This window comes from Clytia hemisphaerica, unplaced genomic scaffold (genome assembly GCF_902728285.1).
Source record: "Clytia hemisphaerica strain Z4C2 unplaced genomic scaffold, Clytia hemisphaerica genome assembly, whole genome shotgun sequence".
Classification (NCBI taxonomy): domain Eukaryota; kingdom Metazoa; phylum Cnidaria; class Hydrozoa; order Leptothecata; family Clytiidae; genus Clytia; species Clytia hemisphaerica.
This window is the reverse complement of record NW_027103882.1, coordinates 49,665-332,463: the sequence shown is the minus strand read 5'-3', so window position 1 is coordinate 332,463 and position 282,799 is coordinate 49,665. Positions and strand designations below refer to the sequence as shown.

Sequence of the window (282,799 nt, the reverse complement as noted above, 5' to 3'; positions counted from 1 at the left end):
AAGTTCCGAGCTGAACTACTTACCCGAGTAAAGAAAATTTTAAATCCTCGTTAAACAGCAAAAACACCATCCAAGCGATCAACACCTTCGCAGTACCATCAATCTCATATGGATTCCAAGTTCTAGATTGGTCCGTGACGAGCTTGAAGATATTGACCGTCAACAAGAACGTCCTTCGACAACATCACATGCTCCACCTAAAAAGCGGCGTCCCCGAGTGTACATCCACGTAGAAATGGAGGAAGAGGTTTACTCAACATCACAGACCTCTACAAAAACCAAATCATTCAATACAGTAAATACCTTAAAAACTCCACCGAAATCTCATGATATTAGTACACGGCAACAAACAAACAGACAGGGAGCAAAATCCCCCACCAAAAAGCCGAGAAGTACCTAGCAGAACTCAAATTGACGAAAACAAGCAAACGAACTTACAAAACCATTGAATTGCGAGTCAAAACCAAACGCTCCAAACAAAACTCGAAATCCTCAAAGAAAAACCCATGCACGCCCAATTCTTCATCCGCTAGACCAACCCCACATTGACAAAGACGCTTCATTGTCATGGCTAAGATCCTCCACAAGTGAAAAGACTACCGAATCGACAATCTGCGCAATCCAAGAAAATGCAATAACCAAATACACCCAAAAAACACATCTTCAAAAACCAACAATGACGACACCTGTAGAGCCTGTAAGACCAAACCCGAAACCATCCACCATGTCATCTCAGGATGCCCAGGCCTTGCACCAACCAAATATACCCAACGCCATGACAATGTGTGCCGATACATACACCTCCTCCTTGCAGAAAAACACGCCATGATCCAACCTAACTCTTCCAAATGGTACCAATATGACCCTGAACCGCTACTCGAAAACGATGTAAAAAGACTATGGACTTTCCTGTCCAAACGGACAGAAGAGTCGCGCACAACAAACCCGATATCATCGTCATAACAAACGAAACACGAGAGGTAAAGATCATAGACATTGCCGTGCAATCATTGTAAAAGCGCACGGAAACGAAAAGAGAAAGTGACAAATATGTTGATTTGTCTATTGAAATAAAACAACTGTGGGGCATGACAAGTAAAACATTACCCAGCGTTATTGGGGCAATGGGATCAATCCATGAAAAATTTGAAAAACTGATTATGAGAAAATGGACTTGAAAGTAATGTCAAGGAAATGCAAAAGATAGTTCTCTGGGAACACACATATTCTAGATATTGTTTTTCTCGGCCGACTTTGAGTTACACGACTATTAGCTTTTTACAAACCATAAACTGTAGCGTCTGTTACTTCAATTAAAACTTTATATAGACACAATCAATTCTAATTTTTTTTTTCAACTACGTGATCTTAAGTCCTCTATAACAGAATCCTTGACGAGACATCTTTGAAAAGCGGAAAAATTTTTCAAACACGCAGATAACAAACAATTCTTTGCACAAATTTGAAAAATTTATCGGTGAGTAAAGGAATATCTCTTAACACTTAAGTAAGATAAACCTATAGCACTACCTCTAGGACGTAAGCGGTCTCAATATCATGTTTATAAAATATTTTCAACATTTTATTTAATTACGATTTTCGACGATTTTATTTTGATTTTCATGGATTGATAATTTCAGATCCACTCAGATTCTCACATCCTAAATCTAGCCTGAGCGATGATAATACATTAAAAATTTCTCTTGTTATACCTAAGTTTTATCGAATCAAACCGGATTCTATTTGCTAAGTCTCACCTAAATTACTTTGGTTTTCCGTGAGACGCCTTGGAAAGCGACAAATTTTTCAGAAACGCAAAATGATAGTTTTGCAAGACTTTGAAAAATTTCTCGGTAAGTAAAGGTGTATCACTCTTATTAAGATATTTACAAAATTGTTTACTAAGATATTCCATCGAGACTTAATATTAAATTTTTCTTAATTTTTAGTTCTTGTTCTAATATTATAATAGAAAAAGTGTACCTAATCTATCTTCGATAGAAGGAAAACTTTTATAAATAGTGCATTATCGAAACATTATCAAAATATATCTCAAATAATACTAATAATAATAATAATAATAATAATAATACGGGATTCAGTTTGTACAAACGACTGGAAGAATCCGGTGTTCCAGCCTTATAGATACAGGGGCTAGCTACGCAGAAACTTGCGTAGCGAGAAAACAATTTATCAAGCAACAACAAACTCTCAAAACGAAATCAACTCAAATGAAAAACTTTCAATAAACAAATCCACACATATTCTTTTTCTCAAGAATTATTGTGAGCAGGAAAAAATTATAATCGCAAATATTGACACTTTTCTTTTGTTTGGAGTTAGTGCACAAAGGTTTCTAGACGACTAAAATTGTTCCATTCATTACTTTTTGCTTTATTTCTACTATGTATAAATTAGTCGTCTAGCTTGCTAGACTAAACGGATCAGGTACGTTAATCATGGTACATGGGTACGAAGTGGACTTGTTTTTACACAAGTCCACTTGGTACCCAAAAATATTTTACAGACCAGATAAGTTTGTACAACAAAACAAGTCCACTTAGTACCCGAAGACAACTCCACTTAGTACCCGAACTAGTCCGCTTGATGCCCGAACAATTCCACTTAGTACCCAAAGACAACTCCACTTAATACCCAAAGACAAGTCCACTTAGTACCCGAACTAGTCCACTTGATGCCCGAACAAGTCCACTTGATGTGCGAACAAGTCCTCTTAGTACCCAAAGACAACTCCACTTAATACCCAAAGACAAGTCCACTTAGTACCCAAAGACAAGTCCACTTAGTACCCAAAGACAAGTCCACTTAGTACCCAAAGACAACTCCACTTAGTACCCAAAGACAAGTCCACTTAGTACCCAAAGACAAGTCCACTTAATACCCAAAGACAAGTCCACTGAATACCCAAAGACAAGTCCACTTAGTACCCGAACTAGTCCACTTGATGCCCGAACAAGTCCACTTGATGTGCGAACAAGTCCTCTTAGTACCCAAAGACAACTCCACTTAATACCCAAAGGCAACTCCACTTGGTACCCAAAGACAACACCACTTGATGCCCAAAGACAAGTCCACTTAATACCCAAAGACATGTCCACTTAATACCCAAAGACAAGTCCGCTTAGTACCCGAACTAGTCCACTTGATGCACAAACAAGTCCACTTAGTACCCGAACTAGTCCACTTGATACCCAAAGATAAGTCCACTTGATGCCCGAACAAGTCCTCTTAGTACCCAAAGACAACTCCACTTAATACCCAAAGACAAGTCCACTTAGTACCCGAACTAGTCCACTTGATGCCCGAACAAGTCCTTTTCGTACCCAATGACAAGTCCACTCGATGCCCAAAGACAAGGTCACTCGGTACCCTAAGACAAGTCCACTTAGTACCCAAACTAGTCCACTTGATACCCGAACAAGTTCTTTTCATAGCCTAAGACAAGTCCACTTGATACCCAACGACAAGACCTTTTCCTTAAAGAAGGAAAAATAGCCGAAGGGACTTAAATCAATGGACTTTTCTAGTACTAAAGGGTCAAAAGATATCGATAGGCGATATCACGTAGTGCCTTGCGGTGGTGATGTACTATTTATTATTTGTTTGTTTTGTTTGTAGTATTTGTTCGTACGTGCATTGTGTCTTGAAATTATAAAGAAAAAAAAATATCCTCGACTGGGGATATCCATGTATTGAAGCTCATTACAAATCACAAATCTTTATATTCCAAGTTTTGATATTTTGAAGCAGTCAACTGGGTCGAGAAAATCAAATCAAAGAAGCAACCTACCCGCTGACGATGGTGAAATTGACTTTCATCAATTTGAACCACGAAGTTCATGCCACCACCACCAAGATTGATCGGGTTCCTACCCAAGTCATTAGTACAAACTAACCGTAATGCTTGCATCATTTTTATAACATGCCTCTTGTCTATATCGACCATGGTTGATACTTTGGTATAAACCTTATGTGCCCACATGAAAATAATCATAAACAAATCAGCCAAGGTAACTGCAGTCCAAGGTTCAAAAATGGTCCCATGCCTAAGTCTTAAAGCTTTCCGACAATGGCGGTCACCACATCTCCTAAAATTAAGGATAGATCTTACTTAAAACACAAAGGAATGATATAATGGTTGGAGTTTCTTTGTCTGCAAGTTCCTTCCAATGCTCGGAGAGAAATCTTCGATTTTTAGCCTTATCATTGAGTAGTTGGATATCCTTGAAAGGTTTATATACTAGGCGCAAACAGGACAAAGTTGATGTCTTTTTGTTCATTTGTTGACAAAATATGGTTGAAAAGTGGTTAATGATTGTCGTCAAATTTTGGCTTTTTTAAGCATAAAATCTCAGTGAAAAGACCGATTTCAAATTCTCTTTATAATGGACCATGAAGCACAGCTACATTCTAATAATTTAGAATTGAAATTACGATTACAATTTCAAAGTGGGCGTTGCAGGAGGGTCCCCGCCAAAATCAAATATTTTGCTCACTCGCCAAAATACTCTAGGCGTACAAACTCTGGCGAGCAGAAAATTTCGCGGGGTCAAAGAATCGCGATGTTTACGACATAAACTTTCGCGAATTCAAGGTAAAAATACTTTTCGCGAGTATGAACTTTCATGAATCAAGACAGAAAAGTGGAAATTTTCATACGAAAAGAATTCTTGAATTAGATTGAAACTTTTGGCTTAATGAGGCTTTAACAGGCTAAAAATCTTACATTTAATTGTTAGTTTGAAGTTTTAAAGATATTCTATTTTGTTAGGAATTTTCGCGAATGGCCCTAGTAAGAATTTTTAAAGACATTTATATTTGTGAAAAAGGCCAAAATTAGCGAAAATCGTCAAAGTTTTTGCTTGCGAAAGTTTTTGCGCCTAAAGTAAGTACTATAGAATAAAATTCATCAAAATTGCTCAAAATAAGGTAACATTAAAACATATTTAGCCGCCTCTCATTTACCAAAAATAGTTCTCGCCGAAATTACAAGATTTGACCATTCACCAAAATATTTTTTCAGGATTTTTGCTGCTCGCCAAAATTAATTTTCGCCAAAATAAGTTTTGAAAATGTATTTACATAAAGAAAAGCCATGGTGTGTATTCCTAAAATCGGAACATGCATACTGAACAATGCACACTTACCATCTGTATCCATCACAACACTGGTCTGTTCCTTCTAGATTCATCTGTCGACCACAATTGGGACAAAGTTTATTCACACTAATTAATCCCTGCCCTTGCATAAAATGTACAATAGCTATTTTATCATTACCATATAATAAACCACCCCATCTTTGCATAAATCTTTGGCGAATTCGTCGTGCAGCCATCATCAATGAATGAAGATTATCAAAAACTGAAAGGATTCTATTTGACCCCAAGCCAAAATATATTTATTTTGAACGCCGAGAAAGTAAAAATGCGCAAGGCGTTGTCTCGAAAAGTAACAAAATATGTAAAGAAGGAAAAAAATGCCAGACAGCGCATTTACGGTACTGCTTGAATAAATAATTTATCCATACTTTTCTTCGGGAATAATTTGGTTCAATGACAGACTTCTTCAGTACGTATTTTCAACATGGAGTATGCAGACCTCGTTCAAATTGAGGATGAGCAGATTTTAATTTTTGAATTAATGCAGCGAGGTTTACTCTCGAGAAGAAAGTTATGCCGTAACCAAAGGAAGCATCAGAACCCACAGCAGATGGAGCTTGAGGAAAATTCGAAACGCTGGTAAGGCTTCTACATTACAATTTTATAGCATTCGTTTTTGAATTTGGCCACCCAATAAAGTGAAATTATGGTCTTGTTATTTCCTTTTTAAATTGTAATTTTCTTTGTATCTATGTGCTCCACGGTAAAGTTCAGGGAAATTTGTTTTGCTGACATCAACGACAAATGAAAACTTTATTTGCGTCTAAATCTTATGAACATAAGCCGGAATTTGCGCACGAACGAGCTTTACCGTATTCAATTTTTGGGTATTCATTTTCGGGCGTGAAGTATTTATTTTTCAAAAAATACACGTTTTTTTATAAGAACATCCAAAATTTTTGAAGCTTTCGAATGTTCTTAACTTTATGAGTTCTAAGCCTAAAAATGTTCTTAACGTGTTTTTAGCATTTTGGCCATCGAAACCGTATGTTCTTATATAGTTTGTTCTTATAAAGAAAACGTGTAGCACTTATACGTACAAGTTATTATGATTTTGGATAATTTTATGATTTTCCGGAGAGAGTCTGCGAAAATTCAGTACTAATTTTTGCGCACCTTAACATAGCGCATAATTTCGGTATTAAATTTCACGCATTTTCGGACCTCTGCGCGAAAATTAGTACCTTTAAGGGAGATAAAAAGTTTTCTGTTACATCATGTTTTCATCCCTTTAAAACCTCTTTTTATTTACTACTCAGTAGTTGTTTTATACAACAAAAGTCACTTCAGAATCCGTTCGCACAAGCCAAGCTTCTTTATAAAACTTTATGGCTTTAACGTACATCAGTTTCATGCTGGTGTAGGTAAAGCGCGTTTTCCTTAAATTTTGCAGGGTAGTTTTCAACATTTGTGAGCCTTGTACTTATCTTTCAAATTCAGGACATGCAAACAATGCACGAATCTGTTCTTTCCGATTCCTTCTTTCACCGATCCAAGACTTCCTTGACACAATGGATTTCGGTAATCGAGCTTTGGCGTCAACAACCTACTGTCCACGTAAGAAACGGTTCTCTTTAATTTTTAATTATAAGAATTATTCACAATATCCTACGAACCTTTTTACTTTTTATAAGAAATTTTGGAAATCGAGGGTCTTTTGAACCTGTTCAGCACGAAAATGCTTTTGTAATATATAGGTAAATTTGACAAGGACAATAACAAAAGAAAACAACTCTTACAATTCCAAAAGTAATCTTGAAAAATTACCAAACTCGACTTTTGTCGACGATTTACTCGCAAAACTTCCCGAGTCGTGTAGTAATTGCCCAATTATCTTTTTGTTTTATTGCTAGTGTCACCCGCGCGAGACTACTCGCAAAATGTTGACAGTTTCTATTGTTATTCAATTAGTATTTAGTATTATACTAGACGGTTCCCGTCGTCGCAAACGCCGGTTAAGTGTGCTCCAGGGGATTAAGGCGGGGTCAAAATGCTTGCAACGTTACAAATCATTTTCAGAAGCTCATTTTGGGCTCAAACGAAGCGTATAACTAAGTAAAATAAGATTCAGTCTTGGCAGATGTTTTTTTATTTAGAAATTTTGCGTAATTCGCAAACATCCTCAATTTTGCGCCATTTTGATGACGTCATAAAAATTGAAATTCCAAGTACTTTTGATAGAATCATCAAAATAATTTCAAATTATTATACATTATATGACTGGGTTTAAACCCTAGCTCTGACTCAAATGAACCCCCTGGAACCGCCTGAAAAAACACATGACTTCACAGCTCCTCTGCCATTTTGCGTTACACACTTTTTTTCCAAAACTCAAATAGTATATAAGACTAGACGGTTCCCGTCGTCGCAAACGCCGGTTTAGCTAGCGCATCAAAAGCCCTAGATAAAAGATGGTTTTCTTTATGTTCACGAAGGCGAATTCAAATTAGTTTGTTCAGGAAGTTTGAAGGTGATTTTACAACCTCAATTCAATCGAATTTGAGGTTTGCGCGACTCGTATATGCACTTTCGCACAAAAATTTTAAACCTGACGCGCCTTAAAAGAACAAATAATTAATAACTTTGATTTCAAAACAATTAAGTATATCGCAACTTACAGGACTTATATGCACTTTTTAGGCGGAAGAACTCCGTTTTGCCATTTTTATCTACGTGAATTCGAAAATTTACGACATCACATATTTTGAAAAATTGACGTCTGAATTATTTTCGTTAGAAATTCACTGTAGGGGCTTCTTCACTTCGAATGCCAAATCTCTTTTTGGACGGGGGTTTTATCGGGAGATAGTGTTAATTTTTTCGCTCAATAATGGATGGAAAAAATTATAAACAAACAATTAAAAAGAAGAAGTATATGCACTGTTTTTTCGAAAGAAAATGAGATTTTAGTCCCAAGAGTGCGCGTAATCATGCTTGAGTTTAAAAACTCAAATCAACAAAATCAAAAAAAATATGAAATTAATTTAGGGCGCGTTCACACTGGAAAGTTTACCTAATTGAATCTATCAAAGTTAAACAAAGAGATTTATGATGGATGAATACACTGGTTTATTACAGTTCTTTGTAGGTTCACGAGATCTATTATAACATGTTAATTGATTTTGCTTAAGGCTTCTCATTGGTTGATTTTTTATTGAGAGTTTCGATTTCACCTGTGATTGGTTGATATTGGTATCCATACATCACTTGAAATCCGCAAACATATTTGTTCTAATGGTTTTACTCATTAACTGCATTTATCTTACACATCAACAACACCGTTTGCACTATTTCTAATTTTTTCCTCAGTTCATTCGTTTTTGAAATCGTAAAACTTTTTTTTCACTGCACGCATTCTTTGTTTATGCTTCCTTAATAAAATCTTTTGTTTTAAGGGAAGCCTCTACCCTACCCTTAAGACAATAGAGCTTACGACTCTTAATTAAGGAAGATCGATTAAAAATTACAATACTACGTGTTCGACTCTTTGTTAAATGCACGTTCTGTATTGTAGTCAACAAAAGACTACATTTTTATTAAGGAAGGTCTGTAGTGTGAACTCGACCTTAATATAATAAGATACTACTACAAGTTAGCTCATCCTTTGTTCTTCTTTTGTTCGTCACTCGCAGAAAAACAAAGCGTTCAAAGATTCCGAGTGTAAAAAAACGCGAAAAAATAATTGATTTTCTGAGGTGAAACCTCGCGAGGAAAGCCTCGCACTTGCGAGCGTGGTAAATTTGCACAAATTTCCTTTTAAATTAAATAGAAAAAAAATCACAAACTCTATAAAATAAGGTAATTGATTAACACTGGCATTTTATCGCCCATTGTGAGTGGGTCTCATGCCGACTAGCATATAAAATAAAAGCATGTTTTAATTGCAGAAATAATTGTATAAGGTACCTGATTTTAAAAGTAACGAGTACACATTTTTTTAATAAGCAACTCCATTTTTGGGGTCAGGCCTCGAGTTGATGAGTTACTGAGGAAAAAAGTTGCTAATTTGGATATGAGGCCTCAGGTTTACTAAACAAGTTGCTTATTTTGGGCAATCTTGAGGCCTGAGCCCTTAACGACTAATGTGTACATTACTTTTACGATTTTGATTTTCAGGAGATTACTTTGGGCATTGATCAAAAAGATTCAGTGGCTGGAGATCACACCAAGCACCTTCGGGAACAATGTCAAAGCTATTTAGATAAAATCCCTCTTGTTATTGGTGGCCCAGGTATACATGTCAGAGTAAGTGTTTTGAAAGAGTGCGGAAGAAATGGCAATTGCAATATATTGATGTGCAAACAGATCAACAAGAGATATGGGTACATGATTCACGATACCAATAACCGATATTCAAACCCAGATCATCAGTTTGTGCTACCAATCCGGGCTGAAAGCATGGTTTTCTCTGAACAAAATTACAATCTGTTCCCCAACACGGCTGTGTCTGATGCAGTTGACCTGTATCAAGGTGGCAACCTACCAGAGGAACATTTTAAGAATTGGGTTAAAAGTAAAAAAGGAATCCGCTGTGACAAGACAGGTGCATATCTTGCGGAATATAATCTACGATTCTTTGATGACGAAGACAACAACTTTGGAGAGTGTTTCATGAAAGCAATGGCTCTCAACTATGAGCAAATTTTGTAGATTATATTCAGCAGATTCTTTTACCAAGTTTAACTATTTCCTACTGTCTCTTTTGTTTTACTGTTTAACCCTTTCGGTCTTAGAGCTTGCAACTTTTGAAGAAAAGAAATTTTTAATTTTCAAAGCGTTTTGCGTCAACAAAACAGGGGCCTTATTTACTTGTCTTTGAGTATTAAGTGGACTTGTCTTTGAGTATTAAGTGGACTTGTCTTTGAGTATTAAGTGGACTTGTCTTTGAGTATTAAGTGGACTTGTCTTTGAGTATTAAGTGGACTTGTCTTTGAGTATTAAGTGGACTTGTCTTTGAGTATTAAGTGGACTTGTCTTTGAGTATTAAGTGGACTTGTCTTTGAGTATTAAGTGGACTTGTCTTTGAGTATTAAGTGGACTTGTCTTTGAGTATTAAGTGGACTTGTCTTTGAGTATTAAGTGGACTTGTCTTTGAGTATTAAGTGGACTTGTCTTTGAGTATTAAGTGGACTTGTCTTTGGGCATCAAGTGGACATGTCTTTGGGTATTAAGTGGAGTTGTCTTTGGGTACTAAGTGGACTTGTCTTTGGGTACTAAGTGAACTTGTCTTTGGGCATCAAGTGGACTAGTTCGGGTACTAAGTGGAGTTGTCTTTGGGTACCAAGTGGACTTGTCTTTGGGTACTAAGAGGACTTGTTCGGGCATCAAGTGGACTAGTTCGGGTACTAAGTGGACTAGTTTGGGTACTAAGTGGACTTGTCTTAGGGTACCGAGTGAGCTTGTCTTTGGGCATCAAGTGGACTTGTCATTGGGTACGAAAAGGACTTGTTCGGGCATAAAGTGGACTAGTTCGGGTATTAAGTGGAGTTGTCTTTGGGTACTAAGAGGACTTGTTCGGGCATCAAGTGGACTAGTTCGGGTATTAAGTGGAGTTGTCTTTGGGTACTAAGTGGACTTGTTCGGGCATCAAGTGGACTAGTTCGGGTACTAAGTGGACTTGTCTTTGGGTATTAAGTGGAGTTGTCTTTGGGTACTAAGAGGACTTGTTCGGGCATCAAGTGGACTTGTTCGGGCATCAAGTGGACTAGTTCGGGTACTAAGTGGGCTTGTCTTCGGGTACTAAGTGGACTTGTTTTGGTGTACAAACTTATCTGGTCTGTAAAATAATTTTGGGTACCAAGTGGACTTGTGTAAAAACAAGTCCACTTCGTACCCATGTACCATGATTAACGTACCTGATCCGACTAAACGTATGGTCGTTTTCAGATCGAGTGCCCCCCCCCCGGGGCCACCTACCGTACGTGCGGCCTTTAAGGATCCTTTTCCAAGTTTCCAAGCGTGCACTCTAAGGGTGTAAAAAAATGAGCAAAATGAAGTTTTACGAGTAAAATTTTGGATAATCAGACCATTCACTTAAGTCTGTCTGAAAATAATATGCAGTGGAGACAAAAAAGGCTGTAATTTGTAATAGAATTTGTATTAGACAGCGGTTTTATGCATGTTGAAAAGATATTCGAGAGTGGAATATTACCAAATAAAATAAAAGAAGATGACTTTGAGACAGACTTGGGTATTTGGCAACAGGAAAAGGAAACGTTTCCGTATGGATTGAAACCACAGCCTTTTGATCAGGAGTCAAGCGCTTTAATCACTTGGCCGAGCACCGCTCCCTTGAATCTATATATTATTAGTATAACGCGTATGTCATTTTGTTTTCTGTCTGTGTGTCACTTTCGATTTCACAAGCAATGTTTTGTTCTCGATAAGTTTGTTTTGATTGACAGATCGGATAGAGCCTGGTTTAGACTTTATTCAGCCTTTGTTTTGAAATTTAAGGCCCGTCTACATTTAGTAATTTTAATTTCTGCCTAGGCATGCCCGTTTTTTTGTTTTTCTCTTTTCTTTTGTTTAAATTCTTTTCGAATGTAATTAACGATCGTATTTATTAATGACATTCGAATTCTTTTCAAAACAAATTCCTTTAATAGAAAAGAATACTTCAAATGTAAATCAAAACATAACCAGACATAACAATCAAAAAGTTTGTCAAACAGTGGCGGCCTGGCAGTGCACCACCCAGAAAGATCTGAGAGGGGCGCCAAAAGAGCTTTTTAAGGGGCGCCAAAATTTTGTTGATGTTTAATTGGGCAATCTGGCGTATCCATAAGTACAATGTTAATTTTTTTTCGCCTGCGGCGCTTTATTTTACCTTCTTGCATCCTTTCTCTTGAATTTTTTCAAAACTTCTATCAATATTGTTGAATCAGAAGTAAGAGAAGTGTTGTGTAAACACCAGGGGTTAAAGAGAATGCTCAACCAAAAAATGAGAGATTGCCAAAATGATCAAAACTTTTGACTAACTTTCTCCGTTTTAGAAGATCTTTTAAGCTGTTTAACCTTTCTTACACCAAAATCTTTTGCCTGCGGCTCCAAAATTACAAATAACCCTTCCTTCCAACTTTAGAATTTTTGGCCTATTTCAGCCATTGATCTTTAATAGAGAATAAAGTAACACCAGTGGCGCGAAAGTTTAAAGATTATCAGGTAATTTTTCTGATAAGAGTTTTAGAAAGCAAAAATATAGACTAAATCGACTTACCTGGTATAAAATTTCCATTTCAAAGATTAGGGGCGTTACTTTCAACCAGTCACTGCTCTTACAGTTTAGTATTTTCACTTAATGATGGGGCGCAAATAAGGACAAAAATACCAGGGGCGCCAATTTCATAGTTTACACCACCAAGAAAATTAAGCCAGGCCGCTACTGTTGTCAAACCAAACAAAGACAGCATTCAAAAGGCGATAAAAAGCAAAAAGGGAAAATTAGTCAATCTCTTTCTTCATATAAAAACATTCAAGTAGTCGCTACTGTCAAAAAGTGTGTACGTCATTTTACATGTTTAAATTCGAAAAGTTATGACAAGGGTTTTAAAAAAAGTAACTTAGAATTGTCTTATTTTTTCAATCTGATAAAAACAAAAAGTTGCACTATTCTTTGAGACTTTCCCACTTTTTCCTGAAGAATTGTCATTTCAACTGGACGGCATATTCAGAGTTGTTTCAGACGACACTGGTACAGTAAACGATGCTCTTCCTGATAACTTTTGACTTAAACAAAAAAATTCGTCTCCATCCAAAGGACTTTTATTGCGTTCAGCTACAGCTTAACCGGCGTGCGACGCCGGGTACCGGCTAGTTGTCATTTAATTTCCAATGAATATATACTGTATATACAGAATCACGAAATCTTTCAAAGGGGAATCATGTCTTATTGTTAAGAATTTCCACAATTTCCTTCAAAAATTTCAAATAAATACAACTAGTAAAAAGAAATAAAGCGCTCAGTATTTCAATGTTTTTGAATGAATGAATTTTGATCTATAAATCGCGTGCATCTCAAAAGTCGCACGCGAACTGTGGATTTGGCTTTACGTCCCTTTGATTGAATGCCATTTATAAATAAGTGCAATTTTTGAAACTGAAAATATTTTTTGTTGAAATACAGTATTGTGCTCGTGAGAAGCCTCTCTCATAATTCAAAATAAACTCAATAGTAAGTTATCATCAGCAATACAAAAAAATTATCTTATTTTATAATCTGGTCTAGTAGCCTGCGGCAATTTGTTAATGATCTTGATATCATGGCTAGCTAACGGGTATTTCTTTCTATCAAATCTTTTTAATTCGAACTTTGAATTTGGAAGAAGCTCTTGTTTAAGGTTCACGGTTTTAAGGCGTGCGAGGTGGTGCTTAGCAGACGCTATTTTGTATTTCTTTGGTAGTTCTTTTGGCATCCAGAACGCTCACTTAACAAGCAAACACCGCATAAAAAAAATCAAATTAAAAGTAAAGGAAAAACCTAACGAACAAAAAATTGCAAAAAGAATCGAGTGAGCTTTGTTGCGGCGGATATGCAATTAATGGAAAACGGTAATTAATTTAAGAGACTTCTCTCCACAATAATTTTTTGATTGCTTTTTCTCTTAACTTTAATCTGGTTTGTCTACTGATGACTTGATTTACTGGTCATGTGTTAACATGTGCAGTCGTCGAAAATCTTTGATTTTACTGAACTACTCTTGTGTGTTTAATTGTAAGGAGGGGTCGTTGAATAAGCAAGGGAGTGGGTAGTCCAGATAAAAATAAGCAAAATGGTATCAACAAAGTTCTATTGACCTGATTTTGCTAAAAATCCCTAGGAAAATGAAGGTTTTTGGCCAATTTTGGCACTTCGTAGCATAAAGGTCATAAAATGGGGGATCATTATAAAAAAAATTGCAAAAATTGCAAAATGACCCCCCCCCTCTACAATATTAAGCACACAAGTACTTGACTGCAGTTTTTCTTATAATATAAAGTGTGAAATGTTTTAAAGCTAGACTATCTGCCACATTGTTTTCTATTCTACTTGACATACTACGGGGTTCAAATCTGGATTTGAAACGTTCGAAAATTCTGACGTAAAATAGAAAACAGCCAGACTGTCGACTTTACATGGAAGCTCTATAATTAGTTAGCGTATATAGTGTGTTATTTAAAGGAATTTGATATCTGTTTACTTTTTATTTCAATCAATTGCTCATAGCAATGCCATGTAAAAATGAAATTATAAAACATGAACCGAATTCTGTTTGGAGAATTTACAGGCCCAACAACACCACCACCACCTGGTTATTGGTGCATCCAGCATGGTCTGCAAAATGAATACCTGACAAGTTTTACACAGACTGATGCCAATGATTGGCCAGTTAGCAGTAGTGTGCAAATTACAGACCCACCGAATTACAGGACAGTGCAGGTTGATTATGTGCGGGATGAACCACCACGGTATTTCGACGTCATTTCTAAAATGGTAAGATTACTTTTCTTACGTTTTTCTTTTCTATTTTTGATTGTTTTCTTTTTTGGAATATTCTTTTGGTATCTTGACTCGCCCTCAGGGGTTTAGCTTTTTTTATGGTAGGCTGACGAATGAAAAATTAACTCTCTCAGTATATTCATAAGCGTAAGTATGTATTTGAGGCGGTGAACCGACCTTTTCGAACGGCGAATTGTAATCTTTTTTGTGCCTTGGACCGGCGAAATTGGCCGTTCGCCGGCCCTAAATAACACCCCTGCCCCCTTTTTACACTCAATGGTGCTTTCATATCAGGTACACTACTGGTTGAATACTTGAACAGGGGGGAGGTGTTAACAATCTTTTAATTTGATAACTCGTCGAAAAGCTCTGATTCAGGTACATCCCGGCACGAAATTGAATTTAGAATCCTCGTCCCTGAGTTGAGCAGCTAGAGACCTGATCATATTCGACCTTTGAAATTACTTTTCGACGTGGCAAAACAGAAAAAAAGATTCTCAAATCAAATCTACAAAACTTGTTTGATTTCAATCACAATCTTAATTATCAAATTAATGAAGGAGTAAATGAGGATTGGCATCCCGTCCTTTCTTTGCGTGTTTTAAATAGAAGTTCCGCGTATGGATTATACAGAAATGGATAATTAAGTAAAGACGTTCGGTCGAGTTTGCTAGTTTTTGATGGAATGTGATGCAAACATATTTGCCGCTAAATAAAATAAAAGAAAAAGTCGTTTATTATACGGTATTTCTGGGATGAATGTTTCTAATAGAAGTTCCGCTTTAGATTACGGAAATGGATAATTAAGTGAAGACGCTCGGTCGAGTTAGCCAGTTTTTGATGGAATGTGATGCAAACATATTTGCCGCTAAATAAAATAAAAGAAAAAGTCGTTTATTATACAGTATTTCTGGGATGCATGTTTTTAATAGGAACCACTGAGCACTATCTCAGTCATGGATGTCCCTAGTTTTTCGATATGCTCTTATAAGTAAGTAAGTCTACGACCGCAGTCAAAGGCAACCCGAAGGCTCCTCTTTCAATAGCTATCTACCCGAAGGTAGGATAGGGCGGATAGGGCGCCACTCTTTCTCCCTGGATCGCTCCACTTACCCTTGATCCTTGAGCATCACGTACCATTTTGGAAATCTTTGGTATGACTCGGTTGGGGGTTGAGCCCACAACCTTGCAAACCGTAGCCGGATGCTTTACCACTGCGCTACGGTATGCTCTTATAAAACTAACGCGTATTCAATTGGACAGTGCTTTCGTCCGTTACACAGACAGGAAAGGCAGGGAAATATATGCGCAGAGTTTACAAGCGTAATGGTGGTACACGAAAAAAAAATCGACGGAGTTTCAAAGAAAGACCGTCAAACTCTACCAGCTGTAAACTTTTTTTAGTAAACAAAAATCTGCTTTTGTAATTTTATTCTTAAAAAGTGATTTGTCTATATTTGACTATAGCATACTCTAGTATTCAAATTAAGGTGAAAATTCTAGAAGCTAAACTTCATTTCATTTTCAAATATTTTACCTATTGTATCTTTCGTTCTAGGCAACGACCAGTACAACAACCATCATTCATAACCCAAACAACAATAACAACCAAACAACAACAACAACAACATCTTCAAAACAATACAATATCCTTAAAAAATGTTGTTGTTGTCGAAATTCACTAAAATCATACATCTGCAAAGTTGCTGTTCTTTTCATGTTGATTTTGGGATTTATTTTGATGATGTCGAGAATTAACTGCGAATGGTAATCGATTAAACGTTGTCTTTTTTTGGAAGCTCAATATTGACCAACATTTCAAACATGAATTACAGTCAATTTTCACTTATTCGAACCTTCTGCGATTCGAAACTTCCTGTTCTTCGAAACAAGGAACTTGAATAATCGATTTTTTAAAGAGAAATTGACCAACATTCTCCGGAAATGGTTCGCCTCAAAGATGAACTACAGTCAACTATCATTTATTCAACCCTCTGTGATTCGAAACTTCCTGTATATCGAACCAAAACGTTGGTGTCTTCAGCTGGAAAGTGGCTTAATACTCCCTTTAATTTGCGTTATTCTTTAATTCGAAGAAGGTTCTCTGTCCCTTCGAAATCGAATTAGAGGGAGAGCCAACTTTAGCCCAATGGACATACAACATAATTTGAGTATATCATCGAATGTAACTGGCACGTATTGGACGTTTAATGGACATCATTTGAATGTTATATCAACAGGGTGACCCAGACCTAGTCATTCAATACTGTAAGTCGTTATCACGACCATCTAGATGTTACTGGACGGACTATAACCGTTGCAGAAGCTTGAATTCAAATGAGAAAAACCGTCGTCGTTTCCTCTATCAGTAACACATCAGCAGTGAATGGCTCAATCTAATCTACGAACATACAAGGTTCCAATAAAAAAATGTTGTTGGAAAAATGATTAAGTTGTTAAATTGCCTCGATTATTCAAATGCGAAATGAAGTCTTGATTATCCAAACCCGTCTGACTTTGGACGATATTATGATTGTTTTATGAGACAAAACTGAACAATTATGCCTGGGTCATTTAATGTAATAACAAGACGTTCGTTTTCACAAAATGTATTGATAATTGTTTAGGTACAGTCTACACTTCGGATTATTTTTTTATAAAACAAATATTTTCCAATCAAACTGTTATAGACTCTTATTTCGCTATCTCAGCTTTTGTGTATATTAGATTATGTATCAATTTGGAAAATGTATCATTGCTGTCAGTTTAACCCTTAAACTTTTTGGATCATTTAACAAAATTGTCATGTCATGTAAATAGAACCTTCATATATCCCCCTTTCTCTCTCTCTCTCTCTCTCTGCTAACTATGTGACCGCAATTTTTCTGCAAAAGTGATGTATTAAGCTTTCTCATAAAAATAATGTTGTATTGTGGTAACGTTAAAGGTGGAATAACTGATACGATCTCTCTATGAGGCCGAGCCTAGGGTATCGGTCAATACTTGATCATGTTTCAAATGGAGCGTTAGTCACAGATATCTGTAAAGCCCGAAGGGCTAGATAGGCAACTTTAAGCTTTCTCCAGCAAAAAAAAGTGAAGCAAAAATTTGACTTTTTAAATTTCGTGCCGATGGATAGGATCTAGCATTTTAATTGTTTTCGGAGCGCGAGATCAAAAAAAGTAGGCGGCAAACGCTTAAACCGGTGAAATTGCATATTTTAGTCACGTGACTTTGGTAGGAAATCCTTCCAAACCTAGGCTTCACTTTTCGATAAAAGCCGCAAATCTAGCCCTTCGGGCTTTACAGATCTGTGGCGTTAGTTGATTTTAATGGACGGTGAGGAGCCTAGCGATTAATTCACATAAAAGAACAAGTAAAATTTTGCTGAGGCTCGGCTGTTCTTATTTTTTTGCATTTTGAGCCTCTCAAATTGTTCTTATTCGGTTGTTATTTATTGCTATTTATTGGGTTAATTGAGCTATTTTAGGCCTTAAGATACCCAATTTTAACTACTTTGACCCTAAATTGACTGAGATTGGATAATTTCAGGCTCAGCATTGCTTCTCCTTCTTATTTTGGCCGATTTTGAGCCTCTTTGTTCTAAGAAGATTATTCTTATAAAAAAAGTGTAAGGAAAAAGTAAGAGTTACATTTAAGTTTTATAAGAACTTTAAGAGAATACAGTGAAAGCCCTTAGGTGGAAGGGTCTTAAGAAGACTTTGGAATAGTCTTTGGTTTGTTTATTTGTTATGTCTTCATCGAGACAGAGTCGAGAGCATGCCATCATGTTTCTGACGATTAGTGGAGGCATATGGGAATTTTCGTAGAATAAAGGTTAGGTAGTTGCGCGATGGGGGTTGACTGTACGTTGCTCAAACATTCTCTGCAAAAATACTGTATTAATCTTCCTTATTGAAATAATTAGGTTGAAAGCGTTAAAAAGTTTGAAAAGCAAAAATTATATTGCTATTTCTAAAAGCTTTGGTACTTTCCAAATATATACACGTTTTTTATAAGAACAAACTATATAAGAATATAAGGCTTTGATGGCCAAAATATTAATAACCAAATTAAGAATATTTTAAGGCTTCGCGGACTCGAAAAAGCCAATTTCTTAGGAAAATTGATAAAAACACTTAAAAATGGGGAAAATAAGAACATGCTAAGAACATTTTTAAGGCTTGAAACTCAAAAAGTTAAGAACATACGAAGGCTTCAAAAATTTTTGACTTATAGGTAACAACTAGAATCAGTAGAATTTAGACCACTAGATGGTTCAGGTCGTACATACGTTGTTTCAACGCTCAAATAGAGGGCGCCGTAAAGCCACCCCGATCTCTATGTAAGAATGTAAGGGATATAAAGTTTTCTATTTAATCTAATCCATTCTCTTTACATTTTACATTACCTTTGACGTGGCTTAATTTGAATTTTTATCAAAATCCATATTATAGTAGTTTTAGGTGAACATTAAAAACACAGTTGTGTATGCGACGTTTCGACGATTGTCTTTATCAAGTTATAGTATAGTAGTTTTAGAGAGATCGTTTTTGAACATATGAGTATGTTTTGGTAGAATGAAAAATTGGAATATTTGAAGATTGCTATTACGAGATCTAGTGCATCTTAACAATCCGTTATTATTTGCATTTCATATTTTTCTGCCGGTAGGACCTCTTGTCTTGAATGAAGACTGGAAGTAAAAGCTTTCTTTTATTAGAAAGTTGCAGTAGCAGGCCCTTGTGTCACAGACCCGCTTGGAATTCAGCTCCACTGGAAAATTTGGTCAAAATTTGGTCCCCGTTGGGAAGAATACGTGCCCTATGAGGAACTGGTTTTTCTATTTCGGTGTTTATGTGACCCTACCTGGAGTAGGAGGTGAAAAAAGGTACCCTGACCAGTGGAACATCATGGAGGTATAAAGAAACAGGAGAAGTATGCTATTGTAACCATGCTCGCCCTACGATTAAAAAAATTACGAGGTATGCATGCTCATAATCTCATATATCGTGCATTTTTAATGAGCTCTTTTGTTGATAGGTGAAATCTTATTGGCTAACTCAAGTGTCGGAAATAAGATGAGACGAGATTCATTGTTTCTGACATTGGCGTAAGAAAATATTTGGACTAAAAAAGGGCCTGTAAACTTTGCAATCTTTCATCAAATGACAAGATTTTTCGATCAACATTTTCTTCAAGGTGAACTCTATTGCTTAATACTTTCCTCCAAAATTCTCCAGCGACTTTTTGTCTACAAGTTGGGTCTAAAATTGTGTGTGCTTATAAAGAACTTTTTATTTTCTGGCTGGAGAAAATATCTTTTCAAAACAAATTTTAATGGATGACAAAATTGAACGCAAACTTATTTCGTTGAGCTAAATTTTATTTTATTCTCGTATATTAGAAGGCTAGAAATCTTCGATGCTGATAGTAAGAATGTTCAGAGCAAACTTGAGCTCTACTAAAAAGTCGTATTTCATCGGGCGAGCCTAGAATTTCTTTTGATTTATTACATAAAAGAAATCAAAAGACTTTAACGACCAATTACCGACAAATTCATCTCCTGTCTTTCTTTATACCTCTATGGGAACATCAACGTACCACTTTTTACTAAAGTTAGTCCGGGAGCCAAACCCAAAAAATGGCATTTTGCTTAACCCAAGATTCTACAGGATAAACTATACATTTTTGGAATCCTCAACTATCCTAGTTTTGGAAATGGTCGGTCCCCAAAGCTAACAAACATTTTTTGCCGAAAATAATCATCAGCCTAAATTGAAACTTTTTGCAAAGTTTCAAAGCAATTGGTCAACTGATTGACTAGATACAGCAAATTATATCATCCCTGGAATGGCATTTTCCTTAACAAATCCTTACAAAGGGTAAAAAGTACCCCCTAAACTCGGGCCCAGTATGAAAAATTGACCAGGAGTTAGCTTTGGGGACCGACCATTTCCAAAACTAGGATAGTTGAGGATTTCAAAAATGTATAGTTTATCCTGTAGAATCTTGGGTTAAGCAAAAGTGCTTATTTAAGGAGATATAGGATTTGGCTCCCGGACTAAGTTCCCCAGCCCCGAGATGGGGGTCGAGGGAGCATTGTCACAATATTTCTAGCCCCTCTCAACTTTCCAAATCTTGGCGTGAGGCATGTAAAAAACCTGATTGGACTCCAAATCTCAACCATTCATCCTTTGGGCCAAATCATGTATGGCCCTCGCCACTTATGCCTTTCCCTAAAATGCAAATGTGCCCCCACGACACCTGCCAGGAGCAGTGTACAATTTTCATAGTTTTTATTATAGAAAGGAAGACGGTTTATTTCTGTAAACATATGCCCAAAGCTGCCCGATGTGATGGACTTCTAAACAGTGTCGACAGACTGAATATTATTCAAGTGCTTTTTCTAAGTGCATTTTTTAAAAGAAATCATGTCGAAATTAGCAATAGTAACCATGTTATTTGGTCCAGATTGTTGTCTTCCACAGAGCTCTATTAGGATTATAGAAACGGAAAACTTTCATGGTATATTGCTAGCTGGCTGACTATTAATTTTTTTAATTCCTAGTCTGTTAAATATAAAATCTATAAAACACACAATTAAAAGACACTTCAAGATGGCAGATGCAACTTTGTTATCCATGGACAATCCTGTCTTCAAAGCATTTGGTTTTTATGCAATGGTTGTCATCTTAAAAATGTTTGTGGTACAGTTGAGTGTTCCATATAGACGAATCACAAGGAAGGTATAAACTTTTTAAGAACAATGAGGCTCATAATAGTTTGGAGCCTTTGGATGTTTTTAATTATTAGAGTTTTAAGCCTAAAAGTATTTGTAATATGTTCTTATGTTCACCATTTTGTGACTAATTTTGTCCATTTTGTCCGGCGGAACAACCGTTAAAGTGGGGAAGCTGAAAGGTCAAAAAGAGATAAAATTCGCTAGAAAATTAAGAAAAAAATCTCAATTGCTCAAAAATGGGGAGACTGAAGTCTCACCAGTCTCCCCGCTTCCGACGGGCCTGCGAAGTTTCAAGGTTTGCGACTCTATTAAAATGACATAAAATAATTGTATCTCCCATACCTGAAGTTAACACACGTGACTTTCGTTCAACCCAAACCTAATTCTTTTTCATTCACCAGAGTTTTTCCACACCCGAAGATATCAAAATGAACGATCCATCAGGAAAATTGAAAGTTATCAAAAATGATGATGTGGTTGAACGACACAGATCGTAAGTGTACACCACTTTTCATGATATGCACCACTACAATAAGAAAGAGCAACTTTTTTGTCCCTCCCTTCAACGAAATTGTGAAACTTTTTTCTGACATTAACTGCTCACAGGGAATACTTTTAACGGTGGCAATGGGAAGACACCCCTGTTTCACGGACCCGCTGGCAATTGACCAATAAAATTTCTATCCCCATTGGGATTTTAATAATTATTGCCGACCCAAAAAAATATCAGCGTTTTGATTGGTCGAGAGCATCGAGATATTTGCGATATTTCATATTTCTTTAGTCTGGAAATATGACCGCGTTGACTTTTGGGGGACTGGGTAAGCGGCGGGAGAAAAATCAAAACAAAACAGCCGAAAAGAACTGACTTTCGGAGAAACTGGCTTGGGAATCAAAAGGAAAAACGCAACAAAAATATGTTCAGATTAACTTTTACTTTGGAGTTCTTCCATAAAAGACAATAAAATCAAATCTGATGAACTAGGAATTTATTATAAAACTACTTGACACGAACCAAATGTTTTCAACTTTTGGCAAATTTGTGATAACCAAACAGTTTTCTTTCAATGCATACGAAAAAAACTTGAGATTCTTGAATATTTGCCAATAAAATTTCCCATAACATAACAAGGAAAGTGAAATGTCTTGTATTAAACCAAATGACGAGTGATTTTTATAAAAGTTCTCTCCTAATTCTCGTTCTCGACAACAACGACAACAATCATTACATCTTCCTTCTAAAATTCCTTCTCGTGCAATACTCGATATTTTACTCGTTCCGAGATTTTACCGATATTTTTCCTCGCCTAAAGGCTCGGAAAAATATTACGGAAAAATCTCGGAACTCGTAAAATATTTCTCGTATTGCACTCAAAGTCATGCGATAACTAGTACGAATTTTTATCCCCGCTGAGGAAAAGAGTTCCACCGGGGCTGCGAGACAGGGGTGTGGGAAGGAATGTTCAGCTAAGGAGGATCCCTGCTCGCTCGTCTAAAAGGAATTTGATCAAATCTTTGTCATCAAATTTTCAAAAAACCTGAATCGACTCTTTCAAAAACTAACGGATTCTTCTTCACTAATTTTTCTTTAATTTCAGGGCTCATTTGAATGACATGGAAAATATCATCCCCTTTGTGCTGGTTGGTTTATTCTACGTTGCAACAAATCCTGCAGCTTCTACCGCCATCTTGCTTTTCCGTATTTTCACTGGATCCAGAATAGTACATTCGATTGTTTACCTGGGTCAAGTTCCACAACCAGCACGTGCTTTGTCTTTCTTCGTGAGCATGATTGTAAATTGTGTCATGGCCATTTTTACCTTACAAGCATTCCTTTGAAAAAGAATGAAGATAAAGGATCGGCTTTGACCGGAAAAAATACTTTTTGTAGCACGTTTTTTTTATTTGAAAGCATAAAATGGTTATATGTAACAATTAGGGAATTTTTGTCTTAGTTATTTTTAAATTTGGAGAGTGAGATCTAGAAATTCTTCTATTATTTGCGCACTCAGCACTTTTTAGATTGAAAGAAAATCTTCTACACCTTCATGTCAAGGTTCCTTTGTTAATACTGCTGTAGTCCATACACTTTTTATAAGAAAATCCAAAACTTTCAAGCGTTGGTGGGGGGGGGGGTACTCTTAAATATTTCATTTTCAAGCTTAAAAATCTTCCGAACATACCGTATTAATTTTTTCGATTTTAGGAGGGGCGTTTATTCGAGAGGGGTGTTTAAAAGAAGGGGGCGTTTATTAAATAAATTTAATCTTAAGTAGAATATACCCTTTGTTTTAGTTCTTTATCAGGATTTTAGTGCGAAATTTCTTTGGTTCAATGACTGAAATTGCATCGAAAACTGCTCTGGCTACAAGAAATGACTTCTTTTTCAAAAATCTTCTTTTTCAAACCCAATCAAGACTGGTATTGAAGTATTAAAGTCACAAGTAAACGTCCTTCCCCTGAAAGGTCCTTTCATTCGAAGGGGGCGTTAAGGCTCTCATTTATATAAACTTTGTTGGTGCATTGGAGTCCAAGATCGTTCAATGATTTTTGTTTCAGTTGATTTCTTTGGTAAAAGAAATTGTTCCTCACTCTTCTAGAGACGTATTTAACAATAATAGGAGAGTCTGGTGTTGGTTTGGTCCGATGGCTAATGGGCTCTTCCAGAAAAAAATTGTACATGGGGGTGGAGGATATAACAATTTTTAGTGATTTACCCCCCCCCCCCGGACAGGGTGACTTTTGGCCCCCCGGACAATAGGTTTTATCCCCCGGACAAGCATCTGCTGACCCCCCGGACAGAGCAAATTTACACCCCGGACAAGGCAAATTTTGATGATTTTTTGCTACCCCCCAGACAATATATCCTCCAACCCCCCCCCCCCCCCGATGTAAAAATTTTTCTAGAAGAGCCCAATTGCAATATCAGTTTTGGACATAGGTATGTTCAATTTAGCTGCAATGTCAAGAACAATCTGGTCAGTGTCCTCGTTGACATGTCGTGGTATTCCACAAATGTCAACCGTATCGCGCCAACCATACGGCTCAAGATCATTTTTAGCAGTTGAGTTGTTGTTTGCCTTAGTTTGTAGGTCAGTAACTAGTTTTTCAAGATTCTTAACATCAGCTTTTGATGCTTTGAGACTCAATTCCGATTTCGCAACTGTTTTTACCAGGTCTTTGTGTTTTGCAGTCTGATCATTAAATTCTGCATTGATATGCGCCTGCGATTTCACAACCTCCTGCACGTCAGTGTTAAGGGAGTTGACCTTTGCGTAGAGGTCTAAAACTTTTGAGTTTGTTTCAGTATTTTCTTTTTGAATAGAAGTAAGGATCTTGAGGACCTCAGTGTTCTGTTCAACAAGTTTAACTACCGTTACTTTGTCAACTTTCGTCTCATCCTATGTTGTTGTAGAACAAGTTTCTGTAGTTCTTGTGCTTTCATGTCTTCTTCTTTCCAAATTCAGAATAACTCGGAATAACTTCACTGTCACTTTCATTTCCACCACCCATGTTGTTGTTTTCTTGATTTTTGCATTCCATCTCCTTGTGTTGTTTAATGCTCTTATATAGTCTGTTCTTGTAGAAAAACGTGTATGCACTAAACCGAAGTCCATCTCTCAATAAAGAATTTACCTTCAAGTGACTCTGATTTCTATTTACAAGATAAAAGTTTTTGTTTATGTTGAGAATGTAACCTGAGCCAATATAGAGGACACATTCAATGCAAGCAAAACGATAGAATTTTGTAATTTTGAGATTTTTCTGTCTGAAAGAAAACTTTTTAAGTGGTGGAACATTTGTTTGAAAGTTTTTTTCAGGGAAGGATTTTGCTTTCAAGTTTCAAATTCATTTATTTCCTAGTTTGTGATTTAATACTTCGAATTCCCAAGTGTACTCAGTACCTGTAATGTGTACCGGGATTTGGGAGAAATGATTAAAGAATTAGAACCATAAACGTCTTTGAAACTTATCTGGCACCCAGATGGTGTAATTTTCATCCGACAAGCTAACGCTCTGAAGGTCGGGAAAATTTTCAACATCTGGAAGGCTTAGATTACGGAATTTTGCCAGACCGCGTCAAGGATTTTGCAGCGGGAAGCCTGGTAACCCAGCCCTCGTTTTCGGGGATTGGCGGGTCCAACCGAAATATTTTTAGTTTTACGTGCAAGGGCTGTTGAAACCCAACTGGGGATGTGGCACATCAAAGGCCGACTATCATTCCTCTCCGATGGGAAATTGGGCCGCTCCCTTTAGAGCTTTAGCGTGGGCGACCGACGATCCACCATCGGAATATCAGATAAGTTTGGAACCTGGGGTGGAGGGGAAGGGGCGAAATTCGTATCAGCTATGTGCGAGCCATAAGGGTCCTTATTTTTACACCTTCGAAAGTCTCTTACTGGGATAGAGTTTTTGAGTCTAAAAATTACGAATTATTAAAAGTGACTTTCTAACAGGGTCATAAATTCTCCTAATTTGGACCAAAGTCCCACCAATGTTTGAAGACTTTAGCTGAAAATAGGGAAATAGGCTCTCATAAGGTCGTAAGACGTTAAGGGGGCAAATTTGAAATTTTGCATGGATCTTTTCAAAATTTTGAAAGATTTTTTTAGAACCTGTACATTTTTCCCGAAACTTTCGAAAATCGTGTAGAAAAAAATGCCTATGCATTACCCTGAGTATCAGAGGTTGAGTTTTCAAAGATACAACCAACCTCTCAAGACCAATAATATAAATTTTATCGCGCATGTGTCAATCTAATCACTGTAAAAAAGAATCAAAGATAAAGAGCAAATATTACCATATTGAATGTCTAGCAGATTGTATCAGTATACAGTTTACTATTTACGAATCTCCCAGAAACCTCAAAGTGTAATTGAAATGAATAAGAAATCTTCTACATAATTCCCAAATGTATAACAGTAATTACTAAGCTATTAATTATGGTAATGTTACTTCAATGGAATCGAAATAAATAGACAGACTTTATGTTATGATTCTTTATCACTGACTCTTTTTAAAAAACATTGACATTTTTAAGTTGTGTTTTCAACGACGGGAATAAAAATATCAACTTTGAACTTCATCCAAGATCTTGGATGGTCGTCATGGTTACTTTTCTCTGCGTTGATTGCGCGCTGAATAGAATCTCGATTGGTCGGCACAGGTCAATATATGATTTTGGCCTGTGCTTTTCACGGTACCTATGCATTGCTTATAGAAGCATAATACTGGACTTTGGTTTTTAATTATTTAATTGGCTTGCATGATAATTAACAAATCTATGTAATCACTTTTTGTTTAGATCGCATTTTTAGATTACAAATAATGAACAGATCTTGTGCTACTTACAGTATGTTTTGTGAAAGTTAAAATCAATGGGATGTAGTTGAAGGCTAGAGTTTAGATGCTCAACCCGGGGGGGGGGGCACTGACCTTGACAACAGACGTGGATGTGGCGCTGTAGTTTGAAAAAGTGGACCCTGTCAGATATGAATGTCTTGTAAATTTGGGATTCTTTCAAAACTTGGGACCCTGTCAGATATCTCTATTTTGCCTAAGTCCCCCCCCCGGGTCTCAACCCTTCCCAGGCAAGAAAAAGTGATGTTGGATGAAAGATTGAATCTAGTGCTTCCTTTGTTTTTGAGTGGCAAATTTTAAAAAACATGGCAGTAGATTTTACTTTCAATCTAGTATTTGTGGGAAAACCACGTTGATCTCGCAAGTTATGGTGAGATCAGTGTGGCTTCAATTTTTGCACTGCCTCCTTCGACTATATCTCTTTGGTTAGCAAGAAAAACACCGCTTGAAAATATACTTTGACAAATTATAGTCTTGGTTAGTCTTTTTGAGATTCTGTTGGTTTTTTGACAAAGTTGATTCAATTTTCTTTCATTCGAATCTTTTTATATTGGCAGTCGAAAGTTGTAACTTCCCAATCTATACACGCTTTTATCATAACCTTTTAGGCTGAATCGTAAACTTTCATTTCTTTAGACTAAAGCAACTAAAAGTTAAACACTTAAACTATAAGAGAAAATGGCTGGTAACGAAGGGTTGTTATCCATGGAGAATCCATTGTTCAAAGAATTTGCATTTTATGCCATGGTGGTGATCATGAAAATGTTTGTGGTCCATTTAAGTGTCTCTTACTACAGAATCACCAGAAATGTAAGTTAATTCCTTTTTATTTTATAAGAGTAATTTTATACCATGACGAGACTCTAGAAAATCTAAAATCATATTAAGAGCCATTCCCGGGGTACTATGTACCAGAGTGTATCTAACGTTTATCGTTTCATAGTACACCCTGTGTGCATTGCCTGTTTGATAAAAAAATTCCTGTACGAAGACCTCTGCGATGAAGTATGATTTGTAAATAGCAACACTTCTCTAATGATCTATCCTCTCTCACCAACACTCCATCGCAGCGCTCGGTTTGAAAATTCTCAAATCAGAAAAAAAGACAACAGACCCTCTACGGCAGTGAATTTCGAAATTAGCCGTAGATCTCGGGTCTGTTTACAGACTATACCCGGGGAGGAGGACATTTAGTTAAAATGAGTATCGAGTATAAGTATGAGTATAAGATTCTTTTGAAAGTCTCTCACAGGGGTAAATAATCCATAATTTGGACATCGAGTCCCCAAAATTACGAAATCTAAATCGATTAAATGAAATCTGACGTTTTATTTTTGGATTACTTAATCTTACACGTTCGAAAAACAGACAATACTAATATTTAGCGCTATCAGTAAGCACCAAAAAGCTGATAATACGGAGGGGACGAGGTTGATAATATACTATATATGGAATATTTTTATGTCAGTTTGTAAGCTCTAAGGTCAACTCTTTCTCAATCATACTCAATTCTAATCCTGCTCTCTGATTCGGGTAAAATTCTTGGTCCCTTGAGAATTCATTCTATCCATTCATTTCAGGTTTTCGTGTCGGCAGAAGATGTGAAAATAGCGGATCCTTCCGGCAAATTGAAAATCAACAGAAATGACCCCGTTGTTGAACGACATAGAGCGTAAGAAATATCTTTTCTTTAGTTTGCTGAGCTATCTTATTGGTGGAAAATTTCGTCAACAAACGATTTTTTCATTCCTTTTTATCGACGAATTTTACAACAAGGTATATTGAAGAGGAAAACTTTCGTCATGTAAAATTCTCGCCAGGGAAAACTTTGTCACATACTTGAGACGTTCAAACTCTCGCAAGCATAAACTTTCGCTAATCAAGACACAAAAATTAAAATACTCACACCAAAAAATTGATTTAGGGACAAAAACTTCTAGAATTCGATTGAAACTTTTACTTTTTGCAAAACGAGGCTTTAGCAGGCTAAAAAGTACCATAAATCTTACATTTTATTTGAAGTAAGAAGTTTTTCAGATTTTCTATTTTGTGAAGAATTTGCAAGGACATTTGATTTCGCGAAAAGGGCTAAATTTCGCGAAAATCGTGAAAGTTTTTGCTTGCGAAAGTTTAAGAAAAATTTCTTCACTTTTCCGAACTAAGTATTCTCTTTTAAGAGGATATGATACAACAAAATTTTGAAAGAAAACAACCTGATACATTTTTCACTACCAAACGATTTTCACGTCACTTTCAGAGCTCATTTGAATGACATGGAAAACATTATTCCATTTGTTTTGGTTGGTTTGTTCTACGTCACAACAAATCCTGCAGCTTCTACCGCCATCTTGCTTTTCCGTATTTTCACTGGATCCAGAATAGTACATTCTATTGTTTACCTCTTCCACGTGCCACAGCCAGCACGTGCATTGGCTTTCGGCGTTGGAATTGGAGTCAATTGCTACATGGGAGCTATCGCGCTACAACAATTTCTTTAAAATGACAAAAATATATTGATTAAAAACATTATTTCAATCGAAGATTTTTTTAATAGTATTATGAAAGTATAGACTAATTCATGGGCTATACAGGGGAAAATCAGCCAAAGATTTCACCGCCATTATACTGTGGTTGAATTTACGCTAAAAGTGTGAAAAAAACATTAAATTTTCAAAATATGTATTGCAGTTTTACAACCTGAGTTCAACCAAAAATTTCTGGTGATCTTTTAGTGTTCCATGTGTAAGTTGCTATGAATTATGGGAAATCTGAAGTTATCCTCTCAATCGATAACTTTATTTTAACGTCCAATCAACGTCAATTGGATGTTTTTATGGACGTTGCTCTGACGTTGTGTATTACTGATCTATTGTAAAACTATTTGATCCTTTATTAATTCATTCCGATCTTGAAATTGGCATATAGGCATTTTTATTATTCTAGGGCTTTATTTTGTTAAAAGAATTACATCTTTCTTTAAGAATAAAATGATTTTATCTTGAATAGTCCATTGAAATGGGAAACTAAATAACAGAATACCCTTCTATACTTAATTCCAGTCATTTTCTATTTTTTGATGGGAAATTTCCAAGACCTTTTTTAGACATGAAACGGTTTTAAAACGTCGGGAAAACGTCTTTAGTGTGAGAGCAACACAGTCAAGCTTATAAGAATGTTCATGATGAAAATTGCCAAACAATTAAGAATATGCTAAGAATATTACCATCGTGGAATTAGGCAACAAAACCTAAGAATGCCATTACAGAACAATTTTAACTGTAAATTGCCAATTAGATTTCCCAATAAGGCTTAAGGCGAAACTTTCATGGAAATGTCATTTTTTTGCTTCTTTTTGGTGTGTATTTCTTGTTAAATTTTGGTTGAATTTCAACCCTAACCTAAGAAAATATCCTAAGAATATTGATTTTCCCCAAAAAGTTAAGAATATCCATGATGAAATGAAAAAAACACCATTCTTATAGAAAAAGCGTGTACTCCTACTATTACCACAGAAAAGAAATTATTTGACCCTCCTATGGTTTAATCGTACACGTTTTTTATGAGAATACCGAACATTTTTGAAAGTCTTAGGATGTTTTTAACTTTTTGAGTTTTGAGCCTAATGTTCTTATTTTTGTGCAATTTTCTAAGAAATTGGATGTTATAGATTCCATAAAGCCTTAAAATGTTCTTAATATTATTTACGTTCTTAAACAGTTTGTTCTTATAAAAAAACATTCTGGATGTCAATGCATGCATAGGTAGAGTTTCCAAGGTATGCTTATGGTAAATAATTTATATCCATTTTGTTGTCACCTGTAGAAACCAAATGTCCTTTTAGATTCAATTTTTTACTTTTCACATTTCATATTATAAAAATCTTTAATTAATCATGAATTTAAAAATATATTCAAAAATCTCACCTTCTTCCTTTCGTTTGTTTTGACATAAACTGTATTTTCTTTGAGAGTCAAGATTTTTGTTTCATGTTTGTCTTCGAGTAACACTGGGCAAAATAAGAGATTTCCAAAGTATCGAAAATATAATGTTTCATGATATTACATTCCTAATCTTAAATTTATTGAATTTTCCAAAATTTGGAAATATTTCAAAGATATGTTTCAATCCTGGAAATATCATGAAATATGATATTTCACAAAATTTGGAAATATAAAAAAGTCATATTTCCATATTTACAAAAGTATATGGAAATATCATATTTTCAAAATATTTCTAGGATTGGAAATCTCTTATTTCACCCTGTGTAAAATAAATTATTTTGGTAGATGTTTTAAATTTGACACATGCCATAAGCCTGGATATCAGTTTTTTGAGGCTTACGGGAACCTCATAGTGCGTAGAAAATAGAAAAACTTACAATCTCGGTCAAAATAATTATATTGAGAATTTTGGTTATTCGTCTTTTTTAGCACTTTAAAGATCGGGTGAGAAAGTTGGTTTTGGGCTATTTGTTAAATTTAATCGAATATTTCAATTCAGGAGGGATTTTAGACTTCCAGGCTATATTCTGAGTCCTATTGGACCATTCTTGAATTTTTGGATCCTCAGATCCTAAGTCCAATGTTAAAACTCCACCCTTCCAACCTAAGTTAGAGCGCTTCCAAATCGTTTGTGGCTATAAGATTTCGAGGGAGTTTTCCATTTTTCTCAAATATTATGACCTTATTCTTTGTAGCTTAAAGTTAGAAAGATATTTGGTATATCCTTTCTAATTCGATTTTAGCGGGTCAGAAAAACTTCTTATCGAATTAGAGAAACATTTGAATTAAAGCAAGGATTAAAGGCATTTTTTTATAGAGCTGAGGGGTTGATGTTTTCATTTGAATTACAGCTCGAATTAAAGAGGTTCATCGAATTAGAGAATTGTTTTACATTGAAAAAATTTAAGTCTATTCACGATAAGTGTGCACTCTTTTTTCTTTTACCTATAACGTTTGAAGAAATTCTTCAATCTTCATGAATTTGGTATCGCTGGAGAGATATTTGTGAGTGGAACAATTTAAAATCAAAAAGTCTTTAAAAAAATTCTAAAAACGAAGATGAAAATGAAGAAGAAAAAAATGAAGATCTTATAGAAAAGTGCTATAACTATCATTTTCACTGAAGTGAATCCTTTATCATATCGAACGTCATCACTGTGAGAAAAATAATCATTCAATCAAAAGATATCAAACAAAGTTATAAGCTGATTGACGTCTAAAAACCCTGTTTTCTGCTTTTTTTGGGGGTCAAATCACTTATTAACTTTGTACCATAACTTTATATTGAATAAATATTTCAGTGAAATTTCTTGACAGTGATGACCTCCTAAGATCAAAGAATTTCTCCAGTGAAAATGAAAGTTATAGCACTTTTCTACAAGATCTTCATTTTTTTCTTCTTTATTTTCATCTTCGTTTTTAGAATTTTTTTAAAGACTTTTTTATTTCAAATTGTTCCACTCGGTAATATCTTTCCAACGATACCAAATTTATTGAATAATTCCTTCAAAAGTTATAGATAAAAGCAAAAAGAGTGCACACTTATCGTGAACAGACTTTAATACAATAGACCTTATCGAAGGTTTTGATTTTTTCTAAAACAGCGATGCATTATGGGGGTATTACAATAAAATTCCCTCGAGGAATTCCTAAAAGATTTATATTGTAATACCCCCGAAACAATCCCACAATGCATCGCTGTTTTAGAAAAATCAAAAACTCCGATAAGATCTATTGAAAACTCAGAAAATTAAAATGAAGCTCCCCGTTATAACACTTGTTACAATGGTTTCAACTTTAACCCTTGGATGTAATTTCACATGGCACAAATACAAAGAAACCCAATATAGCAGTATTAAAATCAAGATGGAAATATTTGTTCACCGATTTTCAAATAATTACGCTTTGGCTAAAATAACTCGTCAAGGTGACCTAAACACTCGACTCCTATGTGCAGAACGATGTATGTCGGTTCTTGATTGCTATTCATGGATATTTAACCCTGTTAAAAGCAGGTGTTATATAGCTAAGCGGGTGTATGGATCAATGGAATTCGTCTTTGTAGATCATTTCTTTCTGGGGAAAACATTTGAAATATACGAGACAGTCGTAAGTAAAATGCAACGTAATTTTATAATAGATCAAATATTTCTGCGCATACCACGCTCTTCTCTAAAGGGATATAACGAGTGTTATGATCCATCGAGTTTAAAGTCCGAAGGGCTCGAGTAGAATCCCTAGCCTATCGCAGGCAAGACAAAGTGAAGCTACGTATGTCCCGTCCAGAACGCGTCTAAAACGTGCCACAATAATGACGATGGGTTGTATCTAGCGGTTCCTTTGTTTTCGAAGACTGCATTTTTTGAAATCTAGCGATAGATTTTACTTTCAATCCGGTGTTTGTGTAAAAACCACGCACGGGCGTTTAGGATGGGAAATAAGTCGCTTCATTTTCCATCCAGAAGTCTTGAGTCTATCCCTTCTGGCTTATAAGTCAATGTTACGATCAAACTTGTTGTTGAACCAAACAATCAAAACCGCGTTGCTTTTTAAACAAAAACGAAAGCGACTTGGCTCTAATGTTTATTTTTATGATTGGCGTATATGCGATTGTTTTTCTACACCAGAAAATCGCTTGCTAAAAAATATTCGTCGACAAAAAGGGACGACATTTTTGACAAGAAATTAAATTTTTCACGAAATGTTTCATTTACTGCCGAACCTTTTAACATTTATTTTCTGTTTATAATTCTTCATAGAATCCGTGCAATACACATCTTCTATGCGAGCACGGCAGTCAATGCGTACCAGACTTCACGACTGAAACATACACGTGTGAAAGATGTTTCGCACCCTACACTGGAAAACATTGCAATGAAACAGGTAAGAATTAGACTCAAAAGAGTGAGAAGGGAGATCGCTTAGAACGCGCGGCAATCATGACGACGGATTGTATCTTGCGGTTCCTTTATTTTTGAGAACTGTATTTTTTTAAATCTATTGGAAGTCAATGGTCGGCATCACCTTAAATCACCATTTACACCCACACCAAATCCTCATTTTATAAAATTATTGAATTATTGATATTGAATCACTTTCGTACGACTTTTTCAAGTGATTTTGAAACTATTTAGAAAGCCACTATATATTATTTCATTATTACTGTTTTAGGTCCACCCTCCCCTTCTGATTTGTCGCACGGTAAGATTAGCTTGAGTAAAGTATACACCTTTTCGACCGTGGCCGCCAATTACCGCACGGGCAATTTTTGTCCGTTTTACCACCCTAAAAACCGTCCCAGTCGCAACTATAGACAATAGAAAAAGGTGTAAAAAAGGATTGGATCGAGTTTAGGCACCTGACTGACCGCGCGACTACGGTCGAAAAGATGTATTTCATGTCACTTCTACTGAAGTGCTCGGTTATTGCAGTGTTTTAGCAACATAGAAAAAACACCCCTGTCTCGCTAATATCGGTTGGAGGAATTCACACTCCCAGCCAATTAACACAATCGGCCATTCCCCTCCCCCCCGAAATTAAAAACATTCATAAAAAACATACTCTTCATGAGCTCCCTTTCCAGTTATAAGAAATTTGGTAGTAGGTTTATTTTAGATCGATGCATACTGTAGAGAGGGGGAACTTACCAAAACTGGTTACCAGGTTCACGCATGCGTGTTATCTCTATGAGTATAAGTCTGTGTTCTCGAAATCATAAAAATCGAAAACTTTCTATAAAAATAAATATCTTCAAAAAAATATCTTCTGAAAAACCTAGACCTGGGGCTTAGCAAAGGTCCCCAAAAAGATGAGGATCGCACCCGTCTCACCTTTTAAAATCCCTTGCTACGAATCAAACATTTTTGAATTTTATTATTCATAACAGAAGTCAAAGCTGGTCACAATTCGACATGTAGACATATAAAGTTACATTACAACATACCTGATTATGAAGGATTGAGACCGTTCGTTTTGCATCCGTGGAATGACCAGAGAACAATTAAAATGTTCTGTTCAGGTAAGTCTGACTCATCCATTATCACAGAACAGAGATTATTAGCGAGTTTATGTATATATGTGTTTAAGGGAAGAAATTTTCGCGGAATTTAATTTCGTGGTTGAGAGGATTTTTTGTTTAAAATATGGCCTATTTCTCCCTAAAAAGACCAATTTTACATAGGTGATTTTCGAGTAACTTGCCAAAATTACTTGCACGGCAAATATGAGATTCTCTATGAAATATTCGTGTTTCGCGGAATTTAATTTCGCGGAATTGTCGAAAAAGTGCCAAATTAAATTTTGCGAAAATTTGTTTCGTTAATTTTCTATGACTTGTCTTGATTTGTATCTGACTTGTCTAGATCCTGATCAACTGAGGACGACGGTAAACAAGCACTTTTACCGTCCTTGATTTGGTGGGTCAAAAATGCAGGTTATAAGTCCGCTTCAGCCACTCCACTCCTCAAATATGCAAATACATAAACTCTCTACTACAATCATGGTCGAAATCTAATGAGAATTTCCGCGTTTTTTGAAATTTGGAGAAAGTCGATTTTGTGCTATCTCTCAAATTTAATCGGATATTTCAATTTGGCTCGGGTTTATAGGCCTCAAGGCTATATATGAGCCTTATTGGACCATTTTTGAACTTTTGGATCCACAGATCCTATAGTCCTAATTCTTAAGTCTCATGTTAAAACTCAGAGTTAAAACTCTACCCTTCCAACCTACTTTAGACCACTTACAAATCGATTGTGGTTTCAAAACTTCCCGGTGGATTTCTCTTTTTTTCTCAAATATTACGACCATGATTGTACCTGATAGCTATTTGATAAATTAGTTTGCTATCTAACTTCTAATAAAGAATAAAATTTGATCTAATTTTCAGGTTACGAGACCATTATTACCTCACTAAACGCAACATCAATCCTATCTGTCCGAGATTTAACATCTACAGATTTCGCGGACGGACTCGATCTAACAACCGGCGACATAAATTTTAGGGCAAATTCTTTATTCTTTGATGCGATACTAAAGCAAATAGACATTGATAACATCTATTTCAGGTGCGTTCAAAATATAACAGGTCATATACATCTAAAAAGTTCTGAGAGACAAGAACATCCTCTTGAATATTTTGCAAACAGGATAAGCTACAATAAAGGTATAAACATGCAAGATACCAACCCTCTTGATACAATACCATCAAATACGGCTTTAAACAATACATGGAGTTCGCCTGATGTTGCCACTGGTTTTAGACGTGCGTTTAAAGACGTGATTGTATTAAACGATGGACGTAGAATGACATTTGCTAATGGGTATCAAGAATGTCTTGGTCAGTGGGGAGAATATTTTCAATTTTCTTTCACTTGATTATAAGCAGATATTCGATAGGTTTTCGTTGGTTATTGAGATTTATTAACCCACGAGGTGATGTAATATTGGGCTTTTCCAGAAAAAAAACCTATACCCCCTGTTAAGGAGCTCCAACCTTTTGTGAACTACCCCCTTGGAATTCCAGGCAATTTTAGGATCATACCCCTCTGGAATTCCGAATTTTTATAGATTTTCAATCATTACCCCCATGGAAATCCACCTATTTTAGATGGATTTTTGTCTACTCCTATGTAATTCCACTGCATTTCAAACCATACCCCCTTGGAATGGAAATGGACCTCCTCAACAGGGGGTCTACGGTTTTTTTCTGGAAAAGCCCATTCAACGAGGCGAAGCCAAGTTGGATATAAATTACCGATTTAATAAATCTCAATATAACCAAAGAAGACCTATCGAATATATGTAAAAACAAAGGCAAAAACAAAATAAAAATTATGTAAATAGTCGTACAGTTCACATAAAATACTAGCCTGGATATCCAAGCTCAAAATTTCAGAAAAAACAAAATTTACCTCAACATACAAAGTTCTGAAATTATAGAGCTTGGTCTCCCTAGAGAATGAAAGTGAAAACCCATGTTTCCTAGCCAACCCAGGGCAGCAAAACAGAAATTAATAAAAAGCAGTCTTACAAGATCTAAAACTATTCAAAAACATCCAAAGATTACACCAAAGTCCATTAAAAAGTTTGCATGCATTATCATGACCAACCATGTTTTCTTGGAAAATGAATCTTGCCTCTTTTTTCTTCTTTTTCATGTTTTCATGTAACAGAACGCCCTATCTTCACTAGCAACTGGAGGACTATCTTATTTTTGCTTTAGAATTGCTCAACGCCGTGTAGATTGGCCCTTACGGTTAATCGAAGTGAGCGCAAGCAAGCGGACTGCACTTCTCTTAAAGAGAATGCAAATCGCTCTAGGGAGACCAGGCTGTAAACCAGAACATGAAATATCAAAATCTAGACTGTGAAATAGTTTACAGCCTGGATATCCAGGCTAATAAAATACTCTCATAATTGAACTTTCGAATGTTTTTTCTATTTTAACGATTTTTTTAATTACTTAGAGTCATAACATTTGTTTATGAAATCGACAATAGCTTTAATTTCGGAACGAGATGTTACCACTGGTGCTAGACGTACGTTTAAAGACGTGGTTGTATTAAACGATGGACGTAGAATGACATTTGCTAATGGGTATCAAGAATGTCTTGGTCAGTGGGGAGAATATTTTTAATTTTCTTTCCGTTGATTATTTCAATTACTGTAAAGATTTTAGTTTTTACATAAGTCAGATGTTTCATATCAGGACACTGTCTGCCTATTATCATATTGTACTGATATAAGCAAAAAAATGATATCACTCTTATTTAAAAACAAAACGCCTTTAAAGATTTTAGTTTTACATAAGTGTTCCTTTTTCATATCAGGCACATGTCTTAAATCAGGCCGGTGTCTCCTATTGTTATATTGTGTTCGATTTTGTGTGAATAAACATAAAATTGTTTCTCTTTTCTCTCTTTCTGACCAATCTTGCTCCACAATCGTAATCGAAAAAATAACATGTAAATTAAAATTGATAAGTAAGCAAACGATCAACTTATGTAAAAACAAAACCTTCAAGTTTTTGTATTATACGCCTTTAAGAGTAGGTTTTTGAGGACCCTAGAAACGCTACCCTGAGTATCAGAGGTATAGAAACGCACTATAATAATAATAGTAATCGGTAATAATAAATGCACTTAAAACCTACTTACTTAACATACTTTTACTCGCACCCATTTTGCATTTTTAATTTGTTTGGTACCTTATCGGGGAAAACTTTGTCGGGGAAAATTTTCGTCGGTGAAAATTTTCGTCGGGGAAAAATTCGTCACTCGCTGGTAATTGGTAAACGCATTAAGGCCGGGGAAAATTTTCGCCATCTCAGGCTCATTAGAGAAATACATAAAATCAAAAAAAATCATGCCGTTGTTTAGAAATCGAGTGTTTTAGAAACCCACAGAACCCCCTCCCCCTCCCCCCCGAAAACACGTACCTAAACATTGGTTTTCTCTGTTTTAAAAGAAGGATTTAAAAAACTTTGCTTTTACTTTTCTTGATTTATATATGTGGGTTTCTTGTTTTCTCAAATATTAATGTCAAGTACACCTTTTCTTTATAAGGGATAAGAACATCCAAAATCTTTGAAAATGTTCTTAACATGTTCTTATTTTCCCCAATTTTCATGTATTTTTGTCCATTTTCTTAAGAAATTGGTTGTTTTTGAGTTCACAAATCCTTAAAATGTTCTTAACTTGTTCTTAATATTCTGGTCATCGAAGCCTTATGTTCTTATATATTTTGCTCTTATAAAAAAACGTGTAATCGGTGAATGTACTTCGAGTGATGCTTTTAAAATTTGAGATTTGTATCCTATTCATTATTCAACTTCAAAATATTGAATTTTTGAATAGTTTTGCTAGAAATGCTGTTATATATTTCTAAACACACTTTCAGACTAGCACATTAGTTTGGATGTTTTCAGGTTATTGATACAGGGTGTCTCGAAAAAAAGTACTGCAGTTACTACAATCAGTGCCATAAGATATTGGCAATTTTAGCTATTTTACCATTTTTTGAAAATTGAAGAGAATGTCAATTGTTTTCATCGAATACTTCGACCTGGGAGGGATTTATTGGTTTCTAGGCTATATTTCAAGCCCTACCGGACCATTTTTGAACTTTTGGATCCTCAGATCCTAAGGTCTAAGGTATCAAATTTCGTGGGGAATTTCCCTTTTGTGCCAAGTATTTTGGAACTGACTGTAGTGTCAGACAGTACTCACTTCTACGAGTAGGAAACTTAATTTGCGTATCTTTTTTATGTAGTAAGGGTAAGGAAAACTATAAAAGTTGTGTTTTAAACACTTGTTCTTCATAATAATTTGGCTAATCAAGCCTTATGCTCTTACAGTTGACTCTTGCTTATTCGAAATTCTTTCATTCGAATCTTACTATAATTCGAACTTGTTTAGTCCCCGTCAAGGAGAAATTCTCTTAAAATATTTCCCAAACTTTTTATAATTCAAATAAATAAGATTCGCTGTGCTCGAATTAGCAGCAGTGAACTGCATAAAGATTTGTTTGTATACATAAATAAATATTCGAAATAACTTCCATATGATTTGGATTTTTTCGATACACACAGCTCTTTCTATTCATAGCAATACACCTTTTCGACCGTAGCCGCCAATTGCTGCACAGGCATTTTTTTGTCCATTTTACCACTCTAAAAACGTTCCAGTCCTTTTTTTTTTGCACCTGTAGACAATAGAAAAAGGCGTAAAAAAAGGATTGGATCGAGTTTAGGGGGATAATTAAATCGCGACTGTGGTCGAAAAGGTGTATAGTTAAACACAATACTTTTAGAACTTACTGAAGTAATATGAAACAGAAAATATGGTTTTCAATGTGGATATTGATATTCATCTTTTTCGCACAGCAGGCTTTCAAATTCACAGGTAAATATTTTCATTTTTTTCTCAATAAATTGAGCAACCAAGTTGGCTCAGACTCGAGCCCTAAATCAGCCAAATTCTTTTATAGTATACTATTTTGTTAAAGAAAGATTTTTTAGGATGGGATTATGAATTCTATTATTTTTTTACAGCTCCAAAAACACAGTCAGAATAATGAAAGAGCTAGTGACTTTAAATGTAGATTTCTAATGGGGGATAGAATGCCTTTTTTGTAGAGCATTTTTGCCTTTTTTATTTCAGATCATCCTTCACCAATGTTCAAGTTTAAAGCCGGTCTCCACTTTCGTGCGAAATGGGCGACAGCTTTTTTCTTAACCTTTTTTGCCTGAAAAAAAATAAATTACGTCATAAAAAAGTTTTGCACGAACAAAAAAAATTTGAAGGCAGTTTTACTTTTTTCATCCGTTACGTCAATTTCGACCAATGTAATTGCTTCATTTTTCAACCGACCAATGACCTTACAAAGTGTTTCATCACTATTTTTGCTATATTTACTACAAGTGCACTCATTTCAATTTTTTCTGTCCAGAACTTTAGCACTTTTTGTAAAAAAACTTGCAAACTCTTATCAGCAAAATTAGTAAAAACCTCAACCTTTTGCAAGCAAAGCAAAGATTGCAATTTCTTCACAGTAAAAATTGCATCTAAAAGCAGACTGGATGATGTTTTCTTAGCCTGATTGCCGATTTTAAACCAATAAAATTAGAGAAGTGAAGAAACCGTAGCTTGCTCCACGCACGGGTCTATATCTGAAATCAAAATAGCAGTTATTTTCATAATGGCGGGATAATGGCCACACAACCGTGAATAAACAATTGATTGAAAGTTACTTTTTAGAATTTAAAGTACAACCAGGGATAATCAAGATGGCAGACAACAAAACTTGCAATATTCGCTATCATTTTCAAAGTTTTCATGGAATTTCATAGCATTTTTAGCAGATAGCATCTACAGCATTTATAGTAAGTGAGACAAATAGGCCCAAAAACGTCAAAAAGTTTTCGCTCATGTCGCGCGAAAGTGGAGACCAGCCTTTACGTTTGGATGGCACTAAACATTACAGGACGATTTCTATAAAAAAAATAGATACATCCATAATGAAAAAGAAGTGGTTATTTAACTTCTAGGAGAAGAATCTAAGAATGATGGACAAAAGCTTTGAAAATATAAAAATATTTTGTTATTTTTCAGGCACGTACAAAATGAAGAAACTTCTCCAAAAGGTTGAACAACCAATCAAGTTTCAGGATCAAGTTAAACCATCCAATGAACAGCCAATAACAACTCAGAAAAAGGGCGGGAAAATCAACAATCAACCAATCGAAATCATAAATCCTAATGATATTCCACCAATGAGGGAAATCGTTGGAATCCATTCACCAAAACAAAAAAGGAACTCACAGAATCAAAAAAAGTTTTTACCAACTACATCATCAAGAATGAATATTAAAGGCTTTAATAAAATAGATCCGAATTTTTCCATAAATAATGCTAAAAAGTCTCCCTGTACTTATAAAGATACTCTATCAAATATGTTACTCGCAGTTAATTTCAATTTTCCATTTTACCAAAACATTCCTTTCCTATTGAAACTTTATGAACACATTTTCAAGAAAGTTATATTTTGTGGTTACAAAAAGGATAAAAAGTACTCGGACGTTTTACTCGTTGTCCAAGAAAATAACGGCTTTCAAGGCTACGCATGTCTCATAAAATCTATCGAGAAGTTTGGGACTGGTTTTCTAGGCTACTTTTACACAAACGATGATGTGTTATTAAATTTCTGGAATTTGAATAACGATTCCGATAAAATCTGGATCGGAAAACGGATTTCGGAGACTAATGTCCATCGCTTCGGACAACATCATAAAGGAAAAGAATGGCCCTGGAGAAAGAACAGGTAAAATGTGTGAAGATGTTTTTGGGAAGATAGAGACACTTGTAGGCCACCATAAAAAGGTTAATGATTCATTTTGTGTAAATCAAACAGGAACAATTTTTGACTCAATTGAGAATCTGGACAATGAAAAACTTGAATCAAAGAGAATGGATGCTTCAGAGATATTGCAGAATTCAAACGTATCAATCCTCCAAAGACTTCTACATATTTTCAAAACAAATGTCGATTTTGACAACTCGAATATATCTTGCGTGACAGGTCGATCAGATGTTTTCTACATCCCCGCAAGCAAATCACAGGCATTTAAAACGGTGGCTGAGATGTACAATAACCACAAAGTATTTCTAGAGGCTGCAGTACCAACAATACTTTATTATCTAGATCTAAAAGAAAATTTCATAGATTTAAATGGAAATTATTACGTCGATGTTTTCGGATATTCACAAGACTATTATAGCGGCAAGGCGTTTTTATATAGCCATTCAACAGATTTGACATTTTCTCACCCATTTAAATTGACAAAATCATTAATGAAAATTTATTTGGAGAAAAGATTTATTCCAGACTTGGAACGGTTTAAAAGGCAATGTTAATGCACCCCTGTATCACAGTTTAGGTCGGACTACCGCCCACACACTAGAAAGATTGCCTAAAATTTAGTCCACGGGTCGGAAAAACACTTTACTATTTCAGCTCCACTTGAAAATTGACTTTTTTCATTCTCACTTGAAATTTAATAGAACAAATTGCAGTACAAAACCATCCCAATAGATTTTTGACCTGAGAACAATAGAATTTCTATACCAATTGGGATTTCGATAGAAATTGTCATTCCCACTGTGCAGTTCCACCGGGGCTGTGAGACAGTGGTGCGTTGATGTTAAAATGTACTTTGAAAGTGGCTCCGAGTTCATCTAACCCCCCCCCCACAGTGTAAACTTAACCAAGAATATAAGCTTGTATATTATTTCACGGATAGAACATAACCCAAAACTATAAAGTATATTCTCTATAACTCGAACCTCTATAACTCAAATAGTTTTGTTTTCCCTTCAAAATATCTTTTCTTAGATTAATTAACGTCAATTACCTTATATACAAGGGGGCGATACAGGATTTATCCTACCTCCACTTGGCGTCTTTAGACCAATCAAATTGCAAGAAACTTAAATGAGGCGGGATATAAGGTCGAACATAGCCATAATATAACTCGAACGTGTAGTCTCTATAACTCGAACCTCTATAACTCGAACAGTTTTTAAAGTCAATATATGGTATACAATATAAGGTAGAACATAGCCATAATATAACTCGAACGTATAGTCTCTATAACTCGAACCTCTTACTGGAAAGTTTTTTTAACTCGAACGGTTTGAAAATTTGACTGTGTAAATACTTGATCCTTGAAAATGGGAACTGAATAAAATGTGCAATTATTTTTGTTTTCACTTACCCTATTACCACCTAAACTGTAATAGCTATATATGAAATGATAAAATGTAAAATCCAAATAAAAGGGAGTTTAGCTTATTTGAAAAGCTTAACTATAACTTAAATTTATCCTCAACTCGAACAATTTCCTCCCCCTTGACATTTGATTCAAAGTTTTTGGTTACTTAAGAACAGTTTTAGCCTTAAAGGCTCTGACCATAGTCAAAAAATAGATTTTGGTGTTTGAACATACAAAAAGGGCTTGGTTTTAATGAGCGATTGACCTTATTCATTTTGTTTTTTATTTTTTTCCGAACTGTTCGCAAAGAATTGAACTGTTTTAAATTTTTCGGGAAAAAAATTTCTAAATTAGTTCTTTTGATTTTAATTTTAATTTTTCAATTTATAGAAGTGTACGGTATTTCTCAGGTCTATTGACCTGTATGAAACAATCTTACATATTTTACAATTTTTGATGCATCAAAAATGAGCGTAGGAGTTAGGTAAGCGTAGGAAGAAATTTTGTCGGGCAAGGGCTGAAAGCAGCAACTTTTGATAGTTCGCCTACGCAGCTCCTATTCTAGAAAACACCTTTATGTTCCCGCCCTCTGACATGATTAGTCTATTTTTCTATTAAAACAATTATAGAATTAAGATGAAAAATTAGTCAAAAGGCACTGTGTTTCAAGATTTTGAGACAAATTAGTCCTTACAAAAATTTTCCGAAAACTTTTTTTTACTTCGGTGAAAGATACACCATCTACCGCAAAAGTATTTTCAAAACATTTTTTCTTCGCCGAGAATGAGCTCTTCAAAGTTGTGAAGGTCTTCATTTTCTTCTTCATCAAATTTTTCCTTAAGATTCTTAAATGTATAACATGCCAAAATGTTCATAACTTTTTGTGTTTTGAGCCTAAAAATGTTCTTAAAATGTTCTCAATTTCGCCATATTTAGAGTATTTATGGGATTTATGTGTATTTTCCTAAGAAATCGGACATTTTAGAGTCCATAAAATAGCCTTTAAATGTTCTTAACTTGTTCTTAATATTTTGGCCATCGAAGCCTTGTGTTCTTATATAGTTCGTTCTTATAAAAAAGACGAGTATTGGTACGTTTAATGGACGTGTTCTGCTTTTATGTGCATAATCGATGATAAGGTCCGCAATAATATAAAAAATCGAGCCTAATCTAACAACAAAACAGGGAATCGCTTTCTCTAGAATGAATAGAAAATAGTATTTCATATTTGAATTTGTATTTCTTGTTTGAATAAACCTACATTTAGAATTCTATGAAAACCGCGAAATATTAATTAATTTTTTAAGACATGAATCAAAAACACCTCCTATGGATTTTGTCTGTGACAGTCTAGGTTCTCCCGCATTTGTGATAATCCCGCAATCTCGGGACAGACCTTTTTTCTTAATTGATAATTTCATTTTATTTTTGACACACACGAAACAGTCACGTCTGATTCCCCAAAAAGAAACCTGCATCAAAAAAAGCCTCTATGTATACCGCAATAGCGGTACTTGGTACTTGAAAGATATACCGCAATCACAGGTCTTTAGGGTATCCATAGTAACGCCAAATAAACTGTCCTTCAGGTTCTTGGCAGGTTTCTTTCAGATTTATTCGATTTATTCAAACAGTCTATTTCCAGCAATCGATTAATCAATACAGAAACGTTTTTTTCATGTATTGATAAAGATATTTTTGCCAAAAGTTTGGTAAATTATGAATTTATTTTGATCGTTGTTCAAGGGAAACCGATAACATTTCATCTTGTACAAGGGAACGAAAAACGATACAATGAGATATAGCGAAAAGACTAATGTCTGTTCACGATAAGTGTGCACTCTTTTTTCTTTTATCTATTACTTTTGAAGGAATTCTTCAATCTTTATAAATTTGGTATCGTTGGAGAGATATTTGTGAGTGGAACAATTTGAAATAAAAAAGTCTTTAGAAATATTCTAAAAACGAATATGAAAATGAATATCTTGTAGAGAAGTGCTATAACTTTCATTTTCACTGGAGAGATTTTTTGATCTTAGAAGATCATCACTGTGAAGAAATTTCACTATAAAATATTTATTCAATATAAAGTTATGATACAAAGTTAATGAGTTAGAAGCTTTAGTTAGAAATTTTTAAATTTTCCTATATCTCATTGATAAGATACTAAAGTCTATTCACGATAAGTGTGCACTCTTTTTTCATTTACCTATAACTTTTGAAGGAATTCTTCAATTTTTATAAATTTGGTATCATTGGAAAGATGTTAGTGAGTGGAACAATTTGAAATAAAAAAATCTTTAAAAAAATTCTAAAAACGAAGATGAAAATGAAGAAGAAAAAAATGAAGATCTTGTAGAAAAGTGCTATAACTTTCATTTTCACTGGAGAGATTCTTTGATCTTAGGAGGTCATCACTGTGAAGAAATTTCACTAATTATTCAATATAAAGTTATGATACAAAGTTAATAAGTGGTTGACCCCAAAAAACAGCAAAAAACAGCAGAAAACAGCGTTTTTAGACGTCAATCAGCTTATAACTTTGCTTGATATCTTTTGACTGAATGATTATTTTTGAGAAATTTTTTCACAGTGATAATGTTCGATAATCAAGAACTCACTTCAGTGAAAATGATAGTTATAGCACCTTTCTACAAGATCTTCCTTTTTTTCTTCTTCATTTTCATCTTCGTTTTTAGAATTTTTTTAAAGACTTTTTTATTTCAAATTGTTCCACTCACAAATATCTCTCCAACGATACCAAATTTATAAAGATTGAAGAATTCCTTCAAAAGTTATAGGTAAAAGAAAAAAGAGTGCACACTTATCGTGAACAGACTTTAATTGGACCATGTGCTTCATCGTACTGTTGCGGAGTCTCGATAACTCAAACACGCAAATTTGTTGGAGTTAAAGAAATTTCGAGTTGTAGAATAAGGTTTATGAGGTTTTGTTTAGAGGTTCGAGTTAAAAAGACTACCGCAGTGTTTAATCTTTAACAAAAAATATCACAGACATGTGACATGGCTCAATTCAGAATTTGTTTGATGTTTTCGAAATTTGAAATTCGAATTGTTGAATATTGAGTCGAGCTCGAATTTTAAATATTTTTCGAATAACTGCGTAAATTAGTAAAGTTATTTCAAGTAGTTTATATTTCATATTAAATTGCTTGTTTTATCTCGTTTATAAAGTTTATCAGTTGCAATCATACTGTGCCAGTCATAACTTGATTAATTTCTCTATAACATGGTGATTTTTAAAAATATTTTCGCCTCTCGAAATAGTGAAGTTAAAATCTCGTTGCCTGCTCGAGAGCCGTAATTTGGTTGATTGTCTAAGACTAAGGAATGCAAACCGGAAAATTTTAAGGATTGTGTTGCCCCAACTACTAGGGGAAGTAAATATTAACAACTAATAATTACGACGAGATGGAATTTTTACAAGATCTTATTTGATTTGATTGGTCGTTAACCATTAAAGAAACAATTTTGTTACTTTTTCAAAAGAACGCGTCATTTTCATTAGTTCAAATGACCAATTATTAAAGTATCTTATAAAAACTCCATCTCATCTGGCTAAAACTAAATCTAAGAATCTCAATGAGCGATCCGAGATGCATTTTAGCATCCCTTGTCAAGGAACAAATAGCACCCCAAATAAATTGATCTGCAGTTATCCCGTGCCGTTACGCTACTACCGGGTGTATGTATGTATGTTTTTCTGCGACGGGACGGCGAGGTTCTAATTTGACTAGATCCTGACCAACTGAGGACGATGGTAAATCAGCACTTTTACAGTCCTCGATTTTGCCGGCCAGAACTGCGCTCTATTCCAAGTCGTTTCAGTCGCTCTACCAAGCTGGCACACAACGTTGTTTCAACGTTCATCTAACGTTATATGGACGTTGTGGACGTTAGATAAACGTCGAAACAACGTTGTGTGCCAGCTGGGTATCGTCCTCAAAAGTGTAAATACATAAGCTCGCTACTAGTTTAAGACGTACGGTACCTATGTAAGCTATGTTTTTTACTAACACTTACCGAAACAGACTGTTTTGATATTCATGACGTAATGCTCTCTAGGGAACACGACTGTTGCCAGTAGTGGTAAATTTAAGAGATTTTGAACTAAGGAAAAATGGTTTTAAATTTGCCACTTTCACGGTGTTTCTGTAGTAAACATTACTTTATGAATATAATGAATACTGTGATGGCTGGGTGCACGTAATCAGGTGTTACCTTTTTGGGGAGGGAATGAGTAACTAAAATTTTTAAGGGAGATGACTTTAATTTGTCTATCACAGGATATGACCAAATCCGAATCTTTTTGCGACATAATTTTCCCCGGCTAATCTTTATCTCAATTCTTTTCTCCCAAAAGACACATTTTTAGTTAGTCAGGGTTATTTTAATTAAGAAAATAAATCTACGATTGCAGTCGAAGGTGACCATTTTGGTTCTGAGTAGGTATTCTTTGATATGAACCGGACACGGGGAGTGGCCAAATGCTCTACCTTTGAGCTACGGGTAGCCTATACTAGACGTCACCCGCGTTTTCTCTACGCAGTTAACGTCTATTCCACTTTGCGACTTTGGAGCCCAGGTTTTCGGTTTTCGGGCTCCAGACATTCGATCTTTTGACATCACTTTTAACTTTCGGAGCTCCTGCAGTAGACGATCCTATCGTCTAGACTTAGGTCACTGTAAAAGGGAATAATTTGGAAGAGGGAATACCGCCCAGGGTGGAAAAATTTTCGGGGCGGAGTAAACAGTGGCGGTGGTGCTAACAGTCTTAACAGTCTTCTTTGAAACTCTCCCGCCGATTTTTTTCCGTATACCGCCATAACGCCATACCGCCATTTTTCCCGCCTTTATTATCACTGTAACGGACGATAACATCGTCTACTCCTGCAGTAGCAAAAATATCGAATTTGCGTCAATACACTTGAAAAAACTCACCAAGAAACGGAATAAAAAATTCCGGTTTTTGGTGAGGTGCTCGCTAAACTACGGAGGTTTTTTAGTAAACGTATTTTCTATTCCTAGGTCGATTATATTTAAAAAAATATGGATTTCTCTTTATTCGTCACCTTGACATTCATTCCATTCATTTCAACACAACAAATGCAATGGCGTAAATTTAAAGAAATCAGAATTTCCAACGGAACAGCAAACAGCAGTCAAATCACAGTCCAATATGAAATTTTTGTTCGAAAAAGTCCCCATCTAAATTATTTCATGACTCAATGTTACAAAAAACGTGATCAAGGATACGACCGTCTCTTATGTGCTGAGATGTGTATGGTGGCCCATAATTGCTTGACTTGGATGTATAGTGGAAGCACACAAACATGTTATAGATGTGATCGTATTTACGGGGCAATACAAAATATATTTGAAGACCAATTTACAACTGATCGGACGTTTGAGCTCTATGAGAAAGTGGTAAGAAAATTTGTTCACACTTTTTTTAATAAGAACAAACTATATAAGAACAAAATGCCTCAATGGCAAAAATATTAGGCACGAGTTAAGAACTAAGGCTTCTCGAACTATACAACAAGAAATTTCGAATAGAAAGTCACACAAAAATACTTAGAAAATGGCAAAAATAGGAAAACTTTAGACAAAAAAACTTTAGATGTTCTTATAAGAAAACGTATATTATGATAAATTTTTTCGATTTTTTTTACTGCAAAAGGTCAATAGACGATATCGGCTTAACGTGAAAACTCAGATTTGACCTCCGAGAGTTTCCCACAATGCTTTGAAATTTTGTCCGCACAAAGCATTGTGGGGAATTCTCAGAGGTCAAATCTGAGTTTTCACGTTAAGCCTATATCGTCAATTTGTTTTTTCAATTCTTCATAGAATCCGTGCAATACACATCTTCTATGCGAGCACGGCAGTCAATGCGTACCAGACTTCACGACTGAAACATACACGTGTGAAAGATGTTTCGCACCATACACTGGAAAACATTGCAATGAAACAGGTACACGTTTTTTTTTTCTTCGGATGTTGTTAACTTTTTTAGATTTAAGCCTGAAAATTTTCTTAATATGCTCTTATTTTCACCGTTTTGTGGGTAATTATGTGCGTTTTCTAGGAAATCGGGTGTTTTAGAGTACCCAAAGTTTTAAAATGTTTTTAATTTGTTCTTAACATTTTGGCCATCAAAGCGTTAATGTTCTTATATGGTTTGTTCTTATAAAAAAACGTGTAAAGACTAAAAACCCTTAAAGAGAAAAAGTTAAAAGAGTTAAACATTTTAAAAAAAATATAATTTATACAAAATCTTACAGTTTTAAGATTTGATGGCGGTTTTAGTCAAACGAAATTGACATTTACAATAATTTATCGTATATCGTTTTCCTTCAGGGCCACCGTCACCGAGTTATATATCAAAAGGTAAGTACAAAATAGCTTACAAGTTTCAAAAACCTCGAAGGTAGAATTATTTATTTATTATTGATTGGTCAAAAAGGGGAAAAGAAGGAGAACATTTTTTTGCTTATATCAGCATAATATAACAATAGACAGACACTGTCCTAATATGAAATATGTGTCTGATATGAGACGGGAACATTATTTATGTAAAAATAAAATCTTTAAATTTCCTTAAAATCACGCCTTTACTCGAAATTTTTATGCAATTGGTTCGAATTCATTAATACGAATAAAGTAATCAAATTTAAGTTGTAGAGCAAATAACATGAAAATAAAATCAGGTAAATTGTATTAACATAGTCCGTATAAAAAAACCCGTTCTGGAAGGCTTTTTTTTCTCCATTGTTTCTTACTTGAACTTACGTTGAGAAATTAGTTTGTTTTGCTCACTTTTTGATCATGTGATTAAATCTTAAACCAATCCCAAGAGGAGTACTTGGTAACGTGATCAAAAACTGAGCAAATCGATTTTTTTCTTTTGATATTAGCATAGGAAAAAGATAAAAAAAAGTTAAAACAATAAGCTTCCAGACCAGGGTTTTTTATACGGACTACTGTATGGTATTAAAAGCCGAACGTATTTATTTTTCATAACAGAGGTCAAGGCTGGTCACAATTCGACATGTAGACACATAAAGTTACATTACAACATCCCTGATTATGAAGGATTGAGACCGTTCGTTTTGCATCCGTGGAACGATCAAAGAACAATTAAAATATTGTGCTCAGGTAATAGTCAATATTTTAGTATGTCCCGCCCTGCCGTGAAATTCATTTTCTCATTTTACAATTTTTCATAGGAATTCGTTTCAATTTCGGTAGACGTGTTTTATTGGGTCCTTTTTGGATATTTATTAACAGCAGTAAATTATTAATTAAAAATATCGGAGTTTTATTTAGTCGGGGAGAAATTTCGTCACCTCTCAAAGTTTTCGTCACTTTTCCCCAAAATCTTTTTCCCCGATAAGGTACATGAAATAACGAAATTTTGGCGGGAAGAAAATTTGATGGATTTGGCGGATTTGTCTGAAATCCACCAAAATTAGTTTTTTCCCTGATCCACCACATTAAAACTTTTTCAGCCATCCGCCAAAATTTCTTCCCTTAAGGGCTCTGACCATAGTGAATTTTTCATAATTTCCGTGTTTAAAATGTGTTTTCTGACTGATGTAACCAACAAAACTATGGCATGTTATACATTTTCTGTTATACAAACTATTCCTAAATCTGAAAATTCAAAAATTGCATTGAAAAAATTTAATGAAGAAGAAACCGAAGACTTTTGCGAAGAAGAGTATTTCAACTTTGAAGAGCTTGGTTTCGGCGAAGAAAAAACATTTTGAAAAAATTTTCGCAGTAGATGGTGTATCTTTTACCGAACAATAAAAATTTTTGCGGAAAATTTTTGTAAGTGCTTCTTTGTCTCGAAATCTTCAAAATAGTGGTTTTTCATCAATTTTTCATCTGGATTTTGCTTAAAAAACAGTCATAACTTTTGACACATCTTTTTAGAAAAATTTTCCGCAAAATTCATAATAGTCCAATTCTTTGCGGACAGTTTGAAAAAAGTTTGAAACAAAAAGGTTAACTACCCATTAAAACTTAGCACTTTTTATAAAAGAAGGTGATGCAACATATTATTAACGTCTTTTTAAAGTTCAAAACGTCATTTTTGCAATTAAGTTCTTAATTACTCTTAAGGGGTTTGATTAAAAAGCAATTTATAAAGACAATTCTTTGTTAAAAGTGTTAAAGAACCTAAAACATAGCTTTAAATCAATTTTTCGACTATGGTCAGAGCCCTTAAGGTAATGAGAACATATTCTCTTATTTTAAAATCTGATCGAGGCGAAAGACACTTTTTAAAAAGCTGCTTTGAAAGGGTTTCAGTTCTACTAAAGGAAGTCTTCCAGGAAAACCTATTATCAAAAAACTATTAATGTTCCGTAAATTTCAACTTCCAGGTTTCAGGACCATTATTACATCACTAAACACGTCAAAAAATGGTGTCCGAGATTTAACATCTACAGATTTCGCGGACGGACTCGATCTAATAACCGGCGACATAAATTTTAGGGCAAATTCTTTATTCTTTGATGCGATACTAAAGCAAATAGACATTGATAACATCTATTTCAAATGTGTACAACAATCCATATATGCAATCCCGGGAACAAACATCGGAACGACCCTGGGAACGACGCATTTGAAAAGCTCCTGGAGACAGCGAAATCCGATCGAATATTTTGCCAACCGCAGAGGCTACAATACAGGTATCAAAATGTCAGATTCGAATCCTGAAGATACCATATCATCAGCATTTGCTGTTAACGGGGATTGGTCGAGCCCAGGGCTACAAGATTCTCAAGCTGAACAACGCACATTTAAAGATGTGATAGTATTGAACGATACCCGCAGATTGAGTTTCACAAATCATACTAAAGAGTGTTTTGGGAGTGCTGGTGGATACTTTGAATTTTCATTTGAGTAAAAATTTGTTAACCTTTTTTTAACTTGAGATCAGATCGTGATTATTTTCTGCCCACCACACGGAAGCTCTGAAGAGATAGGTGAAAGCAAAAAAATCTGACTAATATGCTCAAATTGTAAGAACTGCGCTCGTCTAAAAGGACTAGGAATGACAACAAAGTTGCGTGATAGTGTTTATAAAGTGAATGAGTGCTGTATCAGGAAAATTTAGTTTTTGACTTTCTAGTGGACAACAAAATTCTTGTTGTAGAATTTCTGCGGGAGAACTATTTTCCTCAGGTGGTTAATTTTCAATGGCCTTCAGAAGTTTATACTGTGCCCGTAAGAAAACTAAGACCATCTTCTTCCAGCATATCTCAGGCTTTATTTATTTAATTTTAGTGTAATTTTATTAGTTTATTTAACATTTAATATTTTAGCACAACAAGTAAACTTATTAAAGAACGATCATTTATGACGATTTCATAGATTTTTAAAATATGCACGACTTGAAGACGGAATGAAGTCTTCCAATATTGAAAATGAAATTTAAATAATACTTCAACATTTTTTTACACTAAACTATACAAAATTGTTTCATCATAAAAATATCAAAATTATCGCAAGACATGGAACAATAGAACGAGAGCGATAGACCTTTTCACAAATTACGTTACCTCGTATTCAAAAAATTGCTATGGTAATTTCTATAAAAAACAGTTGAAGACTCAATGGATTTAATCACCTCGGTAATGGTTCGGAAATGAGACAGTCCCTTTTCTGAAAATAATTAATGAAAAAATCTATCGCCGGATAAATGGATCCTCTTCAGTCACGTTTGTAAAATTTATCTATTCTTTCCTGGACCATATCTGCCTCCTCCGTTTTTCTACGTACCACTTATCAAGATCTTTAGCGAACAGTCTTTCAATCTGTTTGTCCCGTTTAGAACTGTAACCAAGAGTAGGAATACTCCGATCATTAATTGTACCACGTGTGCCTGCCGATAGACTCGGCATAGTAGAATGTCTTTGTTTTGGAATTGAATGTCTTTTGAGCTTCTGTTTTTTGCCTTGATTTCTAGCCTGATGCTTCTTAGATTTCTTTCTGTATAAATCTGGATTAGAAATCTTTGACCTATTATGGGTAGATATCCTATGATGTACTTTTATAGATTTTGTAGGATGATGCTTATGTGAGCTTTTCATCCTCTGGAATTTCAGCCGTTTTCTCAAAGAAGCTTTTTTAGGTGTCGCCAGTTTCTTTGCAGCCACACTTACAAGATCTCTTTTAGCATTAGAAATGTTATTGTTAATTTTCAGTTTTTCTTGTATAAAACCTCTATCTACCAAAATCTGAACTTTAGCGGTGTTTCCAATGGTATCGTCTTTTGATCTACGAACCGAATTAGCTTTAACAAAAGCGTGAATTGTTGGATCCAAATGTATCTGGTGTAATTTTTCAGCTGGATGCATAATATTGTATTTTCTCGTGTTATCATTAACGTTTAAATGCTTTTCATGACCTTTAGCAATAGCTTCAGCTAGGACATTAGTTAATTTTTCCTCAAAACCATCTGTTAGGTTAGCTCCTACTACTAGAGCTTTGTGTGTGATTTTCTGAATAATCCCTTTGACTCCTTCCACGGAGTTGGTGTCTTCGTCTGAGGACACTTGGTCCCGTTGTGTTTGTGGTAACTGGATATCTTGAGCTAAATCATTATTTGTTGCACCGTCGTTTCGGTCAGCTCCAGCAAAAGGCTGAAGGACTCTTATGCGGGGTTTACGCTTCCTTCTACTTCTCCTCCGCTTGCGTTTCATTTTCATGAGTTGAGCAGCAGCTGCTGATGCCAGTAGAGAGGGAGATTGAGGTAGGGGAAGAGGTGGAGGAAGGGCTGGAGGGAGAGGGGGAGGAAGTTGAGGTAGAGGAAGGGGAGGTAAAGGTGGAGGTTGAAATCCGGGAGGAGGTGCTGCTGGAGGGGCTGGCGGTGACTGAGGTGGAAGTATCGGAGGGAGTGGTGCTGGTGGAGGAGGGGGTAAGGTGGCAGCAATGACAGGTGGTGGGATTGTTGTGCTTGTTGTGTTTATGACTGGTGCTTCAGTTGGGAGAGGCTGGGAAGCTGAGATTGGTGGAGGTGGTAAACTAGGGTGGGGGAGGGGGAGGAGGTGGTGGCAGTATAACTGGAGGAGGAGGTGGTGGAGGGGGAGCTGGAGGAGGAGGAGGAGGAGGTGGAGGTGGAGGTGGAGGTGGAGGTGGAGGTGGAGGTGGAGGTGGAGGTGGAGGTGGAGGTGGAGGTGGAGGTGGAGGTGGAGGTGGAGGTGGAGGTGGAGGTGGAGGTGGAGGTGGAGGAGCCTGAAGAATTATAGGTGGCGGTGGAGGTGGTGGAGGTGGAGGTGGAGGAGGAGGTGGGGACGGTGGTGTCTGAATGATAATCGGTTGGATCTGTGGTGGTGGTGGGGGTGGTGGTGGCGGAGGTTGGGGTGGTGGTGCTGCTAGAATAATAGGAGAGGATGGAGGAGGAGCAGTTGGACTTTGCTGAGCAATCCGCACCGCTTTCTTTCTATGCTTTTTCTTCTTCTTCTTCTTGATGATGATCGGTGGGATCGGAGTGGGAGAGTTGTCTCTTAGAATGGGAGAGACAAGAGCGGGTGGTGATTGCATGATGATAGGTGGGGCTTGTGGAGGTGTGGCAGGGGCTTGAGCAGGAGCTGGCTCCCGTATGATTATTGGGGGTGGTGGTGGAGGGGGAGGTTGGGGCACTTGTGGTAAGGGTGGAGCTTGCTCTCTAATAATTACGGGTTGTGGGACTCGAATTACTTGAGGAGCTTGAGGAGGAACTAATGGATAACCTGGTGGACGTTTCCTACATTTACAAGGATGCAAGCATGGGTCTGCAGGATTTTTATCTTGACAAGCTTCATTGCAGTTACATTGTAAAGGATTTTGGTTCCCATTTATATTATTACAGAAAGGGGGGACACAACCTATGTTGCCTGTAGTGGGAACCATCCCAGCCATAGGGTTCATCGATACTCCACTCATCTGGTTGGTGGTAGGCATACCACCTCCGAATGGGGTCAGAGCACTGCCATAAGAGCTACACATGCAGGGTTGATTGTTAGGGCACATACATGATTGATCAGGACTGTAACTTGTGACTGGAAACATTTCCATACCCATTTGTATGTTGGCATTCGGATCGTTACAGTTACAGTAGCATGGTTGTTGCTGGCAATTACATTGTTCTCCACATTGACACATAGGTTGGTTACAAGAGCAAGGGTACTGGTCACACTTACATGAGGGAGGTGTTGGAGAGCATGTTTGTTTTCGTCTTTTACGTTTTCGGAACATTGATTTCAGTTGGGTGAGTAAAGATGAGTAGTCAGGCTGGGTTGGGGATGCTTGAATACCTGGAAGTTGAGCCGGCGGTGGTGGTGGTGGTGGGCCAGGGGGAGGCTGCATACCAAGGGAAACAGGTGAAGATGGGGGAGGCTGCTGCCATCCTTGACTTTGGGCAGGCATCGGAGGTGGAGCCATTCCTACTGCAGCTCCTTGACTTTGGACAGGCATCGGAGGTGGAACCATTCCTGTTGCAGCTTGGTATGGGTCGTAGCTTGGTTGTTGCTGATATGCTGCTTGTTGCTGTTGCTGTTGCTGTTGTTGTTGTTGTTGCTGCTGTTGTTGTGCTTGAAGCTGCATTTGCTGTTGAATTTGTTGCTGTAAAGCCATCTCTTGTTGTCCTTGTTGTTGTTTAAGCTGCATTTTTGCCAAATCTGCTAAGTCTTCAGCCATCCTGTCTTTGGAGCCATCGCATGGAGGACAATCACTGCATGAACCACATCTTTGTGAGCCAGTCATGGATTCGTAGAGTTTCGGTTTGAAGAAATATGTACTTGGTTGGGGATTGAAAAGAGTATCTTTGCGTTCAGCTTTTGTGGTTTCATTTAATGGCTGTGGCTTTTTCAGCATTGAAATTGATATCAATGGGACTTTATTATTGAAGGATTTAGTTCTGGTGCTTTGAGGTTCTTCATGGTTTGTTGTATTTCTAAGGTGTAGGTCATTTTTATCACCAGGTTTCAGCTCTTTTGCAAATTCGGTTAAGATTTTCTCAACTTCTATTTTTTGTGAGCTATCTCCTGAAAGTTTCTTTAGAATATTCTTGGTAGCTTCGGTCACTAAGTTATCCACTTGTCTGGTGTTTGCTGGTGAGTTTGATGGCTCCAAATTATCTAACCTAATCTCCCGGTTAACGACTTTTGATTCAGTTGTGTATGATTTTTTAGATGGATGGTAGAATTTCATTGAATCTTTATATAACTGTTTGGCCACTTCTTGCTCAAGAGCTATTTCGTCATCTTCTTGTGTAGGTTGGTTTAGATTAACATTGATTTTGATGTGGTGTTTAGCTGTTGTTGTTCTTGAATCCATTGACATTTTCTTATTGTCAATAGAGAGCTTGGTAGGTGGTGTTGTATTGTTCGGACTATTGTCTTTCAATTCAGTTCTTGTTGATTTAGTAGAATTTTCGAATTTCATTAAATCTTTGTCAAGCGTGTGGTTATGTTCTTCTGTTTTGGAAATATTGATTACATGAGATTGTTCATCATTGGGTAGAGGTGACAAAATGGCGTTTCCTGTATTGTAAGAATTAGATTTATCAATTGTTGAGTTAGTACGTTGTAAGCTCGACACATTGGACGGCTCCTCGTTATTGGTTGAATGAAATGTTAATGTTTCAGATTTGGAAAGCTTAGATTCGACGTCCTTTGATTCCTCTGAATCAAGAGGTGATTCTCCTGACTTTGGTACGTTTTGTGCATTCGTTCTTGGGTTAAATTGCAACAAATCTTCTGTTCTAGATGAAGGTTTTAATATTTGTTTGGTCGAGTTTGAATTTTCTGGTTTTGAAAGCTCAGGTTCATCACTATTCGATCCAGCCTTTGAGGTTTTCATTTCATTGCCCTTTGAATAAGATGTTAAAAGCAAATCTCCAAACTTTTCAGCCTCTGATTCCATATTTACATCTGTAATATCACTTGGATTGTCGCTTTGAAAAAGATCTTTTTCTGATGGAGAAAGTGTTGTGACATTCTCAAGCTTATTCAACTTTTGTAAGACCATATCAGCTTTGTCCATGATGGTGTTTCTCAAATCAGAGTCTGAAGGTTCTAAAGATATGCCTGTAGATTTCTTTTGTGGATGTTGTGCGGTTTGATGTATCTTACGTGATAGATTTCCAGTATTCTCTTCCTAAAACAAAAGAAATATATGTGTTCGTTCCACTTGGATTAATACACCCCTGTGTCACAGACCCGTTGGGACCCATCCTCACTGGAAAATTAAGCAAAAATTTCCTCCCCGGTGGGAAAATACCCTTGAATTTCAGCTTACTGGGAAATCGACTTTGATTTCAACCCCACCATCTGGGTTTTTTAACCTTGGAACAATGGTATTTCTATCCCCGTTAGGATTTCAATAGGGAGTTTTATCCCCACTGAGGAAAAAAGTTCCACCGGGGCTGCGAGGCAGGGGTGTATTAATGGATGAATGAATGAATGGATTGGTGAATTTTGCTAGGCTTTCGAGGTGATGTTTAGACAAATAAGCCAAAACTCCACCATCATTCCCTGCCACTACACCAAACGGAGATATTCTTCCGGGTTAGAAAGAAAGGTAGATCTGAACTGGGTAATCTCATCATTAGACTTATGATTTCAAGATCCAAAGCTCCAAAATGGTCAAATAAGACTGAATAAAAGTCCTGAATTCTATAAACCCCTCTTAAATTAGAAATATTAGAATTTTCTCGTCCAAACTTCAAATTTTTAAAAACGAGGAATTAATCAAAAGTCCTAATATAATTTGACCCAGATTGTAGTACAAAAAGCATCTACCTTTTGATTAGTGGATTCCTTCTTTCTCATGTTAGATCCACCATTACCATCAATGAAGGGGAAACTGGGTGCTACGTCTCTAACCGTAACAAACTCATCATCAGCAGAAATCTCTGGTAATGACCGGTTCACCAAAGCACCAGTTGATATATTCACCATTGTCTGTGGAACCTCTCTTGTCGAAGAGTCATCGATTAACTTATTTTGATTTGCTCGAATTACTGGAGATCTAGTTGTGATTGTTTTATTATTTTTCATGAAAATATTACCATCATGTGATTCCATCTTTGGTTTTGTGGTCATTTTAGTTAACATTTGCTTCTTAGCTGTGGTTTCAAATCGACTCATAATATGTGGCATTCGAGAAATACTGGTCACCTCACCAATAACTTTACTGTTTGGTTGTGAATCTTTTGAAGAATCCTCATCGAATGTTCTATTCCTTAATTGGTCAATATCATTTTCAATTAAATTACGACCTAGTGTTTGCCTTGATTCATCTTCATGGTCTTCAGATTGCTCCTGATCCATTGAAATCGATTCTGAACCTAGAGATCTTGTATGACCAGTTTCTTCTAGACCAGAACTAGAATCAACAATAGACTTTTTAGCTGCACTTTCATCTTTTACTTGCCCCATCTCCTCCCTAATCCAGCTTTTTAATAAGGGTTTGGCTGGATAGAAAGATGTGATGAAGTTTTGATGCATTGTTGAATCGCCAGAACCTTCAGTTTCAGCAACAGAATCAGCATCCTCCTCATCCTGCTTTTTCAAATAAGAAAAATTTGCAACCAAGTTTCTATTCTTAATATCTGTTCTATTCCAAATTTTAATCTTTGATTGACGTTTTGTTGCAAACTGTACATCACCACTAGAACCATTTGAATCAGATGAAGATATCTCATCAATGTTGTCATCACTATCATCTCCAGATTCTCCGCTCGATTGGTCACCAGTATCACCAGAAGAATTATCATCTTTTTGATCTTCATTTTGTGCCATCGAAAGCACATCAAATTTTTTATTCAAGGTCCTCTCAGCTGAATCTTTTCCAGATCTCCAAGAACCTTTATAAATCCTTTTTTCCTGACGATAGTTCTTGGTCCAGTCATTTGGCATCAATTTATTGAAACTCAGAATTTCATTTTTTCTTGAATAACTCGTTGGAGGTATACCACCTCGAACTCGAATCCTATAAACCAACCCTTTGGCTTGCTTATCTTTTTGTCTCACTTCCCCGGACCGCATTGTTTGTCTCGATGACCCAGATCTTCTCGTTGGTTTATTTTTCGTTGATAACCTACTAGTTTTCTCTTGGCCAGGTTCTGAATATGATTTTTTGTTGTCACGACTTTTAAGATAAGATGTTGCTCTTGGTTCTGGTAAAAATGTTGACAGTTGGTCCTTACCTAAAAAGGAAGGTATCATGTTGATTTCAGATTTGTTTTTACATCCTTTGATTCAGTTCTTCTTCAGTCAACTTAAAAAATGAGATTTCTTAAGAGCAGAAATATTATGTATTAAACAAATTTTATCAGAGTAGATTTTATCCTTTTCTTGGTCATTTTATAAAAGAAAGTATATAACTTTCATAGACCAGGTCGATGAGGGCTTGGTTTAATCTTCCAAATGAGGATGGAATTCTGTATGTTTGTATTTGTTCGTCCGTCTTTGGTAAATGAACCAAGAATTTTCTGTCATTAAAAAAAAGGAAAGCTTTTTCGTCGAGTAAAGTTAACATAAAACCTGTAAATATTACAAAAAAGTCTATCCAGTGCCGTTATTACATTTGATAAGTTATCTAAACTTCCGAACAACATAGTAATAAATCTATGGGATAGACCTCCGTTTAATTCCATAGTAGCTATCTAGCTCCTAAGCCCAGGGGGTTAGGGTTGCGAGCTTACCGGGGGGGGGGGATGCCGCCCGACTTTCGACCCTTGGACCCGGGACAAAAAAGGAGAAAAAACTGGGAAAAAAAGGAAAATGTTGTGAATTTTACGACCCTTATTAGGACAAATTTGACCAATTTTGACCAAAGATCTTTCCGGCGGTAAAAAGTTGAAATTTTCCAATTTCTCCGGCCCTTAATGGGACTGAAATTTGATTTTCCGATTTTTCCGACCCTTAGCGGGACTTTGGAACTCTTTGGAACTTTGAAAGCTATCCTTAAGGGCGGCACATACCGTACCCTCCATTTGCCTTAGTACCCCTCGGGCTCCTAAGCTGTGGCGTAAGGCTGAAAAAGTTCATCCAACGTGATATGGACACGTGAAATAGACACTGAGCTTTTTATAGACCCTGGAGGCAGTTTCTCGACCCCCGCCAGCCAAAAATCTCCGATCGGAATATTTTTGAATGTGTTACTCTAATGGTAAACATATATGGCGTTGTTTTGATGTTTAGTACCAACCAATTCTCAGTTGTAACCACATGTTAGTTATATGATCGTCTCTGTCCGAGTCATAAATGTTCTTTACGAGAGAAAACATAATAGCAACATAGGGGTTCGATAGAAAAAATGTAGAAAAAAAGGTTAAGATAACTAGGGCTTTATGGGCCCTAAAACCCAATTTCTTAGGAAATTTCTGAATAATACTCACAAAATTATGAAACTATGAACATTTTATGGCTACAAAAAATCAAAAAAAGTTAAGAACATGTAAAGTCTTCAAAAATGAGTTAGATGTTCTTACAAAATAAGGCGTAGACCATTTTGAGTGAACCAATGAGGGTAATCAGGACTGATCACGCTTCCTTAGTGGCTCCCTATTGGTTAAGATACAAAAACATGAAATATTCTAAAACAATAAAAAGTCGTTATCAGAGCGTAGAGTTACCCATGACCCATGATTTTATTTTATTCTGCGAGCTGGCTTATGTCTTTAACAAGCTGGCCTAGGCGTTTTTTAAACTTTCATCTAGCATGCGGTTAAAATCAGTCATCTGTCAGTATCAAGTTCACGTAGCTTTTCGTCAGTTATTTGTCAGTATCAAAGTCATAAGTTCTGTTTGTTTCAAATTTATAATCGCATACCATTTTTCAATGAAGAAATTTGCCAGATATTCGATCGTTTGATATTCTTCATAAATTCCTTTCTTTCACTTTGACTCCTTAATCGGCTCACGGTTTTATAGAATCGGAGCATATCTTCAAGAGTATATTTCGCATCATCAATACCACGTTTTGTTTTCGGATGCCGGCAATTTTTGTTGTAACGGTTATGGTTTCGTTGATCTTTGGCGTTTCTTTTAGAGCTAAATTTGTTTGAATTTGAACCACTTAAACTCGAATGGTCGACAAAGGGGCCATCTCGTTTCAAACTGTTTTTGTTCATCCTGCTCCTCTTATGATCCCGATGCCAATCCGATTTTTCATACTTAACCCGACCGTTGTGGTTACTCGGTTCCGCTTTATCGCTTATATGACACGGTTCATCTTTCGGAAGATCCTCGAAGTTCACTAAGTCAGCAAGATCATCAACCTTTAAAATCTTTTTCCAATCCATTGGAATTTTTCCGAGCTCTTCATCATTGATTGCATTGATACTGAAGCTTTGGTCTTCAATTGGTTCGATGGGTAAGATTATTTTGTGCTCTTGTAAATGCGTGATAGCTTTTGCCTGCTGTCTCACTGAAAATTAAACAAGATAAAATTGAGCAGGTAAATTATTTTATACACCTTGGGTCAAGAAATTGACAACTGAAGCCCCCTCTGTTCATTTTTTATAATTTATTTCTTAGACTTTTCAGTCTTCAACGAGGCTCCCCCCGCGGTAAATCACGACATCGTGAGTTTTTTTGTCTTTAATTACGATCACCAAATCAGTAAGAAATTTGGATAACCACGCATCCCTTTGAACAGTTCATAGCGGCTCAACAACTTTCCAAATCGGTATCACGTTTCGACCTCTGGTCACGCAATCACGAAAAGAAAAATTTCAAATCACGTAGTCACGCTAGAAAAAAATCCCTATCACGACATCACGCAAACCACTTGGGGGTCTCTTCAACAGAAAACCATCTTCAATGCAGGAAAAAATTAAAATTGTAAGAAATTCCATTTGAACAAAAGGAAAATCTAATGTGCTCGGAGATAAGTGGGTGATATCTCTATCCCATGTGTGTGTCAGCACAACGTTATTTAAAGTTCTATGGATAGCAGACAATCCGTTTAGACTCCCTCTGTATTGGTGATATTTTCCCACTGATGATGAGTCCCTGATGTCAGTTCTGCCAATAGTCTTTTAATAGTGTTCAGGTACTCATACTCATTATTCTGGTAATCCTACTCATTATTTTTCTCGGGGGCTCTCAAGGAGGAGAAGGGTTGCAGTACTTTATAGGAGGCTGTTCATCTAACGTTTCCAGACCATCTAAAAAGAACGACAAATAACTATTAAAAAGCAACAAAAAGAACGACAAACCCTAACCCTAATCCTAACTATCAAAGAACGACTTATTTCACCGACTACCATCCCTACATACTCATTACTTTTTGTTCTTTTACGTTATTTAACAACTAGCGGTTTAAAGAACGATAAATTACGCATGGGTATAAGTCTCTATATTAGGGTGAGCTGGAAACATTAGATGAACTAACTCATAGGCAAAATTTTTAAAAAGATTTTTCCAACTCACTTGATTTCAAAGGCGGTTGTTTTGTATCAATATGTTGATAAAGATGTGGATAGCGAGTGGCTTTGAAATCTTTATGTTTATGCTTTGCTTTTTCAACCGAAGAATGCTTTTTCAGTTTCTTGATCAACGCTTCAATATCATCTTTCTTAGCCACGTGTTTTGTCACGTGATTCTCCCGCTTAATATTATTGGTTCGACCAATAACTGGGGCTTTTGATATTCGACCTCTAACCAGTCCTATACGCTGCAGCTCATCAATATATCGTTTCATATCATCATTCTTGGATAATGTAACATTGGCATCATTTGGATTTCGTGGATCTTTGAGAGTTGCGATTGTTTTACCAGCGCTGTCACGAAACTGCACTGTATTTCGTTTTGTTGGTGCGACATCATTGCCTTTAATGAAACGAATAATTTGTATTATGATGAAAAAATGGGAAACGGAATAACTTTGACAAAAATGACAACTTTCGTTACATCTATAACACCCTATGTCACAGACCCACTGGGACCCCAACCTCACTGGAAAATTTGGCGAAGATTTCTTCCCCGGTGGGAATTTTCAGCCAAACTGGGAAATTGATTTTTCATCCTCATTCGAAATTCAATGTTTAAAAATTGCACTCCGAAATCAGAAACAACAATTATACTTTGAAAAAGATAAACTAACTCTCCTAAAATATGCACAAAATTGAAAGGTTGCATACTAAAAAGGTTCTCTATTAAATATGGAGTTGTAATAAAATAAAAAAAATGTGGGATTTTAGATTTTCCAGTCAAAAGAAGAAAGTTGAAGTCTTTTTCTCTTGGCTATAACTTTTGAAGAACTCTTCAATTTAGCACCATTGTTGGAAAGATATTCAAAAGCACAATGTTCTGCATTACTTTTTGTCTTTTTAAAAATGAATCGAAGATGAAAGAGAAGATGAAAAAGTGAGCTTTCGATACAAGACTTGTATTTTTACAGACTTTGATTTTTATCTTCACTAGTTTAGTTCCTTTGTTTCATAATATTTCATATTTCATCTTGGGTAAGCGATATAAGGCTGTCTAGGATTGCGGCTCATTGGTTTCAGTAATGTTACCTCTTCGGTCAGCAAAATGCCCATTGGTGGTTACTGTACATTCCACAATTACCAACACCAGTAATGAAACAGTCTTCACATCCATTGTTGTCTTTGCCCAATAGATTTATCATAAAATCGAATTCAAGAACAATCCATTCTTGTAAGGAATATTTTTTTTATCACTTTTTCCAAATTTTTTTATAATTAATTTCTAAATAAAAATACACGTGAGATAAATACCGTGGCCCATATATGACATGCTATAAACAGCATTTAATCGGGGGTAATAACATGTTAACATAACATATAACATGTAATTTATATCGACATAACGAGATAATATTTATGTCAATAGAACACGATAAAGATAATTGATATCGTCATATTATGTTAATAAGCTAACCTTTTTATGTCGACATAATGAGACAATTTATATCAATTAGCCTCCGTCTCGAAACGCGGTCAGCGAATTCTGCGGATAAATTCACAGCGAAAATGCATCCAGTGAAATGTGAGTAATGTATCATGATTCAAGTCGACTGACATAATTATACACATAATACATGTTACAAGTGCTGCCTACGGATTCTCAAGCTCGGTTATAATAAAACTATTACATGTTAGTAGCAGATCCGACTGACCAATGTTATGTAGCAGGTTGAAACATGAGTTTCTGCTGGAAAGATGCAGTTTGTTTTCAAGTTCAGTTCGGCAAATTGCATAGATCCGCAACTTTGCGAAATTTCGCATTTTTTGCGTTGTGATATTCCGCAACGTTGTGAAATTCTGCAGCTTTATCGCTGCATAATTTCGCAGCCCTAGCCTATGGACCAAAACCGGCATCGCAGGGCCTGGACCGGGGTCCCAAAATAATGTGCATTTTGAAGAATAACCCAAAAGGAAACTTTTCACCCTAGCATTTTAATTTCCTACCTAGCGATTATTCACAATCATTTTTGGAAGAAATGCTACTTTGTTCAAATATGCCAGATTCAGCCTAATTTTGCTTCTGTTTGCGAAAATTTGTCGTCATAGTTGGTGTTCATAATTGCACACTTCCATTAGGAACGTTGTGAAAAATCGCAGCGCAAGCTGAGGGAATCATTGCAAAAAAACGCAACTTTTAATCCTCGCAAAAGTTTATCCCATTAAAGTAGCCGAAAACGAAAGTGAAACTGTGAAAATGTCCGCAAATTCGGGCCCAGTCCTCTTCCGAGACGGAGGCTAATATACAAGATACAAAATCATTATTATATTATAATATAAGGTAATATTTCGATTTAACAAGATGAACGAATATATAATTATATCAACACAACGAGGGCTTTTATTAATTTGATAAATCTTATATTAACATAACGAGATAAAAATTATGCAAATATTATGATAATATTATGATTAATATTATGATAAATATTATGATAAATAATATAATAGATATTATGTCAACATAAAGAGATAACGCTCCCTCGGAGGGGATTCAAAACCGGAGCCTACTCTCTCCTGCGTTTGAGTCAAAGACTGAGTATCTCGATAGTGGAGGAGTGTTATCTCGATAGCGGAGGATTGTTATCACGTTAAAGTGACTTAAATTATGATATAAGTTATCTTGTTATCTTGATATAAATTATCTCGTTATGTTGAGATAAATTATCTTGTTATCTTGATATAAATTATCTCGTTATGTTGAGATAAATTATCTCGTTATGTTGAGATAAATTATCTCGTCTCGTTATGTTGAGATAAATTATCTCGTTATGTTGAGATAAATTATCTCGTTATGTTGGGATAAATTATCTCGTTATATTGAGATAAATGATCTCGTTATGTTGAGATAAATTATCTCTGTATGTCGAGATAAATTATCTCCGTATGTCCAGATGAACTATCTTGTTATGTCGACATAAATTATCTCGCACAATAATTATCTTGTTATGTCAACATAAATAAATGATCTCCATGTCGACATAACAATTATCTTGTGTTTATTATGCTATTACCCCCGATTAGGTGCTGTTTATAGCATGTCATATATGGACCACGGTAGATAAATCATTGACCGACATTGTCTAAAATACTCGAAAGAGCAGACCACGGCCAATTTTATTCTTTCTTGGATGGTATTAACCTTTCACGTCCCAGAGCTTTGCACTTTTTTGAAAAAAAGTTTCGCGAGATCTGGTAGTTCCGGAGATATAGCCTGCGGTGAAGTTAAGTCCTGGAGAGAACCGTTCTGCGGGTGTCTAGAACTGAAAGAATTAATTTGCTTTTTGATTGTGAAAATATGTTCCAGCTGACAAACAACGTTGTTTCAAGATCCATACAACGTGTTATGGATCTTATGCCATGGGTGTTAGATGAATATTGTTTTTGTCCCTTAAACAAGATTTCTGTTAAATAAGAAAAATGAAAAATCCACTTCGAATTTTCGAACTATTTTCACTTTTCATGATAGACTTTGCTATAATATAAGACAAATCACTATCTAAGAAATAAGTCCAAAGCCGAAGAAAAATTCACAAATGGGTTTTTTTGCCGAACAGAGTTTACAGTTGGTAGAGTTTTCCAGTACTTCGAAACTCTCCCGCCGATTCTTTTTCCGTAAACCGCCATAACGCCGTACCGCCATATTTTCCCACCTTTACCATCACTGTAACGGTCAATAACATTGTATATTTTCATGACATCCAAAAAACTTTTCCCTACGAATTCACAATTTCCAAAAAATTCCCAATTTAAAAATAATTTTTTCCAAAACATTCGAAAACCAATAAAATTTAAATTTCCTATAAAAATTTTCCTCGAGTATTATTACAAACAAGTTACCATTTAAATTGTACAAATAGCTTTTAATTAACACAGTCTAAACTATACTTTGTTTGCAGTATTATGCAAACGGTTTAAATTTCTGTTTAACCTCTGTTTATCTAATGAACCGTTGTTAATTTTCAAAGCAAACATACTGTATATAAAATGAAGTGTAAAACGAACAAAACCTAATTCGTTTGAAAAACATTCAAAAAATATTCCACCACAACAGTAAATATATAGATTTCCTTTAGTTTGCATGTTTTTCGAAAATTTTGCAACGACTTTTTCAGGCCATTGAAAATGCAAATCAAAATTTACATCATGTTAATATGAGTGTATATTGTTCATATTCTATTGTCTTGAATACGCTATAAACCACTTCTATTCTATACCAACCGAATACCAAAATGCTGAAAAAATCTTGTATCTTATCTGACATTCCAATGGTGGGTTGGCGGCTGCCCACGCTAAAGCTGTAAAGGAGCGGGCCAATATACCATCGGAGAAGGATAGTAGTCACCCTTTGATGTGCTGCATTCCCTGTCGGGCTACATGAAGCTTTTTCTGTCAACATAAAAATATTTTAATTCGACCCGACAAACACCGAAAACGAGGGCCGGATTCCACTGCAAAATTCTTGACGCAGTTTGGCGAAATTCCGTTATCTAAACCTTTCCAGACGTGTTTTTTCAACGAAGTTGTGCTTGTGGAAATTTATAAAAGCGTCAATAAAATCGGCAATAAATTAGGCTGGGACCAATTTGAATTCATCCAAAGTCATTTAGATACGGATGAAGATGTAAATGAAAACGGGGACGACAATTCCAACGAACGTCCTCGTCTTCGAAGAGGCGCTCAAATTAGACTTCCACTTCCCAGGAACACAGTTTGCTTGAATTCCTTTAATTTCCGAGCTGGCCAAGCTTGGAATAGACTACCGTTAGAATTCAAAACTATTGAATCTTTGGCTGAATTTAAAAGAAAAATTATCAAGGCCAAAATCTATTGTTCATGCAAACTCTGTTCTATATTCTAGTATTTTTAAATTTTAAAATATTATTTACTATATAGTAAATATTCGAATGTCATGTTGGATTTAATTAGTACTTGTAACTATTTTTTATTACCAACGTTAAATAAAGAACAAATAAATAAAAATAAATAAGAAAGGTTTTTGAATGTTTTAAAAATCTTCCGAAATTAAAAATGGTTCTTCTTGTTTAAACTCACATTCAGATTGGTTAAAAAATAGCAAACGCAAACGCTATTGTTTAAATGTAAAAAAACAATTTAAATCTAGTTAGAAGTGAAACAAAATGGTCCGCAATAAAGAATAAAGTTTTGCAATTTCAGAAGAAGAGATGTACGAAAAACTGACCAAAATTTATTTTTATTAAGGGTTATTTTGAAAGGGAATTTTTAAGAATCTAATCAGACAGTATTAAGCTATGGAGAGTCTTTATTCGAAGTTTATCGGGACTTAAGGCAAGGGCAAACCGATCCAAAATTTCATCCAACATGCCTTTTTTCTGATGTTGGATGAAATGTTGGACCGGTTTGCCCCGGCCTTGATTTTCGCTTCATCCAACGCAAGTTTTTCCATCAAAAATTTCATCCAACATTGGAAAATCATGTTGGATGAAATGTTGGACTGGTTTGCGCTGGCCCTTAGATCACGAGATTTACGTTTGGCTACGTTTCGAAAGATTCTTCTCTCCGCAGGGTGGAGGATTTTTTCTCCACTCTTTTATGGAGAGTCTTCTATACCTAAAAAAGTAAAACCTATGCGATGATCAAAATTTCTAGCCATTGAAATTTTTACTCATAGTATCTTAGATTAGACCAATAATATGATGTAGATTTCAAGACAAAGGGAGAGACAAAAGGAAACAATAGAAATGAAGATACTTGATTGGAAAATGTTAATTTTGTTGGTATTCTTGTACAACATCGATTGCGGTTAGTTGTCTAGCTCACCTCCATCCAAGCTATCACTTAAACATTATTTAAATGTTCGTCCAATGTTTAGATGGGTTTCTAAAAGAGATACTGAGTTAGATTGATCACGCGTGTACACTTCTTCTGTTTCATTAGTATATCCGTCCATTACTCTTGTCTTCCTAAGTTTCTTCCTTTGAAAATACAGGCACCCTTTTGATGTTCAATTTTGGCAGCTGGAATGGTGCTAAGTTAAGTTATGGATCGGTAATTCTTAATTTTAAAGCTTATCATTAGTGAGTAAACGGGGGGTTCTAAAAAAGCCGGAATTTTATGAAAACAATTATCGATTTTTCGGTATTGAAAGGTCGACTTTCCGTACTGGTCGAACACTTTTTGCCTGAAATTTTGAGAAATTCTTTGCCGGTATTTCTTATGAAAGACTACCGGAATTACGGTTTTTTGAACCCTCGGAACCCGCCCCACAAAAAGCCTTTAGTTTATTGACAGCAAAATATACTTATTACTCATCTAACATTACAGGTTTTGTTGCTGTACCCACCAAACGGTCATCTGCTTCAAATATGACCTCTTCATCCGAGCATCAAAACACCATACAAGACCATCTAGAACAAGCTTACCAAAAGAATACATTGACTGGTGGACAAAATACAACCACTACAGTGAACGGCGCTGTACAAAAGAAACAATGGTTAGGTACATCTCCAGATATGATGGGTGGTAACCAAGGGATGATGATGGTTCCTATGCAACAAGCACGTGAGTAGTTTCCAGTCTCTTTATAATACAGTATTTATAAGTATTATAATTCCAGTATCTTCAAATATCACACCATAGATTCACTGGGTTGATATGAAACATGTGTCTTATATAAAACGGGAACACTTGAAACTAAAACACCCATAAAAATCATAAAGATTGTGAAAACATACTGAAGTTATTGGGTAAATAAAAACTTCTAACTAGCTGAGCGCGTTGCTTTAACAGAGTACGAGAGAGGGCTGTTTGAATGAGTCAAAGATCGTTTTCAAATTATTTTCCAGCAATCGATATGGGTATGATGAATGGTGGGATGATGCCGATGAATAATATGATGATGGATAATACAGCCGCCATGCAAGCTAACAGTAAGATATTCTTACATACGACAAACTCCATTTTTGCTTTGCTCAAAGGTTTTCCAAAAAAATCTCCAATGGAACGCAGACCACGTGGTAGCGTGGAGACTGGATAGACTTCAGCCTCCCCACTTTTGAGCAAATGAGATTTTTTTCTCAAATTCCTAGTGAATTTTATCTTATTTCGAGCCTTTGACCTCCCCACTTTGACGGTTTTTCAACCAGGCCTGGAACGGAGAAGAAATAAAATTTCCTTCTTGCTTTACTCGTTGAATGTGGAAGGCAATAGAATCTTAAACGTAAAATCTCAGTCTTGTGCAGCAATATACCCATCCATTCCGCATGCGGCCCAGCGGAACAACCATAAAAGTGGAGAAAATAAAGGATCTAAATGAGATAGAATTCGCCATGAATTGGAGAAAGTCTGCCTTCCTGCATTCCAACCGAAGAGACTTTTATCTCAAATATCAATGCAAAGAAATTATCAAGTCACAACCAAGAACCGATTCTGCATCAAAGATAAAAAAGTACCTGAAAGGTTTTGATTATATTCTTCTGATTTCCGAACCGAGTTAAGAGTTAATATAAATTTTGTTGTTTCAACGTTCATCTAACGTTATATGGACGTTGTGAACATTAGATAAACGTTGGAAAAACATTGTATGTCAGCTGGGAAAGTATTTCTTCATTCGCCACAGATTTCGGTCAAATGCAACAGCCAATGATGGTGGGAAATGCTCCACCACAGCAGACGAATCACCATACAGAAGCTGAATTAACCAAAGAAGACTCAGTGGATGAAGCTGTCAATCCACCAGGTAAAACACCAACACTAGAAGCGACCGTAGCTTGATGGTAGAGCATCCAGCTACGGTGCGCAAAGTCGTGGGTCCAAACCCTGCCAGGTTATACCATAAAGACTTCTTAAAAATTGTACTTGATGCCTCTCTGCATTAATGCTCAGCAATTAAGGGAAGGATCAAGGGTAAGTGGAGAGATCCAGGGAGAAAGAGTGGCCGCCCTCCCCCACCTTCGGGTAGACAGCTATCGAAAGAGTAGCCTTCGGGTCGCGTCCGACTGCGGTCGCAGGCTTACTCAGTGGAAGTGCCTTATAAAGACCGAAAAATAAGGAAAATCTTAAACTTTAGAGAATGTTGAATTGAAACGCAATCTCCTGTTTTTTGGATGAACCGATTTTTCATAATATGGATTCCAATTCTCGTGTATCCCTTCGGGGATTTGATGTATCCCGTCGGGGATTTTTATTTTCAAGCCCAAAAATTAATTCAAAGGAAATTGTAATGAAGCAAAAATTGTTGTATTCCCAAAGACATTATTAAGACTGACCCATTTCAATGGAGAAATTCATCAAATGACCATTTTTAGTAGAGTGAGGGCAAAAAATTATCATGAATTCGATTTTTCCAAGGCCAGATCGCAGTGGGGGCTAGTTTAACTTTTTGTTATGTTTTTGTAACCCTTAGAGAGACTTTGGAAGTTCAAAAACCCTTACCATTTCGAAGATATCTAGCATCTATTTTTGCCTAAGTACCCCAACCCGAAAATGAGAATGGGGTGTCTAAAAGGCCTTTTCAACCATTTTAACATTTTTTTATTTTTTGTTCACAAAAGTCAATGTCAGTTTGTCAATCATGGATCAAATTATGTCCGTCAACATTGACCCAGGTGAGCATTTTATATCAACTCATTTTTACTTTTTATCAATGAATACTATAAACTGTCAGTATTGATTTCACTCAGATGGGCACTTTATGAGACAGAAAAGGTGCGCGGTATGCAAGGAAATTCTTATAAGATGAATTTTGGGCAATAGAATGAAAGATTTAAGCTGGTAGATTCCATGCTTCTCAAATCAAATGATTTCCCTGTTTAAAGATTGACTAAAAAATGTTTCATGTTGCAGATAAAAAAAATTTTCCATTTTTTCTCTTAGAGTTGGATTTCCCAGCCACATTATCTACAGGTAAGGCGCATTACCATTTCAATAAACTAAAGCTACAATCATGGTTGAAATATATTGAGAATTCCGGTTATTTTAACGTTTTTCAAGATTTAACGCTCCGGCGAGAAAGTCGATTTTGGGCTATCTCTTTAATTTAATCGAATATTTTGATTTGGGAGGGGCTGGCAGACTTCCAGGCTATATTGTGAGCCTTGTTGGACTATTTTTGAACTTTTGGATCTTCAGATCCTAAGGTCTTCCTCCTAAGTCTTAAGTCTAGCTTTAAAACTCAGAGCTAAAACTCTACCCTTCGAACCTACTTTAGAGCACTTACAATTCGATTGTGGTTTTAAAACTTCCTGGGGAATTTCCCTTGTTTCTCAAATATTATGACCTTGATTGTAGTTTCTCATTAAGATATATGCTTAAATTTTCAGTGATTTACTCCCGGACATAGTGTTGGCCCCCCGGACAACGGGTCTTACCCCCGGACAAGCATCAGTTGACCCCCCGGACAAGGCAAATTTTGATGATTTTTCGCTATCCCCGGACAATATATCCTCCCCTGGGGTGTACAAACATTTTTTGGAAGAGCCCAATCAGAACACTTTTTGTGCTCCCAATCAATGGCAACTGAAGGAGTGTCACCACGCTGGTATGAGATCTAAGAAATGTAACTTTATGAAATTCCCTTACAGAAAAGAAACATTCTGCTGGTCATTGCAACATATTTTTGAACTTAGAAATTTATTTGCCGAATCTATTTATTTCATCAGATGATGGTGATCTTGTGGAACTCTTTGAAGGTGATATCATACGAAACAAAAAATTGGAGGTAACATAATTCATCTTAGTTTAATATGACAGGTCATCCATTACTATGAAAAGTGTATATTGCATCAAAATTACAGTTTTTTTTAAATACTTTGTACCACCTTTTTCGTTTTTCAGGTCGAAGTATCAGACATGAAAAAACCTTTAAACCAATTAAGGTTACGTGGTATAATACAAAGTAGTCGTTGGCCTCATGCAATTGTACCTTATCGTTTCCATGGAAACTTCAGTGAGAAAGGAAGTAAGTTGACCATCATCTCCGAGAAGATTCTAATTACTCCGCGCTGGCCTGTATTCACTCTTTAAAGGCTTTGGCTCCGTTTAGAGAATCTGCCCAGGTTCGCGGACCACTTTGATCTTTTTCATGCAGACTTAGGATGAATATGAAATAAGATTTTGAGCACAGTGATTGGCTAATGCAAATAAATTGCACCATAGTAAACTGAAAATTATAAACCCAGATCCAGACTCTGTTTGAGTTCGAAATAGGTGAAAGTTAACCGTGTATTAAAATCAATATGATGCTGTCTTCTTCTAAAGTGGAGTCTCCTTAACTCAAACAAATTGTATAGTTGATTCAGTTAACAATACCTTATAAACCTTACTCCATAACACGAAATTTCCTTAATTCAAGCAAATTTCAATGTCCTGTACGCGTTTTAGTTATTAAAGACTCAGCTATCTGTTTTCGTTTACTCTTAGAACAAGTGGTAGCATCAGCTATTAACATCATTGAATCAAAGACATGCGTCAATTTTAAACCGAAAAATGACAAAGATAAAAGTTTCATTGAATTTGTGCATGGTGGAGGGTAAAATAACATCTTGATCAAATCTTTAACTTCAACTTCGCGCACCATTTGACTTGATAAAGTTTACGCATGCGCTACCTTTCTGATATTGGAATGCAAATCATTTTAGGAAAACCAGTCAGTAAACCAGAAACATAACAAAATTAACAAAACAGTTTAGAGCCAGGATTTCCAGGCCAATGAAAGTTTTGAATACCAAGTAGGTATAGCATACCGCGACGAATTTAGAAAGAGTAACAAATCTGCACAAATTTATTCGTTTGAACGACTTGTAATCCCATCTTCCTTTGCATTAATTACTCTTGCACGTTAAAAAATTACAATACCAAAAGGAAGGACATAAATTCTCAGCACGGTTTTCCAATCATTTCGAAATGCACTGTGGGATTGGAACTCGTACAAATTTCTAGTTGAAATAATTATGACGTGTGCAACGCGGAGCCCTCTTGGTTTGATGTTTTATTTTCAACTGAGCATGATCCATTGTCTTTTTTTTAGGTGTGCTTCGAACGTCGGTCGACAAGGCGGTAAACAAAAAATCGTTCTTGGCACGCCATGTTTAATTGTTGGAATAGCGCTCCATCAATTGATACATTCACTTGGCTTCTTTCATGAAACCTCGCGAAGAGATAGAGATAAATTTGTTCGAATTGAATATGATGAAATTAATAAACGTAGGTACATCAGACACTTATAACGTGTTAAGAATAGACCTTTTCATAACGTACGAACATCACTTGCCTTGTTTTGAAATTATTGCCATGGTGATTAACTCCCAGCTGATTTTATTAAAACTACTTTCTATTCATAGAAAAAATCATTTTATGTCTCAAGGGACATAATCACCATGGTAATTGTTTGAATACGAGGCAAGTGGTGTTCATGACGTAATTTATGAAAAGGTCTATAATTGGTAGTTGGAGTCATTGAGTTTAAAATCCTGAAGGAGCTAGAAATGAAACTATTGGATTAGAAATGAATAATCAATATACTTCACATCTAAAACACGCGATCCGTATGGTTTCCACACGCTAGTTAGATTGATTCAATCAGTCAATTTAAATAAGCCGAAAATCTTAAGGATCCTGTTTTTCTTGTTCGCCCTCGGTATCCTCCAATACATAAACTCACTATTGACTTGGCAGCGAAGATATTATGTGGTACAGAAGTCGATACAAGTTACGCTATGAGATTCCCAAGCGAAAGTTTCAGAGGAAGCCGGATTCTATTACTGTATACCTTGATATTTGGGCATCACTTGCAGGGTTATTGTCTAAAATTGAAGCAAAAAACAAACGAAAAACATAAAGAACCCAGAAAATCTAAAATGTCAGTACGAGCAATTTGGTTGCAGGGGTAGCGTTTAAAATCGAAGAAAACAAAACATAAAAAACCCGGTGAATCTAAAATGTCGGGACGAGCAATAAGAGATCTTTCCATTGTTTCATAAGTGTAGATTACGTATAAAAATATTTTATTTCACTTTTAAGATATGTGGTATAATTTTCAAAGATATCGGGATCCCGGCAGAGACGAATCTTATGATAAGTTTTCGATTATGCATTTTGGAAGGTGAGATAGTAGAGGGCATTTTGTAAAATCGCATGACTGTTTTGTTAGAAGCACTTGTTATACATTTTTGGAAAGCTAAGGGGTAGGGGAATCGAAATTACTATGTTTCCAATTTTTTTTCGGACACTTTGGTGTGATTTTCGGACAAATATGACGGTCTCAGGCAAAAATCATAGGGTTAAAAATTAATGAAAATTTTAGCTCGAGAAAACGGAGACCTGTTGTATATTTTTGGAAAGCTCTCAAAAAATTAAGATTAGAGATATATTGCAAGTATAGGTGATTTCTGTACCTAACTCGAGATATTAACCCTTGAAAATCGTGTTTTTCAGCCAGAAACAGCTATTTTGTCCAGTTTTTGCGCTTTTTGAAGCTCAATATCTCGAGTTAGGTACTGAAATCACCTATACTTGCAATATATCTCTAATCCTAATTTTTTGAGAGCTTTTCAAAAATATACAACAGGTCTCCGTTTTCTCGAGCTAAAATTTTCATTAATTTTTAACCCTATGATTTTTGCCTGAGACCGTCATATTTGTCCGAAAATCACACCAAAGTGTCCGAAAAAAAATTGGAAACATAGTAATTTCGATTCCCCTACCCCTTAGCTTTCCAAAAATGTATAACAAGTGCTTCTAACAAAACAGTCGAGCGATTCCAAAAAATCGAACAAAATTCCCCCTACTAAGATAGAGCTCTGACAAAAATTTGGATGTTCTTAATTTTTTGAGTTTTAAATCTTAAAATTTTCTTAACTTCTCTTATTTTGGCCATTGAACCCTTAGGTTCTTATAAAAACACACCCCCTTTTCACAGACTCACTGTGGGAGTCCTTCCCATTGGAAAAATTGGCCAAAATATTGTTTCCAGTCGAAAATTATCCTCCAAATTTTGTCCCCACTGAAAATAATCATCATTCCAAAATATTATGCTATTTTTCCTGACCCCACTGAATTTTCTGACTTGCAAACAAAAGAAATTAAATTTACGGCCATAAAAAAACATGGGAATATCAATCCCCATCGATTTTCAATCCGTTATTTTTACCCCCACTGGCTAAAAGAATTCTACCGGGTCTGTGAGAAGGGGGTGTAAAAAATGTGTATTATCTCTATATTTCAGTTACGCATTCTCGTTAAACGGGGAGCGCACGGTAATTTCCAAATCGAACGCTAAAGAAGAGCTCGGTCGACGTTTGGATATGAGCACAGGAGACATCCAAAAAATTAATAATTACTATGATTGCAAGAAAGGAGATATCGGTATTACATCAAGCAAGGGCGTCAAAATCAATTTAAAGGCGGCCAAGGGTGGAAATAAGGGCGTGAATTCGAAGAATGATAAAGCTGACGATGACGATGATTATAAGGAAAATAACGATGGAGGTACTAAATAATAATTTTGCTGAACAAAAATCTTTCTTATCTTATGTTTTTTGTCTAACTACACGTTTTTTATAATAACATCCAAACATTTTGAAGCGTTTGGATGTTCTTAACTTTTTCAGTTTCAAGCCTCAAAATATTCTTAACATGTTCTTATTTTCACCATTTGGTGAGTGTTGTTGTTGCTTTTCCTAAGAAATCGGATGTTTTAGAGTCCGCAAACCCTTAATATGTTCTTAACATGTTTTGAACATTTTGGCCATCGAAGCCTTATGTTATTATACAGTTTGCTCTTATAAAAAAATCGTGTAGTAGGAACTGGAGTTTTCTAAAAGTGACTTTTGTGTTTCTAAATTTGGTTACGTCGCCAAATTTTGTATGTCTCATCCGATAGAGGATCGTATTTTTCTGATCAGCGAGGTTTACGGTTGTAATTAGGAACCGCCGTGGAGCCGGGCTACCAACGAATCTAAAGCCTGCTTTAATAATTCAAAATTATGAAAATTCAGACTCCCACCACAGCCATTTTAAAGGAATTATTTGAATTGGTGATTATAAAATTGAAATAATAGTTTTCTTCCCTTTTTTCAGAGCTGAAGGACAAATATTCGTTTTGTTTTAAACTTGGTGAATTTTGTGACAATGAAAAATGGGTTAAGAAACATTGTTTGAAAACATGCTGTAAAGACCGATACACGTTTTGCAAAGATTGGACGAAGAAACAGTATTGTTTCAAGAGTGAAAATAGAAGTTGGATGAAAGCTAATTGCCCGAAGTCCTGTGAATATTGTTAGAGAATTTTTTAAATATGTACTGGTAAACTTAATCAAATAAATATCTGTAACCCTATAGGGTTTATCAAGTACATTATTATCAACAAGCAGTATTTTGAATGTGTATTAATTAAGGAAAAAGAAAAATCCACCCTGAATATTAGGGATTCCCAACCACGTGCCCTGTGTACCCGGGAGGGGGGGGGCACTCCAGGTAAGTAACCTACCGGACGTGCGGTCCTTAAGGGTAGGTTTTTTGGACTTTGTAAAGTGCACTGTAAGGGTTGATTTGTGAGTAAGTGGAAAAAAGTGCACTGTAAGGGTGTAAAATTTGAGAAAATACCAGAGACTTCGAAATAAATTTCGAAAAATTGCACTATAAAGGTCGATTTTCAGCCAAATTTTTCCTGCACAGTAAGGGTCCGATTTTAAAGACCTGATTTTTGGCCAAACGTACGGTCGTTTTCAAAATCGAGTGCCCCCCGGGCCTGTGTATTATCAGATTTTTTATGCATACTGGTAGTGCCAGAAAATAATCTGCCATTGTACTTTCTGGCGTCTATCAGTAACGTAAATAAAGCCTGGGATAAACAAGGTTGAGGGATTCCAAAATCTTCTTAAAAAATAGACTATAGGAGAGAAAAACGAGCTTAAAAATACAAATCTGAAAATGCAGACAGAAGTTGTTGTGTGAAAAAAATTCTTTCGGTAAAATAAATCAAAATTTCTGAAAGATGAGCAGATTAGACATTTATATTCATGACCCTCAATAGTGGACTGGACATATGTATCAAAGTTATGTTTTATAACCATTTTTTCGAGGTAGAAAACCTACATATTCGAGAAAGCTAGTGGGTTTACCGGGGTCGCCAAAAGAATTGGAGGTTTTGTTCAGTTTCAAGGGATGAATCAACAGGCAAAAAATATCAAAACATCAAATCATTCTCTTACCCTTTGGAGGAGTATCAAATCTTTGAAAGGCACAAATGGACACTAGAAAATAAGCCCGGCGGAACCTTTGTAAAAGTGAGGAGCCTGAAGGCTCAAAATGAGATAAAACTCGCTAGGAATTTAAGAAAAAAAATCTCATTTGCTCAAAGCTGGGAAGGCTGAAGTCTCACCAGTCTCCCTGCTTCTACCGGGCCTAGAAAATCACACAGCTGGCACTCTCTACAGTACTTCAATCTTCAAGGGATCAAGAATTTTATTCGAATTAGAGGAAGATTTGAATTGCAGAGAGCAATTTAAACTACCTTCCAACGCAAGGGGACCAATACTATAGTTTACAGAAATAATTTATTAAAGAGAACTGACTTTATCTATTTCTTGTTCATGTATTTCAATTGATTTCAAACAAAGAAGTACAAAGAAAAACATCCTTAGCATGAAAGGTTGTAAATTTTAGCTGGTAACCAAGGCAACGGGGAATATTTAGTGCAGCAAATGGCGCGTCGTTTTGGAACACCATTATGATCCTTATCCATCCAAAAGTTGTTGGCATTATTTGACATGCAATTAGCTTTCCCCATTTTGGTAACCCAAACGGTCAACTTGTACGGATATGTTGGGATGCTTGCTGCTTTTTGATTGCAAATGTGGAGTTGGATATCACCATTGTTTAAATCCGATTGGCACTTACTTGCGACACGGTCGTTAGCGGCCGAACATGAGAGTCCAGTGAAGGATCCACAGGTCTTTTCATCCCAGTGTTTAAGAGTTTTGCTGTGAATTGTCTGGCCTTCCTTCAAGAAGCAGGCTAAATTACGACAGTTCCAGGGACCATTCTTCAGGAACCCAAAAGCTCCATTCGCCAACAATGGCAGAAGTGCAACGAAAGTGATTGTCTTCATTTTTCTGAAAGTAGATATGATATCTTTTATCATAAGATTCTTTATTTTGGTGAATATTTGGTAGCTTTGTAATAAATCCACAGCTATCAGAAACAGACAAAGTTTTCAAAAGTTACATGACAATTAGTTGACATTGAATTGATTATTGATTCTAGATTGTTTCTTAATAGATGAAAAGTAAGTCAGATAATGTTACCTTGTCTTTGTTGTGTTGGTATCTTTGTTATTCTTCCTTTTGTCTTGAGATTGCTTACTTATCTTACTCCACAACTTGTTGAGGTTGTTATGATTTTAAGTCAAATCTGAGTCTTATTTATACTGAATGAGTAATGAATGAGTCATTGATAGAAACTGACTTCAAAGTGAAAAAGATTTTAATTACTATTAAGATTTGAAGAAGCACGCTTTCCTCAAACTTTCTTGACGTAAGGTTCCAATTCAGTCCGCGTTAAGGAAATTCTGCTCAACTAAAGCAACGTGGTTGAAAGGTAAGATAAGGACATTGATCAAACATCTTTTGCACGTCATTCTTAACTAGTAACCAATCTTTTTTCGTTGTATTTATCTACAAAATCACCGATAGAAGAAGAAAAATAGCGAAACCATTTCAAAGGACATGGGATGGTCTAACTCCTTTATTACCATGTGCTTTTGTTAATGGAAAAGCAAAAAGAAGAAACCAAGATTGTCAAGATAAAATAATGCGGTTGGAAAATGTGCATAGACTGTTTTAATTGCTTCCTTTTTTCTTGTTAAACTTACATGGACGAGGTTAAAGTTTTAGAAGGAAGTTGTCCACAATGTTGAAGATAATCTGATTATATTATATTACAATAGCTAGGTGTCGCAGACTCGGTTGGAACCTTGCTCCACTTGGAAGTCTGGTCAAAATTCTGTCCCTGGTGGGAAAGATACCCTACTATTTAAGCCCCATGGGAAAATTGACTTTCATTTTCGAAATCCAATATAAGAGATTGCACAAACCATCCTCACTAGATATTTTGAGCTTGGAATAATAGAGTTTCTACTCCCATTGAGATTTTGATAAAAACTTTCCTTCGCACTGTGGGAAGAAGTTCTCCGGAGCTGTCAGATAGGGGTATATCTTTTTATGTACAAATTTTGCTTTACAGTTACAGATAACCTACACTTTAAGGCCTGTTTGATACTTTTTTAATATCAACTTGGCGGACTGAACGTTTTTAATATTTCTTTTAGACGAAACAATACACCTTTGCGACCGTAGTCGCGCGGCAGGCGTGTACCACTTGATTATTTAATTTACCAACCTAAACTCTATCCAATCCTTTTTTTACACTTTTTTCTATTGTCTTTATGTACAAATACTGGGACGATTTTAGGGTGGTAAAACGAACAAACAATGTCCACGCAGCAATTACCAGCTACGGTCGAAGAGGTGTATGATTCATAGATTCTAATGTTCGATAAAAAGTGGGTCAGAACGGGTGAAATTAGATAATTTTTTTCCCAAAACCAATGCTCAACCGGATCAGAGTTTCTTGGAGAATGTTGGCAATGCGCGAGCCAGATCTCCAAAAAACTGATTCTTAGAGCGACTAAATTTTAGCAAGAAAATTAACCTTAAGAGATTTTCACTTTTCACGGTTTTCGTACTCTTAAAAGAGACCCAAAAGGGAAAATACCCGTGAATCCTTTTAATCCTTGCTGTCTATTTGTTACCCCTAGAGAGGATATAGGACAAAATCCTAACCTTACTGTCCTCACCCAGCACCTATTTTGCCAAAGTACCCCCCCTGGGTATGCCTGAAGAATTAGTAATAAACAACCTGACGAAGCCCGATCGGACTATGCATACCCAGAATTGGATTGGGGACAAAAACATAGACAAGGCTTTATTATGAGAGGCGTTGTATCGAAAAGGAGAATACAAGAAAGCAGGAGTACACAGTTTTCGGAGGTGTTGTTGTAAAATTCATCACGCCTACCACATTTCGTCTACAGTCAATAACTGCTTTGACCTCTCGCATCATATTTTAATTGGACACAAGGCAGGCTTTAGAGACAACCAACAACATGATCTAATGAAACACAGTTACGAGGGTTTGAGCGAATAGGGATATCGTATCAGAACAATTAGATAAGAGATTGTTAATTTTAAAAGCCTCTTCAGAGTGAAAACAGCACCAAGAAACACCAAAAGGACATTTGCTACCTACAATATCCATTGAAATCATACCCATCATTGAAAGTCTCATCGTCAAAGATGCACGGGTCAAAATTCCACTGATGATAGACTAGAGCTGGCTTTGGAACCAGTCAGTATTGCAGCTGGCACACAACGTTGTTTCAACGTTCATCTAACGTTATATGTGCCAGCCGGGAAATAAATAGTTCCAGACGGACAAGGACTGCATGTTAAGGTTGAAATTAGTACCCTGAGTATCAGAGGTTAGGTTTTCAAAGAAAATAGTAACCTCTGAAGACAAATATTAGAAATTTTATCGCGCATGTGTCAATCTAATCACTGTAGAAAAAATCAAAGATGAAGAGCAAATATTACCATATTAATGTCTAGCAGACTGTATCAGTATGCAGTTTACTATTTACGAATTCCCCAGAAACCTCCAAGTGTTGTTGAAATGAGTTTATTTCGAAAGAAATCTTTTACATGATCCCCAAATGTATAACAGTAATTACTAAACTTTTAATTATGGAAATGTCACTTTAATTGAATCGAAATAATAGACAGACTTTATGTTATGATTCTCTATCACTGACTCTTTTTACAAAGCTTTGATGACTTTTTGTAAGTTGTGTTTTCAACGACGGGAATAAAAATATCGACTATGACGCTCATCCAAGATCTTGGATGGTCGTCATGGTTACTTTTGTCTTCGCTGATTGCGCGATGAATAGAATCTCGATTCGTCGGCACAGCGTAAATATATGATTTTGAGCTGTGCTTTTCACGGTATGAAATTAGGTCTATCAACTCTTTCTGCTTTTTTATTACTTTCAGAGTCGATATATTTCGTGACCCGGGTACATTCAAGTACTTTCATTAATTGATATCACATGTTAATTGAGGGAACTGTCTTATTCCATTAATTAAATAGGAAATAAAAAGAAAAAATGAACATTGCAAACAAAAGACTGTGACAGGATTGGATAATTAGACTAAACTGCTAATTATCATTTTTAAATGCTAAAAGTTAATTGAATACTTTGCATAATTATACCTCAATACCTTCTTTGCAGCCGTTAATTTCTTTTTAATTTTCGACTCATGGAAGCACATGGAAGAAATTAGACCACCCCTTCTCCTTTGAAATGGTTTCGCCATTTTTCTTTTCTTTCTGAATGGTTGATAAATACAATGAAAAGAAGTTTGATGACTCGACGAAGATGACATCCAAAAGACGTTTGATCAATATCCTTATCTTGAAATTTCAACCACATTGCTTTAGTTGAGCAGAATTTCCTTAACGTGGTTGTAACTGAATCGGACCCTTTACGTCAAGAAAGTTTGCGGAAAGCGTGCTTCTTCAAATCTTAATAGTAATTAAAATCTTTTTCATTTTTAAATCAGTTTCTATCAATGACTCATTCATTACTCCTTCAGTATAAATAAGACTCAGATTTGACTTCAAAATCATAACAACCTTAACTAGTTGTTGATTAAGCAATCTCAAAACAAAGGAAGAAAATCAAAGATACCAAAAACATCAATAAAGGTAACGACATTGAATTTTGAATTATCTGAATAAGATTTCATGGATTTATAATTTAGTATCAAAATATCACTTGTAAACATGATTGAATTTTGGAAGATTGTCCTTTCTATCATGATTATATCACATCTGAGCAACCCAGCTGGCACACAACATTGTTTTGGCGTTCATCAGACTCAACCATTGAAGCTTGGGGGAGGAGAAATAAATTGTAATATCAAAGATCAGCGTTTACTGCCAAATATTATTGCAGTGATTGTAGCTACCCAGCTGACACACAACGTTGTTTCAACATTAATCTAACGTTAAATGGACGCTGTGAACGATAGATAAACGTTGAAACAACGTCGTGTGCCAGCTGGGAAACTAATACATACACGTTTTTTTTTTAAGAAACTAGTTTTACCAAGCAGCCTCAATGTTTTTTAAAAAATCGGCCTTTTGAGCCTTAAATGTTTCTTACATGTTCCTAAACTTTTTGACATAATCAGCCTATTTTTCATGCAAAGATTGGAAGGTTCTAAAAAAACAGAGTAAAAAATGTTATTTTCTCATTCTCAGCCTCAGCATGTTTCTTAGATGTTTCTTAGTTTTTAGGCATTCTGAGTCTCATGTTTCTTAAAAGTGTGTTTCTTAAAAAAAAACAACGTGTATTCACAAAACAAAAAAAAGTCCGAAAAGATTCATTCTGACTTCAAGATTTTTTATGTCAGAATGAATCATTTCCGACTTTCTTTTGTTTTGTGGTTTGTAAAATTATCGGCTGGTTATGGATGATACATATTCCTTTAATACATTTTTGATTCTGGTGAATTAGCCTCCGTCTCGGAAGAGGACTGGGCCCAAATTTGCGGACGTTTTCACAGTTCCACTTTCGTTTTCGGCTATGCGACAGCGTTTTCAAGCAGAAAGCAGAGGAAATCTGTGAAATTATGGCAGGGAATGCTAACCTATTTTTCCAGTGTTTCTCAAGATTAGAGCAAGATTATTGTTCTAGAAAGTTCATAAAGGCCTAATAGTTTCAGATTAGTATGATTTCATCAGAAAAAACATTTACATCAAAGCTCCTTATTGATATGTGAAGGCTACCAAAAATAGCAATGTCCTCCATCAGAACAACTTTAACATAAGGGACAAGGACAGTCAAGAAGTCTACTTCTTTGTTGAAAATTTGCACAAAATACTTAGAGAAAATGGTACTATGGAAGCCCATTCTATACTCCTAAATGATAGTTGAAAGATCAGCAGTTGAGAGGGTTGATTAAAATAGAACTCAAAGCACACAATAAAGTATACATATATATTTGTCCAGAAAGAACTGGTATGTTGTTTGCTTTGTTTTGGTGTTTAAAAATATGTACTTATCAGTCCTAAAAAAATACAAATTTGAATATGATGAGGGCAGCGAGTCTGGTTAAATGTTACTATATTTACAAGAAAGGATTACTGAAAAAATACTACTGTATGTACTACTGATGAACTAAACTCAAAAACTAAAACTTTACCATAAATTTACATTACGACAATTTAAAAATCTATCTTTAATAGCAACAAAGAAAAAAACATGGCTCAAAGTTTTAAACTTAGAGCTAGTCAGAGCTTCAATCCACAGATTCAGTAGGTATAAAGCTTTCAAAATTTGAAAACAGACACTGCATTGGTGTTACTACAAGACATACTATCCACACGGTTTTTTCGATTCATGAAAAAAATAAAGTATTTATCAAAAAAGGTTCTCTTTTTTTTTGGTAATCAATTCCAACAAACAACAATCAATATAACAGTTTTTTGAAAACCATCCCACAGTGTAAACATTATCAACCAACTAAACCCACACCGCCAAAATTGTAAAATGAGTCAATATAATTTCTATCAACAATTTCTCGTAAAATGTTTTTTTCCAACATTCTGATACCAATCATGGCTGGAGGCATCATGTGTAGAGTGACTGTGTGGCATTTCATTGCTTTTAATGATCACAATACCAAACATCAACCAAACAAAACTGACGCCAAGCCAAATCTGGCGATTAAAAATTTCCATGAAAATTATAATTGAAACTTATCTCGTAAAATGCTTTTTTCAACATTCTGGAGGTGTTCAAAGATAGAGCTATCATATGTAGAGCCAAGCAATACATGAAAAGTCATTTGCTATCCCATTTGCCATGAGATATATGAGTCAACAAATCAAACAAAAACCAACAAATCATGTCTCTTCACTTTCTAGTAGGGGGAAATTTGTTCGTTTTTTTGAGGTCGCTCGATTTTTTTAGTCAAAGCACTTGTTATACATTTTTGGAAAGCTAAGGTGTAGGGGAATCAAAATAACTTGGGTGCCAATTTTGTTTCGGACACTTTGGTGTGATTTTCGGACAAATACGACGGTCTCGGGCAAAAATCATAGGGTGAAAAAGTAATGAAAATTTCAGCTTGAGAAAACGGAGACCTGTTGTATATTTTTGGAAAGCTCTCAAAAAATTAAGATTAGTGATATATTGCGAGTATAGGTGATTTCAGTACCTAACTCGAGATATTGAGCTTCCGAAAGCGCAAAAACTGGACAAAACAGCTGTTTCTGGCTGAAAAACACTGAAAAACACTGTTTTTAAGGATTAATATCTCGAGTTAGGTAAAGAAATCACATATACTCGCAATATATCACTAATCTTAATTTTTTGAGAGCTATCCAAAAATATACAACAGGTCTCCGTTTTCTCAAGCTGAAATTTTCATTAATTTTTCACCCTATGATTTTTGCCGGAGACCGTCGTATTTGTCCGAAAATCACACCAAAGTGTCCGAAACAAAATTGGCACCCAAGTTATTTTGATTCCCCTACCCCTTAGCTTTCCAAAAATGTATAACAAGTGCTTTGACCAAAAAAATCGAGCAATTTTACAAATTTCCCCCTACTATTTCATGTCACATCGTGTTTATATGGGGTATCAGAAAGCCAATCCACAAGAAGAGCCATCTTCCTTTATTATGGAGTGTTCCAAAACTATTGGTAGGTTGTTTGGAAGTAAAGAAACCCACACAGTTTGCTTTATTTTGAAGATTTAACTTGAAAACAAACTGCATCTTTCCAGTAGAAACTCATGTTTCAACCTGCTACATAACATTGGTCAGTCGGGTCGGCTACTAACATGTAATAGTTTTATAATAGCTGAGCTTGAGAATCCGTAGGCAGAAGTTGTAACATGTATTATGTGTATAATTATGTCAGTCGACTTGAATCATGATACATTACTCACATTTCACTGGATGCATTTTCGCTGTGAAATTATCCGCAAAATTTTCTGACCGCGTTCTGAGACGGAGGCTAATACACTTACGATTGGATCGCATGCATTACAAAAATCAAAAAATAGTGCAAGTGGTAGCCTGTATCAAACTCTTCTTTGCTGACTGAAAAGATGACGCGACACACGGCAAGTTTTTCCAAAAAAGAAAAAACAGCCGTGGGTGGGGTGGTACAGGCTATGCAAGTGGCTACAGAGTACGAAATTAATATCTGTGAGTTCGTTGCAAGGCCACCAAATCCTAACAAACAAATGAATCTTAGAGCATTCTCTTACATTCTTTTTTCAGAAAAATGAAGACAATCGCTTTCGTTGCAATTTTGCCATTGTTGGCGAATGGAGCTTTTGGGTTCCTGAAGAATGGTCCCTGGAACTGTCGTAATTTAGCCTGTTTCTTGAAGGATGGTCAAACAATCCACAGCAAAACTCTTAAACACTGGAATGAGAAGACCTGTGGATCATTCAGTGGGCTCTCGTGTTCAGCCGCTAACGACCGTGTCGCAAGTAAGTGCCAAACGGATTTAAACAATTCAAATCTCCAACTCAATATTTGTAAACAAAAAGACGCAAGCATTCCAACACATCCAAACAAGTTGACCGTTTGGGTTACCAAAATGGGGAAAGCTAATTGCAAGTCAAATAACGCCAACAACTTTTGGATGGATAAGGATCATAATGGCGTTCCAAAACGACACGCCATTTGCCCGGGGGGGCAGCTGGGTAAAAGGACCGACGGGTATGTGCGGGTCCTAAGGGTACCTTTTCCAATATGTTTAAAATGCACTGTAAGGGTCGGAAAAACTAGAGATGCACTGTAAGGGTAGAAATTTCAGAAAATTCTTGAAAAATCTAGATATTTTGACCAAAAATGCTAGAATTTTGACCATTTTTTGCACGAAAGGGATCGCAAATTTGGGGGAAAATGCACTCTAAGGGTATGATTTTCACTGATTTTTGCTGCACTTTAAGGGTGCAATTTTAAACGCCAATTTTTGGCCCGCACATACCGTCAGTCCGCAAACCCAGTGCCCCCCCGGTGCCATTTGCTGTACAAAGTTTCAGCCAATGTTGCCATGGTTACCACTTCAAATTTATAACCTACCATGCTAAGGACTTTGTATGTTTTCTTGTAAAAGCTTTTTTTTAATAAGAGAAGAAATAGATGAATGAGAATTTTCATTTGTAATTTCACTTATAAGTACTCTCTGCAGACACTGACATTTAAAGGGACATAAAAGTAGTAAAATGTAAACATTGCGTGAACCACGTGTCATTAAAGAGAACAATTAAAATTACGTATCCAAAACAAACTTGTAAAACAATTGAAACAATCAAAATTAACCATATTTGCGGAACGACCGTTTTGAGGGCGCGAAGCGCCCGAAAGGGAGTGTAGCATCCTTTCCACTGACCTTTATATAACCCTGGACCAAACAATATCTGCCATCTTTGATTGGAGTTTTTTTAGAATTGGTACCCAAGGAGAAGCCATTGCAATGTTAAAAATTAACGTCTAACGCCGCTACATCATCAAAAGAATTTTTCCTATTTATACTTTTATATATATATTGCACTATAAAAAAAAACCCCCAAAAAGTGGGCCACACACACAAAAAACAACCTGAAAAGACCAGAACGACAAGAAACTGAAAAGACTCGAAAGATAAAAGTAAAATAATAGTCTATAAAATGTTTTCTGGGGTGAATATTTTTCCCCGTGATCCACGTAAACACCTTACGGTTGAACGCAAAAGTGAAAAGCAAATCAATGTTCTCAATTTATTCGTCACGATTGACTGAGGAACCTTTCGCTTGTCGGCCAACAACTCGGATAGTCGTTGATAGAAACGAATGCATTCCACGCCCATTGCACCGTTAGCCGCGAAAACGATTGGTGTGAATGTTCCATTTTCGGATTGTCGAACGCGTTCTCCGTACATACGCTTCTTCTCGTTTTCGTTCGTTTTCAAGCAGTTCTCAACTTTGGAATTGATGTGTCGCTGAGCAAAAAGGTTAAAAACCCTTACGTCAAAGAATGCTCGTTGACCATGCGTCCAAAAGTTAAGTGCGCTAATATCAAGTCTTGCTTCTCTGCTTTTGTTAGCTTGATTCGGGAGATCTTCATTACCGATGGGAAGCAAGATAGGTTCTTTTCGTACGTCGACGCAAACTTCGTTTAGCAGCTTTGCTGTGATGTCACGAATCTCGTTGTGACGCAAAGTTATGAAGCCACCCTTCTTACACGAGAGGGCATGAGCAACATCGAATTTCGCTCCACACGGACAATGTGTCGGGATTCTATCTAGGGGCCAATCGTATCGAATACGTATAGCGTCCCAGAACTCTTGTTTTGATAGTTCGTAACCTTCGTCTTTGATCGGAAGCACCGTCAGCCAGTTTGAAACCCCCTTTTGGTTGAGAGTTTCCATCTTTCGTTTGGTCGATTCATCGGATTCGTCCAGAAGTTGTTGAAGTTTGCCTTGATCTCGTAGATCTCGTTCTTTGCGAAGCTGACTTCTGGACTTTTGATTCTCGTCATTCGAACCCAGAATCTGATTTTGAAGAGTTGTTGTGGCGTTCATCGAGTCTTGAAAGTTGCTTTCAGCTTCTTCTTCGAAGATCTTTAGTCCCAAGCCACCAAGACGTGGTGGTAATGACAACATGATGCGTTCTTTATCGTTGATGATGTGACCACCAACCAGAGCAGGAATCAGCCGATGTCTGACCACTTCGTCAACTTGCTTGATTTCTTCGGATATACCCGGGATCGTTCTCAGGAAATACGTCAGCTTGTGTTGATAGCTTGTAACGTAAGCAGCATATGCCGATTGAGGATACGTGGCGGCTATGTCAGCAAGGAGGATGATTTCATCCTTCCACTTGCTGATCTTTTCGTTGATGTAGTTTCGTTTGTTTTCGTCTGTCCCAATGACCGCGCCTAGATGACGTTCACCTTCAGTGGAGATCTGAATCTGTGTACCTGCGAATACTTCGGTTGCTTCGGTGAGCTTGGTTTCTTTTACTATCAGCCAAGATTTCGATGGTTGCGGGAAGTATCCGTATGCAGGGCCAATTTCAAGGAGAAGGTCCCACCATTGTTTGAGTGACTGGATGTCTCCTGCTGCGGTGATATCGTCTGCAAAACCCACCATCTTGTTGTGTTTGTCGGCAATCGCCATCAGCATGATATTCATCATGGGGGTTATTCCCAAAGCGTAGATGGCCATACCAAGAGGATCGCCTTGAGTTGTGCCTTCTCTGGATTTGAGTTCCAACCCTCCGATGACAAACAATCTTGCAGGATTGGTGTAGCAGTTGGTGGTGTATGTAGCGATCTCAGGGCAGATGTACTTGATGTTATGTAATAGCACACCTCTATTAAGATTGTTGAACGCGTTTGCTGCGTCCACCAGAATTACTGCATCTGTATTTTCGTTGGAATACATCTTCCGCATTGCGTGTATTGCAGCTTCACTTCCTGATTGACGCCCGCACATCTGCGCTTTGTTGGTTGCTTTGACGACGTCTTTGGAGAAAGCTGACATGACAACCTTCCCCATAATTCGCCTCAGGACCTCAGGACGCCTCATCAAAAGAATTTGAGTAAAAGTAGACCTAGCGCTCTCGATGCATTTACACCGCTATCGAGTAGTGCCGACATTAGGGTACCAATTTTCAAAAAACTCCGATCAAAGATTTTGCTTGGCTGGGATTGAGAAGCTTTGTCCAGGGTATATAAAGGTCAGTGATCCTTTCTCTAGATCTGGGCGTGTGGCGTAAAAAATTTGTATATGCACGAAATTTTCAAAAAAAATCGTCCGGTGACATATCGACTTTGCTTCGTGTTGAATGGGATCAATTTTCTGTATAGCACTATTAAAAGTATCTGTTTTGTAAAAATATTTATTGCAATAGAATATGATTGATATCAAAAGTATTATAAAGTAAGACTTTTGATTAAAATTGCAACTTTTGTACAATTAATAGTAAGAGTGTCAAAGCTTTATCTCCTTTGCTTTTTTCCCGCTTGTTCCAGATCTGCGTTTCATTTTCAAAACAACAAAGATGGCCCTGAAAACCAACGAATCTCTTCGGTTTTTGAGGTGCATGCATTAACCTTTGGATTGATTATGGCCCATTGAAAGGTAAATCTTCAGTTTTTTTCACCTTTATAGTTTCAACTACCTTTGGAATGTTACATTAGTACTTTTTCTTTGTGTTGACTTTTTTGTATTAAATTGGATTTCATCTCATCATAAAACAAAATGTTTTTTTCTCGGCCATGTGTTTCATGGATATCATATGGCCATCTTTCCACAGGCTTATTTTTTATTTCGTGTGTTTATTCAATTTTACTCTAACTATAATTATTTTCATCTCTTTTCTCTGTCTTCAGGGTTCAGGTCAGCAGTGTTTCAGAGTTTTGGTGGGTGAACGTGCACAACAAAGAAGCAGCATAAAGCCAAAATATACATAGCATTATGACTGTATAAACAGATTGTGATTGATGGAGAATAATAAAAATGGTCCTGACCTGCTGAATATAAATTGTGCCAATTCCATGTTATTCCGTGCAATGTTTACGAGACAAAAGAGAAGACTGTACTGGAAAGCAGAATCAAAATGATAATTACTAGTTGCTATTTTCGTCATTGAAGATTTCTTCAATATTTATTCGATAATGAATGGAATCATTTTGATTTGCCTTGATTGATTGTTGATTCCATTATCGCTTGCTGACTCTCGAGAGATTTTTGTTTAACATTGGAGCTTGATCATCATCAAATTAGAATAATGCCGATTTATATTTGTACGATACAGTAAAGTGATAACAAAAGCATGATTGATGACTTTAGCCCAAAAGACAACTTAAATGATAAAAGTACCGATATGTTACTTTTGATGCTAGCTCGAATATATTTTCAAACAAGATATCTTTTACAAAAAAGTGTTTTTTACTGGCAAATCAACTTATATTTTCATAACTCTTTGACTTGTTGGGATTGGGTTGTGCTTCATTGTCTAATCGCACGATGAGTTATTTTTTCTTATTTGGCACCCCTTCATAGAGAGGAATTAATCGTTGTAGATAACGCTTGTTATTATTACCGCCTAATAAATAGTATAATGGCATTACTTTAATATACTTATATGAATTGTAGAAGTTTTTGAATTTTATTCTGCAAGGCAAGGTTCTTGAAAAAATTAGTTTGGACTGGTTTGGATTGATTTTATAAATGAAACATTGGGAACATCTTTTTGCCGAACACACAATATCGCAAAAATAGACACAAAAAGACAAAATTTCATCACGCAAAAAATGTCACTAGTCTTGATAAGTTACTGGAAATTATTGCTAGGCTGCTGATTCCTTTTCGGAAAATTGATACTACATTTGAAGTGAATGATATCATAAAGAGGTAGCACATTTTAAGAGATTGTATACTAGGTTCTAATGGCTGAAAAGCTCAAGAACTTCTTTCAAACTACGCACTATTTTCTTTTAAATTTTGAAGGGAAATGTATAATATAATTTTTGAATTGTTGATAAATTTGTCTTTGTAAAAGTTTTATAGAGAGCTAAGTAATTGTTTCAAAAACTCACAAAAAGGTGGGATAAAAGTCTTTTAATTTGTTCAGATAAACTACCAGCCTAAAGCCTAATGTAATATCTTTGTTGTTGGTCATTCAGCCATTGCACAAGAAACATTTGTGTTCTTTTTTGTCACTTGCACTCTTTTTTATAAGAACCAGTAAATATTTTTAAAAGTTTGGCTGTCCTTTTTTGCACTTTGAGCCTGAAATTGTTTTTGAATTGCTCAAAACCCAACGTATTTAATTTTTGAGCCTCGTATTGTTCTTATAAAATTCTTATAAAAAAGAAAGAGTTGAGTTGGAAAACATTATCAATAAAAGTTTGACTTATAAAAATAATTTGTTAGTGTCGAAATTTCTTCGCTTTGCGAAAACGGAACGGTCGTTCCGCAACCCCTTGACTTTGTATGTTTTCGATACATATTTGTTTTGATTGCGGAACGACCGTTATGAGGGCCTGAATAGGGAGTGTAGCATCCTTTGGCAAGATCCGCATACGCGGGACGTAAAAAATATTGTATATGTTCGGAGAGCTGTCTCGAAAAGTGCTTGACAACGATGGACGATCGAGAAGTGCTTGACAACGGTGAAAAATGTCGACTTTGCTCTAAGGAATGATACGATTTAAGCAGTGAAAAGAAGCATCTATCTCGTAAATTTTACTGGAAATTACTTTTAGAAAAACTTTATTTTTGTTTCTATCATTTTATGCAAAAAAATTAAACTTTTTTGCAAAAAAGTAAAAAGTAACTGAAATGATATCCAGTTTGATTCACACGCTTGTGAATCATAAACAAGAAGCCCGTTGGGCGTGAAGGCCCAGCGAAAAGTAACGTGTTGAAAACGAGCGTGCAAAACAGCAAATATATGACCATGTTGATCAAAGACAGGAAAAATATTTTCAAAGTCACCGCAGTACTTCTCAATAGTTAGACGCTTGAAACTTTATTGAATGGTCTCCATTCCAACCGGGTCTACAGGCGCAGGTTCACGGTTGAATACTCTCGGGTACCTAATAGCGGGGGGGTTTGGAATAAGCGGGGGGGGGGGAGGTTGGAAAAAATCTCAAAACTTAATAAGCGGCAGGGGTTGGAATAAAAATGTCCTAGGTGGAAAATTTCCATAAATTATGCGCGCCCATAGAAAAATATAAAAAATACCCGCAAATATATAGTGAGTGGGTGCTTTTTAACCAATTAGGTGCACTCACATATGCAGGGAGAAATATCCATGCAGGCATGTTAGTTGGACCAGACTGTAAACCAAATTAATCTTTAAAAAACTAGACGGTGAAATAGTTTACAGTCTGCATATCCAGGCCAATAAAATTCATGTGGTTAATGTGAGTTAACAGTTTAATGTGACAGATCCAGAAATGATCATTTTCACTGTTCATGCGTTGCAATATAGTTCAAATTTACCCATGAGCTGCATTTTCGTGTCCATTAACAAATTCCAGAATCAGTTTATACTTTTTAAACAATAAATAATTATGTGAGTCGAGTTTGAAAAATCAAGCCACCGATCGTTTAATGCGACAGATCCAGAACAGAAATGGCCATTTTATTTCATCATCATCATCATTGCTCGACCGCAGTCGAAACCATTTTTGAAAAGACCATTTTATTTAATATACGTAGAATCATGAAAAAAGTCCCAATCTTGTTCAAATTTACACATTGAGCTGCATTTTAGTCTCCAATAACTTAATTCCATAATCAGCTTACTTGAAATAATTCTGTGTCGAGTTTGAAAAATCAAGCCACCAATCGTCAAACGAGACAGAACCAGAAATAACCATTTTCACGCGTAACATCATGGAAAAAGTTCCAATCTTGTTCGAATTTACACACGAGCTCCATTTTAGTGTCCATTACCAAATTCCAGAATCAGTTAACTTGTAATAATTATGTGTTGAGTTTGAAAATCATACCACGCACACGTCCCAACACTGTCACTGACTGTTGTTTTGGTAAAACAGCGACATATCCAGAAGTGACTGTTTTCTTGTATCGCATCAAGAAAAAAGTTCCAATCTTATTCAATTTTACACATCAGCTGCATTTCAGTTTATTTATTTCTATATCGGAAGCCATTATTTCCTAAAAATAAAATCTTTTTGAAAACAAGAAGCTAAAAAATGAAGGTGATTTTTAGGTAGAATTTTCACTCATAAAACTTTATTAAAACTTGAGCAAAGACTATAAGATATGACAGAATGTTGAAAAAGGTTTATAAAGAAAAATCATTACAAAATTTCTTTGGTTTGAAAGTCTCTTGACCACTAAAGCAAAGAAAATGTTCAAGAAAGTATGAATCAACCTCCTCGCTTCGACCGCCATCTTGTTTTGTTTTGAAAATTGTTTTGAAGGAGCGCGGAATCAGAAAATATATCTTTTATAGCCAGTATCCGACTTTAGCAAGCTTTTCCCTCTCCAGACGGCAAAATTAAAAAGTGTGTTACTGGTTTTAAGCGCCGTTTCTACCAAAACGGACGGACAGACAGCGGAAAGGATGATGAGGACGGAAAGTTGCAAATGAAAGGCCCTATCGCTAGCGCTGGGCCAAAAAGCAGCTGAAATTTGTTTTAAAAAATAAGTATACCCTGCTCGCCAAAACTACTTATATGATTTAAAGGCGTTTTAATAAAAAAGTGTATGTAGTTTAAATCACCACCCTTCTAAGTTTTTTAACCTCATGAAGCTTCTGGTTATTTTTTTTGTCATTAACTTTTTTCGAAAGGCACGAACTTTTTTCAAAAGGCACGAACTTTTTTCGAAAGGCACGAACTTTTTTCAAAAGGCACGAACTTTTTTCAAAAGGCACGAACTTTTTTCAAAGGGCACGAACTTTTTTTTCAAAGGCACGAACTTTTTTTCGAAAGGCACGAACTTTTTTTCGAAAGGCACGAACTTTTTTTCAAAAGGCACGAACTTTTTTTCGAAAGGCACGAACTTTTTTTTCAAAGGCACGAACTTTTTTTCGAAAGGCACGAACTTTTTTTCTAAAGGCACGAACTTTTTTTTCAAAGGCACGACCTTTTTTTCAAAAGGCACGAAGGGCACGAAGGCACGCAAGGCACGAAAAAAATAACACTCGATATCTGTAAAGCCCGAAGGGCTACAATCATGGACTTTAATGTTTGAGAAAAACACTGGAAAATGCTCTGGAAAAACCATGGAATGGTCCCCCCTTCCCCCCCAGTGGCAATGTTTAGTGCGAACGACCTTCCCACCAACTTTTCCAATGCCCTTCAACATTGCCACTGGGGGGAAGGGGGGGGGGGAAGGAGGGTTGTCTCACAATTTTCGTCCATGATTGTAGATAGGCAACTTTAAGCTTTCTCCAGCAAAAAAAAGTGAAGCAAAAATTTGACTTTTTAAATTTCGTGCCGATGGATAGGATCTAGCATTTTAATCGTTTTCGGAGCGCGAGATCAAAAAAAGTAGGCTGCAAACGCTATTTCACATCTCTCAAACCGGTAAAATTGCATATTTTAGTCACGTGACTTGGATGAGGACGGAAAGTTGCAAATGAAAGGCCCTATCGCTAGCGCTGGGCCAACAAAGATGGCGGTTTTTATCGACAGGATCCTGCCAATTTTTTTTAAGCTGAAAGTCATCTTTTGCTTGTAAAATGACAAATGACGTTGCTATTGTTCACAATATTAGAAATTTTACTCGAGTATCATTCTTGAGGTTTTTTACCACTTCCTCTGGGAGAGGTGAGAGCTGTCTTATCCTCTACTTGCTGATGTGGCTGTCAACTGAAATTTTCGATAAAATGGTCTTGTGGTTGTTTGCATAGACATTGTGGCATCCAAACTTCATGGCACTTTTTTGTGATAATTGATTGGAGTCAGTTGGAGTAACTATTCCTATTACATCCATTAATTTCATGGAAAACTGTTCTTGTGACTTGATCAAACCAAATATCAACTGCAACAGTCAAGTCAGATTTAAAACAACATTCGGATTTCGAAATATCTTAACTTTTTAGACACTATAATTTTATTGGAATTATGTCATGGTTAAACTTAACATTCAGCGGATATTGTTGCCAAACAATGATTTTTTGTCACGTTGTCAGCCAATACACTGACTGTTCAACTATTTGAGTAACACTTTTACAAAAAAGATCATACGCCATTGAAATATTTGCTTCGGTGATTGTGGTGGTCAGTAAAATTCGTTGAGGAGGAATGGTGTGAAGAACAACATTTAGACTTCGAATTATTTTAACTTTTAGACTTTACAACGTGAAGAACAGACACATTATTTTTTAATTATTCTTCATGAAACGAGAAAGACTTTGTGGTTTGAGATCAAGCAAATATTACACCATTATTCCCATCCAGATTCGATAAAATATGATTCGATATTAAGTTGAAGTTGGTTTGATATTCTACGTTTGACGTTTGATATTCGTTTGATATTCTCAAATTTGGTTTTTGAAGTTCCTGTGATTACTTTTGGAATTGGAAACTATTGGAAGTCAATAGAGTTTATTCTCAAGGGTTTATGTGCCAAATTTTACTGCTCTCCGTCGCAGTGTGCTCCCTCTAAAAATTGGCAACCGTCAAACCTCATTTCGGCCAAAATGACAAAATGGGGTCCTGTGGGGGAGAGGGTTCATCTTTGAAATTGGAAACTATTGGAAGTCAATATAGTTTATTCTCAAGGGTGCCAAATTCCACCGCTCTTCATCGTTCTTTTTATGCTAGAGCTTTTTATTATTAATTTAAGAAAGGGTCTATTTTCACAGATACTTATGTTGAAAAATTCTAGAAGATTTTTTTTTAAGACACATCAAATAATTTTTAGTTCAAAAGCCTTGTATAAAAATACTCTATGTAAAACAGTACAATCAGCTACGGTGCTATTTTTTGAGTTTTATTTTTTATTTTTGATATTAATTTTTGTTATTTTATGCTGTGGAAAGTTGTATATATTGAGCAAATATTTTTGTAATTTTAATCAGCAAGATTTTTTAAAGCTGTTAAAAAAAATTATAAAATTGAGTACAATTCCTTTTCAAATACCTCCAGGTGCTTTTGGAACACCCCTGTCTTCATGCATTTCTAATTTTTCCAACATTCTCCTCCTTGGCATAGTCGTTTGGGAGAACGCGACCAGGCGACGGTCTTTTGAATAACCACATGATTTTTTTCTATAGGCATAACATTTATTAGCATGTGCAGATTCAGTTTTTGGTACCTTTATCATTTGTTGGCTCTTTTGTTTTAAGGACATAGCGCCATAGGGGCAGACATTTGCTTATAAAAAAACGTGTACAGTAATTACTTCAGCAGAAAAAGATCTTATAAGTTGTTTTTTTGTCATTCTGCATTAATGATGGAGTAGTACATTTTGGATTTCTTCGCTTTGCGAAAACAGAACGTTCGTTCCGCAACCCCTTTTATGTTGATTTTTTATTTTGACATGTGACATTTGTTTTGATTTTGTATCCCGCTGCATACGGTTTGTTTACAAATTTCGTCAGTACTTTAATGTCCCTTTAAAAACAACATAGACAATTGAACCCGCACCTTTTAAAAGCCACACAATGGTTACATCTAGAAATGAAAAATTATGAAAAAAAATTCTGAAAAGAATCTAAACAATCAAATACAATTTTACATATTTTTCAAATTTCCAGATTTCAATGCCTTATTTTTTCTTTCCGTTGCCTACTTTTTATATGTTCCTATTTTCATAAAAACTTCACACTATCATAATTTCGACGTTTGTGGGGAATTCGTTTTATTTTTTGCGCATGACAAAAGACTGTTTTTTTTAACAACAATTCTCAGTGAAAACTCCCGCGGATAAAAACTGGTACTACAATCATGATCGAAATATATTAACATTTTAGTGCATTTTAACGTTTTTCAGATATTAAAGTTCGGGTGAGAATTGCTATTATAGCACTTCCAATTTCTTTCATTGAATATTTCGATTTTAGAGGGGTTCGGTGGCTTTTAGGCTATATTCCAAGCCTTATTGGAGCACATTTGAGCTTTTAAATCCTCAGATCCTAAGGTCCTCCTAAGTCTTAAGTCTCATGTTAAAACTCAGAGTTAAGACTCTACTTTCCAACTGTAGTTTAAGGCCCTTAAAAATCACTTGTGGTGTTTAAAATTTCGCCGGGAAATCCCTTTTGTCTCAAATATTTTGTCCATGATTGTAGACTAGTATAGACGGTAAAGGTAGTTTTTGGCCTTACAAAGCTTCTACAGGTCTTGGGGGGGGGGGCAGGGCAAAAAGGAGTGCTGGGTATGTGCGGACGGTAAGGGTCGGTTTTTTTATCCTTCAAAGTCTCTCTAAGGGTCAGAAAATTTACGATTCTTAGGAAAGTTTTCAAAAAAGTCTCTCTAAGGGTCGGTTTTTGGAGGTCCCATCCGCACATACCCCTCGTCTACCAACCCTAGTACCCCCCCCCCGGGCTACAGGTGTAGAGTCTTTATTCGTTGGATTTCAGTCGGTTTGATGAAGACTTTTGCAAATCAATAGTTTCGACCCGGCGGGGGGGGGGTGCACTCGATTTTGAAAACGACTGTACGTTCGGCCGAAAATCAGGTCTCTAAAATTGGACTCTTACAGAAAAAATTTGGCTGAAAATCGACCCTTATAGTGCAATTTTTCGAAATTCTTTGCCCTTTTCAGGGCAAAATTTCTTGAAATTTCTCAAATTTTACCTCAAAATTTGGTATTTTCTCAAATTTTACACCCTTACAGTGCACTTTTTTCCACTTCTCACAAATCAACCCTTACAGTGCACTTTCCAAAGTCTAAAAAACCTACCCTTATTTTAAGGGCCGCACGTCCGGTAGGTCACTTACCTGGAGTGCCCCCCCCCCCCGGGAGTTTCAATAAACTCGGGTAATTCACTTTTGAAACTACAATGTAATTTTCTGCATTATTCGATCTCAAAAAAGTAGCGTACCTATTTGAGCTATGATAAAAGTTTTCGCAGAAATTACCTGTCCTTTGGTGTAATGATAGAGTCGAGTTTTATCGGAAATAAAAATTTGAAAGTAAAGCTGGATAGTTACTTTTTAAAGATTAAAGAAAGATAACGGTAGTGACTTCTCAAAGTGAAATTATTAAGTACGCAAGTTTTACTGCACAAAAACTGGGAACCCCTCTCTATAAAAGTAAAGAAACACTTTAATAAGGGTTAGGTTTATCACCCACGTGCAGTCTCTTTAAGAGTACGAAATATAAAAAGTGAATCATCCAAGTATAAGGTTTTCTTTCAAATTTATTTCCCTATTCTTATCATCAGGTCACTTTTCAACGATTTTGTCTCTCTTTTGACGGTTTGAGGGTTTGGTTGTCAGATGTTTGTAAATATTCTGATCTGCAAATATTCCAAAATCTGCAAATGGAGAAATCGTGTTGAAAAAAATATAATATTTTGTCTTTTCAAACCTTAGGAGTAAGTTCAGACAAATCCAAAAAAACTCTCAATCTAAATTATGCTTACTCAAACTCTTAGACTCCAATCATGGAGGGAGCTTATCTAGCAAATCCTGCATTACTAAGAATAGACAAAAATAACGACAAATGCTGCCGTCCACAACCCCGACCGAAAGTGACTGTACTACCTCTACGGATTCATTCCTCTTTGTTTATCACGGGAATTAACTACATGTGGTTTAAAAGTACGACAAATTACGTATGCGTGTGATTAATTCAGAAATTTTCAGTCGAACTCACTGATGAAAGGGTTGACTTGAAAAGATTTACAGCCCTCACCCTCCTAAAATGCATTCAGCCTTCAGGAGCAAATTTCAGTCAAATAGTCAGTACATGATTTTGGTCAAGCTTACATTCTGGTCTGTGAAGTACCAATCAGACAGGTGGCCGAGCCAAAATTTCGAAAATCATATTTGATTATCTTTATTTACCACTGGTCAAAATTTCAAGACTTTTTTTCGCCACGGCATGACGTCAGAACTAGGGTACAACAGAACACTTAATAAAGATTAATTATGTGTTTTCAGTAAACATAATCTTTTAGTGAGTTAAACCATAGTATTTGTTTTACCCTCGAAATTATTAAATCTTATTGGTTGAAAAAGATGTCACTTGACTTTCCGTGGCAAAGAATTGCACTTGTGAATCTTGAGATACTAAGGAGGACCTCGAGGCCCACAAAATGCTTCCCCAAGTAAAAAGATAGCAAGATGATTAAAGGGTTAAATTTTTGGAATAATTATTGTTATGAAACAAAACAAATTAAATCTATTTCGTGTATGTTAATTGCACATGAAAATTACAATTAAAACTCCTTAGCATGGAAGATTGTAAATTTTAGCTGGTAACCAAGGTAACGGGGAGTACTTTGTGCAGCAAACGGCGCGCTTTTTTGGAACGCCATGATGATCCTTATCCATCCAAAAGTTGTTGGCGTTATTTGACATACAATCAGCCTTCCCCATTTTTGTAACCCAAACAGTCAATTTGTTTGGCCAATTTGGGACATTTGCTTTCTTTGCATTGCAAACTTGTAATTGGATACCAGCATTGTTTAAATCCGATTGGCACCGACTTGCAACGCGGTCGTTAGCGGCCGAACATGAGAGTCCACCAATGGAGCCACATGTGCGGTATTTCCAAGTTTTGAGCGTTCTGCTATGGATCGTCTGGCCCTCTTTCAAGAAGCAGGCCAAATTACGACAATTCCAGGGACCAAACTTGAGGAATCCAAAAGCTTCATTGGCCAACAGTGGAAGAAGTGCAATGAGTATGATTGTCTTCATTTTTCTGAAAGACAAAAGAAGGTTAAACGGCTCACAAAGTGATTCAGGTAGTAAAAAAAAGATTTAAAAAAAATTATGGCACGTCAATATTTGGTAGCAAGTAAAGGTTCTCAAAACAATCTTAAGGTAGATTTAGACATCCCCTTCTCACAGACCCACTGGAAAAATTGTCCAAAATCTGGTCACCGATAAAAAATCGTCCTCCAATTTTTTCCCCGCTGAAATAATTATAAAAACCAATCCTCACTGCAAAATATGATATTTTTCTTCCCATCCCCACTGAATTTTCTAACTTGAAATCAGAAGAATTGATATCCCCAGCCATAAAAAATACGGGATATCAATCCCTATCGCGCATTGAGTTTCAGTCCGTTATTTTCAATCCCACTGGCTAGATCTTTTAAAAAGCCTCCATTTTGTAAGGGAAATATTTAATAGTATTTCAAAGCGCAAAAAACCTTTCAAACCTCAAAAGAGGCTCAATCTACTGGTTTATAGACCATGTTCGCACGTGACGGTTCCGTTTCGCTCCGAAACGGAATGAGGCCATTCTATTGATTAGAAGTGAGACAACACTTGAATATAACCAATAGAATGGCTTCATTTCGCTTCGGAGCGAAACGGAACACGTGCGAACATGGTCTTATATAAGGATGGATCAATAAATAATCAGAGGTTGCAAAGTAAGAAGAAGTTGAAAAATTTAAAAGTTACCTTTAATTTGTTTGATTCGAGCTTCTTTTCTTGTCTTGAGTTTTCTTATCTTGATTGGTTGTTGATTGAACTTGTGTGAAGATGGTTTAAAAGTCAAATCTGACTCCTATTTATACTCAATTTGAGTTGATCGGGGGAGGGGTTATAAATGAATCATTGACAAAAAACGTTTAAAAGTTAGGAAATCCGAAATTGCTATATAGATTAGAGAAACACGCTTTCAGCAAAAAAAATACTGACGTCAAGCCAAGTGAACTAAGTGTTATAAAGTTGCTAAGGTTGCAAAATGTTTTTGGACGCCATGAACATCAAAATAACGTTATTTTAACGTTTCACGAAGACTCTTAGCAGCAAAAGGAAAACTGCTTTGACCTTCGATTGCCTTCGGTTTAAGGAGGAAATTACACTAATTATGTTAATTACTATCCAACACGTGTTTCCAGGACTCAGTTGAATAAAGAGCTGAAGTTTGCCAAATTTTAACGAGTAGGATGGTAGGATCGTCTGATCAACGACCAACATTAATTACTTCCTACTGTGAAAGATTATCTTTATTCGATGAATTTATCTTTATCCAGATCAGGATCTGGTTACGCGTAGGTGAAGCGAAACTAACCCTAAATTTTGAAAACAAATCTTGTCTTGAAAGATGAGTCTAACAACTTCTATAAGAGTATCAGGGTAAGATTTTGTAGTTAGAACAATAGGCTTATTGTTTAGAACAAAAGAAAAATAAGAATAATGCTCACCCTCAGCCAAAAGACACTATTCTTGTTCTTAGATCACAATACCAGAATCTTTGAACATTTCAGAAACTTATTGGGAAAGTCCTTCTTTCCTTTCTTACATGGGGGCAGCCAAGAAAAATGACTGACAGGTATGTGCGGGCACTAAGGGTGTGTTTTTCAAGGCATCCGAAATGCGCTGTAAAGGGTGGGTTTTTTGCCGCCTGCACTGTAAGGGTACGAATTTTTAAATTCTAACAAAATTGAAATTGTCCAGTCAAAGTTTTTTTAAGGGATTCAATCCCCTTTACCTAATTCTTTTCAAATATTGGATCAAGTACGTATTGGATCCCTTTCAAACCTAAATTCACAAACAAAATCTTTGTTTGACCCATTTCAATCACTTCAGGGAAAAAAGCTAGACTGCACTGTAAGGGTGTATTTTTCGAGAAAAACCACTGCACTGTAAGGGTGCGATTTTGAACGCCAATGTTTAGCCCGCACATACCGTCAATCCAAAATCCGACTGCCTCCCCACCGGGCATATAACATACCATAGTATTGCTTCTACCGTATTGAATTTTGAAATTTCTGTAGATATTAGATCTATTTATATAGACAATATAAACCTTTCCGTCAGATCTTTGTTTGGAGATTTCTAAAAATCTGATGACGGAATTGGCTTGAGTAAAGCGCTTTAAGATTTATCAACCATTCTTTTGGGGGATAACTTGGGCAAAATGAGCGCTGGATACGTGCGAGCCATAAGGGTCCCTTTTTCGCACTCTCGGAAGATACTCAAAGGGGTACAAAAACCAATAAAAAGCAAAAAAAGTCTCTGTAAGGGTTCAAATTCACAAAAATCGAAATTTCCTCTCTCAAAAGGGTTGTAATTTTGTAAAAATCGACTAAAATTTCGAGAAAAGTCTCTCTAAGGGTCCCAAAACGCCAATTTTTCCTCTTTCTTAGGGTCTATTTTCGATGTTTTGCTCGGACATACTCATCACCTCGCAAACCTAGTACCCCCGGATCAAGACTTATGTCCTTATGTCATTTGCTTCAACAGTTGACGCTCTCTAATCCAATTTTCAAGTGGAATTAGATCTTTATCGAATAAGGGAGTAACTCGAATATTAGAACGTCAAATTATAGAGCGTTTAATGTATTTTCACGGAGCTCTGAAATATTACAAAATGGAAAATAATGCGACGTTAATATATCCTAGGATCTCATCTTTAATCACTTCCTCATGAAGTGAAACTTTTCAGAAGTTGATTCACAAAACGGGTAATTTTCACATGGAAATGAGTCATAGATATAATTGGTCATTTTTGTTTCCAAGAATTGAAGACTGATGATTGCCAAAAGATTCGAACGTCACGGCGTATCCTTGGATGTATTTAATTACTTCCTTCTCATATTTAGCAATACTAAATTATCTATTTGATTTTCCGCAGCAAAATTCAGTTGGGACATTTTCCATCCAGTCTTGAAATTAGACTTAGTATACTTTTGAACGTACTTTAGTTTCTGATATTTTTTTTTAGACTTGAATGCAATGAAGTACGCTTTTCAGCTCAATTAAGTTTACCAAAAACCCATAAAGTGCCCCCTTCCCTCAGGCTAAGAAAACGGAAAATCCGATTTAAAAATTGTATCTATACTAAACAGTCACAATTATTGAATTTCCCGAGCCTTACCTTAATCTCTGTTATCATATTACCGTCCCATATCAAATGTATTTCGTCAAAGATTTTCACTTCAGTCCTGGACGTAACTATCTATCTCCCCTTTACAGTATAGATGTGGAGTTAGTGGAAGTTGCAAATTCAGGATTTTTAGGAAATTTTTTGATTTCTAGAGAAACAATTGTAATAAAGCCTCTCTAAGGGTACGATTTTTTTCAAAATCGAAATAAAGATTTCAAAAAGTCTCTCTAAGGGTCACCTTTTCAGCAAAAATCAGTCTCTCTAAGGGTCGGTTTTCGGAGGTCCCGTCCGCACATACCCCTCATTCGTCAGCCCTAGTACCCCCCCCCCAGACCAGGGCAGCAAAATCATGTACGTAAATGAGCTATTAAGAATTGATTTAATAGAAGAGAATGTTGAGACATCTTATAAACTGATTTGTTCGATCGAATGAAGTATTTCTTCTACCATCCCTAGATGCCAGCTCGCACACAGCGCTGTTTCAACGTTTATCTAACGTTATATGGATGTTTTGAACGTTAGATAATAACGTTGAAACAACGTTGCGTGCCAGCTGGAAATTAGCAAACACATCAAACACACAATTTCTTTATGTGATAGCTAACAGCGTCATCAAATTTTAAGAATCTCTCGAAATCGATACGGTATCAATTGTCCGACCGAACCCACTCTTTTTCAAGATTTACTTCCATATCTTCCAGTCTTAGTAGTTAATGTTGTGTAGGTGGTTGAAGAAACAAGAAGTAGATTAGACAAGATGTCTATAAAGATCAGGAGCGTGGTTTTCTTTTCAATAGCTTAATCATCAGGACAAGCATGTACCAAACTATTCTCCACAGGAGCTATTATACAACACGATTTTTTAAAGAACTATTCATTTATTAGTTGTGGTACAGGCTATACATGCCCAAATGAAGCGAAGATTTAAAATCATACACGCTTTTTTTATAATAACAAACTATATAAGAACATAAGGCTTAGATCACCAAAATGTTAAGAACAAGTTAAAAACATTTTAAAGCTATGCGGGTTCGAAAACAGCCAATTTCCTAGGAAAATTAACAAAAATATTCAAAATATGGTAAAAATAAACATGTTAAGAACATTTTTAGGCTTAACCCTATTAGCCCCAGGGAGGGGTAGAATCTACCACGCTGGAGTTCTTTTGTTTATATCTCAAAGAAAAATTTTTTAAACGACTTGAAACTTTCTGACTTTTAATAAAATCTTATTAAGAATACTTGTGCAAAATTTTAGGGTCATAGGTTGTCCAGATCAGGTTTTATGACTTTATTGTGAAACATGACATAAAACCCAGCTAAAATCACTTAAAACTCAAAATTTTAAAGTGCTGATAGCTTCTAAACTATTTATTCAATCATTTTCAAATTTTGACACGTGATGTTAATGTTAATGTATATATTCTTTAAAGTCGAAAAATGTGTACAAATCTGTACTAGCTTTAAAGCTAATAGAGTTCGACTGCCTATTTTACAAAATAAATCATTCATCATCATCTGTTAATGCCCAATCACTGACAATTTCTTCTGTAGAGCATTTTGGTTTGTAATTTGAAAATATTTTTGTTTGGTTTTGTAATTTTTTAACGAAGCGTAGCTTTGTTCTTGGGCTTCCTCTTACGCACCAGTTGAATCCTTTATTGTTATTGTTTTTGTTGAGTTTCTTTGCTTCTTCGTGCATCTCCTTGATCTTTTTCCGTTCGTTGATTGTGAAATCTTCCGTTATACTTACCTGAAAGAAACAAGTTTCTTTTAGCATGTGTAAATTCTTCATGATAAGATCTTTGTCATGTTGACTTTGCAGGGTGACTTTCAGAGGACGGCCATTCTTAGTTTTCTGTTCCTCTAATCTGTGGTGAGTAACATTGATTTCTGGAACATTGATGTCATCTAGGAGTTCTCGGAACCGAAATATGTCATATTTTTTCCCATTTTCTTCTTTCTCCTTATCTGGGCCTGAATATTCGAGAAACCCGTGAACGATCATATTCAGTTTTCTAGATTCTATGTCTCTACTTTCACTTTCTTCCTTCCGTTTTTGTTCTTCGGCAGATTTTATATCTTCTTTTTGCTTCTTGGTAATCTCGGCGTATGTTTTCTTTGATGTTTCCGTCATTATTTCTGCTGTGTGCTTTATTTCCTCCTTTATCATGCTTCTTGTCTTTTCCTCCATCTCTTGTAGTTTTCCTGCCAAAAAGGTTTTGAGGTCATTTTTGATGGAATCACGGGTTTTTGTGTTGGTGTTGACCTCATTGTTCAGTTTTTGTATGACGTCGTCTTTCTTTTTAAGTTCATTTTGCATCATATGTTGAGTGTTTTTTCCCACTTTATTTCTTAGGTTTTTCGTTATTCGTACGCAGTTTGAACATAAGTAATGATCGTTGTAAGATGTCACGAATATTTGTAGTTGATACAGGGGTAACTGTGTGCACTCTTCGAAAGGCTGATCTTTATCCATTTGATAGGCATTGATAATACAAATTCAAAAAATCTAAAGAAAATCTTTGAAAATGATGACGTCATCATTTATGACGTCATCAAATTTTGAAAATTTTACTCATCTTCAGCATAGATTTTAAGAAAACCTCTTCATGGAAATTGCAAAACCGGCAATTATGTTAAAGAACAGTCTTTTACCTTTCAGAATCTTCAAACAGAATTGAAATATCTTTATTGGTTCAACTGTAATAGACATTTTTGTAAACCATATATTTGGGCTTTTTTCCGAAAGGTCGAAATTTTGTGATGACGTCATCAGTTTTTGCATGACGTCATCAAATTTTTTTTTCTTCCTGGAAAATTGTATCATGATGGAGAACATCTGTACCAAGTTTCATGGCCATAGCTCTTCTAGATCGAAAATAATCGAGGGTGGTAGATTCTACCCCCCCCCTGGGGATACAAAAGTCAAAAAAGCTTGGGGCTAATAGGGTTAAAACTCAAAATGATAAGAACATCCGAAGGCTTTAAAAGTTTTTGATGTTCTTATAAAAAGAATGTGTAGAATGAGAAGCTTCAGTACAAGATCGGAAATTATTCGAACCCATCTAGCTGGCATACAACGTTGTTTCAACGTTTCTTTAACGTTCAAAACGTCCATTTAACGTTTATATAAGTGTTTCCGTGTCATATCAGACACATATCTCATATCAGGACAGTGTCTTGATATTGTTATATTATGTTGATATAAGCAAAAGATCTTGCTTATTGTGCAATCTTGCTCCACATCCGTGTCAATCCAATGTGAAAAAGCTTGTGAATTAAAATTGATGAGTAAGCAAACGATATCACTCTTGTTTAAAAAACAAAACCTTTAAAGCAAAAACAAAACCTTTAAAACAAAACCTTTAAAGCAAAAGAATCGCGCCAAAATCGAACGTCAGTTACATAAACATTAAAAATTCATCAATCAAGCATTAAGTCTCGTTTCCATAGCTGAGGAACTACATTGGATAATTTTATGGTCAATGGTTGAGACCTTTAAAGCAAGTCTCACGAACAGTTGTAATATATACGCAATCTCCATGAAGTCCCACTAATTTAACAGTTCCTGTAGAACAAACGTAAAAATGGGGAGGCTGAGGGCTCATAATGAGATGAAATCTACTAAGAATTTGAGAAAAAAAATCTCATTTGCACAAAAGGGGCAAGGCTAAATTTTCCCTAGTCTCCCCGCTTCTGTCGGGCCTGTGTAAAACTTCCCCGGGGGAGGGGGATACTAGGATTGCGAGCTGACGGGGATGGGTGCCGCCCGACTTTCGAACTTTGGACCCTTACCGGGACTAAAAAGGAGAAAACAAAGGAAAATTTTGAGAATTTTACAACCCTTAGCGGGACAAATTTTACTAATTTTGACCAAATTTCGATCTTTCAGGGGGTAAAAAGTTGAAATTTCCCTATTTTTCCGACCCTTAGCGGGACTTTGGAAACCCAAAATAGGTACCCTTAAGGGTGGTACACACCGTACCCTCCATTTGCCTAAGTATTCCCCCCCCCCCCCCGGGAAAACTGCTTAGAGTTACTCTTTTACCGATCAAGGCTGGATAGACGTAAAGTTGGATCTGGTCACGAGTTGTAAATATTTGAAGAAATTTATAGAATTTCTGTCCAACTATTCTATATGAGGAGATTGGATGGCAGAACAGGTGTATGTATTTTGTCGTTATAGGCATTCATCAGCACTGTGTACTGCGTATATATAGTATAGAGATGACATGTGAAACTCTGGGAGTCGAGCTAGGACCGCTCGCTTAAAAACACAGTGGTTAGACAACTGCGCTAACCTGACCTCATACATATAACTCGCAAACGCGTTCGATTTTGTTCACATTTGCCTGTACATCCTTTTAGAGATGAATGATCTTTTGATGAGATTAACGCCAAAATATGTTTTTGTGTCAGCTAAGAGGTCATGTTATCGTAAAAGTTTAGAGATTTGATTGGAGCACGTGCTGAAGAGTGGATTCTTTAATCGGAAAGAGTGGGCCGAAAGAATACGCTGTGTTATAAGAAAGACATACAAATTCTGGCTTTGCAACTATCTTAAAATGCAAGTGCTTCCTATAACCTCTATGCTGCGAAAATGAATTTGCTGCAGGTAAAAACAGCACCAAATTGTGCTGGTGCGAATCTCCCTAAGTCAACTTAAGTATATGCATTCCTCATGACCAAGAGTCTTCCTCAACACTACAGTTAAATTAACAGTAAAATAATTCGTACGAATAATATAAGCAAATATATCATGCAGCATCTAAAAGCACGTGTCGAAACTAGTAATTGGCGCTTATGGAATTACTTGATCATCAATTATTATTGCAATTGAGTTTCTTGGATAACTACACAATTTCAAAAATTAACGACGCTGGTTTTGCTATAAAGAGCAGCAATCATTAGAAAAAAAAATTGTTGTCATAAAGTTACAGGCTAAAGTAAGTGTTATGTAAAACTTTGAAACAAATACTATAAAAATATGTAAGGGAATCCACTAGAGCGAGTGGAGGAGGAGGATACTTCAAATAAAATCCCAAAAAGATTTGCATCATTGTTGTAGAGTAGACAGGGGGGGGGGCGCAAAGTTTGGGTGGGAGAGCAGATTTTTATGGCACTGTAATTATCTATTCAAAATGTAAAAAGTTAATTACTGTGTCATGCTCTCCTACACAAATTTTGCGCCCCTCTTGCCTACGCTACTGTATTGCCCACAAGGCAAAAAAAAATTTGCTACTGAATAATGATTTTATCTTGGATTTTATTTGTTTCAGAACCAAATTACAGAGTTTGGCGTCTTCGAATTTTTTTGATTTCAAGTGAAAAAATTGTAAAAAAGTCTCTCTAAGGCGTAAAGGGTACCACTTTTTTCAAAAATCGAAGAAAATTTTGGGAAAAAGTCTATCTAAGGGTCACCTTTTCAGCCAAAACCAATCTCTTTAAGGGTCGATTTTCGGAGGTCCCGTCCTCACATTCCCCTCATCCGCCAACCCTAGTAGCCCCCCCCCCCCCGGGGCGTCTTTCAGTAAACCAGCCGGTGGTGAAAGTGGATCTGGTACGAGATCTGAACCGAGCAAACGAGAGTCGACAATGATGAAGATCTTATTCCCCATCTTACTGTTACCAATTATGGTAATTAAGGTGGTCGTTAACACTTCTGAGATAGGATCATCTTTTTTGGGTCGAATTTTTGGTTTCTTTTACTAACTTTGTTTTTCAGAACCGAGCAAAAGAAAGTCGACAATGATGAAGATCTTATTCCTCATCTTACTGTTACCAATGGTAATTGATTCAACAAGATTCGAATACAATCAATTTAAATGTTATTGGAGAATCGGTACTTACAGAGTGACACGTTTCACAAACTACGTCCGTGGCTCTTGTTCCGTCGCTGTTGAACAAATCAAGAGCAGATGTCCTGCATATTTTAATGGGCCTGATCGTATAGAAATTTGTGAAAAAGCCACACCTATAGTTGCAAACTGGCCAAGTGTCAGTAGATTTATAGTGATCCCTCAGGGGAAATCTAATCACTGCATGTCGACGTACTGGTCTGGAATGAGTGAAACGATTTGTTGTTCTAAATATGGGACGTATGCTAGTCCCGTTACATGCTAAAGAACTAAAGAACTTTTTGAAAGAAAAATCTTAAAATGACTTTTATTGAAACTTTTACTGTTTTTGTATTCTTTGTTGGCAACTCTTAAAATTATTTTCTTATATCGATTTTTTCATTATTAATAAAAATAAAATTAATTTTTTGAGAAAATCACCAGCTTAGCAATTTATCCACAATGGAAAAACATCGTTTTGGTAATGTTTTTGTAACTGTATTTTATTTCTACAATCTACAATTTTGATCAGAATATACTCTTGCCGACCGAGGGGGGTGCTCCGCTGAGGTTCCAAAAATGAACCATTACGTGGGACTCGTTTTTTCAAAATATTTTCCCAAATTTGCGCATCCCCGTAACCCATTTTACCCTAGCACCCTAGCACCCTTGGATGAAGCTCAAAGTTGATATTTTTATTCCCATCGTTGAAAACACAACAAAAAAATATCATCAATGCTCTTTTTAAAAAGAGTCAGTGATAGAGAATCATAACATAAAGTCTGTCTATTATTTCGATTCAATTAAAAGTCTCATTTCCAAAGATTTCTTTCGAAAGAAACTCACTTCGATTACACTTGGAGGTTTCTGGGGAATTCGTAAATTGTAAACTGCATACTGTACTGATACACTCTGCTAGACATTAATAAGGTAATATTTGCTCTTCATCTTTGATTCTTTCTACAGTGATTATATTGACACATGCGCGATAAAATTTCTATTATTGGTCTTCAGAGGTTAATATTCTTTGAAAACTTAACCTCTGATGGACCTCTGATACTCAGGGTACTCAACTCCTGCTCAAGTTACTCATTCTGTTTTCCAATCTTAAGTTGCGGTTTTTTAAATTTTGCAGGGAAATCAGGCCCAGTGGAAACGGCGAGACTGGGGAGACTTCAGCCTCTCCACTTTTGAGCAAATGAGATTTTTATAAACTTCCTAGCGAATTTTATCTCATTTTTAGCCTTTAGCCTCCCCACTTTTATGTTTGTTCCGCCGGGCCTGGAAATTTCCCTTTGTATCAAATATTATGGCCAACATTGTAATGGGCTTTTCCAGAAAAAAACCGTGCACCCCCTGTTGAGGAGGTCCAACCTTTTGTGACCTACCCCCTTGGAATTCCAGGCAATTTTAGGATCATACGAATCATACGAATTTTTACAAATTTTCAATCATTACCCCCTTGGAATTCCGCTTATTTTTGACGGATTTTCGTCTACCCTTATGGAATTCCACTGCATTTCAAACCTTACCCCCTTGGAACGGAAATGGACCTCCTCAACAGGGGGTGCAAGATTTTTTTCTGGAAAAGCCCAATTGGTCTGCTAGAAACACACATGTAAACATGCGTGTAGCCAAAGAAACTATAAGCATTATAAGCACAACTACCCTGAGTATCAGAGGTTAAGTTTTCAAAGAAAATAGTAACCTCTGAAGACAAATAATAGAAATTTTATCGCGCATGTGTCAATCTAATCACTGTAGAAAAAATCAAAGATGAAGAGCAAATATTACCATATTAATGTCTAGCAGACTGTATCAGTATGCAGTTTACTATTTACGAATTCCCCAGAAACCTCCAAGTGTAGTTGAAATGAGTTTATTTCGAAAGAAATCTTTTACATGATCCCCAAATGTATAACAGTAATTACTAAACTTTTAATTATGGAAATGTCACTTTAATTGAATCGAAATAATAGACGGACTTTATGTTATGATTCTCTATCACTGACTCTTTTTACAAAGCATTGATGACTTTTTGTAAGTTGTGTTTTCAACGACGGGAATAAAAATATCGACTATGACGCTCATCCAAGATCTTGGATGGTCGTCATGGTAACTTTTGTCTTCGCTGATTGCGCGATGAATAGAATCTCGATTCGTCGGCACAGCGTAAATATATGATTTTGAGCTGTGCTTTTCACGGTAAAGCACAACACCATTATCCTTTGAAAGTTCACCTACTGCGAATGAGAAACTAGTTCTTTTGACATTGACCTTGAAATTAGAATATTAGACTGTTGTATGCCAGCTGGCATTTTGAACAATCGCAAGCAGTAAACACCCCCATCGCTGTCTACCGTCGTTTTGAATAAGATATTACTTTCCGCACTTTCCCACACAAAATTCTCCTGTAATTTTTCTGGCGGAAAAAAAACATGACTCCGGGTAGTTGAAAAAATGAGCTTCAAAGAGTTAGGCAGTTTTTTAACTAGACACAAGATTTTCTGTACCTTTATAAAAAAAGCCCTTTTCAATCTTATGCCGGTCCCAGAAAAAATAGCGGAGAAGACATGAGAATGTCAGTGCAGGAAGTGGAATCTTATAGGCATAAATATGGTATTACTCCCCGGGCTTACCTGCGTTTTTCAACTTCATCCCGTCTCATGAATTATTCCCTCTTAGTGACCTATTGTAAACGATAGATCGCCTTAATCAGGGATTTAAAACCTGCTTTTGACGTATGAGGCTGGCATATTTCTTGATTTGTTCTTATATTTCGACCAAGAATGGCGTCATTATGAAAAAGCATTTTTAAATAACAAGTACATTGACGAAGTCAGTTGAATACTTTGGGAAGGTTTGCTCAGTGGCACATTTGCGAGTAGGATCACAGATATCTGTAAAGCCCGAAGGGCTAGATAGGCAACTTTAAGCTTTCTCCATGAAACAAAATAAAGCAAAAATTTATTTTTTTTTAATTTTGTGCGAATGGATATCGTCTGCTTGTTGTCGCGTGATTTCTTTGGTAGGAGATCTTACCAAACCTTGCTTCACTATTCGATAAAAACTGCGGATGTAACCCTTCGGGAGTTAAAGGAGAGTTAAATTTGTCGGTAATTGGTCGTTAAAGTCTTTTGATTTCCTTTATGAAATATATCAAAAGAAAATAATAGGCTCGCCCGACAAAATACGACTTTTCAAAATGCTCTGAACATCTTTTCTATCAGTATTGAAGATTTCTAGCCTTCTAATATGCGAAAATTAAGGTGGTCGTTAACAAACTTTTTGAAAATGTCAAAAAATATTCAAATTGAAATATCTCAAAATGTATAAATGATATATTGTTGAAATTTTGTATGATGATACTTCATTATTATCTTGATCTAAAAATAGAAAAAAAAGTTAGAAATTTCAAAGACGGGGGTCATGACGTCATTTCTAAAAATAGATATCAAAATCTTGTGGCAGAAGAATCTCAACAACCAGATGGAGTTAGATTTTGATATTTGGCAGTTATGTTACAATATTGACCTACTGTGTTTTGAGTGAAAAATTTTTTTAAAAAAATCAAAAACCGGGGGTAAAAACGCAAAAAACTGTTTTTTTTTATTTTGAAATCAACAAAACATTTTTTGAAAAATCTGTTTCACTCAAAACACCCCTTGCACTAAGAGAAAGCTGTGTACAAAATTCCAAGTAAATCGGACCAGCCAATCCTGAGATTCTTCCGCCACAAGATTGAAAACCCCCGGTTTTGCTGTTTTGCGCAAACTGGCTTTAAAACTATTTTTTGCTGTAGAAAGAGGAAAAAAAGCTTTCAATATGGGATTTTTGACAGATTTCAGTTGAACTTGATACACTGATCCAATTTTCACCTTAAGAAAGAAAGTAAAGCCATTTTCTTTTGCATGTCTCAGCAAATTTATGGTGTCGCGCAGAACCCTGAGATTGCGTAAACCTTACTTTTGCTTGCGAAAAAGCTTAAATTTGGTGAAAAGTGATTGAAAAGTATTCCCTAACCCTTTCATTGGTTAAAGTAACACATTTCACTGTAACAAAGCAAATTTTTATCCCTATTAATTGAAATACAAGCTGCGCTCAAGTCTAATAAAGAGCACTTTCACTTTCACTTTTGCGAAAACCCCAAAATACACCAAAATCAACTATATCACTATCAAAATCCAGCTAAATGTGTATGGATAGCTTCAAGAAGAAGTTATGGACGTTTTAAACAATAAATTATCAATTAAATAACTAAAAAGAGAGAGAAAACAGAAGAAACATTACACGTACCTGTCACACATTGTGTGGCGCTGAAATTTGATCCCAATGGGAAGGAAATTAGAAAGTTTATCAAGTAAAAATGTTCCTTGGAGTTTTGAGAAGCTCTTTATATAAAAAGGAAGCATCAAACCATCACTTACTACAAGAAATAAGCCATGAAACAGCCATTTTCCCAGCCATTCCCTTTACCAAAAATCCACACTTGAAATTTGACAAGATTCAAGATGGCGGGTTTGTTTTGATTGTCATAAACCCTGAACTATTAACAGTACCGGTGTAAAATTTTCCGGGAATGTTCTTTGTGGCTCTAAGTAGCGACAGTAAAAATTTGGAGTCGCTCCAAGAACCAGAAGGGCTAATATTGCGATTTTCGTGACGGGCGGCGGGGTGGGCGTTTGGGGCGGACCACAAAATCTGCTCAGGTACGTGTCTAAAGACCTAAAGTTTTCGACTTTCCTCTTCTTTATATGAAATAAAACTTCGGGATATTGTTTAGCAAGGTTCAAACTTTAATTTAAACCCAAAATTGAAAAATCGACCCGAAAAAGATGATCCTATCTCAGAAGTGTTAACGACCACCTTAAATAAACTTTCGTCCACGAAACAAGTTTATGTTCAATTTCGTTATCCGTTAAATTTTGTTTTGAAAATATATTTTCTCAAGCCAGAAAGTGAAAAGTTCTTTATAAGCAAACACGATTTCAGACTCAATTTGTAGACATAAAGTCGCTGGAGAATTTTGGAGTAAAGTGTAAAGTAATGGAAAAATCTTGTCATTTGATGAAGTATTGCCACGTTTACAGGCCTTTTTTTAGTCCAAATATTTTCTTACACTGATGTCAGAAACAATGAGTCTCGTCTCACCTAATTTCTAACACTTATTGAGCCAATAAGATTTCACCTATGGACAAAAGAGCTCATCAAAATGCACGATATATGAGTTTATGAGCATGCGTACATCGAAACTTTTTTAATCGTAGGGCGAGGGTGGTTACAATAGCATATATTGGGGGGGGCTTCATCTCCTGTTTCTTTATACCTCCATGGTTTTATTATGCTAAATTGGAAAAGAACTTTCCAAACTGGCATCATATTTGCGCCATGTTAGAAAAGAAAATGGATTTGTTTAACTTTTCCTTTTCATAACTAAAAACTATTTTAGCGCTTCATTCTTTCAGCGACTTCACTTCCCCCTAAAATCAGCCGTTCAAAGCCTTGTCCATAACGCTCGTTTGCGTTGCAAAAACCATTAATTGGATCTATTTATCAAAATTAATCATTGTCAATTTATAAATCTACAATAATCAAGATGAAGTCAAGGATGATAGTAAGAATTAGTACCCTGAGTATCAGAGGCTGAGTTTTCAAAGAATTTAATCAACCTCTGAAGACCAATAATAGAAATTTTATTGCGCATGTGTCAATCTAATCACTGTAGAAAGAATCAAGGATGAAGAGCAAATATTATCATATTAATGTCTAGCAGACTGTATCAGTATGCAGTTTACTATTTACAAATTCCCTCAGAAACCTTCAAGTGTAATTGAAATGAGTTTCTTTCAAAAGAAATCTTCTACATGATTCCCAAATGTATAACAGTAACAAGAGCCACAAAGATGTGGTTAAATATTTCCTCCAATAGCTCAGAGCATAGATTGTAGTCGCAGTCGAACCCCACAGATTATCCTAAAGCCCCAACTTAGTAACTTAGATTTATTAAAGCCTTTATATTAAGCAATATCCGATGCAAAACAAAAACCTGCTAAAAATTGTCGTTATTTCATAGACATGTTCACATATTATGATATAAGTCTAAAAACTTGTTAAAAAATTGCATGTAAATTATAACAATTTTAACACAAAAATAAATTTATTTTATTCAACTAATATTGGTTTTTACCTTCATTAAGGAAATAAAATCTTAGATTTACAAGTTGATATTATTCTAAGACTCATCTGAGTAAGAAAGTGCCAAAATATTTTGAGACTGTCTACTAAGGGACTAATATGGAAATATGGCAATATGAATTTGGGAGATATCGAAATATGTTGTACACATTAGTTACATTGAAAAACTTCCTTGTCATCAATATTCTAAACCACCATATTATACCATTCAAAAATAAAAAGTTACTTAAAAATGGATCTCCTTCTTTACAGATTTAGATTTCCAGTGCATAACATCTGTTACATTAGTTAGTATTCATGTGATAATATACCAAATTGTCAACCTTGAAATTGTCACATTTAGTTACAGTATTGCTAAATGTTTACAACACTTTCCAGCAAACTTTTTTGTGAAATTTGTGTCTTGATAAACTAAACTCCATGACATTTGTATCATTGATCATTAAATCACATCTTGGAACAATAGAGTTCATACTTGGTTCAATTATTGCAAGAATGTTTATCTTTGTTCATATTCTCATTATGTGCAACATTATCATTACATCATTGCCAGCAAGTTACATTGTATTGTCAGCTTTAGAGGTCGTCAAAGTTTGTTGAATTTGTAATCCTGGCACCTGAATGTGAAAGGAAAGAAAAATTCAAAATTTCATAATGGGAAATAATCTCTTTACAGTAATCAATGCCAAATGTGTGGTCATTCGCTGAAATCTCCCAAAAAAAAAGACTTTAAAAGGGTGAGACTCTGCTTGATGGTTTGAGCTATGTTTGCCATGCATATATATACTGAGCCATTAAAGAAGTTTACTTTACGGGAACGTACAAAAAGGACCACAGGGTACGTTCAATAAGGTACACTGGGAACATACAATAAGGTTCACGGGGAACATACAATAAGGTTCACGGGGAACATACAATAAGGTTCACTGGGAACGTACAATAAGGTACAAGGGGAATGTACAATAAAGTACAAGGGGAACGTACAATAAAGTACAAGGGGAACGTACAATAAGGTACACGAGGAACGTACAATAAGGTACACTGGGAACGTACAATAAAGTACACAGGGAACCTACAGGGAACGTACAATAAGGTATATACACGGGGAACATACAATAAGGTACTGGGGAACATACAATAAGGTTCACGGGGATAATACAATAAGGTTGACTGGGAACGTACAATAAGGTACAAGGGGAATGTACAATAAAGTACAAGGGGAACGTACAATAAGGTACACGAGGAACGTACAATAAGGTACACTGGGAACGTACAATAAGGTTCACGGGGAACATACAATAAGGTACACTGGAACGTACAATAATAAGGTACACTACACTGGGAACGTACAATAAGGTACACTGGGGACATACAATAAGGTAGACGGGAATATAAAATAAGGTTCACAGGGACAGTTACATCAATATGCCTTCTTACCTGTCTTTAAAAATATAAATAAAAGTAATCACGGAAAAGGACGCGAAAAAAAAGACATAAGTGTGAGAACAGAGTAATCAAACTCGTTAGAAAAAGTACCATTAGAAGTCATAAAAAATCAACCTGAATAAATGCAATCGAAATCCCAGAGAACTTCATAATTCCCCAAACAACATTACATTACTATGTCAAACTCCCATTACATAAATTTTACAATTACGTCAGAGTAGACTACGCTCGCCACCGAAGAGGTTTATTTGGAAAGGGTAATTACATTTTATTGTTCGCTTCTTTTTTAAAGATTGGCCGGGTTGGAAAAGTATGAATTTCTTTGTACATATTTTACCTACCCCAAATATTTAGGAGGCTGAGTTTTAAACAAATGGTCAAGTTGAAACGAATGATAAATGTATCAAGGTCTGTTTTATTTACCCCCTGGTGACTTAACAAAAGAGACTTAACTCGATGTTACAATCCAATTATTGAAAGTTTGTCTCGGCCTTTTTATAATGAGCGAGACATACGTTCTCTGATTACGCAATTTTCATATTGACATTTTCGAGGCATTTTGATGTAACTGAGGGAACGTACAATAAGGTTCACGGGGAACGTACAATAAGGTACAAGGGGAACGTACAATAAGGTACAACGGGAACGTACAATAAAGTACACAGGGAACCTACAGGGAACGTACAATAAGGTATATACACGGGGAACATACAATAAGGTACTGGGGAACGTACAATAAGGTATATACATGGGGTACGTACAATAATGTATACAGGGAACGGTACAATAAGACACTGGAACGTACAATAAGGTACCCAGGAAGACACAAAAAGGACCAATGGAGAGCGTACAAAAGGTATATACCCTGAAAGCATTCGAAAAGGACCATGGGTAGTGTACAAAAAGCACCACACAAAACGTACCAAAGGATCCCAGAGAGCGCACAAAAGATACAAGGGAGGGGAGCATACAAAGAGGTAAACAGGGGAGTAAAAGCATCTATTATGATATATTTTCTTTTTAGCATCTGGCATCAAGGCTAAAAATGGGGCACTGAGAAGAGTGCAAGCTTTTCCAAGTTTTGACCATTAATATCTAGACAATATATATACTGTACATGATGGAAATCAGAAAGAAATTTATGCTCACCTTCTTCTCAAGTCAAGATAGAAATGGATTGGATTTCCATGTGTTTCAGCTTCTTTCTCCACCCTTCTTCTTCTCCTTATGGGAAAGACAATAAATTCAGCACACACGAGAGAAACTCAGGCAGTCCTAAAAGCTGGTAAAAAACTCTGCCATATTTTGATAGAAGGATATAGTCCCGCTGCTGAGGTCGAAAATTGTTTCGTTTCGTGATACATCTCTTAGATATAACTTTTTTTGGTGGAAACTCGCGAATTAGTATATGTGTGGAGAGTCTGCTAAATTGCGTGGGTTGCGTGGGTGCGTGGGTACGTGGGTCGATATTTTTGCGTGGGTCATTTTTTTGCGTGGGTGCGTGGGTCAAAATATTTTTTGCGTGGGTCAAAAATTTTGCGTGGGTCAAATTTTTTGCGTGGGTCATATTTTTTGCGTGGGTCAAATTTTTTGCGTGGGTCAAAATTTTTGCGGGGGTCATTATTTTTAGCGTGGGTCATTATTTTTTGCGTGGGTCAAAATTTTTGCGTGGGTCAAAATTCTCTCTGTAATTCGAAAAAATGCCTTCCCTTGAAATTCGAATGTTGGATGTGGGTTACATAACACGTTTTGGTTTATTTTGTTTATTTTACATAGCTCGGGTAAGTTATGGCATGTCTCAAAAACTGAAAATTACCATAATTTTTAGACCGCATTAGTCGACAGAAAATGGCCAAACAATTGACTGGACATGAAGGGTACTATGATGTAGTTTCTAACCTGATGTGTAACCTAATTGTTTTTTCGCTAATTTTCGCGAAAAACCGCAAAAACTGATTATTACGTAATAATCAATGACGTCATCAAAACTAAAAATTGAATTTCTCAAGAATGGTTTATCCAATTGTCTTCAAACTTTCACCAAAGATGTATCTTACTAAAGTCGATCATTTGAAATAATAATTTTTTCGAAATTTTGATGACGTCAGCAGAAATTATTGAAAAACGAAAAATCCTGTTATGTGCTGACGTCATCAAAATTTCGTAAATTTTTTTTTTCAAATGATCGACTTTAATAAGATACATCTTTGGTGAAAGTTTGAAGACAATTGGATAAACCATTCTTGAGAAATTCAATTTTTAGTTTTGATGACGTCATCGATTATTACGTAATAATCAGTTTTTGCGGTTTTTCGCGAAAATCAGCGAAAAAACAATTGGGTTACACATCAGGTTAGAAACTACATCATAGTATCCTTCATGATCAGTCATTTATTTGGTCATTTTCTGTCGACTAATGCGATCTAAAAATTATGGTAATTTTAAGACATGCCATAACTTACCCGAGAGCTGTAGCTGTCTTTTTATAAGAGGAAGCTTTATAGAATATTTTTAGAAGCTTTAAAGCTTCTTATAGCACGCTTTAATCTTTTGGGTTTCCTTTGAGTGTTAAAGAACAAAGCAAATGGCGACAAAATCTGAAAATTTTTCTACAAAAGTTATATTCATTAGGCGACCGATTACTAAATAATTTAATCGTTGTCAATTATTTCGTCCACCCAACTTGTAATTTCTTTGATTTAAGTACATTAAAGGCCAATTTAAAAACTTGGACGAAATAAAGACGCTGTACTTTTTTTCAAAGTAATAGAAAAGGGAGGAAAAAATTAAAGTTATGGTGTTTATTTCCATGACACTGGAATCCTGAAATATAGCATGCTAAAATTCAAAAGTGTGATCCTGAAGTGTGTCTACAAAAATTAGACGGGTGTGTGTTGATTCTGTATAATGTTATAGTAAATAAGTGCAGCTATGTAAAATAAACCACAAGGTGTTACTACATAAAAACTGTGCGCCTTTGTTTAGTTTTCGTAGATATATTCACAACACATTTTTGTATAAGATAACTTGAAAATTTTAATTTGACAAAAAAAACGTCTTAGCTAACTCGAAAGTTTTAATTTGGTAAAAAAATCGAGTTAGCTAAAAAATCGCCAAAAAAATAGTGACCCACTCAAAAACTTTGACCCACGCAAAAAATAATGACCCACGCAAAAAATATGACCCACGCACAAAATATGACCCACGCAAAAAATAATGACCCACGCAAAAATTTTGACCCACACAAAAAATTTGACCCACGTAAAAAAAATTGACCCACGCAAAAAAATAATGACCCACGCAAAAAATTTGACCCACGCAAAAAAAATTGACCCACGCAAAAAATTTGACCCACGCAAAAAATATTTTGACCCACGCACCCACGCAAAAAAATGACCCACGCAAAAATATTAACCCACGCAAAAATATTGACCCACGCACCCACGCAACCCACGCAATTTAGCAGACTCATGTGTAGATTACAAAATCGAAAAGTTTCCGCGATTTTCTAGTGCAAGTGTCGAGAAAATCGACTTAAAAGTTGACTTTTATGAGTTAATCGATTTTAATCGATTTTCATGAACTTAACAGTTTTAGGTCATGAGTTTTCACTTTAATGATGCATTTTGCTTGTAAATACTAAAAGCCATCAAAATATTACACTAATAAGTACTAGTTATCGCATGACTTCGAGTGCAATACGAGAAATATTTTACGAGTTCCGAGATTCTTCCGTAATATTTTTCCGAGCCTTTAGGCGAGGAAAAATATCGGTAAAATCTCGGAACGAGTAAAATATCGAGTATTGCACGAGAAGTCATGTGATAACTAATTTATTGTCGACTCAAAAAAATTGTCCTCTTTTTGTTTTTAAACTTACTTCCGCCTTCTTCTGCTTCTGTGTACTTTCGAATGTTTTTATTCGAAAATCTAATTCGAACGTTAGATTCGAACAAAATAACATTCGATAACTTCCCGCTAAAAATATTCACACAAAAACAAAATAGAGAAACATTTTTCGATCATTTTCGATCCAGAAGTTTTGTTTTGAAGAGTTGCAGATTTTTTAGAGATGTATTTGAAAGTTTCTAGATTGATAATTCAAAATGCAGATGATGTACAGTATGGTTTCGATAGAGAAGAAACCCTCCATCAATGGATTAATCAGATTGATAACATTCAGACTTTTTCTATGTTTTTGTTTCGGTGACATGGCCATGGGAAAGAATAGCAGAGGAAAGGAGTCCCATGAACGAAATGTATGCTTGTAAAATGGTTAAAGAACAACATTTTTTCAACAGCAAAACAATTTGGATACTTTCTTGATTATCGTCAAGCTCTAAATGTTTCGAATTTTAGAAGGAAGATGTATAATGATTGTTGAGTTGAAAAGTCAAGGACGTAGACTACGTTGTTGTCGAGAACGAGAATTAGGAGAGAACTTTTATAAAAATCACTCGTCATTTGGTTAAATACAAGACATTACACTTTCCTTGTTATGTTATGAGAAATTTTATTGGCAAACATTCAAGAATCTCAAGTTTTTTTGTATGCATTAATAAAAAACTGTTTGGTTATCACACGGACAAGTTTGCCAAAAGTTGTTTTATAATAAATTCTTAGTTCATCAGATTTGATTTTAGTGTCTTTTATGGAAGAACTCCAAAGTAAAAATTAATCTGAACATATTTTTGTTGCGTTTCCCCCTTTTGATTCCCAAGTCAGTTTCTCCGAAAGTCAGTTCTTTTCGGCTGTTTTGTTTTGATTTTTCTCCCGCCGCTTACCCAGTCCCCCAAAAGTCAACGCGGTCATATTTCCAGACTAAAGAAATATGAAATATCGCAAATATCTCGATGCTCTCGACCAATCAAAACGCTGATATTTTTTTGGGTCGGCAATAATTAATTCAAGCGATGAAAATGTAGGAAAAACGGCTAAAATCGATAAAATCATCGATAAAACATCGAATGTCAACTGAAAAACTCCGAATGAGTCTGTAGACTTCAAAGATTGTCTAATTTGGCTGAAATTTTGCACACTTAGCCCTTGGGTGAAGATCTGCAGATCTAAGTTTTCATTTTTTGAAAATTTTGATTTTTGGGGTCTGGGGACGAGTTTTTCGTCAAAACGAGGCTGAAACTTAGGGGAGGCCTGCAGACCTCAACAATGGTCAGAATTGCTGAAATTTTGCACACTTGGCCCTTGGGTGAATATGTACTAGTTATCGCATGACTTCGAGTGCAATACGAGAAATATTTTACGAGTTCCGAGATTCTTCCGTAATATTTTTCCGAGCCTTTAGGCGAGGAAAAATATCGGTAAAATCTCGGAACGAGTAAAATATCGAGTATTGCACGAGAAGTCATGTGATAACTAATTTATTGTCGACTCAAAAAAATTGTCCTCTTTTTGTTTTTAAACTTACTTCCGCCTTCTTCTGCTTCTGTGTACTTTCGAATGTTTTTATTCGAAAATCTAATTCGAACGTTAGATTCGAACAAAATAACATTCGATAACTTCCCGCTAAAAATATTCACACAAAAACAAAATAGAGAAACATTTTTCGATCATTTTCGATCCAGAAGTTTTGTTTTGAAGAGTTGCAGATTTTTTAGAGATGTATTTGAAAGTTTCTAGATTGATAATTCAAAATGCAGATGATGTACAGTATGGTTTCGATAGAGAAGAAACCCTCCATCAATGGATTAATCAGATTGATAACATTCAGACTTTTTCTATGTTTTTGTTTCGGTGACATGGCCATGGGAAAGAATAGCAGAGGAAAGGAGTCCCATGAACGAAATGTATGCTTGTAAAAATGGTTAAAGAACAACATTTTTTCAACAGCAAAACAATTTGGATACTTTCTTGATTATCGTCAAGCTCTAAATGTTTCGAATTTTAGAAGGAAGATGTATAATGATTGTTGAGTTGAAAAGTCAAGGACGTAGACTACGTTGTTGTCGAGAACGAGAATTAGGAGAGAACTTTTATAAAAATCACTCGTCATTTGGTTAAATACAAGACATTACACTTTCCTTGTTATGTTATGAGAAATTTTATTGGCAAACATTCAAGAATCTCAAGTTTTTTTGTATGCATTAATAAAAAACTGTTTGGTTATCACACGGACAAGTTTGCCAAAAGTTGTTTTATAATAAATTCTTAGTTCATCAGATTTGATTTTAGTGTCTTTTATGGAAGAACTCCAAAGTAAAAATTAATCTGAACATATTTTTGTTGCGTTTCCCCCTTTTGATTCCCAAGTCAGTTTCTCCGAAAGTCAGTTCTTTTCGGCTGTTTTGTTTTGATTTTTCTCCCGCCGCTTACCCAGTCCCCCAAAAGTCAACGCGGTCATATTTCCAGACTAAAGAAATATGAAATATCGCAAATATCTCGATGCTCTCGACCAATCAAAACGCTGATATTTTTTTGGGTCGGCAATAACTACAGATATAATTTGTCATTTTTTGAAAGTTTGGATTTTTGGGGTCTGGGGACGAGTTCTTCGTCAAAACGAGGCTGAAACTTTAAGGCACACTGTAGACTTAAAAAATGGTTGGATTTGTCTAAAATTTTGCACACTTGGCCCTTGGGTGAATATCTGCAGATCCAATTTTTCTTTTTTTGAAAATTTGTATTTTTGGGGCCTGGGGACGAGTTTGGGACGAGTTTCTCGTCAAAACGAGGCTGAAACTTTGGGGGCAGCGTGGCAGTATAGTAGGGAAATATTTAATTACTAAACTATTAATTATGGTAATGTTACTTCAATAGAATCAAAATATTAGGCAGATCTTTATGTCATGATTCTCTATCACTGACTCTTTTTAAAAAGCATTGATGACATTTTTAAGTTATGTTTTCAACGACGGGGATAAAAATATCAACTTTGAACTTAATCCTAATGGAACTGGATGTTCGTCATGGTTACTTTTCTCTGCGTTGATTGCGCGCTGAATAGAATCTCGATTGGTCGGCACAGCGTCGATATATGATTTCGACCTGTGCTTTTCACGGTATATCATAGCCTTTATAGATTACTTCTCTTATTCTAGAGGCTTTCCACGCATTCAAAATCACTTTCTTCCCCTCAACAAATTTGTTGTGAAAAAAACGGGAAAAAGCCGGATTTTTTTATGTATTTTAATTCGTTTTTCGCGGCATTTTAATTTCGTGGTTTTTCGGCCTCGACCGTGAAACCGCGAAATTTTCATGCCGCGAAATTTTCATTCACAGATGTTTGGATTGATAGAGATGCTGAATAATTTAACAGAATTAGACCATATGTTCACACGTGATGGTTTCGTATTGTTCCGAAACGAAATGAAGCTATTCTATTGGTCAATTTTCAGACTAATGTTATTTCTAACAAATAGAATGGCTTCATTCCGTCACGTGTGAACATGCTCTTAAGATTTTGAAAATTATTCAAATTGAAAATTAAATACCAAACAGTGAAACCAAAATCAGATAAAAAAACAACAAATTTCAACAAAAAGCACGGAATTCTATTGCCTCGAGTAGTTTATTCTCAATATAACAGGAACAACGTATTACAAGTTCTGAACGTTCTCAGACTATTAGACAAAAGAAGAAGAAAAACACTTAAAAATGATATCACTAATAGCTTTATCCGTATTTCTTATATGTTTTCATTTTTCACTTGGACAAGAAAATCCAACTCAACCGTTCTCAAAGTTCCAACACCTCCACACAAACACTGCTATTGATGGTCCTCAACCATGATTTGATGGAGAATTACCTTCCAAAGATCATTGCTTCGACAAATGCGTCAAAAACTTCACTCACTGTGAATATGTACAACACAAACAAGTCACAGCATAGGTTTGTAAACTTTTTTACATTATTTCTGACCTAGCAAATTATTTAGTTTCACTCAATGGAGAAATGTTGGCTCAATGAGAACATTGATTGCCAAGACTGGTATGAGCGCGGTTATACTACATCTGGATTTTTTTATATTTATCAAGACAGACAAAAAATAAAAGTTAGATGTAGGATGTTGATTGGTCCATCCAAGAATCATGTTGGTGGTTATATTGTATTTCAAAAACGTAATGAGGATACAATAAGCTTCGACAGGGAGTGGGAAGATTATAAGAACGGTTTTGGCGACACTGATCTGTATAATCATTGGCCAGGGTTGGATCTCATCCACAAACAAACATGTGGTCGTAATTTCACACTCAGTTTGGGTGCTAAGTAAACAATATAACGGTGAAATCAAAAGTACATTTTTCCACAACTTCTATATTGAAAATGAAGTCAACAACTATCGTTTACATAGTGGTGTCCCAGACTTAACCTTTGGTGATAACGCCAGTGATTGAGTCAGTCATGATGGAGCTGAATTCACCACGAAAGACCTAGATTTAGATGGATTACCCGGTTCGAATTGCGCTCAGACTTATAAAGGAGGTAACCTTATATTATACACGCTGTTTTATAATAAGAACAAAGTATATAAGCCCGGGGGGGGGCACTTAGGCAAAAATAGGTACGGGGACGTGCCGCTGGTCAGGGTACCTTTTTCAGTGTTGCAGAATTACTGACAGGGTATCTAAAATTGCAAAATCCTGATCTGACAGGGGCGTAATTTCATGATGTGTGTCTGACAGGGTCTGTTTTTGCCGTTTTTGCATGTAGAGTTCTTTTGAAAATCGTTTTGACGCGACAGTGAGCAGACCCCTGCGAGGGGCAAACAGATTTTACTAGATGTTGCAAGACTTTATTGTAGATTTTGATTCAGATTTTTTATTTCAACTGTTAGGTTTTGTTTCTTCCCATATCGTTGAGACATTCCGCTGTAGGCTTAGAACAGCTGTAGAACAGAACAATACTCTCAACTCTTCTGTATTAGTCTCATTGACATCCTCTCGTCCTCTTTGTAAAAGCGTCGTTTTAAAGCTTATACTTGCAAAATAGTCCTTTAAAACCTAGACTTCATCAGTTCTGATTTTGAGACCCTTACCGTAGGATCACATAAGATTCCGATTCCTGCTATAACATTCCACTTGCCACTTGAAAACAGATGATAGTTAATTCCGACTAGTTGAAAACAATGAAACAAGTTGGCCGATTATAAAAATAATCAAAACATTACTTCTTTTTTGCGTTTTATGATTTGCCAGCTTGGATTAATTCACTTTTTTCTGCCAGTATGCCCGGGAAAACTAGCGGAATGATCCCGGAAAAGCACCAGTAATGCTAGAGCGGGAATCGGAATCTTATGTGATCCTACGGTAATCCTGGAAACGGATATCTGAAATTTATCTACGTTCATTATTACGTTTTTTGAAACTTTAGCGTTCTATTTGTTCTTGTACATCTATAATATTGTACCTTTTTAGCTTTGAAACACATTTTGTGGAAGTAGAGAGTGATGATTTTGAATAATATTAAAGATTTGTTTACTTTGTAATTTCATAACTCTCGTCGTCGATTCTTTTGGTCGGTTTTCCAAGTATTGAGGTTTAATGTTTATGCAATGCTGTAGTTTTTTAGCCTGGAAATGTTGATATCATGTTATACTTTACGAAAAATGCGAAAAATGTGTATAAAGAGTAGTTTTTTAACATAGAATCTGACAGGGTAGGTTTTTCAGGGTAGAATCTGACAGGGTATAGGTTTTTACAGTAGAATCTGACAGGGTAGGCTTTTCATCGAATTTTTCTTCTGACAGGGTCTATTTTTCATCAAATTTCATTTCTGACAGGATCGACTTTTGAAACTCCAGCGGCACCTCCCCGTGGGTCGTCAAGGTCAGTGCCCCCCGGGTATATAAGATCATACGGCTTCGAGTTTAAAAGTTTTAAAACATTGTAAAAACATTCTAAGGAAGTGACATCAAAATACTCACAAAATTTTTTGTTGGAAGGCTTCAAAAATTTACGACGTTCTTATAGAAAAACGTGTATATTTTATATTGCTTTGAAACTCAAGCCACCTACACGAGCCTCTTTCTATCGAGCCAGCCTATTCCAAACTCTCATAATGGGTCAAATATCAAAATAAAATTCTTCTTTTCGTATTTGTGTTTGTAACGCTGAGATAATTTTCTTGTTTGGCTTTAATATTTTTGAAAAAATAAGATTACGTCATAAAAATTTAACTCGCGCTCGAAAGAAAATGTTTTCAACTTTCTTCAACCGTGTTGCATACGAAATCTTTTTCTCGCCGTTAGAAACCGTTATCGTTATTCACCTTTATATATCCCTGGACCAAGCAATATCTGCCATCTTTGATTGGAGTTTTTTGTGGAATTGGTACCCGAGAATAAGCCATTGCGATGTTAAAGATTAACGTCTAATACTGCTACATCATCAAAAGAATTTGAGGAAAAGTACACCTTGCGCCATCGATGCATTTACACCACTATCGAGTAGTTGAGTAGTGCCGCCATCAGATTACCGGACGATTCCCCGACGGATGTTTCTCCGACATGACATGTTTAATCATCGAGATTTTTCTTTGTAACACAAAATAGCTGCAAAACTTCAACCTATTTATTTAATTAGGTTGCCGTCCTTTTCAAAGAATCTTTGAAGTTTTCGAAAGAGAATTCCGACTTTGCTAATTCCGAAACGAAAATATTACCAATTTCTGAAAGTGTTAAAGTAGTTTTCATCCCAGGAAAACGTCAAACGTTCCATTCAAATTAATGACAATTAATGAAGCTAAGACACAGACTAAGAATTTAATTATGACTGTATGATATCAACTTTTACTTTTGAATTGAAAACCATGTTTTTGATGAAACTTTTTAAAAGCAATGATTCTTCCGGTCGGGGAAACGTCCGTTCAGGGAAATGTTCAGGTTATAGTCGGGGAAACGTCCGTTCGGGGAAACGTCCACCGGGGAATTGTCTGTCGGGGAAATGTCCGCCAGGGAAACGTCCGGTCACCCCGCCATTAGGGTACTACTTTTCAAAAGACCGATCAAAGATTTCGCTTTGCCAGGATTGGGAAACTTGGTCTAGGGATATATAAAAGTCAGTGATCGTAAGCTACATCAAAGCAGCAGTGTTTGGTACAGACTAATATAAACAGCTAGAACAATTGCTCGTTCTCAGGCCAGCTATTATTTTACTAAGGTAGGTTTCCCCGCTGGAACGGTTCTTTCTCTAGAAAAGTAGATTTTTCGGACTTCATTGCTCGGCTTTATAACAAACTCAGCTGACACACAACGTTGTTTCAACGTCAATCTAACGTTAAATGGACGTTTTAAACGTTAGATAAACGTTGAAAACGACGTTGTGTGCCAGCCGGGAAGTTTTTTTATTGCATGTCTTTCAATTGGTTTTAGGCTGGTGGTATAAAGATTGTTTTCAAACAAACTTCAATGGGAAATATATTAGCCAAGCGACCACAAGTAACTCGACAGGAATATTATGGACGTCGTTTGCTGGCACAACAACAAGTTTGAGGAGGACTACAATGTCCATTGGAAGACCCAAATTGGATTGAAATTTGTGAAAAGACTTTTCCTGACCCTGAGTATCAGAGGTTGAGTTTTCAAAGAATATATCAACTTCTGAAGACCAATAATGCCTAAAGGCTCGGAAAATATGACGAAAACTCTGAAAACTCTGAAGCCTCAAAATCCTACCAAAGTTGCGCGGCCTTGAGCGGCCTGTGTGTTTTTTTATACAAATTCCGGATTGGAAGTAAAATTTTCTGCTAGATTTCAAAAAATATACCATTCAAAAACAAATTCAATCCATCGTCAAAAATACGGCGCATATTCTAAGGCTTCACATTTTCTTACGTGAGAAAGGTTAAAGATTCGCTTCTGGCTTATACCTGTTTTTTTTTACAAGAACATCCAAAATTGTTCTTAACTTTTTGAGTTTTAGGCCTCAAAATGTTCTTAAGTATGTTCTTAATATTTTGGCTAGCGAAGTCTTATTATTATATAGTTTACTCTTATAAAAAAGCGTGTACTTAATGGTATAATCTGTAATTAGCATACACGCATTTTAAGTAAATTAAATGAATTATTTATAATCCAACCGCTTGCCATTTTCCTATATTGTCTTTGCCAATTACATAGTTACTACCTTGTCTATAGTGAGTGGGTATATCAATAAAATGGCTCATTTTTTGATATTGTCAATTCTCTGTTGATATGTCATATTTTTTTATCAATTAATTGAACTCTATGCATACTGCTAGACAAATACTGTGAAATAATACTGTTTGAAAATAGATATTAGTTACAGTATTATTTTTGACACGATGATTGAGAATTTACAGTTTTATTGAAGATTTGCCATGATTGTCACCGAATTTTATATTATATTCGTTTTAGCAAATACAGTTTTCATTGACAAAATTTAGGGAACAAACTTTTCTAAGTTGATTTGAAAATCTGGTATGAGAGAGGTAAATAGTATAGCCTTGGGTTATTTCAAAACGACCCCATGTGTCGAGGAGGTCAATTTTGGAAGGTCATACTCCCATTTTTATTACTGAATCCTTATCAAATTTTTGAAGATCACCTTTGAATTTCCTTTTTTTTCGGAGACCTGTGTTTGAATTCAGGCTGAGAAACTGAAAAAAAAGGCTAAATCATTGGTGTTAATCATATGTGTTTTAAAGGGTTTCTCACCAAACTTTCATCTTAGAAATATCCAAAAGCAACAATTTACTATACCCAAAACAGTTATAATAACGTTAGATGCTCCAACATACAAAACAACGTATATAAACAAACTGACCTCCAAAAACCATGGATCTGGTTGTATTTGCATCAGCATTCATCCGCAACAGCGATCACAAAGATGACCTCATCAACAAGAAAAGATCTCTCCAATCAAAGCTGTTCTTGTATCTCGAAAAAAATAAAGGAATCTACCATGGACTTATGTGAGTTTTATTCTATCATGTTTTATTGCCGGTACCGAACAACAGAGGGTGTCTAAATATTACTCAAATCACTAACTTCGATGACCCTTGTCTTAATACCCTACTCTAAAAATAGTAGTTACCCATATGATGTAATCTAATACAAATCACTATCTAAAGCTCAAAGCCAAAGAAAATTCACAAGCGGTGTTTTGCCTAAAAGAGTTTGCAAGCCGGTAGATTTTGACTGAGCAGACTATACGAATTCGGCGGGAAATAAAAAAAAAACTGCCAAAAATCATCAGCTAAGGTACGCAAAGACGTTGGTTTGATCCCGAGCCGGGTCATACCAAAAATTCCAAAGTTGTACTTGATGTCTCTCTGCTTGGTGCTTGCAATTAAGAGAAGGATCGAGGTAAATGGAGCAATCCAGGGAATGGAGTAGTTCCCTCTCCTAATTTTGGTTAGTCATCTAGAGAAAACTTCGGGTCGCCCTCGACTGCGGTCGCAAACTTACTTACAGTCAACTCCCCTCTCTAATTATCTACAATCAGTGCCATAACATATTGGCAATTTTGGCTAATTTACCATTTTTCGAAAATTGAAGTTCGAGCGAGAATGTCAATTTTGGGCCTTCAATTTGATTTCATCGATTATTTCGATCTGGGAGGGATTTATTGGTTTCTAGGCTATATTTCAAGCCCTTCTGGACCATTTTTGAACTTTTGGATTCTCAGATCCTAAGGTCTTAAGTCTTAAGTCTAGCGTTAAACCTCTACCCTTCGAACCTACTTTAGAGCACTTACAAAGGTGATTGTGGTTTCAAAACTTCCCGATGAATTTCCCTTTTGTGCCAAGTATTTTGTCACTGATTGTAGTACGCCGTCCACATCAGCCTCCCCCCGTGTCGAGGGACTACTACTAGGGAACATGACATCTCCTGATTGGGCATCCGAGTAGCGGATTAGATTAACGGTATTTTCCAGGTAATTTTTGTAGAAGCTTCAGTCTTACATTAGATAGATATGAGCCCTCAGAATGCATTCGGGATGGGTCCTACCCACGAAGGAGTAGGAATCACGGCGCTGACAGACGCGAGCTGCCAAGCCATGGCGTATACCATGAACGACACTGGGAGAGCGATGCTCACGCTAGGCCGAACCTAATGAGTGTTACGGCACGTCACAATGTCTGTCAGTCTTACATTATGCTTCATTTTTCTTTATATCCAAAATTAACCCATGTGAGCTTGTAAATGCCTTGACGGTCAGTTACTTTCAATAGCGAGTTTATATGTATTCGAGATAAACAATAAGAGACGGTATAAAGCAAAGTTGATATGGCGCCAAAATCGCCATCCACCTTGCTCGACTACGGTAAAAAAACCAAAATACCGTCGTCTATTTAGGTGAGCATATGCGATATAGAGCCATACATCAACTATCGACTTTGTTTTGCATCGACTTCATTTACCGTCGCCCTTAATATCCTCTAATATACGAACTCGCTTATAAAAGAAAGGTGGGTGACTTATTGTCCAGTGCTGTCTGAGCTAGGAATTAGATAGTCTTTGCGAAAATCTCTCACAGCTCTCGCCACCTTTATGGAATAAATTCTCTATCGTTAGCGACTTTTAAATGACTTTTGTAAACTATATTACGATTGAATTCTTGATATGCGTAAGTAATTTTTCTAGCGGAAACATCCGAAAAAACCCGGGAATTAACCCCTCTCTGTTACTAAAATAGAAACACGGAGGTCAAAATCCGGCTTTTTTCGAGTGCTTCCGTTAAAAGATATGACGTCATCTTGACTTATGCATATTAAGAATGATGATGTTTTGACAATCTGAAATTGGATAAAATAAAGATTAGCGCCAGGTTCTTATTGAAAATGTAAAGACTTTATCCTCATCAATAAGATTATATGCTGGTTAATCGCACTGTTATGATAATTGTGAAGTTTTTTAATATTTCAGTGTGTGGGAAATTTTGTAGTCTATGAAAGTTTTCATAACAAATAGTCATTATATTGACGTTTCCTACCGGGTGTCCCAGAAAAAAGTTCCGCTCTTTGAAGTGAATTTTCTCGAGTTCTATTAACTTTTAAATAATGAGTCTTTTTGCATTGGAAAGAGGAAGGATAAACTTAAATTTTGAGGGGTCATTTATTAAATTAAGTCAACTTGATCAAAAGTTATAGCCTAAATGCTAAAACATCACTTTTCAAAAAAGTCAAAAAAAGACGAAAAAAGAGGGGATTAAATTCATTGTGAGACAAAGACACAAAAAGCTTTGGAAACTCTTGGTAAGATTTTGATGAATGTTTGGAGCTCGAAAAAGCATCGTGCCCCTTGATTATACCCATGGGAGCTCGTCAAATTAGACAAAGAAAAGAAAAGGAATTAACAATAAAATAAAGACACCTTAAAGAACTGCATGGAAAAAACTTTGAGCGTAAATAAATTGGCAAAAGAAGTGCTTTCTTTATGATGATTTGATCTCCTCTTTTTTCGTCTTTTTTTGACTTTTTTGAAAAGTGATGTTTTAGCATTTAGGCTATAACTTTTGATCAAGTTGACTTAATTTAATAAATGACCCCTCAAAATTTAAGTTTAGCCTTCCTCTTTCCAATGCAAAAAGATTCATTATTTAAAAGTTAATGGAACTCGAGAAAATTCACTTCAAAGAGCGGAACTTTTTTCTGGGACACCCGGTATAATGGTTAGTCCAGATAAGACGTCTACTCTCTAAGACTTGTTTTTATCGATAGCTGAGGTTGTTATCTTAATATTACGTGTTTTCAGTCTATTTTTCCAAATAGTCTGCATAAACACTTTGTTATAGTCTGGTATATACTTTATGTTGTCGTGTTCGAATCAATGTTAAGTCAGTTACCAATCTTTACTTATATTTGCTTCATCCCAGCTGGCACACGTTGTTTCAACGTTCATATAAAGTTATTTGGATGTTGTGAACGTTAGATAAACGTTGAAACAACGTTGTGTGCCAGCCGGGTGCTTTAACTAGTTGTTTCAACAATGTCTGGACGAGGAACACAATAGATTTGTTCGAGATAACGAAATTTCGAGTTATTGCAGGCCGGCGCAACAACCATAACAGTGGGGAGGCTGAAGGCTCAAATTGAGATAAATTTGCTAGAAATTTGAGGAAAAAATTTCATTTGCTCAAAAGTTGGGAGGCTGAAGTCTCCCCAGTCTCCGCCGGGCCTTTATCGAGTAAGGCTTTTAAGGTATTGTTAGCAAAGGGGACAATAAAACTTATTCGAGTCATGGAGATACTGTTTGAGCTATAGTTGAATTTGCTTTTTTGTTTCTTATGACTGCGGGAATGCGTTGTTGCGTGACCGTGGAAATATACTTACGTGAATGCGTTTATTTTCTCAAACATTTTTTTCATGAATCGCGTGAATGTTCCCTTTTACACCAATATTGTGAAATTGTTCTCAATTTTTCAGCAAATTTTTCGATTTTTCGACCTAATGTAATAAAATTGTTCTTTTTAAATAAAGGACATTGGAATCTGTTTTCAAGTCTTTGTGTTATTTCCAATAGAAAATATTTCAATTCTTATCAACATCGCAAATCTGTCACAAGCCAAAAAAAAAACGAAGAGTTTTTTGAAAAGCCACAAAGAAAAAAAAACAAACCAAAAAAACAATGAAACTTTTTAAAATGTGACATATTTTATGACTTCAATTTTCTATGAAAAATATCATCTTCTGTTTTCGTTGTTTTCTGGCCACGACAAAAAAAAACAGGAAATTTTAAATGGCGTCAACCCGTGTTTTTCTGGGAAAGGTTATCTTTTCTGGTTGATCTAGAATATACGGGGGAAGAATTTTCAACGGGGCGAAAAACGGGCAAAAAGAGGGTGGGCTGTTTACTTAGGCAAAAAGGTCAGAGTACGTTTTTCACATTTATGTGATATATATGAGTCTAAGGTAGAGGAACTTTTTGGCCAAATTTTCGATCCCCGCGTATATTTTTCGAACCGCAGCAAAAGACCCCTGTCGGTCAGCAAGGGTGGTTCCCCCGGGGTCTTTCTCAATATTATAATAGTTCTGTGTACTTTTTAAATACGATTACACCTCTTTCTCAATGACTTAGAGGAAATTCTCTACCCTTCTACTAGATTAAATGCTAATGGATTTGGAAAATGTCTTGTGTTTAAAGGTATCCAAATGTATTTCATTACTGCTCAAAAACCCTGTGGGGATTTCAAAACTTATATAACATAATAAATTAAAAATGAGACTTCAGTCTTTTTCCACGAAGATAATCTTTTTAAATACTTTGGTCAAAAATTTGAACAATTTCTCTAGTGACGACTCGTGAGTTAATAAACTTTAGCTGAGGATTGACTGTTCTTATTTTTTTCGCGAATTTTAGGCTTGATTTATTTTGCTGAATTAGACGAGGGGCAAATCACTCGAAAAATGGTGTAAGAGATTTATGATTTATTTTTGATTTATGATTTATTTTTGATTCAATTTTGATTTATGATTTATTTTTGATTTATTTTTGATTTATGATTTATTTTTGATTCATGATTTATTTTATTTATTTTTGATTTATGATTTATTCATGATTTATTTTTGAATTATTTTTGATTTATGCTTTATTTTTGATTTATTTTTGATTTATAAAATTGTGTACGAGATTTATTTTTGTGATTTGCCCCTCGGGGCTCAACAAACGTCATCCTAGCAATTTCTGAAAGATGTCCAAATAGGCTTTGGTAAGAATTGAGATTCAATTTGTTCTTATAAAAACGAAAAAGTTAGAATTTTGAATTTTTTAAATTTTCTTTGACTTTTAGTTTTCTTGTGGTTTTGCGTTCTCTTTTCAGTTCTTTTTGCTTTTTGGTAAAATTGGTGATTCATAATGCAGATCTCTGAATTTCAAAATAATGGAGATTTTTTTTCTTCTAGATTTCACATAGGAAGAAAACAACAAAATATTGATAATAATAGAACATCGAAAAATAAAAATATTTTGCAATTACAAAAACTTTGACCGCTAAAATTGTATTTCTTTTACACCGTTCCATTTCCATTGTAACGAAAGGAGTTAATATTTTTAGATTTCTTCCTACTATGGCTGGCCGCATGTAGCAAAATTCAATACTTTTTTATTTTTATTCAATATCCATATTTATATTCAATTTTCTATATTTATATTCAATTTTCAATATTCATATTCAATTATTTCATATTTTCATTCAATAATTATTGTCAATAAAAAAGTATTTGCCAATAAAAAAAATATTTGCCAATAAAAAAAATATTGCCAATAAAAAAAGATATTGCCAATAAAAAAAGATATTGCCAATAAAAAAAGTATATTGCCAATAAAAAAATATTGCCAATAAAAAAGTATTGGCAGTAAAAAATTATTGCCAATAAATTTTTCTCATTCAATAAGTTTTCAGTAAAGGTTGAATGAAGGTCTCCACAATAGATATATCACGTGATCACTTAAGGAATTCGTGATTGTTTACTTGGAACCTCAGCCATACAACAATGATTGAAAAGCACACAGCGCGCTAGATAAAGCGTAATAAAATGCGCCAAAGCGAATTTTCTACCTCATTTCATTGCTCGGTCCGCATGGTTTTCACACAACCGACGGATTGAAGGTAAAATCGACTATTAATTTGAAATATGTGCTACTGGAAAAGAATGAAACCGCCAGATTCAATCCGTCGTCATTTGGTGCACACATTGAGGTTGATTTCACTACCTTATAACCCTGGGGCACTTCATCATTATGGTCCGACCTACGGCATGTGCCGCCTAGGGTAGGTTTTATGAGGTTCTAGAAGTGCATTGTAAGGGTGTACTTGTGAGGAAGGTTATCAAGCAAGTTTACCAACAGCCCGACAGCCAACCAGCCAACCTCCTTCAGTCCTCTTCTCAAGTTTTGCTTTGCAAGAAACTCACATGTTTATTTTTCGTGCGAAAGAATCACGAATTATATCACGTGACCGGTGTAAAAAATGTTGTCACGTGATTTTTTTGAAGAGACAAAATACATTCAACGTTTGCTAAAAACTTATTGAATGAGAAAAAAAATTATTGGCAATAATTTTTTTATTGGCAATATTTTTTTTATTGGCAATATTTTTTTATTGACAATATTTTTTTTATTGGCAATATCTTTTTTATTGGCAATAATTTTTTTTATTGGCAATATTTTTTTATTGGCAATATTTTTTTTATTCGCAATAATTATTGAATGGAAATATGAAATAATTGAACATGAATATAGAAAATTGAATATAAATATGGATATTGAATAAAAATAAAAAAGTATTGAATTTTGCTACATGCGGCCAGCCATATCCTACTCAATGTCAGTGATATATGCATGAGATAAACATCCATTTCCACGTGGGCAGGTTAACGGTGAAGATGGTGAAACTCGTGTAGTTAAAGAGGAGGACTAAACTTCAAAAATTTTAAATTCTGGTATGGTCCACGTCAGAAAAAGTAAACATAAAAGCGTGTTTCAAAAGTTTGTTATGGCCAAAAATACGTGAATTTTCATTTTTTTTTTTTTTACAAGCAGACGCAATCTTGATTTTAAGTAACTTAGAACCTGTTAACAAAATTTTTATATCATATAACAAAGAATTTAAATAAAGAATCATTTTTTTCGGTAATAACCTTGTCACCGCAATAAATTAATTGATGAAGAAGCTAAACGCTAGCTTTGAATTTGGATAGATATTCTAGTTGTAGGCATCGTCTTCATAAAAAACACTGGTCTGGAAGCTTATTGTTTTAACTTTGTGTTAGATTTTTCCTTTGTTATTATCAAAAGATGAAAATCGATTTGCTCAGTTTTTAATCACGTTACCAGGTACTCCTCTTGGGATTGGTTTAAGATTTAATCACGTGATCAAAAAGTGAGCAGAACTAATTAATTTCTCAACGCAAGTTCAAGTAGGAAACAATGGAAAGAAACAAAAGGCTTCCAGATCGGGGTTTTTTATACAGACTCAATGTAGGGGTATAATAATTTCATTATCTACATCAATTTATTTATAATGGTGAATTTTTTAGAATGTCTTTCATCTAGGATGACTTATACTATTAAAGGAAGAAATTTTGGCGGAAAGAAAATTTGGCAGATTTGGTGGATTTGATTGAAATCCGCCAAATTAAGTTCCCGCCAAAATTTCTTTTTTCAGCCATCCGCCAAATTAAATTCCCGCCAAATTAAACATTTTGAAAATATGATCTCTTTTAAGGTGTTTTTGCTATTTTTTCGCTGTTTTGACGCCATCTTAAGGTTAAATTTTTAAGCGACCGCCAAATTAAATTCCCGCAAAATTTAGTTTTTTCGTCCATCCGCCAAATTAAATTCCCGCCAAAATTTCTTCCTTTAAGGTAGTGTCACAGACCCGCTTGGGGCCCAGCCCCCTGGAAAGACTGACAAAAACTTCGTCCTCGGTGGGAAAATACCTTAGAATTTCAGCCCCACTTAATTAACTTTTATTTCATCCCCGTTCGAAATTCAATGTGAAAAACTTGCACTTCAAAACCATTGCCACTGAATTTTTTAACCTTGGACCAGTGGCGTTGTGGGAAAATTTTTCTGGAGGGGCCAAAGTCATTTTTTTTCAAATGGTGCCCCCCCCACCCCCAATTTTCCAAAGTGGTGTCGCCACCCACCATTTTCTAAACTTTTACTAATTCATTTGCCTAGGCATACTGAGGAAGGAAATATTTAGTGGATAAGAGTAGATATATCTTTGATGAATGGAAAGGGGAAAAACAGGCCCCACCATGGTTGGGGCGACTAGAAAATTTTTTTAATTCGACCGCCAAGGTACAAATTTGACACTTGCTTGAGTGAAAAGAAACTTAAAGAAACAATGTGTAATGCGAGCGAAGCGAGTGAAAAAATTGATGTTTTATGATTTCAATATTGTTGTCAGCATATTGGTCTTTGGGTGCAGTTAAGTTTTGATTTAATAATGCTTTAATATTGAACACAAAAAACTTGTAAATTAGCTAGATTGCAAAGAAGTTACCAATTAACTGTATTGCGAGCGAAGCGAGCGCAAAAATTGCAAGTATCTTAAAATTATCTCAGTAAAATTGGTCCTGGGCGCAATTTAAGGCGCATAAAGTATGATTTTTAAGATTGGGGCGTTTAAAAAAATCTCTTTTGGCGCCCCTTGCTTTCCGCGCCCCTTCAAAAAAGCTCCGCTGGGGGGGGGGGGTATGGCCCCCCGGCCCCTCCTACCACAACGCCAATGTTGGAACAAAGGAATTTCTATCCTAATTGGGATTACAATAGCAATTTTTTATCCCCACTGAGAAAAAAAGTTCAACCGGGGCTGTGAGACAGGGATCTCATGTTTGTTGTGTAGTTTTGACTTTCTTTTGTCTTTCTTATAAAATAAAAATGTATACCAACCCTTAAAAAAGGGGTCGATAATTATTTTTTTTAAAGTTTATCCTGGGGGGGGGGGGTACTACCCTTGCCGGCCGACGGGGGTGCTCCGCTGAGGTTCGAAAAATGAACCCTACGCGGTACAAATTTTTCAAAAAAGTCACCCTACGAGAGACTGATTTTTTCTATTTTGGTGTTTTTGCGACCCTACCTGGGACTCGAAGAGGTAAAAACTAACCAGCGGCGCATCCCTGTAACCTATTTTGCCCTAGTAGCCCCCCCAGGAAGTTTATGTTTGTTGTGCTTTTGTTTGGAGGTTTTTCAAGCCCCTGATAAGGATCATAAGACTCTCAAATGTTTCGTACTAAGCCTCCAATGATTTCCTCGTTTAGTAAATAAGCCAATAATATATTTCAATCTTTATCCCATGTTTTTTAGTTGTCGACTTGAGAAATAAAGGCTTTACTCTCTCTCATTTCTTCGTCATTACTCAAAAATGAAGAATATTTATTTTGACTTTTTATGTATAATAGGCTTTTTAAACGAACTTCTGGCTTTACTTTTTTTCTACAGAATTTTTTAAAGTTCTTCTTTTTTCTTTCTCGTTTCTTGTATATTGTAAGGTGAGCTTCCTAAGATTTTGATAGCTTCAGTGGTGTGGATCTGAGTTAGGAATTTTAAAACTTGTGCAGGAGAGTGCTGATTTATCATCTAAGGAATAAAAGCACAAGAATCACCCTCCACCGTTGAACTTTACGAAAGGAAATGCATTTCATAAAATAATAGAGAGCAGAGAATTTTCTAAAGTAAAATTATAGAAAAGTTTAAAAAAAATAAAAAATTATAGATTGATGGTCTGAAATGTCGAGTGTTTTAGAAATATTTCACTGCATTGCAATCTCAAATCGATACCGAAGATTCATGTTTAATTTTTGCTTTGGCCCCAGGGGGGGGGGGTTACTCTAAGGCAAAATGGGTTACGGGGATGCGCTGCTGGTCAGGGTACCTTTTTTAACCTCCACGAGTCCCAGGTAGGGTCGCTTTTTTTCGTCAAGGGTAGTACACCCTCCCTCCCCCCGGGATTTGATGTCTTTATGATTACACCCCTCTCTCACTAATATTCTGAACAGTTTAAAATTTTAAGGGATAGTTTTCACAAAGAACACGACTTTTGGAGATTGGAGAACGTTTTTGCTTTGGTTTTGCTCATTGCTTGTAATTTTTGTAGCTTCAAGTTCTAAAGTGTTTAAAATTGTCGCAGGAGGATGACCACAATTTATGTCAATGTTAGGGTAGTTTGAAAACTTTTTTTTCATATCCTTATATCCTCACATCTTCTAAGCTTTGGCCAAACCAAACGTCGTTATATAGATGTTTGGGGAACGTTTCATGCCAGTTTGGACGTCTTGGTTGAACCATATCATGACATTTTCTCCTGCATTTTTTTCTTTCCCAAGATTGAAATTTAAAAGGTTCCTGTTGAAAGACTTTTCATTGTAAAAAGTCGGAAAGTTTTCTGAAGTCTGAGGCCATTTCGTGATCCATTTTGATTAATCGAAGCTTTATGAAATCCTCAGTTGAGATAGAAGAAATTTGGGAGGTAAATATATATTTTTAGATTAATTATAACAGAGAGGAATTCTTTAACTATTAAGATTGTCCTAATGAAATCGTCTGATGACTGTGATTTTTTCTTTATGACGTGGATATTTCAAAAATTAGAGAATACTTAGTTAGCAGATCTTAAAGAGGGACGAGATGGAGTTTTTACAAGTTCTTATTTGATTTGGTTGGTTGTTAACCAGTAAAGAACGCATCATTTTTATTACTTCAAATGACCAATTATAAAAACTCCATCTCGTCTGCTTCAAGAACGGAGAATAGAGGGAGACTTTGCCTTTATAGTCCTTATATGAGGAATGGAACTCTCCCCCTACAGTTAGTCTTACTATCCATAAACGTAGGATAACAAAAAGGTTAGTTTGACTCCTCAAAAATGGCCCTCACAATTCGGGTACTTTTTCCCCTTTTAGCAAATTATTATATTTTTGTTTTCAAAATATTTCATTTATGCGATATTATATATCACCATGTTGCTTAAGCACAGATATCATGTATTAAATAATAGATAGAGCTTTTTTTCAATTACTCCAATGCTCAATGAACGGGCCTTGAAGTTGACTACTTTAATCGTAGAAATTTTAGCAAGACTAATTTTAGCGTATATTAACGAGTCAGGAAAATCTTGATTTTTTTTGGATTTATTTTAGCGAATCACGATTTCAAAAAATTTCGCGTGGATAAATTTTAGCGAATACTCATATTACATTATTGACTGAATTCGTTTTCTAGCATTTCTTTGCACTGAAACCCTTCCTTTTGATAAGAATATATCAAGGCAATATAACCAGAAATTTTGCGCGGATAAATTTTAGCGATCTATCGATTCGGCGTGTTTTAGCGAGATTTATTTTAGCGAAAATAGGGAAAACTCGCTAAAACGCTAAAATTAGTCTCGCTAAAATTTCTACGATTAAAGTAAACAAAATCATGCAACAGTGGAGACAGCCAGACAGCAGTTTAAAGCAGTGCCCAGCTGGCACATAACGTTGTTTCAACGTTCAAATGACTTTATTGGAACGTTAAGAACGTTATTAGAACATTGAAACAACGTTGTGTGCCAGCTGGGTGTAGCTTAACTATTTAGCATATCGCTAAATGAGCTCCATACTTTCAAGGTACATTTAAAATCTAAAAGACTACATGCTTTTCTTTTATAAGAATATCTTCTATAAGAATATCAGGCTGAAATTTGCCAAATCGTAAGAATACCCTAAGAATGCCATCTAGGGTGAATTTCACAGAATTTGATAAGAATACAGTCATTTTGTATTTGGTTAACAGAAAAAACTGTTACCTTTGTTAGAGATATATTGAAGCTTTGAGGAAGTTAAGTGTAATTTTAACCCAAATGTTCACTCAAAAGTCCAAAAGTCTCAAATTGATAATTTCTCATGTTTGTAAAAAAGTCAAGTCTAAAAAAAAATAAGAATACGTTAAGAATATTTCACCCTCAATCTTGGCACTTTCTTAAGAATACTTTACCCTCATCCAACGTACACTATTCTTATAAAAAAAAGCGTGTATTTTATTAGAAATAGAGAAGCCCTATCCAGTGTTGTATATATGATATCCAAGTCACTTAAAAGATATTCAAGAAAAAAATAGTAAAATATGGAAATTGATATTAAAATAGGATTCTTTTTTATGTTCAATGGGTTCCAAACATTATATGATGAAAATAACTTTTGAAAAAATATTATATGAAATAAATTGGTGGAATGGGAAAGGAAAAATTCTCTGATGACAGGATTAGTGAGGAATGAGAGAGATAAAACTTGAGGATTGAGGATTATTCTCAGAAATTATATTTGCTTGATTTTCTATCTTTGTCCATTTAAACGATTAGTACAGCGAGGTTCACAGAGATTGATTGGACAGGAACATGCTATTTGACAAACAGGCCTAAAATTTCCTGACAGTCTTGTAAATTCGACACTTTTTGATATCAGCTTTTACTATTTTTACTCATGGTGTTCGAATAAATCCCCTGAATAAATTTCGTCTTATGGTTTCCATTTTCTTTCTGCCAATTTTTTTGGAGCTCCAGTTATTACTCCAGATCCAATGTAATGAGAGTTTGAATATTTTAGAGTAAGACAATATGCATTTTAGAAATGTTCCAGATAAGTGCTTACACGCTTTTTTTTTTATAAGAATACACTTTATAAGAATGTCCATGATGAAAATGGCCAAAAAATTAAGAATATGCTAAGAATATCACCATCATGGAATTTTGCTACTCAAGCTTAAAAATGTCATTTTTAGAGCATTTTAAATTATAAATTGCCAATTACCCCCCAAGTAATAAGAATGCTGTAAGCATACTTTAGGATGATTTTCCCAAAAAAGTTAAGAATATCCATGATGAAATGGATTTACACCATTCTTATAAAAAAAAAGCGTGTAGTGCTGCAGCCATCTGATCCCTGCGTATTGTCGACTTGTTTTTGTCTAGAGAGAGTCTTCCTTTCAGAGGATCGTTCTAGCCGATACCAGGGTATACTCTAGCGTCAATCAGTAACGTAAATAAAGCCTGGAATACACGGGTTCGTGGTTAAGCAGTAGCGTATAGACATGAGGGGCGCGAAATTTGTATAGGAGAGCAGATTTTTATTATACAGTATTTCTCTTTTTATATTATGAATAGATAATTACAGTGCCATATAAATCTGCTCCTCTACACAAAATTTCGCCCCTCCTGTCTTACGCTACTGTTAAGTTAATTTTTTAGGACCCCCTTGGGTTTTCTTTCTCGTTTTTCTGACAACCCTGGATTTTACACCTTTTCTTACTGACCACCCTGGATTTTTACATTCGAGAAACCAGACTTTCTCAGCATTTTTATTTACCAGATCACCCTGGACGTTATAACTTTAACCGCGTGTAATATATTGGTCAAATTGTCTTCACCTGGTATTTTGACAATTAACCAGATTGAAGTTTTACTTCTGAACAGTTGTAAAAGCAGAGTAATTCACTTACAAGGCAATTGATTTAAATCTAAACATCAGCATATCTAAACTCGCTTTGCAAAATTGAATGTCTTTCTGATATAGTTTGATCTGAAATGAAAAATAAAAATCATGGCTTTGTATCACCTGGCGCAAAGAAATGATGACACTAGGCGCTACGTTTGGCCGAATGCTAATGGATATCAGGCTAAAGATGCAACCTCAGATATGGAATCAAAACGTTGCGCAAGTACTGGGAGTGTTGAATTGAAATTGCGAAGAAAAACGAAAGCAAGAGTTTTTCGGTTTTTGGACACCAAAGGCAGATGGAGTTTACATTATCACACAGTGCTGTAAGTATTTTATTGGTGTGAAAAAAGTAAGACGTTTTGTGACCACAGTCTAGGAGGCTCCCCCAGCGGACCCAAATTTCACGCCTTTGCGCATTTTCATGGCGTCTGGCGTGCAAATCAGATTAAGGGGGTCAAAATAATGTCATTCAACTGATGGGCGATGTTGAAAATTTTCGATTTTTCACACTTATTTTACCCACATAAGGCGTAGCGTTGTAGTGGTAATCTCTCTTGACTTCCGTTGTTTGGGAGGTCCGAGTTCGATTCTCACTGTAGTTACTACGTTCTCTTGGCAAATGAACATACACATTCGGTACATTAAGAATATATTATTAGTACAATTATTGTATTGATTTTCTTTTTTGTTTCTAATAAGTTACTTTGCAAATTATTTCGGGGCCATTGTTTTTTCGATTTTCACGCACTCACGCAACCAAAAAACTAATTCACGTATTCATGCAAACCATTGGGGGTGGACGTCGACCAAAAGCACCAAAGGGAGGGTAGGGCCCCGCGATGGTCGGAAGTATCTCATCTCGACGGTGGTAAGTATCAAATTTAAATTAGTCCTGTGTGACAAAACGCAAGACCAGACAAATAAATCAAAGATTCGGAAAATAATGTTATGGAACTTTTATCAATTCATTTACAAAGTTTTAGTCTCATTTTCGAAAAACAGTTGAAAATGATTTGGCAGATCGACCACGCCCTCTAAAGTGTACTTTTTAGCCCGATTTTAATAAAAGCAAATTAATTTATATCGGGATGAGCGGTGTGAGAAATTATTTTTTCCTCCAAGGCCAACGCCGTGTTACAAATGAAATGTAAAATTTTGCAACAGCTATTTTTTTATGTTTTGATAAATACACACGTTTCTTTTTATAAGAACATCCAAAATTTTTAAAGCCTCGATGTTCTTAACATGTTCTTATTTTCGACATTTTTCGAGCTTTTTTGGCCATTTTACTGAAAGGTTTTTCTGTAAGGTTTTTTCTATAAGGTGCTTTAGAGTCTGCAAAGCCTTTAAATATTCTTAACTTGTTCTTAACATTTTGGCCATCGAAGCCTTATGTTCTTATATTCTTTGTTCTTATAAAATAACGTGTAAGAGAAAAAGAGAGGAAGCTTGGAAAGAAAAGTAGAAAAAAACTTTTCCGGAGATATATGCAGTAAAAATGTAACAGATTATCAAGATCACAGGGGAAAAAATAATGGAGAAAAAATGAAAAATTAAAGAGGACGAGAGAAAAAAACAAGAGAATGTATAAAAAAAATGAAACATTGATAGAAGAAATTGTTTCAAAATAGAAAACAAAAGAAAAGTCAACAGAGCAAATTTTCATATTTCGATTTTATATTTTCAACAAAATTATCTGGTTCCGATTTACATAATTTGGTTGGTTTGATTTTTCACTTATTTGGAAATTTTAAGCAAATTTTTTCGTCAACAATTCTTCTTCACGTGCAATGAATTTCAGAAAATGCTTCTTGTTTTTTTGGATAATCGGTGGGAATAAGATGATTTGAGCAAACTTTTGAACAAAATTTTGAAAAACCTGTTTTTCGCCTTATTTCAGCTTCAACGGACTGTTACTTTAGATGCAATTTAATATAAAAAATAATTATATTGCAAAAATTAAGAACACTTTCAAGTAATATTCCTATTCCCAAAAATTAAGTCTGTAAATATACTTCATGTAGTTTTTCGTCTTCAAGATTTTGAGGCCTGGAAAATGTTAGCCTTTTAAGGCTTGAAATAGCATGAATTTGGAGAATTTAGCAGCAATTTAACCAGGTAACCAGAAGTTTTGCAGGAAAAAAGATTCTTAAAATAATTTTGAAAAATTTTGATACAAAATTTTTGCTTCCTGTCAAAAGTTCTTCCTTTAACTGTTTAGGAGAAATGATGAAATCGGTTCCATCAGCCGTTGCCATAATTATCTAATCATCCCAAAACAATTTATCTAATTTAATCTCACAAGAAATATAAATAAAAGCAAACATATTTCTGCGTAAATTAATTTTCTACTAGTTGGTGGAAGTGTTTGTTTAGATTTGCTCAAAACTGTTTGACCATATTAGAATAGCCTGGATTTCCAACCTAGCTATATTCACTGACCTTTATATGTTCCAGGACCAAGTTACTCAATCCCGGCCAACCAAAAATCTTTGATCGGATTTTTTAGAAATTGGTAATGGCGGCAATACTCATTAGCGGTGAAAATGCACCAAGAGTGCTAGATCTACTTTTCCTCTAATACTTTTGATGATTTAGCGCCGTTAGACGTTAATTCTCAACATAGTAATGGCTCTTTCTTGGGCACCAATCCCAAAAAAATTCAGGATATAGCTTGGTCCAGGGATATATAAAGGTCAGTGCTACATTAGTTTGTTTAATTCCGCTGTTTACCACGCCACATTGTTTGGAATAAACCCAGGGTCGGAATTTCTTTTGGCGCACAATAATCAAATTGACTTAAGAACACAATTTCTTGACCAAAATTTTGGGTCTCCCCCGAAAAACTTTTTACATCTTTAAGGTACACTTTTTTTATAAGAACGTCCGAAATTTTTGAAATCTTGTGTGTTTTTAACTTTTTGGGTTATAGGCCTAAAAATGCTCCTATTTTCAGTTTTTAAAGTCTTAAGTTTGTTTTTTTACCAAAATATCTTTCTAATGAAGAAATTTCAAAAAATATTTATTCATTTTATAACTGCCTTGTTTCCCAGATGGCTGACATCTCATTATTTGATTTATTTGATTATTTTTTGGTACAGCCTACACAGAAATCTTTGGGGAAAATAATTAGAATGTGTGAAAAATATTGGAGTTGATACTGAAGACCTTGTCTTTGAAGAGGGATGATTTTCTCCAGAAGGCTGTTAAATTTGACAAGGCGAGAAAAAAATGAATAAAGTTGTATAGCGTTAGTTGTCATTCCATTATGAAGATTTGGAAAAAGTTTCCTCACATACATAGTAATAGATTGTCTTAGATCTTGAGTTTTTGTTTTGATTTTCTGTCACCAAAATATGAAGGCACGAAATATCAACACTGTAACAGTTTATAAAAACAAAATGGCCGCACAGACGCTGTTATATAATAAACAACCGACATTTACGACGATAAACCCTGGTTACGGGGACGGTCATGACGAAAAAAAGAAAATCAAAAGAGAAGTGGCGTATTTTGATTTTCAAACGCAACTGATCCAGAAAGCTGAATTAGCCAAAAAATTACGCATGAAAGTTTTCCGCTTTCTTGAAGCACACAAATGTCATTCCAAAGGTGGAATTTATGATAAATTATTGTAAGTACTATCCCAGACGGCACACAACGTTAAAACAACGTCCATGTGACATTCATAACGTCCAAATAACGTTGCTTGAACGATAAAGCAACGTTGTGTGCCAGCTGGGATCGTAGACAACATTATTGTCTTTAACCCTTTGCGCGCGCTGTTTTTTTTTTGAATTTCAAAACTTTAAAGTGCTATAAAAGCTTGTAGCTTTTGATTTAAGCTTGTAGCTTTTGATTTAGAAGATGATTTTGGTACCATTGGAAAGGTATTTTTATACTCTAAAAGCATTCGGTTTATGCCCCTTTAAATCAAGTGGTCAGGAGCTATGGCCTCAAGTCTGGGACTATTTTGGACGCATATACGCACTCCTCGTGGTCTAAGGGTTAAAGTATGAAACATATTTATCATTGAGCCATCTATGAACAGTTCGTGTATTATGATAATATGGGTGTTATATGATATTACGATAATTATAACATGGTTATATCAGTTTGTACAAACTATGACCTAAAGTTTGTCAATTTCATTACTCTTTTCTCATTTTTCACACGCCTGTGTTACAGAGCAGGCCAGACCCCCTATTCACTGGAAAATTTGGCTAAAATTCTGGATATTTTGACTTTGAACAATAGAATTTCTATCCTCATTGCGATTTAGATAAGATTTTTCATCCCGACTGTTGGAAGAAGTTCCATCAGGGCTGTAAAACAGGGCTAGTTGAAACAGGAAAAATATGGCACAGGAGGTTGAAGCCATTTATGGTTGTATGACAGTAATGAAAATGACTCGTCTTCCCAATTGCCACTCTTAAATAAAACCCGTTTTACAGTAGACTCTCGCTTATTCGAACTTCTATTGCTCGAATTTTTCTATAGTTCGAACTTATTTTCAGTCCTGGTCAAGTAAACAGAGTAGAAACCCTCTTAACATACTTTCTTTGAATCGAATCTCTCTGTATTTTGGACAAACATTCGAGTTCGAATTAGTGAGAGTCAACTGTGAAACAGCCTGACAAAATTGCTTCCTGCAGGTGATTCCTGCAGGTGATTTGCCGTAATTCGCAAATACATTTTGCGCTATTTCCATGATGACATAAATATGCAAATGCCAAATACTTCCAAAATCAATATTGGAAATAATTTAAAATTTTGACCAAAAATGCAAACCTATATGCAAATTTTTGAAATATTCCAGAAAATTTCAACATTTTGATCATATAGCATTATCACCATTTTTTAAGGATATCACTAGCAAGCCTTTGTCTACGCATTTTGTACTTCGTCAGGAAACCATTTTTCTAATTTTATCAAAACACTGACTTTCAGAGTTTCTTTCTGCCTGGGTTTGTTAGATCTTTCTCAAAACTTCTAAGCCATCTAGATTATACCAAATCCCCATTGCTGAAGCCGTAGCCATCATAAACATCAGCAATATTGAATTCAGAAAATGGGTTTTTGTCAGGAGATTTTCAGTTTATGAAATAAGCTAATAATAGAGGATACATAACTTTAGCAACAAAACCTGAAAAACCTCTATAAACAACGTTGAGTCACAGCTAAAGTAATGAAACTAATCAAAAGAGTTGTCATTTTGGTCAGTTTTGGCGCTTAGAAATAATCAAAATCATTTCTTCATTAGAATTGTTGTCATTTTGGTCAGTTTGGCGCTTGGTATCGGAAGTACGATCCCAGGATATGATAATGGATGGTTATTTAAAGTCCGACTTTCTGTTGTAAGTTGATTTAAAGTCTGTCTCGAAATAATTTGCAGCTGGAGAAAAAAATGGCTGTAACTTTTGATAGAATTCGAATCAAGTTGCGGTTTTGTGCTCGTTAAAAAGATATTTGTGAGTGGAATATTATCAAGTAAAAAAATTGAGAAAAAAAAGGAAAATGAAAATGAAAAATGAAGAAGAAAAAAATCAACTTCTTGTAGAAATGTGGTATAATTATCATTTCCACAGGAGTGATTTTTCAATCTTAGATCATTATCACTGTTAAAAGATTTTTCAAAAATATTCATTCAATCAAAAGATATCAAACAAAATTTATTGCTGGTTGACTCTATAAAGTACTAAAAAACGACAAAAAAAACGAAAAAACCTGCCTTTTGTCGATCAACCAGCAATAAACTTTGTTTGATATCTTTTGATTAAATGAATATTTTTGAAAATTTTTTTCACAGTGATGATGAATAAAGATTGAAGAGTCACTCCTGTGGAAATGATAATTATACCACATTTCTACAAGAAGTTAATTTTTTTCTTCTTCATTTTTCATTTTAATTTTCCTTTTTTTTCTCAATTTTTTTACTTGATAATATTCCACTCACAAATATCTTTTTAACGAGCACAAAACCGTAACTTGATTCGAATTCTATCAAAAGTTACAGCTATTTATTTCTCCAGCTGCAAATTATTACGAGACAGACTTTAACACACTAATCGTTTCTCCAGCCAGATCATTATATTATTGAATGCAGCCCTGCGCCACAGACCGCTGCCTATACTGGAAGATTTGACTAAAATTTCGTCCCCGGTGGGAATAACACTCTACAATTTCAGCACTGGGAATCCAACTTTTATTTTATCCCATTTAAAATACAAACTTTTTAGCTTGGAATAATTAAATTTCTATCCCCATCGTGATTTCGATAATTTTTTATCCCCGCTGCAGGAAAAGGGACTGTTTAGAAGACCTCAACAACATTGCGTTGCGTTTCAAAGCACCTAGAGAGGAATCTCCATTCTTTTTCAAATATAAGAAAAAGTGAAGCTTTAGGATTTGCACCACAAGTCATTTTCATCTGTTTTCAGGAAACACTTCTCCTTGTCATCTTTCTTACTGAGTATCTTCTTCGCGTTTGGTCCTCCGGTGCCCATGGAACGTACGGGGCGGCTGGAGGGTGGAAGAAATATATAATCACGCCACACATGATCATAGGTAAAAACACTTTTATTTATTGTGAGGATTCAATGGTAGAAAGAATTACATACAGTCCACTTTCTGTAATTCGAGCTAGAATTTGGCCCCCTCCTCTGGAAAGTACAGCGGAGTCTGAACAACTCAAACCTGTACGGGGAACACAAAATTTGTTTGAGTTGTGGAAATTTCGATGTATGGAGTAAGTCACTGAAGAGACGAGAAAACATTTTTAAGTTAAAGAAACTCTACTGTAGTATAAAATACTCATACCTTCTCCGATTCAAAAAAAAATCCTGGCAATTAGCATGGGGAATTGACTATATTCAAATTTATAACTGCTCTTTTTATAGATTTATTGGTGATCCTGTCATCTCTTGGTTTAGTCATTTCAACATCCTTGAATCTTGACCCTGAAGAGAGGAGGTAAGAATCCCAGCTGTCACACAAGCTGTCTAAGGTTCTAGTCTTCCGTATTACATTACATGAACGTTGAAACAGCGTCGTGTGTCAACTGGGTTATTACACGGAAGGATATTTGAAAACCCGCTAACTTTAGTGAGTCTCATTAACTCGAACCAGTTTTCTCCTCCCTTCACTTAACAATGCCTTATAAACCTTTAAAACTTATTAACTCCATTACTCGAAATTTCCTTAAATTTGTTCTCCGTGCGTGTCGTGTTGAGTAGTCACAGTACGGTCTCTAAAGTGTCGGGATTTCAAAAAAACTTCATTACCTCAATATTATAGTCTTTTTTAGACTGCTAACTTGAGCCCTCGAGCCTTAGCAACACGATTGCTCATTAAAAAAAACGTGCACATTATCTAGCATTGAGCTCCCTCACTTTACTCCCAAAAAGACATTCTAACCGGATCATTTTGTTACCATCTTGACAGCCATGGCAATTGGCGGAGGCACAGAGCAAATACCTCGGTAAAAGCTGCGGCAAAACGGGTAAAAATGGCACTTTGCCACAGCAAAATCATAAAAAAGCCTTGGCAAACTAATCTGAATTACCAGGGCTGCTTGATCCTACCATCTACAAAAGATCATTAGAAAGAGAATAGTTAAGGAGGCGGGATGAATTGGAAGACAGAGAATGGTGCGGAGTAAAGCAGTAGCGGAGGTGTTTAGAGTTTGTTCCAAAATATTATTTTTTCTACAAACTGCCGTGATGGCCAATTCTGCACATATACATTCTCCCACTAACGGACGATAGCATCGTCTACCATTATGTTATAGTACTATAAAAAAGTCTTTAAAAATATCATTTTAGGCTTTTATATTTGCTTCAATTACTACGAATATTACGTATTGACCGACAACGTGGTGCATTTGGTGCGTTCTGGAGAGTTTTCAAAAAACATCGAAAGGTTAGTTTGTCCGTATGCGCTTAAGTGCCTCTTTTCCACCTGACTCACAATGTTTAAACGTCACATTACAACATTAGCGAGTTTATTTATCTATGTTTTTCTGTGACGGGGACGGTAGGTAGGCAGGTTTCTAATTCGTCTATATCCTGACTGCGAGTGAGGACGACGAAAAATCAGCACTTTTACCGTTCTCGATTTCGCCGGTCAGAACTGTGGGTTTTTCCAAATCGATTCAGCCACTCCGCCTTCTTCAAAAGCGCAAATACATAAACTCGCTATTACAACTTTAGAAGGACATTGAAAAGATGTTAGCAGACTACTGCATATATCTGTTATTATGGGGGGGGGGTCATTTCTTAGATTAAGCTTGAGGGAAATTTTCAGGGATCTGGCAGGGATATTTTTCCCTTCTTCCAACACGAGAAAGAAAAATTCTGGATCACTTAAGTTATCGTTGTCTTTTTCTGCTAATATTGAGAGATGGCTCAGATTAATCGTACCATACTCCGAAAATTTAAGTTTGAATAAGCTAGTGGCTTTTTACCATAATAAATTTAACCAAAACGGGACAGGAAAACTTTTCATGAGGTACCCGCAAATTTGAAACTCAATATCTTCATCAAAAATTTATTCTAGGAATTGCTGACGTGTTGGTACATGGGCTTCTTAATGGTAACATTTGTCAGTTTCTTGGTATATTCGCTCGAACAGAAACGCACCAATGATACTTATACCCTAAATAACCTATTTGATGGCGTCTATTGGGGTGTGGTAAGATATTCCTTTACTCAATACATTATTGGAGTTTTTCGCCAATTTTGGTGCGGCTGTGATATTGCACTCGTATGAAGATATAAACTGTGATTGCAAATCCAGGCCCACCGGAAGCGCGGGGAGACTGGGGAGACTTCAGCATTCCCATTTTTGAGCAAATTGGACTTTTTTCAAATTCCTAGCGGTTTTTATCTCATTTTGAGCCTTCAGCCTCCCCACTTTAACGGTTGTTCCTCCTGGTTTAGTTCATTATTCCTGCATGTGTAAATCACTGCAAATTAATCTGAGATCACATCTTCATTGTTTCCTGCACACTAAGCTGAAGCTCTAAAGGGATGCGTGTGAGCAAACGATCAGACAAATATGTTCTATCGAATTTGTAAGGACCACGTCTTGCTACCGAGGACTGGGAATGACGATAACGTATTGTGATTGTGTTGAAATAGGGCGCTCTATTAGAAAAAAAAATCAAATTTTGAAATCCCGGCGAGAAACAAGATTCTTGAGCTATAGCATTAACTATTTTCCTCAGATGATTAATTTCCAAGCACCTTCAGAGGTTTGCAGTGCACGTAGGAGAGTTTCTACCAATAAGGTGCTACCTACATGGTGCCGAAAGGGGAGAAAGTTAGAAGGATGACAGGAGATACGTTAAATGACGTATTTTTATAATTCATTTTCAGATCTCGTTAACAACCATTGGTTATGGTGATATCAAACCAGAAACAACTTCTGGAAAAATATTGATTTGTTGTTTCGCTGTTTTTGGAACTTGCTTCCTAGCTATGCCTGCTGTAAGTTTTATTAAATCGAAATCAACCGAAGTGATTACTCGATTCGTTCAAAGCCATTGAAAAACCGGTAGCTAAAATATTAGAAGACCTTCTAACTAAATTATCAGATATAGAATATATTAGAAGCAAATCTTCAACCTTTTTTTAGACGTGGTGCCTTAGCTCTAGTTTAGACGGCCCACTTTTCGCCCTACCTATTATAATTGTGGGCAATACGTTGGCAGTTAAAATCTTTGCGTGGAGTAGATTGGAAGAAGACGTTGCATTGAGGTCAAAAGAGGGCAATGCATTAACTTTAGACAGCTAATTCACAATTAAAATAGGCAGGACGAAAAGTTGGCCGTCTAAACTAGAGCTTAGAAGTTATATTTTACTTTTTTTCAAATTAGGTGGTAAATTCTATTTAAGGAGATTCTTACTTTTCTACCTTATTAATGACAAAGCACAATCTAATAGAGTGCCGATTTCTATTTCAAATAGGGAATCATCGGCTCTGGATTCGCTTTACAAGTTGCAGAACAACAAAAAGAGAAACATGTGAATCGAAGAAGAAGACCTGCTGCTGTCTTGATACAGGTAAGAAGTTGGAAATCGTAATTGTTGATATGCGTGAGTCAAGATTACGTCATTTTCATATCGGAAACACCCGAAAAAGCCGGAATTTGACCCCTGTTTTGCTATTTTTAGCAACACTCATGGGTCAAATTTCGGTGTTTTCGGGTCTTTCCGATAGGAAAAATGACGTAATCTTAACTTACGCATATCGAGAATAGTTAGAGTATATAATAGTTTTACGTTTGACATTTAATATAGTTATACGTTTTACCAAACTTTGTCGAGTACACGTTTTTTATAAGAACAAACGATGTAAGAAAATAAGAACATGTTAAGAACATTTTTAGGCTTAAAACTAAATAAGTCAAGAATATTCGCAGACTTGAAAGATTTTGGATGCTCTTATAAAAAAAGGTTTGAAAAAGGTTGGAAGATTTTTGTTAAGAGTTTGTTGGGTCAATTTATCAACTTCACTGGAGTCTCCAGAACACGAACCTCTATCAATTGAATGTCTCCTGAATTGGAACAAGTGTTATAATCCCTTCAGTTAACAAAGCCTTATAAATCATGGAGATTCACATCACACGAAATATCCATAACTCGAACAAATTTCGATTCTCCGTGCGAATTCAAGAGACTACACTATAGTAGAATTTACCGCTGCTTCCATAGGCGGTTTTCAGACCATGTCGAACTTATCAGAAAAAGAAATTTGTAACTGTAACTCCATTATCTTTTAACGAGCGTTTCACTCCTTTGCATGTTTCCGACGTACTTGCTTTATTGTCTTAAATCCGTCAGTGGCTTCTATTTTGCAGTACTAGCTATTAGATTATTTAAAATAACATTGAATATTTATTAATCTAAAACAAGAAGCCCGTTGGGCGTGAAGGCCCAGCGAAAAGTAACGTGTCGAAAACAAGCGTGCAAAACAGCAAATGCATGACCCCGTTGACATGGATCAAAGTGAAGACAGGAAAAAAAATTTCAAAATCACCGGGGTACTTCTCATTGGTTAGACGCTTGAAATTTTATTGAATGGTCTCCTACCAACCGGGCCTACACAGGCGCAGGTTCAACTTTCCAATAAAATTCTAGCCTGTGTATCCTAGACTCAAAATTTCAGAAAAAAAAATCTTATCTGGTGTAACTAAAAATGTCGGGTACAGTTTGTTTGATACTGCCTGTGAGTGAACCCTTGTTGACAGACTATCGAAACCCAGGCAGACACACATAATTAACTTACCATATAACCTCTTTTACAAACTCAAAAAACTTTTAAAACTACTTTAAACTGCATCAAAACATCAGCCACATCAGGCCACATTTTAAAAAGGCTCCTTTCCATTTTGTTTAGAGATGAACCTATGTTTTCATTTTCATTTGTTCATCTTTTTTCACAAGGTCAGCTTTTTCCATAAATTATGCGCGCCCATAGAAAAATATAAAAAAATCCCCCGAATATTTTGCTTAGTGAGTGGGCGCTTTTTAACGAATTAGGTGCACTCACATATGCAGGTAGAAATATCCCTGCAGGCATGTTGTTGGACCAGACCGTAAACAAGAAAAATGATCTTTAAAGAACTAGACGGTAAAATAGTTTTTACGGTCTGCATATCCAAGCTAATAAAATTCATGTGGTTAATGTGAGTTAACAGTTAATGCGAAGATTCAGAAATGACCGTTTTCACTGTTCATGCCTTGCAACCATGAGAAATGTTCAATGAATTTACCCATGAGCTGCATTTTAGTGCCATTAACAGATTCCAGAATCAGTTTATATACTTTGAATAATTACCATCAACTGCTCCAACTTGGGACTATCTGAAAAAACATGGGACGGAAATTCGGCCACCATTTCACCGAACTTCCAAAGTCATTTGATTTGAGTTAAGGAAAGGCGTATTTCAAAAATACACGATTTCTCTTTCGATTTTACAGTAAGTGAAAATACAGACCAGATATGCAACAGTCCCATGTTTCCACCAATCGTCCCAAGTTAGAGACGGTTGACGGTATGTGAGTCGAGTTTGAAAAATCAAGTCACCGACTGTTTAATGCGACAGATCCAGAATTGACCATTTTATTTAATGTGTAGAATCATGAAAAAAGTCCCAATCTTGTTAAAGTTTACACATGAGCTGCATTTTAGTCTCCGTTAACATACTGTATTCCAATAATCAGATTTGAAATAATTCTGTGTCGAGTTTGAAAAATCAAGCCACCGCACCAATCGTCAAACGAGACAGATCCAGAAATAACCATTTTCACGCGTAGCCTCATGGAATAAGTACCAATCTTGTTACAATTTACACATGAGCTCCATTTTAGTGACAATTACCTAATTCCAGAATCAGTTTACTTTTAATAATCATGTGTTGAGTTTGAAAATCATACCACGTCCCACCAGCCACTGACCGTTGTTAGCGACAGATCCAGAAGTGACTGTTTTCTTGTGTAGCATCAAGGAAAAAGTTCCAATCTTATTCAAATTTACACATCAGCTGCATTTCAGTTTATTTATTTCTATATCAGAAGCCATTATTTCCTAAAAATAAAGTCTTTTCGAAAGCAATAAACTAAAAATAAAAGTGATTTAAGGTAGAATTTTCACTCATAAAACTTTATGAAAACTTGAGCAATAACTATAAGATATGCAGAATGTTGAAAAAGGTTTATAAAAGAAAATCATTACAAAATATCTTTGGTTTGAAAGTCTCTTGACCACTAAAGCAAAGAAAATGTTCAAGAAAGTATGAATCAACCTCCTCGCTTCGACCGCCATCTTGTTTTGTTTTGAAATTTGTTTTTGAAGGAGCGCGAAATGAGAAAATATATCTTTTATAGCCAGTATCCGACTTTAGCAACCTTTTCCCTCTCCAAACGGCAAAATTAAAAAGTGTGTTACTGGTTTTAAGCACCGTTTCTACCAAAACGGACGGACAGACAGCGGAAGGACGGAAAGTTGCAAATGAAAGGCCCTATCGCTAGCGCTGGGCCAAAAAGTACATTTCAAATTAGCTGGCAGTAAATTTTCAATTGCGTATTAATTGATAGATTTTGAATTAGATAGCGATTTCATACTTTTTGGAAAGGCAATCCGGAGTGGAATATTATGCGTATAAAATTTTTCTGAAATCTTCAAACACGAAGATGAAAAACGAAAAAGAAAAAAATCAGCTTTTTATCTAGCAATGCTATAACCACCATTTTTGGACTTGAGAAACTTCAATCTTTGCCCATTTTCAGCTGTGAATTGTTTTTTCGAAAAAAACAATTCAGTCGAAAGATATTGGACACGAAAGGAGGCTAGATGTACTATTTTTTTAATTTAACAGAGTTTTTGGAGGAAATATGCAGCAGACAACGATTTCCCTGCCACATGGATTCCGCACACAACTCAACATAAGGACTACGAATCAAATCTTTTGCGTACACCACGAAAAAGCATCAATCATCAACGAAGCTCTAAACCCGATATGTTTGGTGTCCCATTTACACCAATCATTCCTTCTATCCACGTGACTAGAAATGACAATGGGAAAGGAATGTCATCACCACCTTCCAAATCCTCGCACCCAGTCTCCCCAGGTTTGTATTTTTGTTATCTATCCAACAGTTGATTGGTTGAAAATGACGTATTGACTGATTTTACGTCACTTACAACCAATCAGCTGTTGGCTCCATGATGTAATGTCAGAAGACATTGCAATGGCGCATATCATGAATAAGGAGGTATCGTCTCCCGAGAATTTTCAAAATTTTCCACCCAATACGTCACTTAAAAACAATAGAAAAAGTGACGAATTGGGTGGAAAATTTTAAAAGTTCTCAGAGGATTCTCCAGTGGTGCATATCATGAATTGGCTAAGTTACAAATTTCCCTCCAACATTAATAAAAGAATTTTATATTTATGGCCAATTTTTTTTCCAAAATGGTGAATATCTTGTTTGAAATCCTTGCTAAACCTAAAAGACTGCTAAGATTTAATGAATTACTTCTGGTTATTTACTTTCGGAGTGTTTAGCTACAATCATAATAGCTTTTATTAATTTTTAATCAACGTGAACTGCAATTCGATGCATCCCTTTTGTCTCTACAGCCTATAAAAACTATTTTATGAATTATTACTTTCATTTTTACAGCGGAAATTCCTGATGATTTCAATTTCTCAAACGGATATTTAATACCAGCTAAGAAGTAAGCATTTCATTATTCCACAGGCTGAAAAATTCATCGTTTGTTTGAAACAGAGGTGTAATCAACTTCTCATATGAGAGGTACTGTGCATAACGTGTCATGCCCTCTGGTGCGCCCTCCCCTATAGACAAATTGGCCAAACGATCTTTTTATTTGAGAAAATTACCCTAAAACTTAATTTCAATAAAATATTTTAAGAGTTGGATTTTCGCACTCTGAGCCTATAAACCCAACGATTATTGAGGGAAGGGAATCTTAAATTCTAAATGTCATATACTCTCTCATTCTACCTTTAACCAAAAAATGTTCAATGGGTAGACAGTAAATTCTTAATCTTTATATTTTCATACTTTTCCTTAGGCTGACAACTGCAGAGAAGATTGCACTTCGATTTATTCGATTCTTAAAATGTATTTCTTCAATGAAAAAATTTAGGGTAAGTATCACAGTTAGCTGCATAAAACTTTTAATTGCCCTACAGGAAATATGTTTCATTACACAATCCGTGGCCGTTAAGGTACTCTTTTGTGCTTAATTGTAGTGGTGGGTGCGGTATAAGCAGGGATGGTACTCTGGGAGAAAATTCATGAATTCATATTAAGTGATTTTAGGGTGATTTTCCCAAAAACACATAGGAAAATAAAGGGTTTTGGCCCTTTTTCAGGGAAATTTCATAAAATGAAGGGGTCATTATAAAATGCTATTGGGGTCGTTTTTCCCAAAGAATAACAAAGTGACCCCACCTACAATTAAGCACAAAAGAGTAGAGCTCCTGCTTAGTGCTTCTGTTGAAGGGATTGGCTTTCTTCTTTCATCTAGAGCAGCCAGCAACTAAATAAGAATTGAAAAATTACACCTAGAATCGTGATTGCTGAATTTTCCAGCAACCCAGTTTAACAGTAGTGTCCTATAGCCCCCACAACAGTGCTCCCGGGGAAGATGTCGAGAAGTTTTATTCGTCACTTAAAAGCTTGCTTAGCCATATTCCAAGGCATAATTTTCTTTCCATAGCCGGTGATTTTAATACCAAACTTGCCTATCCTGATGTTCTTTTTTCATTTGACAAGGCTACGAATCGTAATGGTGAATACCTTTTACTAGTAGATCTTCTACAAGAATTTGACCTTTTTTCCTCAAATAACTCCTTCATGAAATGTGCTAATCATCTTTGGACTTTCAAATATCCAAACGGCGATAAGGCACAGATCGACTATATATCCTTCTCCGGAAAAAATGGCGTAATAGCATACAGGACTCAAGAGCATATTCTTCCTTTGCTACTGCGAGTACTGATCATCGCATCGTATCTTCTAAGGTAAAACTTAGTCTTCGCTCTTCCAAACCTACGAAACCTAATCCTTTAAAACAAATAGATTGAAAGAGAGTCTCTACAAATCCTGAAGTCTGTATCACGTTTGGAATTGAGGTCTTTAACCGTTTCTCTACTCTTTTCAACGAAGAATTAACCAAAGATAATGTTGAGCTAGCGTACTCTTGTCTTAAAGATTCCACAGAAAAAAGTTGCCCTAGAGCAACATCCAAGAAAACAAAAACGAGCTAAATCAAACCCAAAAGAATGTCCCTTAGTCAGGAAAGCAAGAGAAAATCTAACAAAAGCTTCCTCTTTGTATAAATAATGCAGCACCAATGCGGAGGCGCAAGGAGCAACTTAACTCTGCCAAGGTTAAACTTGACGAGGCCTACCTAGAGGCTCAAGTTTTTTAAATTGATACTCAGCTGAAGGACATGTCTGAGCAATTTTCCAAAAACTCTCATCGCGATGCTTGGAAATTAGTACAAAAACTAAGTGGCAAGAACTCAAAACTGTCCATCCAGCTGAAATGAAAAACGCTTAGATAATTGGTTACAGCATTTCAAAAATCTTTTAGGTAAAAAACCGGTGTTACCAACAAATAACTTTCTCCCACGAGAGCAAACTTCTCCCCCTCTAGATATATCTACTTTTTCTTTTACCATGGATTTGACATTATAAATTGGCCGGTTAAAATCGACCATCGTTCCAGTACCAAAAAAGGGAGACCTTAGTCTTGCCACAAACTATCGTGGTATCTCTCTCCTCCCAATCGCAGCAAAAATCTATAACAAGCTTCTTCTGAATAGAATCTGACTTCATGTTGAACCCATTCTGCGTAAAAATTAAAACGGTTTTCGAAGTGGTCGTTCTACTTTAAGCCAAGTTCTTGCTCTTCGACGAATCTTAGAGGAAGCTAGAAACTTCAATCTTGAAGCATTTTTGATTTTTGTTTATTTCAAGAAAGCCTTTGATTCGGTTGATTGCGATTTAATGTTTGATATTCTCTCTCTTTACATCATCCCTCAAAAGATCATCGATGCCATAAAACTTCTGTACACTAATACAAAATCTTCAGTATAAACACCTGATGGTGAGACTTCAACTTTTTCTTTTTTAGCTGGTATTCTCCAGGGTGATACCCTTGCACCATTTCTCTTTATTCTAGTTGTCGATTACCTTATGCGCGTTTCTGTTGATAAAATATCTAGCTGCGGTTTTCTTCTTCAACGTAGGTATGGTCCTTAATCCTGCCTTTCATTTAACAGATACAGACTTTGCTGACGATATAGCACTTATTAGCTCTACCCTAGAGGATGCAAAATATCTTCTAATTGCTCTTGAATCTGCTGCAAATTGTACAGGCCTATACCTCAATGAATCCAAAACCGAATATTTGACTCTTAATGTTAACGATTTATCAGACAATATCAAAACAATTAATATCTGGTACAAACTTACGAAAGGTAGAAGACTACAAATATCTTGGTTCCTACATCTCTTCTTCTGAAAAAGACTTTAAAATTCGCAAAGGTTTAGCTTGGCGTGCATGCAATAAGCTACAAAGTATTTGGTCATCTTCCTTCCATCGACTCTAGTCTCAAAGTTAAAATTTTCAAGTCAACTATTGAGCCAATTCTTATGTATATGGCTCAGAAACTTGGTCCCTTACCAAAAAGTTTGAAAAGCAACTAGACGGTACCTATACCAGACTTCTGAGAAGGGTTAAAAATCTCTCTTGGCGTTTCACCTTTCCAGATGTGGTAAGCAGGGATACAGGCCTTGATCTTAGCGACCTGGGCACTGCTATGCGCAACTGCGACTCCTGGCGGTAGCACCCTCCTTTACCAACTTTCTGGTAGATAACTTAACTAAAAGGGAATCTTCGAGCCGCCCTCGAATGCACCTCAAATTTCAATTATCACCTGCAAAGAATGTTCTTATTTCTTTTTGAATACAGCAAGCACGTCGTCCGTACGATGAACGTGACATTTTGGATCAGTTCGCATCAGCACAAATTGAGATGTTCGCTAAACTAAGAGATGTCAAACAAAGGTGAGAAAAATAACACAAAGGCTCAAAATTGTTCCTATAGTCTTTTCCCTCAAAGTGTTCATCCATTTTGGTTCCATGTGGAAACCATGTCAGCATAATTAACAGCAATTCTCTTGAGATTGTTTTCCAATATGTACAGGGTATCCGGAAAAAAGTATCGAGTTCGAACATGATTCTGACTAGAATGTTGTTGCGTGTATTTAACAAAATGTAAGAAAATATATACCAACATAATAATTGTTTTTACAACAGTCATTATGATTAAAAAAAATCAATATGACACAGAGAGAAATTTGATAAACATTGTAAATTTAGTGAAACACACAGAGCTTTCTTTCTATAGAAGTGGTACGACTCGATACTTTTTTTCCGGACACCCTGTACAGTACCAAAACCGAAGTACACTAAGTAATCTAATTAACTGGAGAGGACCACCAGAATTAAAAACGCAATTGATTGACGTCGAGTTTGAGAACAGACCTCTTTAAAGGGACATAAAAGTAGTAAAATGTAAACATTGCGCGAATCACGCGTCCAAAACAAACATGTAAAACAATTGATTTTAACATGTGACATTTGTTTTGATTTTGTATCCCGCTGCATACGGTTTGGTTACAAATTTCGTCAGTACTTTTATGTCCCTTTAAACTATATTGCAAAAATCGTTTCAAGAAATGTAGAAATTGTCAAGTTCTATGACTAACTTTACGCCACCTTTGAGTCGAGACCATTTGAACGAAATGACAATTGATAATACCTAATCCAAATATATCATTCCAAGCGCCCCCCCCCCCCCAGCGGTTTGCGTGAATACGTGAATGGGCATTTTCGGTTGCGTGAATGCGTGAAAATTGGAAGAAAAAAATGCGTGAATGCGTGAATTGAAAAAATTTGTGTGAACGTGAAAATTCACTTTTTGATTGCATGAATGCGTGAATCTAGGCCATTTTGTGCGTGAATACTTGAATTTTCCCTTTTTTCCACCGATCATGTGCAGTTTTCGCGATTTTTCCCCATTTCCTGAAAAATGGAAAAGGAAAATTTGCGTGAATGCGTGAATTTCGAAAAAAAATTGCGTGATTGCGTGAATCGAGGGTCCGCTGGGGGGGCCTCTTCCAAGGTAAAGTTTTTTCAAGGTTTATATTTTCAAAAATCATTTGAATAATAATTTTTCTTTATAGGATTGAATCATGTCAAATATGCAGTGGTAAGCTTAAATTCTATTTTGATTAAACCCACAATTGTTGTCTTATTTCATTTTTAGGGTTGAATGTTCTTAAAAATTCTTAAAAATAAAAAGACGTTGTATAGTTGATGAAATCGAGACAACGTTATGTACCAGCTAGGTATTTTTTGCACCCCTGACTTAGTGCCTCGGAAAAGTGAATTTGAGCTAAATAGTAGAGTTGGAAAAACACCTTTTTAAAATTGATAGGAATTCTAATTTTTTTTAAATTAAAATTCATCCCTTTGTTATCATGTTTAGATTTTTTATTTCTTATATTTTAAATTTTCAGATAGTAAAGCTGAGAAGAATTTGAACTATATCTCCAAGTTGAATGACAAGGTACAATTTTGGAATTTTGTAATAGGCTTTTCCAGAAAAAAATTGGGGTGAAGGATAAAACAATTTTCTGTGATTTACCCCCGGACAAAGTGGCCCTCCCGGACAACGGGTTTTACCCCCCGGACAAGCATCAGTTGACCCCCCGGACAACCAAAATTACCCCCGGAAGAGCAAATTTACCCCCCCCCCCCCCGGACAAGGCAAATTTTGATGATTTTTCGCTACCCCCGGACAATATATCCCCCACCCCCCATGTACGGACATTTTCTGGAAGAGCCCAATAAGAGTTTAGTAATACTAACCTGATAACAGCTGGTCATAATTTTATTACGTGCACGGTAAACAGCTAAAGGCACTTGAAATTCAACCATTTGAGAAAAATAGTCCTCTCAAAAAAAAATTCTACATTAAGAATCTTGTTGTGCGCTGAAAAGTCAAAAACTAAAATTTTCCTGATATGGCGCCCTATTTTGAAACACAATCACGCAACTTTGTTGTCATTCCAAGTCCTTTTTGACAAGTGTTGTCCTTACGATTTTGAGATAGCATATTATTGACATAGATTGTTAGGTTTTCACCCATCCCTTTTGAGCTTCAGCGTAGTGGGCAGAAAACGATCACAATCTGATTTCGGGTTAAATCAGGGTGGGCAAAAAAAATATGGTCTAACTAATATTGTGCTACTTGAAGAGCAAAAGTGCTATAAAAATCTTATTTCTCCTTTGGTAGTTGCGCAGGAAACCTCGTCATAAGCGCTCCCCCTAAGAACTTTTCTAATATCAGATACATAATTTCACAAAAAATTAGTCTGTTATTAACGCGTTTATAAGGATTGATTAATATTTTTGTATACTATAGGTTGGCAGTTTACATTCAGAAATAAGTGAAACAAAAGAACTCTTGAAAATTTTACTTGTACAACAAGGAATTGACATCAACAAAGCTTTGAATAATAAACAACAACATCAAGATAACGATTGAAATTTACACACTTGTATTACAAGGAAGCATCTGAAGAAACAGAAGTACAGCGAAGAAGGAGAAACCGAAGAAGAAATAATGAGAGTGAATGGATGAAAAGGAATGACTTAATGGATGTATGCCAATATGAAGAGATAAACTTAAGTGGGTGTATGTCAATGAAGAGGTGAACTTGAAATAGAGACTTTTGCGAAAGAAACAATAAAATCAACTTTAATTATGATAAATGGCAATTTATAAAATGGACAATAATTAATGAGAAGAAATCGAATAAAATAAAGAGAGTGCATGGATGAAAAAAGGTTGACTAAATGGATAAATGTTAATGAAGAGAAAAAGACTTTTACGAAAGAAACAACAAAAAATCATTTTGTTATAACAAATGACAATTTGAAATAATTACAATTGATGACCAGCAACAACAAAATCACTCCAATAACCTCTTAATAAACATAATCGTCAGCCGTGCAAAATTACTCGAATCTGATTGGTTTAGAGGAGTGCAATTAATGGTTAATTACTATTTTCTCCTTTGTTACTCGTGATTAATCGTTAATTGCACTCCAAACCATACGATTACTAGTACAAATGGGTAAAACTGAATGAAATGGAAGAATGAATGGAAGAATGAATGAAAGAATTTTTATACGTATTAGATTTTAACACGATAGAAATAGCAAATAAGAACACAGTAAATTACATTACAATAACAAAAAAACACTTTTTTATGGAAATGGACAATAAATAAATAGGTGATGGAGATAGGACTTCAAAATCAAGAGTGTGATTAATAAAGTGCGCCCTATGCCCTCCTAAAAATCAACACTGGGCGAAATAAGAGATTTCCAATCCTAGAAATATCTTGAAAATTTGATATTTCCATATACTTTTGTAAATCTGAAATATCATATTTTCAAAATATTTCCAACTTTTGGAAATATGATATTTCCAAAAATTCGGAATATCTTTGAAATTAAACAAAAAAGAAACTTACAAAGGCGTTGTGGATATTTCACAATCCAAAATCCAATCGTAATGCGAGTTGCGACACTCGAATGCGAGTTTGAGCTCGAATGAATTCACAACACGTGCGAATGTCCATTGCACGATTGGAGACGTCAGAAAGCAATCTTTATTTATCCATATCTTTTTAATTTTATTCTCTTTAACATCTGAAAATAACAAAATCATAAAGTTAACGTCGAGTTATGGCTCAAACCTCTATAACTTGTCTTCCTAACCCAAACACGACTCTGAGTCTTAGTCTCTGAGTCTGAGTCACGACTTGATATTTTACTCCTTCTCTTCAATACAGAAGATTTTGACACAGACTCGGTACTGTTCTTTAGAAAAGGTATACACGTTTTTTTTTTTATTAGAACCCAGTTTATAAGAACATATAGGCTGAAATTCGTCGAAAAATTAAGAACATCTTAAGAACATGCCCAGCCTCAGTTTGGAAAAAAATGACAAGAAACTACAATTTTTTCCTCTTTTTAAGCAGTTTTAACCGAATTTAGGGGTGGATCTTCAAAAGTCGAGAGTCAAATATTGTCCAAATTTTGCCAAATTTAAGTGCTCTTTATTTTGTATCATATTGTCGATTTAGAGTAGCCTGAAAAAATAAGAACGCATTTAAGAACATTTTAGGCTGAAAATTGCTAAAAAAATAAGCACATCCAGGCTCAGCCAAATTTTAGGTGTTCTAATAAAAAAAAAAACGTGTAATGCCCGGGGAGGGGCACTCGATTTTGAAAACGACCGTACGTTCGGCCAAAAATCAGGACTCTAAAATCGGACCCTTACAGTGCATGAAAAATTTGGCTGAAAATCGACCCTTATAGTGCAATACCTCAAAATTTGGTATTTGCTCAAATTCTACACCCTTACATTACATTTTTCCCCACTTGCTCACAAATCAACCCTTACAGTGCACTTTCCAAAGTCCAAAAAACCTACCCTTAAGGGCCGCACGTCCGGTAGGTTTCGCGAAAGAAGTTTGGCGAGAATTGACTTTGGCGGATGGTTGGCAAGCACTTAATTTGGCTGATTTCGGCTTAATCATTCAAATTACATTGTCAACAAAATTTCTTCCTTTAAGGTACAGTAGATGGAACAAAACAAGATCAATTTAATCTGAAAAATAGATTATTCAAACTAAATAGCTACAAAATAACAACATTATTGACTTCTATAAATTATTCCTCTTAAAAAGTGAAGTCATAAAAATTCAAATTAAACGTGGAAAAAGATTGTCTGGCTGGGATGGTCATTTCTAGCGAAGAGAAGATGAAAAGTTTTTCCCCGAAAGATATGGAAAAATTTTAGGGAACATTTTTGAAAAATACAAAGAAAATGCAATAGTGTTTAGCAATAAGTTATTTGACGAGGAGGTATTTTTGATTTTGACAAAAAGTAATTTTGGCAATTTTATGCCAATATTAATTCTCGCAAAAAATTTGATTACCTTAATAAATTAGTTTGCTTTATTTTTTAGACCATCCTGAACTTTGAAATAGAAAAGTTAAAATTTACGAAGGAGAAGAATTAATTTTCACTCGTAGATATTGATTCTGACATATCTGCTAGTTCATTCACTTTACTGTCAGCTGATTGGTCGGCCGTACTCTCTTCTGATTGGTTATGTTTTGCTTGATCGAGTTTTGATTGGTTGAATTTGAATTGATAATCGAAATTAGCATCAGAGTTCAAACCAAACGCTAGCATTTCTTCGTCCCGCTCGAAATTTGGTTTTTGCTGCGAGGAGAAAGTGAAAGAGTGATAATATTGTTGGCTAAGGTATAATGTCACAAGTAAAGTCAACATTTGAAAATTAAAGATTATGCCCTGGAATTGGGCAACCAAATCACACTAATATTATATACATTCTTAAATTTTGAAACCTCTCAATGTTCCTAACTTTCTGAATTTCAAGGTTAACCTTTAAATGTTCTCAACTTGTTCTTAATACTTTGGCCATCATCGAAGCCTTATGTTCTTATATGGTTTGATCTTATATGGTTTGATCTTATTAAAAAAGACTTAAAAAGTATTTACCTCGTTTTCAATTTGATCAAGACAAGTTTCGCCCAATTCTTTGCCACAAACATATTTAAACAATTCTTCTTCCTTCATCACAATATCTGTGGTCAATCCAGCTTTGGTGAAGAAACTGGTTATATTGTGACAATCTCGAAGTAGGAAATGAAATGCTTGTGGATGGACAGGTTCTATAGATTGTGAAACATCAATGAAAAAACATTTATTGTAATGCCATAGAATGTTGTATTCGCTGAGATCAGAATGAATCAGCTTGCATTCGTTATACATCGTCTTCATCATCTGTAAAAGGAATGGAATATTTTTTTACCGTTTGAGTTCGGATACCTTATCGGCCAAAACTGAGTCGACCTTAATTTTAGTCGGCTTTAATTTTAGTCGGCCTTAATTATTAGTCGGCCCTAATATTTTAGTCACCTCGTCAAAATTTAGTCACTAAGGGCCAACTAATAACTAAATTTTGGCCATTTCTAATTTTTTAGTCGGTCTAAATTTTAGTCGGCCCAAATTTTTAGTCAGCCCAGGTCAGCCCTAATTTTAGTCACCAAGCCAAAATTTAGTCACTTAGGGCCGACTAAGTTTTGGCCGATAAGGTAAGCGAGAGCAAGCTGTACTTCAGCCCCTGATCTATCAATGTCTCCTAGGAAATTAAATTTTTCATAATTCTAAAATTTAACTTATTATTTGAACTTTTCATTTGTTTAATGGTTTTTTAACATTTTGTTTTTAGACGGAAGAGCCCTATTTTATTTTGGGAAAGCCGATTTATATGATGGGAAAAAAAGTATTTCCTATACTATAAGAAGAAGAAATCGAGATCGTAGTGATACAATGTATAAAAATATGAGTTAAGGATAACAAGACGCGATGCCAATGTTTCAAAGTTATCCAGGGCGTCTCATGGCCTTTAAGATCACTTCTTTGGTTGTTAACGTGTAAATGAGATCAAGCCAAGAAATTCTTACTTCTGTACACTGACTGTAAGCTGATTCTAATTCCCTTCTCGATAATATTGCATCTTTTAATTTTGGTGCCGGTTTTTGGTCTGCTCCAACAAAAGTCATTACAAGAATATGCTTACGTAAGCAAACAACTTTTGGACATGGGATACCGGCTTCCTGCATTCTACAAGTATGATACAAAATAAAAATGTACAAATATAAACACACTGGTGTTGAGACTAGTCACCTGAACCATTGAAAATTAACGGAAGAAAAAAATCGAGAATATGATTTTGATTCGCAACGGATAAAGATATTTCTCCCCAATGGTATGGTTGTGAATTCAAAGCTCGGAGGATCTTCTGGTTTTCAAACGGTATTGGTAGCTAATAAGAAGATAACTACAGAGGGAACATATTTAATGCTCCATTGCAAAAAGCAAAGTGCTATAGGGAAATTTTTTCATGTTACTTCATTCAATCTCTATAATAATATCTGAAACATTGACGAGTGATGATAGTTTTTTAACCATATAACATTTTCCGTTTAAAACTGTGAACAATCGATGTTTTGGGGCGAAAGAGTGGAGCAGTTCAGATGAAAATGAAAAGGTTGAGACCAATTTGAATTCGAATGAATCCCACACAGTAAAAATAACACTTTAAACTTGCCTGTAACAAACTTTTCAAGTCCATTCAAATGAATCCTCAATGAAAAATGAAACTAACAAACTCTTCTCCGTTGAAAAATAACACCAACCTTCAGAATTTTAAATGTTCTTAACTTTTCGGATTTCAAGCTTAAAAATGTTTTTAACATGTTCTTATTTTCAGCAAATTTTGAGTATTTTCGTCTATTTTCCTAATAAAAAAGGTGTTTTAGAACCTAAAAAGCCTTAAAACTTGTTGTGAAGCCTCATATTTTTATAAAGTTTGTTCTAAAAAACGTGTACAGGCTAACATGGAACATACCTGTTGAGATTTCTGAACTCCTTTTCAGCCCACAATTTGATAATCTTCCTTGGGTTTTGTTTAGAGTAGCGGTCACGAAACCTGTGATCATCCTTGATATATTTCTCTCTAGTTTTGAATTCGTTCAATGTCGTTTTGAAAATCTTCAAAGCACACTCTGATGGAAGTGGACCATTTTCAGACCTGTTGAAAGATGAACAAGAAAACAGTAGAAAAGATTGTCTTATATTATATCGTCTTATATTGATGCTCTCAATATCCAAGTTTTATTATTTCGAAACGCTCAATTATTCGATAATATTCAAAGCCATCGCCAACTAGAAACTCTCATGAACGACACAATTCAAATTATAGAGCGTCTCATGATCAATTTTTGGTATTGTGGATCTTTTGAAAAATTTAAACAATGATTATGACTCAAAATAATGTCACTTAAAGCCGGTATCCACACACGCGCTGCGATCGCACTGTTTGGCTTCAATCAATTTTGCTTGGAAAAAAGATTACGTCATAAAAATGAAGCTCGCGCTTGAAAAAAAAAGTTCAATACATTTCAACTTTTTTCAACCGTTACGTCAGATCACGCCAATGGAATTGCTTCATTTTTCTTTTGACCAATAGCATGGAAGCTTTGCCAGATAAAACGTGATCGAAGCGCGCGCAAGTGGAGACCGGCTTTTAAACGAACCTAAAAATCCATTCTATTTAGAGAGAGTACTTACTGTCCTCCTCTAGCGTGTATAACAACAGCCTCTTTGCCTGTACTGACAATACCACTGATGCTATCAAGTGTCCCGTTGTTTACCATCTTATACAAGATCAAACGAGATTTCTCATCTAAAGCTTTTTCCTGGAAAAGAGAACGGAAGAACAGAATTCACAGAAATAAATTACAGTTGACGCTCCCTAATTCGATTTTCAAGGGGAATCGGATTTTCATCGAATACGGGAGCGTGTCGAATAGTAGGAAGTCTCCCTAATCCGATAAACACGAGGTAAATATCGAATTATAGAGCTGAGAAAGAAAAATATAAGCGAGACTCGATTGGTTTGAACGCGAATCAGGATAAATGTCTAAGTTCTTGCTGAAAACCTAAGTTCTTCGGAAGAAAACTTTCGATATTTGCCTGTTTTGAAAAGTTTTGAGGAATCGAATTTCGAAATTATAATTCAAACGCAAAAAAATCGAAAATTTGAATTTCGAACTCCGTCCTAAAGGCCTTTTTACACGCTAGAAATCGAATAAGAGAGCGAAAAACCTTCAAGGGACTTCAAATTTTCATCGAAAACGGGAGCTTATCGAATAATAGGATGTCGAATAGTAGAGCGTAGTTTATGAGAGTTTCTTAAGGAAATTTGACGGTGACTTTCAATTTGATCGAAAACGGGAGCTTATCGAATATAGTAGAACGTCGAATTAGAGAGCGTCCACTGTAGTAAGTATTTTCATCTCATGGACCTGTCGGATCGTGGAGCCGGAAGTGAGAGAGTCTTTCCCTTTTTCTATTGGCGATAGATCTGGGAGGTAAAATGTTGAGATGGAGTGCCACATCTATTCGTAGCACCCAGCATTACCCAATCTAAGCAAGCTACACATTTGTTAAAATAATTTTACACAATATCTGAAATGTCCGCGCTAAAAGCTTCAAAGAGCCTCGCAAAAGAAAGTATCTAACTAGTTCTGGTTAGATAGCGAAAATTAGTTCTTCTAAGATCTACTTAGAAAAGGAACTAAATTTTTGCTTTCTTTTGCGTTTATTCGGCAAAACCCCAAAAATCAGAACCAACGAATTACAAATTTTGGCCATTTTCCATCAAAAATCAATGGAATTTTTTTCGACCATACGAAAATTAGTTCTCTTTTAAGATAATTATTTTTATTCTTACGTGTGTTGAATGTTCTTGTTTTTCATGTATTCTCATGTTGTTCCGTTCCTCCTTTTTTGAATGTGTTTTCAATCGGTTGTAAACAGCATTTGGTAGGCGAATATCCTTTCTGCCAACATCTCCAGAAGCAAAGTGGAGTGGAAACTAGTATAAATAAAATAATCATTATAAAAGTGGGTTAGCTTGATGCGTAAAGAAAACTAAATAAACTCCATTGAATATCTGGTCTGGGAATTCCGCTCTTAACACTCTAAGTTGGCTTAATGTCGACATCTCTCTTCTAATTCCGACACCTTGGACACCAAGAGTTGGGAATAATAAGACGGCCGGAATCGTTGATGGAAATTATATTTATTTGCTTAGCGATTAGTTAGGAAAATTTTTTGTCTATCAGTGATTCCGACCTTCTTATCTTACCTCTGAAGAAGGGTGTCGGATTTAGAAGAGGGATGTCGACATGGTGGATTAGCTTAAACAAAATAAAGAAAATGAACTTCATTGAATGGGAGGTTCTGGAGGTAAAAAAACGTCCCCTTTTGCAAAGGAAATTGGGAAATAAAGTTCAAAAGTGGATATCCAGGGGGTTAAATATCTACAAGGGAGCGGATATCCAGGGGGTAAAGTGCATTTCGAGTGAAAAAATACGATATCCAAGGGTAAGCATCTTTATAAGAGAGGATATCCAGGGGGTTGAGTATATTTTTAAGAGCTGATATCTATGGGGTCTTTACTAATAAAGTAGGATATCCAGGGGGTTCGATACTTCTAAAAATCAATCAACAGTGGGTGTAATTTTTTTTTCTGGAAAAGCCCAATGCTGCTGTAAAAATGCTACAAAAATCAGCAATCTAATCTGCCGCGTCAAGAAAACTTGTTGTTGTAAAATACAAAGAACTGTGAAAACTTGATATTTTATTTACAATTTGCCCAGGGTCTACCAAGGTCTGCAACTCGGTTAATAGATGAGGATGTTATCTTAAGGAAGTAAAAAATAACATTGTTATTTCTGTAATAGGTCTGGTATGGTTTAGCAGGATACTGCGAAAATTTGTCAACATCGATTTTGTCCTAATTGAGCTATGTATTGAAATATGTCATTCCATTTTATAACCGTACCCCATAGAGGGGTGGACGAATAATTTGTAATCGGAGAAGAATTTCCAGGGGATTATTTTTTCATTTGTCAGAGGGTATAATGGTTATTCAAAAATTTCCATGGGTTAAAAGACTTTTCGTCCATCCTCACTTTAAAGGTATGAAAAGAATTTTCCAAGGGTTCTGCAAATTTTGCAATTTTCCAGGGGTATTTTTTTGGGCATCCACACATTCCTAAGAATCTTTTTTTGCCTTGAAAAGGTTTGTCCACCCCTTTTAGTATGGAAATTTAATGAAACTGCCCAATATCTTATCAATAATCAAGCATGTGGACTTCTTCTTCCTTTATACCTGTTCTACATTTTTGGCATTCTTCCTTTCAGAAATTTGTTGATCATGTTTTGTAATGATTTCACCGTCTGCTTTCCTTTCATCTATGATGGAGAAAAAATACCCCAAAATAATATTTCTTAAAGGCTTTGTGAATGAGAGATGACAAAATGAGGTAGTTCCATTGAGTTTCAATCTCTGAAGGGGCTAGAGTATATAGTGAAGTTATATGCACTGAAGAAAATACAAACTAGCGACTAACCATTACAATCTGTAATAAAAACCCAATATACATTTTGGAAGTATAAAATAAAAAACAAAAGGAATATGCACAAGACACAAAAGGAAGTGATAAGCTGAAGACTTTCAATCTTTGAAGGGGCTAGAGTGGAATTTTAAAGGAGCCAAGATAGGTTTCTCGAAAAAATTGAGTGAACTTACTAATAGCATCATCGAGATCAGAGTCCTCCTCGCTACTGTCATCGTCAAAATCATCTTTGCCATATAATTTACGTGATGAATCAGCCTCGTATGGGTGAACTGACTGGAAATTCTTGAATGACATTGACACTGTTTAATTAACCAAAAAAAAGTTGTCCATTTTTTACATATACGTTTCGGTCCTCAAAGAGAATTAAATTATCCTATATATTCTGTAGGGAATTTCCCTTCTGTAGGGAATTTCCCTTATGTCCAGTATTTCTCTTAGTTTGAACCACAAGTGATTTTGTGGTTTAGAAATCTGCTTCCCCACCAGAGTTCATGATTTTTAGGGTCTTATTTTCTTGTGTGATGAAACATTTGGTCCAAATTTCAGCAAAATTTTCGTTTGACAGAAGCTTCAGTGGTTCATTTTTTACTTATACGTTTCGTATTAAATTATCCTCTATATTCTGTAAGTGGTTTTGTGGTTTAGAGATGCTGGCTAAATCGATCTGGCCAGCCAGTGTGCAGTATGCAGATGCAGTGATGACGAGTCCTAATAAGGACCAAAACGCATATGCTGCTCTGCCACCCCAATCTCCTGAGTGAATATAGTTGGACAGAAATTCTTATTTTCTTCATATATATCAGCAAAAAAATTTTTTTAGATTTTTAAATATGTAGCTAATGCAATCAAACGTTGAATTGATTTTAAAGACGCTACAATAATAACAACAGCACAAACCTTTACTTGTTCCATTATAAGTCTTTTCTAATGATTTGACATATGCATCATTTTCTTTGTTAAATTCTAATTGTAACATTTGTGCTAATAACAAATCATTAGCGGTGTCATCAGATCCATTAGTGGCAGCTTCAGGTGGTATTACAACTAGAATTTGAAAATAATGTTATTAAAGAGGAATTAATATGTGTGATTTTCAATGAAACTTATGATTATATTCTTAAAGAGCTCATTAACACGATTCCAAGAATATATAATTCATAGTTGTTTACTTTTTCTATACCGAATAATAGAATAAAAATTCCCTTATATAACCATGGCAACAAAATTTGTGACGTATGATGCGCGTAAGTGGTTGTTAGACTTTCAAAAAAGAGAGAGAAATGAAAGAGAGCAACCAGTGATTCTTCGTCTACAAACAGTAGCTCTGACGAGTATTCTAATGATATAACATTCATGTAAAACTCCTTTCAAGCTTCTTCCCTTTTTTACTACTGCAGATTTTTAAAACATTATGTTTATTCATCCTTGCAACCTACGTCACAAAATATAGGGAGGGTGTAATTTTCTCCTTCTTAGAGCCTAAAAAGAGCAATCTTTATTTGAAGCTAAATAATCAAGTAAATAAACAAGATTTTTAATTAGTTCTTTTTTTATTAAACTCCATTTTTGATCTTCTTCCTGTCCAGGCAAAAAAATGGAATGCCAAATCTCAAACATTAATTCTCCTTTAAGAATAATTTTCAATAATTCAATTCTGTCAAAGAAAGACTAAATACTCTTAAAATTAGAAAAAAAAACTGTCGCCCGTGCTGACTGACTGGCTGGCCCGTGAAAGTCCAGACGGCTAACATAAGCCTCATTTTGGCGTAAAACTCATGCCCAGGCCTGAAAATATCAAAAATTAAAAAAAAAAGAAAAAAAACACCAGGCTACTAGGTATTCATTGACCAAAGGAAGAATAAGTGTGCCAAATTTCAGTCAATTTCGCAAATTTGAAATCTCCAGTCTGCCAAAGTTTTAACCTTATTTCGAGAAGAAGAATCATGCCCAGGCCAAAAGACCAAAAGTTGAGAAAAATTAAATTATGTCACTGACCTTGTGTTTCTGTTTGGACTGGATCTTGTTCTTGGCTTAAAGATTTCAATTCTTCACTTTCAAGCTCCTTCGCATATTCTTCATCCATTAAAGATGAGAATGAACTAGCTGGAGGGGTGTTTTGAATCTTCCCCCATGGACATGTTGTTGCACTTTGTGAACCCCCACTGGGATTATTGACATCGATAATTTTAGTTGCCATGCTTCCAGAATATGTTATTAAATGCCAATTTTTCTTTGTTCAATTGTATTTTTAAATAGTAGTATAAATAATTTTCTTCTTAAAATTTACAATATTGTACAAAATTTTCTTTTTTCCCTGAATCAATACAAATTAGATTATTAAAAATAACAATAGTTAAGTTTATTATTATTAATATTAATAATCCAGAGAAGTCAAATGAAGCAAAATGTGGTACCGTTCATAGCTTCCAAACAGCTGACAAAAAAATCGTCGTAGGGAACAAAAGAAATTTAGTCAAAGATCAAAGAAATTTACTTTTATTTAACTTCAATTGTCAGTTAAGTGCACAACAGCATTTTTATTCCATCTCAGTCCATCTAAGTTATTAGGGATCAATTTCTTTGATGTTTAAACCCTAAATGAAGTGGATAATTTTTGGCGTGGACTTTTTGGTTGCGAATCGAGAACCTAAAAACTTTGTGTGGTCTGTGGACAAAATTTCACAAATCCTTTTATAAAGCTGATTTCTTTTATTCTCCTCAGGGTTTTGGCTAATTTTTTTGGCATTTCAAATTTTTTGTGAGGACTAATATTAGGGAGGTCAGCCGAAATTTCAAACTCTTTTGCAAAATGTCAGATCAATTTTAATGAAAAGTCCTTATCAGAAAAAAGCCCTTATCTATCAACCTTTAGTTTTTCCGTCCGGCTCTCTGTGCAATTTTGAGCTCAATATTTTGTAAAAAAAAATTTGTATGAAACAAAAGAAATTTACCTTAAGAGCCAGTTTTTTCTAAGAATGGGGCAGTTTGGGCCAGGCCTAATAGTTTGAACTTACATTTTTTTTATTTTTGGATATGTTTAGTACAATGAACTGAGTAAAATCCAAAAATTTTTGGTCTGAAAATCCATTATGTTTTTCAATTTTTTTCAATTATTTGACTTTTTTGACCTAAACACTACATTCTATTGCAGCCAGTAATTGGCAGTTAGAAAATTAATTTGATCTGAAAATCATGTCATTCCAGAAACGTTTCTAGGAAAATCAAATATGGTACTCTTTGATAGCTTATAGAGGCGGCTTCTAACTCCCTGACCCGCCTTAATTTTGTATAAAATTGACTTAAAAGTGCATTTTTGGCTGAAATTTTTGCGAAAGCATCCTTACTAGTGCAGCAATTTCATAAGTTGGAATTCCTTCCTTTTAAAGATTAGGGGCCACTTACATATCCTACTTCCCACGACTTGATGCAAAGGGGTGGGAGGGTTAGAGTCTGTAACGCTAAGAAATTTCACCAGAAAATATTGATTTTGAGACGTTTATTCCATGACAAATGTTACTTTCCATATTTCTTTTCCTCCTTTTATCAACTAAGATCACATACCTAAGTATCTTATAGAACAATTTTAACCAAAACAATAGTCATGGGAAGAATTGATATGCGAGTGACCCCTTAGGGCTAAACTGTAGCTCAAAGTCCATCCTAACTCTAAATTCCTAAAAATCTTGACAATACTGCTCAAAACAACAATTTTTACTTGCATGCCTTTTTAATACTCAAATATAAAAAAATTAAAAAATTTTAACTTGGCCATTAGTCAAAAAAGTCATTAAAATTGATTAGCCTCTGCAAATGGAGTGCAAGGCTGAAAGCCACTTGAATATGGTTCATCTTATAAAAGGAAGTTCATTCTAATGGTGGCCTATCTTCTTGAAGTGAAGGTGGTTGAAAAATGTTTTTGGCATATTTATTTATATAACTGTCAAAGGTAACCCCAAATTTCTTTTCTTATGCTTAGGGCTATCAGACGAGCCTACTTTTGTTTCTTCTGGTTAAGTTTGAAAATTTGGCTGACTCCCCTATTATAAGAAATCAAGCAAACCACATCACAAAAGTGCGCAAAGAAGGTGGTACGCTAAAGCAGGGCACGGACCTAGCGCCAAGTGGCGCTTTTAATTTCTTTTTAAATAAAGGTTATTAGTTAAAAGAACACATACACACACTGGTACAACCAAGTACGGACTTTGCAACAGAACAGGGAAACTTTGATAAAAAATGGCTACAACTTTTGGTATACATCGCTTGACGTTGTATCTGTGGGGGTGGGGAGTTCAGAGGATAACGTCAATTTGACATTATGCGTTGACAAATGAATATGGACGGGTCCCCTTATAAGCAAACCTAAGAAATCTTACGTGCGGGATGAAATAAAAAGATTTTTCATTGCATAATTTCTATGGGAAATCGAAAGTAATACCGTGAGATTGGGTAACTTACATCAGTGGATGCTAACATGCATAGCCCTCAAATGAAAGACCTGGCTGGTCATTGAAATACAAAGTTAAATCAAAACAAAAATGGTAAGAGTAGAGCTGCGAGCGGATCTGCGTAGTTGTATTTTAATGACCAGCCAGGTCATTCATTTGAGGGATATGCATGTTAGCCTCCACTGATGCAAGTTACCCAATCTCACGGTATCATTTGACTTGTGACGTTTGAGAGCTTGGATGTTGGGAAGCTGCAAGAATAAAGGTAAACAAATTATACTCTTTTTCTGAATGAATAATAGACCTTTTTTCAAAGAGGACATCCTGTTGAATAATTATGTAGTCCAGCCATAAAAACATAACCTACTGACAACAGATGTTCATCATTTTCTTACGCGCACGGTAAACCACTGAAGGCGCTTGAAAATTATACATCTGAGGAAAATAGTCCTCCCGCAGAAAATTCTACAACAAGAATCTTGTTGTGCGCCGGCCAGAAAAATAACAACTAATACGGCGCCCTATTCATAAACACAATCACGCAACTTTGTTGTCATTCTCAGTCCTTTTAGACGAACGCTGTCCTCACGATTTCGAGATTGCATATTCGTCAGATTGTATGTTTTCACACATCCCTTTAGAGCTTCAACGTGGTGTGCAGAAAACATTCACAATCTGATGATCTCAGGTTAGTATAAAAACAATGATAGAGCCATGCATAATTGCTGTATCAATCATGCATATTGTAATAATTATGCATGGTTTTATCATTGTTTTTCTGCCCGACTACATAATTATTCAACAGGGTGGCCTCTTTGAAAAAAGGGCTTTTTGCTAGACTGACTCTACTCGCACTGTTTAGCATAGTGTCCTCCCCCGCCTGGATTCAGGGGGGAATGGGTTTTGAGGTCAAAAGGACGTATAGGGGGGAAAAAAATTTTTTTGAAGCCAGGGTTAGGGTGCGCACTCGTCGAGATTTTTTGCGCGGAACGAGGAAGAATTTACAAAAATGAACTTCAAGGCATTAGTACTTACCTTTAAATCATCTAAATGTGTTCATTCTTTCTTTTAAATCAATCAGGAATTATCAGGGAAACAAGTAAAAAAAACTGCATCAAGGTATCTATTTTCTTTCCAAAGATATTCATGTTTTTCGACGTCAAGGTGAAAACGCGATTTAGCGCTGACCACGGCACCGGAAAATTCTCGACCCACATTGAAACAAATGGCTGTCGCTATTGAGCTGGTTCATCTTTTCAATCGCGGTTTTTTTAGTAAACCCAGGGTATGATTAGGCTACAATCTATCACAACCTGCTTTATTTGAAAATCTACAGGCCGTCTGGAATTTCGAAAAATAAGAATAAATTGCGACTTTTTAACAAGATTGCGGATTTTTTCATTTAAGCACCATACACCATCTGAAAGCTGAGGATTTCAGCTTTCTAGTGGTGAAATTAGTTTTTAGCTATAATTTCCAGCTCATTAGCGATAAGCTAAAGTTTAACAGTCACCGGACCGATTTTCAGACTGCACCGGCAAAACTCCCCACACCCCACCACACGGAAGACTAGATTTCATCTGCCATTTTTGGCGCGATTTTGGTGCTTCCGAAAATTATTTCTTGCTGACGTGGTGTAAGGAGGCGATTCTTTGAAAAGGTGATTTTTTTGTGTTTTGAAAATGGAATAACTTTGGGAATACTTAACCAATTTTAATAAATGACCCCTCATTTTTCTCACAAAGGTAAGGACTTTCATATAAAATTAGTTTGGTGTTTTAAAATTGAGGGGAAAATTTTGTCCTGTCCACCCTACCAGGGTGGGGGGAAACGAGGGGGGGGATAGAAAATTTTCATTCTAGACATGGCCCATGTCCATTTTGAAATGATTTTGGTGAGTCATGGGAGGGGGGAACTCACCAAAATCATTTCAAAATTGAAAAACATCTGGTTTTTATTTTCTTTAGGACTTGTTATTATTTTAGCAGTATCTTTTACTATCACTCAATTGGGTGTATAAGGGGCGACGTCCATATTCAAAGTCGCCACGCGTAACGGGAAAAGACTGTTAGTGGGTAGGTATATCGGAATGTTGAGAGTTAGCTGTGGCATTGATGACCAAAATGAAACTCCACTAAAAATTCCAAGGAAAAAATCAAAGATCGCTTATCGTAGCGCTCACTTCTTCGCTTTCTCCTTTAGCATGCTATCCAAAATCCTTTACCTGAGCAATTTAGGGGTGGTTTCAGAGTATAACATTCTTGCCTTGGGAGTTTTAAAACAAAGGCCGTTTAAAAATTGTAATGGAATTCGGCCGTTGTAAACCTCTGAAAATGGCGACCTTTGTAGCAGGCCGTTTGTTTTGATTTTAGCGGGAATGAAAGCTTCGGTAAAATTTTGGTCAAATCATGAAGACCGTTAAGGTGGTGGGTAGGTATGTTTTGAAAGTAACGGTCTTTTCCCGTTACGCGTGGCAAGATTGAATATGGACGTCGCCCCTAATATATGCATGCTTAGTTTTTCTTTCATTTATTTCAACCAGCAATATTACGGTTTAAAAACAACCATCCTTTCCATTCATGCATTCATTCTTGAATTAGAACTACCTTAGGAAAACAATAAGCTGAAATTCATCAAATTACAGCTTTTTATGCTCGAGGGGACAGAGAAATTTTTGGAGGCAGGGTGGGGAAAAATGAGGGGGGGGGATGGAAAATTTTTATTCTAGGGCATGGCATGGGGGGGGAAAGACCCTCTGAGCCTGAAGGACACTATGGTTTAGCTTTTCATAAATGCCCTTTTTACATTTGCATTGTCATTGACCTCTCAAATTTCTGCATTGTTGAAAATTAAGTTTGTTATGAAGGTCAGGGCCAGTCAGGACCTCATTTCACTTTATCGATATTACGCAAACGGCAGTTTGCGCTAAATTATTTTGGTTTCACTTTCGATTTCAAGCAAAGGTCTTAGCAACAGGGCGCGCGTACATAGCAACGGGGCTGGGTAGAAAAATCTAAACATAGAATTCAAAAAAAATGCCGATCATCGTATAGAGCACTAAAAAATACCCCCTTTCTATGTTTAGTTTGTTCTACCTTGGATTATAACTGAAAATATATTCAAATAACCTTTGCCCGCTATCAGCCCGCGCGGTAATCTTTGCCCGCTCCAATTCTTAGATAATGAATAAGAGAGGTGCGCTTACCTAAGCCGTGCTCCCGGGCGATAAATTTATGTTTACATTTCTTGTATATTTTAGTGGTATTTATCCAATGAAAAGGATGTTGACATAAATATGCACGGCGCTGACAAAATATGCACGGCATTGATTATGACATCATTAATATGTCAATATCGATTCAACGCCCTTTAAAGAAAATAATTTGTAAATAGTTCTTTTTATCGTAAAATTTAGAAATACGAGCAAAAAAGAGTCAAATTTAATATTTGTTTCCTATCTAGATTATATTAGCGTTAGAATACGGTAAATTTTCACGAAAAATATTTCGCGATGGCAGTACGCCCAATTGCGCCCACGGGAAAGTTCCAATTTTTAATTATCGGGAAATCGGGGAAACCGGTTCACCACGTGGATAAAAAACGTACGGAATGAAACCTGACAGAATGTTTTTAAACAGATTTATTCAAATAAAGCTATAAGAGGTTCATTACTTGTGGATCTTAAAACCTACATAAGCAAAAACGAAAGTTGGTGGGAAGGAAAGAGTAAACGCAAGACAGAAGGTTTGGTTGTGTTGATCAGGTATGTTTTTATTCTATCCGAACTACCGTAGAGTCGTTTAATATCGACATACGTCTTGCAATCTCGACATAGCTGTAGGCTGGTCCTCGAAATAAAAAATCAAACATAAACAAATACATACCAAAGTTATCAATCAGTCGAGTACTGAGCGATCTTTTCAAGTCATCTCTATACAAAAAAGAAAAGCAAAAAGACCTATCGAATGAGAACATCATAATGTTCCACCGCAGAGTAAGTTGTGTTTTGAATCTATCAAAGCAATTAAAATAATAGAAATATTCAAATCCCACGACATCTAAAAACTCGAAAACACGCAAGTGAAATTACCTGCATCATTGATTTTGCAACGGTATAAATTGAGACTTTAGTAATGGGATGGCTGCAGAAGAGATGCTTCGAATATTTAATTGGCATAATTAGCGAGATTAGATTGATTTCGTCAGGGGGTCTTAACTGCAAATGATAAAGTGCGCGGGATGAGATAAAAGCTAAATTGGCGAAGCAAGGTGTAGAAATCTTAAACGCAACGAGATTTGGCGGGAAATTATTTAGACTAGTTTATGAATTTACTTTAGGCGTACAAACTTTCGCGAGCAGAAAATTTCGCGAGATCGAAAAATTACGAAATTTGCGACATTTACTTTCGCGAATTTGAGAGGAAAATGTTTTTCGCGAGCATAAACTTACGCGAATTGTTGGATAAAAATGACAATTTGCTAATAAAAATTGCCTTTAAAGTGAAAAAAATCCTTAAAAACGCTAAAGGTGGTTGCTTTTTGAATTAAAAAATAAAAGACATTTAGTAGCATTACCTTTTTAGGGAATACAGTAGGCCTGTTAAGAATTTTTAAAGACATTTACTTTCGCGAAAAAGGCCTAAATTAGCAAAATTCGCTGCTCACGAAAGTTTGTTCGCCTAAAGTCTTTTGTTTTGAAGAGAATGGCAAGGTAAAGCTTTTCCTTTTGGCCTATGTAGGTGCGTTTTTTGCTTAAGATTAGGTTCTAATTTAAAACGTACAACAAAGTTAATTTTGGCGAGATGTTTTGGTGATGAACGATAAATTTTGATTTTAGCGAGAACTAATTCCCCTAAGGTATATATTATTGACTGGAAAAAATCTAACAACCATAATCATAGATAACGTTGTTATCGTAGAAAGTTTTCGAAGTTATACCTTTGTAGTATCATAACTTAGCCGTCCGTTGGTTCTTGAATATTAGCTAGAGATGAGCTTGGGGGGGACCTAGGCAAAATGAGGTTACGGGTATGTGCCGCCCTTAAGGGTGCCTTTTTCAATCTTTAAAATCCCACTAAGGGTCGTAAGAATCACAAAAAAATAATTCTAGATCCTTTATTTCGGGGTTTTTCATTCCTTCTAAGGGTCAGTTCCAGTCCCTCCAAGGGCCCCACTGCCAAAAGTTGGGCGGCACATACCCGTCATCTCACAAACCTAGTACCCCCCAAGGAGATGGGCCTTAAACTGTTCTCAATTTGTTCTTATGTTTTGCCTAATCTTTAGCTTTGTGCTCTTATAAAATTGTCCTTACAAAAAATGGTAAAGACAAGAAAACACCCCTGTCTCAGTGCCCGGTAGAACTATTTCGCTAAGTCGGGATAAAATTTTTTATCAAAATGCCAATGGGGATAGAAAATCTATTGTTTCCAACTCGAAAATTCCAGTGGGAGTGGTTTTAGAGTGCAATTCTTTACATTCAGTTTACAATGGGGATAAAATCATAGAGCAATTTCGCAGTGTGGTTGAAATTTTAGGATATTTTTTCCACCGGGGACGATCTTTTTGGCCTATTTTCCACCGGGGTGGGGTGGTCCACTGGGTCTGTGATACAGGGGTGTAACAAACAATAACAAAGACGTTGATCAGGTATAAGACATTTGAGTCTGAAATATAGATACGACCCCATTACTCGAACAGTTCGAAAATCGAACTACTTGAACTTAAGCAAACTTTTGGAAATTTTCAATAATTTGTGACCAGTTCGAGAAGTTCGCTTAGTTCGAGTTTCTAATTTATAAATTAAGCGTGTAATTCAACAAAATCTTCTAGAAAGAAATTAGAACGAAAAATACGACGTAAATGTATTTCTGGGTGTCATAAACAATCATGGCCGCATCTGGAGCTTATTGCGATTGTTCGACTGAAGCGTTTGATCAAAAATAAGTTTTTCGAAAGAAAATTGATAACCAACTTAACACGTGGATTTGTTTGCAAACGTTGCATTTCAGTAGTAGAAGGCATACGGTACAGTGATAACAGAAAGATTGTTAGTTTAGGCGAGTTGAATGATGATATTGTTAACGACATCAAATATTTACGTAAACCACTGACATTGCCAGAGCTAATACAATATAATCCAACTACTTGGTTAAGCGCTAGACCAAAATCTGTACAGGAGTACACCAAATCGACATGCGGACTTCATCCAGGAATGTACCTTGTTAAAGGTAACAAAAGCTGCCTTCCAAATCGAATTGATGTACGGTGCACGCGACAAACGCCTTGTGTTGCCTTTGTCATTTCTCACAAATCTGGTGTCCACTCAGATGACGCATTCAAAAATGTTGTGTTCAATGTTTGGAAATTTGACACCCGGTGGAGGTTACACCCATATGGCTACATGGGTCAACAAGGCCACGCAGGTCGTGCCAGTCATACCGGATGTTGACCTAACATATGCTGCGGACAACCTTCAAATCATTGGCAAAAATTGGCATCTAGAAGCCAACTCATCTCAGCCGGTCAGTGTCATCACAAATCACATTTATAACATACTTCGTGCTGGCACCAATCTTCAGTTTAACGACACATACCATCCGCGGGTCTGGTTCCCCCAAAAATCGGACGTAAAGGAAATTTCAATGACGCCAGACGAGGAGAGTGTGTATAGAGCACTGCGTTTGGAATTTATTGAAACAAGATTGAAACGATTTAACGAAAACAAAGAAACAAACGAATCGGTTGAAAATTGGGCTGGTCTGATCAAACGCTCACGCACAGTCAAGTACTGCACGGCATGTTATTGTGAAAATGACAAAGATTTCTTGGTTTGTAATAATTTTCTCTGTATATTATTTTAGTTTGTAAATTGTGTAAGATTACTGTAATCAGATTAACTTAACTTTAGAAAGTTAATTTTACAAGCCTAAAATTTTGGGAAATTGGGTGTAACTTTTTTCATTAGGTGTCGTGAAGAATGTCGCTTGAATTTAACTTACTGCTCATAATTCTATAGCCCTGTTCTACTATTTTTTATAGGGTGGAGTTTATATTTAATGTAATAATAAAAATTTTAGGTTTGCAGATACTGTTCAAGTCCCCTGGAAGGCGTCCAAATTTCCCTCGATGCAACTGGAGAAAAGATCACTCTAGGAGATTACTTCCCCAACATAGAGAAACCCGTTGACGCTAAACCTGATATTTGTGTCTGTGACCCAACATTCACAAATCCAAATTCGTATGTTTCTGTGTCGGAATTACTGCGAGAGATTGGTCGTTGGAGCCCCCTTTTAGGGCACAGCTGGAAAAAAAATGCCAGTGAGAATAAAGCTCAGAAATCCTAAACTGCACTATCCTCTTCTGTTTCCAGTAAGTACAAACGAAACCCGTTGGGTCACGGATATATCGGATATACAAGATGAATTATTTTAGTACCCCCTGGTTATGGTCAAATGGTCTATCAAATTATTTCCTTCAAACTGACGAGACAAGCTAGATAAAGATTAAATATTTCGCTTTGTTATGAGAAGTAAAACAATGTAACCATTACAAATCAGTTAGAATGCAAAAATTCAACAAAAGAATACCTTTCCAGACTTTTGCTCTTGTCAAGTTAACTTTCAACAAATTTCCCGTCATCATTTAAGCAGCCACTCATACAACTCTCACACAGTAAAATGTAAAAATTTCTTCATGATGTACTTACATAATTTTTATGCATATCCACTAAAGAAATGGACTTCGTGTTTTCCTTTGTTAAACGTAATAAAATACTTACCATTGTTTTAAGAATGAGTTCTCGTAATCACTTGGGAATATAATTACTACTTGCATTGTGTTTACGTCATATGTCTCGTCTCTTCAATTTTTTCTACTGTGTAGGAGTGCCAAACATGGGATTTCTATAAGGAAATTTGAGAAACTTCATCGCAGAAATAGTTTCAATATTTTGCCCAATTTTTCGACTGCAAGTTGTGGGGTAGCAGAAATATATATCATTGTGTTCCTTATAAGAGCCGCTAAACGAATATCGTATTTTTGTTTTCACCACGACGTGTTATTGAACGTTTTAAGTACTTTTTGTTGCAAGCCTTTGATCTTTCTTTTTTTTCTTTTGTTTAGCGTGGCACTACATGATGAGATTACTCATTTTTTTGCCGTTTAAAATATGATAGTGTACTTGACTGTCAATCAATCACTAAATTGTTCTCTCTCTCTATCCACGTCACAGATTGTTAATATAATATGAGAAATGTGAACTGTTATTACTTATATTTGAAAAGAACACTTTAACGATGTAGTAATGACTAAAAAACTAATTAGCATGCTTTCAACGAAGATGCCCAAATCACAACAACATTTTGAACGCGAGGAATTTTTTAGTAGACCTTTTTACCGTGAACCGAAAATAATTAAAAGAACCCAGTTTCCTTATGAATTTGAAAAGGGACCGGGTGTGCTTAGGTGCGGCGCCTAGAAGTTTAACGTGGCCTCCTAGCGCCTAGAGCGTGTGCTTGCAATAAATAATAAGGAAATGGAAACCAGGTCAACTAAGCGCGCGAATTATTTTTATCACGTGACTTGAAGCGTAATAAAGTTGTAAAATTTTAATGATGGACACGAGAAAGTTACGAGGAAGTTTGCATGCGTTTCGTGTGTTGTGTAAAACTGCTTATAATTTGGCTGTTTTTTTAATTGAAAGGATTGCAATGTTTACTGAACTTCTAGTTTGATGGATGAACTTGTTCGATAAGAATCATACCAAGAATTTCATTCAAGGTTTGTTTTGATTATTTTACAGATCCGGTGTCGAGATTGCAAGACGTATGTCGAGATTAGACGATCCTACGGTAATGTTATAAAAGACCAAAGAGGCCCTGACTGGTCAGGGCCTTATATATCAAAAAATACATATACCTATTTAAATTTTGATTTTACTTACCAAAATGAAGTTCTCCTCCAAAATTGAAGTAAAAAAAACAATTTTATCAAAAGTATCAGCATGTCAACATGTCCAGTGTGTCACCAGGTCACTGACTAGACTTTCAGAGATCTAACGTTTTGAATTTGCTTTCGATTTCGTTTTGGAAGTTTGGATTTCCCGAGCTGGCAAATCATAACAAAAAATGCTTTACATTTGATCTTTGGCGATTCCGTAAGCTTTGTTTCCTGTGCCAGCATTGACTGGAATTAACTAAAAATGGCGCAACACGACGATAAACCACGGGCCGTTTGTTATGATTATTACATGGATCAATATCGAAAGTTACGACCAACGCGAGCAACAAGAAAAGACGACAAGACCGTCGTTTGTTTCAAGTTCGGGTCGTCTGCCGGAGACATCCCACACCCACTGACCTTTATATAAAGGTCAGTGCCCACACCACTGGTTGCTCCCTGTCTTAGAGACTTGAAGACTGGGCGGGAGAAGAAAGGATGCGACCTGGTACACGTTCTATTATGAAAACAAACTATAAAAGAACATATAAGGGGCCCCCAGCGGTTTGCGTGAATGCGTGAATGGGCTTTTTTGGTTGCGTGAATGCGTGAAAATCGAAAAAAAATTGCGTGAATGCGTGAATTGAAAAAACTTGCGTGGCTACACAGTTTGTAGAAAACGCCAAGGTGCGCACCTATCCCGAATACAAGGGATGCCAGGTGAAGGTGCACAAAAAAATCAGCAACTTTCAAATTCTCTATTTTATATAACGATTCATGATTTAGATGCGCTTTCTAGCAATCTAGACACCTTAAATTTCCAGATTTTTTCGCTCGGGCCAAACATGTATTGGCCCTCGAATCTTAAATAACTCTAATTTGCCCCTTTGAAAGTGTTTGTTTAAGATAAAACCATGGTTATGCATGATGAGTGATCCAGGGCCAGGGCCAGCCAGGGCTAGAGCCACTGGGGGCAGGAGGCGGCCATGACTTCACCACGTTTTTGCAAATAAAAAGAAACTTATTTCAAAGAAAATTTTACCCATGATGTAGACTTTCGTTTAACCTGATTTCTTGGCAAAATTAGTCTGAAATGGAGTCGTATTTAAGCACATCAGAGGGTTAAAATAGAAATTTTTTCCTGTCGGCGCAAAACATGGTTGCGCCTCCTTAGTCACTATGTTTTCGGCCCCACCACGTTAGGAAATTAATTCGCGAGCCCTGATTGAAACCTTTCTTTTTAAATTCTTTTGATCGCTTTGCTCGCAACAAATGTTCATTCTTTTACCTTATTTTACAAGCTATCAAGCGATCGTACCTTGCCTCTAACGAATTTAGACTACATTCTTTTCCAATGGTTTTAAAGAGAGCATTTTTAGCCAAACGCGAAGGACAAAAATGCAAAAATTTCCTCTCTGCGTAAACCATGGTTGCGCCTCCTTACCCCTGAGCTAAGCATTATGGTGTCATCCTCGAGTTTGTTTGACCTATTTTTGATAATGTTTAAGCTATTTTATGTACAAAAATTTGCCTGCGGCGCATATCTTTTCACTTACTATAGCGATACGTTAACTGCAGAAGCTTCACCTTTTCCAAACGATCGTGACAATTTAGAAGAATCAAATATTTTGCGTGATGGCATGTAATTTAAGTTGAAAAATTACGTAACGCTTTCTATTTGGGGGCTTCTTATGACGCTACCAAAAACACGGTGTTTTATAGTCAGGTCTACAGGAAAAAATCACTACTGTACTGAGTTAAGTTTTTCTCAAGTGCGTGACCAGATCCGGTCGAATAATATCTCGAGTACAACCTTGTCATACTTTTTTATGCACATCGAACGTTTTACTCCATAATGGCGGAAATTACGTAAATTACGTAACTTAGCGAAATGTGCAAGACCTCTATTTTTGACATTTTCCCCGATTTTTTCCGAAAATTTCCCCGATTTCCCAAAAAATTGGGTTTGCGTGAATTTCGAGAAAAACTTGCGTGAATGCGTGAATTGCGAAAATATTTTGCGTGAATGCGTGAAATTTGGGTCCGCTGGGGGGGCCTCATATAAGGCTTCGATAAAGTTATTGTCTGTACACAAACCCAATATCTACGGCTAATTTCAAAATTCATACGCTACGATAATCGTGAGATACACTCTGGTACAGAGTAATAAAGTTAAGGAACTGAGGCTTGGCGGGCTTGCAGGAGCAGCCAGCGGCGGAATTTTTTCGGAATTTTTTATGAAATAAATATATATCTGTTCTGAAAATCCAGGAGCAGTAAAATAGAAAAAAAATCATTTACTTTTCCAGCAGGTCTCAGATGTCCCCTGTGTCTATTCTCTAGACACAGGGGACACCACACAGCCAGGACCAAGTTTTAAACAAAGAACAGATGCTATTCTGCTATGAACATCTCTGCGTTCAATTAAATTACATATAAGAACTTTTCCCAGAAATTATGATTGCCCCCCCCCCCCAGCGGTTTGCGTGAATGCGAGCGTGAATGGGCATTTTCGGTTGCGTGAATGCGTGAAAATTGGAAAAAAAAATGCGTGAATGCGTGAATTGAAAAAAATTGTGAGAACGTGAAAATTCACTTTTTGATTTTATTGCATGAATGCGTGATTCTAGGCCATTTTGTGCATGAATAAGTGAATTTTCGCTTTTTTCCACCGATTTGAACACAAAACAGATCCAAATTACACAATCACCGGGAGCCTGAATTTTTTCAAGAACAGATAAAAATTATCCGAGGGTTTGGCAAGAAAAGAACATATACCTTTTTCCAGGGAAGTTTCCATTTCAGAAAAGACATTTTGTAATTTCTAGCCGTTGGCTGCTCTCGGGCCCTTCGGCTTAGCAGACTCTAGAATAGAACACCGAATTTCATAGGAAAATACACGGGAAAATGGACAAAAATACTCTAAAATTAGCGAAAATAAGAACATGTTAAGGTAGAGTCCTCGTAATTGACAGTTTTCTGTCAAAAAATTGGATTTTTTCAAAATACTTTGACACAAAAGTTGTATACAAATAAAATATTTCAGAATAAAACAATTATTTCAAAAAGAGTTGACGACGTCACTAATTGTGTGCATAATTAACAAACAAGAGCCGCAAAGATGCGGATAAATATTTCCTTTACAAATGTTAAAATAATAATTTATGTCCTCAAAAGATTTCAAAGTGCTTTAAATCTCAGATAACATCAAGCAACACAAGTCTCTATGAATTTCAAAATTCCATTTATGTTATTGCCAGTAATTACAGGATTATTCATAAGTTGACTGTAGGTTCAAAGCTACGGATCACGGAATATTATATCCAAGTTGATTCCGACTGAGAACAACAATGCAGTAATCAAAATGGCTGGAAATTTGATTTTCGTTAGGTACACTTCGGATTTTAGTATTATACTAGCGGTCACCCGGCGTCGCCCCGCCAAGTAGAGTGTTTTCTCACGTTTCTCCTGACGCAAAAGATCCTTGCGCTTTTGTCTACGCGCATCCAGAACCTTAGTATAGTTCTAACTTTCCGATGTAATTAGATTTCTGTTTTATTTATTTTAGACTATTTCTCTGAAAAACCCAGAAGGGAGTTCTTGTCGATTTTTTCGTTTTTTATACTTTAATCTACGCCTGCGTACATATTACCTTGCGAATTTTCTTTTAATATCTAATTTTTCAATTTTAGCCATTTCTTTTGTATTATTACTGCGGTATTATTATGCAGCCTCATAGGAACATATTTTTCAATCGAATAGAATTTTTATATTTCATTGTACATAGTTATAGCTTTTAAATTGTTTTTATTATTTACGTTTTTGTGAAATTTCTAGCTTCCATTATAAAAAGGATATCATTTTTTGTTGAGCTATATGCTGATGAAGTCACGAAAGATGACGAAAATTACTACTTATGTCGCTTTCCTCACTATTTCTCCTCAAAGCTTAAGAATAATACAGAGAAAGTAGAAATAATAAAAGACATGACCTTGTTTGTTTATTGGATACATCTTGCAATGAAAAATATGTAGTTGAGATATTCTTATAAATTTGCAGAGTTTAGGTTATAAAATGAAATATGAAATGCTAAGCGATCATTTGTTGTATCTTTTTAACATCACGCACCATAATTACATAACTAAAACGAACTAAAATATACTAATTATTGAATGTGCATGATTTCCAATAAGCATGCAAAATGTTAGAATAACAGGATAAATGTCATCGGTCCTTCCACAATCGTGCCAATAAGCAATGTAAAAAAACAATTATCAGACAATAAATTGAATAGGTTACATATGAATAGTTCCGCACGACCGGTCAGAATAAAAAATATTGATAAATAGAATATTATTCATTATTACAATAAAGAAGGGTATATTAGTACTAATGGTTACTAAGCAGGTAGTGCAAAACCCCCATTGGCTGTTTCTGGAGGAAACATTATCTCCGAACCGAGTGCATCAGTCACCCCGACCTCCAGAGTTTAAAGGTCCTCCCTTTGTAAATAACAAGCAAATACACAAAATACGTTAAAAACAGTGTTGTTCCATAATCTGCATTCATTGTTCGGTCGGTCATCATTAAAGATCGCGTGTAACCATAAAAGTGGCCAACTTCGCTGCTTGTAACGAGGATAGCCATGCATGAACCGTATCGAACAATGTCGTTGAACCCCGTTATCTTCTCCAATGCTGATGTCAATTCATCTCGTTTTCACATGAAAGCAAAGATAGAAATAGAAATGATTAGCTTAACTTAACTACAACTTTTTGCAAGAGCGAGGATTTTGAAATGAAAACACGAGACATTTAAACACGCATTTCTGACGCATGCGCGCAGCGNAAGGCTTCAGAAACTTTGAATGCTCTTATAAAAAAGCAATTGTAGAACTCTAAAACCTCGCTGAAATGAAGAAATTTGAAATTTCTCTTTGTCGTACATTGAAAATTGAAATTTTATGATCAAACTGGGCGTCATAAGAAGGCTTCGTCGTATATATCCGCCATTGGTCCTTCACAACACAAAAGTTCGAAGACTTACCGGTGTTTTTGGAGGTGACCAGTCCGCATGATAAGTTCTCCCGGACGGCGCGTGAATCCAACGTTTCTGAAGTAAATAGAAGAAGGAAATTATATAGGAAGAAAGTCAAAAAATCAAACATAGATTTCATGAAATTTCCTCTTCCAAGGTTTACCATACTTAAAATGAGATTTTACGACTCAGGAGATAAATCTTGTTCGTATTTTTTATATCAATTCTTTCTTTACTACTTGCGTGTACGTAGTCCGTAGACCGTCCGAAATCATTTTCAAAACTTAATTCATCTCTACCCAAATAAATCTCAGCATCAAAGAAAATCCTAATACGAAATATTGCAAAAACGGGTTCGATAGACAGGGATACACAGTCCAAAACGGGCTGATATTATGAACCCCTTACCTAGGCTGTATGCATCTCTCTATGATATTATCCCATGATATGATCTTGATATAGGGGATGCACGACATGTATAAAATTTCCATCCGAGAGTTACCCCGTCTTTGAGTTTTATAAAATTCACAGAAGGACCGTGAGCTTTTTATTTCCGTGGGATTGTAACTATGGAAACATATCAGAGGGGATGCGTGCAGCCTACCCTCACCCCCAGCTGGCACACAACGTTGTTTTAATGTTCATCTAACGTTATATGGACGTTGTGAACGTTATACAAACGTTGAAACAACGTTGTGTGCCAGCTGGGCCTGTAAAGTTCACTTACAAACACCAAATATCTAGTCATACCTCTAGACGTTGGCGAATCGTATCGAAAGGGACATCTAAATTAAAGACCAGATCTACATTGGTCTTCTGTGAAAGAGCTTCTGCTTGAGAAAGAGTCCGTGGGAATCCTGAAAGCATAAAAAAGTAAATAAAGTACAAAAACCAACAACCTCTCATTAAAAATCTTTCATCCTAATCCTAGAAAAACAATAACATCATCACGGCTAAAGATACAAAACCACCGGTAGTATATTTATAAGGAGAACGAATTCATTAATAGAAGTTAAAGAGTACTTTCAGCAGTTTTGAACAAATTTGTATTCGCGAGAGTTCTAATTTCTACAGCTTCTCGTAAAAAAAGACAAGAGAACTATTTCACTTGAAGTGTAGTCTAAAAGGCCAGTCATAAAGATGAGCTCACTAATCAGAAAATATTTTGGCGGCATTTCTCTCGGCCATTAAAGTTACTTATATCGAGGGGGGGGTGATACTAGGGTTGAGGGGTGCTGGGTATGTGCGTGCCGGTCCTCCTAACCCTGACCCTTAGAGAGACTGATTTACAGCAAAAAAGGTGGCCCTTAGAGAGGCTAGGGTGTTTTTACCAACCCTTAGAGAGACTTTGAAAGGTGAAAAACCGACCCTTAAGGCACGCACATACCCAGCACCCCCTCCCCCGGCACTTAAATCGAAAACAATCGAGTAAAAGAAAGCAAAAGCCGGATTCATTGGTTGTCTATGAACTGAACGAAACATTGAAGGAGCAGGGATTCGAATCCAAACTCCTGGTTTGAGGCACCGATGCCTTGATCGGTTAACCACGCTATCACAATAACAAAATAAGGTTATTATGAGCCTACCATCCAACAACCAACTGGTTTTCAGTTTCCCCAGTTCCTGGGATATCAGATCAACAATTAAAGGGTCTGGAACGAGCTGACCTTTCACAATGAAACTTTCTGCTTCTTTACCAGCCTCTGTTCCAGCAGAGATTTGATTTCGCAGCAAGTCACCAGAGGCTAGATGCGTTAGTTTGTAGTCAGCCACTAGTCGCTTTGAAATAGTACCTTGAGGGAAGAAGATAAATATATTTTTGACGAGTGAAATATTTACTTAGGGGAAATTAAAATCAAAGAAAATTCAATTCTGCTTAAAAATGAACGTTCAAGAGAACATTAAAAGCATTATTTCAGAGGCAGCGATTTTGCGATTATTCTTTGCGAGAATGAATTCTAGCGAATCGAACTTTTCGATTTCAATTTTTTGGCCGAATTTAGTTCCATCATAAATAAGTAATAAGAAGCCTTACGCCTTCAGGTAATTCCACTATAAATCACTGAAATGTAGTTAATCAATCACTTAGAATATACATCTATATTGTTAATACACGTTTTTTTATAAGAACAAACTATATAAGAACATAGCTAGGGCTTCGATGACCAAAATGTTAAGAACAAGTTAAGAACAATTTAAGGCTTTACAGAATCAACTTCTTAAGCAAATGGACAAAAATACTCACAAAATGGTGGAATTAAGAACATTCATTTTTAGGCTTAAAACTCAAAAAGTTAAGAAAATCTTAAGGCTTCAAAAATTTTGGTTGTTCTTATAAAAAAACGTGTAGTTGGTCAAGTTAAAAATTTGAACTTGTTACCTTTCCCACTGCCAGGAGCTCCCAAAATTAAAGTTCGTAAAATTCGACTTCCAGCCATTATCTGAATCCTCGTTTAATGTTTGTCTGTTTTTTTCCAGTAAGATGTAAAATAGAAAACGTGTTTCCCTTGTGTTTAATGTGCGTAATACAAACTCCCCCAAAAATCAATGCATATGTCTAGCTGTGTGTAAAAGTTATTAATATAAGATCCTTGGCATAAAATCTGTAATCCTAAATTGTGTTTGTTGTAGAAAATCAGGATTAAAAAATGTCCATGTGTGTATATATATGTCTTCCCAAATTGTTTTTTCAGCTCATCAATGTGTTCAGCTTTCTGATAGACAATTTTTGTGTTTTATTTTCTATAACAATATAACAGAAAAGTTATTTTATAAGATTATATTAGATCAAGTTACAGCTCTTTGCAGTAATATCTAGATATGAACTTATACCTATCTATATTAAATTAGGTAGATTGATTTTGACAGAAAAACGGTTACAGCCCTTTGTAATATCTAGGAATCAGCTTATACCTATCTATATTAAATCAGACATACACGCAATTGTGTTTTTAATGTTCACGTATATTCAATCTAGAGTAAGAGAATTCTCAAAACAATTTCAAGAACAATTGAGATGAATTCGTCAAAAATATTTGCAGAAAAACACTTTGTGAAAAATCTCAATTAAAAAAAAAAAATTTTGAACTTAATTTTTTTTCATCACTTTTTCAAAAATGTGAAAAAACTTTATCTTTCTAAATGTGAAAACATATTAGACGCTCTCATATTTGGTAAGCAATTTCCGACTTTTGTAAATTCTTTCTAAAATGGAAATCGGGGGTTCTGGAGAAAATATTGCGTCTAACACGGCATTAAAATCTTTTAAAATATGGGTAAGTTTTTGGTTGTTCCCCTTCAATTAAGAACTAAAAGGAGTACTTCAAAAGACAATTTTGAGCTTCGTTTTCAGCCTGAATTTTTCAAAACTTGCCAGGTCAAAAAAGTACTACAAAACACAGAATTTTGAAGCGTCAGCTGAAAACCTAATATTTGAGATTCACAATAGAGTAATATACGCCCTCGCTAGGCTAAGAGGAAAATAGATATACGTCAAAACAAAACAAATGTACAAAATAACAGATAAACTAAAAAAAAGTAATACATTTAAACTTATATGTTTTTACAGTATAATATCAGAAAGCTAAGGAAAAATTTTCATATTGATTTTAAGGCCTAGGGAAAAAAAAGCTAAGTTAGAATTTACAAAGTTGAGTAAGGTATGAGCTACACTAAAACCTGTTCATCAAAATTGAATCATAAAGATCCTGGGCCCTACTGTAGATCATGTTACAATTGTATTCACTCTCTTTTTATAAGAACCAGTAAACTTTGGTTGAGACTCAGCTGTTCTTATTTTTCAACATTTTAAGCCTCAAATTGTTCTTATCCTGTTCTTAAATTGTTCTTATTTTTAAGCATTTTTGAGCCTCATTGTTCTCATGAAATTGTTCTCATAAAAGAAAAAGAATATATTGAACAAAAATAAAAAGGTATAAAACAAAATCATAAAACTTGTTCCAAACTGAAATCGAACAAAGAAAAAGGATTTCGTCTGTAATGATTGGTAGATTGGACAAAGGTATTTGATGGGAAAACTTCATTTCTTATGTTTGATTAATCCCTATTTGTGCAAAATTTTAACGAATTTGACATGTCTGAATGGGCTTAGAAAGCGATCATCTTAAGCTCCTTCATGATATATTTAAACAAATAGCTTCTTGAGTCAAATTGTCTCTTCACAATTAGAGTGCTCGTTTCTACTACAGAGCGAATTACTTCATTCATTCTAAACAAGTAGTTTCTATAGTTGAACAGAGTTGAGTAACTAAGTTACTAAGACTAGAAGTACAATCTTGATATAATTGCAAGAGAGGGCTGAGTGGTGACATTATGTTGGGCGAAGACTAAATTATCAAGTTCTATGAAATGGTAAGAAAGTTATTTTTAATAACCATTTAGAAGAACGCGACGGTCTATTGGATAACAAATTACTCAAGCATGCATTACTTTTCCTCAGCCCTGCTCAGCCAGGACAAATGGGATAAATTATCTCGTCCCTAGGTAACAGTTGTGTCAATTAAATGACGTTATAATTAAAATAATCTATGCTGGAGTAATTAGTTATTCCAAAAGACCGTCGCGTTCTCCCAAAGGACTATACGAGATTTTTCGACAAGACATTTTCTGCGTTTTCTGGTATAAGCAGATTAGGACATTTAAAGACAATACAAAGTCAAACTACTTTCTACAGTCTACCGTAAGTTGGCCTAATGTCGACATCCCTCTTCTAATTTCGACACCCTTTTTTAGAGATGGGAATTAAAGGAAGGTCGGAATCACAGATAGACAAAATCGTTTTTCCTCTCTGATTGCTAAGCTAATAAAAATAATTTCCATCAGGGATTCCGATATTAATGCTATTCCTAACTCTAAAGAAGGATGTCGAAATTAGAAGAGGGATGTCGACATTAGACCACCTGACGATATAACATATCATGTTTTTGTATCAGACTTTGCGAATTTGCGAATTTGCTATCTTTTGAGAGACTTAATTTTTCTGTTCAATGATTTTGCTAGCCTCATAGATACTACAACCGTTTTTAGAACCGGAGGTCTGAAAAAGGTTTACACTAATTTCGAATAGGTGCCAATGGCTTTAATTGTTTTAATATACCTAGCTACAGTATAAGTTACCTAGCTCTATAAAAATCAGTTTATCTCGTATCGTATGGTAAAAAATTCATAAATAAAGTTAATAATAGTATATAGTTACAATTTCTAAAAAATACGTAAATGTAAAAATGCTTTGGAAATATGTTATTTGGAAAATACTTAGAAATTGAATATTTGATTGTTAATTTGCATCAATAAATAAAGTGTAAATGAAGCCATAAATTTAGTTCATTTACAATGTAAATAGGTCCTTATCATTTTACGAGATTAACAGAGCTACGAACCACTCTTCCCTTCAAATCTTGCACTTCTCGAAAATTATTTGAAATCACAGAGGGTGAATTTGTGGACGTTGCACATTGTTTACAAAACCGATCCCCACCATGAGGACCCTTTGAAGTCGTGACGCCGTTAAGTTGGGTCCACTGTTTCATAGAGATTTTAATTGGCTCCATAAAGACGGTCCAGACCACACTTTCTAGAAGAGGTGGCGTCGTGAGAGAGCCGAGGTACGTGAAAAACGAATCTTGTTTGGCAGGCAGTAATTGATAAGGAGAAAACTCACTTGCACTTTTTGTTTGGCTACCCTCCTGGCTGACCCGTCCAAACATATCAAGAATCAAATCCAAACCAGGGTGGTGAGGGTGGTCCTCTTGGGCGTCTAACCATACGCCCAAAACCGCCAAACCATCGGGTTTATCCATAGCCTGTGGCTGCTCAACGTACCTTGTGTTCCAATGCACTAGGTGGAGTTCACCAGCGAAGCGTTCCCCGTCTAGTGTATGCTCACATCCACAAACAGTGACCTCGCCCCAGTGCATATGCATCTCAGCGAAGCGGTACGCATTCGGTAGCGGACCATTTTGAAGTAAGATCTCACTTCCCTGATGTGGTGTCATCGACACATTATTACCTAGATTAGTAGCTGTAAAAGAGACAGGTTTCTTGTCTAGGATAAAAGATTGTAGGTTAGAATCATAGACAGCTGTCTTGGTGCATAAATCGATCGGGGACTGTCGAGTGCCGCTCGTAGGCCAGGTTTTCGACCATTCAGTAGGTCCATGCGATGGAGAGTAGTCCCAATACGATGGAGTGTTGGTTGTAGTGGAAAGCCTCTTGATTGCAGCAGAAATGAAGGCTTTGGATTGATTTGGAGCACAGGCTAGTTTGAATGTTCGTCGAATGATTGCTACCATATTGATATGTTGTCTAGGATAATTTGTTTGTTTGTTTGCTTTTATTAGTTTATTGCTGAAGCGAGAAAAAATAAAACAAATCAAATGGAATCCAAACAGCTTTGGACAACTTAGTTCTTATAAAGGAAGATGATCACTAAAATTACGTAACTAAAAACCTAGTTATGTATTTTACTTACATGGTGATTTTTGAAATATAACTTTACGTAACTAAAAAAACTATCTGTGTCAAAAAAGACCTCTCAATGTTTGCTCTGATGACGTCATTCTAGATTAAAAGAAAACTCCTAAAAACTTTTATCACATCACCCGCTCTTCATTAACATAAAAATATCTCCAAGATTTTGCAGTTCTGATGTGATATTCTTATAAATAAAATTGATCAGAAAGTATTTTTGGAATTACGTAAACAGCCAGATACATCTTCCAAAAAACGAGCCTCTTAAAAATTAGGACCTCGACTAAACAAGCAAAAATGTATTGTTTATCCTGTAATCAAATTAGTTTCCATGGTTACAAAGAAGCCGACACAAACTGTATAATTTAAAATTTCTTTCTTTTTTCGTTTTTTGTGTAAAACGTATCAGCTCGAAAATTAGGACATTTTTTTCAAGTTTAATGGAACTTTTTGAGTATGTTTTACCCCCTGGTTCATCTTTTCTGCTGTTTTTAATATACGTTGTCGTCGTTTAATGGTCAATAATTATGACCAGGACTTTTTTATTCTTAATCTTAACATCAGAAGTATATATAAAATAAGTATAAAATATATATGAGTATATAATAAGTATAAAAAAACTTTAACGATTTCAAATATTTTTTGAAACAACTAAATTTCAATTTCAAAATTATTTGCATCACAGAAGCTTGGTGTAAAAAGGATGAAGCGAAGAGCAATACTTGAACCATTCAACCTTTTCTAGTTTAGACGGCCAACTTTCTGCTCTGCCTTTTCTAATTGTTAGACTAGGCAAAAAGTGGGCACAAAGTTGGCAATTAAAATGTTTGCTTGAAAAAGATTGAAAGAAGATATTGCATTGGCGTCAAAAGAGGGCAGTGCATTGACTTTGGAAAGCCAATTTTATGCCCACTTCACTTCAATTCGCAATTAGAACAGGCAGGCAGGCCGTCTAAACCTATTAAAATCCCTCACTCCGTAACAAATTTTAAATACTTTTTATTAATGCATGTTCACATCAGAACTAAGAAAAAAATGCCAATATCACCTTAGTTGTTAATTCGGGCAGGGTAAAAAACAGGGCAGGCGGGTAGGTTCAGACCTGGTATAGGACCGAAAAGATCGCGCGATCTCGTCTGATACCAGTGGTGCTCAATTGGTTAAAACGTTGGACTTGGGTAAAGTTTTTTTCTTCACATTTCTAAAACACATCTCCAACTTTATGATATCCTTAGGGGGTAGCTAAAGAAAATTTCTAAGAAATTTGCAATTTTGAGAGATTTTCATTTTAAGACTAATATCTAGGGGTAGTTAAATTTTAACAGTGAAATAATTAATAGGAATATCAAGAAAAGGAATTTCAGTTATCTAAGAAACAGTAAGGGTTTGGGTTGCTTGTAATTTAAAATGGATTGGCCTGATTTATTGAGATAAAAATTCGAACCCCCTGGAAGAATACTCAAACAAGGAAAACGGGGGCTAATAAAACAAGTTTTTTTCAGGAAGGATATCTTGCTGATATAAGAAATAAACCCTTGGATAAAAGCAGAATTTATACCAAGAAAATATAAAACCGGAAAGCCACCCAGGGGGTAAATAATCAATGTTTAAAAATAGGTAAACCTGTTCAAATCAAAACTTAACCCCCTGGACCAAAGTCAAATTTATACTAAATTAAACAGAGCTAAAGTGTAAACCAGGAGGTAAAAAATCACAGTATTTACATAAAGGATACAAAGATATTCACAGAGTTGATTATTTTTCCCATCAAAGTGCGACAAAATTTAAAAAGGGAAACAAGAAAAGAAAGTACATTTTATCACGAAAAATCAAAAAAATGTGAAAAGTGAAGTCGATAGGATAGTTAAAAATTGTTGGGAAACTTTAGGGAAGAAAAATGGACACCACAAAACCACGGATTGGATATAACATTTGGGCATCAAGTGATTCATAACAATATACAAAATAAACGGCTGTTGAAATTAATCGAAAATGGTAACTATGTTTTTTCACAGCCAAACCTTTTCTTTTACTATACTTGTATGTAATAGTACAACACCGCTTTATTTTTTAGCAACTCAAAAACTTTTTCAGCTTTTCGGTATAGTCACATTCAGAATTTGGTCCAAAAAATAAAGCTTAGCGCTTTCATCCATGCATCAATACTATTGAAATCTTCAATACGCACATGCATATTAACCCATAGCCAAAAGTGACTGAGTACGCGGCCGCACGTCAAATTTGTGAGCTCACAAATTGCGAATCTTGACTAGGGTGGATTGAATTTCAACCCAATTCGGGTGACGAAGACGTGATTTCTTTGTATTAAGTTTGTATAATTTACTTGACAAAAATGTTATCTTACGCACCAACCTCTAGTATTCAACACTTCAACCATTCTTCAATGCAGCCCAGAACAATTTCACTCACGTAGCTTACATCCTCAACTCTCTTTTTCTTTCATTAATGCTTCCATTCGCCCACTCTTATCTTTCGGGTTCGGCGCGTTTGGATTCTCACCGGCGTAAAATAATTTCAACATATTCACAGCTTCATCCGCCATTATGCCTGTCCGACAAACTAAAGGATCACCCATAGCAACCAAACAACTACCAGATAGAGCGTCCATTTTTAATCGTTTCGCAACAGGTGGTACTTCTTCTGTAGTATTGTTCCTAGGCATCCTCGAATGAGCATCTAGCCTTGATCCGCAACCTCCAAAACGTTGATTCCCACATCCGTATACAACGTTTGTTAAACCGACTAGCCTTAAAGCGGCCGCGCACATAACACAAGGCTCCGTTGTCACGTATAAAGTAGAGTCTTTAAAAACTTGCGTCAAGTCTAACGATTCCGTTTTCGCATAATCACGTACCTCTTCGATCGCCAAAAGCTCAGCGTGCCGTGTAGCGTTTTTCGTACGGTTGACGTCGTTAGAGCCACGAGCAATGACGTTATTCTTGTAAACAATAAGACAGGCGATAGGGACTTCACGTCTTTCAAGAGTTTCTTTGGAGAGCTTGAGAGCTTGTTTCATGTAAAATATGTCTTGGTCCTCAATAAGAGAATTTACTGGTAACGTTCCTTTCTCGTTAGTTGTCATATTGCTATTTCGCCTTATCTTTATTCACAAAATCTACAACAGAAAATAAAACTATGTAAGATAGACCTGAGAAATACACTTCTATGAATTATAAAACCTATCTTATTGGAACTAATTTTTGCGGAAACTAATATTCCCGGTCGAAAAAAAAAATCGGAAAAATTGCATTTCGCGGGTTTTAATTTTCACGGTTTTTGCCCTTTTTAGACAAATTTTTTTCATTTTCCTAGGGATTTTTCAAACTTATTGATAAAATTGGAAAAAATTGTATTTCGCGGTTTGGCGAAAAAAAAACGCGAAAAACGCTTTTATTTTAATTAATATCCACGAAAATTAAATCCAATAACGTACACGAAATTAAAGGCAGCTAATAATGACTGAAATATGGATTAAAAGGGACGGTCAGAAATGACTGCTAACAGAAGTAAGGAATGCATTAGTCTTGGGGGGGGAGGGGGTACTTGGGCAAGATGGTTGTCGGGTATGTGAAAGCTATAAAGGGTAAATCCTGGAAAGTCTTTCAAAGGGGTACAAAAACGATAAATTAACAATTGGAAAAATGGTTTCCAAAGGGTCGCAAAACGTCTAATTCAGTCTCTCAAATCTTCGAACTTTGGCTCGGACATACCCCCCGGGAACTTGAATCAGCCACAATTGACCGACCGGTGACCAAACTAATATTGATGAGCTAGTCGCAACAAGTATCACCTTAGCAAGAAAAGTTTAAAACTGAAGTGGCTGCATAATGAATGACGAAACCCTTTTCAGAATTTTAGAGAATTTTCACTTCGGAAAATTTGCACATATCTTAAGAATACTAAAAACGAAAATTCTGGAATATTTTAAGCTTGAATTGCGCCATTTATACACGTGTTGTTACTCTTCCCATGCTCACCAAAACTAAAGTGAGATAATATTTACAAGGGATAATGTAGAAAGGGGTATTCTCATACAATATGGACTTCATTTCAACAAAAGCAGCATATTGGAAGAATTTCTTCACCGCTAGACTTAGACATTTTGATTCCACCATCTAGCCTTGATCCGCAGCCAATCGATTGATAATACCTTTCATAATCAAGTCTTCAGTTAGACTAGCTTCCGACAGATTCTCCTCCGCCACATTATAGCTTAGAAGCACTTGCTTTTTCAATCTTTTGCACAATTTTTGACTCATTGTCAATGAACTTTGACCAATCAAATCAACCGATGACGTCATCTTCATGTCTTGACTTATCGAGGCAATGTTTAATTTATCGAATTCGTTAGTCTCACCTACCCAAATCATGACAGCGTTGTCTAATGAAAGCGTTCGAACGTTGACGGCCTTTTCAGATATGGGGACTTGAAATATTAATTCTTTCATAATTCTGTAAATGAATTTTTTCTTTTCTTTTTTAAAATGTCACTGAAAGTAAAGAAGAAAAATAATACCCAACTGAGAATTCAGCCACCTTTGAATGAATTAGCTCTAGTTTAGACGGCCGACTTTCTGCCCTGCCTATTCTAATTGTTAGAGTAGGCAGAAAGAGGGCACAAAGTTGGTTGTTAAAATCTTTGCTTGGAAAGGTTTGAAGGAAAGACATTGCATTGACGTCAAAAGAGGGCTATGCATCACTTTAGACAGCCCACTTTATGCCCTCTTTAGTTCACAATTAGAATAGGCAGGGCAAAAAGTGGACCGTCTAAACTAGAGCTAAAGCACGACTGATAAAGATCTTTGACGAAAAATTTACATTTTTTTGAATGCAGTCTTATATTTCAAAGATTTCCAAAAATTGATTGTTATATTTGTGGATATCGTATAAAAGAAGGTAAGCTAATCAAAAGAAAATTCAGATCTTGAACCAAGATGTCAACTTCTTACTTGAGGTAAATTTCAAATTTCTAAGCGCATGCGTAAATCACCAATGCAATAAGAGAGGAGACCAGGTATGGTATAATAATTACAAAAATATTTTTTGGAGATGTTCATTTCAAGGATGCATTTCAAAATTCATTTCATCTAAATTTCATTCATTTAAATTTTGAATATGTTATAATTTGAAGCTTTTTTTCAAAGTTTAAAATTTAAAAACAATCAAGCAATATATTTCGGTGATAGAACACTTGTATTTTTATAAGCTTGAGAATGGTGATACCACCGAAAAATATTGCTTGACTGTTTTTAAATTTTAAAATTTTGAATAGTCTTCAGAATATTAGTCTTCTGTACATAGACCCGATATCTATGGCTAATTCAAAATTCATTGCCGTACAGGTACTACGAAACGATAAACGTGAGATACACTCTGGTACAGAATATCAGAATATCTGGTAAACGTCCTTTTTTAAGAACATCCAATATTTCTGAAGCCTTCGGATGTTATTGACTTTTTGAATTTTAAACTCAAATGGCCTTAAGATGTGCTTAATGTGACCAAAACACTCAAAAAATATCGCAGATCACAAGATGCGCCAAAATTTATGGGTGCGCGAATATCCTATTTCATGAGGAGCGCGAAAATTAAGGCGCGAAAATTAGAGGCATGAAAATAAAATGCGTTCTTATAAAAAATGACGTGTCATTGATGCAGACTGAAAGGTGCTGGGAAAAAAGTCTAATCAATAATCATGGGCTAACCTTGTTGAGAGTAAGAGCAAAGTATTTGATCAGCCTATATCTCAGTCAAGGAAGTTTACATAAATTAATTTAAACTTGATAATTATATCAAATGAGCTGTCATTAACAGTGTTGGATGTTTTATCTCTCTAAGAACATTAGACTTTGAAGTCTTTGAAGTCAAAAAATTTAAGAGTATTTTGAGGACTTTTTGTAATTTCTTAGACCAAAATTTAAGAAATGCTTAAAATTAGAATACTTTAAAAACAATTTAAGCTTTTAAACCCAAAAAGCTAAGAACACACGAAGGCTCTAAATCTTTTTGATGTTCTAATGAAAAAAAAGCGTGTTAATTACAAACCACAGTGCAACAACTGGGTGCGTTTTAATAACCAGTTATTTATAAGAAAGCTTTATATTAAGAAAACCAAAAAACAAGGATCCATAATAAGAATTTATACAGTGGAGTCTCCAGAACTGGAATGTCTCTTTAACTCGGACAGGTTTTGTAGTCCATTCAATAAACTGCATAGCTCAAAATTTCCATGTTCGAAATATGGAGACTACACTGTAAATTGTTATTGTCATGCAAAACGCAAAAGAATTTTCTTAGATAGGGATTTTTCTTATAACAGCCAAACAAAGAGAGAAAAAAGACTTAACATCTCAAGAGAGGCATTTCATTAAAAAACTAATAAGATTAAATGCTGCGATTCCCCCTTTTTGATAAATCTGAGAGCTTGCTGTTAATTATGAAATTAATATTTATTATACTAAACGTTGGATAAGCTTAGTATTATATTTTTTAACTGGAAAATCTATTCTACATTTTCACTGACACTTGACTGGGTTGCATTGACGCTTGGCTTATCATCTACAAGCTGTAACTTTACCAAACTTTAGAAGGTTTCTTCTCAAACATAGGGTGTAAAACTCAGAGTGCCTGAGGAATAGAATATTTGTCAAGATTTTTAAGGCGGATTCATGTTCAGGTTTAACTATCACAGGGTGCCTGCAGATTATTTGAAGAGAGGCAGTTGTTGAAGTTGAGCTCTAGTTTAGACGGCCCACTTTTTGCCCTGCCTATTCTAATCGTGAATTAAAGAGGGCATAAAGTGGGCTGTCTAAAGTGCGACTTTTGACGTCAATGCAATGTCTTCTTTCAAACCTTTCCAAGCAAAGATTTTAACAACCAACTTTGTGCCCTCTTTCTGCCTACACGTTTTTTTTTTTATAAGAACAAACTATATAAGAACATAAGGCTTCGAGGCCCAAAAATTTAAGAACATTCTAAGAACATTGTAAGGCTTTGGAGACTTAAAAACATATATTTTCTTAAGAAATTACATCAAAATGCTCAAAAAATGCTGAAAATAAGAACATTTTAAGAACATTTTTAGGCTTCAAATCCAAAAAACTAAGAACATCCGAAGGCTTCGAAAATTTTTGACGTTCTTATAAAAAAAAAACGTGTACTCTAGCAATTAGAATAGGCAGGGCAGAAAGTCGGCCGTCTAAACTAGAGCTGAGAGGCAAGGAAAGCTAGAGAGCTTTATTTGAATAAGGACTTGTGATACCTGTAATACCTTACAGTAGAATCAAAATAGCGATTTAACAGTGAGGTGATAATGATTCTCTAATTCGGACCTCTCTTTTTGTTATTCGAAATAAATATTGGTCCCCTCAGACTTGAGCTTCAAATAAAATAATCTCCTTAATTCGAATCGTTCTCAAAGAAGATCGAAATAGAGAGAGTTGACTGAAGATATAGAGCAATATTCTAACAGTGTGGTAAAGGTGATTTAATTTTCCGTTTGTTTATTACAGGGGTCTGGTACGAGCAAGAAAGGAAACTTGGTCATCACCAGTTGTTGTGGCAACAAAGGAGAAGACAGGACAACCTCACCAACAAGTATACAGCAATTAAAACAACCTGTCGCACAACACCAAAATCCTCCTAAAGAAGGAAGGAATTCATCTACTGAAAACACGTAAGTGAAATTTGATATTTTAGTAAGCTGTAGTAAATTGAAATTCGCAAAAAGTTTTGCCAAATTATTTGATATCTTTAATACCCTATCAGCCATATCAGTGATTCTCTAAATTTAGATTAGTTTAAATGCCAGGAGCGTGGGTATTAAAACAATCTAAATGTAGAAAGTTTTAGAGAGAGTCAAAATATTACTCATTTTTTGATAGAAAGGAAATTATTTCAGGGGTCTTAATAGGCGCCAAAGGCGATTTGGTTATAGTTTTTAAAAAGGAAAATGATGTTTGTTTTGTTTTAGAAGCTTTAACATAGATTTTAAAGTTCTTGAAAACAAACATAAAGTTGTAAGTCAAAACAAACAAAAATGAAACATGAATGAGAGGTTGACTTGAAAAACAAATTTAGCAGGGACATGGAAAGTAACACAACCTGACGAAGCAATTATGACCTAGAGAGCTCGGGTTGTTTTATTGTTGGTAGAAATATACTTTAATGGGTTCATGGCAATATCAAATCAAAAGTTATTGTGAGCAAAAAGTGGAAATAGATTATTCTGAACAAAAATTTACATTCTATTGAATTAGCTGGGTCCTACTTATTTACATAATCAGACATAATTCAAATTTTATTTAAATAAACTTAAAAGAATAACCAGAGAGAAAGTTTGAGATCTGCTTTTGGACTAAAGAAACCCTCTGTGAGACCCTCGAAATATTTTTAGTCAGGTTGCTGGACCACTTTTTTAGAAATCTTAGTGCGAAGAATCTAAAACCTTTTGGAACTTGTTATATAACATCAAAGGATTCAGAAAAATTTTACTGGCCATTTTCTATCCACCTCCTTTACTCGTTTCCAGGTCTTTTTAAGATTTTGTGACGTCATCAGGGCGGTCAAGCTAAGGTGAAATTTGAACCTCCACAAATATGGTGATATTATACATCGTTGGATCGGAAATTTGATGTAGATTTCAAAAAAAGTTTATCTCATAGGGTAAAAATCAAGTGAAAAAGGATTATTAATGCAGAAAGTGACCAATATGACGTCATAGTTAATTTTTGCTTACAAAATCACAGAATGATTATTCGATGTTCTTGAATAGCTTAGACCTAGACGTTATACTTGGAAGTCAAGAGTGTTTATTTATGGTACGGCAATTTAGCTGATTAATCAAAGGGAAGGAATTTCCACTAAAAAGCCCTTTTCTTTTTATTTTGTTATCAGTATCATTCCTTCCATTTGGGCTTAAGATAGATACTTTATCATGACTTTCTCAGCCCGGGAGAGCATTCCAGGAAAACGACATACCGTAAGTGCGGCCCTTAAGGGTTCCTTTTCCAAGCTTTCTTTTCAAGTGCATTGTAAGGGTCGAAAAAAAATCGTTTTCTAATTCAAATTCATACCCTTTTTTACCTTAAAATGGTAAAAGAATATTCAAGAAATTGCCCCGCAAGGGTCGATGTGTCGCCCAAATTTACTCAAATCTGCCTAAATTTTCTCTGTACTGTAAGGGTCAGGATTCGAAGCCCTAATTTTGGGCCGCTCGTACAGTCGTTTTTTGAAACGAATGGCCCCTGGGACTATCAGGGTATTTACGGACCGGACCGGTCCTCTGACCTTAGAAACGCTAAACTTTTGCGAAAAAGTCACCCTTAGAGAGATTCTTTTGACACTCATCGCTTTCGTATCCTTAAAAGGACCCAAAATGGGAGAAATCCCAACCCTTCGAGAGAATATTTTGACTTTTCGTAACCCCTAAAAACCCCTGAAAAAAGTGATATATACAGATTATCGGACTTCGATAAATCGGTAAAAAAGTGACCCTTTGAGAGACGATTTTTCTCGGGGGGGGGGGGGCAAATGGAGGGTATGGGTGCGTGCCTTGGACTTGCAAACTCCCATTAATGGTTGCAAAAATCACAAACTCAAATTTTAGTCCCACTATGGGTCGGGAAAATTTTTCCCCTCCCTCTAAGTCCCGCTAAGGGTCCGAAGGTCAAAAGTCGGGTGGCACACCCCCGTCGCCTTGTAACCCTAGAACACCCCGGATGTGTTCTTATCTTCTAGGATACCACATGTCATGATTCTAAAAGCCTGAACTGTTTTTGTTAAATAATGAGTTTTGGGGACAAATTTACTTTGATCGGGTTAAAGTGCGATGACTGCTAGATTTTTGGTTCAGTATTTGTTTGACTTTGTCCGATAAATTTTGATTATTCGATTATTCGATCTAGGAACAACTTTTTGCCTGCATACACTTTTTCCCATGAACTTTTGCCGCGTTACTAACAAAGGACACGTCAATTTTAATTTGATTACCTTATCGGCCAAAACTTAGTCGGCCTTAATTATTAGTCGGCCCTAAAATTTTAGTCACCTCATCAAAATTTAGTCACTTAGGGCCGTCCCTTTTTGCATGTTCAGAATTATGCTATAAGGGTTGCCCCCCCCCCTCAAAAGAAGGGTCGTAAAAACAGCTAAATACAATTTCTTGACTCTTGAAAGCCTAATCCTAATAATAAGCTTCCCAAAATTTAAGAAAAGTCGGGTTTAGAGGCCCAACCTTAAAGTCGGAACTTTGGATTTTTATAAGCACACGGTCTCCTCTTCGGCGATTCATATTTTGTTTTATATGTTTTTTTTGACTCGTTGTCGGACAAAATTGTTGTCGGAATACTGACGCATTCGTCAAATCAAACGTCGGGCATTTTTACTGTCGGACTAGAAAGTGTCGGACTACTGACGACCTCCAATCAGAATATATCAATACGAAAAAAGCTCAATCGATATTAGATAGCTATTCTTCTGCCACTATTAGGGTTGACTTTGTTGCCCGCTTTTTTGTTTATAAAAAAAAGTTCGAAGCTTGAGCTACCATTTCGCATTCGAAAAGTTGTATGTATTGCTACACATTCGTATCTATTAAAAAAAACGGGGGTTTGATAAATTGTAAGTGTTTTTGAAAATGTTGTATTTATAATAATTTCTAAATCGTATTCTGATGAAATCCAATTCTTTTGATCAAGAATTAATATCAAAGCGCTTTTTGAGTTTAAGTGCGTGTAATAAGTATCAAAGGTGTGTTTGTGTGATTTCTTACCCCCGTCTAAGAATTCGAACGTTTTAATGTTTACATTCTATTCTATTACAAAAGCAAAGAGGGAAGACAACATGGCGTCAGAAAGTTCACTGACAACACTTTAGAGTATTTGGTGTAAAACTTTTATCTGTAACTTTGGATAAAGGTAGAATTAGAATGTCCAGTAAAGGGAAATGATTTAAGTAAAGTATGAAGAATAAAATGTGCATCAAATTAGATTCTTCGCAGTGAGGTTAACTAAACTTGAAATTTTTGAGGTCCAGCAACCTGACTATTTGGCCAAGCTTCTTCCAAAGTTGAGATTATGAAAATTTGAAATCTCTAAAAAGGTAACTAAAAGTGGATTCTTTTATAACTCGAACGTTCAAAAATTATATTGTTTTCTTTGATTTCATAGCTAATACTTTAGTATTTCGATTTGAGAAAAAAATTAGGGAGAAATCGGTGGTGGACCATGAAAGGAATTTTCAGACCAAAAGTCTTTATTAAACCATCTGACTATAAATAACTTTCATAAATTAAACTTACTCTAAGGGAACTAATTTTTGTGGGTGTTAATTTTCACTTTTTTCGCAGTTTTTGTCAGCAGAGAGATGCAAAATAATGTCTATGGTGGTTGTGCTAGAAAATGGACCATTCTTTGCAATGGTAAATATTTTGGAAAGGCCATGAGAAAAACCAATTGAAACTAACTGGATTAAACTGAACTGAAACTGTCAACAACTGCCCTTCATTTTATTTTTTATCAAAGGAGCAAAACTATTATGAAATATTTATCAATTTGATCAGATTTTATCAAAAAATAAATTAAATGAAGTTTTTTTTTAGGTTGACAGATACAGAAAGGTTAGGTATTTAATCTGATTCAATAAAAAAAGAGTCATTTTTTAAAGAAATAAAAAAATATAGAAAACTGTAGAAAAATGAATTTCAATGTATTTTGGAAGAGCAATGAGGCAAGTCAAGACCACTGATACATACAGAATCGTTATTTGCAAAGTTTTGACACATAATGGGTGACTTTGGGTCTTGCCGGTGTCTAAGAGGACTCGCAGAGATTTTTCTAAGCATTGTTAGCTGGGTCCGTTTTTGTAAAATTTAGATTTAGTTTCTAATTGCTCAGCAAAGCTGTGCACTGATAAAGCTGGTGGTCCCATTGGGTCCAGGACAAAGTCCTGGTGGAGATTCAGAGGGTGAAACTCCCGAAAGATTTTAAATATAAGTAGATGATATCATTTATCTTTCTCTTGTGAACAACAAAAAGTTGAATTTCGTTAGAAAATTTTGGATCTAGTTTCAAAAGTCTTTTGATTTGTTATTTTGGCCGGTATACAAACATAAAAAAGTGCTTAGAAAAAAATAACGATTCCATGTGGGTGGGACAAAATGTCTGATCAGGGTTGCTTTAGCTTGAAAATCATTATTTTTTGTCTGACAAGGAGCGATGTCCGACCGTTATTTCAGACCCTGAGAGGAAAGTTAATCTTAAAGTTAAAACTTTTTGAATTTGGTCTCAGTATTAAAAAGTAGTTAGGAAAACTTTGAAAGTGAAATTAAGATCCAATTTCTTTAAACCCACCACAGAACTTGTCCATGTAAATGATAAATTCATAGCAGAATTAAAAGCCATCAAGGAATTTCTTTTGATAGCTCAAGGGATATCCTCTTAAAAAACTTAAGCACCCAACACATCAATCACTTTTATTAATGACTTTTTAATTAATGAGAAATCCTGTTGTGTTTTAATGAAAACATGATATGTTCATAGTTGTTTTAGGCCTGTGGTTTTTTTCATATTGCAGATGTAATATACAGTTTAGATAGGGTGCAAATTATGAAGCAGAACTATGATAGAAATGATGAGTTTTTTTTAAATAGTCTCAAATGAATTGGAAGAAGTTTTCATAGAGAATTCATGTTTTTTTTCTTTTTAATTTCAACACTTTAGAGTACCCAAGAAAGTTGACAAGGTGGGAGAAATAGTGAGGAAAAGTTAGAACGATTCTGAGATCTATGAGTGTTTTTGAAAAAATAAGGGCTCGTTTTACAAAATGATGAAATAAGTTATAATTTTGGTGAGTTAGCAATTTTTTGATTTTATTGATAATTTGCTAATATTCGCAAATTTTGCTTGAAGAAAGTAGTTCCCCCCAAATAATACCTTTTGAGGTATTATTCACTAGGTTAAGCAAACGAAAACAATGAAAGGAAAGTGTCACAAAGTCTTCTGAATTTTTTTGAGAACCTAATCATTTTGATAAATGATATATTCATTTTAGATGAAAATCTTTAAAAAAATCTTTTTTGCTGGAAGCAGATTAACATTTTCTGAAATTAGCACTCCCAAAAATATCCTGTTACAGAAGTGTATTCATCAAATTTCTTCTGTTTTTAATTGTATGTATTTTTCCTTTGAAGAGGTAGACTTTTCTTTTTTTCAAATCAAGTAAAATTACATATTAATGACCAAAGATCCTTTGAATGCGTTCATTTTGCCGACAAATTCTCATGAAAAATTTAACAGGAAAATTGTTAAAAATCTGAATTTTTAATTTTCAAGCAAAGGATTTTCACAATATTGGATTTATTCAGAAAATTGATACTTCGTTCAGTAACTTTGAATCTCATGATTATAATCTTTTCTTCAAATTCTTTTAGTAATTATCTTATTTTTCATTTGAAACTTCAGATAACGCCATATTAATTGTTTACCTTGTGAAAACACTATATTAATTTTTTAGCTTGTGAAGTGTGAAGTTGTAAAAAATAAGTTTACAAAAAATATTAAATATTGCCTAGAAACTTTTCCAGGCAAGACCAATCTGATAGCTTTTGAAGTGTGAAGTTGTAAAATAAGTTTACAGTATAAAAAAATATGAAATATCTTTATTTGAAACATTTCAAATATCTAAGAAACTGTTGATAAACTTCTCACTTTCTGTAAGCCATCTCTTTCAATAAAAACATTTAAGTAAAGTAATTTCAAATCAAGGTTTCAGATCAAACTGACTACAAGTCTCAACATAAAGGGCGATGTTTGATTAATTTTTTTTTATTCAGGGTTTGAATGAAATCCAGGATGTAGAAATACAGTGTGTAGAAAAGAATATGACAAAATTGATACATAATTTTGTGACATTTTCTTTTTGTTGTTTTCTGAATTGTTTTTAATCCAGAAAAATTCAATACAAGTGCATTAGCTAAGGGCAAAATTTCAAAGTTCATAATTCGAGTGCAATATTCCTTGCTTGAAGAATGAAACCAGTTCCTAGAAGAGTTGTGCTAGAACCAGCTTTTTCAAATTTAGAAACTCTACCTAAGAGCACAATGAACGTGGGAAAAGTTTTATGAAAAAGGAGAGATATTTTTTTATAACAGTTTGATAATATCCACTCAGGCACAAAGCATAACAATCGTATAAGGGACAGATCAAAAGTTTTAACTATTTGAAATACAAACTAAGTTGAAATTAACACGATATCTCCTTTTTCTGTTTGCAGGCAAAATATCATCAACGTCAAACCAATACCTCAAGAGCACAAAATGGGATCCGAAAGTTTTTACATTGATATCAACTTCAACTATGGCAAATTATCCTACACCACGTTTTGGCGTGCTTGGGAAAAAGATGCTGGCTTGAGAGACGCCATGCAACAAGGAGTTGTCACAAATCTGCTCAAAGTATCCGGCGAAAACAAATTAATCATGATTGCAAAAATCAGTGGAGATCTACTGGACGATTTACTATACTCCAAAATCCAAGTCATTGCTTATTATGCAGATTTGATGAAAGTCTCAGTCACTCCAACATATGATTATGAATCATTTGCTAATATAGTGAATACTATTACTCAAGTGGAGGAAACTTTTGAACAATTACCCTCTTTAGATCAAAATACAGGTCTTTTCCATATCTTGGATATTAAAATGGAGTTCAGAGGTATGACACAAGAGGATTTTCTCACCATCTGGAAAGAGGAAATCAAAGCAGCGCTTGGAGCTAAAGAAAAAGGCATTGCATTGGACATATTGAAATCAGTAGCAGAAAGACGTGTTTTTGTTTTGACACGTGTAGACTCTTTAGCCTTATTAGACACTATTATTCTTACGCTACCAATGATGAGGAAAATGGGAGACCAGATGTATATCACATCTAAACGTGTTTCAAAATTCAATACCTTCATCAAACAAATCAATTAAAAGCAACTGAGAAAAAATTTCTTTCTCCAATTTTTGAATGTCTATGCCATTGAAACGAGATTAAACAAGATATTGAAGTCAAAACAGACTAGGACCGCAAACAGAATGATAAAAACTTTGTGGAAAGAAGTTGACTATATCTAGAATTTTTATTACAAACTGAAGAACTTTTGTTCTATTTATATTTTAAAAGATTTTTTCATGCTCCCTGCAATCTAGCTAGGTTAGTATATTGAAGTTTATCTTACAAAATAACTTCAAAAATGAAAAATATTTATTACTTAAAATTTATAAGACTTTTTGTGAGCTAACATTCCCAAATTGTGAAGTTGTGAATATTTTATCATTATAATATAGAAATGTCTTAGTGTATCATAATATAATATTTATCCATTTGTCGTCCATTTATAAAATTGGACAGTGTTTTGTACAAGGAAATGAGTGTAACAATGTCAGTCCTAAACATTCTCATATATCATTTTGTCATTCAATTTGGGCCAGAATTTCGGAAATTCTTCTTGGATTTTAGTTCGTCCACCCTCACTTTAAGATATGAATAGAATCTTTCCAAGGGTATTTTTGCAAAATTTGCCATTTTCCAGGAAGTATCCACTTATTTTCAATAATATTTTTTTGACTTGAAAAGGTTCGTCCACCCCCTTGTATGGTTTTTTAAAAGACTCCAAAGTCTCTCCAGAAGCTAAGATAAAAAAGATCTAAAAGAAAGGCTGTGATCAAATCCATTTTGTGTTTGTATAGAATGGGTAAACTTTTAATGTTTAAACTAAGAACAAAACTTGATAGCACCTTAAGTCTGTGTTTACGTGTCTATTTTTTCAAGATCACTTACAGACGGCTCATAAATACATGTCACAAAAATACTTATTTGACGTCAAAATGTTATGTTATGTTAAAAAATCTGAATCTGAACTTTAATGGGACAAACTTTTGTGGGAATTAAATTTTTTGGTGTCATCCGCAAAAATTTGCGAAATTAAGTCCCATTGGAAATTTGGAAGGGCCTCATATGGGAAATTAAGTACCCGCGAAAATTTGAAATCTTTCTTTGATCCGCAAAAAATTCAACTTTCTTTCGTTGTTTCTTCATCCCACAAATCAGTAGTCAAACCCTGCTTTGAAGAAAATCTCTTTGTTATTTTTCAAATTTTTTCACACTACCATATCAAAATTTTGAGAGAAGTTCTGTTTGCTACCCCGATTTTGTAAAATTTGGAATCACTTTAGAAAAATTAGATTTAATCCTGATCCGCGAAATTACTCAATAAATCAGGGAACTCATCAACTGCAAAATTAATTCCCCGCCAAATTTTTGAATTTCGCGGATATGCCCATCCACAAAATTTAATCCCCGCAAAAGTTTATCCCACTAAAGTACCTTGAAAACAGCCCGGCCGAACATGTTAGTAATTTCTACCATCTAATGGCATTTTAATCTCGACCCTCCATCCAATACATAAACTTTTAATGTTTATATTTGAAATGCTATTTAATAAGATTTGATAAGTATTAAGATTTTTGATTCAGAAAATGACACTTCCATAACTATTGTTACTCAGAATCAAAGAGCTTTATGCAGTGGTCAATACAAAGCCTTTTGTCTCAGATGGAAATGAACTTTAAACAAAGATTAAGCCAAATTCTTCAAATCTGCAGAATTTTCTTTAATTTGGTGACGGAAAAACTTCAGAGACAAAAATCAGTCTGAGAGGGTAGAACTTTGTATACTGTTTATGAACCCAATTTCTAGTAAAAATCATGTTTCTAAAAGATAAATTCAAAAAGTAAAAAATAACCAAGTGTGGCAAGCTACATGCTGAAGGGACCTACCTTAAGATTGGTGTATAAGAAAATAGGGAAAATGCAGCAATACTAAGAAAATGCAGACAAAAAGATTCAAAGCACATTCAGCAAGGATTGTTTGTTTTCCCTAAAAATGTAAAAAGTTATTTCACAAAATATCAAAAATCTGACAAAAAGAATTTTCGTGAAAAAACTGCTTCAGCCAGTTTTTAGAGAATTTTGCCCTCTGTCTTTGTGAAAAGCTTGTAGTAGACTGACATAAACAGTCATGCAGGGCTCGAAATAACGGTCGGACATCGGACATTGTCCGACCCAATTGCTGAAATGTCCGACCCAAATCGATTCTAGTCGGACATCATGTCCGACCCAATTACTTTCGGTGCCTTCAAAAAATTTGTCAGATGCGTTGTGATATTTCCAAAAGAAATTATAATTTACATAGAATTAGTAACTTCCATAGTTTGCAGAGGGGTATGAACCCCCCTAGGTTTATTTCATCCCCCCTATATACCCATCCCCCCCTTTTGTAATGAAATCTTATCCCCCCCTTTTTTTTACAGAAAATCCGTTTCGAAGGAAACTCGCTTTCCCACCTACCATTAAAATTATCAACAAGAAAGAGTATGAAGTATTATAGTCACGAGCCAACAATGACAGAATATAACTGTGACAATTTGTATTTGATTAGAAAATTGACCAAAATTTCCAAACCCCCCCTTTTTTATTTGATCCCCCCCTACATTCCCATCCCCCCTAGTTTTTTCGGCAGATCTCGGTACCCCCCCTACAAAGGCCCTCCAGAAAGTTGGCATCCCCCCCTATTAAAAAGGGGGGGGTGCAAACTATGAACTTCTTTATTTACACACAAAAACTCTCAAAGTTGCGATCATTAGTGTTAGATATTCATTTTGTGTGATGCTTTTTCTCAACAAATGAAAGCATGCTTCAAGTAAAAATCATGGGCTTCCGACAATTAATTGGCATTTGTTTAGCTTATTCGTGATCAATGTGAAATTCTATCAGAAGCTTGTATTAGACTTGAAGTATACCCCACATAAAAATCAATCGGACATGTCCGACCCATTTTACTTTAAAAGCCTTAGGACATGTCCGACCCAAATCAATTTTTGATCGGACAATGTGTCCGACCACCTAAATATCGTTATTTCGAGCCCTGGTCATGGGTTTATTTATAGGACCTATGAGGTAGGTCCAAAAATGCAACAAACTGAAATATCACCCCAATGGTCAATATTAAAAGAGAATTTATCATTTTAAAACTCAATTGCGTTTTTTATTAAGTCGCTGTTAAACCAACCATCTTCTTTCTCTTTCTTCCTGGGTTGTCCCCCCCTAGAAATTTTAGACTACCCAGTTGTCAAATCAGAAAAATCTGAAAATGAAAAAAATCCTTTTCCCATCCCTTTGGTGTTTTCCCTTTGCAGCAATGTATAGACTTTCCAATGGAATCTCCCATGTAGAATTTGAAGCCATTTTATCCCACCTTTTTATTGCAGTACCCCGTCTTATCTCGGTTTGACAACCCTAGTCAAGTACATCAGAATCATACGGGAATGTTACAGTAGGATAGACAGGTTAAGTTTCCACAAAGCATCAGGAAGATAAAAAGTTGATTTGGCTGAAAATGGCTGAAATTAGACCTCTTTATATAATTCTTTTGGTAAAAGCTTAATTTTTTACTGCAGTTGCGGTATAAATGTCACTTTTACATCTTTCAATTGCAGTATATTCAAGAAACAGAATTCAAGATTTAAAGGAGAAAACAGGCAATTTTTGTACATAATTTATCATATCTTTTTAACGCACAAACAAATTATTTTTTTCCGTAGATCAGATTCTTTTAATTTAAAGAAAAGCTACCTTAAGGGAAGAAATTTTCGCGGAATTTAATTTCGCGAATTGGGGCGTAATTCGCGAAATTAAATTCCGCGAAACACACCAATATTGTTAAATCGCGAAATTAAATTCCGCGAAATTCAATTTTTTTTCTTCTTCTTTTATTTTGTTGTTTTTGACCAGGTGTTACTAAAAAAGATGGACACAATTGATTTTTAAGCATTATAACGTGTATTTTTTATCAAATATAAACAAATATAAACAACTCCGTGATGCTTAAAAGTTAATCTAAGTTGATAACTTCTTCTCAATCGCGAAATTAAATTCCGTGAAACTTTTGAAATCGGCTCATTCGCGAAATTAAATTCCGCGAAATTTGCCATTTTGAAACTCTGATTCGCGAAATTAAATTCCGCGAAAATTTCTTCTCGCGAAAATTTCTTCCCTTATGGTATCTTCACATACAATTTTTTACAGTCGATGTTTGTTTATCTTTGTCAACCAGGATTATACGTAGCCGTTAAAAGCCTTTGTAGGCTAACCACGAATGAAAACTACTGCAATTGCAGTATACCATGACATCTTAATTATTGGGAAAAACTCAAATCAGTAAAATTGCATAGCCTTGAAAGATGGAGAGAGCGGTATCAAATAATTCATATATGGAACGTCATTAAAGGCAACGTCCCGAATTTTGATTATGACGAAAGTAAAGGAGGCATTTCCTCTCATATAAATCAGAGATTGAGGAGAATTTGCAATCTAAAAGCTGTCAATATTAAACACAAAAATATCTGGAGGGGAAGTCTTTCCCAAGAAGGCCCTCAATTATTCAACACCCTTCCCAGACCAATAAGAGATTTGACAAACTGCCCCATAGAAGTATTCAAACATCAAAAAACACTTAGACACCTTCCTCACAACTGTTGAAGCATCGGACTCAACGAGTTGGATGAGCTGTTCAAGCAGAAGCCAAAAAGAGGTACAAAGAGGTACCATCAACTGCTCTAACTTGGGACTGTTTGACAAAACATGGGACGGCAATTTGGCCACCATTTCAAAGAACCTCCAAAGTCATTTGATTTGAGTTAATGAACGGCGTAATGGTCTTCTAGATGGAACACTGCCCATTTTTAAACACAATCACGCAGCTTTGTTGTCATTCCCAGTCATTTTAGAAGAGCATGCTCCTTCCGAATGAATTCGAGATAGCATATTCATCAGATTGTTTGTTTTCACCTATCCCTTTAGAACTTTATAGCAGCGTGTTGTTGTGGGCAGAAAAAAATCAAGATCTGATCTCAGAGATATGGTGCGCACTCGTCTGGATTTTTTGCGTGGAACAAGTCGAAAATCAAAATTAGAACATTCCATCCATCACAACTTATCCTTAACAACTCCAAACTTGTTCATTATTTTTTTTTAAATATATATTCAGAATTTATCAGAGAAAACAAAGAAAAAAACCTCATCCCATTACCTACCTTCAATAAAAAGATATACCATTTATTAGACATCAAGGTGAAAAAATGGCCCCTCGGAATTCGTGGCACCACCGTCGACCTTGACCACCATTTTTCAAATGGCTATCACTATTGAGCTTTTTTTGTGGTTTGAAAATGGAATAACTTTGGAACTACTTATCCAATTTTAACAAATGACCCCTCATTCAGTTACATCAATATGCCTTCTTGCCTGTCTTTAAAAATATATATAAAAGTAATCACGGAAAATGACGCAAAAAAAAAAGACATAAGTGTGAGAACAGAGTAATCAAACTCGTTAGAAAAAGTACCATTAGAAGTCATAAAAAATCAACCTGAATAAATGCAATCGAAATTCCAGAGAACTTCATAATTCCCCAAACAACATTACATTACTATGTCAAACTCCCATCACATAAATTTTACAATTACGTCAGAGTAGACTACGCTCGCCACCGAAGAGGTTTATTTGGAAAGGGTAATTATATTTTATTGTTCGCTTCAAGGTCTGTTTTATTTACCCCCTGGTGACTTAGCAAAAGAGACTTAACTCGATTTTACAATCCAATTATTGAAAGTTTGTCTCGGCCTTTTTATAATGAGCGAGACATACGTTCTCTGATTACGCAATTTTCATATTGACATTTTCGAGGCATTTTGATGTAACTGTCATTTTTCTCACAAAGGTAAGGACTTTTTAGTTGGTTTTCAAAATTTGAGGAGTGAGTTATATCGGATCGCCCAAAGTTACCTTCATTTTTTTTTTTTTTTTCTTATCCTCGGATCGCTGATAATAGTCACCCCGGAATCTGTGTTTCCAGGGGTTTTGTTGTTTGGAATTGATTCAACAGTTAGGTAGGGTCAGGGTTGCTAGTAACGGCTTGTCACTGTGCCGGGTGCATACATGGCCTCGGGCCCCGCAGGGTTGCTAGCAACGGCTCGAATTTCAGTCAGGTTTAAAAAAGGGGTACTTTTACCCATATTATAATAACGTTTCCCCCGTCTTTTGCTAGTTCAGTATAATATGTTATGAACTGCGTGATTTTACAACGGATAAGGCGTTGGTTTCCGAATCCGAAGGTATTTCTTTGATGGTGGTTTTTGAACCCCGCACAGTGCGATAATATGGTTGGTCAAAATATGATACAGCACAGGTATGAAAACTTAGTCAGAATTGAGAAACTAAGTCTCAGAAACTCAGACAACAGTCAGAAAAGAGAAAGACAGGATCAGAGGTAAGAAAATATAATAAAAACATGAAGGTAACTTTGGGCGATCCGATATAACTTCTTCCAAAATTTGAGAGGAAAATTTTGGCCTGACCACCCTATCATCAGCAGAAAGGTTTATTACACGAGAGGCCAGTATGGATTCCACGAAATCTCACGCCAAAGATATTTTTCTGTGCAGCAAGCCTCACGCCAAGCAAAATTTCTTTTGTACCAACATTCAATTTTTCAATAAGGGTGCAAGATGGGAAAAGAGGCGCATGCACCAACATAATTAATAAATTGACGCGAGGGCAAGCCAGCGAAAGCAAATTTAGCCAAACGGAAGCTAAAAATTGATGGATTATGGAGTCATTCGATTCATGCCGAGCTGGAATTATTACTTTACGCCAACTGAAAATCAAACAATCTTTGTAAGTACCCTTACGCCAATGCGCCAAAAACGTTTCAGTTGTACGCCGAAAAAATTCGGCGTTAGTTACACGAAATCCATACTGGACGAGCTGACGAGAGGTTTACCCAAAATAAAATATCAATATGTCAAAGTAGAAAGAATGACTAAAAAATGAAAAGAAATCATACCAATTATAGTAAAACTACTGAACTTTTGGTTGTGTGTGATAGGTAGGAAACTCTAAAGAATCGTTTTATAAACATTTTAAACATTTAAAAGTTTTGGAGCATCTACGTACTGGAGCCTGGAGCTTCTGCTGAAATATATTTTTTTTTTATCATCTCTTTTATGTCGGGCACGGCCAGATTGAACATTACTAACTCGTAACTCCAGAGTCTCTGATGTTATATCCTAGTTTTCCCGTGAATTTACATTCCATAAATGTAACAGCAAATATAATATTCGCAAAATTCGCTTCGATTGGGTCTGACTGTACTTGACATCGAACAAAATTACGCATGTAAACAAACAAGCCTTTGATCGCTTCCGTTTTATCGAAAGCGGTGCTTGCTCAGTCTAGTCTATGTCTGTGAAAATTTCAAAATATAACTAAATTTGACAAAATTTTCAAAAACGTTTGGATGGAAATAGTGCTAGTATGCAAATCTTTTCAAAAAAAATATTCATTTATAATTTTATTCAAAGAATATAAAAATATTACAAAATATATATCATCAAAAGTCTTTCTTGCTACAAATACACCTTTCCATTTAAATTTCTGCTCTCCATCGCAGAGCCGAAACACTTTATTCCCGGTTTTTTCTAAGAATCGCTAATCCCGAATTTTCACATCCTGCCGTATTGAAATGCTTCAAATTAAATCCCCAAGCATTAATCAATACAAATTTACCTTAGATATTAAAGAAATAAAAGCTATCTTCTTCGTCTTTTACTTCGAAATCTTGTTCGTTTTTATATTATATTACGGTAGTCTGGGGCCGAAGTTTGTAACACTGTTTTTGTTTTTTTGGAAATCTCCCAGAATGCAACCGTTTTTTTTTAATTCTGTAAAAAGCACCATTGGCTCGCTTCAGTTCCCGAGTGTCTGCGTTCCGAATTTCTCCGAGGCTCATGTCAAAGATTTCAGAAACAGTATGTCTGACTGTGCGAGGCGCACGAAGAAGACAAGGGAAGAAAGTCAAAATTTGTATTGGCATTCATGCCTCCCACTGCCAAAGAAGTGAAAGCCCGTTTGAAGAAAGCAATTGACGAAGAAGGAAATGTAATGTTTATGTACTTTTTGTTCTGAATACCTACCTAGCTTCCTCTAGATTCGAAATTTTTCAAACACCTCAAAATTAGCACTTTGAAAATGGCCGCCATTTTGGATTTTACTTAACCCTTAATGTTCAACTTTCCTCACTTCAGGTGTTGAACATAGAAGCTGTAAACGAAATGACTTCCTGGCTAGAGAAAATAACTATCACTGCAGAGGTTTTGCAGGTAAACATCTCTAGTTATTTTAACTTTTACAGAAAAACTTAACTTTTTTTGACCTATATAAATGTTACATTGACTTTAGGATTTTTTTTTTATTCCCATCCACTTTCAATAATAAGGAACACTATTACTTCCAATATGCCAAGCAGTTGTGCTCGATGGGAACCATCATCAGGATAAGTAATAGACTTTTTGCTAAGGGGAACCATCCATATTCATTTGACAATGCATAACATCAAATTGACGTTATGCTCTGAAGCCCCCCACCCCACACAGATAACGTCAAGCAATGTATACCAAAAGTTGTAGCCATTTTTTTTCATCAAAGTTTTCCCGTTCCGTCGCAAAGTCCGTACTTGGTTGTACCCGTGCGTGTATGTGCTCTTTTAACTAATGACCTTTATTTGAAAAAAAGCTCCACTTGGCGCTAGGTCGGTGCCGTGCTTTAGGCATACCACCTTCTTTGCCCACTTGTGCGATGTGGTTCGCTCAATCGCGCAAAAAACAATGAAAATATGATGTAATGATATCATAGCGCGAACCAATGGGATTATGCGAGCAGCAAATTTTCATGTAATTCATACACGAATATATTTTTGACAGCTTATAAAGTGTAGTGTAGTTGGTGGTTACAAATATTCGCGATTTCCACAAAAAGGTATACCTTTGATTTCTTATAACGTCAACCTAACTTATGAAAACCCCCCCAGTTACATCAATATGCCTTCTTACCTGTCTTTAAAAATATAAATAAAAGTAATCACGGAAAAGGATGCGAAAAAAAAAGACATAAGTGTGAGAACAGAGTAATCAAACTCGCTAGAAAAATACCATTAGAAGTCATAAAAAATCAACCTGAATCGAAATTCCAGAGAACTTCAAAATTCCCCAAACAACATTACATTACTCCCATCACATAAGTTTTACAATTACGTCAGAGTAGACTACGCTCGCCACCGAAGAGGTTTATTTGGAAAGGGTAATTATATTTTATTGTTCGCTTCTTTTTTAAAGATTTGCCGGGTTGGAAAAGTATGAATTTCTTTGTACATATTTTACCTACCCCAAATATTTAGGAGGCTGAGTTTTAAACGAATCGTCGAGTTGAAACGAACGATAAATGTATCAAGGTCTGTTTTATTTACCCCCTGGTGACTTAACAAAGAGACTTAACTCAATGTTACAATCCAATTATTGAAAGTTTGTGTCAGCCTTTTTATAATGAGCGAGACATACGTTCTCTGATTACGCAATTTTCATATTGACATTTCCAAGGCATTTTGATGTAACTGCCCCCACCCCCTCATAACGTCAATTTGATGTTTTGCGTTGTCAAATGAATATGGACGGCTCCCCTAAGGCATAAGAAAAAATAAAGAATCTCATATTAGAATCAATAAGTAATAGAACTTTTGCTAAAGCAATGTCATGTTGGATAATTATAAACTCCAGCACAAATCAAATATTGTCTTTTTCTTGGTAGTAATAAGGGTTTTGTTTCAAATAGCCATCTACGTTAAGTGGATAGACATTTTACTAAGGTGCGATGTCATGTTGAAGTATAGACCTTTTGGGTTTTTGCTCTCCATATTGAATTTTATGCAAAAATTATGGTGGTGAGATTTAATAGGAAAATATGCAAAACCTATGCAAAAAGATAATTGTTGTTATTAAAGATAATATTCGGGGGGTAAAAGGATGAAAGCGGGACAAAAATCAGTTTTTTGAAGTTTGTGAAAAAAGAGCAGTAAAAAATACAACTTTTCTATTTTTCCTTTTATTTGCGGAAGTTCCAGAAATGAAAATCAAGGGATAATGATAATTGAATAGTATCCACTGATGATCTGCGGCACTATCTATCTATCAATATATTTCATACTAAAAGTTACTAGGACCCATTATCTGTACATTTGAGCAAAGCTAAAATTGCTTTGCGTACTCTGTGTTTGAGAAAGTGATTGATAGATTAAAGTTTTTCACCCGTGCGGGAGCTTGCGTGTGTTCTGTGAGCATTCTTGGCTCAACGTAACGCGCTAAAATGGTAGAACTTTGCTACGCCAGATAATTTAGATGGAAGTTGTTGGAATGTTTACAAGGCTCTTCGTTTGTTTGATTGTCAATGATGAGATGACAGTGCTGTTATTAATTTTGTAAGATCTGACAAATTGATGTGTGTTAGTGCACTTTATAGTTTTGATTTCTAATGAAGAATCTTATTCAGGTTTTCATGTTACTAGATGCTGTTTTAGAGCTTTAGATCAGAGTGTTGGTAGTGTCTTCATATTGAGTCAGATAAATTAAAGCTACTTATTTACACAACAATATCCTCCAAACCAGTGAAAGATGTTTCGGCTGTTTCGAGATGTGGCCTCACATTCTATTGCTTTTGTAAACAAAAAAATTAGCAAAGTTGATTTTGAACAAATTTTCAATCGAATGTTTTGGTTATAGAATAGAAAACGTAAAGAGGCGTTGTGGTATAGTGGACATCAACCTTGATTCCTGTACAGGCGACCAAGGTTTGATTCCCACTCACAACGGTTCACTTGGCAAGTGAACAAACCTTCGCCCGGGTCAACCCATGCCATGTGAGGGGAATTGGGTAGTCAGTTCAAGGTGCTGACGGGATGCTTACTCTCAGGTACCTAAAAGCCGTCCCCCCCGCTAATTAATTTTTCAAAAATTTTCCACCCAGGACATTCTTATTCCAACCCCCCCCCCCCCCGTATTAATTTTTGGGAAAATGTTTTTGAAAGTTCCCTTTTTTGTCTTAATTCTGCTATATTAGCCTCCTTTTCAAACATATTCCACCCAGGACATTTTTATTCCAACCTCCCCGCTTATTAAATTTTGAGATTTTTTCCAACCCCCCCTGCTTATTCCAACCCCCCCCCCAGCTATTAGGTACACGAGAGTACTCAAAGCATCTATAGTTGCGAGAATGGGCTCCCAGAGCCTCCTGTAACTCAACAATAGTAGAATAGAGAGACGTTCTATTTATTATAAAAACATTTTTTTTTTTATTCCATGTATTTCATTTTTTCAATTTTTTTTTAAATCTTTCTTGCCGCACTACCCATGGGCTAGTGCGCCTGCTTTAGAGCATTTCTGAAACAAAACGAAATCCTTTTAAGAAAAAAAACAAAACCTTTTAAATATAATTCTCTAGAAGTAAGGTTAATTAATTTGCTTCTCTTGAAAACCAGAAATAATTATCTTTTATCTCATAGCTAAACAGCCATTTAAAAAACCATAACATTAGACATAAACTCAAGCTGTAAATTATTCTCCTGGGAATACCGTCAACTGCTCTAACTTGGGACAATTCGTCAAAACATAGGGCTGTTAATATTTGGCCTGTATTTTCACTTACTGTTAAATCTCTTTGACAACAAATTTGTTTTGATAACTTCACCAAGTTTATCAATCATACTTTTTGTCATAACATGTCACGATAACTTTCAATGATAGCGCACCCTTTTTAACTTTTTTGTTTTCATTCAAAATGACCGGACGCTGATTGGAGAATTAGAGAACGCCTGCTGCACATCACCCAATGTGATAAACAAATAACGAGTGTGTAACTTGCCGCGTGAGTGACGTCAAACGTGTCACACACTTCATTGTTTTGTTACTAATTTGGTCTTCGTTCCAACCATTCGCGTGTGTTCCACTACGGATTTTTTTCATATTTCGATTTAAAAGCCTACTCTGTGCGAAAGAGAAATCTTGTATTTTTAATACGCTGTTCATTAACTCAAATCAAATGACTTTGGAGGCTCGGTCAAATAGTGGCCGAATTGTCCCATGTTTTGTCAGATAGTCCCAAGTTAGAGTAGTTGAAGGTAGCACAGCAAAATGACGCCATATCTCAAACTAAAACATTGATCTGAAACTTACATATGTTTTTTTTCGTTTCATGAATTTTTCCATATACAGTAATTCAAGATGGCAGATCGAAAAGCGAAAAGGTCTATTAAAAACTTCAACATCAAAACAATAACAAAGAATATTCAATATAAGCATGCTTTTACCAATTATACTTTTATGTTTTTGTTGTGATGCAGGAGTTTTTAATTAATCAACATGACATTACACAACATATCATGCCTATCCTAGCCTGTATATCGATTGTGTTCTAAAACAGCGGAAAGACAATACTTCGCTCTCCACTATTTCATTCGATGTTACTCCAGAGTCTATAATAATTCCATCAGATTCCATGGTTAAATATAAAAATGCATATCTATATTATAATACGCTTAAATCTGAACTCTCCCGTTCTCGCATGAAGCTATTTTGCTAGTGATTTTTAAGCACATGGCAATTCTTTTAGCACCTTTTCCTTGTTGATCTTTCAATTGCTAAATTTTCAGCCTTAAATTGAAAGCCGTGAAAAGGATTCAATTTGGTGATTTTACTGATGAGGTCATCCTATGGTTTCCATCCATATCACAAAACCCATTAGCTACACTGTAATACATACAGATACATAGGGTATGGAATATAGAAGTCAAGGGGCTCTGAAAAAAATTAAAATTAAAATGAATAAATATTTCTTAGGGACTAAGTTTTTTTGCTTTGATATATAAAATAATTTTCGATTGAACAATTAGTTAAAAAATACAAATCTTTCACAAGTAAGTCCAATCAGTATCAAACTTATAATTTCTATTCTTTTTTCAGGAAACTGGGATTGGTCTCAAGATGAACAATTTGCGCAAGAAAGTGAAAAACAACGAGCTAGCAAAACGTATAAAAACATTAATTCGTAAATGGAAGGAAGATCTTGAAAAACTAAAAACCAATAATGGGCTTGATACAACTCAGGCGAAACAAAACACTAAACAAAATAATCCAATAGGTGTAAAACGTAAATTTAATAATACAGAAGATGTAAAATTGAGGACTAGTTCGCCGAAGGTTCAGTCTCCAAGTTTAGCACAGCGAAAACATCAATCCTCACCTAATAGAAATCACACACGCTCTCCTCGCCCTTCGACGTCGTCACCTCGTGTTTCAACATCACAGAGCGCCAACAGAATCTCGACACCTACTTTATCACCAAAACGTAGTAACAGCCGACCATCCTCTCGTAATAACGTATCCAGTCCTCTGAGTAAGAAACATGTAAGAAATACACCAAGTCCGTTGGTTACTAATCACACTAATTCAAAAGAAACTATACCAGATTCAAGGAACAATAATTGTAGTCTTAATAACCAAAACAATAAAACGAAAGCTAATAATGAGAATGGTGTTCACGACATTGATAAGAAAAACAGTATTGAAGTAGCAAAAGAACAATTTGATTTAAATAATAAGGATACAGATACTCGCATTCAAGAGGACAGGATATCTTCTATAGATTCTGGATATCAGGGAACATTGAGCGATGAATTTTCACCCACTGAACTATCACCAGCTGATAAATTTGTACCAATCGATAAACCTCCAGAGATTTTACATAGCCCACCGCCTCCAAGCCCAAGCTCTTTTGAAGCAATTGAGGAGGAAAATTTAGAAGTGAATCGTAAGGATTATGTAGATAATCCGACTTCACCAAGTGTTGTAGCCGATGGTGTAAATGGGTTATATGATGACAGTGATAATTTTTGTACTTGGACGGATGAAGTTAACCACGGGGAATTTGCAGTATTGCCATATGTCATTCTTGACTAAGAGAGATTCTTAACCTTTTGTTACTGTTTCTACTACTTCAGACCTTGTCTCCACCAGATGATGAGTTTGTCACATTATTTGTCTTAAAAAACGCAACCAGACTGGATTATTCATGATTTTTATGATCTGATCATATTCTACATCGAATTGTCTCAACTGCTGGAAATTACACTAATTTTGTTCATGTTTGAATGTGGAAATTTTGCCTTTTTTGAAGAGGAGTACTTGGGCAAATGCGAAATCGGGAGAATTAGTTTTTTTATTTTAAACTTTCGTTTTTTTTGGAACTTTTGGAAATTTTTTAACGATGATATCAACTATGGTTACACACAAAGTCACTACAGTTTTATGACGAACACTTCCGAAATCGTTGCTTCAAAGCTTTCCACAGGAAACTCAGAACGTTTTTAAAATTTTTGGTTTACAGTAACCATAGTCCGTATAAAAAAACTGGTCTGGAAGCCTTTTGTTTCTTTCCATTGCTTCTTACTTTAAAAACTTGCGTTTGAGAAATTAGTTTGTTTTGCTCGCTTTTTGATTATGTGATTAAATCTCAAACCAATTCCAAGAGGAACACCGGTAACGTGATCAAAAACTGTGCAAATCGATTTTTATCTTTTGATATTAACAAAGGAAAAGCTAACAAAAAGTTAAAACAATAAGCTTCTAGACCAGAGTTTTCCTTTGTGTTTTATATAGCCGCAAGATTTATACATCTCTATTTTTCACTGTTGAAAATGGATAAAATCTTTGGTTAAAGGGATAAACGGATGGCTCTAGATGGTTTGAGATCTTTGACCTGTAGAATGCTTTCTGAGCAAAACTCCCATAAATCTTTATGTCAAACTATTAGTCTATTCTTTAAACGACTTTTAGATTTTAGCTAGAAAACTTCCCCCTGAAGAATCCTGTGAGTGATGTATTAAGAGATTTCTTGTCATGTCGCAGCTGAGGAAAGAATGGAGATCAACATATTTGGAGGTTTTCTCTCAGGACTAGAAAAGGTTTCTTTAGGCTAAAATGATCTCAAACCACCCAATTCTGTCCTTTTATCTCTTTATCTTGCAACGTGAAATTTCACCATATTATATGACTACTTTTCGTTTTGTGGAAACAGGGTCTAGTAGAACTAATTTTTAAACAGAAAGAAAACAAATGAATCATTTTGAAAGCAAAATTAATATTTGGATGCCTCAATTCTTTCCAGGGATGCTATCACCTTCAGAACAGTTTTCGAAAGTCACAATTCATAATATGCACCGTTGCAATGTCCTTCTAACATTACATCACGGACCCAACAGCTGATTGGTTACAAGTAATGTATTGACTGATTTTACGTCACTTACAACAAATCAGCTGTTGGAACTAAGGTGTGATGTCGAAGACATTTCAGTGATGCATATCATGAATAAGACCATGTTCAGATGTTACGGTTGCATTCCGTTCCGAAACAAGTGTGAACATCAAAATTCGAAACGTTACAAAGCAAAAAAAAAAACGGTTTCGCTCCACTTTTTTCATCGGAACGGAACTACTCCGTTTTCTTGATCCGAAACGTTTCGAAACCAATATGAACACACTCGATCCGTAACGAAAATCATACCGGAGCGAAACGGAACAGTAATGCATACACGAATAAGAAAGTAAGTGAATGTTTTAATACTTCCATTTTTTCCAGGTATGTCATCATCTTCAAAACAGTCACAATAAGAATTTAGAGATAGGTTTTGGAGCGACCTGGGACATCAAAAATTATTGTAAAATTACCGCTTCAAATGAGGTGATTTTTAGGTCAAGAATTACTTAAAATTATCAAAAATTATCGTAAAATTATCGCTTCAAATGAGGTGGTTTTTAGGTCAAGAATTACCTAAACTTATCGTAAAATTACCACTTCAAATGAGGTGATTTTTAGGTCAAGAATTACTTAAAATTATTAAAAATTATCGTAAAATTACCGCTTCAAATGAGGTGTTTTTGAGGTCAAGAATTACTTAAAATTATCAAAAATTATCGTAAAATTATCGCTTCAAATGAGGTGATTTTTAGGTTAAGAATTACTTAAAATTATCGTAAAATTATCGCTTTAAATGAGGTGTTTTTGAGGTCAAGAATTACTTAAAATTATCAAAAATTATCGTAAAATTACCGCTTCAAATGAGGTGGTTTTTAGGTTAAGAATTACCTAAACTTATCGTAAAATTATCGCTTTAAATGAGGTGTTTTTGAGGTCAAGAATTATTTAAAATTATCAAAAATTATCGTAAAATTACCGCTTCAAATGAGGTGGTTTTTAGGTCAAGAATTACCTAAACTTATCGTAAAATTATCGCTTTAAATGAGGTGTTTTTGAGGTCAAGAATTACTTAAAATTATCAAAAATTATCGTAAAATTACCGCTTCAAATGAGGTGCTTTTGAGGTCAAGATTTTAGGTTGAAAACGGGTAAATTTTTGAGAATGAAAAATAAAAGTGGTCAAAAAAAATATATATAATAAAATGGCTTGTACAGAATGTGGATGTGAAATTTTTGCTTATTGTAAGTATGTTGATAAGATTTGTAAATATCAAGGTGAGATTAATAAATTATATAAAAAGAGTCTTATTCAGAGAGCTAAAATAAAGAGATTAAAAATACAGCGTGATGAATTATTATCGCAAATTACGCATATGCTCAAAGAGATAAAATATTAGACAAGAAAATACTTGTTTAATCATCGAGGTCTTCTTTCAATTGATCGGCGTACTGGAATACGTAAAAAGGGTGAAGAGAATACAGAAGCGCCAGATTGGTGGGAATCTAATGATGAAGATTAAAAAAAGTGCAAGTTGGACTCAAAAAAACATATAATAAATGGACAATTTAAAAAACCTGATGATGAAACAAACGCTTAAGGAATTGATTGTAATAGCAAAAGCGGAAAACGTGCCTTATAGTGGTTTTAATAAGAGCACTTTAATAGATCGTATTCAACATTATCGCGATACTGTAGGCACGTTGTATAGAGAGAGAAAAAGTAGCCTTAAAGCTATAGCAAAAGCAGAAAATATTATAGGTTATGGAGGTCTAAATAGAAGTAAATTAATCGATACAATTTTGTATCATCGTAGAGTAGTTCAACCTCAAATTAAAGATCTGAGTAAACTTAGAAAATCAGAATTGGTTAAACTGGCTAAAAAGGAAGGATTGAAAGTTATTGGTGGAAAAAAGTCTCGTATAGCGCAGAATATTGCGACAAATAGAGTATCAAATAGAATCGGTTCAATGCAACGCATTGTGGAAGATGTTGCTAATAGTGAAGTCGTTGAATTAGCGTTGTCAAAGCGATTTAGACCTGAAGAAATAGAAGGCGCATTTGATGGTGGATATGTTAGATTTAGAAGTAAAGGTGTTGAAGAACATCAAGGTGTTGTTAGTGTAGAGGAATATATACAACGTACAAGACATCATGTATTAAAAGTGTTAGGGGAGATGGTCAGACGAGGGGAAAGTTATAAAGTTCATTTGGAAATAGCAGTTTTGTTTAGAAGACGAGATGGAAGCGAAGAGACAACGAAAATGATATGGTCAAATCCACCAAATGTTATTATGGAAGGTTCTGATTTAGAAGAAGTCTTAGATGAAATGCGAACGTCTTTGATGCAACAATATGAAAGGATAATTAACACAATGGAGCGAGCGACTTTGTGTTTGTGCATGTAGTCGAGATGACGTACCATTGTCACAGGGTGGATTTGATCGGGAGGCGCATATATTGAGCTGCCTGATGGGTAAAAAATAAGAAGTGTTGTATCAATCCAAAAAATGAAGGTGATGATGAGTGTTTCAAGTGGGCTGTGACTGTTGCTTTACATCACGAGGAAATCAGAGTTCATCCTGAAAGAGTTTCAAAGATAAAGCCATATACTGATCGATATAATTGGAATGGTATCGATTTTCCAATACCAATAATCAATGGAAGAAATTTGAAAATCAGAATTCTAACATTGCTTTAATGTACTTGTCATCGAAGGCGAGCTGAAAATAAGACAGGCATATATTTCAAAATATAATACTGAAAGATCTAAGTGTGTAATATTTGTTACTTATTCAGCAAGGTAACAAGAGCATTATGTAGCGATTAAATCATTATCAGCTCTTTTAGAGTGTAACTTCAGATCACATGGAGACTTTTACTGTCGCAATTGTTTAGGTAGTTTTCGAAGTAAAGATACTTTGGAAATACATATTCAAGCATGTAAGGATCATGATTTTTGTTATGTAAAGATGCCTGAGGAAGGTAAAAAACATTTAAGATATCAAGAAGGTTCTAAATCGATTAGAGTACCATTTGTGATTTATGCTGATACTGAATGTATACTTCAACCAATTCAAGGTGTACAAGATAGGGAAAATAAACCATCAACTCGCAATGTTGCAGAGCATGTAGGTTGTGGTGCAGCTATGTTAGTTAAATTTGCGCATGGTGAATATGAAAGGGCGTTTGAACAGTATAGGGGAGAAGATGTAATAATGACGTTTTGTAAAACTTTAAAACGGCAAGTTGAGAGAGTGTTGAGATATAAACAGCGTAAAATGGAGCCTTTAACAGATGAAGAAAAGGAACAATATAGAGATGCAAGAATGTGTCATCTTTGTAGAAAGGGTTTTCAAGTATCCACAAATATTAGATCGTAAGGTCGTAATCATTGTCACTATCTGGGAAATATCTTGTCCAAGTCATAGTAGTTGTAATTTCTTATCGAATACCGAAACACGTGCCAGTAGTGTTTCACAATTTGAGCAACTATGATGCACATATTATTATTCGAGAATTAGCTCAACAGTTTGATGTTGATGAAATGGAAGTTCTTGCAAGAGAATACAGAGAGGTAATCAGTTTTTCGGTTCCAATTTATGTTGATGTTGTAGAGATAAGGATGGAAATTGTAATGTATGAAATAAGAATGGGAAAACGAGGAAGAAAACAAGAAATGTATGTTGAGATTTTTATAGTTTGTCGATTTATGAAGGTTCTTTAAGTAGTTTGGTGGATAATCTTGGTTGGTACAAATACGGATGGTATCAAGTGTTGTGAAGAAAAGATGTAGAGCTTGTGAAATAGATACAATTATATAGCAAGATGTGAGTGTGAAGAATGTAAAAGCATTAAAACAAGACAATTAAATCGGGAAGCCATAGAAAAAAGTTTTAGCAATTTACAGAGTCGATGTGTTTAACGACGATCATTTTAGATTGTTTTTACTACGTGGTATATCCTTATGATACAATGGATAGTTTTGAGAGATTTAAAGAGGTAGGTATTACCTGAAAAACAAGCGTTTTATAGCCATTTGAATTTGAGTGATATATCAGATAGAGATTATCAACATGCTGTGAAGGTATATTGATGGCGTAGAATGTAGAGATTTGGGGGATTTTCATGATTGATTTATTTAGGAGCGATGTTTTGTTATTAGCAGATGTTTTTGAAAATGTTCGAGATACATGTCAAGAAAAATATGGGTTAGATCCAGCTCATTTTTATTTTGCGCCAGTTTGGCTTGGATAGCAGCTTTGAAACTTACTGGAGTTCAACTGAATATTGACTGACAAAGACATGCTGTTGATGTTTGAGAAAGGTATTCGAGGAGGACTATGTCAAGTGATGATGCATTATGCTCAAGCAAAATAAAATATAGGAGAAAACAGTATAATGAAAGAGAAGAGTCACATATATGAAGTATGTCGATGCGAATAATTTATACGGTTGGGCAATGTCTAAAAAGTTGCCAACAGGTGGTTTTGAATGGGTGGAAGATCCTGATAGCATAGATGTTTTGAATCATAAAAGTGATGACGATGATATTGGATATGTATTAGAAGTGGATGTTGAATATCCCAAGAAGTTAAGCAAGCAACATAATGAGCTTCCATTTTTTACCTGAGAAGATGAAATTTGGAAAAGTTGAAAAATTGGCATGCAATTTGTTTGATAAGGAACGATATGTAGTTCATATAGATTTTTTAAAACAGGCTATGGAACATGGATTAGTATTAAAAAAGGTATAGAGCAATTTCATTTCAACAAGAAGCCTGGCTGGAACCATATATTAGCTTTAATACAAAGATGCGCGGACAAGCTAAAAATGATTTTGAGAAAGATTTTTTTAAGCTTATGAATAATAGCATGTTTGGTAAAACAATGGAGAATGTTCGTGAACAAAGAATATCAAGTTAGTTAATAGCGAAAGAAAGCGCAAAATGTATGCTTCTAAGGTAATTATAAGAGTACTGTGCGCTTTACCGACAAGTTTGTGGCCATGAACATGAGGCGGAATAAGGTTGTTATGAATAAGCCGGTATATCTTGGTTCGGCGATTCTAGATTTGAGTAAGATTGTAATGTATGAATTTCATTATGATTATATTAAGCCAAAATATGAAGGAGCAGCAAAGTTAATGTACATGGATACAGATTCGTTTGTTTATCATGTTAAGACAGAAGATATTTATAGAGATATTGCTGGAGATGTAGAAAATAGATTTGACACAAGCAATTATTTTAAGTTGATGATCAGAATAACGCTAAATATCGGCCACTTGAGGTAGGAAAAAATAAGAAAGTGTTAGGTAAAATGAAAGATGAACTTGGTGGTAAAATCATGACAGATTTGTAGCTCTTAGACCAAAATGTATGCGTATCAGAAGCTTGATGGAGGAGTTGACAAAAAGTGTAAAGGTACGAAAAAGTGTGTAGTGAAAAAAAGAATTTCATTTGAAGACTATAAAAATGTGTATGAAACAGGAAAAATTCAGTATAGAACACAGCAGCGTTTTGTTAGTGAAAAGCATCGAGTTTACACACAGTCTGTGCGAAAAGTAGCGTTAAGCGCAGACGATGATAAAAATACAAGATGGGAATCAAACGTGGGCTTATGGAACTTCAGTCGGTATAATATGTAGAGATGAGTTAGAAGTTAAAACTTGGCATCCTAATCGTGCATATGAATGGTGTTTTGATGAAGATCAGAAACGAGAAGTTACAGATCTTGACTGCCTATTATGATAAGAGATATGTTTTTGAAGATGGGATTCACACAAGGCCTTTGTGTTAAATTTGCACTAAATAGAGAAGGGATAACTACGCTTACAAGAGGTATGTCAGTATGAAAAAAAAGAAGCTATTTCAGAAGGAGCAACTCATTAACTTATTTTAAACTGCTTTATAGTTAATTAATTAGTGAATAGTAGAAAAATTCACTAATTAGTTACAAGTCATTAAATAGATTGTCAACTTCCGGAAGTAATTTTTTATGATAAGACACAAATAGGGTGAAAATATTGGTTTTTAAATGAGGCTAGTGATCAAGTGGTTAGAGAGGCAACTTTCATTCGAGGAAAGAGAAAAATTCCCTGAGAAGATAGAAAAACCCATGTGACATTTTACAAACCACAAGCGAAAAACAAAGCAAAACTGTTTTGATGTAATAATTGAGCGAATATAGAGTAATTTGGTGGTAAAAATCAGATTCTAGAGTGGTGTATGGCTCTCTTCATCTCGATAAAAATCCACCCCTGGGGCGCTGAGTAGACTGGCCTACACCCACGAATGACTGCGCCCCAGGTAGTAATCAGCGAACCAAACGGCCTCTGAAAGTTGTCACAAAAAGTGGCTTCGTTAATGCGTAGTAAGTTCAAGATTACAAAAAGCTGTCGAGTCAGTTCAAAACTCAAAAATGAGCGGAAAAAGTGTTAGAAAGTTGAAGATGGTACCATCGACAACGCTTGGTAATTGTGTAAGAGTTCACATCAAAAACTCAAAACAGACGGAGATTGTGTAAGAGTTCACATCAAAACTCAAAACAACTGCTGATTCAAGAATGTGAAGAGTACACATCAAAACTCAAAAATGAGCGGTCAAAGTGTCGGAAAGTTGAAGATGGCGCCATCGACAACGCTTGGGAGACTGACAGACCAAACTGGGTATAAAATAGCATGATAAGCTGATCTCACCGACAGAGATTGACAGTTGAAGTCTGGTATAAAATAGCATGATAAGCTGGTCTCTACAAAAACCACTGGGTTCTCGGGTGACGACTCGAGTTTTGTCTATTTAAATAAAAAATGATATTAGAGTTATGTTTAATTTTTCCCTTATACTTAACAATATTTGTAATTTTTTATCGATTTCGCAATATAATAAAGATCATGAGTGATATTGATGAAATTTTATGTGTTGAAAATGATAATTCTGAAGAGGTCCCAGTTTCTAATAATAAGCGAGATTTTTTAATTCAACTTATACATCAAGGTAAAGCTAATAAACTTCCTGGAAAGACACCGTGGACTATACCAAGAATTCGAAAAGCTTCAGACTCGATAATAGAAAACTTACACAATAAGTATCATCAAAATATTCAACAACACAAGGCGGAGAAAACAGGAAAAGCCGTCTCTGCTCACGCTATAAATTTGTATTCGAAGAGTGTTTCTAAATTTTTACTAATAAACAATGTAGATCAGCTTCGCAAAGATATTGACGAGGATCCCATTATAAAAGAAAGTATGGCGGATGTAGGGGCTTTGCTTGTTGGAACGTTTGGTCGATATTTAACTCCTGTTTTGATCGCAGCACATACAGCGAATCATGTTGAAGGTTTTGCAAAAACTGAAAAAGTGATGTTTTTGAGGATAAAATTGAGAATAAACATGACGATGACTGATAATGAAATTTATACGTGTGATCATTGCGGAGATAGATTTTTTGGATTTGCGATTAATCCACATGATGAGTGGGAATTTCAAGGTATTACAGAACTTGAAGGTGTGGATGTGATTTGCAGAGGCTGCATATATGAAATATTATATAAATATTACCGCGAAAAAATATGGGATATAAAAGACTGTATTGACAGAATGAATGCGTGGATATGATTTGCAGAGGCTGCATATATGAAATATTACCGCGAAAAAGTATGGGCTATCGAAAACTGTTTTGAGAACTGGTATTTTTTTTTTTGTGTATAAAAAATATACACAAAAAATCTCCTATAATAAATGAATACTGATGAGAAACTAAGCGAGATCTACTATCAGACAGAAAATTTATGGATAGGTAGAAAGCTGAAAAAATGTTAAAAAAGAGTCTGGACTTTCCTTAAAAATTGTGAGACTTTGGCTGGCAATGCAAGCTCTTTGGCAAATACAATTACCCAGGCCTAAAAAGATAAAGTATGCCCATTTTTACGTAACGAAACCAAACAAAATTCACCAGGCTGACTTGTTATATTTACCTCATGACAAGGTATATCAAAATACGTATAAATACGCTTTAAATGTCATTGACATCGCTTCAGGATATGCAGCGAGTAGACCTTTACGCACGAAAAAGGCGAAGGAAGTCGCGGAATGTTTAAAGACATTTATAGAAAGGGACCGTTGAAATATCCAGAAGAACTCCATGTCGACTCAGGAACCGAGTTTAAGGGTGAAGTTTAAAGCTGATGAAAGGCAACAACGTTCTGTGAAAAGTGTGGTTACAAAATATCATCACAGTTTTACCGCTTTTGTAGAAAATTTTAATAAGCTATTAGCTATGATGCTGTTTAAACCTCAAGACGCACAAGAGTTGCAAAGTGAGAAAGATTCGAAAATTTGGGTGAAATATTTACAAAATGTGTGACAAAATTGAACAACAGGAAGCTTGATCGCACTAAAATGACACCTAGCAAAGCTATTAGTTAGAGAATGTAGAGTTGAAAATAAAGCCGTATGAACCGGAAGATGTTGCTTCTGTTGATGGTTTTATATCGACATTTGCTTGAGCCTGGAGAGAAAATAGCGATACCAAAAGGCGTGCAACTGATAATAACTGGTCAAGAAAAACGTTTAGGTTAGATCGAGTTATAGAAAATTCTGGTCAGCGAGTTTTGTATTATCTTGCAGACGGGCCTGAAAGAGCTTTTGTACGAGAGGAATTGATGTTAATACCTGAAGATACTGAATTACCTCCTGAACGAGTGAAAGAGTGGTGACTAAATGAGTTTAGGCATTTTAAAAACAAAGCGACAATTCCTCGATCTGAATTTTTGTCTTCGGGGACTTAGCGCCAGACTCCCGATCTGGCATCCGCGGAGGTGGTAAAAATCCACACGACGCGTTCGTAAACTTAGACAATGCTTAGAACGTTGTTGTAAGATCTAAAAAGCCTAGAGCCGTGGAACTTACAAGTGGCTGACATACAAAGGCGTTAAAAAAGTCATAGAAGAACACCAAAAAGCCTAAAGCTGCTCAGATTTTTGTATGATTTATTAAGATCATACAAAAGATTTACTATATTTTTAATGCGGATATTTGTCGTACGAAAAGATGGATTTTGTAATACTCCACATTTTACACAAAAAGTTTGATCTCCATCTACTGTAAGGTCTGAGTGCTGACAATAATAACATACCAATTTTCGTGTTACACTAGCTAAGAGTCTTTCGTTATAGGTTTGCTCGTCAATTTTTTGCTGAATAAATGGTTCTTTTAAACACGCGTCACATTTGTTTTCCTCGATAAATTTAGCCTCTTTTTCTAGTTCAATTAGTTTTTTTTCTGAGATCGTTCGGTTCATTTTTCTGATTTGCGCGATTTCAGCCGCTTTAGCTTTGTGATTTGGATATCCAACGAATTCCAAACACATTTTTATGAGCTCTGGTTTATTAACATTCAGATTCATTTATTTCAGGTAGATGCTCAAAGTAGTGACCCTTAAAAAAGCATTAGCTGTTGTTGAAACGAGTGTTTAAATGGTAAATAAGTTGTATGATTTATTTGACCTAAAGCTTTGCAAGTTAGACTTAGAAAATGTGAATAAAGATGTCTATTATCTCATTCAAATTTTATGAAACCTCACTTTTTACTGTCACTATTGATGACAAAGTTTGGACTCGTGCGTACGAAGTGTCAGATGTTCTAGACCCAAAAAAAGGTCGAACTAGAGACGCGTTAAAGAGGCACGTCAGTACTGAAAATAAGCGCCATAGGTACGAACTCGAAGGGTGCGTAAGCGGCAGCAAGCGTCCTTTTGGATGGCCAAAAAACAGCCAACAAGACGAATATTACATTAACGTTTTGTTGATATAGTCAAACCTTTTTTGACGTCTCTGTGAATATTCTTCACGATCTCGAGTAAACTGTTCCATAGCGAGATTGTGACGCTTCATTTCTTCTCCATGATTTCCAAATTGACTAAATAAAAAATTAGTTCCAGAGAAGGCTAGCGCGTTAACTAGCGCTCCTCCTGCCATTATTGCAATGCTTGCCATTTATCTTAGTTCATTTTGACCATTTGTAAATTTTTGCTTAAGTGCTTATATTTCAAATAAGCGGGAATAAGTATCCTCAAAAAATTCATTTTGAAATTTTGAAAAAATATTTTGCTGCTTGGTGATAACTTGTCTTTACATCCCCAATTTCTGGCTTAAAAAAAGTTTTTAAGATGATTTCCATCTTAAAATACAGCTTGCTCGTTGTTTGATCTCAACTCAGGGATTCGCAAATATGACATATTGGAAAAAATATGTTTCAATTGTTTCAAAAAAAGTTTGTGTTTCTTATTTAAGCGGTATTCAGGCGTAAAGGGATACCACGTTTAATCCGTAACTTGGATCGTTATCAAATCTCCAGCTGCTGCAATACAATAGTTCTCCAAAAACTCGAAAAGTCACTTTTTTACCGCTGATATAATCAAATCCAATCTTAAAAAAACCAGCGATAACTACCCCCAACAACCTAAATTTTGCATGATTTCTTTTTTATCAATCTTAGAAGACATGTTTAGTATAAGATATTTAACGACTAATCAGCTTAAAAAATCGTCGTCGTCAGAATTTTTGGGTTTTTGTCGGTGGGGTAGGAGGCGGAGTTTTTTCAGGGATGGTTTTATTGTTCCAGAAATATAATATTGCTATTCCTGCGACTAAAACGATTCCTGCTCCGCTATAATAGTAATGTTTACTTGATAGGTAACTTGGAGCTTTTTCATCACTTGATTTTTCACTGGATTATCTTGAAGTCTTGTTCTTAACAATTCCAGTTCCATTCTGCAAGTTGTTTGCCAGCTTTAACTCGACCTTCACTTTTTTTCTTAGTTACAACAGAGATTTGGGAAAAGAGGATAAGAATCGCCGCTGCCGCTCGCTGTTTTCTCATTGTTGACCATTGAATTCGGCGTCGTCTGAAGTCGCTAGGCTAGGGAACAACTTGGCCAAGAAGGTACTGCGAAAAAAATGGCGTTATGTGCAGTATTATAACAGTTCAAGAAAAACTGTCTGAATTTACTCCTTTGGAGGGGTTTCCTACTGAGATAAACAATGAAAGCAAATAACGATCTTTTGGGGTTTCCACTGACAAAAAAATCTGCTGTTGCATGCTTTATTTTTTGAGAAAAAGATGGCGGAACAGCATGCTAAAATTGGATGTGAAATGGGACCTTTTATTTTTACTAGTTGCTTACTGGAAAGTCTTTCAGAGTCAAAATAAAGTGGTTTGGGTTGGCAAAAGGTTGTAGGTGACTAGCCTAGCTTTGGTTTTTATTGCACCCTTCTAGATCTTTTTTGGCACATCCTTCAAAGATAGCTGAAAAATTAATTAAAAGTGTATTTTTTTTTGTTAAGTTGAATAAAATATTTTTTTTTGTGTTGCAAACATAGTTTTTATGGGTAGCAGTAAGGTTGATTAAATGACAACCTATAGCTTAGTTTTACATGGCAAATCTTCAAACTTTCTTAGCATTTTGATTGAAGATGGGCAAAATCGACTAAAATGTTGTAATTTTTTCCAAGTTTTAGATGAAAAAATGTTTTCCTAGCAAAACTTGCTTGATGGCAATGGATTTTAGATTTGGTAAGTACACGCTAAATTATCCTTGATTGTTGATGCCTTTTTACCTTACCTTCTACTGAGGAAAAACATTTTTTTGGGATTGAAATTTCAAGTTTTTGTAACAGAAAATTGCAATCAGGCTCTAATATTTTTACTTTATGTAATTTAAAAAACTATGATTCTGAAAGGGCGATGACTCTGACCGGTTAGTAGATTGGCTCTGACCGGTGAATAGTAATTGGCGACCGGTTGATTGGATTGGCTCATGAAGTATTGACCGTTATCCGGTTATATATAAGATTTATTTCACCGGTTGTTGTCGGTGGTCGGTGGAATTAAGATTTGTTGTTTGTGTTCTGTATAGACCTTTTTTCAAAGAGGTCGTCCTGTTGAATAATTATGTATATAATCCAGCTATAAAAACAATGATAGAGCCATACTGTATCATGCATATTGTAATAATTATGCATGGTTTTATCATTGTTTTTCTGCTAGACTACATAATTATTCAACAAGGTGGCCTCTTTGAAAAAAGGTCTATTTGTTCATGATAGCTTGCTGCAAAGATCCTAATTCCCATTTTCATTATTATATACTTTCAGGTTAGTTACCATCATACTGCCCAATAACCTAGATCCATGAATTATTTTGTACCTTCACGTGGTTGGTTTTACAATGAGAATCGGCTTAAAATTTGTCTGAATTTGTCACGTACAAGGCTCAATATCTTTGTAAACACCAACAAATTCTGCTAATAAGATGGATGAGTTGAAACTATATTTAACTCAATGGAAACAACAATGGAATAATTCTATCAAATTGATTATGTGCATTATGTGTACCTAACAATTTGTTTCTATCTTGGATGTTTTTGGATTCAAATTTTTCCCTGTAAACTGAATATCAATTTGTATCATGTAAATCCTCTCTGGAAAGTACATCTTGATTTGATTTTGATATGTAATGGCTGTAATTGCCAATGAAAATGAGTTCTTATGTGTATATAATGTATGTAGTATATATGAAATTTATTTTTTAATGGCAACTGAATTTCGATACTAAAACATGCTGCATTATGTACAAATCAGTTTTTTTTCTGATGACATTGCTGATGTCATGGTTTGTTTGCAGTTGGATTGAGGGCTTTTTATCCCTGTTTTACCAGGATTTCCTGCTTGATTACGCAAATAGTCCCAAACAAGACACCAGAATGCGGGTAGACTATTATTATATATTCATATTCATACTTTTTTTCTCTAAAATTTTATTTGAAAGGGTAAATTGCTTTTTATCTTAGAATCACACCTCTATTGGAATTAGTGAGCCCGCCTGAATCCAAGAGTGACCGATTTTTTATATACTGTTTCACAATAATATGTTTATTTTCCAAGGTGCTTTTAGTGAGGAAGGATCAAGTCAAAGTTTTTTTCTTGTAATTAATTTTCTTGCAATTATTTAGGTAACTTTTTAGAAGCAATAAGAAAAATAAAATTGACATAACAAGAATCAAATAAGTCCAGAAATTTAACCAGTTTATTATTATTTTTTGTTATTACAACGCGACCAGATTTTTGTATAATTTTTGTTTTTAATGTGTGCTTCTTTTTTGTATTATATTGCTATTATTTTTCGCTTTGTTATGTGTATACTTCAAAAAGTTCTTACAAAAAAATTCATGATATTTTTGATTTTTTGTCATTGATATCATGAATTGCCATCGTTTTAGTCCTGTTTTTTTTCCTTTCCTTCCCTTCTCCTTCATTGTTTTAATATTCAACCTAGCTAGCTCTTTTTATATGATTGTCAAAACACTTCAGCTTCGTTTTGTGTTTGAATGCAATGAATTTTAAATTATTTTTCACTAGTAATTATTTCTATTTCTACAATATAATCTGTGACATTGGTTCGAGCATTCCTTGAGGAAAGTATTTTGGCTAAAACTGAAAGTTTTTGGCTCGACTAACACTGTATCCGCCCTGTCCAAAATGAAAAATGCTTATAAAAAAATACCAAAATACCCGATATTAAAAATATTTTTATTTCACTTTCGATATCAACCACGGTTGCCATTTTTTGTTTGTACTTCTAGTCTTGTGCGCATAGTATAATCAAGCGCTCCGATTGGTTCAGAACTAAAACAATCGATCGGACGCAGATATTTCAATAGAACAAAAGGTCGCCTAGCCTATATTTCTATAGCTGAATAGCGCAATTCTTATCCTCTTTTCCCAAATCTCTGGTTACAACTTGTATTTCTTGGTTTTCCTTATCCATTTATTTTAAGAGAGAACTTTGAACATTCTCGGATGTTCCAGCTTGACATATAGACAGGCATGTTTTTCACGTTTGAGCTGCTCTTTGACTTTATTCAAATCTTCAGAGCTCATCAAATTTGTTTCTTCATCCATCATTTTCATGTCTGATTTTTCGCTAGGATACCAGACAAAAAGCTGCTTTTTTTGACGTCGTAAATTTTTAGGGATTGCTGTGTAACTTTGAGTAAGAAGCCAGAGGCTATGCATTTTATGTCTTCCTGAGATAGCCAGTTCAAGCAACGGTTGACGCTTTTTATCCAACGTTTCGTCAGCTATCATATCATCTATGATAAACAGTGTTTCCTCGTTTGCAAATAACTTGGATAATTTTTCAATCAACTCAAAAAGATTTGTTTTTGGTTCAAACACAAAAACGTAATTATCCTTCCATATCCACGACCTTTCAAGATAGGTTTTGTTCCACCGAATTGTCGGACAGAGGATGACGATGTTTTCAAAGTGATGCTGATATTCTTTTTCGATCAGATCGAGAACTTTTTGCGTTTTTCCACAGCTTGTGGGACCGCTAAATATAGCTGTATGTGGCTGTTTTACATAACTCATTTATTTTTGAAAAAATAATTTTTTCAAAATTTTTAAAGGTTACTTATCCATGCTTATTCAAAATATAAGCATACAAGCAGGCCAAATTTAAACCAAGATATTTCTAAAACCGTTTTCGTGAATATTCAAGTGGCCGTCTTTCAATAGGAAAACATGCAAATTAAGATTTCCAGTGCCAGCGCCAACGCGATTGATTTCAATCTTTAATTCATCGTTTAACTTCAATCCATTTCCGTGTAGCTTAAAGTCTGTACTTGGCCTAAAATCTAGGCAAAGTGAATATTTGGTTGTTAAAAATTCGCCCATTGTTACCCCGTTGCTATCAAAAAGCTTTAATATTTGATCGTATGAGTTTTCAGTTAACAAATCTCCTGAATACAACTGATTTGGATGACCTGAATATTGCACTTTGACTTTGGTCACGTCCAGATTTTTAAAGGTGTCGTTTCGCCTAAACTCTTTCCTATCATCGGGATCAATAGCCAAAATTAAGATATATGACAATCTATCCACATCGATATTTACCGGTAAATTGACAATGGTGTCAGTTTTCTTGATTGTTTTTGTTGTATATCTCATAATGTGTCTGACAGGCACAATCATTCGACTATACTTTGCCATGCCATGACTGACTGACTCAAATATTCATCAGTGATGATATCATATTCCAGCTTGATGTCATTGGCTATATAATCATAATCACGCTCATTTGATAATGCAAGTGCATCCGTGCTCCCTAAAATGACTGACTTGGCATCGTTAAATGTGAACTCAAATTGAAGCTTTTCTCTCAAATGATATTGTGAAAACGGAGTGACATCGTTGAGCAACTCGAAGAAATCAAATGGAATTCTAAACCTTTTCCCCAACGTTTTACCAATAGCCTGCTCCCCTGCATCTCCACTCGCACCGTTGGATTTAACTCTATGTTTCAATCCATCCTCAGTTTGGATTCCCTGAAAAACCCGTCGTGCTTTTTCCTTTTTTGATAACCACAAGTCCATATATGTCATGATTTCATCGTATTCGTCAATTTCTCTCTCAGGTTTGCCTTCAAATTTGATCCCTATTTTTTTAATAATTTTTCGACCTAAATTTGGAACTATACTTCTTTTGACGTCTTTCGTGCCACTAATCTCCATGTTAAAACTAAGAAAAGTGCTTCCTGGTACGATCATGTCATTCTTTCCAAGTTTTGGCATTTCAACGATTAGAGTAGACCCAGGTTTGACAGAATTTGGAGTAATCGTGTTTACCACGTGTTGACGCTTAAAATGTTGTGCTCGAATGATTCGCGAGCTTCTGTTTGGATCGATATCCTCTCCATATACAGGATTTACATTATGATCAAAATTAGCAGGCTGCCTAAAATTTTCGTTGTTATATCTTTCTCTGTTGATATCTTCGTCAATCATTTTATTTCCGTATCTTGCAAGCATCTTTATTATAAGATAAAAAGAAACATGTTTGAACCAACAATCGAAGAAAATATTCCAATGGAAACAAAAAATAACGATGATGAAGATTATGTATATGAAAACGAAGCATATAATGACGAAGAGACAACTACTTTTACTGATCCTACCCGTTCTTCAACGCCCTATACTTACGACGACGAACCAACTGAAAATCACCCGTCAATTGAAAATCAACGACGTCAAATAAAAAGATCTAAGATAAGCGACTTGTACAAACACATGAAATGGGAATTTGACAACAGCGCTGAACTTTATCTAGATGATAAATTTACAATCAAAAACGAAAAAGGGCGGAATCAGCTCTATTTCATCAAAAACAGTAAGGAATATTCTCTCTCACTAAAAACAATGGTGAATTCAGATCTCAAAAAACAATTAATACGATCATAAATCCATCGGAACAAACTATACTCGCAGTATCTAAAATTCTCGACGACACTCCTACTATGATTGAAATGCAAACCATGACTAGTGAACAAATCATTGAGACCGTGAAAACTCTCTCTCGTGATATAGCTACCAATACCGATCTTGAAATGCGAGAAATGCTAGGCCTTGACAAAGCATTAACAAGATTCAAAGGTGAACTTGTTAACAACGCTTCAAAATTGACAGAAATTGATGAACAAATTAAAGGCACAAAAGATGAACTCAAAAATGCTCAAGACCCTCAAGAAAAACTAGAACTAAAAGCACGTTTAAAAGAGCTTCAACAAGAGCGAAAAGTCAGACTTGAAATTTCGAGTCAAACTCAAAAACAACTTTCTAGCCAGATCGCTCGCATTCGTGATACGCTTTACGACTTTTGCGAAGATGATATAAGTCTCAAAGAGAAAGTCAAAAACATATTCAGAGAACACGGTTTAACCATTACGGCAGCCATCACAGCCCTTGGCACCATTATTTCCACCTTAGTCTTGTCTTTAACAGGAGGTGGAGGTAGTGGTGTTCCAAGTGGTTCTCCTAAACCACATAAAGGTCAAGAGTGGGTTAAAAACAAGTTAAAGGCTCTCGCAAGACTTCTAGGGCGTTTAGCAGAACAAGTCGCTAAAGCTTTGCCTGGAGCCATTGGATCGCTTCTCGCTGCCATATTAAATTTGTTCAAAAAAGTGGCGTTAGCTGCTGCAAATTACACTTGGATATTCTTAACGTCCGTTGGTGCTTTAATAGGCTATGAAATACATCAATATTTTTATTCTTCACAAAAGAAAAAAAACTAGAAGTATCGCCAAATCGCTAAAATCGCTGCCACACCTATGCCAATGATAGCTGTTTTCTCGTCTACGTGATCGTCAAGAGTATGAACTCTTTTTCGCATAGTTGTCATCTTAGGAATCAATTGAAGATGTCTATCCGCTGTCTTTTTAGTTGAAATCTGCGGTGATTTTTTCAAGATCACCGGAGTTGGTTTTACAACCTTTCCTAAACCATGACCTGAGCTGTTGATTACAATCTTGTCGTTATACCCTTCCATGACTTGATTCAAAGGCTTCAACAACATATTTGATGGTAACATATAGAGCCCTTTGCCTACGCTATAATCCAAATTCGATCGAGCGTATTTCAACGAATCTTGATATCTCGAAACATCGTCTTGCAGTGAAACTACCTTATTAATCACGTCTTCTAAGTTATCGTGGAACAGTCGTTGAGCAACAAGGGCTTCAGCACCCGTTACCTAAAATTCCATGCCTTGCTCCGTACTGAGATGTCAAAATAAGATAGGTATAAGCTCTAATACTTTCACTGATTTTTTCAATACCTGCCTTTGTAAAGCCGTGTGAATCAGGCATAATCCACTTAAAAGGTGACGCGTGAGAATCCTTCCAGTAGTAGTATTTACCTCTATAGATGTAAAAATTTCTCGATGTTCCATATTCGTCAGCGATTATAAAAGCCTGCTCTTTCGAACAGTTATTATTATATTTATCAAAATTTTTTTCATTAGGCAATGGTGCTAAAATACGCTTTAAAACTCTTCTGATGTGGTAGTAAACGTGAAATCGATACAAAGCTCTGACGAGTGGCTCCTTTGCATTAAGATGTTCTACAGAAACTCCGAGAGAAGACGTAGCGCAATGAAATGCAAAGTTCAATTGTGTATCCCAAAGCTTTAAGGGATCGTGCTGCATATTATAAGCGCTCTTTGCACTTTGGAACCCTCCCGCGTCATAAAAATCGCCATGGCCGTAGTATCTATATGTACCCAGATAAAATAGTGAATCTTCCAATTTAATATGAAATCCATATGATTTTTTGTTGTTATCTTCCACAATAATGTCCAATTTGGATAAATCTTTCCCTGTGATTACTTCTTTATGGTCTCCCTTTGGAGCGTAAAAAGCTCTTTCATTTAGTTCGTAACTCATTTATTTTAATCTTGTTTGATACGATGATCAAACAAGATATTTAAAAAATGTGTATCAAAAAGTTCAAAAATCTAGTCAAATAAATGTCTCAAGTTATACTCACAAAATTAGATGATCCTGTATACATTGAAAATTTTCCTCACGGAAAAATAAAACTCCAAGAACTCAAGATATGGCCTGGCTGGACTCACATAAAATTCCATACTATTCTAACCTATCGAATAGGTATTGATGATTATGCTCTTAAAGTCAAGATAAATAAAAAATACACTTTTGACATTCTCGCTCAAGACATCAGCAACTTTCTTAACGTAAATAATGAACAAGTCGTAAATCTCTATCACAACAACGGAAGAGTCACTTGGCAAGTTTTACCTCCACCTAAAACTAAAAAACCAAAATTATATCAACAGGAATGATAGCCTTTCTAAGGCCACACAACATCAAGCTTTCAGACGAGGTCGTCAACCTCTTTAAACTAGACGGTGTTCAGGCAGACACATATGGTATCATGACTGGTAAACCTGTTGATAAATCCTCAATATCGTTTTGTTTTTCCAACGCCTCCACCATTGTCTTCACATGTGATGAATGCAATAAAAAAACCATCGTAAACAACCAAAAAACCAACGCCATTGTTGCAATGCCCGTCACAGTTGATATGGATGGTTCTATTACAGCTACACTCGCACAACCGGCTACTTTAACGTTTAGCAACAACTTCACAAATCGCCTCAATTTCCACGTTCAAGATGAACACGGCAACAATTTAATTACAAAAAGGTTTTTCTGCAGGCTTAAAATAAACAATGACAAGCGTTTATACAGAGAAAATTTACCCTAATATCGCAAGTGCACCCACTGAAAACGAGCCACAACAAACAAAGTCAAAATTATCGCCTCAAAAAAATCGAAGAGGCTGAAAAATTCTTACGAGATGAGACAAAAAAAAGAGGTAAGCTTGCAAAACAGTTCAAACGACGAGCGATTGCTTCGACGATCAGTGATACTTCTCTAATCACTGCTATTACAATTTTAGAAGTTGCTTCTGTCGCTACCTTAACAACAGGAGTCGGAGCTCCTATAAGCATCGTTCTTGCTTCAGCTGGACTTTTGCTCGGTTTAGGTTCTGGAGTCATACACAAAACTCAAAAGGTTTTTGAATCTAAGACTAAAAAACACGACAAAATCAAGACCTTGGCAGAATCTAAACTGGATTCAATTTCAAACCTAGTTTCAAAGGCAATTGAAAATGCACACATTTCCCACGAAGAGTACCAGTTCATCTTAAAAGAGATCGAACACTATCGCGTCATGAAAGAACAAATACGAACCAAATCCAAAAAGGTAGCTAATGCCATCACTGTAGAGCAGCGCGAAGCTATCTTAGCTCAAGGTCGAAAAGAAGGAAAGCAAGATTTTTTACGCAAAATCGCTGCTACTTCAGATTCAGATACCCCAACTGCCAATGCCATGTAAGCTTTGATCTGCCGCCAAAATATAGTGATTTGTAAAGGTGTGATTCCTTACAAATTACATGCTAATATCTCACATAATCAACTTCATAGCCACAAACTTCGCCAGTTTTCTCATCAATCTCCAAATCATCTTCATATACAATTTTACCCATTTCTACATGCTCATATCCAAGCCGCAGGCGATCAGCTTCAAATTTCAAATGCGTGACAAACCTTTGCAAGCTACACTTATCACACACTTCAAAATCTGTCTGTGTTCCAACACTTATCTGGTTCTTGCGCAGCTTTTTCGGTACTGGCTTACCTTGCAGCGCTAAAATAAGATCATCCTTTTTCATCACCGAATACCCTTTCATACCCTGCGCCTTCGCTTGTTGTCGCAACTCCTTTAACTGTGTCATTTATTTTCATGACACAGTTTAACAACTTTAATTCATAACTCACAATACGGTATCATAACCACTGTCTTCTTCGTCATCACTCAATTGACTCTCAAACGTGCTGTCTCTCTTCTCTTCCTAAATTTACACTCTTTCAAAAAAACCTGCAAATGAAATGATAATTCGATCCCTTTCGATACACGCTACCAAATTTCAAAATTCCAGTCGCAAAACACATGATCCAATACTCTCTGGTTTACCAAAAAAGTTACCTTTAAATCTCGTTCTAATCTCACCATCCCAAGTGATAAGCTTTGGATTGATGTACTTGTCATTGTTTAACGGTTCTCCTTCTAATTTTTTACCTAAGAGGTCTTCAATCTTTTTTAATATAGCTTCATATTGTCGAACCCAAGCTTCGTCTTCGATTACATTAAACCCCATTTTCCACGGTGAATTTTCACTAAACCTCGAAACTCCTGATGAAACACAATCTTTCGGAGTCTTAATATATAGCGACACAATTTTGCCTTGTTCCGTCTCATAGCCAATCGTATATCGAGTATCATGCTTATTCGCAACAACTCCCTCAGTTAATCGGATCTTTTCTAAATCAACATTTTCTGTCACTTTGTATTTGTTGTTAAATTCTTTACTTAAAATTTCAATTTGACCAAACTTGTACATTTATTATATGTTTTTTTGAGTCCAACTTGCACTTTTTGTCTGATTGAGGAACCATCGTATCATATTTATATAGAAATTCTACTTACTAAAAACACTTTCCACATACACTGCATACACGTACGTACACTTGACAAGCTATTTACAAACATTGAAAATTATCCTATTTCTTACACATTTATTACATACAAGAACAATAGACAGCACAGAACTCTCACGGGACTAACAAAACATTAATTATACACAAATGACGTAAATTTCCTAAGACAATCAATACACAAGAGACATCCAAAATATAATAACAAACCAATAAACCTATAAAAAACGAAATGCTATAGTACAAAGGAAACGTAAAAATAATCTAACTAAAACTACTGCCTAGCGGCAGTAACACTCCCCACCGTCAAGATATTGGTATCTTGACCAAACTGGTACCCAGTACTCATAACTGTAAGCAAATATAAAACCACATTCGGGATTAACCCATTGATTAGTCCAGATAACGAAACGTAAGTCCAACGGGAATAGCCAATAACAACCTTTTGAAAATCTGACAAAAGGAAGAACATCCAAAAACTTCTCAAAAACAGCTTGCAATAAAAGTTATTTACCAAAAAACGTTTCAACTGAATTTTGCATTTCCCTTTTGGTTTGTAGTTTCGGACATTTAGGCAAACTGCAAGGTTAGGGGAACTGACGATAGGATGCACTTTTGATCTTTTGGAAACGAGAGGAGTTTCATTATCGAAAGTTCGTGTATCTTTAAAATTTCTACTCACATTTAACATTGAAACATTCAGCTTCTCAGCAATACGTGCAACACGACGAGGTTGAACTTCTTTGACAACCATGTGATGAGACAAAATTTCCGGTTTAACTTTTCGGACGATCTCGTGAAAAACATTTTCGGACACTTCAGTAACGACGACGACATTGGGATACGGCTCGACACTCTCGACCACGCGAGACAAAATTTCTTGTTTTGGCTTTCCAATAGTCACTTGAAAATTTTTGACTACTTCAGAAATAACACTGACTTTAGGGTAAGGCTGGACACTTTCGACCATGTGCGACTCAATTTTGGGCTTACAACTTTTAGTAACCACGCGACAAACAGCTCTATCAACAACTGGAGAAACTACCAAAATTTGCGGATAAGGATAACTTACGGCCATGCTACATTCAACACGATCCAACTTTGGAACTACTTTCACCTTCTTGAAACTAAGGGGTGCTGAATCTATAACATCTCGAACTGCAAATTCCTTTTGTGTTTCCTTTTCTCCGTACATCGAGAGCATCAGTGAGTAATTTCTGTCATAAAGTAATTTAAAATCATTTGCCAAACCTGTAAGTCGTTTCGATTCATGTTGATGAATAATTGGGTCAAGTTCCGGATCAGGATTGACACCACTGTACACACGTTTTAAAAATCTTGTCGACTCGATCAATAATTCGACCAACTTGAAACGTTCATTATTAAATCCATGAATTGGGTGATTGGCCATCTTTATTTCAGTTCCGATTCTTTTGATCTCGAAGCAAACTGATCAACTTCTAGCATCCAATATACAATCATACGAAGCTGTCAACATACACAGTGCACGTCAGTGTTTTTACTATAAATGTCGATCCAAACATTTCGACATTTAGGGACGAAACATAAATGTGGATTGGTTTTCAAACGCGTTCTTTCATCGAAGTAACGGCTACAAAATAAATATAAAACACAAGGTTAGGAAAAGATAAATAAGTACAAGAGTTTCATGTAAAAATACAAGAAGCTAAGGCAAAAAAGTCAAGAAATATTTAACACAAGAAATATAGAAATTCTACTTACTAAAAACACTTTCCACATACACTGCATACACGTACGTACACTTGACAAGCTATTTACAAACATTGAAAATTATCCTATTTCTTACACATTTATTACATACAAGAACAATAGACAGCACAGAACTCTCACGGGACTAACAAAACATTAATTATACACAAATGACGTAAAGTTCCTAAGACAATCAATACACAAGAGACATCCAAAATATAATAACAAACCAATAAACCTATACAAAACGAAATGCTATAGTACAAAGGAAACGTAAAAATAATCTAACTAAAACTACTGCCTAGCGGCAGTAACATGCACTTTTTTTAATCTTCATCACTAGAAACCTCGTCATATTCCCAGTCTGTCGCTTCTGTACACTCTTCACCAGGCAAACGATCATGATAACTTCTATCAATTGGAACATTGCTATCTTTAAAAAGTGCTTTTCTAAGCCAATACTCGTCTTCTTCACCTTCCCAGTCTTCAGAATTGAGGCTGTTTTCAATCTGAAGCAATAATTTATCACGTTTAATTTTCAATCTCCTGATCTTGTCTTTTGGAATTGGTCTAATTATATACAAATCACTAATTTCTGATTGAAAAGCTTCAACTTTATAAAGTATATCAAAATACCATTTACAATTATATTGACAGCTACACCCCATCATCTTTATTACAAATTTTTTTATTCGATTTTTTTGATTGAGTAGACAGAACTCTTAAATTGTTGCTATAGCACGCTTGCTTTCAAAAAACTTCTCTTTTTTGAGGTCATCATTCATTCGCGGCGGGGCGATTTTTTTTGTCGCGCGGGCGATTTCTAATTTTGACCGCTTTTATTTTTATTTTTTTCAAAAATTTTAAAATTCTCAATTTTAAAATCTCAAATTTTATGTACTTATAATTTTCTTCGAATTTTTTTGAATTTTCAATTTTGACCACTTTTATTTTTCATTCTCAAAAATTTACCCGTTTTCAACCTAAAATCTTGACCTCAAAAGCACCTCATTTAAAGCGATAATTTTACGATAATTTTTGATAATTTTAAGTAATTCTTGACCTCAAAAACACCTCATTTAAAGCGATAATTTTACGATAAGTTTAGGTAATTCTTGACCTAAAAACCACCTCATTTGAAGCGGTAATTTTACGATAATTTTTGATAATTTTAAGTAATTCTTGACCTCAAAAACACCTCATTTAAAGCGATAATTTTACGATAAGTTTAGGTAATTCTTGACCTAAAAACCACCTCATTTGAAGCGGTAATTTTACGATAATTTTAAGTAATTCTTGACCTAAAAACCACCTCATTTAAAGCGGTAATTTTACGATAATTTTAGATGTCCCAGGTCGCTCCAAAACCTATCTCTAATCTAATTTTTTTACTCCTTTTTTTACCAAAATTAGTGCTTTAATTTAAACGTCGATGTTTGAGTCGCAGGAGGATTTGAGCCCCATTTTTGTGGGGCCTGGAATTCCCGAGTTATTTTTCCGAGTTGTTTTTAATGTGATGTCATAATTTCAGTTTTTATGACGTCATCACAAAAATGGGTTTTTTTCGTGCCTTTATTAGCTTTTCGAGTTATTTGGTATTTTTTAACTCGGGTTTTTTTCGTGCCTTTAGCTTTTCGAGTTATTTGGTATTTTTTATTCGGTTTTTTTTGTGCCTTTAACTTTTCGAGTTATTTGTTGATATATTTACTAACACGAATCTGCCCCTTATAATCATTGGTTAACAAGCCCATATATAAAGTCGAATTTACCATAAATCGAATATCTACTATAAAAATATAATGTAAATAACTCGAAAACTTTGAGGCACGAAAAAAAAAACGAGTTAAAAAACACCAAATAGCTCGAAAAGTTAAACGCTAAAAAAAACTCGAGTTATTATTTTTGTGATGACGTCACAAAACTAAAATTATGACGTCATATATAAAATAACTCGGGAAATCCTAGGCTGAATCGCAGACCTCTACAAAACCCCAGGTAGTATCTCTGGACAAAGGAAATATAGCTCATTAAGCATCCTCTATAAGGAGCACGAATCCGTTAGTGGATGCCAGCAGCCTAGGGAAATCCAGACCCCCATTTTTGTATCTATAAACGCTTTCAATTAGCGCCCCGTCAACACCTTGAACTAACTACCCAATTCCCCTCACATGGCATGATGGGTTGACCCGGTCGATTTTTCATTCACTTTGCCAAGTGAACCGCTGCGAGTGGGAATCGAACCTCAATCGCCTGTGCATATTCGCAGGGGATGGACATCATTGGAAACTTACTCAAATCTGTCATGTGAAGGGGTGTGTACCTTATCGGCCAAAACTTAGTTGGCCCTTAGCGACTAAATTTTGGCTTGGTGACTAAAATTAGGGCCGACTAAAAATTTGGGCCAAGTTAAAAGTTTATAACCAAGCTTACCTTATTTTCAGGTATTTTAAGCTTACTCCTATTTTCCATCTGCTTGTAAATTTAGAAATTGCCCAAATTTTTAGTCGGCCCTTAGTGACTAAATTTTGACGAGGTGACTAAAATTAGGGCCGACTAAGTTATGGCCGATAAGGTGTGTGTAGCCTGACTTCACCGCCAGTAAAAGTCAAATCCTGAAAATAGTTAGGTACTACACCCTGGACCATATAATACTCAAATAGTGTTTGACTGACTCAAAATATTATTTTAAAAATCCTCAAACAGATGATCTCTGTGGATATTTTTGAATTTAGGCTTTTAAATTGTTAAAATATCCTGAATTGTTCCTTGAATATATTCATTCGTCAAGTTAAGGTAAATATTCGTAAACAATTGCTGTTTTACATTTATATAAGAAAATCCCTGAATTTTTCATGAAGTAAAGAAATAGATTTAGCTTAGCTTAAATATTGAAGTAAAGGATCTGTGGAAAACAAACGAGACAAAAAATTTGTTTTCATTTTTATATGTTATTGTTTATTAGCTAGTTTTATAATTTGTCAAAAAAACTTAACAATATAATTTCTTAAATCCTAAAATATTAATTTGAAATTATCAGAATCTCTTCTATAGGTGAAGGGAATTTTCAATCCCTTGATAAAATATATCAAAATAAGGCCTTTCAAAAATTACACATCTGAAAAATCTCATGTGTTATTCAGTTACATATATGCTTTTAGCGAATTGTAAATTGTGTATACTCAAAATTAGGCCTCTGATATACATCATAAATAAAAATCTTTTCTACAAATGTACAAGAAATTCTGAAAAAAAACAAGATACAAAAATGAAAAAATAATATATAAACCATTTCATGCAATCTAAAACCTGTCAAGACTGCATTTCTGCCCACGGTAAAACGAATTATACTTTTTGAAAATGTACAAGAGAGGTTTTTAAAACTATATAAACAAAAAAAAAAAGCATCAAAAAATATTCTGTATTCATAAAGTTCGATGTATAAAATACATCAAAAATCTAGTTAAAAATCTTGTTTTTCCTAAGTTTGTTTTGCATGCGCGCTGTATATTTACAAGGATAAAACCTTTGGTTATGAAATAAACTATACTATGATCATAGTCCTTTAGCAGACATTGATTTTTCATCCTCCTTTAAAAACACTTGACATCCTTCATTGACATGAAGCATAACTTTTTGCTTTAAGTCACAAACTTGCATACGTAATTGACTTGCTAAGGTAGTGAGTTCAGAATTTTTAGCTTTTAGCTCTTTAACCTTGACTTTTAAAGTATCCTCTCGTTCAATTTTTCTGCGACGACATCTTTGAGCTGCTAATCTGTTTCGTAACTTTTTACGTTGATGTTTAATATGCTCCTGCACGTCAAGATCGATTGGATTCATATCTAAGTCTAAATCATCCTGGTCAAGAGATTCGTCTTCCGACTTAATTTGATTAGAATCCATAATTGACGAAGGAGTGACTTGTGAAGGGAGATTCAACCCAGAAGAGTAAGATGAAGTAGGATTCGAAAGTTCTGTAGGTCTCGTAACATAAGATGTTGAATTACGTGGAATAGCTGTCATACCCATTGTACTGACTGTTCCAGTTGACGAAATTGGTAAATTTACGGTAGAAGGTGCTGTAATTTCAGGTAATCTTGGTGTGTTAGGGTTTGTTGGTGTTATCACAGAAACTGAATTACTTTGAGGTTGTCCTGGCCATCTGCTAGTCTCAACTTTTGATGATGTGCTTATCGATTCATTTGTAACTTGAACTGAAGGAACTGTCCATTGTTTGGTTGTTGGTGCTGAAGTAGTTCCTGGGCCATCTTGTTGTTGTAGCCTTTGTAAAGCTTCAATGAAGCCGCGGGCTAAAAAACTTTCTTGATCTTCAGTTCCATGCTCATTGTGAGCATTTGCTGCTGCAAACGATAGTCCGTTTGGAGTCGGTGTTGGAATAAATCCTCCAGTATTTATAATAAGTTTCTCAAGTTCTGGACTTCCAAGTTTCAATAGTTTCAAATCAGGAGAAGCAAGGATTGCTGGCGAGGCAGCAACATTTAAAAACGATCTCTTCCTCGAGTTGCCAGCTCCCTCATTGAGATCTAATTTCAAATTTGATTTGTTATAGTTCTGGCTCATAACCAACGATCGATCGAGGAAAGCCACTTGGGACATAACAAGTAAACAAAGTTATTCAAGTTTACAATATTTTGTTGTGTTTCTTGTCGAGTTTTCTCTCGTTTGATGATATTTTATAAATGCTTCTTTCAAGACTTCTCTGTCAACTTTTTATGCTTTTCTCTTCTCTTCTCGAATGTAGCTCCTTTCAAAGATCCCTTGTATTTGAAGGTGTGTGAGTAATGGTTCTATTTTTGGAAGTGACTCGACATTCTGATTGGTCCATGTGAATTTTAGTCCGTTCTCATTGGTTGTTTTTTTCTGAAAGGGGAAACGGGGACTAACTTACTAAAAGAAATCTATTCTACATAAACTCAATACGCCGCTTAAAAATATTTTAATCGTCTGACCACGAAAATTTATTCCAAATGTATAAAAATGTTGACGTCATAATGAATGTTTTTGTTTGAAAGTTGCTGTGGACGAAAGTTTCTCTTCCCTATTGTTTTATAATCCCCATTAACGACGATACGTCAAACCAGAGAATATTTGCCAAATATGGTAGTACTCGTTAAATACGAGAATGAATGATATGAGAAAGAAAAAATGAATGAACCGAGAAAATTCACGAGCTTGTAACGAGAACCACTCCGTCTCAAGTGTTTTTTCTTTAAACAAAAATTCGCAAACATTTGCAGTTTTTCGTAAAATAGTTTGAGTGTTTTAAAAATAAGCAACAGTTTCTATGTTTCTAAAGCCCAATGAAAACATGTCAAAATTATCCTTGCATAATTCAAATCTATCTAATCCCGCATAGAAACTCCTAACCGCCGAAACCGACCCTTCGCGACGCTTTTTCCCGAAAAAGTATCAAGGAGGGAGAGCTTACGTCATGTGACGTCATCATACAAATTTAAAAAAGGCGGGAAATTTTTTATTCTCGGAACCAACATGGCTATCAAAACATGGCTGAATTTTTTTTTTGTTTACCCGAATGCAGCAACTTCTTAATCTGATTTGAGATAAGTATTTTGAATGTTAGTTAGATTATTTCACGTTTTCCTCTCAAACTCTAAATGAATGAAGTGACGTTTCAATTTTGTCATGTGATTTCTTTTTATGATGATAGAGAGGTATGACCACAGAAAAACTTCTTTTCTTTTGTATAGAAAAAAGTTGAAAGTGAAACTGAAACTTGAAAGTGCCAATTCATTTGTTTGTGTTTTTATTTTTTACAATTTTAAATAACATACTGATGCATGACTAATTTAAATAATTGAGAGTTTCCTTTATTGCAGTCTTTTATTTACATTGCACTCTTCTTGTGTATTTTGCTAGATATTTTGTTTGTTCTTCTCCCCCTCTTAGTCACACTCCAATTAAACTAAACAAGTTTCTTAGCTTTTGATTTGCAGTTGATGTCATCCAAAACTGCTGTGTATATTCACTTGCAGACTCGCAGAGTTTCATAATGCAGAATCATCTTGTCAATTCGATTTCACATATTTTTCACAAGAACATTCCTATAAAGAACCAGTAAATTATAAGGCTAAGCTGTTCTTATTTTTGGCACGCACTTTGAGCCTGACTTTTTTCTTATTTCTAGGATAAACTGAGGTACTTTAGGTCTAATACCCCCTTTTTTACTAATTCCATGCAACTAATTTGCTGAAAATATAGCCATTCCAGACACATCATTCTAAAGTTGTTCTTACTTTTTGGCATTTTTGAGCCTCATTGCTCTTATAAAATAGTTCTCATAAAAAGTGAATTATTAGGCTAAGAGGCTCAAGCAAATCTCTTGTGATTTTTACAAAAATCAGATTCGGAAAACTTTTGGTGAAAACTAAAGAGAAATTGGGGAAAATTGCTAACACTGAGAAAAAAGGGAACATTCAAGCTTATCACTCAGCTCGATTTCAAAACCTTTACGTGTCTTTGTTTGAGAGATTTATATCAGTACCATAATTTGGTCAACCCCCTTAGGGTTGCGAGCTGGCGAGGGGGAAATCCAAAAAAGGTACCCTTAAGGGCGGCACATACCGTACCCTCCATTTGCCTAAGTACCCCCCCCCAGTTCTAATCCTGTCCGAGAATCACTGATTGAAAATGATTTTCCTCTATGACTGCTAAAAGACTCAATCAAGGATTCTAACCTTCCTATTAAATGCCAATAATGAGGAAATTAGAAGAGGCAGGAAGAGGTTGTTGATATTATACCTATAACAGTGCTGTGTCTTCAAGGTATCTTAACTGGTCGATGGATTATTTGTAATAAGTTATATTTTCAAAACCTTTAAAAAATTGATAGAAATGTCATCAGCTAGAAATCAAAGTGTCACATCAAGTGGACCAGGTGCTACCTGGAGTGCAAAATCTTGTTCATCAAATGAGAGATCAGTGCACGGTTTTTACACAAATACAAACTCTACCGTCTCCGCTCCATCAACATCAAGACCTGGCATTGATGAATCCGTCTTACAATGTCCAGCTGAAGGTGGAAAGAATCAAGTCTCATTTGATGGGGATTTATCCAATATCGAAAACCCAGATGTAAGGCTATCAGATGTGTTTTGTAATTTTCGAGTTTTTAAATTACTAAATTTTGATATGTGAATTCTAGAGATTTCCAGGGAAATTTTTTCTTACCCCAGAAGAATGTCTTTTTTTCTTTTCTTGTTAGGTGTTCTTGTCTCTCTATATGGTCAACCAGAAGCTTGGAGCATGTTATTATGATTCTGACGTGCAAATTCTTTATGTTATGAAAGATATAATTGAAGATAACAATTTTACAATGTTAAAAAAGTGTAAGTTTTATTGTTTCTATTTCTATTTGGTTGAGTTGCAGGAGGCTTTGAAGCCTATTTTCGCAACTATAAATGCTTTCAATGAGCGTCCCGTCAGCCCCTTGGACTGACTACCCAATTCCCCTCACATGGCATGTGTTGACCCAGGCAAAGGTTCATTCACTTGCCAAGTGAACCGCTGCGAGTGGGAATCGAAACTCAGTCACCTGTGCAGCAACCAAGGTTAATAACCACTATACCACAGCGTTTTGGCTCCCCTTTCTTGTACACCCCCTGATTTCAGATCCCTTTCATTGACATGCATTGACATAAACCGCCAAATCATTTAACATCTAACATGTGCTTTAAGGAACAGTTGTTTATACACATGCAGACTATTTATTTTTGTAGACAATACTTTTCCTTCATGTCATTCCCTCGGAGAGTTGGATTGCATAATCAATCAAACATGTAGAAAATATCCTTTGAAGCAGTAGTTATCTTTTGAAAATAAAATTCCATGAAAGACTGGATTCTATTTTTTTCTTTCCTCTTTTTTCATTCAATAACCCAGTGATGATGTCATGATTATCATCCTTTTTAAGAAAGATTACTTTATGAGATATTTGCTCTGTCTTGTTGACACTGGTTACTGACGTCACTATCAATAAATTAAAATGTAATTGACACATAGAATAAAGGATTAATTCAAACAGTGGACATTTTATTAATCTTATTGATTTAAGATACTTCAATGACTTGTTGATATTATTTTTCAACAAAAGACACTCCTCCTTTGATTTTTTTAATGGGCTCTCCTTTACTTATCATAAAAAAGCTGCTTTTCTGAAAATAGACAGCTCCATTTTTTGTACAAAATTCTTGAGACACCGCTGTAGTTCATCCTAAGTATCTTTTAGCTTAAATGCTTTAAATCTGTATTCATTTTATTTGCCACTTTGAATGTATCATGAAGGGTGTAAACCTGCCACATACCAGTTATAAACAAGAAAGGCTTCATTAGACACAATTCCGGTTCATTTAGACAAGGCAATTATCATAAACATTCAATATAATCACTTTTGGTTTTCCCCTCCCTAAGTTCCTTGTTGCCTAAGGAAACACTTTTCTAAACAAAGGAAAGGCTCAATAACATTAATCTATAAATTATTACGCAATCCTGTGAAATTCAGAGAGAAAAAATTCTAATATGTATTATAATTAATAAGTTTGTGTCATAGGATCCAGGTACTCGCAGCCAAAACCTCAAACCCCAAAATGAATGTTATCCTGAAACTATAGTCGCTAAGGCTCGTTTCCCTGATTAATGAATGTATTAATTTCTACCATTTTGATATTTGGATCACTCTTTCTTTCCTTTCAAGTATTGCTTCAAGTCCTGCCAACAGTTATTTTGGTTAGCACAAAACAAAAAGAAGAATTTATCGAATGTATCAAAAATCTTGGTATGGTATACATTTTTAGACTTTCTGAGTAGAACTCCATTATTTCATACATTATGATGTAAAACAGGTGTATAATTTGCAATATCATCAATCTTATCACCCAGGGGTGGGGGTACTAGGTTTACTAGGTTTTGACCCTCAGATCTTTACGGGGACTAAAAAGGGGAAAACAAAGGAAAATTTTGTGAATTTTACAACCCTTACTGGGACAAATTTGACCAATTTTGACCAAATCTCGATCTTTCTGAGGGTAAAAAGTCTTATCTTATCACAGACAGAACTAACATGACTGACAAATGGGTTCTATGAAACATTAGCCAAAGATAAGTCTCCATTAAAAATATTATTTAGAAGAAATTTTCTTGCAGTATTTTAGGACTTAGCTCTAGTTTAGACGGCCCACTTTTTACCCTGCCTATTCTAATTGTGAATTAAAGTGGGCATAAAGTGGGCTGTCTAAAGTCAATGCATTGCCATCTTTTGACCCAATGCAATGACTTCTTTCGATCTTTTCCAAGCAAAGATTTTAACTACCAACTCTGTGCCCTCTTTCTGCCTACTCTAACAATTAGAATAGGCAGGGCAGAAAGTCGGCCGTCTAAACTAGAGCTTATTGATCAAAATTTGATTGTTGATTATTTCCAGGAGAAGTTCAAGGTAAAGAAGAATCACAGGAGAGATGGAATGTAGAATTGTGTCCTGCAAATACTTTTAGTTAGTAGCAGACTTTCCATTCAAATCTCTCGTCTAATTCCGACACCCTTCTTTAGAGATACGAAAATTATGAAAGTTGGAATCACTGATTGAAAAAGCATTATTCCTCTCTGACCACTAAGCAAAGAAAAACTGTTTCAACCTTATGATAAACAGCTGATAAAAAGGGTGTCGGAATTAGAGGAGGGATGTCGACATTAGACGAACTAACGGTAGTTTTAATAACCAGATAGGTCTTTAAAAGTATCACTTGTTTCTTTACAAAATTGAGTTTCTTGTTTCTTTCCAACAATAAGGGCTTATTATTATATTTGCATTTCCTCCAGGAATTAATATTGTGACTGAAGTTCAAGGTTCTTTTGTCTCAAAAAATCTTTAGGAAATCAACATTTTGAAAGTAAAAATAGTTTTTCAATCATTTTTCTTATTTTTAAGATTATGACATGGCCAAACGAAAGATTTTATCCATGAGTGGATTACCTGGCCTCACTGACCAGATGGATGATGAAGATCGACATTTATATTTCTCCTCGAGAATCGCTTTTGAAGACACAAACATGGTAGCGTAAACTTTTTTCTTTTCTTTTTCTGTATAAAACTGCATGAAATACTTCTCGGGATGGTTAAGACCATTGATTGTTAGACTCGTTTTGAAAAATACTGTAGCCAAAGGTTTTTCATTTTTTGTTGCCAAGCAATGCTTATGGAAATACCACCAACATGATTTGTGCACAAAATACTTCTTTTGGATGAACAAAAACCATTGTTAGACTTGTTTTGAAAAATACTTTAGCCAAGGGTTTGAAGATACCACCAGCACGATGATTAGTGATATATTTATTATTTGAACTTCAGATTCTTCTTCTACTTATAATTTAGACCATGTTCAGACGTTACGGTTCCGTATCGTTCCGAAACGAAACGGTTCCGAAACAAGAGTGAACGTCAAAAAAGAAGACGTTACAAAGCAAAACAGTTCGAAACAGTTTCGCTCCACTTTTTTCATCGGAACGGAACTGTTCCGTTTCCTTGCTCCGAAACGTTCCGAAACCAATATTAACACACTTGATCTCTGTAATGAAAATCATACCGTAGCGAAACGGAATAGTAATATGTGAACATAGTCTTAGTCTCAGGCATATTTTTTAAGTGAGCTTCTCTTCTCTTCCCTCTCATTCTATACAGAACTTTAGCCTTGGCTCGCAGCCTAACCTAACACAGTGGGTAAAATGTGTGACCAGGAATGAAACCAATTCTCATTGAAAGAATATATTATGCAGCTAGCACTGCCAACAACTCCCTTGTGTGTGTTACTGTTATACTTGGAAATTTGACAACTGTTTTCAGTTTTAAACTTTTCTATTCTTCGATTTCAATCTTTTTGTTTGCTCTTTTAGATTTGTTCTGTTGGTTCACTGTTACGTCATTTGGACCGCGTGAGACCTGGTGTCGAGTTGGAGACAGACACTCCTGTACCTATCCTCTTTATGAAGATATTCGCACTGTAAGTCTTGGCGGGGGGTTTTTTTAGCAAGGTTTTGAAAGACATATGAGTGAAGGTAGAGAGTCTATCACCATGTTTCCCTGACACCCTCCCAGTCCATTGTGGTGAAAGTCTGTGATAGAAACCTTCACACTACTAATCGGCAGAATGTTAGTGAGATACAGTGATAGCCTTATCCACAATTAAGGTCATAATATATTGAGAATTTTGGTTATTTTAACGTTTTTCAAGATTTAAAGTTCTGGCGAGAAAGTCGATTTTTGGCTATCTTTTTAATTTAATCGAATATTTCAATTTGGGAGGGGTTGGTAGACTTCCAGGCTATATTCTGAGTCTTATTGGACTATTTTTGAACTTTTGGATCCTAAGTCTTAAGTCTCATGTTAAAACTCAGAGTTAAAACTCTACCCTTCCAACCTACTTTAGAGCACTTACAAATCGATTGTGGTTCAAAAACTTCCCGGTGGATTTCCCTTTTTTCTCAAATATTATGACCTTGATTGCAGATGGTGAGTGAATGTATACCGAGTTTATCGTTCTACATCTGCAATTTGAGCTTTACTAAGCTCATTTGACGTCAATCGATACTTCGATAATCAGCCGGTTTGAGAGAGAATGAAATATGAGTGAAGGTAGAGAGTCTATCACCATATTTTAAAAGGCACTCGTTTTAGCTTAAATTGCAGTGAGATTCGAACAATAACAGTTACTTTATAGCTTTATATTCTTTTGATTTTCTTCTTAATTGATGTTTTTTTCTGTATATATTGTTTTTATTCTCTCTTCTAACCTTTGTCTTAACAGACTTTTGTGTTTTGAAAATTTTTAGAAAAGAAAATAACCTCTCGACCTTTTATATCTATTATAGGAACGTTATTTGTGACAAAGAATGTGGCTTTTTGCCAGCACTTAAGCATTCTTAAGATTATCTAATGAAGGTTCCCACCCCCTTTTCAAAATAAGTGATTTCCTCTTTCTAATAAGTGCGTGTTTAAAAAAAGCAATTCAGGAATTTTTTTCGTTGATTGATTCCGTGCCAACTGCGTTTCCGTTCCAAATAATTTACCAACGTCACAACTAATAACGGCAATTCTATGCAGAGCTATTGGAATTAAAAAGTATTCCAATTTACTTCAACCTTTGTAGACTTTTAATTGCTTTTTCACTCTTCGAAATCTCAAATAAATTTCCCTAAGGAGCATCGTGAAGAATACTCTTGTATCAAGTATCATTAAGACATTCCTTGGGTGTTCATTAAGACATTCCTTGGGTGTTCATTAAGACATTCCTTGGGTGTTCATTAAGACATTCCTTGGGTGTTCATTAAGACACCCCCTTCTCATAGACCCATTGGGATCCCTTCCCACTGGAAAATTTTTCCAAAATATCGTCCCCGATGAAGAAAATTATCCTCCAATTTTTGATATAATTAATTATATTTGTAAATAAAAATATTTCATCCTTATAAAAAAATGCTACGTTCCAGAAGATTTCTGTATTCTTATTTTGACGTGACCGTGTTTATTTATCTTTCTCTTGTTTCCGTTACCATAGAGACGACGTGATGTCCGTGGACGAATATACTTATTCTTCGTTGCAAATCTTTCAACGAGAATTCCACCCCTCTGTTTACAAAGCTGGTGGGACCAAGGAAGGACTATCTCTTTTTGGTAAGTTTAGATGACGGATTTCCTTTTCAATAAAGTATAAGAAGCTTTCCCGCCTTAAAATTCTGCATAAATTAAAAAATTTGAAGAATTTGTGCTCTAAAACGGGCTTAAAGTTAGAAAATATTGCGTCGGTCTGAAATTCGTCTACCCTAAATGTTGGAGTTTAAAGTATGGAAGTTCTGGATTTGAATTCTAAACCTCCGGATTTTTAAAGTTTAAGAAGAATTTTGAATAGTTTCAATTGGCCTACGAAATCTCAAAAATCATTTTTGCGTTTGAGTTTTTAAAGCTCGGAGGCGAAAGAATAGCTTCCCACTACCTCAACCCTCAAAATATTCTTACAATGGTATGACACAGCCTTACAGATGACCAATGTTCCTCTTGAAGAAAGGCTTACGATAGAAAATCGTCCGTGAAGCTTTATTGGTGGCGTGGGTTAAAGTGATGAATTATAATTTGCTCCTCTTAGATGAAACTCGTGTTAGACAATGAATTAGTCTACTCACAGGTGCCTAATAAACGACCCGCTTGTTAATCTTTCGATTTTTTCAACCCCCCCTTATTAGGACCCCCCCATTTATAAATTCATTTCAAAATTTCGCCTATACCCAGTGACTAAATGGAATGAGTATTTTTCATCTTTTATCCCCCATATTGTATAAATTTTTAAAAACTATTTTCAGCTTTCGAAAAAAGAGTAATTTTTTGCTATAAGCAGCCATGTTTAACTCTATGAGCACCTTCTTTTTAGGATATTTAGAGGTACAATCCCCAACCCCCGGTAATCAGGCCCTACTCCTCGTTCATTAAAATTTGAAGAAAGAACACCCCGTTTATTCGGTACCTGAGGGTAGGCTTAAGATTGTTATCGTAGATTTAGTTGACTTGAAAGTATGACCCAAGTCTCTCCCCGCCGTTGTGTACCAGTTGGCACTCAACGTTGTTTTAACGTTCAAATAATGTTATTTGGACGTTATGAATGTCACATGGACGTTGTTTTGACGTTGTGTGCCGTCTGGATCCTAATAGAAAGCTTGTATGACCCAAGTCTCTCTCTGCCGACGTTGTTTTAACGTTCAAATAACGTTATTTCGACGTTATGAATGTCACATGGACGTTGTTTGGATCCTAATAGAGAGCTTATTATTGTGGTTTAGAGATGTCATGCTAATCTGCTTTCTGTAATTAATTAAAGTTGACCTCTTATATTGTACTTTCGTGTTTGATGTATCACTCTCTTGAAAGCGAAAGCGAAAGTGAAAGTACTAAAATCATGACGTGGTGAAAAATGACGTCATCTTATATAGTTTCGACTCACTTTCTCAATCAATATCATTGCGCGTTGTATTTTACTGGATTTTTAATTTTTTTTTCTTGCAAGCTCGATCGTTACTTAACCTTAAGCAATATTTCTCAGTACAGCCCTCACTAGCCGGTCATTATTGTATTAAAATAATCAGTGGTTAAAGGTTTTAAATCAGACACATATTTCATATCAGGACATTGTCTGCCTATTGTTATATTATGCTGATATATAAGCAAAAATATGTTTTTCTTCTTCTCTTTCTGACTAATCTTGCTCCACATCCGTGTCAATCCAATGTGAAAAAGCTTGTGAATTAAAATTGATGAGTAAGCGAAATGTTAGATGTGGATAGTCTAGACTTTTATACACTTTTTCGCATTGTCTTCACGATGTCATCAGTGACCTGGCTCAACTATCTACGAATTTAACGAAACACGAAGAAAAACCTTAAAGTTTCACGTTAATGCCTTAGGCGCTTTGATCATCATTCCTCCCAGCAGCCACGCAACGCTGTTTCAACGTTTATCTAACGTTCACAACGTCCATATAACGTTAGATTAACATTTAAACAACGTTGTGTGTCAGCTGGGCTGCTCGACCTATTTAAAAGGTCACGTAAGATCATCATATGCTAATAACATCGATTTACTATGCCGTTGACCTTACAACCCGGGGGGGGGGCAGCCAGGCAAATTGACCGACGGGTATGTGTGGCGGCTAAGGGTCTATTTTTCAAGATAGCAGAAATGCACTGTAAGGGTAGACTTTTAGTTAAATGCACTGTAAGGGTGGAAATTTTAGTAAATCAAGGAAAAATTAAGATTTTTTTCCCAAAAAGTCTAATTTTTTTGCTCTAAAAGGGTTGAAAATTTGAAGAAAATGCACTGTAAGGCGGTGAATTTGACGAAATTTCGCCGATTTTTTGCTGCACTGTAAGGGTGCGATTTTAAAAGCCAATTTTTTTCGCCGCACGTACCGTCAGTTGGCAAACCTAGTGCCCCCCGGGCCTTACAACGTTAAATTATAAAATAATCTTCTTTCATAATATTGAGACTTACGCAAAATACATATTCGCGATGCGTTCGGTTGCTTCACTTTACGGATACTGATAATACTTTGCTTATTTTGGCAATTCTTTCCAGGATGCTTCGTTCAATTATTATAAAATGACCTATGAAGTAAGAATAGGATATAAAGAAAATTTATGACTTTCCAAGCCATGCTTTTGATATCTTTCCTGAAGTTGAACATTGATATGATTTTAACGTGTACAGAAGTCAATCAATTATATTGCTTTTTCTGTCGAAGATAGTCTAGCATGCTAGACGACTTAACTCGGTAAAAAATAGGAAGTAGAAAACTTGACAGGAGCATCAATATACAGAATATATCCCGATATCCCGACATAAAAATTTCCCGCTTTCAACAAAAACGTTATAAACGACTGGATTCCCAGTCTATGTCGAAGATCGAGAAAAAATTCACGCTCTTTTAGAATAACAAGATTGCAAATAAAATCTGCAACCAAATTTTGAAGATGTTTTTCTATAAGAACAAACTATATCCAAGAACATAAGGCTTTGATGGCCAAAATATTAAGAAGGACTTTTTTTCAACCTCTCTGATTTCAAATTTATGCTCAGACTTTTCGTACCTTCCTTTAAAAGGAAAAAAAGTTACAGCCCTGTGTGCCTAATGGCCGGAACTGGGTAGGCCTACACTTAACAGGAATGTTTTGAGACAGACTTTGTTTCTACACGTTTTTTATAAGAACAAACTATATAAGAACATAAGGCTTCGATGGCCAAAATGTTAAGAACAAGTTAAGAACATTTTAAGGCTTCGCGGGACTCTAAAATACCCAATTTCTTAGGAAGATGGACAAAAATGCTCAAAGAAATAGTGAAAATAAGAACATGTTAAGAACGCCTAAACTAAAAAAGCTAAGAACATCCGAAGGCTTCAACAATTTTGGATGTTCCTATTAAAAAAACGTTTATACCTATGATTTATCTCTAAGGGCATTTAGTCAGCAAGTTTCAATGTTTACCCTTTCAACTTTATCCCAATAAACTTTCTACAAACAAAACAATAAGAAAGCAACGCTTCAGAGACAGTTATATTTTCACACATAATAACCACTTTGTTTTGATTCGTCTTAAGGTCATGACTCATAACCAACACCACTTAAAGAAATAAAAATAACATTTATTTGACTGGTTTGTTAACTGTCAGAATGAATTATCATCATGCACGTTTTTTTAAGAACAAACTATATAAGAACATAAGGTTTCAATGGCGAAACATTAAAAACCAGTAAAGAATATTTTAATTCTAAAACACCCAATTGCATACTAAAAATTGTTCTAAAAAATAGTGAAAATAAGAACATTTTAAGAACACTTTAAGGATGAAAACTCGGGGAGTTAAAAACATCTGAATGTTTCAAAAATTTTAAATGTTCTTATAAAAAATACGTGTACTGTTAACCGTCACAACAAACTTGATGAAATCATTTTTCCTCTCTATCACACTTCATCAACACAACTGAAAATAGATTTCCTGTGAATTCCAACCAGGATTAAAAGGCTGAAAGACCTCCTGGTAAAAAATTAAAGAATGCAACTCATAGCGTCCCAGGCAAAAATTAGGCCCCCTGAGTTTTAAGTCCCCACAAAGGTTCATGAATTTTTTGGTAGCCTCTCAACCATTTGTTCCACAAGAAATGGTTTTTCAATGTAAATTGTGTTGCAGAAAAACTTTCAGCTTCACGAGCTTTAGTTTGTGTAATTAAAGCCAACTATTACATCTTTTTCCCACACCTTTTGGAGGGTGTAACCCCCCCCCAACTAGCAGGGGGCTGACGCTATGCAACTCCCTACATTTAAATCTTGAACACTTTTTGGACCTACCCCGGTGGAGGTCCTATAAATTAACCTCTGTTCGTTCGTTCGTTCGTTCGTTACTAGCTTTTCTCGGGATTGGCTCATTAGTTTTTCCTAATTTTTGGCACAAAGATGCAAAATGGTAATGCCCAAATTGTGACGGATTTTTGAGAAAAATTCTATTCCGGCTGAAAATGCCGGAAATATCCCGGAAATCGCCGTTTTTGCAGATTTTCATCGGACTTTTTCCTTATATTTCGTTGTTTTTTCACACAAAAACATTATTGATAGCAATGCCCACCATCAAGCGTGGTTTAATTGTCAATAAAAGTGATTTTTGAAGCCGCAACTTTCTAAAAATCGCCGGAACAGCCTATTTTCGCCGGAAAAACGGTATTTCTTGAATTTCTCGAGCTGTACTTTATATTTTTTCATGAAATTTTGCACACTGATGCAAAATGGCAATACCTAAAATATGACAGAGCCTGATTTTCAATTAACGTACTTTTCCGGCCGAAAATGCCGGAAATATGCCGGAAAAACCGGTTTTTTGGCATTTTCTCAAGATTTCATCATTAGTTTTTTCTGATTTTTTGCACAAAGATGCGTATTAGCAATGCCCAAAACTTGGCTGAGTCCGATTTTTGAGAAAAAATCTTTACCGGTCGAAAATGCCGGAAATATACCGGAAATCGCCGTTTTTGCAGATTTTCATCAGACTTTTTCCTTATATTTCGTTGTTTTTTCACACAAAAACATTATTAATAGCAATGTCCACGATCAAGCATGATTCAATTGTCATTAAATCTGATTTTTGAAGCCGGAACTTTCTAAAAATCGCCGGAACAGCCGATTTTCGCCGGAAAAACGGTATTTCTTGAATTTCTTGAGCTGTACTTTCTATTTTTTCATGAAATTTTGCACACTGATGCAAAATGTCAATACCTAAATTGTGACGAAGCCCGATTTTCGAAAAAAATTCATTTTCGGCCGAAAATGCCGGAAATATACCGGAAAAAACTGTTTTTTTGGCATTTTCTCGAGATTTTATCATTAGTTTTTTCTGATTTTTTACTCAAAGATGCGTATTAACAATGCCCAAAACATGGCCGAGACCGATTTTTGAGAAAATGGTCGAAAATGCATGAAATATGCCGGAAATCGCCGTTTTTCTAGATTTTCATTGGACTTTTTCCTTATAATTGGTTGTTTTTTTTTCATTCAAATCCTGTTTTTCATTGAAAAACATTATTAATAGCAATGCCCACCATCAAGCATGTTTCAATTTTCAATAAAATTGATTTTTGAAGCCAGACTATTTTAAAAGTCGCGGTGGAACAACCCATTTTCGCCGGAAAGACAGTATTTCTTGAATTTCTCGAGCTGTACTTTATATTTTTTTATGAAATTTTGCACACTGACGCAATATGACAATACCTAAAATGTTACGGAGCCCGATTTTCGAAAAACTTTTTTTTCCGGCCGAAAATGCCGGAAATATGCCGGAAAACCGGTTTTTTGACATTTTCTCGAATTTTTATTTTTAGTTTTTTCTGATTTTTTGCAGAAGATCAGAAAGATGCGTATTCACAATGCTCAAAACATGGCCGAGTTCGATTTTTGAGAAAATTTTTTTTCCGGTTGAAAATTCCGGAAATCGCCGTTTTTGCAGATTTTCATTGGATTCTTTCCTTATATTTTCTATGTTTTTCACACAAAAACATTATTGATAACAATGCTCACCATCAAGCATGATTCAATTGTCAATAAAACTGATTTTTGCGACCAGAACTTTCTATTTATTTTTTTCCCTACAACCCTTTCCTCTCCCCCTACCATCAATCAATGATGAATTTCTTGCGTTATGCTTTCTGACTGATTTTTTTTCATTTTTCTCCTTGCATTGCTATCTAACTTTCATCATCAGGTAGGTCCATTCAGCATCCAGCTTGTTTATTTTATATTTATAACGAAAATTACAAAAAATGCAAAGAAATTTAGAAATATTTTGATCCTGCTGCCTGGAAGACCTTTTCTCGAGGGCTGGTTTGTCTTTTGAATTTTAATCCGAATGGTAGAGACGAATTTCCAACCTTTTCTGGCGATACTCTTAGGTTCCAAATAAACGTGGGGGTTCGAATAAACGGGGAGGGGGTGTTGGAAAAAATAAGGTAAATATAGGCTAAAATCAGGGAACTTCTCTTTGACAGCTGAAAATATTCTTAAAAATCAATAAATGGGGGATGGAGCTAATAAAGATCTGATAAGGTTTGAAAGTTTTCGAAAAATTAACAAGCGTTTAACGAGGAGCATTTATTTGGAACCTAAGAGTAAGCAAAAGTGATACCTTACAAAGATAGGGAATGCCTATTTCGAATAACGGATTGAATCTAGAACTTTCTTTACTTTAGCGTTTTACATTTTCCAAACTTTGGAGGCAAATGTTATTTCCAATTCATTGTTTGTATGTAAACCATGCAAAGCAAACCGTGTAGCTTATATGAGAAATAAGTATTTTCAAATGTCGCGTAGAAAGATCCGACTGCACCCTACAAACCGTATCTCATGTATAATTTACCGGCAATGAATTTTGAAATTTTCGTAGATATTGGGTCTGTTTACAGACAGATCTTACTCTAGCTCTCGTCAACATTTCAATGGTCTTTTGAGAATCGGGGATTACTCTTCAATGGTATAGGATAACTGAATGATGAGTCATAAGGTGATTAAGGATTGTGTTAATTATCTTCAACGTAATTAGAAAAACTTTTGCAATCGACTTCTGACAAGGATTATTCGTAAGCACAGTAGATTAAAATCGCTTTTGCTCTTTTTTGAATGTTTGTCGACAATCTCAATCTTATGTGCAACTTAGAATATAGGTACTGTCGCCTTTCGCTAATTCGATCTTTAAGGAATTAAGAGCTTTTCTCGAATTAGAGAAGTATTATTTTATGTTTTTACAGAAAGATACGAATTTTAGAGACTCGAATTTAGTTTTAAGGAAGGTTTTTCTGCTACCAGGAAGACCCAACCTTAAATGAAAGCATATAACTTTTTACCTAGTTCATCGAACATCAAGCTCTGTCCAGGCTATACAATTTCTAAACTGTTATGAAATCATGCATTTTTGTCCATTGTACTAAAAAAATGGCCATTGCCCCCTCGTCTGGTCATACAGTATTTACTGACACCTTAAAATTGCTATTGAGTGACCATCCTACAATCAAACTGAGAACGATATGCGTGCTACATGCTGGTAATGGTTATGAATATCGTTTCGGAATTTTCTACTCTTAATACTGAAATATTTATGACATCACTTGGTTTCAATGATTTCTAATTGCACTTGCTGTCGTCCGTCGTATGTTTATCAAAACAGCCACACTCACCCTACTGTGAGACTAAAAATTGGAGTAAAGTCTTTGGAATTTCTCAATGTCAATTTCACTTATATTTAGTAAATTTCTATGACACCACTTCGCGATTCATACATTGAAATGTCACGTGTTTATTCCTTCAAGCTCTGTATGATCTGCTCCGATCCAAATAAGGTAATTTATAATAAACCACCAACTTCTCTTCTTCTTTAATAAGAACATCCAAAATTTTTGAAGTCTTCGGATGTTCTTAACTTTTTAGATTTTAAGCCAAAAAATGTTCTTAAAATGTTCTTACTTTCTCCATTTTTTGACCACTTTGACCCATTTTCCTAAAGAATCGGGTGTTTTCGAGTCTGCAAAGCCTTAAAATGTTCTTAACTTGTTCTTAGCATTTTGGCTATTGAAGCCTTATGTTCTTGTACTAAAGTTCCTTCGGCTATACCTTTACTGATCGTATCTAGCGCCCTTCTAACGCCCAACTACGCCTTCCACGCTCCACTGGGCAGCAACTTAGCAATTGCTGTCCAGCCCTCCTAAACTTTAGTGTTGTTTCGGCAGCGATCGGCGGCGGACCTGCTCAGGACATAGGTTTGTAAGTATCCTTTTCTTATTTATAACACGATTGTAGAGCGTTGTCATTATTAAATATTAGTTTATTGTAACTGCATAGTCTCCCGTTCCTGTCTGCAAATAGGATTAGGTTCTACTCCCCTAGGTTCCTCTAGCCCGCCCCTTTCGTAGTCTAGACTCACTCACCCACTGCGTCTTATTCGTCTGCTAGGCAAGCACTCGGATAAGGCTCCAGTACATTGGCGCCCAACGAAATTAAACAGTGGTCTTTCTTTTGTTTCTTAAAGCCTTACTGGCTAATGATTACTTTTCTTTTCACCCGAAGCTAAAGAATTAAGAAATCACTCCCGAGTCTAGGGAAAGGGTTCTATAGGATTTCTTCCTTTCTTGGGGTGGGGTTCCAGATACTCTGTAGAATTCCATCGCATGGACCTGTAAGGAAGGTTATCTTTTACTGCATATCCCTAATCAAAAGCGGTTTCAAGCTATACCAGCAAACTAAATAAGGTCCGGGATTCTAAACCATCGGGTGGGCGATAGGACGCATCCCCAGTTTGATAACGGAATCCACAAGACCAGGGTGCACTGTCCTCTATAAGGTGCGAACGCTGTTAAGCAAGATGTAGGAGTGTGTGTGATGAGAGGAGTGTTGAGAGTTGACGTAGAAAGTTAGAAATATCAGAGTGACGCTGTAGTCGTGTAACGACTGTCTCTCTTCTCGCGTTTTTGTTTCGAGCTTGGACCGCCTCGAATCTTTTTCTTGAATGGGAACAAATTAGTGAAAGGTCGGTCCACACATCGTGGATGAGAATTGACTAGTGTCGGAGTCCCAGCGCGCGGTGAGCCGCCAGTGGTTGTTTTTCATTTGCCTTTGTGTTCGATAGAGATATTATGAGAAATTGATGTATTGAGACATCTTTCAGAGTTTACGGTTTTATTGAGATATAATTTGAGGATATTGAGATCCTGTAGTAACTGATGTATTGAGACATCTAGAGTAAATGATTTCACGGAGATGATTTTGAGAATATTGAGATTTTCATTCCACTATAGGGAGTGGACAATGTACTTCGGGACCCAAGCGTCCAGGTTTTAAACCCGAAGTATGGGCCAAAAGTTTCAGATATTTTTTTTCTTCTCTTTTTTAGTTTTTTTCAATTTTTTTTGTTTTTTTTGAACTTTTGGTCGCAAAAATAGAAAATGAGAATTTTTTTTCAGTTAATGCAGCAAGTGTGTAGAGATTGTTTGATAAACGAAAATTGAAGCCGCTAGACTACAGGTGTTTGTAAACGAACAGAACAAACACCTGTTTAAACAAAAAAGAACGATGTTTGTATATTAGATCAGAGTTTAATTCTAGATAGACGCTGCTGATCTAATCGCATGGGTTGCGAAATTCAATAGGAATTCGCTCATGCAGTGGCTAATTTTGAGTGTAGTATGCCGAGTGACGAGATCTGTATCAAATGGACATGCGCAGCAGGTGCCGCAAATTGAGGAAAATTGTTTAAATTAATGGAAAAACGTTGAAAGATCCTCTTTTGATGATTATTATCATTGAGAGCTGTTCGTCGAAGAAGACAAAGACAAAGACAAAGACAAAGACAACGAGACTTCACAGACTACGAGCTGCGAGAAAAGTTAAGTGATTTGTTTTATTTCTTTTCATTTGTTTCCATTCTTTTGAATAGTGTTTACCATTTGCGCTAAGCAATTTGGCATCTATAAGGTGCATCTTCGTAAGACTTCGAGTGATTTTAAAATAAGAAAGATATATTTTGATCTAAACTCACATTAAGGAAATAAAACGGAGAAAGTGTCGGCACTCGATGTCATACGAAGATCTTTTTAGTCCCCTAGTGTTTGAGGGAAATCGCCCAATGCCAGGATTAGGATCTAGACCGGAGATGTTGAGTCCAGACGGTAGTAACCCAATAGATTCCACCCCAATCCAATCCCGGAATAGCGATGAGATAGTTCAGACACTTTCAAAAGCCCTTAAATACGTAACGAAGTCTAAGAAACCGTCTGCACCCAAGGTCACGGTCACTCCGTTTGGTGGGAGGGATGACGAGGACCCACACCATTTCGAAAAGAGATTTCGAATCTTGAGCGAGTCTCAGCAATGGGAAGATAAGGAGGCAATAAAGTATATGCCTCTTTATCTCGAAGATGCCGCGGAACGCTGGTTCGATAATCTTGCGGCCGCGGATTTGAGGGATCTCGATCGGGTCTTCGAACTGCTAACAGATAAGTTTAAATGTTCGCTGACGTTGTCGAAGATCCAAGAGATACGAATGAAGGGGGAAGAATCTGTTGGTGATTACACCAGCCGGTTCTACAAAACCTTTAGGAGGGGGAAAGCTACATATGGGGAAAGTGTATTGATGGATTTGTACATCTCGGGCTTAACGTTAAAGCTCCAAGAAATGGTAGTCTCGGGCGGACCTCGGTCCCTCGAAGCTGCTGAGACCTTAGCAAAAAAGTGTTACTCCACCATATGTAGGTCTCCCCCGACGGCAAATAATACGAGGGATGAAGCAGGAAGTTTAATTCGAGATTTAATCGCTCAATTATCAGTGAAGAAGGGTGTTGAGGGATTTGACTCAAGGAATGAGGGGAGAGATTTTCGTCCTAGGGGGCGGGGAGGTTATTTTAGAGGAAATGACTATAGGCAAGGTGCCGCAGGGAATAATGATAGCAGAAGTCGAGGCGGATTCGGACGAGGGATGGACAATAGGAGGTGTTTCGTTTGCAATGACACAGGACATATCGCACGCCGTTGCCCAAGGGGTGATGGCCAGGGTCGTGGTTCTTTGAGAGTGTTGACGTCTAGCAACGAGGATATTTCTGCCTCAGTTGATAACGATGCGATTAAGAATGTTGATGCCACTCTGCAAGGTTTGTTGCCTAGAACCAGTAGCATTCCTTTTAAACTTCATGGAGAGTGGGCTGTTCTTAGTTTGGAGGTCACTTTAGACGGTTTGAGAACTCACGTACTGGTGGATAGTGGCGCAAGCCAAAGTTGTATTAGTCAAGAAATAGCCTCCACCCTACCAGACAAAGCCAAAAGCGTCTCAAGGTCGCCTATTCTCCTGAATTTGGCGACCGATAGTACCTATAGCCACAAGTCTAACTGCCCGTACGGAGTTCACATTCGTTGAGACCGGTGATACGGTCGAGATGGACTTTTTAGTAGTTGAGGAATTATCGTCCCCTATGATACTAGGTACGGATTTTTTGAAAAAATACAACGTCATCATTGATTATGCGCAGAGCACTATGGAGATTTCGGACTCTAAACCCGGCGGGAGGCAAATAAAAAGTCGTTTGAATAAGATCACTTTTGAGTCAAAGCCAGCTTTACCAGCACAAAAACCCCCTATTGTTGAACACGCAGATTATGTTGCTAAGGAAATGGGTAATGAATACGTGCCTGATGACCTGAAGGAAAAATGTAGGGACTTCTTCTTTAAACACCAGTCCGTGTTTTGTCACGATCCGAAGGATTTGACCCCCGCTAATCTTGAACCCTTTGAAATTAAAGTCACCACTGATACCCCAATACAGCGTCGCCCATATCGAGCAAGTCCCGGAACAAAACGTGAAATAGAATCGCAGGTGGAACTTCTGCTGACCACGGGAGTCATAGAGCCTTCGGAGAGTGACTATTCCTTCCCTGTAGTGATGGCGCCTAAAAAAGATGGATGCCTACGTTTCTGTATAGACTATAGAAAGTTGAATCAAGTCCTTAGGGCCGAGCAATATCCCCTACCTTTGATACACGACAACCTGTCTGAATTTAGCGGGGTTCAATACCTTAGTGTTGTGGACATGAGGTCGGGCTACCACCAAATCCTCCTTACCCCGAACTCAAGAAAGCTTACAGCTTTCTCGTGTCACATAGGTCTTTACCAGTTTAAGACCCTACCCTTTGGGATTAAGGACGCCCCCATGGGCTTCCAGCGCCGCATAATGAAAGTATTCGGGCAGCCTTTGCCCGAATTCATTACCATTTACCTAGATGACATAGTCATCAAAAGCAAGACTGCAAGTGATCACCTTGATCACCTAAATTATACGTTCGACATTTTAGAAAGGAAAAGAATCCAAGTAAAACCTTCAAAGTGCAAATTCTTTAGGACTTCTATCTCCTATTTGGGACATATAGTATCACGTGACGGGATCCAAACCGACCCCGAGAAAGTGAGAGCAATAAGTAACTTTCCCATACCTAAGACCACAAGAGATGTGCGCAGCTTTGTCGGTTTAGCTACTTATTACAAGCGATTTATAAAAAATTTTGCGTCAGTTGCTAGGCCCCTACACGTCCTTACGGGTGTTAACGCGCATTTTGTCTGGGGAGAAGCCGCGCAGCAAAGTTTTGACAGCCTCAAAAAGAAATTAACGGAGAGCCCTGTTCTAGCGCACCCAAATTTTAAAGAGCCGTTTTTGATCCACACGGATGCAAGCGATAGCGCTGTAGGTGCGACCTTGTCACAAGAGATAGAAGGTCTAGAGAGGCCTGTGGCCTATCAAGGGAGAGCCCTAATCCCAGCCGAGACGAGATACTCTACGACGGAGCGCGAATTTTTAGCAATAGTTTTTGCACTGAAGAAGTTTCGTCCTTATATTTTTGGCACAGCGTTCAAAGTCTTTACAGACCATGCGCCTATAGTACCCTTAGTGCGAACAGCGGATCCAAAATCTAGATTAGCACGTTGGATCATGACCCTGCAAGAATATAATGTCACCCTCGCTTACCGACCGGGTAAAAAGAACGGGAATGCGGATGCCCTGTCTCGCAGGGAATATAGGGGTCTAAATATGTTGACGACTGCATCGCAGTCCGATATTGCTAACATGCAAATGCGAGACCTAGAATTAGTTCCGATGATCAATTACCTAAAAGACGAAAAGCTACCTCTAGAGGACAATGAGGCTCGGAAAGTAATCTTGAGCTGTGATCGCTACTTTCTTAGCGGTGAAGGGGTCTTGTTCAAATTGGACAACGAGCGCGTAGAGTGCTCACAGCTTGTAGTTCCTGTTCAATTGAGAGAAGAGGTTTTGATTTGGGCCCATGACTGGGTTCACCATTTTGGGGTAAATAAGACTTTCGATAAGATAAGGAAAAAGTATGTATGGCCAGGTCTTTGGAAACAAGTTTCGAATTGGGTGGCCTCGTGTGAGAAGTGTGCTACAAAGAAAAATCCAAACAAGATACCTTATCAAATGTTGTCTCTTCCAAATGCAGAAAGGTTTACTCGTTGGGGAATCGATTGTCTCGGGCCGTTCAAACGGACTGAGCGAGACAATCGATACATAATCGTTTTTACAGAAATGTTTTCGAGATGGCCAGAGGCAGTACCAACTAGCCATACCAGAGCCCCTCTGGTAGCCAGGATAATCCTCGAAAAAATTGTCTTTCGATTTGGAGCCCCAACTCACCTATTATCCGATAGAGGAAAAAACTTCCTAGCAAAGATAGTAAAAGAGATGAGTGTCGCTCTAAGAATTAAGAGGATCCATACCACTGCCTATCACCCCGCCACAAATGGCTTAGTAGAAAGGTTCAACGGAACCCTTGCCAGAACCCTGGCTCAGTCAACAAATCTTAATCAGGATGATTGGGACTTGCACATCAAGTCAGCCCTTTTTGCGTATCGAACAACCCCACATTCTACCACTAAGGAGACCCCTTTCTTCCTAGTCTATGGTAAGGATCCTCGTATGCCTCTTGATGTTGCTTTACTGCCCCCAACAAGTCTAGAGGGTGATTTGGTAGCTCAAAAGGAGGAGCTTATTGAGGACATGAGAAGAGCGGAAGAAATCGCAAGAGAGAATATGGAAAGGGTTCAGCAAACGAATGAGGAAAGAAAGACCCCGAGGGAGCCTACTTTTAAGATTTGCGACTTGGTCTGGCTTTATGTCCCTGATAGTATTAAGGGATTGTCGAATAAGCTTCGCCATAGGTGGCACGGACCATATAGGATAGTAGGAAAGCCGTCGCCTGTAAACTTTTCGTTAGAGATCGAAGGAAGGAAAGTGCCTGTGAATGTACATGTTTCAAGAATTAAACCTTATACCCATAGGGATAGGCCTACCGAGAGTATGGATGAAGTAGAATTTTGTGACGTCCCTCTAGAGTACATCCCCCAAGATTCGATGCCTCACATACCAAACCCGGATGTTGAAGTAGTAGAACAAAACGAAGACGTCTACAGAGTTGAAAAAATTTTAAAGTCTAGAAATAAGGCGGGAGTAAAGAGTTATTTGGTGAAGTGGATGGGTTATCCAAAGTCTGAGTCAACCTGGGAACCCGCTGAAAATATTCTCGACCCAAATTTGATTTTAGATTTTGAAAGAAAGATGTCAAAGAAAAAAAAGGGTGAATCTAGGAGCCTCAAGACTTTAGTTTTAGCTTCTGCAGGGAACGTTCCTACTCTTAGTTGGACATGGGGATTATGGTTTTTACTAGCATTCTTAGTGATAGGAGTAGCCCCTTTGGGTCCTAGAGAAATTGGAGACCTATACGACTGTTCTACGATAAGACAATCGAAAGTTTTCAAAATTAATCGGGTGGCCGGATGCGGAAAGCAAGTTCAAAAACAATTAAAAGAGAGGGCGGAGATATACGTCCGGGTGAAGAAATATTTCATTAAGAAAACCCCTTTCCCCATTTACCATTGCGAACACGTACAAGTAACCTTGACTTGTAAGAAATATTTTTTTGGGTCAGACGCAAAAAGAACATCGCAGACAGCCGTCAAAGTTACTCCAAAACAGTGTGAAGAGGCCTATAGAAATAGAATAGCATTGGGAAATCATCTGTATAAGGTTAACCCCTCACTTTTTACTAGTCATACGGACGACCATTTCGTGTGTAAGTGGTTAGAAACGAAGTATCTATCCTTTAATCACTTCACTTTAAGAGTTACTCAAGCGTATTTGGAGGGTAAGCAAGATAATATCCATCAGTCATTAACGCACTCCCATTGTCCATACAAACAAATGTATTGTCACCCAGAGGAAAAGCCTAAGTCCGTGGTCGTTTGGAACAACGTAACCCACGATAGAGACGCGTTTCACCGCCTAGGGAGATATAAAGCATACAAAATAGGTGATTATATTCTCATTCCGTCACTTAAAGTAGGGGGCGCTATACAGAGAGAAGAAGCAGGTAAATACTTCCAACTAGACAATGGTCTGATACTGGAAATGGCAGCTAGAAAGACAGAGAGTAAAGGGCGGAAAAGCCGAAGCATGCTTTATCGATACACTGACGTAGATATTGAGGACTTAGGTGGGGGAAAATTTAAGTGTAGGTCCAGAAAAGAACACGGGCGTGTAATTCAGTGTCCAAAGACAGTAATTTTTGAAATGAGTGGTGAGAAACAGCAACGGGAAGCCTTTGAAAAGATTGCGGAAGAATTTGCCCGAAAAAGTAAAAAGGACCAACAACTACTACTGGAAGGTCATCTCGCCGTGACTGTCGACACAATGTTTAGTCACTTTAGAGCAGTCTGGCATCAGGTTTGCCGAATAAATAAAAACATAAAAAGGTTTCGAAATTGGGCATTGAAAAACTTTCCGTCAACGTCACAAAGCTTAATGTCGGACGAACACGGCGAGGTACTCAAAAGTATAGGCGACGCAGTGGTAAGTTACAAATGTAAGACCGTGCCTGATTATAAAGTCCATTGGGGTAGGAAACTAAATGGGAAGTGTTATCAGCACTTCCCAGTGACCACTAAAAGAAACATGACTCTCTTTCTAAGGGTAGAAGATAGGAACCTGCTAGCGCGATCTAGGTCCATTAATTGTACTAAGCGAAAAAAACATACCGTGCTCATAACAAAAGATAATAAGGCGTACCATATTGACAAACGCGGCCGTATTGACCTTTTAGGTAGCAATATACGAGACAGGGTTCTCTTCCCACACTTGGTACGACCTCCTAGGGGCTTCAATACAAAAATATTCCTTAAAAATCCTGTCATCATGGACCAACCAAGTTTGCTACAAATGGTAGCCGAATCAGAACGCACGTTAGAAGAACTAATTAAGATACAGGGTAGCCCGAGTGGGTCAGGATCTATTGTCGAGGGTATTGGCATGGGATTAGCTTCAGTCTTGGAAGCTGCAGGGTCAACAGGGGATAAGGTTATTTCAAGTTTAGGCCGCGCTATCAAGGATACCATTAGTGGCGTCGCGGGTGGTGGTGAAAAAATTATTACAGCCATTGGGGAATCCGGGGGTAAACTCATAACGTCGACAGGTACAGCGGTTAAAGATAGTCTAACGGGAGTCTCTTTTGTATTCAAAGAAATATTTGGTGGAATACCCGGAATGATTATTTGGGTTATACTGCTTCCGTTAGGGGTGTATGTCGTTTACCTTAGAATAACGGGACAGATCGGTGGCTGTAGAACATGTAGGAACTGTCTGGGTACGGCTGGCTCGGAAACCTCATTACAAAGTAACGAACCCCCTGCCCGAGAAACAGAAGTATACGATGTACCACGTACATTAGAAGAGCGCATGGCACGGCCCTTCCCAGAGTATGCCTCGGTCACCCTTAGACCTGTACCCGAGCCGCCGGCACCCAGGCAGAGCGAAGTAGAGCGAGTAAGGCGACGAAGACAGTTAAATCGCCAACGGCTTAATAAAGCCATAAATCTATTGGATGAAAGGACATTTTACGCAGAAACACAGTAATGTGTACGTTTTTTATTTTATATTCTATGTTTTTTTTGTTTTTGTTTTGTTTATTGTGGTTTGTTTAATGGTTAAACAGCTTATAAATACGAACGAGTTGAAGCAGTTTAACTGGTGTGTATATAGATGCGAATAGGTTGAAACGGGTTAACGGATGAGCATTGTTGATTTTGTCTAGTGACTACTGACGAACAGTACACGGTCCAGTAGTTAAACGGTGTTTGACACCTGCTGTTCATGAAAAAATTAATTTTAATCCGTTTGTAATAATCGCATAGTTGACTTCTTTTCTTACAGTTTCCTCAATACGCTTTCAGAAAAGAAGAAAAGAAGTTCTAGGTAAGTATATATATATATTTTTTTTCATTTGCTTTCGAGAGATAATGGTGTTTTTCCCGTCCGCACCCAATTTTCGGTGGTGTCCGCCGACAAAACCCAGTGGGGGTGCACCTACTGGGAAACCACACGTTCCAGGGTTTTAGCTCCCCAATGAATTTTTTCCGTTTAATGTCGCTTCTTGTGATGCAGGCACCAGACGACATTACCGAGTCTGAGGAGGACCATACGGCGAACATCATCGGATCCTTGACTTGGGAAGCAAACTTCCTAGAGTCAAGGATCATGATGTACGAAGAACTCCTCCTTCCCCTACTTGCCCAGATGTGCGACTCCACCGAGTTTGATGTGCGGCAAGTATTGTTCAGGATCTGGACGGATCGTCTTGACATGGCGGTAGTCACCGCCCGGGTCCTGACCGATAGGTTAAACACCAGGTTGTTCAGTGAGGTCCGTCTGCGAAGGCGGCAGAGTGCTTCGGATGCCCTTAGTTTGGATGGAAGGTTAGTGCACCGTATCCGTAGGTACTTGGAACGTTGGATCCCTCACGGGAGAAGACGTCCCAATCCGATGGATACGGTCGACTAAGGGGTCCAGGCACTCTACTTGAAATTAAACATATGCTTTCAAGTTTTTCAAGAGATTTTTAAATTTGACCTTTTCTCAGTATCTTTCAGGAATTTTTTTATGAAAAAAGAAGCAATGACGTACAAGGTAAATTACGCAAACTCCGTAAGTATTCTAAAAGTACCGCAGGCATCGTTCCGCCTTGCCTGTCTTGCCTGTATTTTTTTATCCCTAAAATCACAATCAATCTTCAGTTTTTTTTAGAAACAGATTCCACTGTAACAAAGGTCAACTTGCTTTCTTTCTTAAAATTTTTTCTTGTTAAACTTTCATCTGAATGAGGTCTGAAATTCGAGTTCTCTTCTTATCGGGTCGGAATTTAAAGGTGTAGAAAGTTCTATAAAAAATCGTTTCATTTTTAAAGGAGAGAGAGAAAAAAAAAGGAAACGAGAAATTCGAAGTTGGGACTGCACTCCGTATTAAATTTTTATTTTATATTCTATGTTGAATTAACGATTTTTTTTATATATATTTATAGTATTTGCATAGGGATTGAAGAAGACAACACGAGAAACGCCACAAACCAATCCTTAGTCTCCCTGAAACCAAACCTAAAACCCCTAAAACCAGAACCCAAAAGACCTATGCCCCTCCCTGCGGTAGCTACTCATCTTCACCCATCCAACCAACACTTCTACAAACAACTGACTACCCAAAATGGCAACCAACACCACCAACGCCAAGGGAAACCTGAATCTGCTGACCCACTAAATATGACCACCAAAGGAGAAACAAAGAGACTGGTGGCTGAGAAGACACACCAAACAACCTCAAAACAAACAAATGAACTTTTAACGCCTGCTAAACCACCACCACAGGCAGCTGGGGATGACACCACTACCAGTCATCCACTATCATCAAGCCACCAGTATTAGTGGAACCTGCTATTTCCGCTACCACCATAATCACCCCAGAAAGTATCCCAAGGTCAGCAGAAGATGATCCATCCACCAACAGCTGAGAAGCACAAGACCTGTCCTGAAGAGTGGCTACCCCCCGACCAATCTCCGATCCCCCCAAGCAAAGATGGAAGAAGTGTCAAGTTTAGGAAATTTTTATTATTTTTATTATTTTATTAGTCAGCCCTGAGCAGGGAACGCCTCCAAAGAAAACGCGACCCCACATAGCCATTTAAGGTCGGAGGAATGTACTAAAGTTCCTTCGGCTATACCTTTACTGATCGTATCTAGCGCCCTTCTAACGCCCAACTACGCCTTCCACGCTCCACTGGGCAGCAACTTAGCAATTGCTGTCCAGCCCTCCTAAACTTTAGTGTTGTTTCGGCAGCGATCGGCGGCGGACCTGCTCAGGACATAGGTTTGTAAGTATCCTTTTCTTATTTATAACACGATTGTAGAGCGTTGTCATTATTAAATATTAGTTTATTGTAACTGCATAGTCTCCCGTTCCTGTCTGCAAATAGGATTAGGTTCTACTCCCCTAGGTCCTCTAGCCCGTCCCTTTCGTAGTCTAGACTCACTCACTCACTGCGTCTTATTCGTCTGCTAGGCAAGCACTCGGATAAGGCTCCAGTACATTCTCATATAGTTTGTTCTTATAATAACAGTGTTTTGCAAAAAGCGTGGTAAAGCGCTCTTGCTGTTTACCTCACAGTAAGTTGACTGGGAATTCATGTATCACATATTTAAGAGCAAAATAAAATGCTATGAGTACATGATTCTTTATAAGAACAAACTATATAAGAACATAAGGCTTTGATTGCCAAAAGACTAAGAACATTTTAAGAACATTTTAGGGCTTTGCAGACTCTAAAGCACCATATTCCTTAAGAAAATGGACAAAAATACTCAAAAAAGGTGAAAATAAGAACATGTTACGAATATTTTTAGGCTTCAGACTCAAAAAGTTAAGAACATCCGAAGGCTTCAAAATTTTGGATGTCCTTATAAAAAATGTGTATCACAATTCATGGAGTGAGATTAAGTTAATTGTCAAATATTGCAATTATGAAAGTCTATACTTGCTTACTGTAAAGAGATATACATATACCCCTGGTGAAGTTTCATCTCGCTTTCACACTGTTTTGGTTTTAAAACTGTAACAAAATTTAGCTGAGCAAGCAGATATCGAATTAATGGCAACAAAATAGTTAATAACAAGGGATTGACTGATAAATCAACTATGAAATAACCTCAGCGGTATTGAGGGCTGCCATATCACAGAAGCGTAGGCAAGAGGGACGTAAAATTTGTGTATGAGAGCAGATTTTTTATGACACAGTTATATTATGAATAAAGTTTTGCAGTGTCATAAAAGTCTGCTCTCCTACAGAAAATATGCCCCATTGAGTTTCAAGCCCCAAGTGCTAGAGGCGAGACTCCTGGATGGGAAATGAAACCACTTATTTCCCATCCAGAACGCCCGCGCGTAGTTTTTACACAAACGCTGGAACCTTGCTTGAGAAGGGTTAAAGTTTCGCCTCTAGCCCTTCGGGCTTGAAACTCAATGATATGCCCCTCTTGTTTACGCTACTGCTGTCAAACATGATTTCCAGTTTTACATAATTACCCAACATGCATATCAACTTGGTGCCATTTCAGGGTCGAAATGAATCTTGGGTAATCAGTAGTGCTTGTGATAATGACTGCCCGTTCGCTAAACTCCAAAACCTCCAAAACTCTCGACCAATACACCTTTTCGACCGTAGTCGCGTGGTCAGTCGCGTGCCACTTAATTATTATAGGAGCGAAAAAAGGACGGTTTTAGAGGGATAAAGTGGACAAAAAATGCTTGCGCGGCAATTGGCGGCTACGGTGGAAAAGATGTATATAAAGTCGTCATCGAATGTAGTTAAGCCTTAACCTATCAACTAAACAAAATACAAGCACATTCGAAAAGTACATTCTATAAATATTCCAAACCTTCATTCCCAAATTTGTTATGTAGTTGTGTTAGCAAAGTGTATACCTAATCGGGGGAGGGGGTATCAGGTTTTAATTAGGCAAGGGAAAACTTTGAAGGGGGAAATCTTCGTCATCTAATTATAATTTTGTTACTTTTCCCCCAACAAAGTTTACAATTAGGTCAGTAAGTGATTTTTTGCTGGCTAGGGTATAAAATTTCGGATAAAAGAAAAAGAAATGTGATGAAATGTCGGGGAAAATTTGTTCGACGGGGAAAATTTCGTCGTCCTCTAAAAATTTTCGTCACTTTCCCACAACATTTCCGTGACTT

At 35.8% G+C, this 282,799-nt stretch overlaps 15 protein-coding genes, 2 long non-coding RNA genes and 1 pseudogene across 19 annotated transcripts; 11 read left to right on the top strand and 7 right to left on the bottom strand.

Annotated features, from left to right (window-relative positions):
* Positions 1-21,233: 21,233 nt before the first annotated feature.
* Positions 21,234-23,452, top strand: LOC136808474 (microsomal glutathione S-transferase 1-like). Its single transcript, XM_067065004.1, has 3 exons — positions 21,234-21,407; positions 21,805-21,896; positions 23,002-23,452. Exons 1-3 carry the CDS (start codon positions 21,279-21,281, stop codon positions 23,240-23,242), a joined length of 462 nt encoding a protein of 153 aa, XP_066921105.1. The 5' UTR covers positions 21,234-21,278; the 3' UTR covers positions 23,243-23,452.
* A 3,926-nt stretch (positions 23,453-27,378) lies between these two features.
* On the top strand, positions 27,379-30,686 carry LOC136808473 (microsomal glutathione S-transferase 1-like). Its single transcript, XM_067065003.1, has 3 exons — positions 27,379-27,574; positions 28,345-28,436; positions 29,022-30,686. Exons 1-3 carry the CDS (start codon positions 27,443-27,445, stop codon positions 29,260-29,262), a joined length of 465 nt encoding a protein of 154 aa, XP_066921104.1. The 5' UTR covers positions 27,379-27,442; the 3' UTR covers positions 29,263-30,686.
* Positions 30,687-32,302: 1,616 nt separating this feature from the next.
* Positions 32,303-37,436, top strand: LOC136808486 (uncharacterized). Its single transcript, XM_067065017.1, has 5 exons — positions 32,303-32,874; positions 33,525-33,648; positions 33,937-33,966; positions 34,652-34,783; positions 35,654-37,436. Exons 1-5 carry the CDS (start codon positions 32,521-32,523, stop codon positions 36,139-36,141), a joined length of 1,128 nt encoding a protein of 375 aa, XP_066921118.1. The 5' UTR covers positions 32,303-32,520; the 3' UTR covers positions 36,142-37,436.
* A 2,112-nt stretch (positions 37,437-39,548) lies between these two features.
* LOC136808497 (uncharacterized) lies at positions 39,549-42,272 on the top strand (annotated as a pseudogene).
* Positions 42,273-48,088: 5,816 nt separating this feature from the next.
* On the top strand, positions 48,089-52,446 carry LOC136808483 (uncharacterized). The gene is made up of 5 exons (XM_067065015.1): positions 48,089-48,483; positions 48,910-49,033; positions 49,420-49,449; positions 50,086-50,217; positions 51,453-52,446. Exons 1-5 carry the CDS (start codon positions 48,106-48,108, stop codon positions 51,977-51,979), a joined length of 1,191 nt encoding a protein of 396 aa, XP_066921116.1. The 5' UTR covers positions 48,089-48,105; the 3' UTR covers positions 51,980-52,446.
* A 59-nt stretch (positions 52,447-52,505) lies between these two features.
* Positions 52,506-262,420, bottom strand: LOC136808480 (uncharacterized). The gene is made up of 6 exons (XM_067065010.1): positions 262,382-262,420; positions 63,587-63,779; positions 62,499-62,897; positions 60,895-61,491; positions 57,858-59,266; positions 52,506-57,213 (listed from the first exon to the last, which is right to left on the bottom strand). The coding sequence occupies exons 2-6, from the start codon at positions 63,669-63,671 to the stop codon at positions 54,100-54,102; spliced, it is 5,604 nt and encodes a 1,867-aa protein (XP_066921111.1). The 5' UTR covers positions 63,672-63,779; positions 262,382-262,420; the 3' UTR covers positions 52,506-54,099.
* On the top strand, positions 68,180-76,886 carry LOC136808472 (zinc metalloproteinase nas-13-like). Its single transcript, XM_067065002.1, has 13 exons — positions 68,180-68,338; positions 68,861-69,097; positions 69,382-69,465; positions 70,155-70,274; positions 71,089-71,142; positions 71,411-71,440; positions 72,196-72,254; positions 72,371-72,494; positions 72,956-73,064; positions 73,563-73,738; positions 74,555-74,636; positions 75,759-76,021; positions 76,613-76,886. Exons 1-13 carry the CDS (start codon positions 68,278-68,280, stop codon positions 76,813-76,815), a joined length of 1,602 nt encoding a protein of 533 aa, XP_066921103.1. The 5' UTR covers positions 68,180-68,277; the 3' UTR covers positions 76,816-76,886.
* LOC136808504 (uncharacterized) lies at positions 87,344-89,221 on the bottom strand. The gene has a single exon (XM_067065031.1). It carries the CDS (start codon positions 89,219-89,221, stop codon positions 87,344-87,346), a length of 1,878 nt encoding a protein of 625 aa, XP_066921132.1.
* Positions 99,460-100,857, bottom strand: LOC136808495 (uncharacterized). The gene is made up of 2 exons (XR_010846895.1): positions 100,738-100,857; positions 99,460-100,027 (listed from the first exon to the last, which is right to left on the bottom strand). It is a non-coding gene; the product is annotated as an uncharacterized lncRNA (long non-coding RNA).
* Positions 129,297-163,908, top strand: LOC136808481 (potassium voltage-gated channel subfamily KQT member 1-like). Of its 3 annotated transcripts, none has more exons than XM_067065013.1 (15): positions 129,297-129,539; positions 147,814-147,907; positions 148,991-149,117; positions 149,450-149,522; positions 150,374-150,470; positions 151,107-151,241; positions 151,928-152,038; positions 152,519-152,614; positions 155,932-156,184; positions 156,740-156,794; positions 157,155-157,230; positions 160,067-160,161; positions 161,343-161,368; positions 161,679-161,728; positions 162,587-163,908. In XM_067065013.1, the coding sequence occupies exons 1-15, from the start codon at positions 129,403-129,405 to the stop codon at positions 162,707-162,709; spliced, it is 1,548 nt and encodes a 515-aa protein (XP_066921114.1). In that variant the 5' UTR covers positions 129,297-129,402; the 3' UTR covers positions 162,710-163,908. The 3 variants fall into 3 exon arrangements, with proteins under 3 accessions (XP_066921114.1, XP_066921113.1, XP_066921112.1); XM_067065012.1 differs by lacking the exon at positions 129,297-129,539 and adding an exon at positions 142,617-142,873; XM_067065011.1 differs by lacking the exon at positions 129,297-129,539 and adding an exon at positions 145,875-146,184.
* LOC136808482 (serine/threonine-protein kinase RIO3-like) lies at positions 165,186-173,604 on the bottom strand. Its single transcript, XM_067065014.1, has 10 exons — positions 173,260-173,604; positions 172,162-172,308; positions 171,435-171,563; positions 171,015-171,097; positions 169,569-169,712; positions 168,404-168,531; positions 167,682-167,864; positions 166,735-166,894; positions 165,767-166,051; positions 165,186-165,466 (listed from the first exon to the last, which is right to left on the bottom strand). Exons 1-10 carry the CDS (start codon positions 173,459-173,461, stop codon positions 165,257-165,259), a joined length of 1,671 nt encoding a protein of 556 aa, XP_066921115.1. The 5' UTR covers positions 173,462-173,604; the 3' UTR covers positions 165,186-165,256.
* On the bottom strand, positions 189,113-192,428 carry LOC136808503 (GTP:AMP phosphotransferase AK3, mitochondrial-like). Its single transcript, XM_067065030.1, has 5 exons — positions 192,064-192,428; positions 191,270-191,476; positions 190,434-190,540; positions 189,693-189,758; positions 189,113-189,148 (listed from the first exon to the last, which is right to left on the bottom strand). Exons 1-5 carry the CDS (start codon positions 192,119-192,121, stop codon positions 189,113-189,115), a joined length of 474 nt encoding a protein of 157 aa, XP_066921131.1. The 5' UTR covers positions 192,122-192,428.
* Positions 194,035-211,637, top strand: LOC136808488 (uncharacterized). Its single transcript, XM_067065019.1, has 3 exons — positions 194,035-194,054; positions 203,705-203,868; positions 210,465-211,637. Exons 1-3 carry the CDS (start codon positions 194,052-194,054, stop codon positions 211,162-211,164), a joined length of 867 nt encoding a protein of 288 aa, XP_066921120.1. The 5' UTR covers positions 194,035-194,051; the 3' UTR covers positions 211,165-211,637.
* On the top strand, positions 219,030-226,312 carry LOC136808471 (mediator of RNA polymerase II transcription subunit 26-like). Its single transcript, XM_067065001.1, has 3 exons — positions 219,030-219,231; positions 219,378-219,452; positions 224,136-226,312. Exons 1-3 carry the CDS (start codon positions 219,169-219,171, stop codon positions 225,129-225,131), a joined length of 1,134 nt encoding a protein of 377 aa, XP_066921102.1. The 5' UTR covers positions 219,030-219,168; the 3' UTR covers positions 225,132-226,312.
* LOC136808470 (uncharacterized) lies at positions 247,588-249,384 on the bottom strand. The gene is made up of 2 exons (XM_067065000.1): positions 249,092-249,384; positions 247,588-248,960 (listed from the first exon to the last, which is right to left on the bottom strand). The coding sequence occupies exon 2, from the start codon at positions 248,757-248,759 to the stop codon at positions 247,623-247,625; it is 1,137 nt and encodes a 378-aa protein (XP_066921101.1). The 5' UTR covers positions 248,760-248,960; positions 249,092-249,384; the 3' UTR covers positions 247,588-247,622.
* On the bottom strand, positions 252,279-253,861 carry LOC136808469 (transcription factor Jun-like). Its single transcript, XM_067064999.1, has one exon. It carries the CDS (start codon positions 253,694-253,696, stop codon positions 252,632-252,634), a length of 1,065 nt encoding a protein of 354 aa, XP_066921100.1. The 5' UTR covers positions 253,697-253,861; the 3' UTR covers positions 252,279-252,631.
* LOC136808494 (mutS protein homolog 5-like) lies at positions 255,926-261,934 on the top strand. The gene is made up of 7 exons (XM_067065025.1): positions 255,926-256,192; positions 256,323-256,446; positions 257,811-257,891; positions 258,537-258,605; positions 259,041-259,165; positions 260,003-260,109; positions 261,664-261,934. The coding sequence occupies exons 1-7, from the start codon at positions 255,953-255,955 to the stop codon at positions 261,791-261,793; spliced, it is 876 nt and encodes a 291-aa protein (XP_066921126.1). The 5' UTR covers positions 255,926-255,952; the 3' UTR covers positions 261,794-261,934.
* A 17,101-nt stretch (positions 262,421-279,521) lies between the features above and the next one.
* Positions 279,522-280,995, top strand: LOC136808468 (uncharacterized). Its single transcript, XR_010846893.1, has 2 exons — positions 279,522-279,709; positions 280,083-280,995. It is a non-coding gene; the product is annotated as an uncharacterized lncRNA (long non-coding RNA).
* The last annotated feature ends 1,804 nt before the right edge of the window (positions 280,996-282,799 follow it).

Excerpts from the sequence above, each read along its gene's own strand:
- LOC136808503 (XM_067065030.1), bottom strand. The coding sequence starts at position 192,121 with ATGGCTGGAAGTCGAATTTTACGAACTTTAATTTTGGGAGCTCCTGGC. Across the intron at positions 190,541-191,269 it reads AACCAGTTGGTTGTTGGATG|GATTCCCACGGACTCTTTCT; the intron begins GTAGGCTCATAA and ends TTATGCTTTCAG. Across the intron at positions 189,759-190,433 it reads CGATTCGCCAACGTCTAGAG|AAACGTTGGATTCACGCGCC; the intron begins GTATGACTAGAT and ends TATTTACTTCAG.
- LOC136808481 (XM_067065011.1), top strand. The coding sequence starts at position 145,907 with ATGAAGGCACGAAATATCAACACTGTAACAGTTTATAAAAACAAAATG. Across the intron at positions 151,242-151,927 it reads ATGGCGTCTATTGGGGTGTG|ATCTCGTTAACAACCATTGG; the intron begins GTAAGATATTCC and ends ATTCATTTTCAG. Across the intron at positions 161,729-162,586 it reads TCTCCAAGTTGAATGACAAG|GTTGGCAGTTTACATTCAGA; the intron begins GTACAATTTTGG and ends TGTATACTATAG.
- LOC136808482 (XM_067065014.1), bottom strand. The coding sequence starts at position 173,461 with ATGGCAACTAAAATTATCGATGTCAATAATCCCAGTGGGGGTTCACAA. Across the intron at positions 172,309-173,259 it reads AGTCCAAACAGAAACACAAG|TTGTAATACCACCTGAAGCT; the intron begins GTCAGTGACATA and ends TTCAAATTCTAG. Across the intron at positions 171,564-172,161 it reads TTATAATGGAACAAGTAAAG|TGTCAATGTCATTCAAGAAT; the intron begins GTTTGTGCTGTT and ends TTAATTAAACAG.
- LOC136808504 (XM_067065031.1), bottom strand. The coding sequence starts at position 89,221 with ATGGGGAAGGTTGTCATGTCAGCTTTCTCCAAAGACGTCGTCAAAGCA.
- LOC136808472 (XM_067065002.1), top strand. The coding sequence starts at position 68,278 with ATGAAGATACTTGATTGGAAAATGTTAATTTTGTTGGTATTCTTGTAC. Across the intron at positions 72,495-72,955 it reads AAACTTCAGTGAGAAAGGAA|AACAAGTGGTAGCATCAGCT; the intron begins GTAAGTTGACCA and ends GTTTACTCTTAG. Across the intron at positions 76,022-76,612 it reads TAAGGAAAATAACGATGGAG|AGCTGAAGGACAAATATTCG; the intron begins GTACTAAATAAT and ends CCCTTTTTTCAG.
- LOC136808480 (XM_067065010.1), bottom strand. The coding sequence starts at position 63,671 with ATGGATGTGAAGACTGTTTCATTACTGGTGTTGGTAATTGTGGAATGT. Across the intron at positions 61,492-62,498 it reads ACAACCGCCTTTGAAATCAA|TGAGACAGCAGGCAAAAGCT; the intron begins GTGAGTTGGAAA and ends TTTAATTTTCAG. Across the intron at positions 57,214-57,857 it reads AGGAATCCACTAATCAAAAG|GAAGAGAATACTGGAAATCT; the intron begins GTAGATGCTTTT and ends CTTTTGTTTTAG.
- LOC136808494 (XM_067065025.1), top strand. The coding sequence starts at position 255,953 with ATGTCATCAGCTAGAAATCAAAGTGTCACATCAAGTGGACCAGGTGCT. Across the intron at positions 256,447-257,810 it reads TTTTACAATGTTAAAAAAGT|TATTGCTTCAAGTCCTGCCA; the intron begins GTAAGTTTTATT and ends TTTCCTTTCAAG. Across the intron at positions 260,110-261,663 it reads TTTATGAAGATATTCGCACT|AGACGACGTGATGTCCGTGG; the intron begins GTAAGTCTTGGC and ends CCGTTACCATAG.
- LOC136808483 (XM_067065015.1), top strand. The coding sequence starts at position 48,106 with ATGGATTTCTCTTTATTCGTCACCTTGACATTCATTCCATTCATTTCA. Across the intron at positions 49,034-49,419 it reads AAAACATTGCAATGAAACAG|GGCCACCGTCACCGAGTTAT; the intron begins GTACACGTTTTT and ends GTTTTCCTTCAG. Across the intron at positions 49,450-50,085 it reads ACCGAGTTATATATCAAAAG|AGGTCAAGGCTGGTCACAAT; the intron begins GTAAGTACAAAA and ends TTTTCATAACAG.
- LOC136808486 (XM_067065017.1), top strand. The coding sequence starts at position 32,521 with ATGAAGCTCCCCGTTATAACACTTGTTACAATGGTTTCAACTTTAACC. Across the intron at positions 32,875-33,524 it reads TTGAAATATACGAGACAGTC|AATCCGTGCAATACACATCT; the intron begins GTAAGTAAAATG and ends AATTCTTCATAG. Across the intron at positions 33,649-33,936 it reads AAAACATTGCAATGAAACAG|GTCCACCCTCCCCTTCTGAT; the intron begins GTAAGAATTAGA and ends TTACTGTTTTAG.
- LOC136808474 (XM_067065004.1), top strand. The coding sequence starts at position 21,279 with ATGGCAGATGCAACTTTGTTATCCATGGACAATCCTGTCTTCAAAGCA. Across the intron at positions 21,408-21,804 it reads ATAGACGAATCACAAGGAAG|AGTTTTTCCACACCCGAAGA; the intron begins GTATAAACTTTT and ends TTCATTCACCAG. Across the intron at positions 21,897-23,001 it reads GTGGTTGAACGACACAGATC|GGCTCATTTGAATGACATGG; the intron begins GTAAGTGTACAC and ends CTTTAATTTCAG.
- LOC136808471 (XM_067065001.1), top strand. The coding sequence starts at position 219,169 with ATGCCTCCCACTGCCAAAGAAGTGAAAGCCCGTTTGAAGAAAGCAATT. Across the intron at positions 219,232-219,377 it reads CAATTGACGAAGAAGGAAAT|GTGTTGAACATAGAAGCTGT; the intron begins GTAATGTTTATG and ends TCCTCACTTCAG. Across the intron at positions 219,453-224,135 it reads TCACTGCAGAGGTTTTGCAG|GAAACTGGGATTGGTCTCAA; the intron begins GTAAACATCTCT and ends TTCTTTTTTCAG.
- LOC136808473 (XM_067065003.1), top strand. The coding sequence starts at position 27,443 with ATGGCTGGTAACGAAGGGTTGTTATCCATGGAGAATCCATTGTTCAAA. Across the intron at positions 27,575-28,344 it reads ACTACAGAATCACCAGAAAT|GTTTTCGTGTCGGCAGAAGA; the intron begins GTAAGTTAATTC and ends CATTCATTTCAG. Across the intron at positions 28,437-29,021 it reads GTTGTTGAACGACATAGAGC|AGCTCATTTGAATGACATGG; the intron begins GTAAGAAATATC and ends CGTCACTTTCAG.
- LOC136808470 (XM_067065000.1), bottom strand. The coding sequence starts at position 248,759 with ATGGCCAATCACCCAATTCATGGATTTAATAATGAACGTTTCAAGTTG.
- LOC136808469 (XM_067064999.1), bottom strand. The coding sequence starts at position 253,696 with ATGTCCCAAGTGGCTTTCCTCGATCGATCGTTGGTTATGAGCCAGAAC.
- LOC136808488 (XM_067065019.1), top strand. Across the intron at positions 203,869-210,464 it reads AATTCATCTACTGAAAACAC|GCAAAATATCATCAACGTCA; the intron begins GTAAGTGAAATT and ends TTCTGTTTGCAG.